The 248,581-nt window shown below is 36.7% G+C and overlaps 1 protein-coding gene across 4 annotated transcripts; it reads left to right on the top strand.

The window, feature by feature from the left end:
• Positions 1-6,235: 6,235 nt before the first annotated feature.
• igsf11 (immunoglobulin superfamily member 11) lies at positions 6,236-156,428 on the top strand. Of its 4 annotated transcripts, none has more exons than XM_030151651.1 (9): positions 6,236-6,509; positions 53,738-53,767; positions 127,160-127,323; positions 127,531-127,539; positions 143,350-143,557; positions 145,843-145,998; positions 149,225-149,347; positions 151,570-151,717; positions 153,209-156,428. In XM_030151651.1, exons 1-9 carry the CDS (start codon positions 6,449-6,451, stop codon positions 153,762-153,764), a joined length of 1,455 nt encoding a protein of 484 aa, XP_030007511.1. In that variant the 5' UTR covers positions 6,236-6,448; the 3' UTR covers positions 153,765-156,428. The 4 variants fall into 4 exon arrangements, with proteins under 4 accessions (XP_030007511.1, XP_030007509.1, XP_030007510.1 ...); XM_030151649.1 differs by having other exon boundaries at positions 145,843-146,049; XM_030151650.1 differs by lacking the exon at positions 127,531-127,539 and having other exon boundaries at positions 145,843-146,049.
• Positions 156,429-248,581: the final 92,153 nt, after the last annotated feature.

Raw genomic sequence — 248,581 nt, 5'->3', positions numbered from 1 at the left:
CCATCCATCCATGCGTCCATCCATCCATCCATCCATGTGTCCATCCATCCACCCATCCATCTGTCCGTCCATCCATGCATCCATCCATCTGCCCATCCATCCATCCCATCCATCCGTCTGTCCGTCCATCCATCCATCCATCCATCCATCTGCCCATCCATCCATCCATCCGCCCATCCATCCATACCATCCGCCCATCCATCACCGTCTGTCTGTCATCCATCCATATCATCCATCCATGCGTCCATCCATGTGTCCATCCATCCACCCATCCATCTGTCCGTCCATCGTCCATCCATGCATCCATCCATCTGCCCATCCATCCATCCATCTGTCTGTCCGTCCATCCATCCATCTGCCCATCCATCCATCCATCCATCCATCCGCCCATCCATCCATCCGTCTGTCCGTCCATCCATCCATCCATCCATCCATCCATCTGCCTATCCATCCATCCATCCGCCCATCCATCCATCCGTCTGTCCGTCCATCCATCCATCCATCCATCCATCCATCCGTCTGTCTGTGCATCTGTCCGTCCATCCATCCATCCGTCCATCCATCCATCCATCCGTCCGTCCATGCATCCATCCATCCATCCATCCATCCATGTGTCCATCCATCCGCCCATCCATCCGTCCGTCCATCCATCCGTCTGTCTGTCCATCCATCCATCCATCCATCCATCCATCCGCCCATCCATCCATCCATCCATCCATCCATCCATCCAATCCATCCATCCATCCATCATCCTCTCACCTGGGTAGATATGGTCAAGTATGATAATAATAATGATCTAAATTTGCATAAAAATATAGTTTTTGTGAATATAAAATCCATCTTTCTTGCACAACCTCTAACTTTATCACACTCCACTGAACTTCATCTACAGTGCCTAAGTCCTGCAGAAAACTAGTGAAAACCTGGAAATAAGATGAAGACCCTTTTAGATTGTTAAACATCACCATCAACATGTGCTGTGATGCAACAGAAATCTAAAATAGTTATCTGTTAGTTATTGTTACGAGGGCTGTTCAATAAGTTCATGGCCTCACCCAGAACAGAACAACACAGACTGATAATTTATATTTAATTTTTCAACATAATCTCCATTTACAGCAATGCACTTGGTCCATCGATATTCAAGCATCACTATCCCATCACGAAAGAATGTAACATCCTGTATTATAACAACCAGTATTTCTGGGTGAGGCCATGAACTTATTGAACAGCCCTCGTATGGTCATTGTTATGTTTAGTGGATGTGTATTGCTTTGCATTACTGTCTTATTGGTCCTGTCAGGTACTGTCTCTGTCCCTTTCCTGCTGCAGGCAGGTAACTGAACCAATTTAGAACACCCACATCAACACCAGATTATCAGCCGACCTTTACCTGTGCCTGTGGGTAGAGCAGCATGTCTGAATACAGAGATCATCTTAGTGGTTTACTCCTTTAACAAGAGGATGGTTTGACTTTTGGCACATAGTAGGTATTTTCTTTTGTTTGTAGATCATCAGATGAATTCTAGGACTCTGAGTTTGAGTTGATTATTCTTACCAATTCATTACCACTACAATGGTTCTAAGTGATAAATAGGCTATATTTACATTTACTTCAGTTTCCTTTAGTTCTTTTTTTCCTGGAATCATGTTTTTGTTACTTCCTTCATTCTCTTGACTCACCAGAACAATACAGTAAATAATCCCAATCAATTATTATATGAAAAATAATACATTGTATATACTGTTAATTGAAAAAAGGACATCACAATAAGAGATAAGATTATTTTTACGATTATTTGTCATACATAGAACAATTGCACAGTGAAATATATCTTTTCTTTTTTTTTTTTACCAGCAGCCAATGATAGCCAATAGATTATACACACTAGAGGAAAAAAAAAAAAAAAAATATACATATGTATACATATATATATATATATATATATATATATATATATATATATATATATATATAAATCTAAATATAAATGTATATTTAAAATAAATAAATAAAGGAAATTTAGGATTTGTAGCTCTTAATTTCACTTTTAATTTTGTTGTACATTTGTATAATAACAATAAAGGCATTCTACTCTATTTTAGAATAGAATAGAATGCTCTTTATTGTCATTATACATTGTACAACGAAATTGGGGGAGCTTCTTCATATCAGTGCACAATATTAAAAGAGACAAAGTAGAAATAGTGCAATTGAAAAAAAAAAAAAATACAATAAGATAAAAGTGCAAAATGCTCTATATACAAATGTACAGTAAGGCGTCTGAGGTATAGGTATAAGAAATGTAAAGAATAAGGGTGTGAATATGAGGAGTGAGGAGTTATTGCATTATTCTATTCTATTCTTGTATATAGATATATTTGCAGTATTACACCTGTGTCAATAAGGTACATGGCAATTAGGTAATGGATGCCTTGAGGGTAAGATTCTATTCTATTCTATTCTATTCTTCTATATTCTATTCTATTCTATTCTATTCTATTCTATGTAGTTCTCTTTACTCACCACAGGGGGGCGTCAGTGTCTCTCTCTTCGTCTCCATTGGCGTCATTGGTCTCACGGCAACAGCCGGGCTCGAGCTCATTTCAATCATCCGCTCCCGGTGCGCCGTTAAGCCACGTGCACACACAGACCTGCAAACGGAAGCCCGGTGAATTATGGTTAGAAAATAAATCCCACTGAATCCTCATGAAGCCCAGATTCTATGTACATTCATGCAGACTGTTGTGGTCCTAGACTGTATTTATTTATCTAGAATGTGCATCAATGAATGAAGGGTTTTGCACATTCCAGAGAATCAGACTGGGGCTTCAGTGCTGGTGATGAAGACCTAAATATATATATAATATATATATATATATTATATATATATATATATATATATATATATATATATATATATATACACACAAAAAATATGTAGAATGGAAAAAGAAATGAAAAGAAAGCAGAGGGCTGTGGATTTTAGTAAATAAATATGTAGACAATCCCATAAGTTGGGTTCATTCTTCCTTATCAATTTTTTAATTCTTTATTTTTATTTGTTTAATTAAAAGACAATGCAACACATATGAGCCAGTTCTTTGTAATGGCATTTTTGGAAGCAATTATAAGAATTTTAATGAGGTATTTGTTTTCTTTCTCCAATACATCTCCAGGTAGCAGTACCAGCAAAAACTTGGTCTCCTTAAGAACTGTTTTATCATATTTTACACATCAACATGAAACATTTACAACTGAGGCCACTGACCTCATGACCTTTTTCCGCCTATGGCACACAGAGGTTCATATTCTAGGCTGTAAATGTGCTGTTTTTCCATGTACCCTTTATTACATACATACACATATGCATACACAAACCGTATATGATTGTATATTTGATTTTTCTATTGTTTTACTATTATTATATTTGAGATGCCAATTTTTTTTTTTTTTTTTTTTATTTACACCTGTTTTTTGCACAGTCGGGGCCTGTCACAGTTTCCATTTCACTGTCATTGTCTGTTAATGTCAGGTGATAAATAAAGATTCTATTCTATTCTATTCTATTCTATTCTATTCTATTCTATTCTATTCTATTCTATTCTCACGTAAATAAATAAAACCTCTATATCTCAGATCAGATTTGTTTATACAGTCAACAATCCAATAAAGTGTTTTTCGACAAGAAGAACCAGTCAACTCACGATCACAATATTAGAATTAAAAAAAAAAAAAAGCTATGAACTTTGAGAGAACTGTGATGATAAATGTGCAGTGTCTGCAACTAAAAAATAAAGAAATAAAAATACAACATCATAGAACAACAAGACCAATAATAATGATATAATAATAATAATAATAATAATTGACTGATTGATTGATGTATTTATTTTGAACATGAATGTCAAACAGAAGAAATAAATAAACAAAACACTTAAACATAAGACATATAATAAATATTCGAAAAGGAGTGAGAAGAAATACAACTTATAAACTCCCACCCCTTCTCCTTATATAATCAATAACAATAATAACCTTCCTAGTCTAATCATATCTATGCACTATGCCATAAAATGACTGATACTTGCTAGTAAATAATTAGGTTTCTGGCTTTATATTATTATGAACAAATATAATATGATTTACATGATCACATAACACAATAACACATATATGTACATACATATTCATATACAGATCTATACACACACATATACACCTACATATATACATACACACCTATACATACATATACACACACTTACCACATACTTGTACATCTTTAAATCACCCAGTGATCCCCAAGCCCTCCCTCATCCCTGTACCTCTGAAAAATTGTGTCTTTGTACCTCTTTTTAAATTCTTTCATGCTTGGACATTGCTTTAACTCTATAAATAATAATAATAATAATAATAATAATAATAATAATAATAATAATAATAATAATAATAATAATAATAATAGAGGGTATGCACATGACGTCACCGCTAGCGGAAGTCACTGCGGTTGCGTCCACTGAGTGGCAGAAAGAGGGAGATGAGTAGCGGCTTTGGCTTGAATACTGCGAAAACTTTAGAACAATCGAAAAAATGGGGAAGAGCTGTTGTGCCATTGATTGCACAAATAGGTTTAAAAAGCACTCAGAGCTGTCGTTTTAGCAGCGACCTAAAGCCAAAGACAGAAGAAGCAGATGGATCGCTGCAATTTGTAGAAATAACTGGAATCCAGACAACGAAACCTGGATTTGTGGTTGCCATTTTGTGTCAGGTAACATTACTTTATGCTGTATTCTTGCGTAAAAACATAAATTAATATTGTTTTGGCTAATGTTACTTCTTAGTAAAGCTCTTAATGTTAGCATCTGTCATTTAGTTCTATATTCATAACTGAAACGTTTTTGTCTTCAGTTGTGTGATTCTGAACCTTGTGCTCTACATGATTTATAAACTATCTTAAACTGAGGCTAACCTAGTTTTCCAAATAAGGGGGTACTCTAGCACAAAGCTGTTGTAGCTGTGTTGTATCAAGTATTTGATGTTAACTCTACTTAAATCTCCACAGTACCAGTAGATCATCCACTCACTTGGGTCAATACTATGGGTTCAACTCCAGTAACTCAGTAGTGAACTGTGAGCACTACTGCTGGGCCTTTACCTTGGCAATCACCGCCAAGAAAATACGTCTGCATTGAGATAAACCTCAAAAACAATAGTATGTTGAATTGAAAGCACTCACCAGCTGTAATCCTCTAATTAACGATGACGAGGATGTCAACAACTCTTTGGCTTTTGTATGCTTTCAGGCTTTGTATTGTGTATTTTCCCGGTGTCAGCATTCCGGCCACATATCAATGTTCGTAGACCACTTGTTGTTTGGTAGCTTGTATGGATCCATGTCCAGTCCAATTGTCTTTAATTTCATGTTATATTCCGCATTTTTCCCAGTCTCGCTGTAGTTACCAATATGCTCCGCCATGTTGAGCCACTTTGTTTTTGCCACTCAGTCTGACTTAGAGGGGCGTGGCCTAGGGGGGAAGTGACGTATGTGCATTACCTCTATAAGCCTAGATGATATGATAAACAACGTGCTCCTATTCGCACAAATTCACATAGAGCCATTCATAATTTTTTTTTAAAATTTATTTCGAATATTAAAAAAAAAAAAAAACAAAGGAAAAAAAGGAAAAAAAATGAATAAATACATAAAAAAAAACAAATAAAATTAAATTTAAAAAAAATCGAAAAGGAGCAGTATGAAGTACAACAACTTACATAAACCTATATGAATGCACAGTATTTCCAGGTGCATTTAAGAACCCGTTAATCTGTCGGTTTTTATTTTGAAAAGCCCGCTACGGAAGCCGGGTTGTCCTTAATACCGTGTGACTTTCTGCCAGGTCCGCTCAGCTGCAGCAGAACAAACCAGAAACCATGGAGCGCAACAAGACTCGTTGGAGAGACTCACCAAGCGGACGGGAAAAGTGACAGTTTCTGATCTGTTTGCAAGTCACTTCTAGCGACACAGAGGACATATTAGGGATCCAACAGGTGGACACTGGCTTTTTCCACGCGTGCGTAAATTGATTTGGAAAGGTCTAGGAAAGAAATAATCTTGGAGTGACCGGCAGCTAGGAGGAGAAGGACCGACTTAAAGCGCCCGGAGGACAGACGAGTGCCTGGTGTATATAAATGCTCTCGCTGTTTTTTTTTTCTTTCTTTCTTTTTTTTCTTTTTTGTGTCAGTTGTGAACATTTAACGCTGTTTTTGGAAAATATCGCTGGTATGCGCTGCGCAACATCTGTGACTGTTTTTATGTCTCCATGCCAGTGCGAGAAACAGTCACTTTTGCAGAAGTGAAGTGTGAGCGGAGCTGAGATTCTGTAAAAGAAAGAGGCAAGTGGGTGAAAACTGCGAACGAGCACTGAGGAAGAACAGTTAAGAACCATGGTGAAGTTTCACAACTCGGACCTATGGATAGCCTGGATGGTCATTTTCTGCATGGAGGGTAAGTTGACACACTGTAAATAACTTGTGTGGGTCATCCAAACTACAGAAAGAGCGCATAATAATAAAATAATAAATAATAATAATAATAATAATAATAATAATTTGTAGGTGTGTTTGAAGAGATCACATATTTCGAATCACGTGGACAAATCAGTATTACAGTACATCTGCACTAGAATTGAAAAAACAGATGTATAAGGAATTAAATTGTGCCACGGGCTCAACCTCTCCAAGAGCGCATGCCACAGCCATTTGATCCACCTCCTTAATACAGTATGTTTAGATCAGGTTGATAAATCCCCCAGCATTTCTTCAAAAAGAAAAAAAAAAAAAAAAAACCTGTGATTTAGGATGACTTTTCCTCAGTGGTCGCCATGACATCCTTCCCCTAAAAAGAACCCGTGATTGTCTCATGTCTCATCCTGTGCGTAAAAACCCGGTATTCCTTTTTTTACGCGTCTTACACAAGAACTATATACTTAGAATCCCCCACCACCAAACGGCGCGACTACCGATACACTTTAAAACATGGCACAGTAGTGGGAGAGTCTGTGTTTTGAAATAGAAACGGAGCAGACGGTAGAGGGTTGCGCTGGTAATCCGCCCGATTAACGAGGAGCATGGTGACCAGGCATCATAGGACAGCAGGCAACCCCAAAGGAAAACTGCTATACGTTCCTATAATTCTCCTGCAGGGAATTATACAGCGTGCGTATGTTTGCATGGTTTTCCCGACGTAGTTTTGATGACCTTAAATTACTCCTCAGTCCAGTAGCGTCCTTATTATGATGGCAATAATCCGGTTATCAAACTACTATTTGGGTTCATTCAGACGGTTAGTCATGTGGGTTTGTTATGATTTATAGTCTCATGTAAAACCCAAGCCTTTTTTTTTTTTTATTAAGGGTGAGTTTGAAAGTTTACAGTAAATAAGCCTTTAAATCTTTTAGGAGTGGTTTTCAAGTTAAAAAGAACTGGGAACATCAACAGGACTACTTGGTAAATGACATTTATTAATAGATATAGCCTCCTGATACCCAGCAATGTATTTTTGTCGTCTGTAGGGGACAAGAGTTTCACAGCTTTATTGAGAAAAAAAAACAAAAACAAAAAACAAAATAAGACGCTGTCCACTGCAAAGGACATTCCTAAAAATTTTTAAAAATGCATCTAAAAGATTTTTTGCATAGCGCTGTTTCCAATAATGGTAATTATTTAATAAAAAAAAAAAAAAAAAAAAAAAGCAAAACCTGTACTTTCCTGGGTGTCAGGCACCCTGAAGTACCTGAAGTACCCCCCCACACACACACAAACACACACATAAATAATATAGATATAGAGATATAGATACACACTGTCAAAATACCGTAAACTAAAAAAAAAAAAAAAAAAAATCCTGTTGTTTTTACGGAACCCCCCCCCCCCAAAAAAAAAAACTAGCAGCTGTGGTTTCCAGAACAATACTGTAAAAAACACATCCAAATGTAAACATGTTTACAGAGTAACATGTAGATTTAACATTTTAAACATGTAGATTTAACACTGGATTTAAATGGTAAATGGACTGCACTTATTTAGCACATTTTCTACACCTTCATGGTATCCAAAGCTCTTTCCAAAGCCACCAGGTCCAAGTGGGAGCAATTTAAGGTTCAGTGTCTTCCGTGTAAACTTTGACATATGGACAGTCAGAACCAGAATTGGAACCACCAACCCTTTGGTTATTGGACGAGCTGCTCTACTAACTCTACCAACCCATTTATTTACAAGTTTAAAATGTTATATTGTTACATGTTTACTTTTTTATAACTTTTTTATTAAAAAAAAAAAAAAAAAAAAAAAAAAAAAGCAAATAGGCCGTTATTTCAACATTATGGTCTTGCAATTTAAACGCCACCACATTGTATTTCAATTTACAGTTTTATTTTCTAAAAACAATACAAACACATCATTTCTACATACAAATCTGGTTTTGTTCACATACTCTTCCTGTAAAACTACAGCTATATTTGATTTAATCATTAACACAAAAATCTTTTCAAATAAACAACTTTGCATTGTATTGTCACTTACAGTTTTTTTATGTTGCAATTTTACAACTTTTTGGTGTTAATTCTACAGTCATTTTTTACAGTGCAAAGGACATTCCCAAAAATTTTTACAAATGCATCTGGAAGATTTTTTGCATAGCGCTGTTTCCAATAAAGGCAATTATTTAATGTTAAAAAAAAAAGCCAAAACCTGTACTTTCCTGGGTGTCAGGAGGATATGCACATCTGAAGTAGACACACACACACACACACACACACACACGCACCACACACACACATATATATACTGTCAAAATACTGTATAATAAAGTATGAAAAATAACTCCCTCTGAAATACCCTTCAGCTTTCTTTCAGATAATGTAGATGTCTTTCTTATTTGGAGAAAAATAGCAGAGCACAGCAGAAAAATGTGAGAATACCAGCCAATTCCCCTCAGAACCCGATGTCAGGAAACAAAAGCGTTTCCTCTGAACCATGCACACACACACACACACCAACACACACAACACACCACACACACACACACACCTACACACAGACACACACACCATACACACAGCCTGACATGTCAATTTGGACAGAACACATTGTGTGAGATTGAATTTAGTCTCAATTGACCAGTCCTGATTGTCCAGGTGTTTCACTCTGCTGCTCACTTATTTAGCCTGTAATAGTGAGTGAGCTGTACTCAGGGTTAGACAACCACATCAGCCCACTCTGTTTTTTTTTCTCTTTAAGTGGTTCAAAATGAAAACAGTTTATTGTGGTTCCCAGTATTTTTCCTCTCCGGTAGACTAGTATCTTTGTGTTTACACAGTTCTGAGGAGCCTTAGGCATTGCAGGGACTCAAGCTTTAAGTTTATCCGTGACGTTAGGACAAAATGTCTGCGTGACATCTGCAGTTTCATTATCAAGTGAACTTGCTCAGACAGAAGCTGTATTCACTTGGTTTTTTTTCCCCTCTTGTCTTGTGTCTTGGTGGGGAGCTGCCAGTGCTTCTATAAATAAATTCTGATGCAGCAAAGACAGTATTGATTGTGGTGGCTTGTTTTGGCTGTGTACGCTGGCCTCGAATTGATATGTAGCCTACATGTCAGATGTTGTCGCTAGATTGACTCGATCAGTTTGGTTTGTTTGTGAACAACAGATTTGACAGATGTTTCTATTTATTACATACTAAAGCATCTGCTGGTGAACCTTTTAAAGGGTTATATGCAGTATTGTTACCAAACTCTCAACTGCAGGGGGAAGTTGTGTACCTGAACATACTTCAGATGACCAAAACCACCAGTGAATCAATGCTATGTATCCACAGACTGTGTCACACTGAGTAAAGTATAAAGATCATTGTTATTATGGTACCATCAAGTTTTCTACTTCGAAAAGAAACTCATAGCTGGTCATTCTAACAGTCGGTCAAAATAACACTAGTTGCTTTTCCATTGACCCTCAAATTGTGCAAATTAACTTGGCAAGGCAAGGCAGATTTATTTGTATAGCACAATTCATACACAGGGCAATTCACAGTGCTTTACAAAAATGGAAAAGAGACAGATTTAAAACACACAATTATAATTAAAACGTAATCAATAAAACATAATAATCAATTAAAACAAAGTAAAAGAGAAGAGTGCAGATAGAACCCTTTCAGTTGTTCTATGCACAGTTGAAGAGAGCCGTTTTCAGCCTGGACTTAAACATTGTCACAGTAGAGGTCTGTCTCACATCACCAGGAAGGCTGTTCCAGAGTTTAGCTGCATAGAACTGAAACGCAGCTTCACCCTGTTTAGTCCTGACTCTGGGCACCAGCAAAAGACCAGTCCCTGAGGTTCTCAGGGTCCGAGATGGTTCAAATGGGACCAACATGTCACAGATGTACTTCGGTGCTAGACCATGGAGAGACTTATAAACGAGCAGAGCTGTTTGAAAGTCTATTCTCTGAGTGACAAGAAGCCAGTGCAGAGACCTGAGCACAGAACTAATATGGTCGTACTTCCTGGTTCTAGTTAGGACTCGAGCAGCAGCGTTCTGGATGTACTGCAGCTGTCTTACAGCTCGTTTAGAGAGTCCAGTGAGAAGGCCGTTACAGTAGTTTAACCTGCTAGAGATAAATGCGTGGATAAGTCTGTCTAAGTCTGCTTTAGACAAACCTTTGATTTCTGGCAATGTGTTTGAGATGGTAAAAGGCTGATGATGTAATTGATTTAATGTGGCTGTTAAAGTTTAGGTCTGAGTCCATTATTACCCCTAGATTTCTAAGCTGGTTTTTAGCTTTTATAGTAACAGATTCCAGATGGCTGATGACACTTTCTCTGGGTTTTTGTGGGTCAAAGACAATGATTTCAGTCTTGTCTGAATTTAGCTGGAGTCCACAGGCCCATGTTCACCTGCTGTCAGCGAGATGTAAATCTGAGTGTCGTCTGCATAGTTGTGGTAGGACACGTTATTACTGTGTATTAACTGGCCCAGGGGCAACATGTAAAGATTGAACAAGAGGGGTCCTGGATGGACCCCTGGGGGACCCCACAGGTCACTGCCATTTGGTCTGACACACAGTTTACGATTTGTACTTGTACATCAAAATCTACCTAATGGAAAAACTACAATTTCATTTTTTTTGTTGTTGTTTTTTACCCGCCACCACCCCCCTCTTCGGAGGACAACTTTATTTTTAATTAAAAACCAAAAATTAATTAAAATGAAAAATTGAAAAATGACAATTTCGCTTGTTTTTCGATTAAAAGTTTTTGCACTGGCAAGAGGTGGTTTTTTTTGGGCATAGCATAAATAGTATGTAAAACTGTAATAGATGCAACTAGAGTCATGTAAACAACAACAAAACAAAACAAAACAAAAACTGATGCTGACAGATGTTACAACAAGTGAAGAAGAAGAGTTTTAAAAGAAACATGCCGCGGTATGTGTGGACACACCAGAAAACTGAATCATTTTTTTAATTTAGTATGGGATGGAGGGGTAAAATATAATAATAATGAATATATCTGTCAATCAACACGATATTTACATTTGTCGCCATGCTTATGGCATTACTTCTCATGTCATCTCGTGATAATAAATAAACAAATCATCGCATTTATGATTTAATGGAAAAACCAACATCATGTACTTCTGTTTTTTTGACATTTAGTAATTATCAGTAAAATTTTGCGCATGTGTCCAATGGAAAAGCGACTACTGTCTTATAATCTTCATTGTTACCTCAGCTGATAGTTTACATTATAGCTCTGTTAGCTTATTTCTGTTTTTAGACAGAAAACAGCCGCAGTAAAACCACATATCACCTCTGTTTTCTGTACAGTTTGTGTTGTCAATAGCTGCAATAAAGATCTGTTTGGAATCATCCAAACAAGGTCAGAACTGTCACAGTGTAGTCTGAACCATGGATCAATAAACAGTGAACTGAGCAAAGAAACCATAGAATCATAGAATTCAATCTATAATAATTTAGAAATAAATATATTATAATCATTATAACTTTCCTTTTTAAGCTTTAAAGTCAAACTCACTCTTGTAGAAGAAACTGGGATTTCACCATCAAAGTCCATTCTTTTCATTTAGAGCTGTTTCCAGTGGTGAAAACAACAGTACTTCTAACTTTGATCACTTTGTCACGCTCTTTGATTCCAAAAGTTGCCTCATAAGTCTATTGGACTGTCAGTATGAACACATTTAGTTCATATCTCTACAAAACAAAACACTTACATTTTTGGCATAACTTCAACACTCTTTATTCAAAAACTCTAATGGTAATTTTAGGTTAGTTTATTATTTTTGAACGCACATATAACCCCTTTAACTCACATTTGCTTTTGTAATATATAATTTTTAGTAAATACTGATCTTTGCTGCTTGTTTGAGTTCATTCCTGTATATTTTGTATCTAGGGACCTGAAAAGTTACCAGAAGAAAACTGTGAACAGCTACTGCAGGAGGAAGAGGGGAATTCATAAGTGACTCAGACAGATGTCAGTCATAGCCAAGTTCGTGGCAGGCGCACTTCGTACTTTCAGGTTTCATTAGAGGACATGTCATGTCCTTTTTCAGCCATCAGTTCTCCCAAGTTCCACATAAATATTGCATCCTTCCTTCTCACTTTCTGCTACACAATGAAGTTGAATGAAGTAGGGCTGAAGTGCTTGAAATATTCGCAAAAAGTTTCTAAAACTTAAAGGAAGGCGCAGTAGAGGCTCTATGGTAATAAAGTTATTGGTTCAGCTGTTGTCAGAGTGAACCCCCCTGGCAATATAAACACACTGCCACTCTGTTCCATGCCCCGATTTAACGATTCACCCAGAACAACCCTCAAGGGTGTGGCAGGGACCGATCCCGGAGTCCAATCAATTCAGCAAATTAAATTCACGAGGAGGTGGTGCCTTTGAACTTTCCAACTACTGTTTGTTTTGCTTGTCTGCATAATAGATCTCATAGAACATTTCACATTTGCATACGCTGAAATGTTCATCTTAGCCTCTGGGCGTAAATCTCACTGTCCATTTTAGCTGAAATGTTTGAAATGAAGTGTCCAGTGAAGTAAGAAGAGACAGTATTGCTTAAACTCATTGACATTCATGGCATCTACGTCTACATCAAAGCTTGAACTCAGACTGGGACACTCCTCCCCTTTTCTCTCCATTAACCTTTAGGGCGCTGCTCAAAGTAGCAGCATGAAATTACACAGAAAAAAAACCTCATTTGTTTGTGGTTTTCGTTGTCTTCTTGCGCAGTTTCATTTCTAAATCAATCTGTTACTCAGATTTAATTTATGCAGCTCGGTCGCACTGGGCTCACAGTAGCACGGTGATATGGGACGATGGCAATCCAGTTGTATAAATTAAAACTTGGGGGAATTAGATGAACAAGTGAACTTTTTGGTGGGTGGAGAAGAAGCCAAAGTTACTCACTGAAATGTGTTTCTATTGTCAGTTCAGTGCTGATTTAACTGTAAAGGATCATATTTTTTGTGGGTATATAGAAAATAGTGACAAAAGATTTTAACCCTTAGGGGTCCACGGTCACGGCCTTGTGACTGAATCACATGACATTTTCAACATGTCATAGCATTGAAAGTCGGTCATGTAGACCAGTGGTTCTCAAACTTTTTCCAGTGGAGTACCCCTGAAACATATATTTTAGCCAAGTACCCCCAACTCTGCTTTAGCATTTTTGATTGAAAAAAATGAGACAAAATTTTTTCCTTTGCCAAAGGTGTCTGTTTTTATTTACAAAATTTTGTAAAGAAACATACATATATTTAACTTAAACATAGTAAAAAATAACAAATCTTTATAAGTAAACTGAAAAGTGTCCTCTTCCATTGGTAAGAAAATTTAATGAATCAGTCACTAATGAATAAATGAGCCTTTCATCAACCAAAAATAATTACTTAATTACTCAAGTAAACTCATCTTGAGTAATATAAAATAGAAATATTCTTAAAATTGTACCAAAGTGTAAACAAGATGACAAGCAATAATAATATAGAAAATAAAAATATTAAAATAAAATAACGTCAAGAGTAAATTTATTATATGTATGAGCTTTAATTCTCATTTTTTTTGTAATTTTTTTTTTATTCAGTTCATGAATTTAATGTGTTTTTCCAAAAAAATTTCAAGTACCCCTGGGGGTACACGTACCCCATTTGAGAAAGACTGACGTAAACCACTCGGGACAATTGCATTCAAAAGTGCGAACTTGAAACACTCTCCCACTTTTATTTAGTATTGATAAGGCAAATACAAAAGGAGATATGACGGTTTGAACCCGGAGCAAACAAACATGAGTAAAATTATGAAAATGAGTTGGGGGAGCCGTTATATTTCTGATCATATCTTTGTCATTTTTTGTACTTTCTCAAAACGGAAAAAACTGTGGATTCTAATCCCCAGACTGCATTATTAGCATAGCAGGTAAGGGTGAGAATGACCCCACCTGAATCGGATACGGAAACCGGGAGGACCGGGGGGTGAGAAAACGCCTATGTAAAGATATGCTTTTGTGTCAAATATTTGAGTATAGTTTTAAATTATTACAATTTTGATTTTATATACCTAATATTTGGAACCAATATTCACTTTTAAAGTCTCTGAAAAGGTTCCTTAAGCATCTTTGTGTTATTTATGCAATGAATTATATACAATTTTCAAATTGGATTTTATCTTTATGTTTTTGGTCTTTTGTGTTGATATAGTAGGTTAAAGTGAAAAAATAAAAGGTAGATGATATAGATGAAGTTGTGCTGAAAAAAAGATAGTAAACATGGGTATGGGTATAGTAAACATTTCTTTATAAAGTATATAAAGGCAAAATCAAAAGTACCCAAAAACAGCCAAAACAAGCTCAGACCCCTAAGGGTTAAGAAATAAAATGGACTGTTACAGATGTGGAGTGAGTTGTGCAGCGCAACAAGCCATTTTACCCCCACTGTATATTCAATTTTTACAACAGTGAATGGTGCTTCTTGTGTCACATTGTAACAGCATATTTCCCTGTTCAGTTGCAACAAATACTACAAATGTCGATTGCATATAATAAAAAATCCCGTCTGTGTCGGCTTTATCTGATAAGTACCATTTTTTCCTCCTCTTTCCGCCTGCTGCTAAAAAGGAGCAGCTGGAACAAGAGTGTTGGACAGATGGAACTTTCCACCTCGATTATTTTTCTCACTAAAAATAGCCTCTCAAAAAATTAAAAGACCTCTGGGACCGCTTGCAAAGTGCATGTGCATGTGTGCGTATGCATGTGTATGTTTGAGCGACAGAGGCGCAGAGGACTTCAGACGACAGGGTTCTCAGATGATGGCGGCAGCAGCCATCCTGGGAGTGTGAATGAATAAATGATGGGCAGATATTTGGAGGAGAGAGAGCGCAGCATTTGCCCGGTCCCATGGTCTTAAGCACACATTAAACTGGGCCCCAAAGAGTCCACAGGCTGCTCTGCTGCACGGGAGTTGGCCAAGCATCTGGGGCAAACATCTGATGTGGTCAGTTCACAAAGGTTTGGGGGTTTGGAGGTCTGGGGCTTAGAGGTTTTGGGATTGGTTGTACCTTTAATCAAATGAGGGAATGGTGAATGTTGTGAGGAGGGAGTTGTCGATGCTGAAGTGTAATCTCAGTTGTGTTTTAATCTACATCTGGGTTAGATGCTTAACCCATAAAGACCCAGTGCTACTTATGTGGCAGTTACAAAACAGTTTTTTTTCTCCAAATATGCCTTTTCTTGGGTGATTTATAAGCATTTATTATAATATTATCCTCTGTATTTTGTGTTTTTCAGTGAAAATCCTATATTTCCTATATTTAATTAACTGATCATGTAGATGTTCATAAAAGCTCAGATTAAAGTAGAGGGTTAATATATCAGAAACAGAGAAAACTGAAGAAGAAAAAGTCAATTTTGAAAAACAAGTGTCAAAAACCAAGTCAATTTAACCCATAAAGACCCAGTGCTACTTATGTGGCAGTTCCAAAACAGTTTTTTTCTCCAAATATGCCTTTTCGTAGGTGATTTATCAGCATTTATTATAATATTATCCTCTGTATTTTGTGTTTTTTCAGTGAAAATCCTATATTTTCCTATATTTAATTAACTGATCATGTAGATGTTCATAAGAGCTCAGATTAAAGTGAGGGTTAATATATCAGAAACAGAGAAAACTGAAGAAAAAGTGAATTTTGAAACACAAGTGTCAAAAACCAAGTCAATTTAACCCATAAAGACCCAGTGCTACTGATGTGCAGTTCCAATTTTTTTTTTCTCCAAATATGCCTTTTCTTAGTGATTTATCACCATTTATTATAATATTGTGCTCTGTATTTTGTGTTTTTTCAGTGAAAACTATATTTCTTATATTTAATTTGGTGATCATGTAGATGTTCAAAAGCTCAGATTAAAGTGAGGGTTAATATATCAGAAACAGAGAAAACTGAAGAAAAAGTGAATTTTGAAACACAAGTGTCAAAAACCAAGTCAATTTAACCCATAAAGACCCAGTGCTATATGTGGCAGTTCCAAAACAGTTTTTTTTCTCCAAATATGCCTTTTCGTAGTGATTTATCCATTTATTATAATATTATCCTCTGTATTTTGTGTTTTTTCAGTGAAAATCCTATATTTTCTATATTTAATTAACTGATCATGTAGATGTTCATAAGAGCTCAGATTAAAGTTGAGGGTTAATATATCAGAAAGAGAAAACTGAAGAAAAAGTGAATTTTGAAACACAAGTGTCAAAAACCAAGTCAATTTAACCCATAAAGACCCAGTGCTACTGATGTGCAGTTCCAGTTTTTTTTTTTCTCCAAATATGCCTTTTCGTAGGTGATTTATCAGCATTTATTATAATATTATCCTCTGTATTTTGTGTTTTTCAGTGAAAATCCTATATTTTCCTATATTTAATTAACTGATCATGTAGATGTTCATAAGAGCTCAGATTAAAGTTGAGGGTTAATAAATCAGAAACAGAGAAAACTGAAGAAAAAGTGAATTTTGAAACACAAGTGTCAAAAAACCAAGTCAATTTAACCCATAAAGACCCAGTGCTACTTATGTGGCAGTTCCAAAACAGTTTTTTTTCTCCAAATATGCCTTTTCGTAGGTGATTTATCAGCATTTATTATAATTATCCTCTGTATTTTGTGTTTTTTTCAGTGAAAACTATATTTTTATATTTAATTAACTGATCATGTAGATGTTCATAAGCTCAGATTAAAGTGAGGGTTAATATATCAGAAACAGAGAAAACTGAAGAAAAAGTGAATTTTGAAAAACAAGTGTCAAAAACCAAGTCAATTTAACCCATAAAGACCCAGTGCTACTTATGTGGCAGTTCCAAAACAGTTTTTTTTCTCCAAATATGCCTTTTGTAGGTGATTTATCAGCATTTATTATAATATTATCCTCTGTATTTTGTGTTTTTCAGTGAAAATCCTATATTTTCCTATATTTAATTAACTGATCATGTAGATGTTCATAAGAGCTCAGATTAAAGTTGAGGGTTAATATATCAGAAACAGAGAAAACTGAAGAAAAAGTGAATTTTGAAACACAAGTGTCAAAAACCAAGTCAATTTAACCCATAAAGACCCAGTGCTACTGATGTTGCAGTTCCAGTTTTTTTTTTTTCTCCAAATATGCCTTTTCTTAAGTGATTTATCACCATTTATTATATATTGTGCTCTGTATTTTGTGTTTTTTCAGTGAAAATACTATATTTTCTTATATTTAATTAACTGATCATGTAGATGTTCATAAGAGCTCAGATTAAAGTGAGGGTTAATATATCAGAAATAGAGAAAACTGAAGAAAAAGTGAATTTTGAAAAACAAGTGTCAAAAACCAAGTCAATTTAACCCATAAAGACCCAGTGCTACTTATGTGGCAGTTCCAAAACAGTTTTTTTTCTCCAAATATGCCTTTTCGTAGGTGATTTATCAGCATTTATTATAATATTATCCTCTGTATTTTGTGTTTTTCAGTGAAAATCCTATATTTTCCTATATTTAATTAACTGATCATGTAGATGTTCATAAGAGCTCAGATTAAAGTTGAGGGTTAATATATCAGAAACAGAGAAAACTGAAGAAAAAGTGAATTTTGAAACACAAGTGTCAAAAACCAAGTCAATTTAACCCATAAAGACCCAGTGCTACTTATGTGGCAGTTCCAATTTTTTTTTTTTTCTCCAAATATGCCTTTTCTTAAGTGATTTATCAGCATTTATTATAATATTGTCCTCTGTATTTTGTGTTTTTTTCAGTGAAAATACTATATTTCTATATTTAATTTGATCATGTAGATGTTCATAAAGCTCAGATTAAAGTAGAGGGTTAATATATCAGAAACAGAGAAAACTGAAGAAAAAGTGAATTTTGAAACACAAGTGTCAAAAACCAAGTCAATTTAACCCATAAAGACCCAGTGCTACTTATGTGGCAGTTCCAAAACAGTTTTTTTTCTCCAAATATGCCTTTTCTTAAGTGATTTATCACCATTTATTATAATATTATTCTCTGTATTTTGTGTTTTTTTCAGTGAAAATCCTATATTTTCCTATATTTAATTAACTGATCATGTAGATGTTCATAAAGGTTCAGATTAAAGTTGAGGGTTAATATATCAGAAACAGAGAAAACTGAAGAAAAAGTGAATTTTGAAACACAAGTGTCAAAAACCAAGTCAATTTAACCCATAAAGACCCAGTGCTACTTATGTGGCAGTTCCAATTTTTTTTTTTTTCTCCAAATATGCCTTTTCTTAAGTGATTTATCACCATTTATTATAATATATTCTCTGTATTTTGTGTTTTTCAGTGAAAATACTATTTTTCTATATTTAATTGGTGATCATGTAGATGTTCATAAAGGTTCAGATTAAAGTTGAGGGTTAATATATCAGAAACAGAGAAAACTGAAGAAAAAGTGAATTTTGGAAAAACAAGTGTCAAAAACCAAGTCAATTTAACCCATAAAGACCCTGAGATACTTTGTGGCAGTTCCCAAATGAATTTTTTCTGCTATTTTTAACTTTTCTTAACTGATTAATCACCATTAATTGTAATATAATCTTATTTAGTTTGAGTTTTTTCAGTGTAAATTATGTATTTTCCTGTATTTATTTCACTCATCATGTAGATGTTCATAAAAGCTCATACTAAATTCAAAGGTTATTTGATCAGAAACTGAAAAAACTGAAGAAAAAGTGACATTTTCAGTAAAATATATCAATAACTGAACATAAACCCAGTGTCTCTATGCTCTGTCACTGATCCAACTCCATGGGTTTTACTACTGAATCAATGTTGTAGAAGATGATGGTGTTTCCATGGTAACTACAGAGCCTCTGAACATCCAAATGGGTCATATCTGATGACCATGAATAGATGACAAACTGCTTTTTACACCAATTATTTACATGTATTGATAGATTTATTGGATCAACATTTATTAAACAGTTTACATCAGCAGATACTTTTGGTCGACAGTGGGTGTTTGGGTCTTTATGGGTTAAAAAGGGTACAGGGGAAGTAATGTAGCGGACACAGACAGTCACTTAGTTTGGATTTTTTTCTTAGGTACATCTGTGACAAACGTTTGGCTTTCCAGTGGAAGTTCATGTCTTTCAAATGAGCCACTCTGTCTCTGCTGCATCATCATTTATAGATGGAAATCAAACATTTCACTGGTTCATTTTAATAAATTTAAGAGCCCTCCCACACAAACTAATCAAAGTCAATGAAAACATTTTACTGTTAAATCAACGTTGCAATCCAGGGCCTTGTTAATTTGTTTGGATTCATGTGTAATTTGTTTTAGTCACAGAATCATTGTGTCTGAGAGCTTTGCGGCAGTACTGTATTTGTAGATTAAATGTGATCGTTGTCTTCAGAATGTGAAGAGTGATGCCTTCACTGTATAACTCATGGATGGAAAAGTGGATTTCTGCAATGTCTTAAATGTTTGGTTTCAGGTTTAGAGAAAAAGCTGTAATAAAAAACAAACAAACAAAAAAAAAACACTAGGAGTAGACAATAAACATAAGTGAATTTGCACATTTAAGCTGCATATATAATTATTTTGGTGAGTAGCATATTGTAACAGATTGTAGCATTTGGATGGGATAAACTTTTAGCTTGATCTTCCATCTGAGTGTGTGAGTGTGTGTGTGTGTGTGTGTGTGTGTGTGTGTGAAAAGCCCTGGGCTTATACATATTTAAAGCAGATGTCTTCGTCATGTCGTGGCACCCTGAAGATCCTCTCCTTGAAATGAGCAGTTTTGCTTTGCTGGCTCTTGAGGTTTGACAGGGCCTTTGCTGACAGGACTTCCACATCACATCACATCACAGCGGTGCTCTTCTCTGATACAAGCAGATCCAAAATTAAGGTGACTATAAAAATCTTGTCTGGAGGAAAGTCTGTCTTAGCTTACAGTTTAGTCACACTGCAAATGTGAGCAAACTTTTACATTAATAACACGTCACAGATAAACGGTCGTATGTTGAGTGTATCAGCGATTGTTCCAAAAGCTCAGTGTGAGCAAATAGCGTGAAAAAAATGTTTCACTTACAGTGGATTTCAGCAAAGCATGACTGCTTGTGACTGTGAGCGGGTCATAAGACTGTGAACTAGTCATGACTCTGAATACTTGTAAAGATGTCCGTAGGGTTTTACACAATTTTATGTGAATCTTTAAAAAAAAAAAGCATATTAAAGCAGACATTACATTCAACCAGCAAGGCAGTGGTACCCAACTTTTTTGGCTCGTGAACCCATTTTAACATCACAAATTTCTGGTGACCCCAGACATTCAAACTGAGACTTCTTTTTGCTAAAATTTATGTGTTTTTCATTGTGTAATAGTTTGCGACACTATGTGGCAAATAATATTAATTTTTGATGACATTTAGGTTATATAATGTATATTATAGGCACTGTCGACACAGAAAATGTGTTTTACTATCACTTCTTGTAGCCAAAATAATTCCAAAAAACTGACGTTGCTTTGCTTTGTGGCACCAAGTCTTTGTTTCCGGTGATTTTCTCTTGTTCGTTGCCCATTTTTCAATGTTGTTACCAGCTCACTCAATGTGCAGGGGCATGGTCTGCTTTGGCAAACTGATTAAGAATGATTGTGATTGGTGGATCGCTGTGTGCAATGTGTGTCAGGTACCCAGGATGAAATTAGATGAGAACATGTTGAGTTCATTTACCTCCTACATTGCAGGACCTGCGATGTGACTATTGCGCACACTTACATTGCGATGACAATGCTCAAACGATATATTGTGCAGCTCTATAAGGCAGTGGTTCCCAACTTTTTTTGGCTCGTGAACCCATTTTAACATCACAAATTTCTGGGTCTGTAAGGTCCACCTTGCATGAACAATGAGTGTACCTGTTAGGTACCATGAAGTAATGGTACTAATGTAAGGAACGATGTTCAAAGGGATAATGTGGATGTGGACAGGTGTCTCGATCAGTGGTTCCCAACCTTTTTTCGCTCATGACCCCATTTTAACATCGCAAATTCCTGGCGACCCCAGACATTCAAAACAGACTTTTTTTTTTTTCTAAAATTAATTTGTTTTTTGATCATGTAATAGTTTGCTATACTATGTTGGAAATAAACATTAATTTTAGACACATTTAGTCTATATAATGTATATTATTATGGACGGAGGCAGAAAAGCCAAGTGTAGATTACCGCATAAAGTGAGAATTTTATTTCCTTGGTCAGGATATGTACAGTCAGTCCAGCTTGGATTTACAAGGCTGGCAATTAATACTGAACAAACAAGAACTCAAACTATGAATTATGAAAGAGCTGCAGCATCTGAAACCGACCACAATGAACATTTGAAAGATAAACAGTACCACAGTGCTGCAGTTTCAGCTTTAGAGTTTGTCATGTCTTTTATACACTGGGATTGTCTCTCTCAACTCACCATATATTTTTATTCGTAATTTTTTTTTTTTTTTTTTTATCAATTACTAGAAATTTCTGGTGACCCCACGTGGGGTACCCGACCCCAAGGTTGAAAAACACTGCAGTAAGGTGTGATAGCATTAAAAGCCCTCTACCAAAGCCCATATGTACCTTTCACTTCCTGTCTTGTTGTGATATATTGTAACACTCGGTCAGTGTCTTCCACAGGATCGTTATGTTGATCTCTGGTATTACAAAGAATAGCTGCCGTGTTTATCATTGTAATCCTTCATGCGCTCAGATCAATGGTGAAGAAAATGCTCCCGTGCATACATCCATCTCACAAGTGTGTTCTAACAGGCAGGGTGTGTGTATACCTGGGACTACATATTCCCAGGCAAATAAATTACCCAGGATCCCAAAGGAACAAGGTTTCCCTAGACTGTAATGACCTCATCAGTGTGATCCACCAATCACTGGGTCCTGGACACTCAGACTGCTTTGAGGTTCATTAGGCTGATTGACATTCCCCAGTGAGTTCACTGGGAAGACGCAAGAAAACTTTAGTCGGCCGTTCATTTCTCTTTAATTGATTATCACAACATGTTTGAAGTGATACATCATAATAATATGAACAGGAACCTGTAAGAATGTAATGAATAAATACTAGTGCTGCCAAAATTAACGCAGTGTTTTTTTTTTGGTAAAATTAACCCGTAAAGACCCAGTGTGATTTTTGACGCAGTTCCAAAATTATTTTTTCTCTTTATTTCACCTGTCTTAAGTGATTTATCATCATTTATTATAATATTATCCTCTGTATTTTTCATTTCTTCAAAAAAATCTGGTATTTTCCCATATTTAATTTACTGGTCATGTAGATGTTCGTAAAAGCTCAAATTAAAGTTAATTGTCATAATATCATAAACAGAGAAAAATGAAGAAATTGTGACTTTTTCAACAAAATCTATCATTAGCTGAACATAAACCAACTGTCTCCATCCACTGTCAGAGGTACTTTTGTGGCAGTTCCCAAATGATTTTTTTTTTCTTAACTGATTAATCACCATTTGTTGTAATACAGTCTTATTTAGTTTGAGTTTTTTCAGTGTATATCATGTATTTTCCTGAATTTATTTTACTCATCATGAAGATGTTCATAAAAGCTCAGAGGAAATTCAAAGGTTATTACATAAGAAACAGAAAAAACTGAAGAAAAAGTGACATTTTCAGTAAAATATACAATGACTGAACATAAACCAAGTGTCCCCATCCACTGTCATTGATCAAACTCCGTGGGTTTTACTGGTGAATGAATGTTGTAGAAGATGATGGCGTTTCCATGGTAACTACGGAGCCTTGAACGTCCAAATGGGTCATATCTGATGACCATGAAAAGATGACAAACTGCATTGTACAACAGTTATTTACATGGATTGATAGGTTTAATGGATCAGAAGTTATTAAACATTTTATATTGGTAGATGATTTTGGTCACCGGTGGTTGTTTGGGTCTTTATGGGTTAAAAAAACCGAAACAAAACTGTGTTATTTTCTGTAGTAGCTTCTACCTACTTTAAATACAGTTCTTAGTAGTGTGGTGGTAATGTTGTTCTTTTTTTAATCAAATATGTTTTCTGTAGGTAAGGCGATGATATAACAGTAGCGTCCAGTTATATTTCCCCAAGTATTTCTGCAGCTCAAAGCACATCAGAGCTTTTATCTGTCTGAAATAAAGCAAAGGATGAGTATGTGAGGACACTAACACTGTACACAGATGTTAAAAATGTAGATTAATTGTAATTAATGACATCACATTGGGTTTAATCAGTCGATTTTAATCATCTGTAAAGAGAAGTATTACATTAACAGTGCTGTTTGAAATGATACAAACCATCATGAGTTTCAAATTATTGGTTCTGGATTGTGGTTCAGCTCTGGTGGGTTTTAGTTCAGTGTTTTTCCTCAAACCACTCCTGAAGCATGGGCTATATATAGGTATTTTTAGCTGTATTCCCTGATGTACTGTGGCCTTGCATCACTAATTTGAAATTGATTGCTAATTGATCCACACAATGACTAAATGACCTTAGAGCACTTGATGAACACTGCGTCTGAACTCACTGGTGTCACAGTGAGAGATAATACAGATCCTGTGACCTGCTTTGAGTGCACGGTGGTCCGTCGGGTGGTCTTGACTTAAAAACTCCAAAAGCACAAGCTCAAAAAACACACTGGATAATTTCTGAACATTACGTCAGAAGTATCATCTTCGGAAGGAATATAATTTAGTAAATTACCCGTCGTTGCACACTCCTTTTCTCCTTGGTAAAGGCTACTTCTGTCATTATGTGTGTGACGGAAAACCTCTACAGAAATGACCCCTCCTTTTTCAAAGTGTCTGACAGTTTGCCGTGTCAGACATGATGTAGTTTAGTAAAAGGATAGAAGACTAACCAGCATTTGTGTCCTACTCCCCACTGTCTTCCATTTTCTGTCAATCCTCCCCATTTAGAATGATGTGGGCATCATGAGAACACAAACTAAACTTAAAATCCCTCTGCCTGATTTCATGACACCAACAGATGTTATGCTGCTAATGGGGTAGAAATGCAGAATACTGCAAAGAGAAGTGAATAGAGGGGGAACAAAGTGAAAAAGGGGACAGATTCTCCTGCATTAAATATGCCTAGGGCCTTTCACAGCCATAGGTAATTCATAAACTGGCTTTTGGGGTAAAACACTGCTGTTTTATTTGTGTTTTGCTCATCCTTTTTATTCAATGCTTCCGCTTGAAAAATGTACTATATTGAGCATTATCAAAACAGGCAGGAAACGGAAAAGAGGAACAAGAGGAACAATGGTCAAAGATCATAGAAATAAATATGATAATTTAGAAAGAAATATAATACATAATAATAACTTCATTCCTTCATAAGCTTCATAGTCTAACTCCCGAGTAAAAGAAGCGTTGTGATTTCATCATCAAACTCCATTCTTTTCATTTAAAACTCTGTCCAGTGGTGAAAACAACACTACTTCTAGCTTTTATCACTTTGTCAGTTTCTTTGACTTTAAAAGTTGTTTTCTGAGTGCTTCTCATCCCATTTCATCACTTTGTGAAACTTTGTTCAAATACCCGGTGGCATTAGTTTCCCTCACCATGGGAGACTGACCGGTTCTCATGTCATTTTTTTTTTTGTTATTATCTTTGTTGTTTGTTGATGCATGGTTCAGAATAAACTGTGACAGTTCTGACCTTGTTTGGACGATTAAAAACACATCTTTAGTGCAGCTATTGGCAACACAAACCATACGGGAAACAGAAGTGATTTGTGGTTTTACTGTGGCTGTTAATGCTAATGAAAAGAGCTAATCAGCTGAGGCACTTAGCGATGCTATAATGTAAATTCTGCTGACACAGCACATGAAGATTATAAGACATTAGGACTGCACAAAATTGGAAAGGACTGACATTGCGTTTTTTTCTTAACCCTGCGATATATATTGCGATATGAAAAAATACTTTGGATGTAATAGCTGTGTGGTACCAACGTAAATGGTCAAATAAATTAGTTGTGTTTCCTCTCGTTTTGCTGACAGGTGGAAGGCACTGTCGATACAGAACACGTGTTTCAATATCATCCTTCTTGTAGCCGAAATAATTCCAAATAGCTGACGCTGCTTTTCTTTTTGGCACCAAGTCTTCGTTTTTGGTGATTTTCTCTTGTTCATTGTTCATTGTTGTTACCAGCAACTCACTCCATGTGCAGGGGCGTGGTCTGCTTTGGCAAACTGATTAAAGACAATTGTGATTGGTGGATCGCTGTCCGCAGTGTGTCAGGTACCCAGGTTGAAATTAGATGAAAACATGTTGAGTTCATTTGCCTTCTACATTGCAGGGCCGCGATGTGACTATTGCGCACACTTACATTGCGATGACGATGCTCAAACGATATATTGTGCAGCTCTATAAGGCAGTGTTTTTTTTGACTGAATGAAAATATGTTGACCATTTCAACGATTTTGATTTTGTTTGAAGAATGAGCAATGAGTGAACAATTAAACAATGAGCTTTATACTTTATTCAGTGAGTTATACAGTCTGTGGATGCATTAATTAGTTAATTAGTTGGTGGTTTTGGCAGTCCTAAGTGTGTTCTGGTATGCGACTTATTTCAGTATGAATAGATTCCGGGCATAGCTTTACAGTCCAAAACACTGACATTGTTTGGCATTAATTAACAATTTCATACATGAATTATGAGAACCTTAATGGGTCAAAATCCAGTAATGTCCCGTCAGAGAGCAAATTTTAATTGATTGCCATTCCAAATTTATTTCAATATAAAGTAGCTCCTTGTTTTGGATAATCCCTTATGGTCCAACTAAAGCAAAAATGAATTTAAAAGTAAAAATGTGGGTCTAATTGTCACTAAAATGTCCCGTCAGAGAGATTTTGAATACTGTTTTTCGACCCTAATCAAGATATTTTTCCTGAGTGTTTTTATTCCTCTTTAGGCATAAAAAAACAAAAAAACCATGTGATCGAAAACATTTTTATGAGCCTATTTTTCATGGAGTTGCAAAAATATCCACTTAGCTGGACATCATGTATTCATTTTTGAAGCAAAGAAACATGTATCTACTGATACACTGTGTGAAAACTATGAAATAATTTTTTTAATGCTGCTAATCTGATGTTTTGTCACATTTTAACATACTCTAATATTATTTATTACTCACTTTATGGAGATAATATGCAAAAAAAACCCTTTTTGTTTAAGAAAAATGGTTAATTACAGTCTTTTAACAATAACAAGGAATTGATTTACACTCAAACATGTTATTGCAGATCAGGTTTATCAAGAACAGCAAAGTTACGGTAATGGTATGAATGTCAGTGTATGGGATGATGCATAGGCGTTCACTGTGTTGGCTGATATGGAACTAAAACAATAAAATCCATGAATATACAAGAGAACAGCTGGAGATTAACTGTCCACTGTAGTGACCACTGTGCATGAAAGGGTTAATAGCTCCTTATTTCCAGTTCTCTGATGATGTTTTTAGGTATTTAAAAAGAAAGTACAGCATAAATACTATCCACAGCTCCTTTAAGCTATCCTTTTAAATTCTTGTTTAAGCCACGACAGTGCCTGATTAATATGAAGACCAAAATGATGTGTGACACACTTTGCTGCTCTGTGAATGTGTGCTAACTGCCCCAACAGCTCCCTGAAGGAGAAGTTATGCAGCAGCACTCCAAAAGTTTCATTTTTACCTCCTGTTTGGTACGACACCTTAGAGGCCTCCTTTCCTGTCTGAATTCTCCCTCTATCATGCCTCTGTATCTTTGCTTTTCTTTCTGTCCTCCTTGTCCTTTTGTCTTTGGACTTTCCGTCTTTTTCATTACTCTCTCACCATCTCGCTTTCCCTTCTCTATTTCTCTCTGTGCCTGTCTTTTACACACTAAATTTATGTCTCTGTGTGTCTTTTTCTCTGTCCTCCCACACATTCAGTCGACACATAAATGACTTTCCAGGGAAGAGGCTGAAAAGTGGTTCCCGGTTGTTCTGTCCTTGCAGACAACAAGTGAGCATGTCAAATCTGATGCATGTGAACAGCTACGAAGAGTGGCACATTAATGCACAGAGAGACAGGGGGGAGAGATGGGGAGAGAGAGAGAGAGAGAGAGGGGCGAAGGAAGCACGAGAGATCCCATCTGTGCTTTGTTACAGCAGACTTCACCTCAGCATTGTCGCTGTTGTATTAGAACAGGAGGGGGCACAGGTGGGACTTGAACAAACTGAAGACACACAGAAAATGTGTCTATGTGTGCTCAAATACTCATACAGATGCATTTACCACCAATTTCACAGTCAAATCTTATCACTAGATGTACATACCTCCACCGACTTTATTAAAAATCACTATAGTTGATCATGAATGTGCCAAAGTATAGCCATTGTTGTACCCCGAAGCCTAAAAATTCCCCCATCACCCTCAAACCTTGCAAGGGTAGTGCAATCAGATCTATGACTGTAACTCATAACTGTTTAACTCACCCTGTAGCACATTTCAGCCTGAAAATGATTGTCAAAAAGATCAGAATCTGGAGTCTAACATTTTTTTCCTAATCTCTACTCAGAAGATAAGGAACGTTTTCGTTATTTTTTTTGTAATTTTCTCATAACTGAAGGCTATTGGTCTGAAAAAACTCACCCACCATGACAATGTCTATCAGTATCTATATCCATCAATCTGAGCAATTTCTTAATGATCTGGAAGAATATTCAGAACTGAGAGCACATTTATCATTTCATTTGATCATTTTCTAAATTAATATTTGATGGACTATCCTGACCTCAGTTTCATACAAAACTGCTTCATGTTTTCATATAAGTTCCGCAGTACGATTTCAAGGAATTGATTTAAATATACTGTATATATGTTTCTTTGGCTGTGTTAAGGGTTATGAGGGTCTGCAGTCTCCCTCGTTTGATGATGAAGTTAATTATTGATAGTTTTAAAAAAAAAAATATATAGTATCTTGTTTTGATGTCATGTGATCTAGTATCGATGTAAACTTCAAATTGAAAAGCTTTGTACTGTAATACTGTATGAGACTAGTGGGTAGGTGTTGTAAGATGGGTGTAATGTTACCAGACATTCCAGATTCGTTGGGCGGTTCTGTAATATAATTATCATAGGTTGTTTCAGTTGTTTGTTGTTGTTGTATCAATGCTGGTGAAAGGATCTGGCTCAGTCTACGATCATTCTGAAATACAAAAAAACGGACTCTGAATTGCCGGCTAGTTTGCATTTCTTTAAAGAAGTCATGCTGATATTGGGCTGCACTAAACACAGGATGCATAAACAGGATCTTTGCCAAATTATATTGTGGTTGTTATTATGTTGTGTAGCGAGCAGATTTTGGAAACAGTACAATGCAGACAGTGGAAGGAAGTCGAAATGAGCTAAACTCAGTACATCCTGTGATCCACACTAGTAAGTTTTCAATGACATGAAGCCTTTTGGATCTAGGATTGGCTGTTTTTACTTTTATTTTATTTTAGTTTTTAGAAATTATGTGCCGCAGTGATTAAATGTGGTAAATCTTACATAGTTTAATCAGATGAATTGAAAACAAATGACAAAAGTCCTGATTAGCTGATGTTTTCAATATATATGATAAAGCTCTTATGCAATTTTATCAACTTATATTATCATTCACGCATATAATACTTAAATAGTGCCTTTAATACGTATCCAGCTCCATATAATGACCGAACATGACCTTTGACCTGAACTCATTTGAATATCATGGTGGAAAATACAGCAAAATCATCAGGTTTGACTTTTAAAATCTAAAATAACATTCTTGCCCACCTTGTAGATTCTACTGCTTGAAGCATGTTAAACACTATATTTATACATAAAATATATTAAGCTTTAGAACAGGGGTCTCAAACATGTGGCCCGGGGGCCAAATGTGGCCCGCCAAAGGTTCCAATCTGGCCCGTGGGATGAATTTGCAAAGTGTAAAAATTCCACAGTCAAAACTGTTGAACTCATTTTAGCTCAGGTTCCTTGTACAGACCAATATGATCTAAAGTAAAATAATAACATAATCTACAAAAAAATAATAACATATTTTCGTCTAAGTTTGATGTGAAAAAACAATATTACATTATGCCTATAAACAATGACAACTTCAAATTTTTGTCTGTTTTAGTGGAAAAAAGAATATTAATTTATGAAAATATTTACGTTTACAAACTATCCTGTAACAATAGAATGTGAATAACCTGAACAAACATGAACAACTTGAAATGTATAAAGAAAATTAAGCACGATTTTAACAATTTTGTGCCTGTTACTAAGTGTTTAGTGTCTTTGTAGATCCGATTCATGATGCACATGTAGAAATGATAAGTTGAGGCAGAATATTGTTAAAATTTTTCATAAGAAATTTCAGTTTTTTCAGGTTATTCACATTTTATTGTTTGAGGATAGTTTATAAAAGTAAGTATTTTCAGAATTTAATGGGGGGTTTTTTGCACTAAAACAAAGACAAACATTTGGAGTTGTCATTATTTATAGGTTATTACGCTATTATTTTACTGGTCTGGCCCACTGGAGATCAAATCGGGCTTAATGTGGCCCCTGAAAGAAAATGAGTTTGAGATCCCTGCTTTAGAATCTACAAGGAGGGTAAGATGTTCAATTTTAAGGCAAACTAAGAAGGTTTAAAAATGATACATTCCATGCAGAAGTGAATGGAACATCCAAACTGATCACCTAAACATGTCTTATTTACATGTTTGTTATTATTATGATCATAAGTATTTGTTACTTTAATGGAACTCCTTTCCAGTTGACTAAATCATGTCGCTATTAATACAAACGAGTTCCATACTTAGTATTACAGACATTATCACGCTAAAAGGGATCAGTTTTGGAGATGCTTGATATTACTGTTTGCTTCAGCAACTGAGTCATGCATCACTGAACATGATCCAAAATGATTTACTAGACATAATTATGCATTTTACTGAGCCAGACACACCTATTTTTGAAATAAATTCAATGTGAGCAAAACAGATAGGATACCAGAACATGTCCTTGTTCTTATTAATGACTCAGACTTGGTAAAGTTTTACTACTTTATTCTGGAGGCATTTTACTTGTGGACCAGTGTTATTTGTCACCTTTGTAACAGTTAATATTACAATAAAATTCAGATTAACAGGAACATAAAAAAGGAAAAAAGAAAAATCTGTGCTGTTTTTTATTTTTGTTGTTTTGTTTCAGATGATGTTTCTCTTTAATTATGTTTTTTGTATTTATTTATTTATTTATCTATTTATTCATTTGCACATCATAAAACAGCAAGAAAGAAGAAAAAACAACACATTCAAACAAGTAACAGTATTGTGCAGGAGAGGTTAGAAGCCAAAAGAGGCTTGTATGAACACCTCCCCAGAAATGAACAATACAAAAGAAAAAAGAATTAAAAATACAATATAACTGAATTAATAAACTAAAGTAAAAACAATAAAAATGTAAATCACATTACAAATCATCAAATACAAATCAAATGATGTATTTTCAAATGATTACATTTTTTCATGAATTAAAGTCCTTTTCAGATGCTTTTTAAACAACGATAAAGTAGATGTTGATTGAAGTTCCGGTCGTAGATTGTTCCACAGATTTGGACCACAATATTTCAGAGAAGACTGACTGACAGAAGTTCGGCAGTACGGAAGATAAAATTTGCTTGAATATCGTGCAGAATAGTTGTGAATAACAGAAGACAATATAAAGAAATTCTGAAAAACTTTGGGAAGAATATGAGTTAAGTGCACATATTTATACATGAAGACACAGGTCTGGTAAACGTTGTCATCAAAAACTGAGAGAAGTTTGAATTTTTGAAAAGAGGAGCAGATGAGTCGAGTCTGTAAGAAAAGCTGATCATTCTTAAAAATGTATTTTGAATTAGGAGAATCTTATTGAGATATGTGGGATAGGTTGCCGCCCAAACAGTATTGCAATAAATAACACTGGTCAACAACAAATTTACTGTTTAAGTTTTTTGAGCTGATTTTGGATAATTTTGGTGTGCTGAATCCAAAAATCACATTAATTTTGCTCAATCAGGTCAACTTTATGAACTATGCTACATATTGGCTTTTTAACATTTTTGCTTACATTTATGTGCATTTTCACATCATATGATACAAAATTCTTTCATATTTCTTGCAATAAACGAGTTCTGAAGATTTTACTTTTGCCAATTTATGATGAATGTTTTTTTTAATATGACAGGTGAATGAAATGGCTTTGACTAGAAGATCTTGCAAAAATAAGCCTGACGTATTCTGCTACATCTGCGGTGAATACACCATTGTACCTAACAGGAATCAAGTCACAAGCTTCATAAAGTGTGCTTACCAATCTTATTTTGGTATTGATTATTAGATTTTGTGAGAAGATCAAACTTTTCAAAATCAAATTAGCAAAAAAACCTGACCTGATTGAGAAAAACAGATGTCATTTTGGATTTAGCGGTGCAAAATGGTCCTAATTCAGTTGAAAAAACCTAGACAACTTGCAAAAAAACATTTTTTGTAACCCAGTGTAATGTAAGGATAAACTATGTAGTTTGTTGATCCTTTTATTGATCCTTTTGTCACTGAGTCCTGTTGAAGCAGAAGCTAACATTAAACATTGAAAAAGGAATATAAGATGAGCGCTGTGCTCTTAACATCCTGCGCGACCTGAATTGTGCAGTGGTTGTGTAGGCGGTGTTAGTCCCACACTGTAAGGGGCATGGATATCATGGGGCAACATATGCTGCTATGCCCCTTCAACTCTTAATCCATTCCTCCAGTGTCTTATCTGTTGCCCTCCCTGAAAGCCTGGAGACTATTGGGGGCAGGGAAACACTGTCCAGTGCTTTGGACACTGCTTTGTGTTTGTAATGTGCTCAGTATGCAAATCCACTTGGCCACAGTTAGTTTTATCACAATGTGAGAGCCAAATTCCTCATCACACATGCACAAACAGTCATGTATCTGAATGTATGTACATACCTAACAACCCCTGCACACAAACACACATTGACCCGCACACAAACACACATGGAGGACTGTAACCCCACTCTCCCACATGCATTAATGTCAGGATGATTCTGCACAGACTTAACTCATAATACCAGATCATATTATTGTCACAGACCCACTGACACAGTCCGTGTGCATGTGTCCTATTTGTCCACTATCCTACAAAAAGCCTTTTAAGTAGATTTCAGCTATTGGAGAAGCTTTAAATAAGCGTAACACAATAATGTGTCCCGCATGACAAAAAACAACGGATACTGAGTAGAACCACAGACGCACAAATAAAGACTTCAAACTCTAAAATGACTTATTGGATTACACTGACATCTACATCCATTATCAAAGAAACTTTTTTGATGATAATTTTTTAGTGTATGGTTAAAAATATTTAGAAGACGGAAGCTACAGAGATAAAGAGGTCATGTGACTTACAGTAATTTTATTTTTTTCATTGTTTTTATTGCAATTTTTTGTTTTGCATTCAACAAAACGGTGTCCTCAAAAGACTAGACACAAAACAAAATATACACGACAGCTCTTACATGAGAAAAAAAAAAGCACAAAAACATAGTTTAAGACAGAAGGTGGTAGGTCAGACTTACAGTGTACGGAAGTCACATTTACGATATAATTTAAGTGCACAACAGTTCTTTTGTTAGGGTAGAAAGAAGAGAGGTCCAGTCCAGTATAGTCCAAAAATGGGTCCCATACTCTGTAGAACTGATCTACACTGTTTTGTGTGATATCAGTAAGATATTCTAGGGGGATCACGACCGACAGTAATTTACCAGTTTGAGATTAAGCTGTAGACCAGGGCTGTCAAACTTATGTCTTCCAGGGGCCACATTCAGCCCAATTGGATCTCAAATGGGCTGAACCAGTAAAGTAATAGCATCATAACCTATTAATAACGACAACTTTTTCTCTTTGTGTTAGAGCGATAAAAAACATCAAATTACTTAATTATTATTGTATTATTTGGTAACAATAATAATAATGGATTGGATTTTATACAGTGTTTTCTAGACACCCAAAGCGCTTTACATTATTGATCCATTATTCATTCACTCTCACATTCTCCCTCTGGTGGTGGTAAACTACATCTGTAGCCACAGTTGCCCTGGGGCAGACTGACAGAAGTGTGGCTGCCAATTCCCGCCTACGGCCCTCTGACCACCACCAAACATTCATACACATTCATACACCAGTGTGAGTGGCACTGGAGGCAAGGAGGATGAAGTGTCTTGCCCAAGGACACAACAGCACACGGACAGAGCGGGATTCGAACTGCCAGCCCTTCAGTTATTGGACAACCTGCTCTACCACCTGAGCCATGGCCGCCCCAAGCATAATATTGTTAAAAATTTGGAGTTCAGAACTAAAATAAAAACAGTTTCTCATTCAATTTGTCATTTGCCCAGGTCAGTGTTCTTGGTAGTTCTTCAAGGATCAACTGGACTAGTGTTGCTCTTTTGAAGCAAAACTAGAACCCAGAACCTAGAAAAATGGAGTTGCCGCTGTTTTATTTATTTATTTATTAGGGACAGTGCATATTAATGAACATCTACAACAATTGTTTATAGGTTATTATGCTATTATTTAGTTTAGATCCTATTGATCTGTATGTGGAACCTGAACTAAAATGAGTTTGACACCCTTGATGTTCATATTTTCAGTGTAATTTTTGCACTTTGCAAATTCATCCTGGGCTAGATTGGACCTTTTGGTGGGCCGCATGTTTGAGACCCCTGCTGTAGATGCAGTTTGACTGATTGAGTGTAGACAAATACACATGATAGTGACAGTATATTTGCTGACCTGTCTTTTTATACATTTGCAAGCAGTAATTGAAAAAGACATTCTGTACTGAAGGTATTGCTATGGTAGCATTTTTCTCTCTGAGTTCTTTTGCTTGCTCATTTTAATTTATCATAAGATAATTTGCATTCGATTGTCATTCTTTAATGAGAGAAACCTTGACTTGTACCTCTTCCGATGATGCTGATTTGTACTAGTTTTTCCTGCTAAAAGGTGATTTGTGAATATGGAACAATGTATAAAATACTGAGCCAAGGCCCAAATCATCTGCTAAAATGGGGCTTTGCTGCAGATTATGTCTATTATTTGGACTATGAGCCTGGTTATAGATTATAGATAGCTTTGGCTGTATTTGATCAGTTCAGCGCCACAGAAGGACGTCTGATTAAGATCCCTCATGCAAACGGTCATGTATGTGCACACACAAGCATAGTGCTTAAAGGTGGGTTGAGACCGACAAATCCACATCCAAAGGACACTGAGGCTCCTTGGAGATTGTTGTCAAGGTGCAATGTCGAAGTGTAGAAATAGTTTAACATTGGAGAAAAAAAATGAGTGTAAAATAGTTCAATTTATTCTCTATATTATTATATTATTATTATTATTATTATATTATATTATATTATTATTATTATTATTATATTCTTTGTAGAGGTTGGATCACTGGCAAATTAAGGAATGAATGAGATTATAGCATAGTGTAAAAACCAAAGAGAAAAAGGATATCTTAGACTTGCTAATTTTTGTAAAAAAAAAAAAAAATCTTCCTGCCTGAAACTGTAAATTGAGGAAGAAATGTATGAAGAGGGTGGCAACATTAACTGTTTTAGACATCCTTTTAAGTGTTTTTAACAAGTTTGTTCAAAGGCAGAGAACATTTGCGTTTGGCTCTGAACACGGCTTCCACCATTTCTTATATTATTTTGCATTCAGAAAACATTTTTAACTCAATATGACAGAAAGGAAGTGAATCTAATGATGCAGTAATAGAAAAACAGATATGGATATAGATTCAACTTTAAAGGAAGTTGAATAGTGGATTAGATCTGAGAGTTTGCACCGGTTTATCTCTCATAAAAGATGGCTGCTGTAAAGATATGTAGCACGGTGGGAAATGCTCTGCTGCCTTCTAATTTCCTCTTGATTGTTGGATTCCCACCAGTGCCCTGTGATCGGAAACTGTGACAGGGTACATAAGGGATAGAGGGAGTAGATAGCTATGATTGTATATAAGGTTATTTGTCACTTACTTGTGAAATAAGAGCTTGGTTATGCTGAGGGTCACAATGTGTGCAGGGTGATTAGATTTTCTGATTTGATCTTATGCTCTTGTGTCAGAATTTTAAAGCATTTTTCCACAGATGCAGGTGCAGACATATAGACAGACCTGGTTGCATTACCCATAGGAGGGCAGGGGTAACAAGAAGGATATGAAAAAACATCCCAACGTAAAATAAAATACATGTTCTGTGCATTTCATTAGATCATGTCACTTGCAAAGACTGCTTTGTCCTGCTGTTTCCACAAATAGAGTCTCCTGTGGTTATTTGTTTATCAGCACCTTCAGTATATACACACCCTGATGGACACACATGCGAATGGGTGTGCATCCTCATAATGCCAAACAATCCAATTAGCTACTATCTAGTCAATTGGGGTAATTACCCAGAGACTATTAAGTCATTGTCTCTCTGTGCATCGCAACTGTAATTATGGCAAAGCAACAATAATGTGCAATTACAGTTCATTGTTATTGTTCAACAGTGATCTGATGAGAGAATTGGACTATAAAACAGTAGAACAGTGAAAAGAGGAGAGCTCAGGCAGAGCTCAGGCAGAGCAGGACAGAGCGTAACCACAGTGGGACCGGTGAGTTTGCAGACGAACTCTTCATAAACATATCTCATAATCAATGGCAGAATATCAAGTGATCCATCTTCTCTGGCCTGTAAACGGTTGACATTTTCCATTTATTAAAGCTATGAGATGAAGCGAAGGATTTTAACGATGACATAAGATGATCAATGACTCCATTGTGTCGTGCAAGCGAGTGCTTTATTAACACGGGGCATTGTCCCATTCCAGAACGATTTCTCTCTATTTAAAGGGTGATTTCCCCATTGGAATGTAGGTCTTCGGTGGTCGGAGCTGAACGTGTGGTTCTCCCCCTTTGTGCATTGTGTTTAACATAATAGAGCTGCATAATGCCCTGAGATGGGAGGTATGACAGAGATAGAACCAGAGAATGATGTCTTTCCTTTGTTACTGTGCCACTGGGTGATGAGAGGTATGTAGAAATGTGTGGCGCGTACTGGAACAGAATAGGAAAAAAAACGGTCTTTGTTAAAGCTTTGGAATTGAAGGGTCCATTTATACTGTCATCAGCTTTTCCATTGACCCTCAAATTGCGCAAATATAATTTGTGCATAAAAATTTACTTAATGAAAAAACAATGATTTCGTCAAAAGTCTCATTTTTCGATTAAAAGTTTTTGCGCTGGCAAGAGGGGTTTTTCGGGCATAGCGCAAATGGTATATCACGCAAAACTGCAATGGAAAGACCTTTTTCACAGCTAGAGTCAAGGTTATTATCGTTAACGAAAACTAACGAAATGATGAAAACTAGAATTTTAAAAGCATTTTTGTTAACTGAAATAAATAAAAACTATAATTAAAAGAAAAAAAAAAAAGATAACTAACTGAAACTGCATTGTGTGCTTATAAAACTAACTAAAACGTATAAAAATTATGGATAAAATTCCCTTCGTTTTCGTCTTTGTCAATGTCAGATTGATATGAAATCGATTTATTTCCCTCAAGTAATTTTAGCTGTTGGCAACATATGATATTTAACGGTCCGTCACTTCCCGTCACTCGTGGTTTCCAGTTGTCTTCTGGTCCCTACTCTACCTGGAAACATGGAGACTAAAGTTGGGAGAAAGCAGCAGAGTCCTGTCTGGGATTTATTTGAATACGATGGCGAAGAAGATAAAAGACATGAAAAAAAAAAACTAAAACTAAGCATTTAGGAAATAATAAAAACTAATAAAACTAGCAAACCTGCTCTAAAAACAAATTAAAACTAACTGAATTGGAGAAAAAAAAGTCAAAACTAAATAAAACTAAACTATAATGAAAAATCCAAAACTATAATAACCTTGACTAGAGTCAGGTGAATTAAAAAAACAGATGTTGACGGACGTTACAACAAGCGAAGAAGAAGAAGAAACATGTTGTGGTATGTGTGGACACACCAGGAAACCCAATCATTTTTTAATTTAATATGAGAAAGAGGGGTAATATATAATAATAATGAATATATCTGTAAATCAACACCATATTTACATTTGTCCCCATGTTTTTGGAATGACTTCTTGTGTCATGTCGCAATAATAAATAAAAAAATCATCGCATTTGTGAGTTAATGGAAAAACTGACATTTCGCACTTCTGTTTTTTCGACATTTAGTAAATATCGGTAAAGTTTTGCGCGGATGTCCAATGGAAAAGCGACTAGCGTGTCTGCGTATCCACATCATATGCGATTCACCACTGTAGTAAAAAACCAGGACTCAGATACAGGTTGCACAGCTAAAGCAGTCGCCCTGTAATGGATTACACCAACACCACACACAGCAGGAGGGAAAATGACTCCAGTTTTAATAAATCCTTGTTTGAATTAGGATGAAAAATTAATCCTGCAAATTGGCTGTGTAGATGAGATGAGGCGTGCATGATACAGTGTTTCATAGTTGGTTATCAGTGGATCACAGAGAGAAAGGGTCGGGGGTGCCGGAATATTAGCTCAACTCTTAAGGAGCGTTTAAGTGGTAGTATAAGTGGACACCATCAGACTGTAAAGTGAACATGAGGCTGCACAGGAGGGTCTCACACCTGGATGAACAGCTGAGGAGGAGGCTGGATGTAGGAGCGAGGGAGGAGATCCAGGACAGCGCGGAGTGTGAGGCTGGCTTCTGGCTGAAACTTAAAAGAAAGAACTAGAAACCAAGCTGTGGTGCGTGATTAGAAAATAACACAAACCCAGAGGAGACTGAAGGGGAGGTGAAGGGAGAGGGAGAGGGAGAGGGAGAGGGAGAGGGAGAGGGAGAGGGAGAGGGAGAGAAGCAAGCAAAGGTCTAAAAGTTCTGTTCTGTTGAAAAAGACCGATATGATGTCTTAATTCACCTCTGGTCATCGTATAATTTTGACCATAATTAACTTCACGAACTCTCCTATCCTCTCTCCTCTCCTCTCTCCTCTCCTCTCCTCTCCTCTCCTCTCCTCTCCTCTCCTCTCCTCTCCTCTCCTCTCCTCTCCTCCCTCCCTCCCTCCTCCCTCCTCCTCCTCCCCTCCTCTCCTCCTATATATCTGGCAGTTGTGAATGGAAATGAAAAAATAATCTTTTTTACAGTTCATTTGCACTGCGTTTTCTCTCCCCAGTCTGGTGGAGACTCAGGTGGGCATGTGTATTAATAGCTTTTCCCGTCCGTGACGTCAGCTGAAATCACACATGTGCCACTTAACGCTCAAATGGTGTTTTATGTTGATTGTACACATATAAATGCTATTTTGTCAGTGCTGTGTGGCATTTGTTAGTACAAAACCCATCTTTCCGCCTCTTAACCCCAAAGATGTATTCATTTTCAAGCCTTTTCTGCCTTTCATCCTTGCTAGTACCTCTAGTCATAGGCCTGTAAATCTGTTGCTTCCTGCTATCTGCTCTTTCTTTTCCTCCATCACTCGTTCACTTCTCTTTCTCCTCTTTAATGTAGTTTTCAAACAGTATTCATTTTTTTCATTCCAACTCTTTTTCTGTCCCTGCATGTGTCCATGTGACTAATCTCTCTCTGCTTGTCTGTCTTCATTGAAAAAGCCCTGTATACTCCCCCTGAAAGCTTTGTGGGGTCTAAAATACTAAATGCCAGTCTGTCTGTGCCAGGCCCTCGCTTAGTGCCGGTCTCCTTGGTGATGAGACCGGCGATCAGGCCGTTCTGCGCCACACACTGAGGGGTTTGTGATTGTGCAAGCCATTTGTGTGTGTGACTCAGCATACACTACATGTGTGTACGTTTGTGGCCCTGTCTGTTTACAGACGTATACTGTACGTATGAGGGCAAAAGCAGGGCAGTACGGCGGGCATGTATTCACTGTCTCATTATCATGTGAATGCAGCACGTTTTCGCAGCCAAACAAGGGGACCCCTGTTCCATCTGCCAGGAATGGAGCGCCACAGCAGCCAGGCTCCAACATGGTGCAGTTCTGCGCTGGCACAATTCACCAGGAGTTTAGCTCCACAGACACTGCTGTTGGCCTCATCCTGATTCAGTCCATCTGTACTGACATCTTAACAGCCGGCAAGGAATCGGTCTGTAGGAACGAGACTGGAAGAATTCATTCAGAAACATTAGCAATTTTAATACATTACATATGACTTTATATGTACATTATGTTACATTTATAGTATTTTGTTACTTTTTCTGTGATTAATGACTATTGATGGGTGCATATGTAATTGTCATCTTGCTTTTATTGTTTTTTTAGTTCTTTTTGTTGTACTTCAAAGTTTGAGACAAATAAACTAAATAAACTAGAAGCACTTGGAGAGCGCAGACCTCCGCCAAGGCTGATCAGTGCCCCCCCCCCCGTGGGCCCCCCCACCCCCGATCACCACCAAAATTTAATCATTTCTTCCTTATCCCATTTCCAACAAACCCTGAAAATTTCATCAAAATCTGTCCATAACTTTTTGAGTTATGTTGCACACTAACGGACAGACAAACACACAAACAAACCCTGGCAAAAATAACCTCCTTGGCGGAGGTAATAAATACCCCATGACCATAATACATTAAGGTCATTGGGTTTTATGCACTGCATTGCATTGTTCTAATGGTTAAGTATGATAGGGATGGAAATAATGTCAATTTAAGCCCACAGGTAATCCTTATTTTAGTCCCTAGTTTATGGTCTTTGTGAGTGAGGGTCTACCTACTCCTTTTGTCCTGCTGTTGTGTTTTCATGTTTGCTGTAACCTGTATGTTTTCAGAAAGTTTGCTGCATTACAAGGTGCTGCTTGCATCATTCACAGTCATGTCATGAGGTGTTTGTATTTTCTTCACGTACCCCTGTGGATGGTTATGCATGTATATGTGTGAATATTCAAGATGTCTTTGTGAATACTTTCCCCTTTCAAAGTCATTCACACTTGTCAAAAAAAAAAAAAAAAAAGCTACCAGATCGTGACCCTGTTGGGCACCTATGGCAGATTTTTCATATTAGACCTTCTTCAAAACAAATGAGGGAATATCTTTTGGATGGATGGTGTAGATACTTCCAGTTTAGCTCATAAGCTGTAGATTCAATGCTAAAGTGCACTGAAACTGTTTTGGCAGAATCTTTTTGCCATATTTTGTAGAAAAAGGAATAATTTGCTGAGCAGTAGTTTTTACTTTTTAACACTTCTTCTTGTATTATTTTTCTAACATAGCTATTGGCTGATAAATTGTTGTAACCAAGCTGCTGCAGAAGGATTCTAAACCCTAACCTGTTCTCTGAGGAGAACCTACACGCAGGTGGCCTTTGCCATTATCATCATCAGCACACTAATACTGTACAACCCTCTCCCTACACAGGTACACTGAGGCTCTAAGTGCTAGGATATTGATTTGCCTGACAGAGACTAATTCTTTGATATACAGGCGTAGAGTTAGAGGTCAGTGCTGTGGTCTGGTCTCTCACATCGCACTGGGACCAATTTAAAGGCCAAAATAGCTAAGGGTCCTAACAGAATGACTTTCAATGCTCATGTGGAGCTGAGGTGTTAAGAAGTCACGTATGTGCAAAGACATGCAGTGATTTTATGCATAAGTGTTCATGTGCATGTTGCTCTATAAATTGCTTGTGCAAGCAGTACTGAGGTGCTTGAATCATGCATGGAATATCATGCAGCTCATACTTATTATGTAAAAATGGGTAGCTGAATTGAATGACACACGTGAAGCCTCGCTGAATGAACATATTCCAGACAAATAATGGTTGAGTTATGCGATAAAGTACTGTCAGGTACAGTAGATCATTTCGGTGAAGTTGAACTCAAATGAGCTTTTAAGGGTTCACAACCTCTGGGAAGTGCAAGCACAAACAGTGGATGATAAAGCCCTGAATTAGCTTGGAGTCAGGTGTTTTGATCCCTCTTTAAAAATGCATTTTATTCTAGCCAGGATAGGTAGCTGAGAATTGGTTTGACAAAGGAGACCAGGCCAAGATATTGGAAGCAGAGATAAAAAGTACACTGTAAGCCCGGACTTTGTATTTACTAAAATGCTTTAAATACATTATACTTAAATGATTTAAGTTTTATGATGTTACTATAAAATGTTAAGTATATTCTACTAATTTGTAAATGTAGTCAAAAGTACGAAAAAGTTTAAGTTGAATGGATTTAAATCACTAAGTTTTAGTCATGACCACACCTTTTTATCTCTGCATTGCATCATGGGTATTGGGCACGTTGTTGAAAATGTGCTCTTTTTCTGTGCAGGGGTTCAGCGGGGTTGTGGTGTTAGTGTTAATTTTGACGTAATGTTTGTATGGCAATGTTTTTTGGCCTTTTTGTGTTTGTTTTTGTATTTTTGTAGAGCTGCACCATGAGTGAGAGCCATAGGCCGAACAATGGCTTTCCTGTTCAGCTATGATTGTTCATGCATTATATAAATTTTTATGCCTTGTCAAATTATAACCACTTTCTGTACTGGTAAATTACACTAAGCTAACTTCCTATCTAACTTCCATCCATGCTATAATATACTAAGTTGAATAATTATACAAAGCAGTTTATGTTGCAAAAAGATTTGATTTAAGTCAACTTGGAATTGAGTACAATGAACTGATGATATTAAGTCTAATGATTATACAAAGCAATTGACATTGCCACAAATTTTAAGTTAAATTAACTTGGCATTTACTGTGTTATACTTAAAATAGCAATTCCATTCAAATCAAGCATTTAAGTTTAATACACTCAAGTTTTCATTACTTAAATTTTTTAAGGCAACCAGTTTCCTCAGATTTTAAAGTAAACTCAACTTATCCGTTCTTACAGTGTCGTAAACGCATTTCAGAATGAATTGTGGTTATCTTAGCTTAACATACTGTATATGAAGGAATATAGATGAATCAATCACTGTAACTGAATAGAATCATCTCATTTCCAAAGGATTGTACTGCACCTCACTGCCCTTGCTTCCTTTATTCCTTTATTATAACAGTCAGTTGTCTAACTCCATCATAACAGTCTGTGTATTGATTTTATTTAGAGCACTCAGGTTGGTTTTCCATAAAAATCCCTATGTGCTCTCCAAATCTCTTCAATGCCTTTATTTGCTTTTCTACAGATGGATCAGTGTACCAGACTAGTTACTATATCTTAGAAATGCAGTCAGCTAACATCAACAAACAAATCTCTTCCACCACAATGCAGACTGTTAGAACAAGCGTCATGTAAACACAGAAGCATATGCAAATGTTACAGAATAATGCGGCGTTCCAGGCCACCCGTAACTCGTGTTTTTCCAACCTTCTACCATTGAAAATGCACTGGAATGACAGTCAAACCCATGACTTCCCACCCGTGAACTCGTACTAGATCGATGTACTCCCAGTTCCGAGTTTTGACATCACGTAGCCCGTGAAAAACAGTGGCGGCCCCCATGGATGCGGTGTCTATGCCAAATTGTTTGTTAAAACAAGGTATTGCCCTAATGTTATTTATCTGCAAATGTTATGCATAATCAGCAGCTACTCTAGTGTTAGGACAAGAATAAATTAATACCAAATACATATCCAAATGTACAAATTACGGAACATAAAAGGTAAACAGCTTAATTTGCCTTATGCTCCGTTTGTACTCCTCTGTTTCCCTCAAATAAGCAAAGAACAAACACCTCTGCGATAAAAATGACTGTAAATGAACATAACATAAGCGTGACTTGCCTGGAACATTACAAAGTCGTGAGTTGTGGTTTGAAGTCATGATTTATGGGCTCAAAAACCGGCCTGGAATGCAGCATAAACCCCAGGATGTGAACACTTTGATCAGATTTTCATGAATTTCAATCATCAAGTCAAATGAACTAAACTCATACCTAGGGGTGTAAGAAAATATCGGTTCTGCAATATATCGCGATATTTCATTTCACAATACTGCATTAATATTAAAAAGTACTGTATCGATATTTTCAGGTATTTGTTCAAATGCAGATATTGTGGAGGTTCATTTTGTTTTTTTTTGTTTCATTTTTGTTTATATTTTATTTATTATTATTTAACAGTATTTTATTAAATAATGTTAGTTCCTTTGTTGGGATTGCACAAAATAATGTTATGATGTTAGTTATGAACTAACAGAATATGAACATTTGAACAGGACCTTAAACTGTAATGTCTGTAAAACATAATTTAAGTTTAAACACAGGACAATTTGGTGATATAGCATTAGATCCTGTTCTGATCAAATAAAAATGTGCTTAGTATTTGTGCATATTTCTGGTGTAATTCAATTCTTAACCCTTTCATGCATGAATTATGAGAGCCTTAATCAAGATTTTTTTCCTGAGTGTTTTATTCCTCTAGGCATTAAAAAAACAAAGCGATTATTATATATTATTTTTTTATGAACCTATTTTTCAGGGAGTTGCAAAAATGTCCACTCAGCTGGACACCATACATTGAATTTTTGAAGCAAAGAAATATATTTACTGATAAACTGTATGAAAACTATGAAATGAAAACATTTTTAATGCAGCTAATATGATGTTTTCTCACATTTTAACATACTTAAATAAAGACAATATGCTTTTTTGTTAAAAAAAAAAACAAAACAAAACTGTTAAAGGTAGGGTAGATGTTTTCCTGGAGCATTTTTTTTTTTTTTTTTTTTAACTATATTGCTTAAAATCCCCTTCACACCCCAATTTGCAACCACTTAATTAAATGCTCTAAAAAAATAAAAAAAATTTAGACACCTGTGGAATGGACAGGACTGAAAAAACACCATCCAATCATTCTAACAGGCCCATCGAAATGATTAAATGGTGATATGTCTTTCAAACTCAACTGCCATTCGTCCCTCCCCCCTCTGCAAGTACAGTCCGGTACTCTGGAGGGGTCAGGGTTTGGACTTTTGAATTGTGTATTTTCAAACTATAGCTTGCTGGAACCATTTTTCCAGGATCTCCTACCCTACCTTTAATTGCAGACTAATAACAATACCAAGCAATGAACACTCAAACATGTTAGTGCAGATCAGGTTTATGAAGAACAGCAAAGTTACAGTAACGGTATAAATTACAGTGTATGGGATGATGCATAAGTGTCCACTATGTTGGCTGATATGGAACTAAAACAACAAAATCCATGAATATACAGGGGAACAGCTTAAGAATACATGTCCGCTGGAGTGACCACTATGCATGAAAGGGTTAAAGTAAATAATCATTTAAAAAAAAGAAACAAACAAAAAATTGCCTTTTTACAGTATCATGATCCTAGTATTGTGATTTATATCATTTTGCCAGATTCTTGCCAATGCACACCCCTACTCATATCTGTACAAATGCTTCTCACTTAGCCATTTAGCCACATTGGAAACACACTCCAGACATAGACTAAACACTTCTTTGGTTCTACCAACATGTGACAACAGCCTAATTGAGTCAGCATAAAATAATCTGGCTATCACCACCACCAGATTGACTGTAAAATGACCTCATGATAAAAGCATATGTGGATCCCTAAGTTGGCTTTAACAGTCTCATGCTCTAACTGTCTGTGCCAGACTGTAACGTCTCTTATTTCCTTCACATTATTCCAATTAAAACATGACTTGTGATTAAAGGACAGCACTCTGCTTGATATGTACGTGCGTTTAATAAAGACACGCAGAAAAAGACGACGAGTGTGTGCGTGAGAGAATGAGTTGAGCAAATATGGCACAGGCCAAGTGTTTCTTTACCATGTCTTTATTATCTGAGCCTGCTGGTGTGCATATGGGCCTTATCTTTGCTTAAATGTGCGTTGTGTATATGCCTTTATTATCTCGGATCATTGCTTGACTGTGTCGAGTTCTCAGTTCACACACTGGGTTAATTGACCTCTGGAGATGTTTCTCTCCTCAGTGATAATGAGTGTCTGGATTATATGATTATTTCACATATTCCTTTAGAAGTGAGATTTGTCCGGGCTTTGACTTCTGATTGGCGGCTCATTATTTTTCTAATTGAGTCACTGCACCACAGCTTCTCACATACTGTATTTTAAGTGTTTCCGCGATGGCGTCTTTGGAAACTTTTGCCCATTTGAAGCATGCAGCGACGTTTTGATTACACAGTTTCTGCTGAGTAGAGATTAAAGTAAGATAATGTGGTTTTATTTCTAAAGTCACAACAATATAAAGTGGCTTTGATATCAGAGAATTAAATTCTATTAAATAAATGGTTTTCCTATCAATTGTGACACATTTTAAATGAAAAACTCAATGATTCATTTCAGTGTAATTGACAAAAATATACTTGGACAGACCACATATACAATAATCTCAAAATGATAAATTTCCCGCAAAAATGATGTAGTGTTTTTGCCCACAACTCTTAATTTGTTAAATTCACATGCAGATAAATATTATATGAGCAATATTAAAGGTCTGATCATCAATGATTAATTGTCTTTGTGCCGTAATGTAGGTTAGGACCCAGGAGGCTAGCGAGCTGGAACGTAAAACAAACAAATCGTTCTCCATAAAGAAAAACATCTTTTAACACCTTCTCTGATGCATCCTGCATTATAATGACCTGTATTCCTGATAACAAAGAGAGCTGACGATGAGAAATGATCAGTGTGATGAAGTCATGTGGGGCTTTTGTTACCTGTGTTTAAATTTGTTTTTAGCATTCTCAAGGACGTTGTGTGTTTTCTGTTGCTCAGTGTACATACACATGAGCGGACACACACATACTCAGAGGCATTCACACCCAGACAATCAAAGAAACAAACTAATGAAGGCTTTTCTTAAACAAACAACTTGATTAAGACTCAGGAGGGGAGAGAACCAGGTGTGAACACTGTGGGTCATGAAATCATGTGTGAACGCATGCCAGCGATGTGTTTTAAAGATGCTGTTAGTAAGGTTTTAAGAAGTACGTCGTCTCCTGAGGGACTTGGTTTGGGCATGTTATCTCCAACATGGCTGCACACTACCTGGTGATCATCTTCTATCTGAACAAAGAAACAGGAGAGGTGTATGTTTGCCTTTGGGAGGCATGTTCCTGTTTTTCTTGAAGCTGCATATCTTCAGTGTCCACTGTGCAGTTCTGTGTCTTTGTTTCTCTGCACTTACACAGCAGGAAGCCTGTGAGTGAAGTTAAGCAACAAAACAGACCTTTTGGACAAACAATTCTCACTGTATATACCAGGGGTGTCAAACATGCGGCCCGGGGGCCAAAACTGGCCCACCAAAGGGTCCAATTCAGCCCCCGGGATGAATTAGTGAAATACAAAAATTACATTGAAGATATTAACAATCAAGGATGTCAAAATAAATTTAGTTCAATTCCATCTAAAGTGGGTCAGACCAGTAAAATTCGATCATAATAAAGTATAAATAACGAAAACCACATATTTTCTCTTTTTTTTTTAGTGTAAAAAAGTAAAATTACACAAAAATTTTAACATTTACAGACAAGCCTTTCATAAAAAATGTGAAAAACCTGAACAAATATGAACAACCTGAAATGTCTTAAGAGATTTAAGAGTAACTTTACCAATATTCTGTCTGTTATTAAATGTTTTGTGCATTTGTAGATCCACTGTGATCTGTGCGTTGTAATGAACATTTAAAAATGAGAAGCTGAGGCCAAGAATGGCACAAATTGTTAAAATTGCCGTTTTTTTCTTAATAAATTTCATTTTGGTCATGGTTCATATTTTTCCATTTTTTTAAAGGATAGTTTGTAGATGTAGAAATTTTGATAACATAATCTTACTTTTTTCACTCTACAACATAGAAATTAGACAAACAAATTTTGGAATTGATGTTATTTTTGTGTTATTATGTTATTATTTTAATGATCTGGCCCACTGCAGGTATTGGGCTTTACGTGGCCCCTGAACTAACATGAGTTTGACACCCTGGTATATAGTTATTTTAGGGGATTTACCTCTTTATGTTGCCAGGATTAATCCGCAAATGAAGAACGAACACTTTGATTTAACACAAAAGTTGTAACATTTTAGCTCTTGCTCTTGTCACATTATTTTTGCAATAAACTCATTACAGTCATTACATAATTCCTTAAATAATTCTGGAAAAACTTGAGGCAACCCTTAACCTTTTTCCTCCCATTACATTCAATGTGTTCAGTGAAGAAAAGCGAAGAGTGGTGAATTTATTTTACAGAAGGAGAGGACGAGGAAAGCTTAATGAAATTATATGGTATACATAAAGAAGATAATGTAGTAATATATATTCTTATCATTTAGTGGTAAATTATTTATGGCTTTTATAAATGATTCGTTATCATTTTAATCTCATCATTTATTGATTCTGGAAATGCACAAATCATGTATTGTAGTACGTAGGCTTCTTGATTCCAGGAGTTTCTGAATTAAATAGAAGCATGTACAGTATTTGTGATCACTAAATATAGAAAAAACACTTTAAAGCTGCAGTTAGCCTCCAGATGATTTTCTGAATGTCTTTAAAATGTCTCCATCTTTACACTTCTTCCCAGGCCTGACTGAGAAAAACTGTCAGGGAATTGTGAGCGCGAACTTAGTAACATTGGTAAACAAAGGCAGATGTTTGAACTGTGAACAAACACGCATAAATTAGCACAAACGCCGATGTCAGTGGCAGCGAGCAAGGCCAAGGCAGCGTGCGTCAGAGTTACAGAGGCGTCTGTGATATGTGTCCCTCAAATGGGTTTTTACCTGTTTTTTTTTTAACTTGTAGTGAGAAAGTGGGGCTACAGTGGGGGTCTGGTTTGGTCTCCATGGAAACTGACATTCTCTTGAAGGTGCTTGGCAGCCGCTGCCAATTGTTGAGCTTGGGTAATGGTTCGAAATTCTCCGTAAAGTGCCTCAGAGGTTGTGATTAAATTCAACCTGCTCAGGGTAGACTCACGCAGTGACTAATCACACCATTTTAGAAAGACGGAGAGAAAAAGCTTCATGGCATTCAGGCAAGGAAATTTATAGTCTGCTCACATATTAAATATTTATTTTCACTGCCTTGTTTCTGACTGGCTGTCAATCTCAATAATATTTCACTTTTGCTCATAATAAAAGCACTGTTACATGAGATAATGCTTTGATTCTTGCTCGGACAGGCTCATTGAACCATCATTTATGTTTACTTTACATTAATATCATGTTCACACAGAGGAATGACCATTTGTCCCTGAAACATAAAGAAAAAACACTCATGTGCAACACTTGTTTTTCTCTACATTATTTAACCCCCCTCCACCAACCTCTTTCCCATGAGCCTTTGCTGGCAGACTTAAATAAGAATGGTCAGGCTCCAGTGCTTAACAACTGATGAAATGATGGCTTCTCTTCATCTGCTAGGCACAACGCTTTAGCTGTCAGTAGCAGTAGAATGAAGGCAAGCTGAATGTCAGTAGGTGAAAAGAATCAACCAGCTGAAGCTTCAACCGCTCACCTCTCCCCACACTGCTCGCTCATGCAAAAAATATGGAAGATTATAGACTTTGTACATGTTTATACCACAGGAGCATCACAGAGTGTGGAATTCAATGCGTAAACCCTAACAAGAGAAGCTTTTTTTTTTTTTTTGACTTTGGTCTGCTCCAGTTGTATTTGATGTTGTCACACATAAGGGGGCTGTAATAGGATTCTCATCTGAGCAAGATGACTATATGTTTCCAAGAATATAAAGTCTCTGTTCCACAAACCTGAATACTCATGGGGGTCTGGTTGCAAAGGCCTGGATTTTGAGTATCCACCGTGCTTAGGTCCAGGAGGAATGGCGAAAAGTTGCAGAACACCAAAACATAGATATATGGATCTAAAATATGCTGATATGAAGTATTTTTGGTTCACACACATTGAGATTATTCATATCTGAGGTTTGCAGTGAGTTTTTTTTTTTTGTTTTTTTTTCTGGCAGTTGGCATCGACAAAATGGGCAAGTGTACCTGTGTTTTTTCAGAGTTCTTGGTAAAACTCCATCAAAGCTTCTTTGTATGCCACAGGAGCTCCTGTTGTTCTCAGCCTGGGTGGCCAGTTTCTGTTTAGCCTGAGAAAATTAAAGGTTCTCAGCTAAGCACAGGTTGTTTCTGTCAACCTCTCCTCTTTTCAGGATGTTGTGAACTGAAGAACAGTGCAATACAATAATAAAGTTGTGTTTCGTGTGAAGATAAAGTGAGTTTATATGAATTGAAATGTATCACGTAAAGAAAAAAAAGAGTAAAGCGGTTATATGTGGACGAGTATGTGATTGATGCGAAGTCTGGAGTCCTGCCCTTTAGAAAATGAAAGAGGAAAAGCATGTGTTCCCAGGAGAAGTTATGTCAAATGGTACCCTGCAAGCAAAAAGCTTTTATCGCTGCTGATAATATTTAAAGCACTTTTCAGCGAAAGTAACGATTTTTAAACCCCGCACTAGCCGAATGTCACTGATAAAGCTGGAGTCAACGGTGGACCATCCCACTGAGCAGATTCTGTTATCAGACAGCAGATGTAGCAGGCATCTGTTTGCACATGTACAAACCAACCAGCCGACAGGACTTTCATCCAGCAGTTATGAGATAGTTTGTACCAGTGCATCTGCTTTAGACTGGAAACCAGTAATTGAGGGCAGAGCAGTTCAGGGAATTAGGGAAAAAAAAATGTAGCTATGGGAAATTTACTTCTGGCAAGGTTGGTGAGCATAGTTTGGCACTGGGAGGTGTTTTAAACATTAATTCGAATTCCCATCGCATACATTATTTATTCTGTATCGAAATGAAGACGCAAACAACCACAAAGTATTTGCTCTTATGTCCATTGTGGCTTGTGAGTATTAACAAACCTCTTAGCTTAGAGCTGAAGCTATGAATCATAGTTTACACTGGAACAAGGTATATATGTCCTTGCTATAATGTCTGTAGTAGATTATTATATAATATACAAGCACATACACAAAGCATTGTAACAGATCAGTGCAAGGTGTCCAAACCCTTATCTCCTTATATTTTTAGTTAAGTAATTTCATATCAGTATAACAATACATTTTACATACAGCACATAGACAGGATTATTTCTTATTATATTATGAATTTTATGCTCAACAAATAACAGCTAGATATTCTAAGACACAGGTGTCAAACATGCGGCCCGTGGTTCCAAAGGTTCCAATCCAATCCGCGCGCATGATTTTATGGAGTGCAAAAACTACACTGAAGATACTAACAGTCAAGGGTGTTGAACTGGTTTTAGCCCAATGTGATCTAAAGTAGAATAGTAGTCTAATAACCCTTACGATAAAATGTGAACAACCTGAAAATTAAGTACAATTTTAACAATATTCTGTCTGTTACTAAATGTTTTGTGGATTTGTAGATCGATTTGTAAATTGTGTCAATAAGCTGACAGATAATATTATAGACATTATTTTAGCTACACATCCCAAAATTCAAAATTTCAACAATATCATGTTTGTGTAACATTGTGTGTAATGCACATGTACAAGTGATAAGTTGAGGCATAATATTGTTAAAATTTAGCTTATTTTTCTTAAGAAATTCAATTATTTTCAGGTTATTCACATCTTTTTGTGAAAACATAATTTGTAAATGTAAACATTTTCATAATTTAATGTTTTTTATTGCACTAAAATGAAGAGAAAACTTGGAGTAGTTGTTATTTTAGGTTTTTATGCTATAATTTTAACAGTTTGGCCCACTTGAGATCAAATTGGGCTGAATCTGGCCCCTGAATTAAAATGAGTTTGACACCCATGTTCTAAGACTTCTGTCAGGCATGTAAAAAAACTATATAACATGAACTTATTGTTATTATGTTATTATTGTTATTATATCTGTGGTATAATTTACAAAGCCTCCTATGGTGTATGGTCATGGCCCTATATTTATGTTATCTCATGCACTGTAAGCCCGGAATTTGTATTTACTAAAATGCTTTAATTACAGTGCACTTAAATGATTAAGTTTTATGATGTTACTATAAAATGTTCAGTATATTCTACTAATTTGTAGACATAGTTGAAAGTACGAAAAAGTTTAAGTTGAATGGAATTAAATCACTAAGTTTTAGTCATGACCACACCTTTTTATCTTCGCATTGCATTGTGGGTATTGGGCATGTTGTTGAAAATGTGTTCTTTTTCTGTGCAGGGGTTCAGCGGGGTTGTGGTGTTAGTGTTAATTTGGATTTAATGTGTGTATGGCAGTGTTTATTGGCCTTTTTGTGTTTGTTTTGTATTTTTGTAGAGCTGCACCATGAGTCAGAGCCATAGGAAGAACAATGGCTTTCCTGTTAATCTAAAATTATTGCTGTACAATGGAAACGGAAAACTTAATGTCTTGTTGACCTTAAAGTACTTTCTGTAGTGGCACATGACATTGAATTAACTTTTACCACTACAACATATAAAATTGAATAATTTCATAACTATTTTGGTCAGGAGTAGGACTTTGAGTTTGATTATTAAAAAAAAGTGTTTAATCAATGATAAAGTAGTCTGGCTACAACTGAGAAAATTAGTCAGTGTAACCTAAAATGCTGAGTTGGATAGGGGTTGTTTTTACAACAGATTTAAAGTACAAATAACTTGTTTTTAGTGTTTTCTACTTAATAGTTTAAGTTCAATACTTTTAGCATTAAAGGCAATCTCTTGCCTCAAATTTTTTGAGTAAACTCTACTTATCCGGGCTTACAGTGTGTTTACTGTCAGTCAAATGACAAAAAAAAAAAAAAAAAAATGGTGTGAATAGGTCATTTGTGATGCAATGGGATATGAATTATACTAGACTAGATTAGACAGACTCTGGAATGAACTGCCCCTGTCCCTCCGTGTGGTCGACGCTGTGGACTCTTTTAAAAAGCAGCTCAAGACGTTTTTATTTAGGGAAGCTTTTGGTTGATGGATTTATCCTTATAATTTATTTTATGAAATTACTCTTATGTTGCTTTATTGCACCCATTTTATGTACAGCACTTTGTGATTTTTATCTGTGAAAAGCCCTTTTATAAATAAACTTTACTTACTTACTATTATATATATTATTGTTATTATATCTATGGTATAATATGCAAAGTACAGTCTTTTCATATCATGCTTCTTTTTTTTTTTTTGAACTCTTCCTGTTCATATTTACCCCCTCCTATGTTGTATGTTCATGGCACTCCATGTTTATGTCATCACATGTTTACTGTCAGTCAAATGACCCAGAAAAATATTGGTGTGAATCAGTCATTTGTGTCACAGTGGGATATGAATTATACTAGGTAATATGAAATGATAGTTTTGCTGTCATTACAGTAGCCCATTCATCTGTGAGGAGAAGCCAATTGGGTTGATTCCTGCCAGTAGAACAGTAAAAAATAACCCTGCCAGATGTAAATCAGTTTAGAATGATAATTTGAGTACATGGAAGCAGCTGATATTAACAGAAAGCTGCCCAGTCTCTCACAATGAGGTTATGATGCAACGTTTTGCACTGAATTGCACTCTGGGTAACAAGTGTGTGCAGGTGTGTCAGAGAAAATCATCTGGTCCTTGAATAAAAATGTGGATGTGAAATGTTTTTGGATCATGAACTCTTTGTGGCGGATTTATGCACGGTGATCACTTTATGCTCGGAGCCAGGGAGGGTTTTAATGAACTGTCCACTGTCGGGATAGATAATATGTCGATAAAACACATGAACACACCCACTCTCTTATACACATGTAGAAAAAGTCAATAAGTTTTTCATCCTAACACTAGTGCCGAGACAAGAATGTACTAACAATTACTTGTAGTTGCAGGAACATGAAGTACAAGCAAGTCTTGAGTGACACGGCTCAATAGGCAATTACAGAGCAGTATTGAGAAAAGCTGCCAACAGGGACAAAGCGTAGTGTGGCTCCGTGTGCCTACAGTGTTGTTGATTTTTGTTTAATTTGCTGTATCAGTGATTTCACACCGTCTGACATTCTTATTCTTGATTACGCCCATAATTCATAACAGTAATTATGGTTTCTTTTTTTTTCTTTTTTGCAGGTTCAAGGTTTGATCCACACACAGGAAGAGGTAAAAACAACTCATTCCTAAAATCATTTCCTACTGACTAATTTTTCTGAATGTACCGTCTGGGAGACAGGATGATTAGCAGGCATTAGGCCGTATCTGCAGTTGTGTGTGCTCAGGTTGTGTGGAGATGGATACGGGGGGCTTTATTGAGAGAGTCGCGGTTGGCTGTTTTCAGTGAATTCCCCATATGCATGCACGCATACAGTAGTTAGTGCAGCAGGCTGAGGCTTTAATCGCCCTGAACAATAAAGGTGGATTATGGTATCAGTCATGATCAGACACAAGCGCAAACTAAACCGCACCATATGCGCTTGCTGAAAAAGCAAGTGAATGTCGACACAAATGCCATTAATTTGAACAATGCGCAAAAAAACACACATAAATCATACTTTGACAGAAACAGTGATTGTGATATGATCCATGGTGTCGCATTGAGAGTGATTTTGCACGTCATCTTCACTGAAAAAAATGTCACATATATATATACTGGGGTCTGTACCATACAAGCACATTCCCTTGTATCTGTATCTGTAATATATGATTTGTAACCTGGGTCCATCTCTGCCGCCCCATAATGCTCTGTTGTGTTTATAGAGGTATGTTTGGACACCTTGTCTCCTGTGACTTTCATATTGCACTTGCTATATTGCAGTTTCTATAATGTTTTGCCTCATAGTTTGGTCTTAAATGCAGTCACTGAGATGTTACTTTAGAAGTCAATGTACTGCACATATTGCCAATTGCAGGGGTGTCAAACATGCGGCCTGGGGGCCAAATGCAAAGGGTCCAGTTCGACCCTGGGATGTTTTTACCAAGTGCAAAAATGCCACAGTCTTGAATTGAATTAAGCAAAAAAAAAAAAAAAAAAAAAAAGGTTGAATTAAGGTAAAAATCTTGAATTAAGCCTAAAAAAAAAAATCTTCAATTAAGTAAAAAAATCTTCAATTAAGCCAAAAAATCTCAAATTTAGCAAAAACTCTTGAATTAAGCCAAAAAAATCTTCAATTGAGTAAAAAAAAAATCTGAATTAAGCCAAAAAAAAATCTTCAATTAAGTGAAAAAAAAATCTGAATTGAGCCCAAAAAGACATCTTCAATTAAATTTAAAAAAATTGAATTAAGCCAAAAAAAAAAAATCTTCAATTAAGTAAAAAAAATCTTGAATTAAGCAAAAAAAAATCTTCAATTAAGTAAAAAAATCTTGAATTAAGCCAAAAAAAAATCTAGAATTAATAACTTAATTTTTTTCTTTGTCTTAGTGCAAAAAATAACATTAAATTATGAAAACATTTACACGTACAAACTATCCTGTAACACAAAAATGTGAATAACCTGAAATATCTAAAGAAAATTCAGCACAATTTGAACTCTTTTCTGCCTGTTCCTCAGTGTTTAGTGTCTTTGTAGATCTGATCCATAATGCACATGGACAAATGATAAGTTGAGGAATAATATTGTTAAAATTGCACTAAATTTTCTTACGTTTTTTAATTTAAATTTCAGTTTTTCAGTTTTTTTTTTTGGATAGTTTATAAAAGTAAGTATTTTCATAATTTAATGGGATTTTTTTACTCTAAAACAAAGACAAAAATTTGGAGTTGTCATTATTTATGGGTTATTATGTTATTATTTTTCTGGTCCGGCCCATTGGAGATCAGATTAGCTGAATATGGCCCTGAACTAAAATGAGTTTGACACCCCTGGCCTATTGCATATTACTATGAAAGCTTCCATGCCATAGTTTTATATTTGGTCTATGTGTGTGATGGTAATTTGACAGAAAGCCTCTTCCTCACTGATTTACTAAAACTTAACAGAGCATTTAGAGCAGATTTCTTGTGCTTTTTACAGTGGCAGTAACAGCAATTTGAGGGATTTGGTAATGGTTTGAGTTTTTGCCATCTAGGCGGCATTTGATCATTATTGCGATGGTAGACCTATGGCTCTTTTGGTCTATTTCTGGCAGATGGAGTCTGTAACGGTTTATGTCTGTGGCCTTCCCTCTGTAGATCCCAGAGTATTTTAGTCTAGAATAATCCCCACCATCTGCTCCCTCCTCTACTACGCTTTAGCGCTCAGTGTCTCTCTCTTTTCATCTTTCCCTCCAGTTTATTTCCTATTGCATTTCCTCTTTTTTTTGTTTTTTTGTTGTTTTTGTGACCCCTCCCTTTTGCATGATCCATCCTCGTGTTCTCTCTCCCACTTGACGCGACCCCTCATCCTTCTGAGTCTTTCCGCAATCTCGACCTTTTGCGTTTACATGGTTGCTTTGCTTTTATTCACTCTTGTTGTAAAACTGTTAATGCAGTCAGTGTACTCCACTTCAGTGTTTCCCTCTTTATCCCTCTCCATTTCCACATTTACCCGCCCACGCCAAAACCTTGTCTGCGGCCTGTCAAATCCTAATCTGGGTTTCCACGAACAAGGACTTTACTCTCACATTTCTAATATGAAAGCCCTAAAAATCCAATTTCAAGGATGTATGGAGCTGCAATTTAGACATATGTGCATAAGTCTTGCAAAACTGATCCCCAGGACTGGGTTATTTGTAAATCCACTATGAGCTAGTTACTACATCCAGTTAAAACAGATGGAACACCATCTAGTTACATATGGAACATCATAGAGCCAACTAAGGCATAACTTCTAATAAATTATACTCGTCATACATAAGTAAGTAAAACTTTATTTAAATAGCCTGTTTTAAAACTCACAAACATAAAAAGGCATGGAACAAAGTGCTAAAGTGTAAAATCATAAATAAATAAAAAAAAAAAAGTCGTAGGCCACCTTTAGCGATGCTTTTTTCACAGTTGAAATGAGCATATATTTTTTTCCTCACTATCTTTTCTTCAGATACAGCAGGATACAGGAAATATCTGCACAGTGCATTTAATAAGGGTATTTAAAGGGTTGTCAAGTCAGTATTTATTGTGACCCCTGACCCCATGACAAGAAGCAGCACAAACAGTTTAGAAACATTTGACATATGTGAATGAAACCTGATGTAAAACATCAGAAAATGAATATCATAAATCTCATCTTGTCAGAACAAAAGGGTTAAAGACATGTTAAAGGGAGTGATATTTTGCTGTTTTAAATGAAATTATGCATTTTAAAACATTTCCCTGTGGTCTACATAACTATAAATGCTATGCTTGGGTCTGAATTCTTCATTAATTCAACTCCACAGGTCCATCTTCAACCCTATTTCTGAATAACGACACCAGAAAGGTTGTTTTGAGTGCTGGCCCTTTAAATGCAAATGACCCCACCCCCCTCCAGGTTGTTGACTGTGCTGCTCTGTCTCGTTCAGCCACTTGAGTTTGTTAATACAACCAACAACTGAACATTTAGGTAATCGGCTCGAAGTTTGGACATATTTTCATTATGGGCGACAACCGCTGCTGCTGACAAACAATTATGTCGTGCTCAGAGAAATGTTCATTGAAAGTCTTGACCTTATATGTGCAAATGCTGTGACGTAACTAGTTATAAAATGTGACAAATTAAGCAGGAATTGAAATGGGTTGTAGAAATCCACTCGATTTTTACCTGAATGAATATGAAGATAGCTTTGCAGCACCTGGAGGGTTCAAATTCAAACTTTACGAACTATTAGGGTCCAAATACACAAATAAATGTATCAAAGACTAATAAAAGTGGGTTTAGCAAAATATGATCCCTTTAAGTGAAAAGGGAGGTCACACCAAATACTTCCACTTTGGTTTATAGAAGCTGTTTTTCCATGAAACATATTTTTTATCGCTGTATATAGTTCACATACAGTATATCAAGATCTCATATTAATACAGAAACTGAGAAGTGCATATGTGAGGTCATTAGTTGTTTATCATGTTGGTATGTGTCACTTTCAGTATGATTATTGGTATGAAGTTATTGTTGAAATATATGTATTACAAGTTATGCAAACTATGAATTAGATAGTTACTATGTGTAATATATATCAGTTTTCCCGGTCGGTTTACTATCTGTTATTTACATTATTAGGACTCTAAACAGATGTAACATTATCATTAAGGAAGCAGAAGTAAAGTGTTATGTTATATAATGAGAGGTGGGAGTGGGATTTAATAAGTTTTTTTCTTCCCACTCCTTTTCAAGCAATACATATCGAATTAATATTGTTATTACAAGTGTACATGGCAATTGCTATATTGTCTTGATCACCTCTATTTATTAATGTTTGCTTTGTTATTAGTCCTTGTACACACAAAAGTTTAGTTTTTTCATCTGCTTGAAACAAATAAATAATAAATTAAATTAAAAAAAAAAAGTTAACTTTAGTAAACCAACAAACTTAATGCTGGGCTAAGACTTTTGCACAGAACATATAATGAACTGAACAGTGATAGACCAGGGGTGTCAAACTCATATTCTTTCAGGGGCCACATTCAGCCCAATTTGATCTGCAGTGGGCCAGACCAGTAAAATAATAACTGAAAAAAAGTAAGTTATATTATGATCAGGTTTACATCTAAAAAAAGTGCAATTTTACCTATTTTCTGCCTTGTTTTATCAGTTTATCATTTACACATGTGCATTACAATCGCACAAAACATTTAGTAACGGGCAGAATATTGGTAAAATTACATTTACTTTACTAAAGATATTTCCGTTTGTTCATATTTGTTCACATTTTTAAAAAAGTATAGTTTGGTAATGTAAACATTTTCATGTAATTTTCCTTTTTTTCACCAAAAAAACCAAGAGAAAATTTGTTGTTATCATTATTTATTGGTTATTATGATAATATTTTACTGGTTCTGACCCACATGAAATCTAATTGGACTGTATGTGTCTGCATGTGGAACCTGAATTAAAATGATTTTGACACCACTGATTGTTCATGTCTTCAGTGTAATTTTTGCATTTCACAAATTCATCCCGCGGGCCAGACTGGACTCTTTGGCGGGTCGGATTTGGCCCCCGGGCCGCATGTTTGACACCTGTGTGAGAGACACTCGGATCAGATCACTGCACTATGATTTTGAGTGTCAGTGTATTTTTTGTGTTGGATCAGAGGTTAAAAATAAATCAGTTTTACAGAGGAGCAGAGTTTAAAAGTTAAAAGCATGAAATGACACCTATAAAAGACTTCCCAGCTTTCATAGTGAATCTTGAACTGCGTTGTATCACCTCTCATCTTCCTCTTTAGTACCACAAAGATACAGAGGGAAAAGGCTCTTGACTCTGAGCTGCTCTGCTGCAGTTGTTGTGTGGCAAATCGCACATTACATGACTACTGCAGAAATCCTCAAGTGTGTATCTGCTGCATCCGCTCTTTCCCAGACTCCGCTCACACTGATGCTCAAATAGAGGATGAGCTCTTTGTCAAATCAGTACAAGTGAAAACATGACAACAACACTACACTTGGCACAGAGAGGCATGCGTTTGTGACATTGCTAATCTCCATAGAGAGAAACAGTGTCATAATGTGAAGGGCAGAGTACAAGGTTTATTCTCCTTGATAGATTCACATGTTCTGCGTGTGTCCCTGACAACAACAACACAAACTAAAATAGAGACAGGTATGACATTAGCACCTCAGTGACATGGTTGTCAGCCATGCAGAGCACATCTTTTTTTTTTTTTTTTTGCTGGATTAACAATGACTGAATGGATTAACAAAAGTGTGATTGTGACAGAATGATAAAGCATAACAGGGACTCCTGTGTCAAGTGGGTATTTCATAAAGCCGGATACCTTTAGCAGACACTGATAATACTCTGAGATCATCACATTTTGGCTCAGCTGTTAATGACGTCACAAACCCATGCAGCCCATATGCACATGCAAGGCCCCCCACTCAAAACCAGCACATACCCACTTAACACTGAGCGGATCATGTCCTTGTCATCGGACTCAAATCCATTAGCCCTCTCTCCCTCAATTTCCTCCTCTTCCGTTTCCTCCTGGGTCATTTATTTCCAAACGTCAGGTCCTCTTTTGGGAATTTTCTTTTGTGAGCTCATTAGAAATTACTACAGATTATGGATTGACAGTAGATTTTTAGATGCTGATATGATAAGGATAGTTTGAAGCAGAAAAAAAAAACTGATTAATTGGCTGGAATCACTGCCAAGACTCCCTTCCAAAATTTACCATTAAAAACACATTATGTCTGAAATGAACTCTTTTTTCCCACTTTCTCACAGAATCACAGAACATCAGACTTGTATTAATTAATCAATCTAACCATAAACATTGAAGTGAGGCCAATTTTTTTTTATTTTTTTTAATTTCAGCTCTATTTTCTCCCAAGGTCAGTATTTATAGCTCAGAGGTGTAATATTAACCAATAGACACTGACATGGATTTTTTCTTACATAAAAAGTGAATTACAAAGATAATTTCACCTCCATATCTACACAGAAGCTTTATGCCATGGGTGCCACATAAAGCCCAATATGACCTGCAGTGGGCTGGATCATTAAAATAATAACATAATAATACAAAAATAATATCAATTCCAAAATTTGTTTGTCTAATTTCTGTTTTAGAGCGAAAAAAGTAAGATTATATTATCAAAATTTCTACATCTACAAACTATCCTTTAAAACAAAATGGAAAAACATGAACCATGACCAAAATGAAATTTATTAAGAAAAAAGGGTAATTTTAACAATTTATGCCATTATTTGGCCTCAGCTTCTAATTTTTAAATGTTCATTACAATGTACAGATCACAGTGGATCTACAAATGCACAAAACATTTAATAACAGACAGAATATTGGTAAAGTTACTCTTAAATCTCTAAAGACATTTCAGGTTGTTCATATTTTGTTCAGGTTTTTCACATTTTTTTGTGAAAGGCTTGTCTGTAAATGTTAACATTTTTGTGTAATTTTACTTTTTTTACACAAAAAAAGAGAAAAATATGTAGTTTGTAATTTTGGCTGTTTTTGAGTACTTTTTGATTTTGCCTTTATATACTATATAAAGAAATGTTTACTATACCCATGTTTGGTATCTTTTTTTTCAGCACAACTTCATCTATCTCATCTGCCTATTATTTTTTCACTTTAACTTACTTTATCAACATAAAAGGACAAAAAACACACAAAAAATATAAAATCCGATTTGAAAAATGTATACAATTTATTGCATAAATAACACAAAGATGCTTAAAGAACCTTTTCAAAGACTTTGAAAGTAAATATTGGTTCTAAATATTAGGTATATCAAATCTAAATTGTAATAAATTAAAACGATACTCAAATATTTGATATAAAAGCATATCGTTACATAGGCGTTTCCCCCTGGTTCTCCCGGTTTCCGCATCCGGTTCAGGTGGGGGTCATTCTCACCCTTTTCTGTAATTCTAATGCAGTCTGTGGATTACAGTCCACAGATTCTGCCAGTTTTTTACGTTTTGAAAAAGGACAAAAAATGACGAAAGTACCCCAGTGGTGACCGACTTCCGACTTTACGATGTGCTAAAAATGCCATGGGGCCGTGACCGTAGACCCCTAAGGGTTAACATGCTTTCCAAAGTTTCTCTGACCTAAAGAATACATAAAATAAATACATAATAAAACCTAAAATAGGTTAAGAATAATATGAACTACATAACACAGAGATACTCACAGTCCTGTGGGAGATAAAGTGGTGCATCTTTCTAAGGAGCATCTACAGTAAATATTCAGCTCTCTTTTGCCTGCATTGCACTGAGATCGTTACTTATTACCAGACAAATACATAAAAGTAGTTGAAGTTAAGTTCATCAGTTTCAGCCACAACTGAAACTTACAGTACTTCACTGCAAAAACAGCCCTACTAGAAAGAAACCAGATATTCTTTCTATATAATAATAATAATAACTTTATTTGTATAGCTCCTTTAAAAACAAAGTTTACAAAGTGCTTTGACAGAGGGCACAACAGCAGGATACACGAAGAAAATAAAATAAAAACACTAAAACAGAAGCAACACAATTAGAGAGATGTATGAACAAGTTAATTATCAAACAAGATCAAATTTAAAATTAAAACTAAAAATTAAGGTTAAAAAGGCAGTAGACATCACATAAAAGCAATTCTATAAAAATGTGTTTTAAGAAGTGATTTAAAAGATGTTTTCTATGACTAAATTATCTTATCTTAAAGGTAGGGTGGGAGATCCTGGAAAAACAGTTCAAGCAAGCTACATTTTGAAAACACACAATTCAAAAGTCCAAACCCCTTTCTTCAGACGCCCCCCCCAAGACCACGCCTCCATTGTATTGATTGTACTTGCAGAGGGGGGAGGGGGGAGGGACAAATGGCAGGTGAATTTGATAGACATGTCACCATTCAATCATTTTGATGGGCTGGTTAAAATGATTGGATAGTGTTTTTTCAGTCCTGTCCGTTCCAGAGGTGACTAAGATTTTTTTATTGTTGTGTTAGAGCATTTAATTAATTGCTTGTAATCGGGATGTGAGGGGGATTTTAAGCAATACAGGGTGTTTAAAAAAAAAACTATACATTTTGAAAAATTACCCCCAGTTCTGCATTTGATAATTTTTGGAATTTTCTTGTATGGATGTCGGTAGGTAGGGGATTGGTGGATATTTGTCCAAATTTACAAAGCCAGGTTTTCATGCATGAGTAAGCAGGGGCAAATTGCGCAATCCAAGTTAAAACTGGTTTGCATGAAGTAGCGGAGGGATTTAAATCCAATCAAAGGTCATGGGAGGGGACAATGGGCATCCATCTTGTTTTCCACAAAATTGTCAGAGTTAACCCAAACCCTAACCCTAACCTTCGCCCTAACCCTAACCCTTGCCCTAACCCTAACCCTAACCGTAACCCTAACCCTAACCCTAACCCTAACCCTAACTTGGCCTGTCCTCAGTGACATTTTCAGACCTAAAGAAGTTTAATTAACATTGAAAGGCAGGAACAGCTCCCATAGGTAAAGAAATGAAATTGACATGGCGGCCAAAGTGTTAAAGCTGCAGTATGTAGGATTGTGGCCAAAACTGGTACTGCAATCACATTCAAAATACTGTAGAACGTGGTATCCTCTCCTCCTCCCCCCAGGCTAGGGGTTGCCAGATCCCGCATGAGCATCTACTACTAGTGTTTCCACTAATCCTTGCCATCACACCATAAATTTCATACAAAAAAATCATCACCAGACTTATTCTACATAAGTCTAATATGTAACAGGCCAGGACAAACATCCTGCACACTCAAATGAAAGTTTGCGAAGATTCAGGAGATAGAGAAAAGGGAAATGAACATTAGGTTTCACTTTTACTACAAGAGCCGCACGATCGTTTCTAACCCCCCACCACCACCACCGAACCATGGACGCCGAACTACCGAAACCCCCCCCCACACACACACACACACACACACTACCGACCCCCCCCACACACACCGAACCACGGACACCGGACTACCGACCCCCCCCCGACCGAACCACAGACGCTGAGCTACCGCCCCCCTGCCCCGCCCCCCAACTGAACCACGGACCGAACCCCCCCGTTCGGATAACACACCGCTAAATGAACAGGTCACTTCCACAGACAACACTACTACAAGGAGCTACCATGGCAAGAGACAAGTCCTACAGCAGTACCCGGTCTGTTCACCAGTCCCGGACCGGCATTCTCTTCACTGGGGCCAGGAGAAGAGACTGCTGCCCGGCCCCGGGAGAAGGGACCGGGTGAAGGGCCGCGACCCCGGCTCTCAGTGGCTCCTACCGGTGGTCAGACTAAGGCAGGGCCAGCGTCGGTCTTCAAATCCTTCTCCTCTTTCAGCCGTCTCCATGTTTCTAAATCATCTCCCATACATCTCCTTGTTTTATTTCTCACTTTGTCACGATGTATTTGGGAATAATAAGAGGCCTTTTAGGTTTATTAATGTCAGACATTTGTGATCAGAAATGTTCCAGCTGCAGCCCACTGGGAACTGGCAACCTGGATGCTGAAAGGCTTCTGACTCTGTGATTGGCAGACAGGTGATGGGTGGGGCATCAGACCAAAACACACAATGTCAACATAAACATCATTTCAGGGCTGATACTGAGCTTTTCAAATGGAAATATTCTGGCTGGACTACTACTGTCAGTGAGATCAGTATTTGAAATGAACGTGATTCCTTAATGTCTGGTGACAGTCAAGGCAATTTTACAATTATTTAGAACATAATTCCTACATACTGCAGCTTTAATGCTGTAACCTGGCAATTTTGTGGAAAACAAGATGGATGCCCATTGTCCCCTCCCATGACCTTTGATTGGATTTAAATCCCACCACTACTTAGTGCAAACCAGTTTTAACTTGGATTGTGCAATTTTCCCCTGGTCACTCATGCATGAAAACCTGGGTCTGTAAATTTGGACAAATATCCACCAATCCCCTACCTACCAACATCCAGAAAAGAAAATTCCAAAAATTAGCAAATGTGGAACTGGGGGTAATTTTTCAAAATGTATATATTTTTTGATGCACCCAGTAAAAAATGCTCCAGGAAAACATCTCCTACCCTACCTTTAAGCATGCCTGTGAAAAATATGCCCAACAGGAAAAGACTCATGTGATGATGATGGTATGTCTTGTGTGTTTGCTTTTACTGTGGTTGTCGGAGGGACATTTGTGCTAAAATTGCATGCTGTTCTACTCTGTAAATTGCTTGAGTTTGCTCTTGGGGTAGCTACTTCTGCCATTTCACTGTTAGTGTAAAATCTTCCATCATGTCATTCTTCTGTATCTCTTTTGTTGTCTCTGCTCCAATATATCTCATGGATTACAATATTTGAACATCATGCAGCGCTCTAAGAATGTTAGTAATGATTTTAAGGCAGGCAATCTGCTTGACTATTCAAAACGATTCTAATTGAAATGCTGAAAAGACAGCTCTAGCTAATCAGCTTAGTGATGCAGTCCACAGTCGAACGATAATAAAGAGGATCTTAGTGTCGAAGAGTATTACTCTCCCCTGTAATGAGAGTTAACATAAAAATGAGCTGAGGACAATAGAGAGTTGGGGAGGTTGAAAAAGAGGACGAGTGGCAGACGTGGAGAAGTAAAGGTGGTGGCTGGGTGGGATGAGAAAATGAATCCCATTGTTACAGCAAAAAGAAAGATCACACCGAGGACAGTGAAATTATAAAGATCAGTGTGCAGATTAAAAAGACTGAGGCAAAAGGTGCATTTGATCAGAGACACTGTTCTGGGTGTTACGCAACAAGGAGCAGTAACCTTCAGTCTTTGTTTTAAACAGATACGAGAGCTTTGTTGCATTAACAAGGAGAACGATCCAACCACTCATCGAGAACCAAGACCCCAGTGTGACCCTCCCTTTAGCAAATACTTAGGCACAGATCACAATGTTTTACTTGTTACTTGGAAACAGAGGCCTCTAATGTCCATGAATAAGGCATAAGACTTAGATTTGTTAAGATTTTTGTCAAAACTGGTGCCAAAATTTAAAAAAGTTTCAGATTTCGCTTTGGTGGTTCAGCCTCTATGTCAGGGGTGTCAAACTCATTTTAGTTCAGGGGCCACATTCAGCCCAATTTGATCTCAAGTGGGCCGGATCAGTAAAATAATAACAGTGAAAAAAGTTAAATTATATTATGATCAGGTTTACATCTACAAAGTTTCCTTAAAAATCTGAATAACATGAAAAACTTGAATTGTCTTGAGAAAAACAAGTGCAATTTTAACAATATTCTGCCTCAGTTTATCAGTTTATCATTTACACATGTGCATTACAATCACATAAAACATTTAGTAACAGGTAGAATATTGGTAAAATTGCATTTATTTTTCTTAAGACATTTCCGTTTGTTCAGGTTATTGACATTTTTTGTAAAAGTATAGCTTGGTAATGAAAACATTTTCATGTAATTTTACTTTTTTACACCAAAAAAACAAAGAGAAAATTTGGGGTTGTCATTATTTATAGCTTATTATGATAATATTTTACTGGTCTGACCCACTTGAAATCTAGCTGTAGAACTGTAACTGTAATTGGACTGTATGTGGAACCTGAATTAAAATGATTTTGACACCATTGATTGTTAATATCTTCAGTATAATTTTTGCATTTCACAAATTCATCCCGTGGGCCGGATTGGACCCTTGGCGGGCCAGATTTAGCCCCCGGGCCGCATGTTTGACACCTGTGCTCTATGTTATACAGTATTTTTTTTACGTTTTGTTCTTGTAAAATGTGAAAGCAAAGAATCCTAACAGAGGCTGTGGTTCAGATTTTGAAGTAAGGTTTATGATATGTTGCACCTTGTTTCTGACATGATGTATCCAGGGAACAGCAGCAGTGCAGCAGTGAGTACAGTTAACATAACAGTGCATCCAGGTGCACTGATGGATGAAATGCCATAAGACGGCTCTCTCCGGACTTTCTGCCACTCATCTTTCTCTCACTTTCACTGTGTGTCCTACACTTTCTGACCCCTCAACCTGGCCTCTCCACACACAGACGCATACACATATTGCATTCTTAAAGCCTCTGTTTATGAGGCGGACAGAGGTCAGGGCTGCGCACTATGAGTGGAATGAAACAGGACACACTAACGCCTCCAAAGCCACCCTCTATGCTATACTAAAAGACGGCCTCTGGAGAGCAGCGTGAAATCTTAACTCGTGGAACTGATTGTAAAGTTCATTTGGCGATACTGAAGAATGTATTTTTTAATCCTGTTATTAAAGATGAAAGTTGAAATAAACATCACTTGGTATTAACTTTGCATGCCATGTTGTTATTGAGCGGCCTGACTGTGATCAGATGTCCAATTCAAATTAACCTGTCCTTGTTCTGCCTGTCCTCTGGCACTGGCAGCGCACAGGATGTCCTCATCAAAGTGTTCACATGCACTTACTTAAGTATTCATTCCCTGTATGCAATACTTGTTCAACTTTCTGTCTGTCTAGAAATATAGCATATTATTCTATTCTATTCTATTCTATTCTATTCTATTCTATTCTATTCTATTCTATTCTATTCTGATCTGTTGTATTCTATTCTGATCTGATCTGTTCTGTTGTATTCTATTTTTTGTGTTCTGTTCTAATCTAATACTCTATTCTATTCTATTCTATTCTATTCTATTCTATTCTATTCTATATTCTATTCTATTCTATTCTGTTTTTTGTGATGTGTTCTATTCAACTCTGTTCTATTCTGTTGTGTTCTATTCTAATCTAATCTAATTCTATTCTATTCTATTCTATTGTGTTGTGTTGTGTTGTGTTGTATTCTATTCTGTTGTGTATGTTCTATTCAACTCTGTTCTATTCTATTCTATTCTATTCTATTCTATCTATTCTATTCTATTCTATTCTATTCTATTCTGTTCTGTTGTGTTGTGTTGTGCTCTATTCAACTCTGTTCTATTCTATTCTATTCTATTGTGTTGTGTTGTGTTGTCTTGTATTCTATTCTGTTGTGTTGTGTTCTATTCAATTCTGTTCTATTCTATTCTATTCTGTTGTGTTGTGCTCTATTCAACTCTGTTCTATTCTATTCTATTCTATTCTATTCTATTCTATTCTATTCTATTGTGTTGTGTTGTGTTGTCTTGTATTCTATTCTGTTCTATTCTGTTGTGGTGTTCTATTCAATTCTGTTCTATTCTGTTGTGTATCTAATCTAACTCTATTCTATTCTATTCTACTCGACTCGATGCTGTTCTGTTCTGTTCTGTTCTGTTCTGTTCTCTTCTGTTCTGTTCTGTTCTCTTCTGTTCTCTTCTTTTCTGTTCTGTTCTGTTTCTTCTGTTCTTCTGTTCTGTTCTCTTCTGTTCTGTTCTGTTCTCTTCTTCTCTTTCTCTTCTCTTCTCTTCTCTCTCTTTCTCTTCTCTCTCTTCTTTCTCTCTCTTCTATTCTTTCTTTCTTTCATTCTATATTCTATTCTATTCTATTCTATTCTATTCTTCTATTCTATTCTATTCTATTCCCATGGCATGCCCAGAATATCCATATGTGATTGCTCTATCCCTCCAGCAGAGAACAGGTCTACTTTCTCTCTACATGTGGACGTTAAGCAGATGCCAGCCACAGGACCAGCAGAAAAAGGGCACAGCTAAAGTCCAACTGCTCATTACCGTCAACAACACCATCATTAATCATCACACCTTCAAGTATCTGAGGCCTGCAGGATCTAGACTGCGAGTTGGGTTCGAGGGGTCAGCAACGATCGGGCGCAAATTTAACCATTTTTAGGCCGAGATAAAATGACAACGGTCATGTTGTTTTTTCTTTTTTTCAAGGTCGGGTACTGTGGAGCTATTATAGATGTGTTATTAGTGGGTCAGTGACGCTTTAAAGCTCATTTTGCTCCAGTTGTATATGTACATTTTTGTGCAGTATATAGCAGATTTTTCATATTTCTTCTGCACAGTTTGGACTTAATCAGAGGAGAGTTTTTTTAATCACAGCAATAAATAGATTTAGAGACTGTTCTGTGTTTAAAGGAAGGAAGATACAGCGGTTGAGGTAAGGGTTGATCCACAACGTTAGTGTCAGGCAGCTAATTTAGAAAGTGTTGTGTCAGAGAAATAGGAGCTGAGGAGAAACTCCCGATACGCATCACAAACACAATGCACACACACACTCACACACTCCGATGAAGTTCTGACTCTACACACTAGACTCATTTGCTTGAATTAACAGTTATTTACTGTAAGTAATGAAGAGTAGTTTATAAAAAAGAGAGAACAGATGGGAAGAAAATATGGTGAGTTCGAGGAGGTGGGGCTGGGAGAGGGGACTTAAAAGTTTGTCTGCGATTGAGAAAGGAAAAGAAGGAGTGAAAAAAGGAGGGGGAGGGAGGGAAGAAGGGGAGCAGCTGTCTGTAGATGTCTGTCACAAACTGTCCGTCTTAACCAGGAGACATCCTTTAGTCTAAGTTTCTTAACCTTAGCATTTGGACACTAAGAGAAGCACAATGCTATGACAACTAAAGCCTTAAAAAACATAAGGATGGAGACTAATATCTAGGTTAAAACATAAAGACCCAGCGCTTCTTTGGTGGCAGTTCCCTAATTATTTTTTCTCTCTATCTAACCTTTTTTAACCCCTAAAGACCTAGTGCTACTTTTATGTTAATTCCCCATTGAATTTTTCTCTCTTTTCTCTCCACCTTTCTTAAGTGATTTACCACCATTTATTATAATATTGTCACTATAAATCAGGTATTTTCCTATATTTAATTTACTGATCATAAAAATGTTTAGAAAAACTCTGATTAAAGTTGAGGGTTATTATATCAAAACTAGAGAAAACTGCAGAAAAATTGACCTTTTCTATAAAATCTGTCATTAATTGAACATAAACCCAGTGTCTCCATCGACGGTCATTAATCCAACTCCAAGTGTTTTTCTGGTGAATCAGTGTTGTAGTAGACGACTCATTACATTCACTATGGAGCCTCTGAAGGAAAAGATGACAAACTGCATTTTACACCAATTATTTACATGGATTGATAGGATTAGTGGATCAACAGTTATTAAACAGTTTACATCAGTAGATGGTTTTGGTCGATGATGGATGTTTGACTCTTTATGCGTCAAGTGATTTTTCACCATTTATTATAATATTATCCTCTGTACTTAGTGTTTTTTCAGTGTAAATGAGATATTTTCATATATTTAATCCATTGATCATGTAGATGTTCATTAAAGCTCAGAGTAAAATCAAAGCGTATTAAATCAGGAACTGAGAAAACTCAAGAAAAAGTGACATTTTCAAAAAATATATCAATAACTGAGCATAGAACAAGTGCATCCATACACTGTCATTGATACAAATCTGTGGGTTTTACTGGTGAATCAATGTTGTAGAAGATGACGGTGTTTCCACGTTCACTACGGAGCCTCTGAACGTCCAAATGTATCATATCTGATGACCATGAAAAGATGACAAACTGCATTTTACACCAATTATTGACATGGATTGACAAGATTAGTGGATTAATAGTTATTAAACATTTTAGGTTGTTAGATGGTTTTGGTCACCAGTGGCTGTTTGGGTCTTAATGGGTTAAAATTCAACTTTTTCTAATGTCTATACATATTAAAAGTATTTAAATGAGGTTATAGTGTCTAAAAAACAGCTAACACTTTTTCTTCTCTGTGTATTTTTATTTGAATTACAATATTACACGGTCCACCGAATTCCAAGGAGGTCTCACTGGCCCGCGAGACCAGTTTAAACCAATTATTGCATAATTTCAGAAATGCAATACAAAGACCAGTGGTGTGTGAGCCAGTTTTCCTGTCGATTGACCTTTTAGAAATAAAAGGTTTTTGTGTGCCAGAGGCAGTGCCCTTGTGCAAGCACAGCGACGCGATCCATACTCCAACCTCCTGGAGTGACTGTCATAATCACAGGAGCCCCGGTGAGGAATTGGCCGGAGCACGTATTGATTTCTGCTCAGGCTCTATTGCAGGTTTGGCGCGCGGGCTGACGACTACATCACCGCAACATGTTAACAGTTAGCACCACTGGGACGTCTGGAAAAGACTGGCGGTCTATTTGTCTTCTCCTGCTGCTTTGATTTCTTGTCCTTGGCGCCCTCCACCTCCGTTTGTGCGGAAGCCTGTCCGGTAACACTCTGTCATACACATAGGCGGACTGATGTGTTACATGCACACACAGCTTATCATGCTATCGATTATGAGACAATTTGTTTTGTGGGAAGTGATTTTACTGTAGTTCTTTGGATTTTACAGAATATACAGTCGAGGAAAAATTATTAGACCACCCATTGTTTTCTTCAGTTTCTTGTTCATTTTCATGCCTGGTACAACTAAAGGTACATTTGTTTGGAGAAATATAATGATAACAACAAAAATAGCTCATAAGAGTTTAATTTCAGAGCTGATATCTAGCCATTTTCCATGGTTTTCTAGGTAATAACCAAAATGACTTCAGTTCTTACATCAATAGCTATGGCATTGTACTGACAAACAAAGTGCTTTGAGGCAGTCCATGTTTTCTATTCTGTCTGTTTTAGTCACATACACACAGGAGTTAGTACTTGATTGCATAACCATTGTTTTTGATGACTTTTCATGGTCTAATAATTTTTTTCCGTGACTGTATGATACTTCACTGCAGAACAAAAGCAGCCCCCCCCCCGATCACCACCAAAATTTAATCATTTGTTCCTTGTGCCAGTATTAACATCTCCTGAAATTTTCATCCAAATATCTTGCACACGGACAGACAGACAGACAGACAGACAAACAAACCAACGCTGGCATTCAACTGCACAGGTCCATCTTCAACCCTATTTCTCAGTAATGACACCAAAAAGGTCATTTTGAGCGCTGGTCCTTTAAATACAAATGTGCCACTTCATGCCCCCCCCAGGCTGCTCTGTCCTGTTCAACCAACAACTGAACATTTTAGGTAATCAGCTCAAAGTTTGGACATATTTTTCAGTATGGACTACAACCGCTGCTGCTGACAAACAATTATGCCGTACTCTGAGAAATGTTCGTCATAAGTCTTGACCTTATATGTGCAAATGTCGTAACATAACTAGTTATAGACGTAACAAATTAAGCAGGAATTAAACCGGTTGTAGAAATCCACTCAATTTTTGCCGAAATGAATATAAAGATAGTTTTGCAGCACCTAGAGGGTTCAAATTCAACCTTTTTGAACTATTAAGGTCCAAATACACAAATAAAGTAACCAAAGACTAATAAAAGTGGGTTTAGCAAAATATGACCCCTTTAAAGGTAATATGTGTGCTAACTGAGCTCCAGTGTTTTCCATTATTGTTTTTTTAATAATAGCACTTTTAGGTAATGACTCATGTTGCTTCTTTAGAGAGATATCAGTCTTTTAATATCATTATACAACAGATATAAGATGAAATATTCTGTGTAAAATCAAACCCTCACTGAATACCAATGGGAATATCTAAATTTGTGGAAAGGTTTTTATGATGCATCTTCTTGCATGTCAAATCTGAATTCATCTGCTGGTGAAGAACTCATTACTCAGCATGGCAGCTATCTTGTTTCAATTTTTTTTTTTTTTTTTAGGTGAAGGCCACTGGATATATTTTATTTACACTTATGTGAATTATTCAGGGGAAGTGTTTCTAGATGGAGCTAGCTTGCTAACTGTCTACCATCTGTGAATGGTTGAGTTATTCTAATGATCCTCTTCTTTCCCGTATGTAGTGCGTGCCTGCAGGCTTTACCATCGCTATTCATCAGAGAGTTTTTCATTGGAGAGCAAAAGGAGATTCTCTCTCAGCAAAAAGTTGCAGCTTTGGTTTGGACTTCCAAAGACTGGGCCTCACACATTCGTCTCCCTTGACTCTCCTTTGTGCTTTGTGATGTGTATGAGCACATCTGTCATACAAGTTGTACAAGTTGTATTTCTTTCTTAATGCACATGTATCCTGTGGTCTTTTCCGTGCTAATAGTTCCCCACTTGTGTATTCTAATCTATCCCAGCATTTCTTTCATCTTGCCCTCAGTTCCCTCCATTCTGCAGCCGTTTGTTCCCATCTTTTCATCCTGCCTTATGTTTCATTCCTCTCAACGCCCACTATACCTATTTTTTTTTTCCATCCTTCATCTCTTTGCCCCTTCTTTATCCACTCCTTCATCTCTACTTTGACCACAAGACAAACCCTATCAAAAAAAAGAGCTGTATATGACCCCTCGGCGTATTCCCAGCAGTGTTGTGTGGATGTGTTTCATTGTGTGTTTGTGAGAAAGCTGTGTTTGTTTGTAGCAGATGCCAGAGAATTTAACCTGTCAGCGTTGACAGGACGTTCAAACAGTATCCACTTTAGAAATGTCTGACTCCGGGCAGCAGCCGGGTTGCCAGGAAATGAAATTTTTGCAGTGTAGGTTGGGATTCAGCGGAAATCTTTTGAAAGTTAAGGTTAGAAGTGTAGTTTTGTTTTTCCTGTAGTTGTAAGAGTTGAACTATTCGATTTGGACTTCGGCCAGCTGCAACTGGGTCTCTGAAAACAGCAGTCATCAGTTGCTCAGTGCAGACTCCCTCTTTTCTCTCCCTAAACACACTCGCTCGCGCACACACTCTCCTTATTCTCCTCTCTCCAAGCCTCCAAGATTCCCTCCTTACATCCTCTGATCTTCTGAACATCAATCCCTCATTCCTCAAAGCAAGAACGAGGGGAAGGGAGATGACAAAAATGAGATGACAGATTAGCTGCTATATATAGAGCCAGCCTCATGCCGCTTCCCTTATTCTTCTTCTCCCAGCGCCCGCAAGACATTGGATACACCTTTTGGTTTTGCAAGTGGTGATGCAAATAGACCCTTTCTCTCTCCAGAGTGCTGTCATGGCTCAAAGGTACATGTTTTTGTAAATGGAATATGACTTTATAACAAGGGCTGGGTAGTATTAGTAGGTGGTCAAACAGTGGTGGAACCCCTGTGAGAAGGGAACAATGGTTCATGTGGTGGTGGTGGTTCCCAGTAGCACATTCTCTAAGAAAAATGTTAAGATATAGTAAACGTCACATTTCAAGTACTATAAAACAGTAGAAAGTGGGCTGTTGCGTGCTGGAAATTCTCATGGAGAAACACAGAATACTGTGATGTACAGCATAATATCCTCGCTTCCCTTCTGTCCATTTGTCTGCTAAGTGTTCCTATAGACTCTGTCATGCAGCAGATTTATACTCTCATGGCTCTGGGCGACAATATTGTAAAGTATGGATTAGAACTACAGTAAAAGGCCACGGATAATCTCACTTTTGCTTTTTTCCCTTGTCATTCTCAGTCTTTGCCATCTGACTCTGTTTCCTTTTTCTGCTGCAAATCACAAGACAACTGTATCCGTCTATTTACGTCTTGTAGACAGGCAGTATTGGATTTGTATTACAAAAGCAATATTTCCCCTTTGTTCTTCTCTAAACCACATAAACATGCCATCATAGAAGTGTGCACTGTTCTCATGCTCCTATAGCAATGAAGTTAAAAGATAAAGAGCACATGTTTTAGTTTGGATTTGATTTTTTTGGCATTTAGGCCAAGCTATTAACGGTCTGTTTGTAAATCGCAAGTAATGAGGTTTTCTTTGGTTTGGTCTGTGGCTGTGTTTTTCAACCTTGGGGTCGGGATCCCACGTGGGGTCACCTGGAATTCAAATGGGGTTGCCTGAAATTTGTAGGAACTGATAAAAATACAAACTAGAAAAGCACTCGGAGAGCACAGACCTCCACCAAGGCAGACCCCCCCCACCCATCACCACCAAAATTTAATCATTTGTTCCTTGTGCCAGTATCAACATTTCCTGAAAATGTCATCCAAATCCATCCAAAACTATTTGCGTTAACTTACAAACAGACAGACAAACAAACCCAGATGAAAAAATAACCTCCGCCATTCCTTGGTGGCGGTAATAAAAACTTAATAATAAAAAATATATGGTGAGTTGAGAGAGACAATCACAATACATAAAAGACATGACAAACCCTGAAGCTGAAACTGAATTGTTCGGTACAGTGTGGCCAAATAAAATCTAATGCAACACATTTTCTGACTTTTTTATTATTTAAGGAAATGGGTTTTGTTGTGGCTGGTGTTGATTTTATACTTTATATCCCTGATGACAACAATACAAATTATTTTCCCAAGACATGACCATTCAATAGCATAATCGAATAAACAGAATAGTTATTTGATACACTTGATGTGAAAAAGAAGTTGTTTTTTAGTTTAAACACATGCAAACAAATGAGTTTGTTTTTAACGTCCTGCATGCCGGAGGCCATTATTGACTGCTTTAAACATAAAACCTTTGTTTTTCTGGATGTACCAAATAATTACACAAGCTGTTTCATTTACTATAAAACACAAAGCTCTGTGCATATGTATTTATTCATATTATTGCTCTCTATTTCTTGGCCTGTCTTCCCCTTGCATACTTTGATCCTCTGTCTTGCTCATCAGCATATCATCAGCATATAACTGTGTGGTTCGCTTCCTTCTGTCATTGTAAAGTATCACTCTCCCTTCACATTACCTGTAAGTACTTTAATCTCTACAGGGGAGAGGCAGGGATAAAGATGGAGTGTGACGAAAAGAAAGAGGTAGAGGTGCAACTCTTGCTTGGGAAATAATTTATGTGACTGTATGTATTTAGATTAAATCCAAAGGTAAGTCCTTGCACTACACCTGTAAACCTCTCTACTTCTGACACCAGAAATGAATAAAGATTCTACATTTGCAATTGGATTTTTTTCCTTCTCCTCATATTTTTGCCAGTAGCATAATTTTTTTCCCCCTTTTTTTTTTTTTTTTAGATGAAACACAAAATATGCCAGCAAGGGCTGGGGGAGACAAATTGGAGCCATGAAACTATTCCTTTTCATGCTGAGAGGAGAAGGAGAGCTCTGTTAGCCTAGCTGACATTCCACTTAATTTGATTCATTACTGCGTGGTGACGCTATTGTCGCCACATGCAGGGAACTGGGCCAGTTGTGGAGCTAAGAAACATCCTGACCATCAGAGTATAAAAATATGAATCTAATCTAAATGGTGTAGCTTTCAGAACCTAAGCATGAACTATAAATTACCTTTTCTGTAATTTCTCACCATATTTGTGAACCACTTGTGAGAGCAAATTGTAAAAATAAATTGTTAGTTACAGTCCAACAAGAACCAAGTTCACAGTGTTCATGAAAGTTGAACTTATCCAGAAGTAGGAATTGATGCTGTGAGGTATGTTATGGGTTAGTGAGGGGAATTTTCTGCACATATGGTTAATTTTATTTTCTGTACACAACACAGAATAATACATAACTGGCATTTTCAATCCTTAATCAACATGTTTCTAGTTTTCCAGACAATATGGTTACTGGGAGATGACCAATACAACAATATGTGGCTGTGATATCTCTGACATATGAACGGACTCAGATGGAGAGCAAAGCACAATCTGTCGCTGTGATATGACTCATTCTGTATGCACAGAGCATGGACAACTGGTCTCTGGGCGTTTTGGCCGATCCGAGTTACACACTCCCGCTGTGTAGTAACATGAATGACAGTTCAGGTGGCTCGTCCTTTTGTATTCTGTACTTTGGATTTGGAAATAATAATCTTCCGAAACAACTTAAACTTAGTATGAACATCTTATTACTCTCATACATACACTCTGTCATCTGTAGGGGTGTAACGGAATAGAAAAAAATTTGGTTTGGTGCGTTTTCGGTACACGGGGTCTTCGGTTCGATACATTTTCGATACAGTGAAGGAGACTCGTGAAGGGGGGCGGGGTAGGGCGGGTGCACTCTATAATACCGAAAACCGAGAGTGAACTTTAACATGCTTCGAACATCTGACCCAGCTTCTGTGCCTCTGTTATATTCTCTGTTGTCATGTTTACCCCCCCCCAGTTGGCACCCCAGCTTCCGAATAAAGTGTTTGTGTTTTTGCAGTGGCGCTGAGAATGTAGGGGAAACCCTGCACATGTGTTCCGTTTGCGTCCACCCTGCCTCCCGAGTGTTCATGTTCCTCAAATAGCCTACATGTATTCGTTCGGTACACCTCTGTATTGTATGGAAGGCCCTGAATCGAAACGGTTCGGTACAAACAAGTGCACCATTACACCCCTATTCATCTGACAAAACATATTTTTGGTGGATGTGTACAGGTGGCTGTAATAAACCATGTTATTTACTAGGGATGGGAATCGTTAAGAATTTAACGATTCCGATTCCATTACCAATATTGCTTATCGATCCGATTCATTATCAATTCTCTTATCAATTCTCATTGAGTGAGGGAATAAAAGAGTGCAAACAGGTGTGTTTGCATTAACTGTCTTTTATAGTTCCATATCTGCATAGAAAATGTAACATATACAGTATGTACAAATAATAATAACAGATGACGCCGGGTTCGGTTGAGGGGGGGTACAGTGAAAGTGAAACTAAAGACGCTTTACTAATTCCTCTATTGCCGCATTTCTACTACGTGGAACCAGTTCAACTCGGCTCGGCTTGTCTCCCATTGTTGTGCACCTCATTTCCTTTCCCTTCTTACCTTCAGAAACTTGTTTTCGAGGAGTTACGACATTTGTTGCCCACACCGGAACTGGAACCGGCCCGGTGTTCACTCTGCCGCTACATTCACAAGCGCCGCTAAGTAGAGTATCAAATATGTGACATTCCTGTAAATGATTCACATGCTGTGGACAAATGTTTGAGGATATTGGAGGGATTCCACCCTTTTGAAGACATGGAAGCTTTGCAAGTGTTCCAAGTAAGTGGACCTGGTGTCGTCTTTTTAGACTGTTTCTGCCTCAACGCCATGTTGGCTACGTTCTGACCAAAACAATGCAGCATACATGTGATGTCATTGCGCATGCACAACGAAGGCGGAATTGATAAGCAGAATCGTAAAGCAGGCAGGCAAACGACTCCAAGGAATCCAGCTACTGAGAAGTGGTTCTCAAAAAAGAACTGGTTCTCGATTCCCATCCCTATTATTTACCCACAGGTATTGTATACTATACCAGTGGCTCCCAACATTTTTTGGCTCATGACCCCATTTTAACATCACAAATTTCTGGCGACCACAGATATGTAAAATTTTTTGCTAACTTTGCTAAAATTGATTCGTTTTTGATCATGTAATAGTTTGCTTTACTGTGTTGCAAATAAACGTTAATTTTAGATGACATTTAGTCTATATTATGTATATTGTTATGGACGGAGGCAGAAAAGCCAGGTGTAGAATGCACTATGCATCTTAGTGTAACAGTACATTAAACATATATAGAAATATATATAGTGAAATATATAGAATGATTAATTCTCTTTATCATCATCATATTTGGTTAAACTTGTGACACCGCCTATTTTAGCAGTCTATATAGTTTTCATTTGCTGTTGCCCGATTTCATTTGTCTCAACCCTGCAAAATGACACTAAATACATGCAAACAAAGTCTTCAAGTTCAGGACTCCATAGACATTCAAAACAAGACATTTTTGGCTGAAATTAATTTGTTTTTGATCATGTAATAGTTTGCTATACTGTGTTGCAAATAAACATTAATTTTAGGCACATTTAGTCTATATAATGTATATTATAATGGACGGAGGCAGAAAAGCCAGGTGTAGATTTCTGCACAAAGTGAGAATTTTATTTTCCTTGGTCAGGATATGTACAGTCAGTCCAGCTTGGATATACAAGGCTGACAACTAATACTGAACAAACAATAACTCAAACTATGAATTATGAAAGAGCTGCAGCATCTGAAACCGACCACAATGAACATTTGAAAGATAAACAGTACCACAGTGCTTCAGTTTCAGCTTCACAGTTTGTCATGTCTTTTATGGATTGGGATTGTCTCTGTCAACTCACCATATATTTTTTATTAGTAAGTTTTTATTTGTATCAATTACTAGAAATTTCAGGTGACCCCATTTGAATTCCAGGCGATCCCACGTGGGGTCCCGACGCCCAGGCTGAAAAACACTATACTATACTATACTATACTATACTATACTATACTATACTATACTATACTATACTATTATAATATCTTGCCAAACCACACTTTCTAACTTTCACTACATTGTTAAAAGGCTCATTTTAACCCAAAATATATAATTTTTCCTAAATCTATCCCAGATTGTAGGTTGTATCTGACTAAAAATGGAATAAAAATGAAACTTATGTAGCAAAGTCTCCACTTCATATTCTGGATGAAATTCCTATGTCTCATCTGTTCACACACACACACATCCTTGGTCTGTTAGAGAGTAACATTATGTACATAAGTGAATTTCTTCCTGTGGATAAATAAAGTTCTGCGTCTATATCTGTATCTGTATCTGGACATCATTTTTTGTGGGGATGCTTGGATGTAAATAGCTATGTGGATATTTGCTGCAAATAGGCACTTAGTATTTTTGGCATTTTTATTTATTTCCTGAATTATTTTCACCATGTTAATTGAAGCTTTTCCTTCGGTTACTGTAAACGTCCAGATGACACATGCTGTTTTGTATGCCATGCAGCACTCCGGTTATCTTGCGAGCCATAAGGGATGGCTTCTTACTGAGGGCCACACATCACAGGGGTTCATGGTGCCATTGATATGTATGATTTTATTCATATTTAATTCAAATAAATATGAATTTTATTAACATACTAAACATGGATCTGCACAGCCTCTCTTTATAGTATCAGCAAAAACATGCATTTAAATGAGTAATTATATATCATTTGTTATCTCCAGCAGAGAAAAGAGAAGCACCAGTCCTGTCCTGGAGCTCTATTTACCGTAATGTAATGTCATTAACTATGATCCTCACCCAACACTGTTTTCTTTGTGCACCAATGCTGACAAATGTCTTAAAGGGAACAGCAAAGAACTGAGCTTTTGTGGTCAGAACAAATATTTTTCTCCATCAAATTTGATGGACTTAAGCCTCGTCAGTCATGCTTCCTGCTGACAACAATAGGCTGCAGTTTTCAGCTTATACAAACACTTGCATCAAGGAAAGAATTGAAAACAGAGATGCATTAGAGCTGGAAAATAAGGTGGATGGATAGATCAGACCACAATCTACACTCATCTATAAATGCAGACAAAAGTGTGTTCCTTGACCTTCTGGTTCCTCTCAGGCTCAGTAACATGAGGAGCATCCAGTGGGAATTGTAAGGTGCCTTTATGTAAATATGTAAATCCTCATTTGGACAAATCACTTTCTCTCTCGTGATCAAACTGGATTCTGAGTGGAATCATATTAGTTATTTTTTTTATTGAGTTTTTTTTACAGCAGTAGTGTAAAAAAATATCTAAACAATAGGAGTTGTTATTTTTATACAGATCAGAACATATACAAAACACACATAAAACAAAACAAAAAAAAAAATCACAAAGCAAGAAACAGTTTTTAAAGAGCAAACAGTCATGTTGTCAAGAATAACTCACTGTCTCTTGCTCTGTTGTAGTTAAATTTAATTTGACTCTGCGTGCACTGTGATTGAATTTGTATTTTATCTTTATATTGAGATTTCTGTATTTAAAAGCCCAGCTCGAGGCTGTAAATGTTTTATTCTATGCTAATAATCTATGCTGCTTACCTGTCTCTATGCAAGTAAACACAAAACTAATGTTTTTTTTCCCAATTTACATGTTCTTAATGGTAAAGGTCAGGTGTTTGCCTTGTTCCGCATATCTTTTCTGTAATGTGCAAGAGTAGAGAGGCAGAAAAAGATCATTACAAGTAGAGAAAGCTGCCCGGAGCCTCTGGTTGGATTTAAAACCTACTGGAGAGAGATCCGTTTGATTGGCATGCAGAGACCACATTCATTTATCTTGCTACGCTTTTATACACCGCCACAAGTGATTTTAAACCTAGCCATCCACCAACTTCATCTCCCAAACCCCTGCTTTCCTCTGCTATAAATCATCATCTAGCCACAGGCCACTGGGCACAGAGCAAGGTGACACTCCACCTTGCTACGAGAACCACTGTAGGAGGGAAGTGGAAATGGAGAGAGAGAGAGAGAGAGAGAGAGCGAGAGAGAGAGAGAGAGAGAGAGGAAGGGGCAGTGGAGAGGTGAGCAATAGAGACAGTGTGTGAGTGTATCCATCCACTCGGCTGTCGCAGTGGGTGGGAAATCTTTGATGTAAACTTTATTAGTATTTGGCGTGTAGAGACACAGTCCAGACTTGAGTCGAACACAGTGTGATTCACAGCACCTCGGGAAAGTCAATCCTTGCTAAAAACTCAAGACAGTTGGAGGCCATTCCCCTCTTAGATGTGCAGCAGGTTTTCTACTAGTACCAGTATTGAGGAGAAACATGTAAACAGCATTATGTGATTTAAGAGTGAAATGAATATAATTGGAATCTGTGACAGTTAATGAGAAAAAACATGCGGTTAAACTACAGATAATAATGTTACAAAGGGATTAGATCTGACTATATTCTTAACAGGAAAAATGTAGGGTATACCGTTCATTGTGTTGCTTTGTCTTCTCTGTTGCTTTACCTTCTGCAATACAGGTCAGCAAAGATGTTGAGGCAAATTTATATAGAACGTCATCACAGAGACGATAGCTTACAAGAGGCTCTTTGGTAGTATGTGGTCAAATTTTGAACGCTGAATTTAGAGAAAAGACTCTAATATTAACCCTCTGGTATTCCATCCAGCAAGGCCCTTACTAAGCACCAAGTGTGCCTTTTTGGCACACTTGTGGAATAATGTCAAAAATGTTTTATACAGTTTGTTTTTAATTCTTTTACACTTTTTTCTATTTCATCAACTTGAACCGTAAATAAAAATACCAAATACTCAATAATTGTCACATTTTTTAACCCTTCAAAGGCCGTGTTTGTAATGTAAACAAACCATTTTTTTTGGATGCAAAAACACAAAAAATGTTTTTTCAATATACTTCACAAAAAGTGGATCACATATTATTTGATTTTTGCAGCCTGGCATGTGTCAGTGATTAACAGCAACATCGGTTAATTTGCATTATTATTTTTGGCGCTAGGTCAAATGTTCAAAAATATTAGCATCTGTCACCAAGTGTGCCAAAAATGCACACCAATAAATCAAACTATTAAATATTATATATTAATTTATTTTTCTGCTCTAATTTGTTTTTATTTTTGTAAATCAGGGTCAGCCCTAATCATACATATCAAATGGAAGAAATAGTGCATTTTAGGCACACTGGGAGACAGATGCTAGTCTTGTAATTTTCTTTTGTTTACAATGTGCAAATTTTAGTTGGTAGCCAGAATTTTAAAGAGCATGCAAAAATGAACAACTTTTGAATCCTAACCTTATTTAAATTGTGAAAAATAATATGAAGTTTTGTAAACAAAGTGCAAAGTGTGCCTAAAAGGTGCACCCAGATACTGGAGGGTTAATATACAGAGTAAAATATACCGGTAGTGAAAATGCTGTGAAATAAAAACGTAATATTAAAATGTATCAAAAGCAATCATAAATAAATTGTTACACTACTTTGATGAAGCACTTGTGTTTTATATGGACAAAAACAATGAGACACATCACACATATAACATGTAGGACAAAGTTCATGTCTTTGCCATGCTGCTGTCAGTAATTTTCATTATGAACGTCAAGTCAATATTTATTTTAATTTTGTATTTTCTGAGTGAGAGTTGAAGAAAGCATATGGTTACTCGTGATTATAATGATTATTTATTTCATGGCCCTGAACATGACCAATTTCAGAAATCTAGAGGTAGAACAATTATCACAATTATTATGATTAACAATGTCAATGTTAAGTAAAATGAGGTTAAACCAAACACACTCTTAAGCATTATGTAAACATAGATGACAATATGAGCAAAATTAACCCTCAATACGAAATAAAACCATTGATTGCAAGATTTATTACAATATCAAAAATAGGACAAATGGCCCTATACTCAGGTTCTATTACGAATCGGTAACAACTTGAATTTGCCACTATGTTAGCCTGATAGTGGGTGGTACTTTCCCTTCAGAATAACTCAACAAATTAAATGAAAATCCATATATGACTCCCTATCAGTGCTCAATAGTAACTATATTTATATCTCTAACCATTTCCATGTTATGAGCCATCAAAATATGGCTCATAATAAGTAAAGGCAAATTTTTAATATTAAAAAGAAAAGTAAAAAAAATCAAAAATCTAAATTTCTCAAAGCTGTGAGCAAACTTTGTAGACATTGTCTCAAGGAGGTTACATAAAACATTTGAAATAAATCTGACCAGTGTTAATGGAGAAGAAGATTGTTGAAATCTAGACATTGGTGACAGTGAATTTCACCCTTCAAGGTCACTCAAGGTCAGAGGTCATAGACTCAAATGAAAGTCCATATATGACTTCCTATCAGTGCTCAATAATAACTATATTTATATCTGTAAGCATTTCCATGTTATAAACCATCAAAATATGACTCATTATAAGTAAAGGCAAACTTTCAATATTTAAAAAATTCGTCAAATATTCAAAAAGCAACGCATCTCAAAACTGTGAACACACTTTATAGACATTGTCAGAAGGAAGCTATGTATAGTAGTTTTGTCAGAGATGATTGAAGAAATTGCTAACAAAGATGATGATGCCTTCACGATAGCTCATAACCTATTGGCCGGTGAGCTAAATATCGAACAACATTTGTCACTATCATTTTGTAGCTCATCCCCATGTTATCAATGAAACATGTGAATTCAGTGTTTTCCAGTACTTGTCTATACAGTGTAGGAGTGCACCGATACCGATACGAGTATCAGCATCGGCTCCGATACTCAGTGTGTGTACTCGTACTCATACTCGTAAAAGACATCCGATACAAAAGCACCGATACCACTTACGGCCGTGTGACATTCACAGTTCAGTGCAGCAGGTATGCGGTGGTGGAATAATGTGTGGGGAGTGTGGAGATTTTTCAAAATAAATGACGGTGATAAAAGTAACGCTGACTGCAAGTTACGTTAAACACAGACAGTTACGGACGCAGCGTTCTGTCCGTCCTCTGCGTACATTCCATCGTAAACAGCGCAACATGCGTAAACAGAATGAGAATACCAGTGGGTGTATGGAGTAGTTCGGACTGCCGCCAACAGAAGTGAAAACGAAACTTATCACTCATTTCTCTTTTCTCTACCTGCTGAAGCTAAGCTTTTAAACCTTACCAGCGAAAACGCTGCAATATTAGTATCACATTAGTGTTGCCTCTGTTGTCTCCACGTTTGTTATTACTAACTTTCTTCTTCTTCTTCTCAAAAAACTTTACACTTTTTTGTGTTATTTATCCAGTATGGTATGGAGTGGCGCCCCTTGGTGGATTTAATTGAGAAACGCTCATTCCAATACATTAAATGTCGGTAGCAGCACTTTTTTCCAGTCAGACTAATGACAACGACAATAAAGCACATTTACAAAAGGAACTAAGAACTGGAATGGGATTATTAAGTACTCGTATCGGTACTCAGTATCGGCAAGTACTCAAATGTAAGTACTTCTACTCATACTCGGTCTGGAAAAAAGTGGTATCGGTGCATCCCTAATACAGTGTACTTGATTTGGATGGGGTCGGTTGTAATCTGTAGCCTATAACCTTCCAAATAATCGTCCAAACACGGACAGAAACTGATCCACTCCTGTCCTTTAGATCAGATTATTTTCTCACAGTCTCTGTTGTTCTCATAAAAAAAATGCAATTCACACTTAGATTCACCTGATGTCAAAAAAATAATAAACTATTATTGCTGAATTCACAGACAAAGAGACAATAATACTAGCGGAGTTCCTCTGTGTGATATTTACAGATATTTTAGAGTCTCCTTTTTTTTTTTAAATATTTTTATTGAAAAGTATGGCACAACAAAGACAAACTCAACAATTCAGGCAGTACAAATCTGACAGAAAAATATAATAGTCACTGTCCTGTTTAAAAAAAAAAAAAAAAAAAAAAAAACAAACCCCCCCCCCCCGAATTCAGAGCCACACTTAGCATTTTTCTTTGTTCTTTTTGAACAAGGTGTACAAGAACCAAACCCACAATGAAAATAAGAAAAAGAATACATTAAAAAAAAAAAAAAATTACCCTGAAAACCAAAAGTAAAATCACATATGTACAGGAAAGAAAATTCTGTAGTAAAACAGATATCTTTTTTTTTTTTTTTAATCTATGCTCAGAAATCACCTCTTGGTATGATGATCCATGTTTACAGAAATTGAACAAAAGATTTAGCTTGATGTGTTTCCAGCTGACAAAAGCACAGGGACTTCTCTATGAAAGCATTTAACATGGTTAGAGCAGAAATGAGAAGGTGGCGGAGGGAAAAGGACTGGCGTAGGTGGGATGTCTGTGTTCATAACCAACTGTGTCTGTGCTTCTCCTGCCAGTGTTTGTCCAGTGTGATGAGCACATCGGTTAACACAGGAGGTCCATGGCTTTAATTGTAAGCTACCAGAGCATGAAGACTGTATTCTATTTATGTCTGTGCTCTTTTATAAACCAGGTCTGTCCTTTACCGTTTTCTATGGCTTGTCTTGCACTAGGTGAATGCAGTTTCACAAGAGGAACATCTATTTTATCTACTTGCGAGAAGATCATTTATTTGCCCGTAACAATACTAGTGATTTATACCACCTTCATTAATCAGCTCTCAAATGTAATGATCTCATCCGAGTGGGAGCAGAAGGTTATGATGGCAGCTTAACAGGGAGTTGGTTCACTTAACCTGGACGACGCTGGGTCTTATTTCATGCAAGATGGCATGGACAGAAAATCAATTTCATTTAATTAACCACCAGCTCAAGTTTAATGACCCCTGTAGTTGGAGTCTACTGTTGTCTACTGTTGAAACGCCAAAACTGCGGGTTATCGCTTGTATAACACCGAAACTCATCTACAAGCTTATATTTATAACATCTGAACTGAAATGAAGCAGGGAGGCGGTATGTGATGGAACTAGATTGGACCCAGCAGGCTCAGTTCAATACTGCCATAGTTTTATTTCCTATTTATGAAAGAGGACAAAGGAGTGTGAAGTCGCCATTTATCAGCCCTCAATGGGTAACGAGGGCTATCCTTGTTGTACAGTGATGAGAGAAACTCAGTAGGAGGTAGAGGAGAATGGCAATAGATGATATCCCTCTGCTGCCATTGCTTCCTTTGAATACTGTGGTATGGAATGTGGAGGTGCCTCAATAGGAGAACAAAAATGTACCAACGTTATCTCACTTCTCAATAAAACAGTTAGGATTCATAAGATGTAAGCTGATTGGGGGGGTTTGTGTCAAGATGCCAAAAGCGGAATCTTAAGTTCCTTACAATCCAGATGATATTGGAGTTAATTTATTACTTTATTAAAGAATATGTTGAAATGTGGAGATATTCATTGTTGAATCTACAGTAATAATGATCTCTCCAAGACAGAATTAACCACGTTCTTTAGAGGCTGAGTGCAGGACTTCTCTGGAAATTGAAAATGACTTTGTATCAGAATACATAGATTTTCCTCTCTCTTTTTTTCTTTCTTTCTTTCTTTCTTTCTTTCTTTCCTTTCTTTATCTTTCTTTCTTTCTTTGGTTTAATGGTAACAGAGAAAGAGAAAAAAAAAAAGTTGAGGCACCATTCTTGCCTCCCCCCCTGCAGCATTTCTGTGACACTGACCATCACAGACACACAGACAGCATGTGAGCAGTGATTTCCTGATGTCAGCTACAGATGGCCTGTGCCATGCCAGATTAATGCAACAAGAAAAAATCCTTGCACTGTCTCATTGTGACACAAGTGTAGACGTTTACAAGAAGAGCAAACGATGCTCTGCAGGTCATAAGCCACTCCAGTCACTTTGGTTAGTTTAGTAACAAGCATATAATGAGATATAACTCAAGTTTGTTTATTTGTGTTTTTTGATGTGCCTGCATGTCTGCAAATTGCATGTGTGTGTCTGCGTGTGATGGTTTTCCAGTCAGAGCCACTATATGTGATTAAAGTCTGAAGAAGAAAGAGCAAACAGCCTCAGACGGGGATGGACTGAAGAAGCGATAGAAAGAGTGCTATGCTGTGGTGTCAGTGGGCGACACAACACACGTGCATGTCGCGTCACCTACATGTACACACACACACACACACACACCCACACACACACACACACACACCACACACACACACACACACTGTCAGCTCCCTTGCTTCAGGCAGTTCTTCTGCTTGGCTTGCAGTGCTTGTCCTCTTGTTGGCTAAATTGCTCTGGAAAGCCTTACTAGCTCACACTGTGATAGCAACACTTAACTGTCCCCTCCAGTTAAATGGGTATTACGCTTTGTTTACTTGTTAGAACATCACAATTTTTGCTACATATTTTAGGGTTATTCACCACAATCACAGAATAACAGACACAATCTCTGACTACTGTTTAAAGGGGCATATGTATGTATGCATGTATGTATGTATGTATGTACTAATATGTGTGTATGTATGTATGTACTGTATGCACTGTATGTATGTGTGTGTGGGTATGTAGTGTTGTATGTATGTATTATGTACTGTATGCACTGTACGCCTGTATGTAGGTATGTATGTATGTATGTATGTATGTATGCATAGATGTATGGGTGTATGTATGTATGTGTGTACTGTATGTACTGTATGTATGTGTGTGTATGTATGTATGTATGTATGTATGTATGTATGTATGTGTGTATGTATGTACTGTATGCACTGTATGTATGTGTGTGTATATATGTATTTATGTAGTACTGTATGCACTGTATGTAGTGTGTGTTTAGGTATGTATGTATTATGTATGTATGTATGTATGTATGTATGTATGTATGTATGTACTGTACCTGTGTCAGTTCTGACCTTGATTGGGTGATTCCAAACAGATCTTTGGTGCAGCTACTGAGAACATAAACTGTACAGAAAACAGAGGTGTTTTATTGGTTTTACTGTGGCTGGTTTTCAGTCTAAAACAGAGCTAAGCTAACAAAGCTATAATGTAAACTATCAGCTGGTGCAACGTGTGAAGATTATAAGACAGTGTTATTTGGCCACTGTGATTATTTTAGTTTGAAGGAGTTGATGATACCATTAAACAGATATGTGTAAACAATAATGTCTATACTTTATTCAGTGATCGATAGTGTCTGCTGATACATAGTCTTGATTTATTGGTGGTTATGGTAGTAATGAGTGTGTTTTAGTACATGTCTTCCCTCTGCTGTTGAGAGTCTGGAATATCAATACTTCATATAACCCCTTTAAGCTTAACAGATACTGAAAATCACAGATATGTAAACATGGAATGCATATACATTTGTACACACGTATGCACATGTATACTTCAGATGATGTTTTTTGAGGCTTTATCGTTGCTGTTCACCATCACCCACCCCCACCTTTCTAATCTCGCTCAGTATGATTATATTCCAGCTAAAACTAATACCAAGATATTTAAAAGGAGGCTCGGCAATACCTAATAATTTCTTCAGTGGGAGCGTGTGCATCTTGAGGTGATATTGAATGTTCAAGGGTTTATATTGAATCCATATATCCTGAGTGTACTCTCTCAGGCTCTGTAATACCCTGTGGTAGAATTAGAAGTTTGCACTTAAGCTGCAAGTTGTCATCACTTTGTATGTGCTTAGTTTTAGTCCCACAGCTCGCAGATGCTAGAGTCTATTTGTAGCCAGTCCCTTGCTCGTCCCTGAACGCAGCAGAGATGATGTGTGAATTTTTTAATGGAAAGTGTGTTCGTGGGGTGTAACACCGAGCAATAGGCTAACGGGAAACAGAGGTGTGTATTGTTTTAAAGTGCTAACTTCAAAGGGCCGGTCTTATGTGTTAGATAAACAATTAAGTGAAAAAGAGAATTATTTGCGCTTGTTCACGGATTTTACTGTTGCTGTTTGTGATTTCGTTTTTCTGTTTTGTTTTGGATGAAGCCTGAAGGGAAGTGAAATGGGTTAAAACTAACTGCATGCACTATTTCAAGTGTTTGTGGAAGCAGGGCTGACTCCGAGCTGCTTGTTTTGAGTAATTGGTTACTTAATCAAGCATGTCTGTAATATAATTTAGAATATGGGAGAGGTCATTTTCAGAATATTTTAAATCTATTTTGCATAATTCCACTTCTGCAGTAAAGATGAGAGCAAAACGGGACTGAGTTTGTGGCTGGATATTGATATCTGCCTGTCATATGTGTGCACTGATGGATTTGGTTCACATCTTCAATCATGTACTGCAATTTCAGGCGTTCCCGTCATGCAATAGTGCAAATGTTTATTGAGTACAGTTAATGTTAGACAGACATACAGGCAAATGGACCTTCTTTATACTAAATATAAAAAAAAAGCTCTTCAGATGATGCAAATGATTGGTTATGATGCCGTTTGTTACTGAATGTTGCAAATTCAAGTGAGGGTTCACCCCACATCACATTATATTATTATGATAATGATTAGCACTAATCTTGTTACAGCCTTTTATCTGACAGCAGCCTAATTGTCAGCAAAAAAATACTGGCATTCTGCTTTTTGCAGACCTCATATATATATATATATATATATATATATATATATATATATATATATATATATATATATATATATATATATATATTAGGAGTGTAACAGTACAGAAAAATGTGGGGTTCGGTATGTTTTCGGTACGGGGGTCCTTTGGTTCGATACATTTCTGATATGTTTTCAGTACAGTGAAGGACACCAGTCAAGGGGGGGTAGAGAATGGTGTACTCTGAAAACTGAAAGTGAAACAACATGCTTCAAACGTCCAAACCGGCTTCTGTGCCTCTGTTATACTCTCTGTTGTCATGTTTACCCCCCCTTATTGATGCCCCCAGCCTCAAAATAAAGTGAGTTTTTTTTTTTTTTGCAGTGGCACTGAGAATTCGCGCCACTGCAGAATATATATAGGAGAAACCCTGCACATGGGTTCTGCTTGCGGTCACTATATGTGTGTGTGTGTGTATATATATATATATATATATATATATATATAAAAACAGTGGTGTCTTGGACACCCCATACATTTGTGATATATTGCATTAAGACTCACTCTTGAGTCATTGAACTCTTGAAATTCTTGATATTTCTCTTGAAATTCTTGAAATCCACATGCTCCTTTATGCACATGCTCTGTTCCATCAAGGTCAAAAGTGGACGTTTCAGCAAGAAAATGCCCCTTGAAGCACAACCAAGGTATGACATGTTGAAACTGTCAAGAAGTTTTGTTATTTAGTCTTGGTAACATGCACCAAAAAAAAATTTGTTTGTATTTGTGTGTGTCTGTCTGATGCAGCTACACCTTTTGAAACACTGAAAAATTATTTTCCTCCAATATTTCATGATGATATTTGAGATATAAAAAAAAAGATCTAAAATTTGTAGGGTGTCTGAAAACTTTTTTCCACTACTGTATTTGTCAAAATAAAGCTGTATACATTTTATCCAGAAAAATGAATGCAACTACTGCCTACAGAGGAAAGGCTAAAAAGTCACAGAGCAGGTAAACCACTGAAATATGGATATGCAACATAGAATCATTGAAATGAAATATATTTGCTTCACACATGTTGATATTTAATGTATCTGTGGTTTGCAGAGCTGCTGATTTTGTTGCAGAGGCCTGTTTATCCTCATACCCCTGTGACAAGGCTGTCCTGTAGTGTCACTGTGCTACTCTGCTCTACACTGTTTTATCCTGTCTTGTTGGATTTTGTGCCGACGGTGTGGCTTTACAGGTTGTGACCTGACCCAGCTGTTCAGTGTCCCTGCCGTGTTGCGTGTGTGTGTGTGTGTGCGTGCGTGCGTGCGTGCGTGTGTGTGTGTGTGTGTGTGGGTCTGACTGAGCAGCATCTGCTGCGTACAGTGGTGTTGTGATTGTAGGAGGTCGTTCAGGCCATGGAGTCGTACATGTTATATCTGACCACTTCGGTGCAGCCACTTCAAGTCTCACCTGTGAAGAATCATCAACACAGGGAGCACATTACCTCTCACTTTATTCACACAATCCACCAAATACAGAAAAATATGATTATCTCTTTTACTTGACACCTATTACTCAGAGCTACACTCACATTTCACACTGTTTCTTCTTGTGTTGGAAAGGTATTTCATATTGTCTTATTCTTTTGTGTACTGCTGAAAGGTTTTCTCATTGCAGAAAACCCACTATTTTGTATCTTTTCAGGCAGTTTTCTGCTGTCGAACAGGACTGAGTGGTTGTGTCCTCTTGGGAAATGGAGTGATTTAATACTGCTTTCACACGCTCACGGTCACATGAAATCACCGTTCACAGAGTGTCTGGTTCTGTAACAGTATTTTTTGTTTAGATTAGTTTATCTGCCCTTAGAGCCCTTTATACAACTGCATTGCAGAAGGTTTGGTTGGGTTGAGAGCATACGATACAAAAATAAGAAAGGACAAAAATACATTTTCTGTGTTAAAGTTACCATAGGAATAAGAATGCATACCGAGGAACATGAAGGATGGGCTCGTGTCATAAATAATGCCGTATTTGACATTTAACTAAAAGGTTCCATATAACACCAGCTTTACAGGGTTTCATCCCTACTTTACATGTCTTTGGTGGTGTTAATTTCGCCATTTTCCAGCAGCGCTGAGACTTAACGCCTATCAGCACCTCGCATCTGACTTAATGATTTCTTCTGAGACACCTCAAGAAGATGGAACTATTTTTACACAACAGCAGCTGTGGCATTTGAATGATGGAGGAAATTGTGTCATTGGTTATTTTGAGAGTTTTATGAACCCAGTCAAACCATATAACGTAAACCGACTAATCTCAGCTAGACTGTGTGTGTGCATGTGGGTGAATGAGAGGTTTGTGAGAAAAGAAAAAGAGAAGGTGAGAGAAGCTTCTTTGACCCCAGTGAAAGTAAGGAGGGGATCGGATTGCCGGTGCCGCTAAGTGAAGTGGCTATTCCAAGACGCAGTGTACAGTTTCATCTTTGTCATGTTGAAATGCCAAGCTCGGCCCTGGTCTGCCTGTCTGTCTTTGAAAGACGCTGGTCTAATTCAGAACCGTCTTCCAGACGCCTTCGCTAGAATCGTGTGTCGGGAAGTCTCCGTCTCACTCTGTTCTTTAGTCTTAAAGAGGTGTAGAAGAAACATGTGAGTGTGTTTGTTGTGACTGATACACAAATATCCCCTGCCAGGAAATTGCGCTTGTGTCAGCCATTATGTGTCAAGGTGATCTCTGCTCCTAATTTGGTCCGTATTATGATTACTGCAGCTACGAATATGTTATATCTAGCTGCTCTGGTGGTCCAGCTGTAATTAGCCTCTGATAGCTTAATCTGTGTCCATTAACTGATATCTCTAAGATTTGCTGCACCACAAGGCCCCAGCAATGTGTCTCTTATCGGTCTGAGCTTATCTCTGGCACAATTTACTATGGCATAGCATTACTTGAGACTTCCTGCACTATTTATTGATTGCATACTTATGGCCTCTTTCATTTGAGGGTGTTTTAATAAGACATATTTTAGATAATCAAATAGAATAACATATAATTTAAAAACCTCCCTGTTTTCAGTCATGAACTAAGCGTGTTTAAGAAATGTCCTTTAATTTGCAGCATGCCTAAGCCAGAGGACACATTCCTGGTGAGCATGCCTAACAAGCTGAAAGAACTAACGGGCCAAAATAATTAGTCTTCACCAGCAATCAACCATGCTTGTTAATCAGCTTAGAGTGAACCATGAATGCATAAATAGCTTTCATGCTAGTCCAGAATCCACAAAACGTTACATGTATGTAATTAGCAGCCGGATTACACAAGATGTTTATGTCTGTAGGCATCACCAACCAGACTGTAATTCAGAATCTATTCCCATTGAGCATATGTCACAAGCATCAGTGCAACAGAATACGATCAGTCAAAAGGTAAACGCAATAAATCAGTAGTAATCCAGCCTCAGACAGTTTAAACGGCCACTGATGAGGTTTTTACTGCACAATGTGTGAATATGTGCCTGGTTAAGTGAATGTGAAAGACTTCATACATGGGTCTAAGACCGCTCACAGTGGTGAAAGGATAATAGCCTTGATAATGTATTCTTCTTGTGGGCCAAACATGTTTGCCTCGTGCAACACATTCAATATGATTTATGACAGAAGTTGACCTGCTCATTATTCCTCGGTTCCAACTGAGTTCACAGATGTAAGATCTCTCTCCGCCTCTCCAACCCCCCCCCCCCCCCCCCCCCCCCCCCTCTCTGGATATGATACAGTATGTGTGAGCTAGCTTATTTGCATCATTTGCCAATGCCTCTTAACTGCTTTTCTCACTGCATATATATGTCTGGAGATTAGATGCGGTTTCCTTAAACGCACATGTATGCATTAATTTGGCGAAGTCTGTCTGTGGTTATTTGGGAGTATACTGACTGTGTGTTAGCACTGTGTGATCTAAATAGAGAGTTAGCTGATATTATGCATGTCACGTCATAGCCAATTAAGCTCCTGCTTACTGGAGCCCCTTTAAGTGTGATTTTTCACAGGAGTGAGTGTGAAATCTCAAGGATTGGATGGAAATTACACCGACTCTATATTCAGAGACTGAACCAGGCTCCTGCAATAATTCCTCTTGTGTAAGCCAGCCTCTTTAGGTTACCTGGATAATAAATGTGAAATCTGGCTTTCCTTGTACTCACATGAGACACAAAACATCTACCGGGCTCTCATTTATTTGGTAAATGAAATGAATGAGCAAAAAAACCGAAGTAAGGGGGAAAGTTGAAGAATACAAATCACACAGTGAGTTCCCATTATCTGTATTACATTAAAGGTTCGATGTATAATGTGTGCATCCCTGTGTATTTACTTGAAGTTTGTGTTGGAGTCTGTTATGCTGGGAGCTGGGCGTTTGTTGAAGTTACAAGTTCCATTTCTAAACTGAGGATAGCAAGTGTTACACACTATTGCAACTGTAAATGAGCTGAAAGGGAAAAACTGAGACATCTTTGTAAAAACTTGAGTCTCATACATATGAAATCCATGGGCAGGCTGTTGATGCTAAATTGAAGGTATGATACAATCTGTTCATCACATACAGGGCTGGTAATGATTAAAAATTACTTTTTATCAAGATTTTCATTGCCATTAATAACTCTAATATAGACTCAAGCACAGTTTTTATCTAAGTGGTTAATACTCACCTTACCTCAATGCAATAATCACAACGCATGCGCCTTGTTTTTATCCGTTATTACCTCCTATATCCTTATGTATTGTATATTTGCTTTTTATTTATACCTTTAAATCACTTCTTAAAATGCATTTTCATAGACTTGCCTTTATGTGATGTTGTCTCTTTTTAATATTTTTAATGTTGAATATTTAATTTTACCCTGTTTTGGTTATTCATTTATATTGACATACATGATGTTGTTTTATTCCATTCCTTCATTTTGTACTGATCTGACAGCATTATGTTAGATTATTTCTGCCCTCTCCACTACAGTACATTCAAAGTTAGTCATGATTTCGTATTTGCCGTACTTATCTCTTTTATTGTGTTGTGTTGTTTTCTATGTTTTTATTCTGCTGTCGTGCACTTTTGCTTTGTCTGTCAAAAGACTTTGTAAACTCAGTTTTTTAAGGTGCTATATAAATAATGTTATTATTATTATTATTATTATTATTATTATTATTATTATTATTATTATTATTATTATTATTATTATTATATATTTCTTTTATGTGTACTGAGGTTTTTGTATACAGTATTTTTGTAGTATTTAGTAGTATTTGTATATTTAAATGGGTCATATTTTGCTAACTTCTATTAGTTTTATATATATGTATATTATTATTTTATTAGTCTTTAGTACATTTATTTGTGTATTTGGACCCTAATAGTTCATAAAGTTTTAATTTGAGCCCTCCAGGTGCTGCAAAGCTATCTTTATATTCATTCTAGCAAACATCGAGTGGATTTCTACAACCTGTTTCAATTCCTTCTTAATTTGTCACGTTTTATATCTAGTTACATCACGATATTTGCACATATAAAGTCAAGACTTCAGTTGTAGTCTGTACTGAAAATATGTCCAAACTTCAAGCTGATTACCTAAAATGTTCAGTTGTTGGTTGTATTCTAGTGTCATTAGTCAGAAATGAGGTTGAAGATGGACCTGTGGAGTTGAATTAATGAAGAATTCAGACCCAAGCATAGAATTTACAGTTTATGGAGACCACAGGGGAATGTTTTAAAATGCATAATTCCATCTAAAAAAGCAAAATATCACACCTTTAATATTTTATCTTTGTAGTTTTTGTATATTGTCAATATTTTTCAGTGTTTTCTGTGATATTTTTATGCAGTTTTTTTGTACTTTAAGTGTTTGCTGCTAAACAGAAACAGAGCTAAATAGATTTTTATTGTTCCTGCAACAGTGACAATAAAGATCTATTCTATTCTATTCTATTCTATTCTATTCTATTCTATTCTATTCTATTCTATTCTATATACTGTATAATATGACTTAAGACAATGTCCTCTAATATCTTCTTTGCTGAACAACCCAACAATGTTCCATTTACTGTCATAGAAAAGTAACAAACCTGAAAATATAATGTAATGTAATTATTCCACTCCTTCTGTTCCACATATTTCATCTTGACCATTCCATCTCCCATACCTTGTACTTTCTTCTAGTAAACCATGTAGCTCCGTACATGGCCTTGAATCAGACCCTCTATTATCATACCTAAGCGATGATGATTCTTGCTTGGAGCGATGGTGAGATGTGTTTGAAGCTGTGTATGATTTAAAACTCCACTGGGTTGAAAATGATACTCAGCCTTATGGCTCAATCGCCGCCTCTCTGGGATTCATGTGTGAAACTGAGTGTGTGATGGAGAGATAACTGCAAAGTGGAACCGACTGTCAGTTTATATTTTTAGATGGCAAGTTTGTTAACAATCTCCCCTCTATGTCTGTCACCACCACCACCCCCCACCCCCCCTTATGTGGTTACTCCGTTTTGCAGTCTTAATGTCCCACTAGAGAAATTAGATGGCAGATAGATGAATGAACTGGCTGTTTATTTTACCATCTTGTATTTCTGTCCCACATGACATGCTCTGCTCTTTTATTTTGACTGTTGCTAATATTACAAATAAGATGTGAAAAAAGATCCGATTTGCATGAAACTGAAGATTTTTTTTTTTTTTTTGTACTTTTAGAGCAGAATATACCGGATATGTTTTTTCCGCTCAGTTTTAACTCTGTTTTTCAAGTACTGTTTTAAATAATTCCACTCGTCTGGAAGCTGTACATTTTGTTTGGCTGTAGAGTTGTTGTCTAGACATGAAATATCACCCAGCTGTGTCTGTCGACCCAGAAATCTGCGTGTCTTTCTATGTTGGTGTGCGCACATGCTTGCTCCTCCATCTGTGTGTCTCAGTTCTTGTAAAAGTGTGTGTTTCTCTGAGTTTATAAGGCGTAACCTTGTCAAATAGAGCTGGATCATGTGCTGATCATCCCCCCTTTGTGTCCCCGGGACAAAATTTCTCTTTCCAGCACATTGTGAGGCCTCTCTGTCTTCATCATTAATTGGGTTATGGTTTCTGTCTTTGGATTTCTTTAACTTTGTTTTCCATCTTCACTCAGTTTCCTGCTTTAATGCAAAACATCAGACATGCGATTAAATACCCACATTTGTCTGGACAGGGATGTTACAGTTGAGACATCAATCTTGAATCCACTGACATGAAATAGAAGATTCTTGAAAAGCTTCTACCTTCACTGCTTTTATTCCACATTTGTGTTTTTGTTACGCAACAGCCAACTGTTTCTGCAGGCACACAGGTTGGCAATGGGATAAACATACTGTGTAGTCTTTTATGTTGTAGTGGGCATTTGTTTCAGAGGAATAAGGAAATTAAAATTGTTATACACCATAAACGAGTGGTTGTTTAACCCATAAACACTGTAAGCCCAGATAAGTAGAGTTTACTCAAAAAATTTGAGGCAAGTGATTTCACTTAAATGATTTGAGTAATGATCGACTAATCAGTTGGTTTAAGTAGGTTCATCTTTAATGCTGAAAGTATTGAACTTAAACTATGAAGTAGAAAACACTAAAAGACAAGTTATTTGTACTTTAAATCTGTTGTAAAATCAACCCCACTATCCAACCATTCAACTCAGCATTTTAGGTTACACTGTGACTAATTTCCTCAATCGCAGCCAGATTAATTTTTCACTGATTAAACAACTTTTTTTAGTCAATTAAACTCAAAATCCTATTCCTGACCAAAATAGTTATGAAATTATTCAACTCAATATATTGTAGCATGAATAGAAGTTAGCTCAATGGCATTTGCCAGAACAGGAAGTGCTTTTAATTTGACAAAACATAAAGATTTCTGTTGTATAATAACAGTCATAGATGAACAGGAAAGCCACTGTTCTTCTTATGGCTCTGACTCATGGTGCAGCTCTACAAAAATACAAAAACAAACACAAAAAGGCCAATAAACTCTGCCATACACACATTAAATCCAAATTAACACTAACACCACAACCCCGCTGAACCCCTGCACAGAAAAAGAACACATTTTCAACAACATGCCCAATGCCCACAATGCAATGCGAAGATAAAAAGGTGTGGTCATGACTAAAACTGAGTGATTTAATTCCATTCAACTTAAATTTTTTCGTACTTTCAACTATGTCTACAAATTAGTAGAATATACTGAACATTTTATAGTAACTTCATAAAACTTAAATAATTTAAGTGGATTGCAATTAAAGCATTTTAGTAAATGCAAATTCCGGGCTTACAGTGAAGACCCAAATAGCCAACGACAACCAAAACCATCTACTGATCTAAAATGTTTAATAACTTCTGAACTGCTAAATCTATAAATACATGTAAATAATTGGCGTAAAATACAGTTATTCATCTTTTCATGGTCATCAGATATGACAGATTTGGACATTCAGAGGCTCTGTAGTTACCGTGGAAACAACGTCATCTTCTACAACATTGGACACACTGGGTTTATGTTCAGTTATTCGTATCTTTGCTGAAAAAGTCACTTTTTCTTATGTTTTCTCTGTTTTTGATATCATAACCCTCAACTTCAATCTGATCTTAAATGAGCATCTACATGATTAGTAAATAAAATATAGGAAAAATACAAAGAATATTGTTGTAATAAATTGTGATAAAAGTTAAATATAGAGGAAAAAAAAGATTTTGGAAGTGCCACAAAAGTAATACTGGGTCTTTATGGGTTAAATCCAGGTAAAAAACACAGACTTTTTTTTTTGTTGATGGTACATCATATTCATCAGGAGACACTGTTTTAGCTAGTGTTGCATCTCACACGATAATATCTGTCTATTTACACGTTGCACAACAGAAAAAGGGCGAAAAATTAGCGGGTACATCAGGGTGTTATGTTTCCATCACTGCCAATCAGAGCTGGAGCCAATGACTACCTGTGAGAGCTGGAAATGAATGGTGACATTTCTGATTATACCTGCTTACGCTGAAAACAAAAGTCAGATGTTAATGAGTTTTTTCTCCAGTTTGAAAGGAATCTAACATGTATACGTATGCTGGTTACATTCCATCGACATTTTCCCTGCAATGACTTTTGGCCTTTATTTCAAGGCTAACCAACAGTAGCCTCAGTGCAAACTTATAAAGACGTCATTACACTTAGAGACTAGCCCAAGTAAAGAAGTACAGAGATAGTGTATCTCCTTGTGCTTCCCAGCCCCCTTCTCTGCCTTTCATCTTCAGTAAGCTTATTCTTTGTATTAAGAAAAAATTCTGCATCACCCCGAGCAGAGTTTCAGAGAATTGGTTAATACTAATTGATATTCTAAACTTGCCTGTCCATGCCCGAGGCGACTACGTCTCTATTAAACGATACAGGATAATCAACAAAACTTCTTTTCTTGACGATCTAAGCAAAATTTTTGAGCTCACCACCATGAAGAGTGAGGAGTTCCTAGAGGAAAAGCTCTAAAGGAGAAAACAGGCTTTTTTTTTTTTTTTTTTTTTTTTTTTTTTCTAACTGTGGCCTACAATTAAATGAAGCACATCCTCCTTCTTTTTATTCCCTTCATTTCTCTGGTTCAGTTCCTGCTTCTCTCTGTACATTTCTATGCCCAGGCCTGAAGCTAACGTCTTTCTAGGACTATCCCCAAGACAAGATGTGGGTACGTGTTTCAACCAAGGTCGCCCATTCATTTTCCAGCTGTGACAGTTCTGTGGTACAGATATGGGTCAAAGCTCTCAGAGTATAGTCATACACCACCTTTTTTTTTTTTTTTTTTTCCCCTTTCCCTCGCTGACCCTCTACTAAAGGGCTTTGGAAATATGGGTGGGTGGGGGTGAAGGTATTGCACATATATAGTCACCATTTCTTCTTGGATGTCTCAGTGGAATTCCAGTATAAATTTAGACTCTCTTGCTCCCCACCAACATTAAGTGTCGAGAAGAATCCACAATGATCTTTCATTGATTCTCCAGCGCCATATGGAGGCCCATTAAATTGATTGTGGTGGCAGCATTGGGAGCAACAGCACGCGCCACGCTTGTAGATTTCCTCCACATCACTGTCACCTCACACGGCTGTATTTTACAGGTGAAGAAGATGCCCTGTACCTATGCTGATTGATTTTCCCATTGCTTGTTATTTAGTTGTAGCGCATACCGAGCTAAGTAATCACGACTTCATTAGTTGGAATCTCCACATGGGACTAATGTGAATGGAAATAAGAGAATAACAAGGGAGACGTGCACGTACGGCACCAAACACTGCAAACTGTACACTTTAATTGTCCTCACATGGTACTGAAGGTTCCCATTGTCTTGTTTCCTTGTAATAAAGAATGTACTGTACAGTAGCCAGAAGACATACCCTTCCTCTAACTTGTGACTTCATCCAACAATAAATCCTATTCTTTGTTTAATGACAGTATATTATTACCGCTATTAAAGCTCATGCAGAGATCCCACGCTATCATTCTTTTCCAGTCCCTAATAATCTGGTGCCATCATATTCAGATGAGTCCATGCAAATTTTCTATTCCCAATATGACATTTTTCATTGTATTCATTTCAAGGTTAGCTATCAAATTAGCTTATATGGCTACCCATACCCTGTGCCAATATATGTCAAGGAAAAAAAAAATGTTTGAATTAAACATATATTAAAATATGGATGTGACAAGATAGATACACAGTGCTCTCTCTCCTCATAAGAAATATCAACCCGAGACATTTTCACTTGTGGGGGACGTGGGGGGGATGTGAAGTGATCCATTTGAGAAATCGAAAGTTCTTCAAATATCGTTAAAGATGAACGCATGAATCATTCATAATGTGAGCCTCTCTGAGCTTGATGGGTGCCTCATCTCTGCCTCTATATTTCTCCCTCTTTCAGTTAGCAATTCACTTCCTTTGCCACAACATTTCCATAGTCCATACACACAAAAAACACACACGATTTTATTTTTCTCATGTTTTTTCTATTTAATTTTCATCACATTTTTATTGGTTTATCACTAACATTGGAATCATCAGCCAGTTCCCCATCAGCTATAGTTTACACATGGATGGGAAACAGTGGATCTGAAATTCATAGCTCGTCTCTTTATGATTCTGTTGCAATGGACAGAAAAGCTAGCTATATTTATTTATTTTTCTTTTTTTTAGAAAGTGCCAACCCAGGTATGAACCCCCCCCAAACCCCATTTTTAATCTTCTGAACTGCACAAAATTTAGCCTCCTTCTGATGTTGCTCACAATGCTGATACAGGGAATGCAACCTCTTTAAAGTGACACCTCAGGCGCTGGAAGGTAGAAGATGTTTCCTGTTTATGATGGACACTGATACACCTACTGCGGGTCCATCAGGTGCAGGTGTAAAATGTAAACTGCTTGATTTTCGTGTTTTTATTGAAGTAATGGCATAATTGTTCATTGTTCAATATGAAGAGCTGCCATTATACCTCCGCGACTCGGCCCCGGATAAGCGGTGGATAATGGATGGATGGATGGAAATATCATATATGGAAGTTTATTTTAAAACAAAATAATTAAGATATGTAGAAATCTAAAAAAAAAAAAAAGCAGACATGGAAATATATATTGTCATTTATATATTGGTTTTATTTAATTTTTTTATCCTTTTAAAATATTTCCCAATTTCTACTTACCTTTTATTGATGCTGTTATTTCTTTAACCCGTAAAGACCCACTCCAACTTTTGTGTCAACTCCTAAATGATTTTTTCTCTCTATTTAACCTTTCCTAAATGATTTATCACCATTTAATACTATCCTTTGCATTTTGCATTTTTTTTTCAGTGAAAATAATTCATTTCCTATATTTAATTCACTGATCATGTAGATGTTCATCAAAGCTCAGAGTAAATTCAAAGGTTATTATATCAAAACAGAAATAACTGAAGAAAAAGCGACTTGTTCAGTAAAATCTAGCAATAACTGAACATAAAAACAAGTGTCTCCAACTGCTGTCATTGATCAAACTCCATGGTTTTTACTGGTGAATGAAAGTTGTAGAAGATGATAGAGTTTCCATGTGCGCTATGGAGCATCTGAAAGTCCAAATGGGTCATATCTGGTAACCATGAAAAGATGACAAACTGCATTTTACACCAATTATTTACACGTATTGATAGGCTTAATTAATGAACAGTTATTAAACAGTTTATATCAGTAGATGTTTTGGTCGACAGTGGATGTTTGGGTCTTTATGGGTTAAAAACAATGTGTTGTGTTGCCTTCCAGCCACTGATTAAGCTACATGAAAATTTACAGATCTGATTTTACTTGTCTTGTTTTAGCAAAACTTCATTTTAAAAAGTCTTTCATTCAGTACAATGTGCTGCACAAAGTGTGAGGCAGAAGCTGCAGGCAAAAAACTAAAGAATCTTTCAAACCAGGAATAAAACTTCTAGGAAATAGAAATTGAAAACAAAAGGCAGACTTTTAACATTTACTGTAAAGCATATTCGCTGAAAAATTTTGTTTGATCATGTTGTATAGTTCTTTGTTATCTGGTGATTCTATGTGCTCGAAATAAAACTAAACCAAACTAAACCAAACTAAACTATTCCATTTACACTGACAGCTTTGTTTATTCAGAAATTCAACTCTAAATATGTCTTATATGCTGAGCTGTAATCATCCCTCTCATCCAATTTAAGTCATTTTTTGAACATTTCTCTTATAGTATAAAGTGACTTACTGTTTTCTCTCCAGATCACTGAAATCCTTAGAGTCCACATAGTCGTACTCAGGTCTGGATGAGCCAGAAACTCGAAAAATCAGCCAAAAATGAAATAAAATCAAAATCCCAGCTTTGTTCTGATTTCATCTTTTTCCACCCACTGGGGGACCATCGAGGTCATATATGAAAGCCGGCAGCGATCAGACCCCCAGTTGCGTCACCGAACCTTTTTCAGGTCAGTCGGTATTTTCAAAAGCAGAGCCGATTTTATTTTATTCCAGCGCATGTTTTCATTTGTTGACATCGTATGTTTTCAGACTTGCACATACAGTAAGAGAATCTGCAGAAAATTCACGTCAGACACAACAAGAAATAGAAGCCTGATGACATCTCTTGCTGAAATGACATCTGAAACGCTCATGTTTTCCAGAGAGCATGGAGGTTTTTTTTTTTTTTTTCAGTAAAAGCATCTCCTCAAGTCAAGCTCGAGTGAAATGTTTTTATGTATAGCATTCACGGAGGAGAAGTATTTGTACAAATGCACAGAAAGGGTCGACCTCCATCCTTATCAGTGTATCTGTCTAAGCCACTCAGTTTGCTCTTGAGAGTGAGAGGAACTAACGGTGGTCCTTGGATTTTTTGTTTTTATTTGCTTCTAGTCAAGATGCACAGGGGAAAAAAAAAAGTTAAAATCCTTTTCAGATTGTCAAGTGCAATGAGTCTATATGTTTTCTGAGGATTTGTGTTTTGGATTTCCTATCATCCCTAGATCTTCGGCGAGGCCATGTGCACTGCACCAGACTGGTGTTTCATGATCCAGTATATGGATAGAGTTAATCCCCTTTATCCATATGTTATAAGGTTACAGCATGAAACTATATATTGTCCTGGCAATCTGTTTTACTTTGTATCTTCTGGGTGTCGAATGCAGAGCCCGGTGCAAAGCTACACTGACGTACGCTTATATAAATGAGATTACAAATGCAATATTTAGTGTGTGCCTGAAAGCTCATACTAGCATATAACTCATTTTCTCTGAAGGTCTTAGGGATTCACGTGATATTTTAAACCAAGAAGTCATGTGTGAGCGGAGTTAACTTTGGCATATCAATTTAGTTCTTATTAAAAATGAAATGCAAAAACATTAGCCATGTTAATCCGGGAGGTATGTTGAATGTCTTTGCCTTTAAATATCATAAGGTGAATAATGAATGAATGAAAAGGTCACAAAAAGTTGATTGCTTAGAGTAAAGTTGTGAAATTTATTTATTTATTTATTTATTTATTTATTTATTTTGAACATGCAAAGAAACAAAATAAATAAAACAAAGTAAATTAAGACAAAAACAAAATAACATTTAAATGAACAGAATCTATCTTCCAGTACATATAAGTCTGATTTCTGCATGGTCGAAAAGGAGTATGAATTTAATCCTGCCCCTCAAGTGCTTTTACACCTTTATCACTAACTTAATACAACAATCAAACAATACATTTTTCCTAATTTTAGCATCAAACCACAACAAATACAAAAATCTTTTGCATCAAAATGTGGAAAAGCACCTTTTGTTGTAATAGATAAATGCACGTGGTTTATAAGAGCATCTGAAGCAAGGTTATAATAGTTTTGGATTTTTCATTATAGTTTAGTTTTATTTAATTTTGACTTTTTTTTTCTCTAATTCAGTTAGTTTTAATTAGTTTTTACAGCAGGTTTGCTAGTTTTTTTATTAGTTTTCGTTATTTTCTAAATGCTTAGTTTTAGTTTAGTGTTAGTTTTTTTTATATCTTTTCTCTTCTTCACTGTCGAATTCAAATAAATCCCAGACAGGACTCTTCTGCTTTCTCCCAACTTTAGTCTCCATGTTTCCAGGTAGAGTGGGGACCAGAAGACGACTGTAAACCACAAGTGACAAGAAGGGACGGACCGTTAAATATCATATGATTCCAGCAGCTAAAATTACTTGAGGGAAATAAATTGATTTCATATCAATCCGACATTGACAAAGACGCAAACGAAGGGAATTTTATCCATCATTTTTAGACGTTTTAGTTAGTTTTATAAACACACAATACAGTTTCAGTTAGTCATCGTTTTTTTCTTTTAATTATAGTTTTTATTTATTTCAGTTAACAAAAATATTTTTTCAATTCTAGTTTTCGTCATTTCGTTAGTTTTCGTTAACGATGATAACCTCGATCTGACGTTGCATCAAACTTTGTGTCGCAGCCTTTCCTTGTGTGTATTTTTTTATGCGATTCCGTGCATTTGTTCCAATGGATGTCTACACAATAGGCATGTGGATTAAGCACATGTGAGGACTAACCTGCATATGTGTGCCATTACACCATAATCCATGTCTGTGTGTAAAACTTTAGCTTGTACTTGTGTATTTACATGTGTGTATTAGTATTTCCAATGGGCAGCACAAGGCTTCCCTTCCGGCTTCTATGTCCACACACACATACACACACACACACACACACAGATACACAAGCACAAACCGGTGGATGACTGCACGTTTCTACGGATGATTAGATTACGTAAGAAAACACTGCAGAGCCCTAATAGTTGGTAAACCCAGATTACGCAGGATTATCATCCCTTTTGCTCCACCTCTGTTCTTCTTCTATGTGTGTGGCTTTGGGTGTGTGTCAGTGTATGGGAAGAGTGGATGACAGGGGATAAAACAGGAGGAGCATGGGGAGGAAAGGGGCGATGTGTGTGTGGCGTGGGGTGGGGTGGGGTGGGGTAGAGAAGGCGGGGGGCTGAATGATGCTGCAAACACCAGAGCCAGATGGGACAGAACCCCTAAGCAGCTTAGAGTCACAGTAATCACGCAGGCTAAGTTGCCATCAATGGTGTTTGTGCATGTTAATGTGTGTGTGTTGCATGGATGTAGATGTGCGTTTGAGCATAGGTTCACATGCATTAAACTAGATGCCTGCTCATGCACTTATGCTGACGTCAGAAAAATGCAGAAGAAGAAGAAAGTGAATAAGAGATGGAGCGAATATTCTCGTGCAGTCGGGATATCCGAGGAGAGTGGGAGGAAAGAGAGAGAGTGTTTTAGTTGTGGAGGAAGAGATGATGAAGACAAGCAAGTCAGAAAGGTGATATTGTTTTGTCCCTACATGACTCAGATATTACAGAAACAATGGAGTGGGAAATGACACTATACATGTCAATTCACACAGTTATATACGTCCCCAGGGGAATCAGGAATCAATAACCCTGTCAATAACAATCTGCGTTAAATTTCTCAATAACTTCCATCACAGAGGGTAAAAAAAAAGCACAAATAAAAAAAATATGTACATACTTTGATTAAAAAAGCAAATAGCAGACAGAAAAGTACAAGAAATGCATTTAATGTTACTGACACATGGACACGTAAAGAGCACTGATGTCTTTTTAAAGCTTTACAGATGCGTTCCTCTCAGCACAGTGGAAGTGATGGCTTTAAAACTACAAAGAAAAAAAATAAAGTAGAAAAAAAAAACTGTAAAGCCCATGAGAGAAGCTTGCATGAATGTATTTACCTACATGAATATTCAATAATGGCTGCAGCACTTCACAAAGGGAAGTAATCACTGATTTATTTATTAGTGTTTTTGACATGCTATGCAATTATGCCACTGCAGGCAAGCTGTTGTGCTGCTCTCTGCCCTACCCTAAAGCTGTATGTGTTTATGTGTCTATAGACGACATGACACTGGTTGAGTGTAAAGATCTGATATTGATTAAAGTGCATCAATAGTGATGATTGTTCTGGTACAAGTGCGAAAACAGTGATCAATGGATCATGGATAAATAATATGCCGCTTTCAACTGTGTTGCAAATTATGCCTTTTGATTTATTTTTATCACAGTATCTCTCCAAAGAGATTAGTTGTCATTAATTTTTGAATTTCTTTGTTTCGGTTATTTGATTTCAATGCTAAAATCAGAAGCAGTTCTTACTCTCTAACAAGAGACATTATGTTATTTTGACTGTAACTCCTACCTCTGTTTTCTCTTTCTCCTCTCTCTGGAGAAGAGGGTGATGACAGCTAGCCCCACTCTCTGCTCATTGAACATTCAGCTTTGCTTTTGATGGAATTAATTTGAATGTAAATGATGCTGTGATGGAAGCTCTCATTGGTCTCAGTGAAAAATTTCACACAATAATACCACCCGCGTTACCACTGAAGTCTGAGCCGTTCTATGTAGAGGGAGGGAAAAACAGTAAAACACTATATAAGTTACATAAATAACTATATGGCGCTATTAGTTTCACTGAAACCATAACAACTGTGGCACATAATGAAATTATGTTGCCACTGTGTGGATTCCAAGTTGATTATTTGATCAATACTTGTCTTTATTCTCAATTTGCAGTTTTACCTCAAAGCCAGCGGGGCCTTTTTTGTTGTAAAATATGGCTCTAAAAAGAGAAGATAAAGTGATTTGGCAACTTAAATCACACTGACTGTTGTAAATTTAAGCACCAATGAATGAGCTGGAAGCAGGGTTAAAATATGACAATAAAATAAAATAAATACAATGAAATAGTGCATCATTGCATATTAAAAATTCATCTGCTCATGTCAAAATTCACTTAAAATAGAATTAAACAGATAGAACACAGTGTGATATTTGGTCAGAATGTGCACAAAGCAGGACAGGTTTCTGAATAAATTATATCACAGGTGGAGATATTTGCCCACATTTTGGAAAAGTGTCCTCATTTCCAAAAACACTAAGGCACGTCTGTCTGTATGTGTAAAAGAGAAAGTAAGATTGTTGTATGACTCATTTATTTTAGACAAGACACGCTGACAAAAAGTCATTTCATCCTTTCAATAACAGGTCAAGTCTAGGTTACATCATGCACTCAAGCAAACACAAGCTCCTATTGAGGTCCTCTGTTCAGGTTATTGGGAAAACATAATGAGCTCATATTTGAAAAAAAAAAAAAAAAATTCTCACCAATTATGTCCACAGTAGATTTTTTTTTTTTTTAATTTACTGTCATTTTTCAAAGTAGTGAAAGTATGAGTTGACTCTGCGAGTTTTCTTAACATTTTTTACTTTGCTTGGAAGTACTCAATGTATAATGCAGGGATCTCAAACATGCGGTCCAAGGGCCAAATGCGGTCCACCAAAGGTTCCAGTGCGGCCTGTGGGATGAATTCACAAAGTGCAAAAATTCCAGTTGAGGACGTGGAACTCATTTTAGTTCAGGTTCCACATACAGACCGATATGATCTACAGTAAAATAACAGCATAATAACTTACAAAAAATAATGACTCCATGTTTTCTTCTCAGTTTGATGTAAAAAAAAAAAAAAAAAAAAATTATATTATTCCTATAAATAATACAAACTTCTAATTTGTGTCTTTGTTTTGGTGCAAAAAAAACAACAACTTTAAATTATGAAAATATTTACATTTACAAACTGTCCTGTAACAATAAAATGTAAACAACCTGAAATGTCTAAAGAAAATTAAACACAATTTTAACAAGTTTGTACTTGTTACTAAATCTTTAGTGTCTTTGTAGATCCGATCCATAATGCACATGCAGAAATGATAATTTGAGGCAGATTATCATTAAAATTGTAAAATTGCACTTATTTTTCTTAAGAAATTTCAGTTTTTCAGGTTTTTCACAACTTTTTTTTGATAGTTTATAAAAGTAAGTATTTTCAGAATTTAATTGTTGTTTTTTTTGCACTAAAACGAGGACAAAAATCTGGAGTTGTCATTATTTATAGGTTATTATGCTATTATTTTACTGGTCCGGCCCATTTGAGATCAAATCGAGTTGAATGTGGCCCCTGAAAGAAAATGAGTTGGAGAGCCCTGGTATAATGTCTCATAAAAACACTAGTGATTCATTCATTCATTCATTCATTCATTCATTCATTCATTTTCTGCTCGAGAAGGTGTAGGAATGCTGGAGCCTGGACATGTCACCAGATCATCACATGGCTTCTGTACTTATTATGTTACCAAATCAAATGACAGAGACTCTCTATAAACCCAATATTGTCTTCATTTAACAGGCGGACGTTGCCATAACAGGAAACCGTAGACCACCATAAACAGATCCATGTGTAAATCCTTCTCAGTCTATTTTAGACCCATTTAAGATCATATAGATCCACAATTTATTTTTTCCAATATGGTCACCCGACCCCTCTGCCACTAATCACCATGTTTTATTAGGCAGCTCGGGCTTCCTTCACGTTCAGAGGTCTAATGCGACGTTCGCAATTCCACGTGTCTTACACCGCCATTGATTTCTCGTACCAGTCCGCTGTGAGTTTGGCCTGCTCACCCCAGGCATCATACATCACCCAACATTAAGGCTTCACCTTTTATATCTGTGCTTTTATATCATCATATCCCTTACAGACACCTCTGCCTTTATGGCCCTCTCTACCCCTCTGATTTCAAACTGATGCCTCTCTCAATTGGCACTTATCTTCCCCTGTGAGAAAGACAGTTATATTTTTGAAGATATTCGTCAGTATGGGGGAGGCTTTAAAGATTTATCAGCCTTTCTCGTTGATATGAACATCCGCCTTTCTTTCAGCTGTATGGCCTGGGCGTAGAAATGTGAATCAGTCAAAATGTCACTTTGATGCTTTCTAAATCCTGTGCCTCTCTTTTGACTTTCCTTAGATGAAGGTATAAGAATCTCATAATATCTTTTGGAAATCTTATGCGTTCACTGTTCTCTCCGGGGCTCTTTGAGACAGGAATAGACTGATGAAGTGTGTGACTGCCTCCACAGTAATTATGTGATGAATGTGTTCATTCTGTGTGTAGCCCCGGGCAGTGAATAGCTCAACTGATTATTGAGGGATGTGCTCATTGTGCATGTGTATGAGAATGTACGTGTGCATTTTGGAGGAAGACGTGAGAATAGATAGGGTAAAACAAAGAATTATAAAGAAAAAAAAAAAAGATCAGCGGCTCTGCTATTAACTTGCCTCGACACTCAAAACTGATGTTTCAGTGAACGTCTCATAACAGTTTAATACACAGAAACCATAAATAACATTTCCACATTGTCATAAAAATCTCATTAACAGCCTGTTTGGTGTCAAACCCTTACCACCTGTATCATTTAAACCCACACATTCACAGAAATCGAACCAGCTGCCACTTGGCTGTTTCTGTGACAACACCGTTTCTGCTCTGAGTCAAACGTTAAAGCTAACACAAATCAGGCCTTCAGTGTTTTAAACCCCTTAGATGGATGTTAAGCTCCATTAATAATAGTGCGCTCTTGCTGTCCAGCTCATATGGATTTTCCTTCACAGACAGAATACTCTGTGAGAGGCAGCAGAGTCAGACGCATGAGATGAATCATAGAAGAATAATGTAAAACAGTTTTCGTATCGAGGTGTCGAGCCGACCAACATTTAGCCTCTAAGGCCTGCACTTTTTCCGAACCGATTTATCAGTACTTCTAATCGCAAAGGATACTGTGTGTGTCTGTGTCTTAGTCCTACACCAAGTTCAGGGGGTGAGATGATCCCACTGCCTCTTAACCTTCCAGCAATATCCAAAGAAAGGCTTTTGTGCAGTTTGTATGCAGGACTCACACACAAGTGCACACACATGGTCTACCTCTGAGGCCCAGAACCAGCTCGCTGCCTGTCAGTCAGACCCTGACGAGTCTCCGCGGACCCCCACACACACACTAAGACGTGCAGCAAAGATCAATGGGCTTGCGTTTATCAAGCAACATACCCCCCACCACCACTACCATCACCACCACCACCACCACAAATGCTTCCCACACACAAACCCACAGCCCTACCACACCTCCCCCTCCATCCAGATTCTGACCTGCCCCTCGACAGCCAACGCAGTGAAGGTATTGATTTCCACATATTAACCCAGCCTCCATGAAAAGCCCCAGGCTGTAGTGGGGAAAGGAGAACAGGAAGAAGAAGGATGGGTATAAAAAAAAAAAAAAAATGGAAAAAAAGAGGGAGTTGAAGGAGATGAGAGGAGCTAGGAGAGAAGGACGGGGCAGGAGCAGGGATGTCAGATGTCAAACGAGGCCTAAACTTTGGTGCATGTTTCTGCCTTTGAAATGTTAAAAAAGCTAAATAAATAGCTTGAACTTTGCTAGTTGAAGGTACAGTATATTCTGTGATATTGAGGATTAACCCTTTCATGCATAGTGGTCACTCCAGTGGACAGCTATTCTACAGCTGTTCTCTTGTATATTCATGGATTTTGTTGTTCTTTTCTTTTCTTTTTTTTTTTGTTTTGTTTTGTTTTGTTTTACACATATCTTTATTAAAGTTTTAAGACACTACATATCTTTTCTGGCATGAATTGGTAACATTATGTAGATTTCTCCTGAGCATAAACCCCCAGAATCACAAGCCCTCCCCATAGTTTTCACACAGTTTATCAGTAAATACATGTTTCTGTGCATCAAAAATTAAACATGTGGTGTCCAGCTGGGTTGACATGTTTGCAACTTCATGAAAAATACGCTCATAAGAATTTTTTTCATTATTATTATTATTATTTTTTTATTTATTTTATTTTTTTATTTATTTTTCAGAAGAAAATTTTCAATCACATTGTTTTTTTTTCATGCCTAAAGAGGAATAAAAACACTCAGGAAAAAAAATTGATTAAGGTTCTCATAATTCGTGCATGAAAGGGTTAATATGTTCTTGTATGTGGGTGACGGTGGTTTTCAGTGGTGTGAACTTGACCTTTTATATACAGCTCAAAACATGAATTGCATATGTGTTGTCTCTTTCACATAACTTCACATACTATCTCTTTCCCACTGGACTATAGGTACACAGATAGAGAGAGATACATTAGAATGGTACAACAGAACATCTGGTTTTTGGGCAAAATCAGAACAATCTGTTTTCAGTCACATGACTCAGCTGTCACAGGGTTTTATCGCCTCCAGCTCCATTTGGTCCTGATGTAAACATGACACCCAGGTGTACTCAACATGCTAATATTTCACCCCTTTTTGATGCATAGCTGTGAAATATATTGAAGCACTGAACACTGACTGAAAACATTATTTATTTATGTAGTTTTGGTTTGCAGCATCAGAAATTTAGTTCTGTTTAGCATCCAACAAATGACGGATAAGACAGTGATGTAAGAGAACAAATTTTGAGAGGAATTTGTTCCATGTTTAAAATATTGAAACTTAAATGCAAACTAGTTTCCTGGCAGTGTGACTTGAGTTAGTCGGTTTTGTAGACCTACTCATATTTAATATAACAGGATACATGCATCAATTTTTGGTGTGAAAATGGTTTTAGTTAAATGTATAAGTGTCACTGAACCACCACATACATACCTCACATATTCGGAGTTTCCACTCTTCTCATACGCTTGATATAATCATTTATAGGAGTTGAGATGAGGATGTGTATTGTCCATGTGAGCGGACACAGGGAAGGGTCTGTATGAAATACTAGAGTGTTACAGGACTTTTATACAGAAGTTTGGAAACTTCTTTTCCTTGTTTGAAAATCATCAGCCGCAAGAATTCACTGTTAACCATAAAATTGGAATACATTTTCTTACATCTTTTGATGAAATGATTGTGACAATAGTGGCTTTTCCATTGGACATATGTGCAAAACGTTACCAATATTTACTAAATATCAAAAAAACAGAAGTGTGAAGTGTTGGTTTTTCCATTAAATCACAAATGCGATGATTTGTTAATTTATTTTTGCGAGATGACACAAGAAGTCATTCCACAAACATGGTGATGAACATGAATATCACGTTGATTTACAGATATATTCATTGTTATTATATATTACCCCTCTATCCTGTATTATATTAAAAAATGATTCAGTTTCCTGGTGTGTCCACACATACTACACCATGTTTCTTTTAAAACTTTTCTTTGCTTGTTGTAACGTCTGTTATTTATTTATTTATTTATTTTTATTCATATGACTCTAGTTGCGGAAAAATATCTTTCCATTGCAGTTTGTGTGATATAGTATTTGCACCACACCTGAAAAACACCTCTTGCCAGTGCAAAAATTTTTTAATTTTTATGCGCAGGTTGTATTTGCGCAATTTGAGGGTCAATGGAGAAGCGACTTATGTGATTTATTCTTGATAGGTAAAGTGTATCTGGGACTCAGTATGAAATCTTTTCACTTGGTCAAAGGTGATTACTGATGTGTATTAATAGGAATTAAAAGCAGAATATCTGAAAACAAAATTAATCCAACTTTATGGTCAACCGTGCATTTTGTTGATGATAGATTGTGTGGAATCTATGACAGTTAAGTTCCCTTTTCCCTTTAGTTAATTTGTCATTCTTACTTTATTTATTTATTTGTTTAATTTTGGTAGTTTTTACTGGTTTTATCCCACAGTCTGGCTGAAACAGGAAACCCACGTCACTCACTTCAAAAGAATCTCCAACTCTTATTGTCCTCATGTGGTACAGTCTTACTACTCTAACCAAGTATAAGCCATAGCCAAGATCTAAGCTCTTACGTAAGCATTGTTTGACCCTGAGTTTGTGTGGATGGAATGAAAGACTGTGGTCATGTTGAGGTGTTTAAAGCATTAGTGTGTTTGGAGGTGAAGTGGATGGGTCGGCTGAGCCTAATGGGCAGCACGTGTGGCTCCTCACTCATCAGCTGTTACTCTCTTCTGCCTTCCTTCCCTCTCACTGTCTCTCACACACGCTTTCTCTGTCATGCACACACACTCATTTTCGCTCATTTTCTCTTTTCATTGCAAACTCTCTTCTTCTCTCTCTTTGTGGAGAAGAAGTGGGAGGCGTATTTGCCAGCCATATGGCGGTGCCAGGGGCGTCCGGAGCAGATGTGCTCTGCATTGGGGTTTTGCTCCATCAAGCACATGCATACACACAAAATATATACCAAAAAAAACGCACTCACACACACACACACACACACACACTGAGAATTACACAGTGCCTGTTACCGAGGAAGAGGTCGCTTACTGACAACGGCATTATCTAACTCCCAAAGAGCAGCCATTCTGGCGACTAAACCTACAGTGGCGTCGGTCAATGTGACTCCTGTGAGCGAGTGGGACGCCATCCATGCACAGAACTGAAGTGAACGCCTTCAAGAAAGTTCATCAGAGATTTAAGTAATGTTTGAGATGTTTCTATTTTCAGGAAGGATTTATAAATGTTACAAGTGACTGTCCTGGGTTATGAGAACTTGAGTTCAATTATCAGAGTTTGGTGCCTTTGACTTCTTGGTGTCTTCGCTGTCTGGGAAAGAGGCCTCTTTCCTGAAGAGCGCTGACTCAGCATGTTTGTTTTGATTTTTTTTTTTTTTTTTTTTGGAGCTGTTTTGCTGAATCGTGGAAGAAAGAAAGATGGAGGTGTGTGTCTACGTGTGTGTGTCTGTGCATGTGTTACAGTAAAGTTTCCTCTGAATGAAATGGGATGTAAATTTGACCAGTGTGCAGAATGTGAATGTAGGCTGGTTCACAGTGTTTGCTGAGCCAGCGTTTGACCTACATCAAACATCCAAAAGCAGCATAAGTTAAAAAAGCATCACCATGCTGGTCAACACCTAGGCAAAAGCACACTTCAAAGAGACTGAGTCAAAAGTCCAAAACTCTCCACAGAGGCACTTAAATTATACTACATTTACATTTCAAATATAACTCAGTTCATTATTTACATCGGATTAGTAAGAGACAGAAAAAAAAAACAAAAACTGTTTTGTATGGCCGCAATAATGCTTTTGATGTGCAGGGTTATATCCATATGTGGGCATCTGGTAGTATTAGCTGTACCATATCACATACTCAAATGTTGAAATATTTCATGTAACATCTGTTAAATAAATATGAAACTCTACTAATCTCAGACAGTGACAGTAACTTAAATAATAGGAGCTTTGAAACTAGTGGACAGTATGACAGATGGTGGATAATGTACAGGAATGTCAACAGACTGTTGGAAAATATTGACTTTTCCACATTCATCTGGAATATTTATTTACAAAAATACAAGTAAAGAATCCAAAACGATTAATACTGACTTGTCCTCTGCTTAAACTACTACATTTCATCAAAAAATATTATTCCAATTTTTTTACTTGAGATAAAAAACATCATTGAAAGCGGATGTAACTTTTAAAGACTTAACTGAACTAATACCCTTTCCACAGTAACAGTTTTCCAAACAGATTTTCCTCCTTCCCTTTAAAACACACACACACACACACATACACACACACACATGCACACAAACTCCACAACAAACTTGTATAAATGCTCAAACAAGCTAAAAACATCACAGATAATACTGGATGTATCAGACACAGAAGCTTTCATCTGTCAACAAATTAAGTTTTCTTAAGTACTGGCTTTGGTTGTTGAAGTGTATTCTTCACTTTATGTGGATTTGATCATAACGCCGGCCTGGTCCAGTCCGTCTCCCAAAGGTGTTGGTGCTGACCTCGATCTACTGCACTGATTTAAACACCTAGATTTAATATTTCCGGTGCAGGTTCAGTACACAGAACAATACCAGAAATGAGTAAAATGGGGTGTAATGCCATTCTTTTCCAATCTCTACACATGGATACAAAGAAACTGGAGTTCTTTTTTAAACAAATTTACATGTGTACAAGAGGCCGAATGAAAAAAGAAAAGTAAAAGTCATTTTTTCATTGGAAATCAGTATTTATAGCAATTTTGTTCTCACAAATAACAACATGCATGACTGAACTCCCTGTATGTCATGTCGGTGTCAGCTGAAGGCACCTGTTCACACAGAGGTCAACAACCTCTGACGCAACACAGCCAGGAAAGTTCAAAGGTTGTGTGTGTGTGTGTGTGTGTGTGTGAAAGAGAGAGAAATAATTTTTCATCAAATTAACAAAATCCTTCTACATTTAACTTCCTGCGACATGTATTCATCACAATACATACACACCTGCCATAAACAATTTCACCTAACAGCACGTCATCTCAAATACTGAATACATACACACAAGCACACATGTAAATACACACACCCACTCGCACTGTTGTGTTTGCAGAGCTATTCTGTAAGTGTTATTATTAGCACTTTTTTGTAATTAGTCCACTATTCTTGTTGTTTTAATTCTGCATAAACAATTTGAATGTGCGTATTTATCATGCAAATAAAGTGACATTTAAATATAATTAAAAGAAAGATTAAATCAGTGGCTTCTTTCGCATGATTAGTCTTGCATATGTGTGAATGAGTGTATATTTTGCGTCTTTTTTTTAATGCTTTTGTTTTTTTGTCGGACGTCAGGAATGATGAAAGGTCAAAAAAACAAAAGATAAAGACGACAACAAAGAAGAAAGAAGTATGGCAAAAACTTTCTTCACATCCTTGAGAGACGTTGAAGTCAGAAGTAGTGGCAGCTGTTGTGGGGAAATGTTTGTAACACATGCTGCTCTTTGTTCTGTGGGTCGTCTTCGCTCCTGTCTGAATGACTGAATGATACCCTGCTACGTCCAAAACACAGGTCTGGATAGACGTCCTGCCCTTGGTAGTAATAAGTTGGATGGCTTTGGTGAAGTATTTGTATGTGGTCTCTTAGCATACAAACATCCATTGATGGTACTTTATATTTCTTTCCAGAAATAAATAACCAGATTTGGCAGAAAATTCAAAGATACTGTAATTGAAAGAAGACCAGTCATTGTTAACCCTTTAAGCGCTAAAGTTGCAGTATTGCGACAAGCAACATAACTGAATGAAACACACCACAGCTCCAGATAGAGTTGCTAAATCTTGTTACCACCTCCCACCAATAGATGGCTGACATATGCTCCTTCAATCCAAACACCATTTCAGGGCATGTTTCTGTTCAAAGTGAAGAAGGAAATTGAGTTTGAAAGGGGTGGTCCTGAGCTGGTTTAGTAAGTAAGTAAGTAAGTAAATCAGCTTATTTAGTTTTAGGTTTGATAGATAAGGACAGATTTGGCTGCTCTGCTGCTTGACTAGAAAGCTACTAAAATGTATTGCATTTTACTTCCAACAAAGGTTTAAAGTTCATTTATTTTAAGGATATGATGACAAAAAAAACAAAAACACAAAGAAAACTTCCATGTAAATATGTTCAAAGTCAAATTTTATTAAAAGTTACACAATCCAAAATGGCTGCTGCCCTGTTACATCACAATATGTAAATTAGATGAGTACATTTACTTCCATCATAAACTTTCATACCTAATAATTTTCTCATTTACAGTATGACTTTATCTCTAACCACTTCCAAGCTACAGCTTTTTGAAATCCTGATTTCAAAATGTTTTTATCTATCTATCTATCTATCTATCTATCTATCTATCTATCTATCTATCTATCTGTCTGTCTGTCTGTCTGTCTGTCTGTCTGTCTGTCTGTCTGTCTGTCTGTCTGTCTGTCTGTCTGTCCGTCTGTCCGTCTGTCCGTCCGTCCGTCCGTCCGTCCGTCCGTCCGTCTGTTTTGTTTTTTTTTATTCTTTTATTTATTTATTTATTTTGAATGCACCTAGGGTAAAGAATTTGTACAGAGGTGCTAATTTTCATGCCCTGTCCTCTGTTCCTCAGTCAGCTTTCTTGAGTTCCCATATTCATATCACATATTTATTTTTATTCTTACATATTTATTCACTGAACATGTCACCAGTTCATCATTGAGCCAACAAATACAGACAAACAGCCATTCCATGTTACATTCACAACTATAGGTGATTTATATTGACCAATTAACCTATTAAGGTCCATGTCTTTAGATTGGTGGGAGGAGGCCGGAGTAAATTGAGAACCCATGCAGACACAGAGAGAACATGCAAACACCACATAAAGGCCAACGCCACCTGGCATTGAAATTATCCCAGGACCTTTTTGCTGTGAGGTGACAGTGTTAACCCTGGTTTGCACCGTCTTAGTTCTTATATTCATCCATTCAGTATTTGGTTCACACATTAGTCATGTACTTTTCAGCTTCTACATATGTGTGGTAGTGTATTTTTCCTGAAAAGTAAAACTATTCTGACATTAAATCAATTTTTAACAATAGCAAATGTGAGTGTACTCTTACAATGTACCAAGTGAAATATAGATTAAATCCAGAAAAGATTTTTGGTACTTTTAGGAAAGATATGCAGTCCAGGGTTCCTACACATGTAAAATGTCAAAATTACATACTTTTTCCAGACCCTAATTTCCAGATGTCTTGGTAAAAAAATTCCAACCAGACAACCAGTCTTTATATTTGGGATTTAAGAGCCAGTCGTCAGAGAATTTCCATCTACCCATTATGAGTTCTGCCCACGATCATACAAGGCATGTTGAATAGCTCGCTCATGAACAGTGTGTGGACATCACCTGTCCGTCAAAGCAGCAGTGAAACTTGACAACACCTGGGCGGGCCTTAAAATGGGTTGGAGGAGGATAAGTGCAGAAGACTGGGCATTCAACGTGTCAATCTGCCCAAATGTTTTCTGGGATGCATAGCCTCACATAAGGTGTGTAGCAGATTGATCCCTTTTTTTTTTTTTTTTTTTTTTAGATATTTATCATTTTATATTTTAGAAAATAGTGGTAACAGTCTTGGAAATATGAATAGTTTTCCATATATTTGTTTCCATTTTCCATACTTTTCCAGTCCTGGAAATTTATCAAATCAAATTCCATATTTTTCCATACTTTCTGAACCCTGCATGTCTTCAGTAAAACAGACATTATTAAAAAAAATATTAATTAAAATGTCTTTGATCAGATATCAGTCTTTGCTAGGCCACTTTGTCAACACTACATCTCAGCTCTGTTCTTCCTTGTGATTGTACACATCCGTTGTACTGCGTTGAGTAAAGGTTCACTGTGAAGGTGAGCCGCACAGGGATGAAAACAGAAAATAAATCATTATGGGGCTCTTATTGCTGGAGAACTGTACTGACCAAATCACCTGCAGAAGCAGTGCTGCTCCCGGGTGGCTGACCAGTGTTGGCAGGTTTAAACTCACTGTCTTCATTTGGAGAGCTACAGTATGGAAGGAGAGAATGATAAAAAAGAGAGCAAGAGCTACAGAGACAGAGAAAAGAAATCGAACCAGACTTAATGTGAGGAATAGAAATAAAGGACAAGTTACAGAGAACAAAATCTCAGCCTGCAAGCTAATTACTAACTACTTATTAACAGACAAGGTTACCGTAGGCTAAACGTCGGTTCCAGGAATAGTCCTCTAGTATTATCTGCTGACTAGCGTCGTGAAGCTGTGGCTGGTCGACTGAGGAGCTTAGACTGTATTTGCATTAACCTGTGCTGTGCAGACAGTGGAGACAGTGCCAGGAGTCTGGCCTTGTCTGCAGACATGTAGGACAGAGCAGGAAAAAGAGCTGGTTTTCAACAGCACAGCAGTTTATGTCCACTGTGATGATATGGTGTGTCTGAAACAGCCCCACACACATTAAGATGCTTAGATTGGAAGGGTGTGATTATTTTTGATTGTATTCCAGTTTTACTGATTGTTTTTATCCAACTCAAATAAAGATCCTTAGTCTTCAGAGTGCTGGGATTTTGACACCCATTATCCTCCTAATTCATACCTCTATGTTATCTATACCTCTACACTAGACAGGGTATATAATACGCTCTGCTGTTTCATTTGGATGTTTCTGGCAGAACCGGTCCATTTTCACCCAGTGAAAAGGGACTTCAGGAAGACAGCTGCCAAATAGCAAAACACAGCCCTTTGCCAATCATGTCATCTTACTGGCAGATCAGTATGCTTGCCAGGATGTTAGATTTACGTGCAGACACTGTGACAGGTTTGCCAAACATTCAAGTCTGCCAGGGAATGGAGTTACAACAAGCAGAGGCAGTATGGAGGCTGTGAGGTGGCGGCAGCGGTGGCGGCGGCTGACAGAAACAGAGTTCCTTTCTTTGGGGAATTTCAGTTCTATTTCTTCAGCTGTCATTTGAAACAACAAATGTAGAGCAACATGTGGTGACAATTCGCAAAGATTCTTTTTTTCTCCTTTATGTTGCATGAACAAGCACTTTTACAATGTTTCAGATCAGAGCTTTGTATTTGTGTAGCCTACTGAAGTTGGTACTTGATGTTTTTTGTACTGTGTGTATGTGTATGTGTGTGTTTGTGTTTGTGTGCATGTAGTCGTGTCCAGGGCTGCATGTGCAGGGCCATCTGTTTGCTGCTTTAGCGGTAGTCTTCCAGTGCCCAGGCTTATCTGTGCATGAGGGCAGTGGCCTACTTTAACCTTCTGCTCAGTCAGTGCACATAGCAGAACACAGTTTGGTTGATCACCCGTTAGCTCGTTCACAATAACTTTCTCCAGTTCAGTTGCATTAGCAATCAGTCTTTGGCTCAGTGCTCAAGTAGAGATTACTGACAGACACCAGTTACGTCTTGGAAATATTACATTTAATTGTATTATTTATTTAGTAACTTTCTGTTTTATGTGGAAAAATAAAAATACTTCTAATGTAGTTTAAACAGAAACTGGAGGAACATAGAAACATATCTAGTGAAATGTCACCAAAGACTGATCATGTGAGCACAGTTATAAATAAACTTCTGTAAACATTAGTAGACGGTATGTCTTGCACAAAATATGAGCTTTGTGTTTATAAAACTGTAGTAGTGCATTAGGAGTGTAGTAAGCCGGGAAAGTCAGACTCAGTGCAGTTTAGAGAAGAGTATTAAGCTATGTAGGCTAGGCTAGTGGGCCCTGTTAGGGAGTTGGCGGTTGTGGCTAATAGGTCAGCGATGATGGGTGGGGCAGGGGATGAGAGGGAGGATGAGCAAGAGATTTTTAAGGCTCTTTCACTGGGTGAGGGTGTGGAAAGGAAAGGAAAGGAAAGGAAAGGAAAGGAAAGGAAAGGAAAGGAAAGGAAAGGAAAGGAAAGGAGGAGTTTATATGCATGAAAGCCAACCACTTGTATTTGTTCGTTGACATTTTCAGCTCTTTAACAAATCGAAATCCATCAGTCAGTACTTTTTGTAGATAACAAGCGAACAATGACAATAATGGCGGGTGCAGACATTGTTCTGCCTTTGTTGTAAACAGTCTGCTGAAAGGTTTGTGTTCTCTGTACAAACACAACAGATGCAACATTTGCTTCTTTGTAAAATATGAATGAGGACCTTTATAATGTTGTCCCTACAGACTACAGTTATAAACAGGCTGTTCTAAAGGTTTCAGGTTGTTTTTCCTCATCAGACCTGATGCGATGATTTTACTGACACAATAAAACATTGAGTAATTTTTTGAAAGATTCCATGTAAAAGTATATATGGGCAAATACTTTTGTTCATGGTGTTTTGTTAAAATAGCTTCCTGGACATCTTCCTAACATTAAAACCCAAGTTATTATGAAATATTTAATTGAACTGATCAGCAGTTGTTTGACTGTTACTGTTCTGTTATTTCTGTCCAGCATCTTTAGTACCCTCCATTGACTCTCAGTTCACCCTTTCACAAACACAAAGGTGATTAACATTCACATTTAACTAACTTCACATAATGTTGATTGGTTATTATTTATGATTTTATTTTTTTATGATTATCATTTTCATAATCTGTCAAGCAATATTTTTACAGTCATTTTGATTTGAGTTTAATATTTATTATTTTTAGCAAGAAAGATTATTTAGATTTTAATTTAGATTATTTAGTTCTACCCAAATCTCTTCATCAAAACTTTCCTTTATTCCTCATACTGTTGTACCATGGACTGAGGTTATCCTTTTCTCTTGGCCTTGGCTGCTGTCTTTTAACCTTTATGTGCACTTTATGTACTTTGGCTAAAATTTCTTAGAGGTCTTATTTATGTCTTTGTGCATAAGAAATCAATATAAGTGAATCCCCAAAGGAACTTTGTGTTGGTAAATGCAAGTTATGCAAATTTACAGGATTTCAGTTCTGTTGCAACATGTTGATGGTCATATAAACTGTGTTTTCAGGTCAAAAATGTCCAATTTCATCATAATTAAGGCTATATTTTCATGTCACAAATGGACAAGTTATATTTTAACTGAATTTACCTGAAAAACAAATATTCTATTCTGGTTGCAATATGGAGTATGGTGCTGATCCATCCTGCTTATGTTACACCAATACATACATTAAGAATGTCACACGTCACTTTTTAAATCAACAGTTTTCTAATAATAAGCATTTTTATAAAGAAATAACAATTCTGTATTGTTATTTCCTCTTTAGTATGATGATAAACTATACAATAAATAATTATGATCCTAGTTTTTGCACAGGGATCATTTGTGGAAATGGTGAAATGGCTGCCGAGCATCAGTTTGATGGGATCTGTAACAACCATGTCACATCCGTCCACTGCCACATTTTGTGTTTTTGTGTCAGCTGTTATTGTTTTAGATCCACAATACTAACATTTATGAGTAAGAGGAGAATCAGCAATAGTAAGTATATAAGTTTATTCCTAGTAAAGTACTGGTACTGATCAGATCATCGTGGGTAATGTCACATCCGTCCACCAGTAAAAGTTTTCACAAACGTGCTATTCAAAATCCAATATTTCTGAAAATAGAGCTTCCACTGTCAAATAATATCAGTCGTCTGTGCACAAATGTATTAGCATTATTTCAACACAGTTCTATGCATTTCTTACAACTTTTTTTTTTTTTTTTTTTTGACAAAAATGGCCACTCATTTGACCCCCTAAGTAAATTTCAGTCGACTTGTATAATAGTCTTTCCTGTGTTTCTGTCTTTTTCTCACCCTGTCCTCTGTCTCTTCTTGTACTTACATCATTGCATTTACATTGGTTTTAATGTTGCTTTCACACTTTTGCAAACATCCTGTCATTTCATCTGTACTCTCTGTTTGTGTTACCCTAAATATGACCTGGGCATTAACCTGCTTTTTTCTTTCTAGTGGGCTATGTGCATCCCTAATGTTATCATCAATGCCTGCTTTGTCCTATTTGTGGATGTTTCAGGAGGATCACTGAGTTGATTTGTGACTTTATTTTTACTTCAGCAAGGTTAACTCGTGAGCATGGTGCTTCATGAGTTGCCATCGAGCAGCTGGGTTCACAAACATACCACCTGAGTTTCACACGGATGTCTTTGCTTGCTTGTTGGCTCACCCTATTGCCTCACGGGCAGTGGCAACATCACAGAAATACACTAGATTCGCTAACATGGCTGAGGATGAAGCCCCTGGGTCTGCTGCAAGAGAACAGTACACAGAGCTCTGTATGTGGGCACAGGTGTTGGTGCGTATGAATCCATGTGTGGAGAGGATTCTGTTTAATTTCATGCTTTTGTTATTCAGTCGATTCATTTCTGGAACGCAGGTTAAGACACTTAACCAATCACAATTACTATTTGAGTTTACAGAAACATTCTAAAAGGATGCAGATTTCTCATGAAATGTGATCAGAGTTGCCAACTGTCACGCCTGCAGCAGGAGATACATGATTTTATGCTCGATCTCTCTTCTTTTACATCTTAAGAGGTCTCACGCTCAGAAAAAAATGCAGCTGACAAGACGTGGCTATCACACAGGGAACTGGCTAACTGTCATGTTTTTAATGTTTATTTTAAATATGATAAATGGCTATACAGTACATTCCCAGATGAGCCGAGGACAAGTTCATTCACTGCAAATTGATGTAAAGGGGACGCGCACAAAAGGGGAACTTAACTGGCTTCAATCAGAAAAGGAAGATCTAATTTACATTTTTATGCCTATATTGATGTGTGTTGTTTATTTAGTCAGGTCTTCGCACCATCATTAATCATTTGACTTAAACGGGCGTATGTACGTACGTATGTGTGTGTCCCAGCCCACCCCGTGGAGCTGTGCCAGAGGCTCATCACATCACAGCATCAGGGGCATCTGTTTGAAACTGAAATAAAAGTAAAGCCTATGAATAAAAGAGCCACATGAATAAAAACACAGGATGCAAATGACTTGCCAAGCAGGGATTGTCTATGTGTGTGTGGGTTTGTGTGTATGTATGAGAGAGAAAGTGGAAGTGTTGTATTCACCCCGCATTTGTTCCCTGTCCCATCATGGCTGCACCTTAGCCTGACTGACTGACTGACTGAGTGAGTAAGCACATACACAGATTTCCATACTCTCGGAGGTGTTTGGTTTTCTCATGCATTAATCAGCTGCAGTTTTGACACTTGGTTCCTGAATGAGGGGGGAGAGAGATGTTTTAACAGAGCCATGCTGCTGGTTCTCTGCTTCACTCCACAAGCGCTGCTCACACTGCCTGGGGTGACTTTATCAATTAGGCCTCTCTGGAAACACCAGCATCCTCCTTCCTCGCTTATATCACGTCTTATTTCACTCTTTACCTCTCCTTTCTTTTGATTTAATCCAGCCCTTTGTTCCTTGACATCCTACCTGTCCCACCCACCCTGTAGTGTAGCCTTTATTTAGGTTTTGTAATTCTTCTCCTTTGTGGAAAACAACTTCCTATTCATGACTACATTGGCTTCTCTCCTGTTTCTTCCTCAGAACTGTTTTTGTATTTCTCTACTTGACCCTCTCTCAGTGTGAAATGTTGTTGTTTTAATTAACTTGGATTCTGTTTGGACTTTTAACTTCATCTAATTTTAGTAAATGTAGATGGTTTTTTTTTGTTTTTTTTTTGTATTTTTTATTTTGGAATAGCAGTTTATATTACAACACATAGCATGTATAATATCAGGAGCAGTTTTGAACCCACTACCATGCACATATTTTATACATTTTAGTAACTTTATACATATTGGGAGACAGAACATGTGTACAAATTGACAAAATAAATAGAATCAGGGAGAAAAAATTAGATGAGATTAAAGACTATAATAAATGCAAAAACAGTGAGAATAAGGTAAAGTCAAAATTACAGTTCAGGCTTCCACAAAATCAGGTTGTAAAGACACAATATACTTGACCCATTTGTCCAGAGTTTAATAAAAAACAGTTTTCTTAAGACAAAGAGAAAAGGTAATCCTTTCCATTAAATAAATGTTATTCACTATATCTCTCCACTCTTGTCTGACTTGGGGTTCAGGAAGTAACCATTGTCCGGTGAGTGCTTTTTTTTTTAGCTGTTTATTTTAATATGGTTTAGTTACACTCTTTAAGTCTAGTTCCTAAATCTGAAGTAAACTTGACTGAGCTGAATCTATTTTAAAGACTAAATCATCTCTTAATTTTTTTTTTCTTAAAACACAAGATGGAGGCAACATCTCACAGCAATACTTGAGTTTTTCTTTGAGTCCTGGCACTTTTGATGGTTTGTTGCACCTGTCTGTTAGCTTTTTTCACAATAGTAAGCAGTTAATGGTCAGATTCCTGCGCTGGTAGCAGAGATAACGTTTGCTGTTTTCTGTCAGTCGTGCTGGTCTGGGTCTTACTGAGCTGTGCCTCAGGGCAGCCCAGGGCTAGAAATGAGAGCAGGAGAGTACATGATGTTTGTTGACTAAAAAATTGAAAGGTTCGGATGGAAAACCCAGAGAGATGGACATCTCATTTACATCATACCTATGCATATTAGCCTCGAGACATGAGGAAGACTGTACAAGTGAGCACTGCACTCAGCCTTGGGCAAGAACAGCAAAGAAACAAGTTAGAAAATAACAAAACAAGAGGAAGCATAACGGGACCACTGCTATATCTAAATCAGTTTTGTTTTTTTTGTTTTTTTTAAGAAATCCTAAACCCATTGAAAATCACTCTTACAGTGGTTACACAGCGTTGCCGTAGTTGTTCATTTTCTACTTTAGTGTTTTTTATACTGGAGTGTATAAATGTTTTATCTGGGAGGCCATATTTGACAGTGAGACACAAAGCGTTCAGCTCTCACATATCAAACCCTGTACAGTATGCATTCTGGAAGAGCGATTGTCTACCGGACATGCTCGGAGTGCGGAGCTGAAGAGCTGGCATAAAGCTTTGGCAGAAGTGTGTGCAATAATGAGGCAACGCCAAGCAACTGCAAGCAGCAGTTTAGTTGGTGAGCTGTCAGGCTGTCTCTGAGATGTGGCCCTAAAGGGCTACCGTACATGTCACTGATCACATATGCTGATAACTTTGACTCCGTGTGTGTATGTAGAGTTGTGTTCATGATAGTGGGCAGCCTCTGTGTCGGAGGGTGTGTGTCTCCATATGTGTATCTACTGTATGCGTGTGTATAGTTGCTAGTATGTGTGTCTGTGTGTGGTTTTGTGTGTGCAAGTGATTGTGAGTGCGTGTATTTCTTTGGTTGTGGGAGCTTACAGGCTCTGCGCACAGAGGTTTCCTAATCCAGTGTTTTGAAATGAGCCCTCCAGCTGTTGTGGGCTTGAGAGACTGCTGCCTTGGAGGAGGCTTAGAGACGATAAGATGCTCCTTCTATCTTCATTCCTCTAGGACTTTTCTTCTTCTTCTTCTTCTTTCTGTCTGTCTATCTTTCTGACTTTCTTTTTTTGTTTCTGTCTTCGCTACATCTGCAATCTAGCTCTGTCTGTCTTTATTCCTAAATCTATTACGCTTAATATCATTGTGTGCATGAGAATATACAGTTATGCAGATCCCATTCTGTTAAGGTTCTAACCTTATGTATGAACTTCCTCCTTAATCCTTGTATAAGGACATAGATTGATTCTGTGCAGGAAGTGAACATTGTGTACAAAGAGGATTGAAGAAGATTAGATTAGACTCGTGACCTAAGCGTCTGTTATTTATTTTATTTATAATGATGGCCCAAGACTGTAGATGTCATAAGAGGTAATAGGAGCTCATTAGCTGCATTGTGATGTACACACTCATGAGATTGTTGTGCAACTTGATGTCCTTTAGCATTTAATGTACACTATGGATTTATATGAAAAAAATCCATGTTAGCATTCTAGATATGATGCTTTTAAGTCTAATTATTTGCATAATTTGATGGGGTGAGTCTATTAAAAACCATAACCAAGAAGCACTGTGCGGTGCCACCGATCTCAGTGCCAGCAAAGAGCCTGCAGTGTGTGTGGTGTCTGTCAGTAGGAGGAAAGCGTAGGAAGTCCAGCAGGTTTCGGACAGACAGAGAGAGAGCAACAGGCAGTCTGTCAGCTAGAATATGACAGCGGCATTCAAAACCCAAATGTAGCAAGAATGACACTCGAAGCCTGAAATGCTCAACAGATGGAAAGTGTTAGAAACACATATAAAATGTCCAAAGATAAAATATAAATTAGATTCCTGTTATATTTTCCAGTGATCATGCACTTGACATCTGATTTGACTCCTACATGTCATTTGGTGGCTTCTACTCCCTGTGACACAGATCATCTTCTTACATTATCACTAACAAGGACAATTCACAGGACATGATCAATTATCCGTAATCATATCACTGCCATCATCCTCCTCACCATATTTATATAAGATTACTTCCCACTGTGGTTTTTGGACATGGATACATGGTTGCGGGGGAAGATCTAACTTAATTTAGGCTGTAATGTCTTTAGCTGGTCTAGAAATAGGATACAGCATGTACACATTTATCTTTCTGGGTCTGTTATACCTGACAGCTGCATCTAGATGAGGAAAAACCTCCCCTTAGTCTCTTGGTTTTAGAGGAAAGCGGTTTCTCGTGCCTTGTAAGGAGCTATCAGCTAAATGCACACAGCAACCAGCAGATAGCGTCTAAAATACCCAGTACTATTCCCTCTTGTCATGTTCATTTATGTATCGATACAGAACTTGTTCCCACAGAAGAAGCACGCTGTTTTAGCAAATGAATAACTCAAGAGACAGCCTATCATGCTTTCCCATTTAACTGCTACATATTTTATGTGATCCATCGTGGCGTGGTCTAGCTGTTTGTTTAGTTGCTGCTAGGAATCCAAAAGAGCTTAGTTTAGAAACCTTGTTTGTTTTGCTCTAAAGATGAAAGAACAGTGAAGATGGGATTCCAGTCAAATATGTTGTATCATGATATAAAGTATATTGTATGTATTGTACACTTAACCCTATAATGTCAAACGTATCATGTTTGATGCATGAGTTTTGAAGCCCTCCACATGATCAGTGTGATTTTTTTTTTCTTGAAAAACCTGATGTATACAATTAGATACATCCAATACATAGATAATCCACCAGAGGGGAGGGTTTCATTCACCAGAGGCCTTTCCAGTGACACTACAAGACTGACATTAATGAGGAAGGAGGTAGAACTTTGACAATTTTGAAAAGGAATTACCAATTTGTTTGACATGTTTGTGTTATATTATGTTTTTGTTTGTTCAAAAATAATAACATTTGAGCATTGAGACCTGAAAATCATACATGGAAATTGACATTTTGGAAAAAAAACAAAAACAAAGAAAAGGACCAAAAGCTCCAGTTTCAAAGAAATGGAATTTTCTGTCTATGATTTAATGGTTCAGGCTTTACGGGATTAATAATTTCATTTACACTGATAATTCTTTATACATTAATGCGAAATGTCTTACAGAAAGACTTTGAATTCTTCATCTAGACTCACAGATACATGAGAAAACTTCCTGTTTTAACTGTCATCCCTCTTTTGTTCTGTGCCTACTCTGTTAGACTTTTGGCTTTTCTTTATGTCAATTACCTGATCACCACTTCTTTGTTTTTGCAGTGTGTGTGCAGGCGTTAGATGTGACCGTGTCCCAAAGCAGTATCCAGGTGGCCCGTGGCCAAGCAGCCATCCTGCCGTGCTCCTTCACCACCAGCGCTGCCCTCACCAACCTCAACATCATCTGGATGGTCATACCGCTGTCCAATGCCAACCAGCCAGAACAGGTACAATATACATCACTTATACCTACTTACCTGCAGTGACAGTCAACAAAAATGACATAAATGGAGCTTTGTAAAACAGATAACTGTTAGTGTAATTGTGCTAATGTTGCTGTTGGATTTGTATGTACATGTAACTAATTTTCACATGCAACGCTACTGTATATGCATCATGTGGATGGCTGCACTGTTCCTTCATCAACTTTACAGTCAAAACAGGTACAAAAAACTGTATGCTTCATCTATAAGGTGTGCTCAGATACAGCGCAAAGAGAATTTCAGAGGTTGCACAATTAAATAGAGAGCCAGTGAAACAAACTGACTGAGAAAAATGGGCACAAATTCAGTTACGTGACCCACATTGAGATATTAAAAACTGGAGCATTCACACAATGCATCTACAGCCCGTAACCTGTTATGTATATCATATACTACACATCATGCCAAATGTGCAACGGCTGTTTGTGAAAAATAAACAGGCTGCAGTGCCGCTTTTCGGTGCATCTGAACGCACCTTGATATTAATTAGTGAACTTACAGATATAGAGCTGTAGTAGAACTCCTAGTAAGTCTAGAGGATTGCTCATTAGTGTAGATTACCCCATCACTTTAGCTCTCCTACATGTAGGGATTTTCTAGTCTTAAAAGATTTAAATGAACTGTAAAGCAAAGAAAAGGCTATGAAATGTATTAAAATGTTACAGATGTTTAACCCTTTCAAGCATGAATTATGAGACCCTTAATCAAGATTTCTTTCTTGAGTGATTTTATTCCATTTTAGGCATTAAATAAACTATGTGACTGAAATTTTTTTATAGAGGTGCAAAAATGTCCACTAAGCCGAACACCATGCGTTTAATTTTTGAAGCAAATAAACATGTATTTACTGATATACTGTGCAAAAACTATGAAATAAAAACATTTAATTCTGCTAATCTGATGGGTTTTTTTTTTTTAGATTTTTACATACTCTACTAGTCATTACTCACTTCATGGAGATAATATGCAAAAAAACAACAACTTTTGTTGTTAATTACAGCCTAATAACAATGACAAGGAATTGATTCATACTCAAACATGTTAGATCAGGTTTATCAAGAACAGCGAAGTTACAGTAATGTTATCAAATGCATTGTATGGGATGATGCATAAGCGTCCACTGTGTTAGCTGATATGAAACTACAACAACAAAATCCATGCATATACAAAACATGAACAGCTGTAGAATAGCTGTCCACTGAAGTGACCACTATGCACGAAAGGGTTAATGGAAGAAAGGAAGCAGTTTTATTTGTACATGGAGACCGACAGTAAATGTGTCTTGAATTCATTCTTGCCATCATCCCGTTCTGGCTTGCTACTCTCTCTCTCTTTCTGTTTTTTGTCACCTTCTCTTTCCTCACCCTCTCTCTCTTCCTCCCCCTTGCGGGGCTTCTGTGATTCCATTTGAGTTGTTTAACATGCAGCTGCAGGCCGTACAAGCTCACCTGCCTCCCTTCACTTTGAACCCCGGCGCTGGTCGGCCGTCCAAATAATACAATCATCTTCTGCACTAATTACCTCACGCCCACGACAGGCTCTATAACGCAGCTGTTCTCACCACACACACACACTGCGCTATACACACAAATGCACACAAACCAGCATTACACAGAGTGCTGGTCCAAATGCAGAGCAGATCAACATGCATACATGCAACGCTTATTTATATTTACTGAGTTCAGTCATAAAGTGTGCTGGGTTTGCAACATAAAAGTATGAAACCTGCATATGATTTCACACATACATAAATGTCACTCAGTGATGCTTTCATTTACGCACCTGTGGAAAACTGCTTATATTTATATACTCCAAAAGGAACTAAAAAGCGAACGCATTAACGTGTCACGTACACATGGGTAAATGCATGTAACTTTTAATGTGACACTAACAGCTGATATATGTAGGAGTCATCATCTTCTCACGCTACACCTTCACACTTTATTGCATCATGTATGATATGAATATTGACAACACGTGTACGAAGGAGCAGTGGGTGCAAGCGCAATGTAGTGCAATCAAGTTTTCAAGTGGTTGCTTTTGACTGTTCCCCGAGTTGTGACAGACTTTGGAAAAACAATATTTTCCTACCATGCAACATAGTCGGGGAATAATCTTCAAAAAACTGTAAAACTACACACATTCATTTCTATTAATGATTTTAACCCTTAGGGGTCCACGGTCACGACCTTGTGATTAATCACATGACATTTTCAACACGTCATAGCATCAGACGTCGGTCACATAGACCACTGCGGATAATTGCATTTGAAAATGCGGACTTGAAACACTCCCACTTTTTATTTGATGTTGATAGAGCAAATACAACCAGAGATATGACAGTTTGAAACCGGAGCAAACAAACGTGAGTGAAAGTATGAAAATGAGGTTGGGGGGGGCATTATATTTTTGACCATATTTTTATAATTTTTTGTCCTTTTTCAAAACGAAAAAAACTGACTGAATCTGCGGATTCTAATCCACAGACTGCATTAGCATTACAGGTAAGGGTGAGGATGACCCCCACCTGAACTGGATGCGGAAACCGGGAGGAACGAGGGGGAGGGGGGAGAAAACCGGAGAAAATGGACATATAAAGATATACTTTTATGTCAAATATTTGAGTATAGTTTTAATTTATTACAATTGTGATTCAATATACCTAATATTTTGAACAAATATTCACTTCTAAAGGCTTTGAAAAGGTCGTTAAGCATCTTTGTGTTATTTATGCAATAAATTATAGAATTTTTTTTCAAATCGTATTTTATATTTTTTTGTGTTTTTTGGCCTTTAGTGTTGATATAGTAGGTTAAAGTGAAAAAATAAAAGACAGATGAGATAGATGGGCTGGGAAAAAAAGATACCAAACATTGGTATAATAAACATTTCTTTATATAGTCTACAAACGCAAACTCAAAAGTACTCAAAAATGGCCAAAATAGGCTCAGATAGGGTTAAACATATCATGGAGAATGCAGTGAAGGAGGAGTGTCACTGTTTTTCTTGATGCCATTATGGTTGAATAGTTGTTTTTGTATTTTATTGCTCATTGTGTATCATGTATGTGTTTTATGTTTTTTGGACTTTATATGGCTGCTACCTTGGCCAGGTCTCCCTTGTAAAAGAGATTCCTAATCTCAGTGGGACTTCCTGGTTAAACAAATGTAAAAAAGAAAAAAAGGTGTATTGTCACATTTGGATTTGAACATGCATGTGGCGACACAGTCGGAATAATCACACATAAAATTCAGCACACACTGTGTAAACTACAGTTCAACAGCCCCATTAGGTTTTATGTGTGAATTTGGTGATGTGGGCAGTGAAAATGAAGTGCTGCAAGTACAAGGTCATTTTGGAGGAAGAGAATGTCATAAGTGATTAGAGTTGATGCTAAAAGCCATTAAGAATTACTCAACAGAAGTCTGTACAGTCTAACTACCTGCAGTAGCTCTTCAGGGAGTACACTCAGACCACTCGTATTATTAAATCTTGTCAAATTTATACATTGCGTTCGGAGAAGTCTGTGATAAATGATGATACTCATTAAGCCCTAAATGTGTTGCTGCTCTAACACTGCAAAGCTGGGTTGTTGGTTGTGGCTTTGTAATTCTGTTATATATACATTGTTTGATGCTTTGACTCACCATATTGTCTGTGTTTTTCAGCCTATAGCCTGCATGGTTGACTTCACATTATGGGCAATATAACTTAATGAGACAAATGTGAGTTTCATATATGTTACGGTGTGCTTGCCTGGTGCAGCTGGAGATGCTTAATTCCAGAAGTAAATAACACAAATGACAGATGATACATAACAGTAGACTGTACAGTTTAATTATGAAGTGATTGCTCTGCTTCTATTATATGATCATCTTCCGTTATTTACTGTTTAACTAATTTCGCTATAGGTTGCATGATTTGGTTTGGTCATTATACACCATATGTAGAATAAATAAGGTTTTCATCAAGTTGAGTGATGAACTTTTGCTCCCTTAAGGCAAACATGTTTTTGTTCATTAAGTCTGATAATTACAACTTGGATGTTTATGCTGTTTACGCTTAAGAGAGTAATAACCACAGCAACACAAACGCACCATGGAAGAGCTGTCTACTGCAGTAACCGTTCCCAAAAAAGAAAGTAATTAAAACTCGGAAAAAAAAAAAATATATATATATATAAAATTAACCCGTTCACTTGAACTTTGTTTAAGATTACAAACTGTAAAATTTCCAGATTTGAGATTTGATTTAGTTTAAAACTGCACAACTAATATTTAAAACAAGACATAAATTAGTTCCAAATAAAATTGGGAACAGAAATTGTTCTCAGAGAAGGAGGATATAATCTGAGTTTAAAAGTGCACTGTATCAGAGCAACTCTAAAAAGTATGTGTGTTTCAATAATAAGGGAGAGGTTAAATCATGGAATAGTCTAACAGATGAATTAAAGCAAATTAAAAACATAAATCAGTTTAGAGGAATATATAAAATACAATTTTAAAAGAAACGTAAGGATGAGGAAAAGCAGTTAAATCCAGGATAGTAATGTCAGTGACTAAAGAAAGAAGTACATGTATGTTATAAATTGTTCTCTTTTTCAATAATTTAATAACTGATCTATTTGTTTTATGAACTGTATACATTAGTCGTGTAAAATCAGAGTATGACAGTATAAGCTCAGCTTCTACCTTCTCCATTTCGGACATAAAGTGTTGTTAAAGAGCCACAATGAAATAGTTGTTCATTGTGTGACATTTCTTTATTTTTTTTTAGTTAACTTATTGCCATCAACCAAGGTTATTATTGTTAATGAAACCTAATGATGAAAACTAGAATTGAAAAAAACATTTTTGTTAACTGAAATAAATAAAAACTATAATTAAAAGAAAAAAAGCGATAACTAACTGAAACTGTATTGTGTGCTTACAAAAGTAACTAAAACGTATACAGATTATGGATAAAACTCCTTTCGTTTTCGTCTTTGTCAATGTTGGATTGATATGAAATTGATTTATGTCGCTCAAGCAATTTTAGATGGCAGCACCATACGGCACTTCATGGTCCGTCACTTGTCGTTTAGAGTCGGCTTCTCATCCTCTCTCTACCTGCAACATGGAAAATAAAGTTGGGAGATTTCTGGGTTGATGGGATTTCTTTGAATACAACAGTGAGGAAGATAAAAGATGTGAAAAAAACTAAAACTAATACTAAAACTAAGCATGTAGAAAAAAATATATATATATATAACTAATGAACACTACCAAACCTGCTCTAAAAATGAATTAAAACCAAGTCAATTGGAGAAAAAAAGTCAGAACTAAATAAAACTAAACTATAATGAAAATCCAAAACTATTAGAACCCTGGACTGGAAAAAATCTAAATCTTACCTAGTGTATTTTTCTCATTTCTAGTCAAAATATCTCATCACACTTAAAATAAAACAATCACCTAAAGAGTAACTTTTCAGTGAGAAATAAGAACTTATTTTTAGACAATAGATCTTGAAAATCTTCTTTCAAGAAATCTTACCAAGATCATTTTCACTTGTTCCATTGAGAGATTTTTTTTTTTTTTGTGTAATTCAAGATTTTTTTTTTTTTGCTAAATTCAAGCGAAAAAATCTGCCAATGGAACAAGAGAAAATGATCTTAGTAAGATTTCTTTAAGATTTTCAAGATCTTTTGTCTAAAAATAAGTTCTTATATCTCACTGAAAAGTTACTCTTTAGGTGATTATGTCTTATTTTAAGTGTAATGAGATATTTTGACTAGAAATGAGAAAAATACACTTGGTAAGATTTAGATTTTTTCCAGTTGGTCTTTAATATTCTGGAGTATTCTGTTTAAATTTGTGGTTTTTCTTTGTTTTTTGTTTTTTTTTTCACCTTTATATTTTATATTTTATATTCCTACTTGTTTTCAAAATAAAGTTTATCCTTTCACTTCACTTCCTAATGCTAGTAGAAATGGCATACCTGTCTCTCCATCTAAGCCATCTTTAGCCTTTGCTGTGGTCATTGTACTGTTTGTTTACTCTGATTACTTGACATGCAGAGCTTTAGATTACAGCATGTACACAGACATGTATCTCACCATAGTCCGATGTGTTTGGGTGCTGGTGTGCATGTTTACATGTCGTTTTGTGTGTCTGTGTGTGTAATCTCCCCATCGTGCTATTGTTGTGATCAAATGTCCTGACCTCTTTCCCTCGGGCCTCTAGGTGTGATATAATCCAGATAAACACACACAACCTGCACATGCACACAACGACACACAAGCAGACAATAGATTTATGTTTCAGAGTTATTGTTTATCCTCTTTAAACCGTTTGCTGGATATCAGAGTTAGTCAGCTCTAATAAAAGCTCCAGTTTCACTTTTCTCTCACACCACCTCTGCAACTTATTTTGGTAGAAACATTAAAATTTGATATATCAAATTCTCTGGAGGTATTCCTTTAATGAGCGGAGACTTGCAGACTAATATCACCAGAGATATCTGAAATCCTTCAAAACCTAATTTTGCTTGATTTTTCTCTCCTCTCACGAATCTGCGAGATGGTTTCACAACAACGATCCAACAGAAACTACAGAAAAAACTCTGCGCTCACCTTGTGTATTTTTGGTTTATCAGTTCACACCAAGGTTATTATGATTAACGAAAACTAACGAAATGAAGATCCAAACTAAAGTATCAAACTGAAGTATCAAAAGCAGTAGCAATAATACATCAACACAGATATACCTTAAATAAAAAGAGCTTGTTCTTAACCCTTTATTGGGCAAGTGACTTTTTTGGGTAATTTCCACACACATTAAAGACAGTAGTCACTTTTCTATTGGACATCTGCGTAAAACTTTACTGATATTTACTAAATGTCGATAAAACAGAAGTGCGTAATGTCAGTTTTGCCATTAAATCATAAATTTGATGATTTGTTTATTTATTATCACGAGATGACACAAGAAGTCATTCCATAAACATGGCGCTGAACGCAAATATTGTGTTGATTTACAGATATATTCATTATTATTATTATATATTACCCCTCTATCTTGTACTAAATTAAAAAAAAAATGATTGGGTTTCCTGGTGTGTTTTTATGTACATCAACATCCGTTTTTTTAATTTCACCTGACTCTAGTTGCGAAAAAAGGTCTTTCCATTGCAGTTTTGCACTATGCCCAAAAAAACCACCTCTTGCCAGCGCAAAAACTTAATTAAAACCATAATTTAAAAAAAACCAATAACTTTCTAAAACGTATCAAAATTATGGATAAAATTCCCTTCGTTTTTGTCTTTGTCAATGATCTGAAATCCATTTATTTTGCTCAAGCAATTTTAGATGGCAGCACCATACGGCACCTCACGGTCCATCACTTATCGTCACTTGTTTAGAGCCGGCTTCTCGTCTCCACTCTGCCTGGCAACATGGAGACAAAAGTTGGGAGAAAGCAGCAGAGTCCTGTATGAGATTTATTTAAATATAACGTTTAGGAAGATAAAAGATCTGAAAAAAAAACTAAACTAAAACTAAATTAAAACTAAGCATTTAGAAAAATTTTAAAACTAATTAAAACTAGCAAACCTGCTCTAAAAACTAATTAAAACTAACTGAATTAGAGAAAAAAAAGTCGAAACTAAATAAAACTATACTATAATGAAAAATCCAAACCTATTGTAACTGTGGTTCACACAAAATTAAATGATTTTTTGTAATTAAATCAATACATTTGTTCCAGTTGCAGTGAAATGTGACTCTAGTGAAACTGAGGTTACAGAGAATCTGTGGAGTAGAAATAATGATAATGTGTAATTGCGAACATCTGTTCACTGTATTTTTGATGATCAGATTGTCATACTTACCTGAACACAGTGCTCTTGTGGGAGTATATTACCATACACCCAAATATAAATAAATACCTGCCTGGATGAGGTACTCTTTTTTGAATATCAGAGAAAATAACTATAATCTTAAAACAAATGTAAAAATGACATGTTGCTTATCTTCAGCTGTACCTCTTTCTTGTGAAAATTACATGTTATAAAGCTTTTGATATAACGTAAATGACATTAGGATTCATCCACTCAGGTGACTCTTTCGTTGCAATAATGTGATACCTTTTATTGATCAGCACTAAGGGAATCTTTGTATTTGCTGGCCTACCTTCTGGTACATCATTATGCAGTGTCAGCAACAGTACAGTCATTTTCAGCATTATGGTTCCAGTATCTTCCTTTCATAGCAACTTAATATCCCTTGAAAATTGTGCTGTTTTTTTGTTGCTGTGTTTTTTTTTTTTATCTCAAGTATTTTAAAAAATCTATTTGCTGCACTGGTCTACATGTGTCCTCCAGGACCATGTGACATTACTGTTATGTAGAGTTATGGGCATAGCAAAGCCCTGACCGTATTTAATCCATCAGTGACGCTGCGAGTGGTCAAACATGTGAAACACTGCTTTTCATCCGGATTGAAGATCAGTACAAACCACTTGACACACTTTTATTGCACCAATTTCTGCACAATGGAAGCTTTTTGTGATTAAAATGAAGACTGAATAAAAGAATAACTCTCAAGGACTTCAAACCTGTTGTGAATGGGATCAACCCGACAAAAATATCTGAAAACACAGAAATGAATACTGTGTTTTAAATGAAATACTTGTTTGTTGGAATATCCGTGTATGTGCCATGTAATATTGGATTTACTTATTTCCTTCGCCAGGAGGTATTGTGATCACTTTGCTTTGTGCGTTTGTTTGTTTGCGTGTTTGTTTGTTAATAACTTTATGGGAAAACTGTTCCAACCATCCTTACCAAATTTTACCCACAGATAGGCCTAGGCCCTGGGACCAACCCAATAAATTTTGGGCCAAGTAGGCCAAAGTTCAAGGTCACAGCAAGGTCACAAAATCTCAAATTTTCCTATCTCTCATCATTAAGCAATTTTCGAAAATTCATAAAAAATTCAAAACGACTCCGATTAGCCTCCAATTTGATCCACCCGTAGCTTATAACAGTATCTAGTATCTGGCACAATATTGTCCACATCCACTGTAGAATGTGAACTCTGTGGACATTTCAATTTAACATTGAAAATCCCATTTACGACACATTTTTCATTATAACTCAACAAATATTGTTTGGAATTTAATGTAATTTGACATACACATGACTGGTACCAAGCAACAGATCTGTTTTGGCAGAGGTCTGCATTGTCCGAGTGCTTTTCTTGTATAAATATGTTAGATGTTGGACTGCTCAATTAATTAAATCATTGTTAACTCATATCTAATTTGCTTCATAGGGTAAAGGTTAAACCCAAAATCAAAAGAAAAATGCCACAATATGTAAATACACACTGTCTTTCTGCAGCTTTCTCCAATTGGATCCAATTAAAAGCTTTAATATAGAGCATCTGATTTTGTTTCACTTCACTCCAGAAAAGAAAAGACAGTTTATAAGCTTCAGTTTCAGCCACAGAGAAAAGCAGCAGAGTTACATCTGAGGAAATCTTAATGATCGGTAATCACAGCTGCTGTCAACCCCCCCCCCCCCCCCCCCCATGTAGTCTGTATATAATATACATACAATACAATACTCACCCTATGTGTGTGCAATAATCACAGATCACACACCTTGTTTTCAATTCCACCTTACACATATTACCTGCGTATACCCATTATATGTTGCACATATTCCTTCCATCTACATTATAGAGTTGGCTTTTTGTATATTTTAATATTTCTTGTAGTTTTGTATATTGTCAGTATTTTTTGGCACAACATTTTCATACAGTCTTTTTGTGCATTTTAAACGTTTGCTGCTTAAGAGAAACCGAGCTGCAAAACTGATTTTCATTCTATTCTATATCATACTCTCTTCTCTTCTCTTCTCTTCTCTTCTCTTCTCTTCTCTTCTCTTCTCTTCTCTTCTCTTCTCTTCTCTTCTCTTCTCTTCTCTTCTCTTCTCTTCTCTTCTCTTCTATTCTATTCTATTCACTGTACTCTATTCTATTCGATTCAATTAGATTTGATCCGATTCATATTTTCAAAATCCAGTGTAAATATCATTTTCCTTAAAAATCCCTTTATAGATTCTAATGACCCTCCTCAATCATCACCTCTGATCTTTTGCCATTGTGTGGTTGTGTATTTACTTTTAAAGACCCTATACCCCTCTACCTGTATTTTCCATTCCCACTTGTTTTACTTTGTTTGGGAAGTTTCTGGGCATTGACCTCTGGCCGGTGAGTCTGAACCTTCAGCCAATAACAGCATCACGCAGCGTGTGGATGGAACAATATAAAAACTGGCCAACTCCAGTTATACAGTGCTCCTGTTTCTACTCACCTCACTTACCGCACAAATGTGTTTGTGAGACAAAAAAATCAGACGAAGCACACACGGCGCTGCCGGCCTCAGCTATATATATATCAGAGTTTGGTGAAAGTGCGTGTGTTTAATTGTGTTTGTAGAGTATAAACCCTGTGACACTGGGAAATAATTTTTCATCATAGCTTTTTTTTTTTTTTACTCTGCTGCTCACTCTCACATTTCACTCTATTGCTGTTGTGACTTTATTTGGGAAAGATAAAGTACAAGTAATTTGTGTTTGTATTTATTATAATTTCATGATACATATGCAATTGCAGGATAATTTATTTCTGAGTAAAATACACAGTATATCTCATTTGCGATTTATGTTAAAAGCTGAGTTAAAATAAGCAATAGTAAGACACCTTTCAAAATACCTGTGATATCAAAGAAAAATGGGAATTGGAATCAAATACTGATATAGAAGATGAATTGTGGGACAGATTATGTAATATTAGTCATAAAGGCAACAATAGTCAGCAGTGGAGGGAATTTGATTGGAAACTCAAGACCAGATTTTTTCACACTCTGGTTATATCTTATTTTGTCAAGGATCCATCTACAGCTTTATGCTGGAGAAATTGTGGTAAAACAGGTGACCATACGCACGTATTTTGGGACTGTCCGAGCTTGTTTATATACTGGAAAAATATCAAAGAAGAAATTGAAAGAATTGTAAAAAGAGAAGTCCCTTCAGATATTTTGTCTTATTTACTTGGAGTCATACCGGTCAATGATTTTAATGCAGAGCAGAGATATATTTTACATATTTTACTATTGATTGCTAAAAAAATAGTAACAGTAAATTGGAAGAGTGTCAAATCACCAACAGTAATAGAATGGAAGCAAAGACTGAAACAAGTGTACACTATGGAAAGGATGAGCGCATCATTACAAATGAAAATGGATCTTTTTCAGTGGAGATGGCACATGGTCGAAGACTATTTGTATAATTGAACTTTTTGGGTTGTTGACGAGAATTGCTCTTATAAGCCCCGACATGAGGTGTTTTGTATTTATATAGATGTGTACATATGTATACAAATATATGAATATTTTGATATTTGGCAATGTATCTATAGATGTAGTATAATATTTGTAACAATAATACTATGTGGTGTAATTTATTATTTTTTTATTTAAGTCTTGTCTCAGATGTTTTGTTCTGTTTATATTGTGCAAAAATCTAAATAAAAAGTAAAAAAAAAAAAAAAAAGCAATAGTAAATGCTAAGATTAAGGGAACTACGTTTCCCATGAGGCTTAGCATTGCCCAAGAAGCTTAGGAATTTTCACGGAAGTAGATGTATGTATGCCATGAGTTGTGAAAGTTGTATGTGTATTTCAAGTTGCTGCAGTAAAAATGAATGCGTCTTTTTAAACGGAGAGTCCCGCTTAGTTATTTTTGGATGTAATTTGGATAATTACAACAATTGCTGAATGAGAGCAGAGACAGTTCTGTTTATTAACAAAATTACAAAATATTTCGTACTTGGCCTTTAAAATCCTGTACCTGTGTGAAAACACCTGTGATTACCCATGGTCTGTGTCATGGGGAAGGTTTACTAAAGCCTGAAAACACAGTGCACAGATGTGGATAATATTCTTGCCTCCTCTCAAATGACTTGAATTTCAATTTGCTGAGAGATACTTGTTTCATTTTTTGTTCAAAAATCTATCAAGCACTGCAGCTTTAAATGACTCATAACATACCATTATAAATAAACTGCTTTTGTGCACAGAGGTGATCTAATGTTCTCCAGACATTAGGGAACATTGATCAAAACCCAACAGAAATTACATCATCGTTTTTATATTGGTTCAGTATTTGTTGCAGCTGTTAAATCTTACTGTTTTTTTTTTTTTTTTTATGTTTTATTTTAAACCTATATGTCTCAATCCTAGAAAGTGATTTGTAGTCTCTCTTGAAAGGGTCCAATTTTTGTCTTATTTGGGACTGTTCACGTTAAAAAAGGCCATCGGGATGTGATTGATGTTAAAGGTGTCAGTCAAGATTTATCTTTAGCTTCAAAATCTGAGCAATAACATGAAAAGCTAGGGACCTGATGTTTAATAGATATTTATACAGATCAACATGCTTGTTTATGACATGAGTGTTTAATTGAACCACAAATAACTTTACCTATACATGCAGTAAGGGACAGACTGGTACAAAATTGTCTTGACTGTACATTATAAAATTGTATTTTTTATTTTTATTTTTTAATAGTCTTATTTTTTCATTTGGAAAGATACTTTACAACAGACAACTAAGCACATTCATACATCATGTCTGAAAAATCAACAATGGTAAAGCATGAAATTTAACATACACATATTCCATGTAAGTTCTCTGTTTAGATCAAATCCAAACAAAAACAACTTAAAGTAAGTCTTCCCTTTTTTTTTTGTTACATTACATTTTGTTGCATTTTGTTAAAATCTTAGAACAAAAATACGTCACATTTCCCCCCTTATTTTCATTGTTCTTCTAAAACCACACAAGTTTCAGCTCCAGTACATTCAGTCAGTCCAATTATAACTTGTCATTTCCAGTTTAGTTAAATCTGGCCTCAGTGAGGTGATATATTCAATCCATTTCGACCACATTTCCATGAATGTATCTTGTTTTACTATTAATGAAAAGGACAGTTTCTCCATTACATAGATTTCATAGACTGCTTTAAACCAGTCTTCGTGTTGTGGTGCATCTGGTTGTAGCTACTTCCTCGTCAGAGCTTTTTTCCATCCAATAAGTAGTACTCTCGTTAAATATCCCCCTGAGACCCAGGAAAGTACAAGTCTTGGCTTTTTTACATTAAATAATTGCCTTTTTTTTGAAACAGCACAATGCAACAGTTTTTTCAGATGCATTTTTCAATTTTTTATGGACTGTTCTTTGCCTTGGGTAGCGTTTTTTTTTTTTTTTTTGTTAGGGGTTTTTTGCAATAAAGCTGTCAAACTCTTGTCCCTTACAGAGGACAAAAATGCATTGCAGGGTCTCAGGAGGATATTTGTCTCCTTTAGTTTGAATGTTCTGCGTCATGGCTTCCATATACAGTGTTAAAGTATCAAATGGGATTATGGTCTTAAATATAGATTTCAAACAATTGTGAATGTTCTTCCAGAATGACTGGATTTTTGGACATTCCCAGAATAGATGGTAGCGATTAGTAATTAAACACATTCCTATGCATTATTTTTCAATTATTTTTGCTAAATCATGCAGTGCTGTATGTTTTAAGGAGGGGTTAGTGAAATGGATCAGGACCCATATTGTTCAGAACATGTCTCAGCGGATAGAAAGAGATAACAGTAGCAGCTTACAGACACTAAATTGAAGGGAAGCTGTGGGGGTTGAGAGGTTTATTCAGGCTTTATTGAGGGAATGGTAGTGTCCCTAGTGTTTGGGCCAAAGGGGTCCTTGGGGTCATCAGAGGCAGACTATGCTTATGAGATCATTATAGAGACAGAGGATACATGATGGTTCACAGCCTGCATCCAGTTTTATCTGAGACTCATGGAGTGGAGGGTAGATACCACACACAGTGCACAGACACACTGTTCATTTATGTGTGTGTGAATGTAGTTGTGTAGAGGATTTTAGGGGGGAAAGGATGTGGCAGAGGTTTACCACTGGGCCAGCAGTGGACCGTCCAGCTATTCACTTGGGCCAGCAGAGTTCTTAGGGCTGTCTGCCATCTGAATGCCAGCCATGACCTCTTTTTCCCCGTGCATAGCAACAAAGCCAAGCAGGTCACGTGAGAGGATGAGGTGATTTATACATAGATATGGATCAACACAGTGGTCAGAGACACAAAGTCTGGAAAATAACAGTAAATGTGGTCATTTCATGATGGGAAATATGCAATTAGTACACTGGTATGTGACTGTTAATGTTTTTCTTGAACTAACATCGGCCTAATTGGTTTTTTTAGTGCATTTTTGCCATAAATTGGAATGTTAGGGAACACACTGTGAACAAGTGTAAGGTGCAGCACAGGTTGGACCCCGCTTTAATCCTCTGCTCATTCATGCACACGCACACAGACTGTTGCGTGTGATGTCAACTGATTGGATCACTTTTACAGAGCGTGCGTCTGCTTTTTTTTAATTTTTATTGTTGATTATATTGTTAGGTCATGTGCAGTGTTAGGTAGGGTCACGCTAGTCCATGGGACAATAGGACAGAGACATGAAAGAGTGGACGACAAAGAGGTATTAGTGACTTAAAGGGAATGACAAACGGTTACTGTAACAATCACCCACGGTCATACACACAACTCAGAACTGATACACTCCCCATGAGTAATGAATCTACACTGAGACACACACAGACAGACACATACACACTGGAGATGCAGTTGCAGGCTCTCATCACAGCTGAGGAGCTGCCTATTCATCTGCACATAAGAGGACAAAGCGAGCGTACTGCACTCAGGAAATTGCAGCCGTGCAATTTACAACCGCTAAGCAGCGGTGGAGGACACATAGACACCCCTGCATTTTCATCAGGACCATCATTCTCACATACATACATACATACATGCACTGTCACACATATACACACACACACACACACACTGGTGCTGGTTGTTTCCCTGCCTGAGTCTTTGAACAGTTCAATGAGGGCTCTTTTCACCAAAGTGAATAGCCTCTCTGATTCCCCTCCATCCTGTGTGTGTATGTATGTGTGCGTCGCTGTGTGTGAGTTGGTGCGCGTGTGCGTCAGTGCCAGACTTGTGTGCACATACCATGTGTTTGTGTGTGTGTCCTCTTCAGCTTTTGTGTGGGCCCAGCTGAGGGGTGAGAGCTGTTTTGCATGTGGCTCGGCCTCACAAACGAGCTGTTCAGCCCAATTCCGAAGCCTGAGGGAAGCTTTTGAACAAAACAGTTGTCATTGCTCTTCTGTTTGAACCTGAAACAAATGTACTTCCACCTGAAGGTGTGAATTAATGCGCAAATGTGTTTTCACTGTGGTTATCCTCAAAGGTTACTGACGTGTTGATGAAAGGTGGGGCTTTGGTTTAACTTAAAAAGTCATTTGCTTCACTTCTCTTAGATTCATGTTACTGTTCACATGTTTCCAAGATAAAATGTTTTCAATTATGTATACCATTTAGTGGAGGCTTTTATCTAAAGAGCCATATAGTACAGTGAATACTTTTAGTCTGCGCTCCGTCTTTACCAAGTGAAGTAGAAAGAACTACTTACAAATAAAAGGTTTTTTGGTTTGTCTGTCTGTTTGTTTGTTTTCCTCAGCTCTTAAAAGCTTGTTCATTTCTTTAGTACTTTATCTACTGTTGAACTATTTTCAGCCTTTTGTGCAGAGCTAGGTCTCCCTCTAGTGAGAGATATTTGTAATAGGCCCTTTGTAAAAAATGTCTCATGTAAGAGTGTATTCAGTAACTTTGTTATAATTTATTTATTATTTCATTTCACTTTACTTTTCAACATTTATTCAGCATTGAGCGTTCCTCGAGAATAAAGTCTGAGCTGAAATTTTTTGTGATTTCTAACGACTAAAAATGTGATAATCTGAGTTCCTCATTTGTTTTATCTACCTTCTCTACTACTCTTCTTTCCCTCCCCTTGTCGTCTTAATCTAGGTGATCATTTACCAGGGCGGTCAGGTATTCAGTCTCGCCAACCACCTCAATGGTCGTGTGGGCTTCGTGGCCACTATGCCAAGTACAAGTGCCTCCATCTTCATCAACAACACCCAGCTGTCCGACACTGGGACCTACCAGTGCCTGGTCAACAACCTCCCAGACAGAGGGGGGCGTAACATTGGTGTCATAGGGCTCACCGTACTGGGTAACTAACTGCACACATCACAATATATATTTATGTGTATGTTCTATAAATGAGACAAGAACAGTCAGCGCTTTTATGACTTAAAACACATAGAAAGTATAATCAGACTCAGACTCAGTTTTATTGTCATTCGATCAATGGTACATGAATTATAGTCACTCAGGTCTCAGTTTTGTAGCATAAGAAAGATAAAGAATAAAATATAAAAGAGAATATATAAAAGGTAAGGCAGGTAGAATAAAAACTACCATAAAATATGCACAAAAAAACCCCATAAAAACTAATAAAATAAATTCTATACGTTATATATGTATATATAGTCTCACTTTGCAAACACTGTACTGTTCAGTGTCATGGCTACCTCGTCCCTTTTCCTTGAAGGACAGCACTGCTCTGAAATTTGTAGCTCTAAAGAAATAAAGAATACAAAACAAATCAAACCTTGCAAAAACTCATTCAACAAACAACTACAATCAAATGTTTAGCTTTAAATTCTTATTGATTTTGACTTATTTATCCTATTTAATTTATATATGTATCCTTTATTTAACCAGGTAAAAAAGCCCCATTGAGACAGCAAATCTCTTTTTCAAGAGTGACTTGGCCAAGAAAAGCAGCATATCACACAGTTTCTGTCAAGACAAGATAATATCAACACATAATACAAAACTTACAATCGATAGTGACAAAACAATCATTTGCGCACGTTTAAAAACAGTTACATTGACCAAGCTCATTGATTTCACGCTCCTTTAAAATAGCTTTAAATTCACCTATGGTAACAAGTTCAGATAGATTTAGGTTGTTTTGCAGGACATTCCATGCAGAGGGGGCAGCATATTAAATGCAGTCTTCCCCAACTCTGTTCTGGCTCTAGGAATCACCATCAGTATGTTTTCATTCAGTTTCAGTTATGTTTCAATTTGAGATTAATATATGCATAATTGTATATATCAGGGGTGTCAAACTCATTTTAGTTCAGGGGCCACATTGAGCTAAATTTGATCTGAAGTGGGCCAAACCAGTAAAATAATAACATAATAATATATAAATTATGCCAACTCCAAATGTAATTTTAACAATACTCTGCCTCAGTTTATCATTTACACATGTACATTATAACTTCCCGATTACAATGGATCTACAAATCCATAAAATATTTAGTAACAGGCAGAATCTTGTTAAAATTGCACTTTCTTCTTTTAAAGACATTTCAGGTTGTTCGTATTTGTTTCAGGTTATTCACATTTTTTGGCGAAATTATACTTTGTTTTAATGTAAATACATGAAAATAGTTACATTTACAAAGAGAAAAAATTGGAGTGGTCATTATGAAGGAAAACCAAGCCTGTGACCATCAGTAGATCATCCTCACTGTGTTGTCCTGTGTGTTTTTAGGATGTTTTGCATTTCTTTGTACTGTTTTTTTATAATGTCTTTTACAATATTTTGCCTTTTTGTCAATTGTCTTTCTTGTCACCTGCCTAGGGACTACAGATGGAAATTAGCACTGCTGCTACAATCTGGCATATTTACAGCTGCAATTGTTGTAGATGTTCATTAATATGTACTGTCCCTATTAAATAAATAAATAAAATAAATAAATAAATAAATAATTTATATGATATTATGATCGTATTTTACTGGTCTGACCCACTTGAGATTGAATTGGTCTGAATGTGGAACCTGAACTAAAAGGATTGTTAATATCTTAGTGTAATTTTTGCATTTCACAAATTCATCCCAAGGGCCGGACGGGACCCTTTGGCAGGCCGAATTTGGCCCCCGGGCCACATGTTTGACACCTGTGATATATATTATCATTTATTAATATAAGCATTGTGAAATATTACATGGACATCAAGGAAAATTACTGTACGGGGCATGTAAGCACAGAAAAGAGGCAAGCAACACTCAGACATTGAGACAAGCCCGATCCTCTTCAACACCCCCCCCCCCCCCCCCCCCCCCCCCAGATAGAACAATAGGCAAACACACTACTCATTGCTGAGTCTGTCAGAGACAATACAGGGACACAGTCATGCAAATCAGGTGACGTCAAAATGCTGCAAATGCACAAGTATTAAACACTTTCACTCCTTTTTCTTAATAGAGGATAATTAATAAAGAAACGCTAAGGGACTCTAAATATTTTGTGTTATGAAAGTAAACCATGATTTTTTTTTTTTTTAAACATGCAATTTCCCATGTAGCTATTAGAAAAGACCTTCCATTTGCTTTGTAAAGTGGTAAACATGACACCACCCACTCTTTCCATCTGCCAGTGCCCCCCTCTGTGCCAGCATGTCGAATCCAGGGCACGCTGGATGTGGGCAGTGACATCATGCTGATTTGCAGCTCAGAGGAAGGTATTCCCACGCCGTCCTACTCCTGGGAGAAGCTGGACGCGCTTCCCAAGCTGCCTCACAACGCCATGCAAGGTATTAAACACAAGCTGGCCGTCGGAGTGCCCTTTTGCCCCACCTTCGCTGGTAAATCTCACACACATAGTATAAGTCAGCCTCCATCTCCACCTCCCGTCATGTGCCAGGCCCAAACTACCGCCCACCCAAAGGTTCCCCTGCTCTGACCCTATTGAGGGGTGATGGATGGATGGATGAATGATGTGACTCAAAGCACTGTGTGTCATGTTTGTGTGCTCAGTGATCAAGCTTTTATGGTGCTTTTATGTTGATGTCTTCCTCTCATGCTGAACACCAATTCTGCGTTAGTTTTTCTACCTGACCTGCTTTAGTGCGAAATGGACTTGTAAATACATTCACTGTCTTTCTACCAGCCAAGCAATGACTTTACACCTATCAGTCTATGAGCAGGTACATTAGACATGCATTTGGTTTTCAGCATTGGAGTGTATTGGTGTAGTGCACTATCCTTTCTTTTCCAGCTGTGTTCTCTGCACAGTGAAATAGTCTTCATTTCCAGTCATTGGCTGTACACCACTGGTCTTATATGCAAATACACATCAATATTATGAATGTACACACTGTAAGTATTTTATTATAAGGCTTTTTTATGGAGTAACTATAGGTTTGACAACATTTAATCATGATTGAGATATTAAAAGCAAAACAAATGAAATTGTTCTTGTAGGGAAAATAAAATGAACCACACACCAATATTTGAGAGAATAAGTTAGATTTATGCATACGGTACATTTATTCATTTGTATCAGAGTAAATACAGGAATAAAAACAGACAGGATTACACACAGCTTTCGCCAACTTAAGTTTCTTAGTTAAAATTTACGAGGTTTGATTTGAATGTTGGCACCTGAAAGTCTTTTTCTTTAAGGTTGCAATTCATGTTTAGGTTTTATGTGTAAAACATGCCATTTATTTGTATCTGAAAAGGTTCATTGTATGTCTTGCAGGTACCATTTGATTGGGGATGATGAGAAATAAACAAATCCTTAAGGGTCAAATCTAACCTCAAATGCTGCAGTACTACTCTTACATGATTGTGTTGTAGTTAAAATGTACTGTGATATCATTAGTAAAACCACGTGGACCCTACAAGTTATATAATTCAGTATAAACAGTGAGGTATGTCTGCAAATGTGACAGAGTTAAGTTGTGTTCACAAAATATCACTGCTTTGCTAATATTGTAGTAAAGATCTCTTCTGTCCCCTGTTAAGATCAGTGGTTCTCAAACTTTTTACCTCTTAAAATATATATGTTTTACCAAGTACCCCCAACTCTCACTTCAGCAATTTTGATTGAAAAAAATGAGGCAAAATTTGTTCCTGTGCCAAAGATGTCTATTTTTATTTTCAAAACTTTTGTAAACAAACAAACAACATATATTTAAGTTTAATATATTAAAAATAACAAATATGTATGAGCAAATTTTGTGCAAAACATAGACTGAAACTCTTTCATTGCTAAAATAAATAAATAAATGGTCATGAATGAATAAATGAACCTTTCATCAACAAAAAATAATGACTTAATTACTCAATTATATTTTATTATTTGTTTAACCTTTATTTAACCAAGAAAAAACGATCCCACTGAGATAAAGAACCTCTTTTCCAAGGGAGTCCTGGCCAAGATGCAGCATGAAATAGAACTATACAAATAAACTCATCTTGAATAATAAAAAATAGAAATGTTCTTAAAATTTTACCAAAGCTTAAACAAAATGACAGACAATAATAATAATAATAATATAAAAAATTAAAAATATGGAAATGAAATAAGGTCAAGAGTGTCAGTTTTATTGTATGAACGTATTAATTGTGTTTTATATTTCAACTTTAATTCTCATTATTTATTTTGTATTCAGTATACGATGACTTATTTAATGTATTTCTCCTAAAAAATTTCAAGTACCCCCTGGGCTTCTTCCAAGTACCCCTGGGGGTACATGTACCCCACTTTGGGAACCCCTGCTCTAAATCACTAAATCAACACTCTAAATCAACACTTTTCATCTACTTTTACGTCTTGCCTTTGTTTCATGCTTAACCTGAATTCAGCTATTGTCATTCTTGTCTCTTTGTTTGTTTACGTCAACACAGACAACCTTGACACCAAAATCTGGATGACTGTATACAGTTTAGATATTGAGGCCATGCAGAAGGCTTTTAACCCTTTATCGGGCAAGTGACTGTTTTTGGTCATTTCCAAGTACAGTGACAACAACAGTCAAAAAGGACAGTGAATCAACAATCTCAGGTCCAATGTGGTCCACCTCTGCTTGAACAGTGAGTGGACCTACTTTGTTAGGTACCATGAAGTAATGGTACTAATGTAAGAAATGATGTTCAAGGGATAATGTGGATGTGGACAGGTGTCTGGATCAGCACTGATGTTGGTCTAATGTTTTAAAAGGGATGTTCTGATGTCCTAAAATACATGTTTCTTTCACCTTACATGTGTTTTTCTTGGATTTTTTTTATAGTTGCTTGTTGGAATTTTTTTTCTTTGTTACTTATGGGCAAGGAACCAAATATGGTAACTCCACTGACCTTGATTTTCTGCCTGAAAATAAAAAAAAAGAACAATTTCACAAAAGTAAATAGAAAAGCAGACCTCTGACAAGGCAGATCAGCCCCCCCCCCAATCATTTCCTGAAAATTTCATCAAAATCCTTCCATAAAGTTTTGAGTTATCATGCTAACAGACAGACAAACAAACAAAAAATCCCCCCCAATCACCATCAAAATTTTATCATTTGTTCCTTGTGCCAGTATCAACATTTCCTGAAAATTTCATGAAAATCATCCATAACTTTTTGAGTTATCTTGTTAACATAACCTCCTTGGCGGAGGTAATAAAGTCTTATGTCCTCCAATAACACACGAAGGTTGAAATTTGGGATTTCAGAGTATTTCTATGAGTGCCCTGTAAAGGGTTAATGAACCCAGTGGTGTACAGCCTAAAAACTCTAAACTCACAACTCAACCCATTCATCATTTGTGAAAGAAAGGAATTTGCACCTATATTGTTTTGTTGCACAACCTTCTATATGTTGTACTGAAGTCATATGGCGCCCTCTGTTGGTGGATATTGAAAGTAGTGAAGATAATATTCTGATAGAAAACAGTTAAATTCCAATCAGCGCACACCTACTTAGTTTAATAATTGTCTTTATTGTTCCATTAACGCTTTCATTGCTGTGTGGATCTACGTGTCTCTTTCAGACCAGATGCAGGGTACTGTTACACTGAGAAACATCAGCACCAGCACCTCAGGACTCTACCAGTGTACCTCCAGCAACGCTATTGGCAAGAGCACATGTTTGCTCAATCTGCAGGTTGTAGCTCGTAAGTACCCCCCGCTCTGCTGGATTAATGCCACACTGCCATCGTCACGCACGTGGAGTGACACATGGTGGTGTTTGTTCAGCCGTGGGCATGTACAGATGGAAAAGCTGTCACATAAAAAGTTAGAATGTCTGTTTTTTGCTTGAATGACATTTGTGTAGCAGGCAGATAAACAAACAAAAAACAAAACAAAAAAAAAAAAAAAAAAAAAACCCAAGCTATCACATCACATAGAGGAGAGGACCAGAACATCTTGCAGAGAGCAGCAGTCCTCACATCTGACACCAATCAGAGGGAAGAGTTGTTGTGGGTCAAAGGAGGTCAGACAGTTTGGATAGCTTGACAGGGAGCTCTGTAACTCCCACATTTTTAGTTTTATTTCTTATCTGACAGTGTATGACAGTCAGCCCTCAGTGTCAGATAAACAGGCACACAGACAGACAGCTCAGCACTGAGTCTGTCTGTCAGAGACAACACTCAATGTCAAGCACAAACAATATGGTGCAGATGTAAAAACTCAGGTAAATATCTATGCTCTGTTCTTGTTCTGTTTCTGTTACTTTACATATAGTCCCTAAAATCTGCAAAAACACAAACTCGTGCATAGTTTTCTCCGACTGATGGATGTCTGGAGCCTGAAAATATGGATGTGTCACTCAGGAAACCTAGAAAGTTGTCAAATATTGCAAAAAAATCTATGTCAATTTATTCTGTTTTATTAAGAAAGTTCACTTGATTTATTATAAAGTGATTTATTTACAAAGTTCACTTGATTTATTATCCCAGTAGAAAAATTTCGTCTGCATCTGGCCCATTCTAGTACATTTACAGTACCTAGCATTAGCATTAGCATACTCCACATTTTCATTGTGCCACGGTCAGGGACACAGACAGGAGAATGTACATTCATTCATATGTACCTGTTTTTTACCCATAAAGACCCGGTGCTAGTTTTGTGGCCATTCCCAAAGGGATTTCTCACCATTTGTTATAATATTAGCCTCCATATTTTGCATTTTTCCGGTGAAAATCAGGTATTTTCTTATATTTAATTCTTTTATCATTTAGATGTTCGTAAAAGCTCAAATTAAAGTTGAGGGTTATTATATCAGAAACAGAGAAAACTACAGAAAAAGTTACTTTTTCAGCAGATATCAATAACTGAAAGTAAAAATAAGTGTCTCCTTGCACTGTCATTGATAGAATTCTGTGGGTTTTACTGGTGAATCAGTGTTGTAGAAGATGATGGTGTTTCCCCGTAAGCATAGGTCACATGACACATATGTGGCATGTTGGTGACTTAACCCATAAAGACCCGGCGCTACTTTTCTATCAGTTCCCAAATGAATGTTTCTCTATATTTAATCATCCTTAAGTGATTTATCACCATTTATTGTAATATTATGCTCCGTATTTAGTGTTTTCTCAGTGAACATCAGGTATTTTCCTGCATTTTATTTACTAATTATGTGTATGTTTATACAAGCTCAGAGTAAAGTTGAGGGTTATTATATCAAAAACAGAGAAAACTGAAGAAAAAGTGACTTTTTCAGTCAAATCTATAATTAATTGAACATAAACCAAGTGTCTCCATCTACTGTCATTGATCCAACTCCATAGATTTTACTGGTGAATCACTGTTGTAGAAGATGACAGTGTTTCCACATTCACTACGGAGCCTCTGAACGTTCAAATGGGTCATATTTGAAAAGATGACAAACTGCATTTTACATCAGTTATTTACACTAGCGGCATTGTACCCGTGGTGTCATTGTACGAGCGCGCCCTCCTGTGGTGCAACAGCAGCATTGCACCCGTACGCCCTCCCATGTTGCAACATCGGGACACGCGTTGGACATGCATCGGACGCAGAACGTCCATTATAGTAAGATGTAGGTTTGGTGGATCAACAGGTATTAAATAGTTTAGATCAGTAGATGGTTTGGGTCAGTGTTGGATGTTTGGGGGTTAATCGTGGAAATAGAGAGAACCTGCATGGTACAGAGAGAATAGAAGCACTCTGATGGGACTTAGAACCAAACCTGGAACCTTCTGTGTGAAATGTAAACCACTTCCCCACTGCACCCTACTATGAGGCTCCCCTTTACTTCATATGCAAATAGACTCATTTCTTACGTTAACTGATTATAAATACTCAACCTTCTTGAACCACTTCCACCTTCTAACAGGACTCTCTCTGTCTTCCTTGTATCTGTCTGCAGCTCAGCCTCAGAGTGTGGGTCTGATAGCGGGCACCATTGCTACAGGAGTCCTCGCTGTCATCATTTGTTCCCTGTTAGTGGTGGTCACGCTCTTCTACTGGAAGAACAAGAACAAATACGATGAGGAGGAGATTCCCAATGAGATCAGGTTGGACTGCAGTAGATAGTTTTCTCTGTTCTTTCAGGATAGTTCTTTGGTCAGCTCAGTCAAGAAAAGATAAAATAATATTTAAAAAAAAAAAAAAACATATCTGCTGGTTTAATGTCTCCCCTGAAGCCGAGCCGTGATTTTCTTTTACTTGTATTTGACACCATGGCACATTGGTGGCATATCTGCTGTATTTTAAAATGTGATAAGGTGCTGTAGCAGCTGTGGGTGTTAGTGTTCAGCTTAGCTCAAAATTTAGTTCAGAAAACTAAGGCAAGTATTTGATTTTAAAGTTCGAAGCATTCAGCTTAATTTGATCTCCACGCAGCAGCTCTTTGTTCCCCTGTAATCACAGGCTAATTCGATGTTTCAGATGTTCTCTGAAGCTCTGTCAGTTATTAAAATGGCCCGCAATGGCTTCTCTAAATGGCAACATGAATCATTTTAATATAAATTATAGTTCAGATAGCTTAGGCTTTGCTTGATTGGGATAACATCTGTCTCATTTGGGCTGAACTACAATCCAGTACCCACAATTTCCACCCACACAACTCTGCTTTTCTACACTAACACTACAGAGATATTTCTTTTCAGTCAAATGTTATCAGCAGCCACACTCCTCTCCCCTAAATTATTCCTCACAAAAAGAGCATAAATATGAAAGTAGATGACAGACAAGGCTAACACAAAGGCTGTGTCTTTGATAGTCTAATTTCTGAATCTGTTATGTAATGTACAAGTTACACACTTCTAAACCTTCACTGTATAGTGTCTGTAACACAGTTTAAAATTAATATTTTTTCATGATGTTTTTCTAAACTGAAGTCCTGCATAAACGAGAGGTGTGTACTCTTTGTGTGCTGCAGCTTGTCTTCATAGAGAAGCTCTTCAAATGTTTTATGAGTCATAGATTATTTCTGTTCAATATTTATAGATGATTTAATTGGTAATTGTTCTACCATCAGTTTGTTTTATTGCTAACGTCTTAACTTCAGTTCCTGAAGAAACGCCAGGAATTCCACACAATGTCATCTTTAACCACAAGTTGTTTTCTTTGTTTGACATTCATTTAACAATGACCTTTTGCCCAGAGTACTGAGGTAAAGTCGACACAAACTGTCGTGTCGTTTCAATGTGTATGAATGCAGAAAAAATTCAAGTGGTTCAGATCTGCAGCCTTCAAAAACAGGGCTAGAAGAAATATGTAAAGAGGTGTGAGATCTTTTGTATAAGGATTCTCAGTGAGGTGTGATTATTTATTCGCACAAGGTCTGAAAAAGTGTTAAAGAATAAAAAAGAGACAGTAAATGAAGGAGGACCTCAAACCCTGACCTTAAGAATGATTTCATTAGTCGCATTATGTGAATGAGGTAAAGTGATGTCTCTTCCAAGCACCTGTTAGTGAATAGACAATAGAAAAAAAACAATCATTTGAGTTCAGTTGAGTGTTTGCACACCATACCGGCTAACCTTGAAGTTTCTCTTCAACAGAGAAGATGATCTTCCTCCAAAGAGATCTTCATCAGTGAAGGCTTTCCATGCAGATGCCTCCTCTTCAGAGAATGACACTCTGACATCCACCAACACCTACAACAGTCGCTACTGGCACAACCCAAAGCCCAACTATGACACCAACTCCTACACACGTTACAATGGAGACACTCGCCAGACCTTCTCCGCTGCTGCCCATGGAGCACATGGACACGGACAGGCCCAGAACACAGCACACAGCCACAGTTCAGTGGTCACAGCCCCAGGCTCAGCACCACTTTCCCGCCATGCACAGCCCACAGCGCCAACACCCACGGCATTTGCCAACGGCAGCCACACACTCCCACCACCTAAGACTCTGGTGGTCACAACAAACTCTGCCCCGTCCCCTCCCACCATGGTGCGCAGCAACGGCTCTGTGAGCCTTAAGCCGGTGGTGACATCCACACACGGCCAGCACACACACTCATATGCGGTGAGCCAGGCCACGCTGGAGAGGATGGGGGCAGTGCCTGTAATGGTTCCTGCCCAGAGCAGAGCAGGCTCACTGGTCTGAGGTCTGATCGCTAAACTGGTTGTTTTGCAAACAAGACTATGAGTGTTTGGTTGTGATTTGAAATTCATGATGAAAAACACAAGAGAACAAATATGGGCTGAAGCAGCCCGCCACCCTTTACAACTGTGTCTTTCTCTAAGTCTCGACCTTTTTAACTCTAAATAAAGTGGGATTTTACATTGCAGAGTTCATTTAATGCCAATTCCTTGCTGGACAGGACCCTCCTTTTTGTAAAGAAGTACTAAATGAAATCTGATCGTCCCCTATTTGAATGGATTTTCCTGTGAAAGCAGATTTTCAGAGACTTGGATGATGTCACAACGCTGGATTGAATTTTCCTGCACAACCTGGATTCCCAGATCTTATTTCAGGGCTGGATCATTGTGATGATTGTTTTTCTTCTTTCTTTTTCTTTTGAACTCAAAGCAACATAAAAAGTTTCCTTTCAATGTATCCACACTGCATGGTCAGACCGCAGGGAGCTTGGATATCCACAAAAATGCATGTGTCCCTTATTTTAGGATAACAACTGGGTATAATTGTCATTATTGGTATTATTTCAAATGATTTCTTTTCAAAGTTTTATTTTGATTGACGCTAATAATAATAATCATAATGGATTTGCATTGAAAAGTGAATGTTCAACCATCTGTTGGGGGTGACCTAAAGGAAAAATGCATAAGAATGAATAATGTTGGTAAAATGGCCTTAGACGCTTAGAGTGGAGGGATTTAACAGGTGCAATACAGCAGATAATATACTTCATTTAACTGAATGCAAACATTTTAATTGAGTTTCTGCACTTTTCAAGCAACAAACTGTTGTTTTTGATAACTTTTACTCTTGTCTTACGAGTGATACGCTTTATCCACACAACACGAACAAAAGGCCCCTGTGTAAGTAGTAAACCAGGGGAACATGACAAACACAGGCATAAGATAATACAAAGTGCTGGATTTCAGGATTAAAACACGTTTCATATTAAGAAGTTAACATCCCAGTGGTTTAAACTTGAACCTGCAGACCGATACAGGTGTGTGTTTGTAGTCTTCGCTGTCTTTATTTTTGCTGTTGCCCTTTATGGTTCCTCTCACATTAGCGCTGCTTGGAAAAGGGCACGAGTAAAGGATGTCTGATTTCATAATTTCTTTTTAAAGAGACAAATATATATTTAGTCAATTCTTCCCCTCAAAAATGCCAACACCTACTGTTTTCTGCTGTACATATTGTAACAAAACAATAGGCTAGATTGTGGATCAGAGAAATACATGTCTGACTGATATATATTTTGCAGCTCGATTTTCTAAAATGTTTCTTTTTTGTTACGTTTGATGACAAGCTGGGTTTGACTATTTTTTTTTTTTAATATATATTTTAATTTAACAATTAGCCATTTCATTTATTGCCAGGTCTGAGCAAAATACAGTATGGTGTAACACTAACAGACGTATATTTTAGTACAATTAGCACACACTATGCTCTACGTGTTAGAAAGTATCACTGTGTATTTCTATTTTAACCAGATCTCACCTGTTGAGAAACACAGCTGTTAGCGGTGTTATCAAAGTGAGCAACTGTTATTTCGTACTGTGCATCGTTGAATGCACAAAAACTAATAACTCCTTGTATCTATGATGCAATATTTGATAAAGTAAATATTTATGTTTTACATGCAGTATTGGAAGTGTTATCATTCAATTTATTATTTTATTATTTTCTCATAGTCATTCTGAGGGGAAACGAGTTTGTATTAACATCACGGAAAGGTGCTCCGACATTAACCGCTACAGTTTTATGTTCTATATTCTAGTCAGTGTGGGACACATAAAAAGATGAAGTTAAAATGATTAGAAAACTAGAAATACTGACAGTTAGATTAGACTGGTATTGAATTAATAACTTGGCCTGGAAACATACATTAACAGAATAGTCTCTTGACAAACATTTGATCATGAAAAGAAAATGATTGTAGCCGATGTATTGTGTTACTTATATCATCCCTGAATTCACCCAAGGCAGATGGAGTATCAAGCAGTCTTAAGAAGTCGTAATCATCGCAGACAGATTGTTGTCAGTGATACAGATCAAAAAGCAATTTTCATTTCCTCTCAATTTTTGCCTGGAAGTGTTTTTTTTTTTTTTCTTCTTTTTTTATGATTCTTTAAGTTTAGATTTTGCTGCCGTGAATACAGAGTTCTTAAAACGGGTCAAATGTACCAGTGTTTTCAAGATGGAGTCCTCTGTGTCGAACCCACCATCAGCATAAGTTCCAAACTATGCTGCAAAGGTTTCTGGTCTTTATCTCTTCGAAGCTGTCAACTGAGATTATTATTTTACCCTGATTCTTTTTTTAATTTTTTTTTTGTTTTTCCATTTTCAAGAGAGCACCATCAGTAGAAAACTACCAATGTTTTATCCCAAATTAAATGAACATCTCATCTTTGACCTTTGCTATAAGTTGGCATATGCTAAACAAGGTGGTGTATGGTTGTGTATATAGATACATAAAGACATGTGATATATTGCCAATAGTAAATTCCAATTTGTAAATATGTAAAAAGAAAAAAAAAAAAAACATACATCATGTTCTTACTGTTGGGTTGAAATGAATTAGGAAAAATAACACTGGAACTTGTAGTGAATAAATATTGTTAATACATTCTAGTCATTTGTGTGTAAATGTGTGTGATTTGTTGCATCAAAGCCTCCGTTTAATGAGAATAAGGTGAAAGTATCAACACTTTTAATGAAACAAGATACAAAGAAAGGAGACAGAAAACATGTAAGAATAGCTTCAGTTATCTGAGCTCCATGTGCAGATTCTCCAATTATTAGTTGTGTAAAATCACGACTCGCATATCCCTGCGTGTAGGCATTGACTTCAGAAGAGCTGAGTGTATGTGTTGCGAGAAAACTGTACAATGTGAATAACACATTTAAAGCTTTGAGCAGCAAGCTTTCGATGAAATTAATTCATCCAGCCTTTGGTGTTGCTGGAGGCTGTTAAGACAACCATAAAGTAGGGAGAGGAACAGAATAACAATAAGAAAAAAAGAAAAAAAAAAAAAATGCAAGTGTGCTAGTTTCTCCATACGCCTGTGGTTTCTATTCCCCAGACAGAAGTATAATAATGCAAAAAAGAAATGTCTCCCAAGTACAGAGACAGATACGAGCACAGATTAGATATATGAAGATTTGCTATAAATTTCACTGCCATGTTCATTTGTGTTAGTGATGATTGAGAACAGCTTTTGTTTGTGTTGTTCAGGGGATTCATACTCATTTTATTTCAGGGGCCACATTCACCTCAATATGATCTCAAGTGGGCCAGACCAGTAGAATAATACCAGTGAAAAAAGTAAAATTACATTATGATAACGTTTACATGTACAACGTTTCCTTAAAAACCTCAATAACGTGAACAATTTCAAATGTCTTAAGAAAAACAAGTGCAGTTTTAACAATATTCTACCTCAGTTTATCAGTTTATCATTTACACATGTGCATTTCAACTGACATTACGATTACAAATACACAAAATATTCAGTAGTAGGTATAATATTGATAAAATTGCATGTACTTTTCTCAAGACATTTCACATTGTTCATATTTGTTCAGGTTATTCACATTTTTTGTAAAATGATAGTTTGTTAATGTAAAAAAAAATCATGCAATTTTACTTTTTTGTACTAAAACAAAAATAAAATTATTATTTGTAGGTTATTATAATAGTATTTTTCTGGTTTGACCCAATTAAGATCTAATTGGTCTGTGTCTGTATAGAACCTGAATTAAAATGATTATTACACTATTGATTGTTAGTAACTTCAGTGTATTTTTTGTATTTCACATCTTCATCCTATGAGCTGAATTAGGCCCTTTGGTGGGCCGCACATTTGACCCTTGTGGTGTACTTGATTACATTTACAGCGAATGATTCAGTGCATATGAATTTGCAGGATTGAGAAGTATTTCTGCTGAACTGAGCTGTGTATTTCTATTATGTTTTTTTTTTTTTTTTTTTTTTTTTTTTTAATTATTTGCATGATAAGTACATGACAAAGACCTCTAAAAGCAGCTCAACTTAACAGATCGTGATCCTTTAATAATGCAGTTTTTAATTCCGCCATTGGAGGGCAGTGTTTACACATTTACTGCATCATGAAGCTACATGGGGATGTTTTATACATAGCAGCCTGTTTCTAAACTCTACTCATTTTAATGCTTGTTCTTCCCCTTGTCAGTCAGTGCTCTCCTGTCATTATGGATCCAGTCGAGTCCTGCTATAACCTTAGTTTCACATGACTCCCACACACACCTGCAGACCTGGTCCCCATTCCCTTGGTGCCCCCTCGCTGCCTGCCATATCATGTCATGGGTGCTTTTCTGTCCTAGTAGTCGAAGCCTGTTACCTGACTGTTTCCCTGTTCGTTTGCCTCACTGTCCTGAACTCCTGCCTGCCCCGACAACTTCTGCCTGCTCGCCTATGCCCCTTTTGGACTTGTTTTCCCCAGACTCTCTTCACAGCCCAACCCCTACCTTCCCTTTGGACTTGCCTTTTGCTTGCAGTACTAAGTCTCATCTGCTTTTAAGTATTTTGCCCGTGGCTGTCTATTCACGCCCATGAGTCTTGCACATTAAATCATATTGTTTTCTGAGCCTTTATACTACCACACTCAATTAAAAAAGAAAATTCATAAAAATCACGCATTACATTCAATCATGAGAGTTCATGACCGTAAATCCTGAACCATCCATTATAAAAGGCAGGGGTTCTACTTGTAACAGTGGAATGTTAATGGACTTATTTAAATTCAGTTGAATAGAATGGAAATAACTCGCAGCTGACAGAACACTTGTCTTAATACAATCTTAATTGGTGCATTTTAATGACATTAATCCTCATCACTTTAGCTCAAATCTGAATTTTCATCACTATGACTTTATTCTTCCTTGGGCCTGTTTCAGCTTTAAGCATCATCAGGAGTGACCTTCTTTAAAAGGTGGTGACAAAAAGACTAATTGACCAGTGCCCCTGAGGATTGTACTCATTATATGAGACCAGAGCTCAGTGTTAAAGCAAACCTACCCTGTGTGTCCGTTAAACTTGAAACAAAGAACTCTTTCCTCCAGTGTTCTCTCTCACATCTTTTTTTTTTTTTTACACCTCACAGCACTACAGCTCTATTTAACATGATCGAATTTTACTTTTCAGCACTTATTACATATGCAAACAACACGGGAGTGACCTTATTGTTACTGTCCAAAAGGGAAATGATTAAAACTTATTAGGCTTCCTTAGCCTTATCTGAAAGATCCGCATATAAATAAAGATAATAAAACTGAGGCTGACACTATTTTATGTAACTTGAAAACAGTAATAAAACAAACAAATAAGACTGTAAAGCAACACAAGTGCAGTCACTGCACATTACAGTGCTTATACAATGAAGATATTGTATACAGTCGTGGAAAAAATTATTAAACCACCCTTGTTTTCTTCAATTTCTTGGTCATTTTAATGCCTGGTACAACTACAGGTACATTTGTTAGGACAAATATAATGATAACGACAAAAATAGCTCATAAGAGTTTAATATAAGAGCTGAAATCTAGCCATTTTCCATGTTTACCTGATAATAATCAAAATCACTTCAGTTCTTACATCAATAGCTATAACATTGTACTGACAAAAATAGTGCTTTTAGGCCTTCCATGTTTTCTTTCCTGTCTGTTTTAGTCACATGGTGCAAACAGGAGTTAGTACTTGATTGCATAATCACTGTTTTTGATAATTTTTGGTGGTCTAATAATTTTTTCCGTGACTGTATATCCTCTGAAATGATTATGGACTTGAAGAAAAGTCTGGAAATAAAACCAGAATGTGAGTGGACTGTCCACTTCTTTCTCCAGTGGTTACTGACAGTTAGACTGGACACATTGACCAATGAGGTAGGAACCAAAGAAAAAGCAACAGAAAGAGAGCGGGGGGAAAAAAAGAGGAGAAACCTATTTCCCAGCAGTCCGCCAGCTGGCCAGCTACAGAGCTGAATGTGCCCAATCAAACCGGTGGGTTCCAAAATGAATACACAATGCTGTTCCTGAGAAATCACTTTAGACATCCATTACATGGGCCCATCCAGAATATGCTTTGCTCTCCAGTGTTGTCTGTAGAGAAGCATCCCATAATAGCCCTGAGCCAGCCGTCTGACCGCTGCTTTTTTCATTTCCTCTGTGTCTTTTCCTCTCTCTTTCGTTCTCTGTATCTTTTAGGGCTCTTCTGTCTATGTAAGTGCAGAAAACATTTAGTTACATCTGTTCAAATGAGACTCCACATTTGTAACCAGTGGTTTGTCCATCTCAAATGTCTTTTCTTAGATTTATTTCTCTTTATTTACGTGGCTTCTATTTACCTGGAAAGATTCCTCACACATTTTGGACCATAACTGGTATATTAGGTCTCTGAAGGTCTGATCTGAGGGTATATGTTTTGATGGCTAGATCAGTGAAATTTTACAGCATGGAGTGGGTTTATTCACCAATAAACATATCATTATGAATTTCAAAAATGAGGAATTTAACCCATAAAGACCCAAACATCCACTGTTGACCAAAACCATTTACTGATATAACTGTTTAATACCTGTTGATCCACTAATCCTATCAATACATGAAAATAATTGTTGTAAAATGCAGTTTGTCATCTTTTCATGGTCATCAAGTATGATCCATTTAGACATTCAGAGTTACCGCAGTGAACGTGGAAACACCCTCATCTTCTAAAACATAGATTCACCAGTAAAACCCATGGAGTTGGATCAATGACAGTGGATGGAGACACTTGGTTCTAAATTCAGTTACTGATATTGTTGCTGAAAAAGTCACCTTTTCTCCAGTTTTCTCTGTTTCTAATATAATAACCTTCAACTTTAACCTGAATTTTTATGAACATCTACCTGATCAGTGAATTAAACATAAGAAAATACATGATTTTTACCGAAAAAAGCTAAATTAAGTGGATAATATTACAATAAATGTGAATAAAGCACTTGATAAAGGTTAAATAGAGAGAAAAATTAATTTGGGAACTACCACAGAAGTCAAACTGGGTCTTTATGGGTTAAGGAACTCACTATTGAGGTTAAAATGGCAAGTCATGATGAATCTAAAAATAAGTCAATACACTTTATAGGAACATCCACCTCTGTTTATAAACTCTTTTTCCATAGCGTATTTTCCTACTTTTTCGTAAAGATCAATATAATTGGATGTTAACTGCGAACACAGTCAGAACAGCCTGAACAGAGCAATCGTCATATTTAACTGCAATAAAAAAAAAACCCACAAAAGTACCAATTTCAGCCAAGTTTGTGAGTGACTGAGTGACCCCATCTGAGAGTGAACTGGAACAATCTCTGAGGCCCAGGAAACTTTTTCCTGTGACACAGTTATTTTAAGGATTGTGGAGCTCTCCGAGGTGCTGATCCTGGAGTTGTCACTTGCTTGGGGAGCTGTCCAGGGTGCTCTCTCCTGTCCAGACTAGTGAGATGTGGAAATTTTAAGGAGGTGACACCTGATACAGAAAAGCTGCAGATATATAGTCCTACAGCCAGTCTCTCCTCTTTGGTGAGATTTAGGTTGAAATCATCCCCTATAGCTGTTTTGTCCACCAGTAGACAACATAGAATGACAAACAATTAAGAGGAAACAAGAAATCCGATTTATTAATTTATTAACCACACCAAAGCCAGAGTGTGCTACAGGACCATGTCGGGGAAAAAAAGACAAAACAGCAGTTTGTTTGAAGGCAGTATTGTTCTGTGGTCTGATAGAGTTGAAGAAGTTCTATAGATGTTGTTAACCCCCTGAGTCGGAGGTCAAAACAGTCCATCTGGGAGAGAATCAATGGAGAATGGGAAAAAGAAAGAAGGGAGAAAATGAGGTGATAAAAATAGATTCAGCACAGTGATGGACAGGTTCAGACTTTAGGGGATGAAAATGGCTCAGAAAAACAATTTAAACTTTGATCAAGACTAAGATTAAGTTAGTGAAGTTAGTTTAGTGAAACTGGATACTCACAAAAAAACACCCAACTGCTGAGTCACATTCACAGAACAATGGGCTCTGTTGTTTTTTGGACAAAATTAGACATAAATTGCAGTCCATGCAGTGTACATTATATCAGCATATCCTGCAAAATGCACTGGAAAAGTAGCACAGACATTAAATCTTTAAGTTTGACTTTATATTCTCTTCTGTAGTTACTTTGTGTCCTTTACACAGTGTGAGTGCATTTTATCCTTGATTTTATGACTTTGTCTTTTTTTTTTTAGTTTAACCATTAAGGTTGATTAGGTCGATTACCCACAAATTAAAATCATTGATTTATCCAAGTGAGACAGAGTCAAAGACAGTACAATATCATACTAAATGGTACACACGGAATGTGTTTGAACTCCTTGACCCACTGGCTCAGATTTATGCAATAATGTTGTGATATAGTCAATTAAGATGCAAATGTGAAAGGCATTTCATGTACACTGTTGTCCATGAAGTTGGAATGAAAATATTTTTGCTTCTCATGAAATGATTGTGATGATTTGATTTATTCTAGATAGATAAAATGCAACTGGGACTCAGTATGGAATCATTGCATCTAGTCAAACGTGATAACTGATGTGTATAAATAGGAAAAAAGCGGAATCTGTCTGAAAAAAAAAAGTTATTCCAATTTTAACAGTGTATGTACATGGAGCAGATACCTTCATATCCTTAAGTTGAACACTTATCAAACTTATAGTTACAGGGTGTCTATAAAGTATTTTTTATAATTTAACAAATTTATTATAAAAGCAATTGAATAGATCAATGTGTGGAAATTAATACAAAATGAAAAGTAGATGATGAAGTTTTTTTGCTTCATTTAATCCACCTCTATATGGACATCATTAGTTGCATGAAGCACATCAAGATGGTGCTGGATTTCTTGTCATGTTGACTGTAACATATCCTCATCAATACTGTCAAAGGTATCAGTGATCTTTTGCTTCATGTCGTTGATGTCCCTTATCTTTGTTTGATACATGATATCTTTAACAACACTCCATAGAAAGAAATCCAGGGGAGCAATGTCTGGTGAATGAGGTGTTCAGGGGATTGAACCATCCCTTCCATCCTTTCCACCAGTCTGGAAATGTTTGATTTAGAAACCAACCAACATGAAGTCCCCAATGTAGTGGTGCACCATCTGCCTGGACAATGATGACTGGTTGAAGGTCGTCCAGCTGTGGTCACTTATTCAGTCAATCGGTCAAAGGTCCACATTTGGAGTAACTGATCTCTCATTGAAGAAAAATGGACCACAATGATCCCACAATGTGATAAATCCTTTAAAGGGCACTCATTGAAATACTCCGAAATAAAATAAAAATAACTTTAGTGTGTTATTGGCCAACAGTCTTCCTCCTCTGCTATAAAACATCTGAGCAGCACTTGCTAAACAGTAAACACATGCAATAAAACAACTGTTACAATGTCATAAACTGACAAAAATCCCTCATATTCTTTCAGCTTCAAAAATTCAATAAAATCTGAATCACTGTATGGTGTTATAAAAACCAACATGCTTCTTAACCTCACTGAGGCAATGGAATTGGCCCCATATTTAATGTTTGTGGAAATTACCAAAAATAGTCACTTGCCCAATGAAGGGTTAAAAACTCTGATAACCACTGAGTACATACAACAAATCTGATTAACATATCTCATTAATTGCTTTTGCAATTTTTTTTTTTTTTTTTAAATTGTAAAGATACTTTGTGGATACACACATATATATATATATTTTTCCTGTTTTATTGCAAAATGGAAAATCTGAAAGCTTCCCATGCATAAAATGCTTTTCTTTGCTATGTAAGGAACAGGCAAATAGTCAGAACATCTGATGTTTGCCTGTAGACCAACAGTGGAGTACAGTAAGATCATGCATTAAAGCGCAGAGAGAAGACCCACAATCCACCTCTCTATCCATCTTGAACACATTTAGTAAGAAAAGGAAGTAAGTAGGTGTGCTGTGAGTGGGAGGTGACAGACACAAAATAGGCATACCCACAGTCCTGTATGCATAAAGAGAAAGAAAAATTCAAACACTAATTCTCAAGATGTGCCGTTCTTTGCTTCTACCTCATTTAGCTCGCGGCACCGTATCAAAAATTCACAGTAGGTAAGGACGAAGGCATTTTCTGTGCAGTACCATATAACATTGTCAGAAGGAGAAATGTGAAAAGCGAAATCTCATTGAAAATGAAAAACCAGCTCTATTCAGGTGGCATTTTCAGAGTTTTGTTCTAAATCACTTTAATGAATGGAGAATCAAGAGACTTTTCGAAAATAAACTCTTCATGAACTTATGGAAGCCAAAAATATATGCTCGGTCTCATCAACCACAGGAGGATAGGGGATTTGATGAACTAAATTTGACATGAAATGCTACATTTCTCTGAAGAAGATTGTTATATTTTTGGGAGATAAATGTGGGTTTAGATCCCACAGAGGGGATGGGAGATACAGGTTGGTTCAAGGAACTCGGAAGGAACTTGGGCTCGGCTCTAAATCTGGGATCTCAGCTGCTGTAAATGTTTATTAGCCACACATAAGTGACAAAAACATGCTCCAACTGGGCCCAGCATGGGCAAGTAAGTGACTTTTCCCACTTTTCAAAGCTGTTAAGTGGGTGAGAGAAACCCCCCTTGAGCACAGAGAGGCATTTATAAATGAAAAGCGTTGGTGAAAACAACTGACATGAAGAATAGGATCATTACTGTCTCAGTCTTACCCCTTCATCCATGTCCTGAAGTGGTGGAGCCTCTGTCTCTTCTCTCACTCCACGCTACATTCTTCCAAAGGTCTCCACTTACATTGAAAAGAAAAAGAGGAGAATGATTGCATTGCAGGGAACAGAGGATATTGCAAAGGCATGATGGAATCAGATTTAGGTCTTGTGTCAAGGCCTTGCCACCTGTCACATAATCACTTTCGTAGCTCCTGGCAGAACTCTACAGCTTTCCCCTCTGTGTCCACTCTGTTATTTTAGATTTCCTTCCTTTTCCATCTCTGTTTGTCTCTTCTTTTTGCTCTCTGTGTCACCTTATTTTGCTGACAGCTATATTGTATTTGCCAATAATAACAGATGAAAGAAGCTGTGTGTTCAACAGAAAAAAACAATATCTCTACTTTTTCAAGTGTCAGTGGATTGGCAGGACAGCTGTTCGCTTTAGGGTATAGTTTTTGTGATTTAATAGAACAATGGATATGGAACACTGGGCTAAATGATATTGTGGATGGCTGAGCAAATAATTGAAGCAATAATAATATTCATGAATTATATGTCTAGTTTTGACTTTTTTGGCACATCATGTTAATTTGATTCGAAAGCGACAGAAACAGGTGTTAGCACATAGAGAGTTTGTTCCAAAGCAGCTCTAGCATCAAGATGAAGAAGGATTTTTTTTTTTTTTTTTTAACAATCTGGAGTTTCATAAAGCCTTCTTGATCCAAGTATTTCCTCTGAGTTTCTTCCTGAACCAGTCTTTCATATTTAAACAGTTGTGCAGTCCTCATATTTTATTTTCCCACTCTTTCGCTCACTGTGATTCATTATTGTCTCTCATTATCTCAGTCCAAAGTCTCCAAATGTACTTTTTTCTTGACACAAATCAGTTCAGTCTTGCATCACCTCTTTTCTGATCAGCCCATTCAGCTCCCTCACATTTTGTGGTCCCCCTCTCACATTTTCCTCAGATCAGTACCTGATTTCTCCAAAGCTTTAACAGCTTGATTTCCTTCCAGCTGTTCTCAGAGATGGCTCTGATTCTTTCATTTACCTCCTTCCAGCAGCTCCAGCCTTGTCATTTTTGTTCCTTCCAGAAAGCCTGAAGCCTGAATTGAATGCAGAGAAATGAATACAGAGAACATTCTACTTTGAGTTTTCTTTTATTTCATTTTGAAAAAAGCACAGAGAATTTTATAACAATTGTCTGTACATAATGTGTTTATCAGTGTAATCTAACAAGTGTTAAAATTACTTGATCATTTACAGTTCCTATTTTATTTTACAAGCTTTCTGATAGTAACTGTTCTTGTCAATGACCATATTACTTTCTACAAATGATTGGAATAACAGCCCAATCATAATAAAAATGCTCTATGTAACCATATCTGTCGTGACTGGCCTGATCAGAAGGAACTTTCAATCAGACTGAGAGGAGAAGAGTGGTGTAAACCTTTAGTAATACATTTATGGTATTAAGAAAATATTAAAAGCATAAACACATGATCTGATCGCTTGCCTCTTGCATGAGATAAACATAGGTCACATGACACATATGTGGCATGTTGGTGACTTAACCCATAAAGACCCAGTGCTACTTTTGTATCAGTTCCCAAATGAATGTTTCTCTATATTTGATCATCCTTAAGTTATTTATCACCATTTATTGTAATATTATCCTCTGTATTTTGTGTTTTTAAATGAAAATCAGGTATTTTCCTATATTTTCCTATATTTTATTCACTAATCATGTGGATGTTCTTAAAAGCTCAGAGTAAAGTTGTGGGTTATTATATCAAAAACAGAGAAAACTCAGGAAAAAAGTGACTTTTTCAGTCGAATCTATCATTAAGTGACCATAAACCGAGTGTCTCCATCCACTGTCATGTATCAAACCTCATAGATTTTACTGGTGAATCAATGTTGTAGAAGATGACAGTGTTTCCACATTCACTACGGAGCCTCTGAACGTCCAAATGGGTCATATCTGATGACCATGAAAAGATGACAAACTGCATTTGACACCAATTATTTACAAGTATTGATAGGATGAATGGATCAACAGGTATTAAACATTTAAGATCAGTAGATGGTTTTGGTTGACGCTGGGTGTTTGGGTCTTTATAGGTTAAAGAGCTATAAGTGACAAAGGAATAAAGTTAGAAGCACTGGTGTTGTTTTCACCACTGGACACGACTATAAAGGAAAAGAATGGAGTTTGATGATGAAATCACAGTGTTTCTTCTAGGCTCATGACGATAGAAAGTACAGATCTGACCTTGTTTGGATGATTCCAAACAGATCTTTAGTGCAGATACTGACTATACAGAAAACAGAGGTGTTCTGTGGTTTTACAGTCAGTGGTGTAGTGGTCCCTAGAGGAGTGGGTATACTCTCTATTTTTGCCCCCTTTTTTTTTTTTGTTTTAAAGTAGTCTAGAAACACACCGTTTTATAAACAGTGTCATGTCAGACTACTCTATTTAGTTTACCCAAAAATCCACCCGTAGAATTTGCTCAATTTTGCAAAATTATCGTGACTTCATCAGGAGCAGTTTGTAGGTTTTACTGGTCACACAAGCAGCTGCATGAATGTAAATGTATTTAACATCAGGAAAACACAGGATAACGTTAGCCTTTCATAATGTTAGCCTACTCACACAGTTTAACTATTGGCGACAAAATCTCTCCTCTAAGTGTGCAGTCATATGACCAGTAGTTTAAAACAGTGACTCATTCTGAAACCACCCTCAAACTTGAAACATGAAACAACTTGAAACAACTTGAAACATGAAAGTAGGTTTTCTCGATATGTGTCACATATTTGAAATTTGTTTATTCTGCCTTTCTTGTTCACATTTCCAATAATCACGCATCTTTCAATGAGACATGCAGTGACCTGTCAATCAACTGGGGTGGCACTGGCACCTGAGGTGTCCAATCAGGTTCCAGAGGTGGCCAGCGCTAAGCAGAGCTCTGGTTCTAGTGATAAGTTAGCAATGTTGTCCTCAGCATGACCCGCCCTGCTCTGCCTCTAATTGGCTCCTCAGTCCTCATGCCTAAAATTAACCAGTCTAATCAGTAAAGTTGTTGAGTACTAGCCAATTAGAGGCAGAGTAGGGCGGGTCATGGCTTCCCCGTCCTAGGACAATTTGGCTGCAGATACTACTGAATGGTGTGCATTAGGAGGATTTAGAAGTGGGTATATGCAATGCTGACTGAAATTTAAGTACCGTCATATACCCTGGACTACACCACTGTTTACTGTGTCTGTTTTCTGTCTATAAACAGAGCTAAGCTAACAGAGTGATTATGTAAATTATCAGCTGATGCAGCAATTGAAGATTACAGACAGTGTTATTTTGACCGACTGTCAATGTCAGCTGTGAGTTTCTGAAGAAAAACAATGAACTATCCTTTATTCAGCCTGTGGAAATATTGATTTGTTGGTGGTTTTCATAGTCCTAAGTGTGTTCTGGTATGCAGCTCCCCCTTGCTGCAGAGTTTGGAACATCAGTACAACATAGAACCCCTTTAAGTTTAAGGGTTCCTGGACACCTCAATAATGAAAAAAAGGAAAATGTTTTTCCCAGACCATGCTGAGAGTAAACCTGGAAAACCACTTCTTATCCTTCCTGATTATGTTCTTCCTCCACGGCCAATCCAACTCAAACTTTAAGATTTCCCTCGTTGAATGTGAGATGCTATAGGCAGTCCCAAAAGCCCAGAAAACAGGGACATCTCAGGCATCGCAGCAAGTGTCACCTAAACCTCTACATGCACTGTGAGCATTAATGAACAAATGTAGAGCAGCTGTACAGGCAGGTGGCAGCTGACAGAGTCAATCAGGTAATGAGCAGAGGCAAGAGACTCACTGGAACCAGCACACTCGGTGAATAAACACTGGGCACACCGAGACAAGCAAAATAGAAGCAGAAGTGCAGGGAGACGGTGGAGGCATCACTGTGACATTAATGCAGTGGTACCATATCCCAGAGGGAGGTTTGTGCATGAAGGAGCTGCTTGAGTGAGCAGGGTTGGTTGCACTTCTACAGGCTTTCCTTCCTACTGACACCGCATAGGTTTTTTCTTAAAAGATAGTTGACAGGCGATCACCTGCTCAGCAGACTGGACAATACATTGAAGGTTGTATTTAGAAAGCATGCAAGACTGCTTTTGTTTATTATCCTGCTGAATATGAGGAAGATCTGTTATGATTTTGAACATTTTCTCCATCTTTATATTTTGAGATGCTAATGAAAAGGAGATAACTTCTCCTACTTTTTGCCAGTAATTAAAAGTCAAGGAGTAAAGTCTGCTTTTTTTTTTTTTTTTTTTTTTTTTTTTTTTTAGCAATTTTCAATCCTTTCTTTGCTTTTCTTAGTAACATTAAGAATTTAAACTGTCCTTTATTATGACCATTATTTTCTTAACCTATTGACCTGTTAAACTCATTTTCCTCTTAGATTTCCAGTTAATCAACATTATACCATGAGTAAAATTTAATTTTATCTTATGTGTATTTTGTATTTTTATATGTTTTTAGAAATGATCTGCCTCAGAGATTAAATGCGCTAAATGTTACGTATTTTAATAACATTAATTGGAAAACAAATGACAAAAGTGCTTGTTTGCTGGTACATGTACATTTATACAATAGATTTATAAATCTTCCACTAGATAGAGCCTGCAAAGTGAATGCATTGTAATGTGCAGACAGTGTGTTGAAGTTTATCTGGTATCTCTGAGACAAATATTCCTTTTGAATAAAACCAATTCTCTCATTAATTCTTGAATTTCACATTTTGACCCAAGACTGTATCTTGGAAACTTGAGCCAACTAGCATTTTTGACTTGATTCTTCTTTATCAGTGACTCACACATCTTAAAATTTCACTACTTTTATTCTGGACGCATTTTACTTGTAGACCAGTGTAACGGATCATTTATGCATTCAGAAAAGTTGAAAAAAAGTTTTACTGTCGTTGGTCTGTTTCAGTTTAAAACATCTTCCTTACAGTCTAGATTTTAGAATTTGTTTAAGGAAATGAATAAGGAAATGAATAATGGTAGCTCTAGAGCTTCCAGTTCTTAAAGGTAATGCATTTTATTGTAACCCAGAAGTGCACTCAAGAAACACAGATCTCCACTAAGACCATTGGTCCACTTTTCTTCATTGTCTAAAAGTATTATTTAACTGCAAATACCTGCATAAACTATGATCTGTGTTATTGTTAGTTGATGCAACTCTTTTTTTTTTTTTTAAATTAAATTTTGCCCTTCTAAGTTTTCTGAGAGTGGTAAAGAAAGTGAAAAAAACAGTGTAATCTGCATCCATTTTTTATGCATCTGTTCTAGACACTCAGCTGGACAGACAGATAAGATAAGATAAGATAAGATAAGATAAGATAAGATCAAATAAGATGACGTATAAGATAAGATAAGATATACTTTATTGAGCCCCCAAGGAGGAAATTCAAGTGTACAGCAGCACAAGACAATATTTATCAAATACAATAGAAAATAAAAAACAGAAAAAACATAGATATATATTTGTTAAATAGACAAAAATAGCAATAATAATGATAAAGTAGCAAGTGTGCAGTAGGTGACTTTTATAAATGTGCAAGTGACATTGACAGATGCAACGACTGCTTAGAGCAGAATGTAGTTCAATCCAAGCTGCTGCTGTTCAGTCTGATGACGGTTGGAATAAAGGAGCATCTGAAACATTCAGTCCTGCACCTGGGTGGGATAATCTGCTGCCTGAATGAGCTGAACATCAGCCACAGCTCCTCATGCAGAGGGTGAGAAGGATTGTCCAGGACTGCACAGATTTTGTCCTACACCCTCTTCTCAAACCACCGTATCCAGACTGTCTAGGTCCAGTCCGAGCGCATAACGGACGTTTCTCACTAGCTTGTTCAGCCTGTTGCCCTTACCAGCCCTAACACCACCCCATCAGCACACCACAACAGAGAATAGTGCACTGGCCACCATGAACCAGTAGAAGGTTTTGAGGAGCCCACTGCAGACACCAAATGACCTCAGTCTCCTCAGGAAGAACATCCTGCTTTGACCTTTCCTGTACAGAGCATCTGTGTTGTCTGACCAGTCCAGTTTATTGTTTATGTGAACCCCAAGGTACATGTATGAATCTCCACCTCCTCACCCTGGATGGTGATTGGGACAGGTTGACTCCGGTTTGTCCTAAAGTCCACCACCATCTCCTTAGTCTTGCTGATGTTGACCTTTAGGTGGTTCTAGAATGATAAAATAACTTCTTGTGTGACTGTCAGCTTATAATCTATGCATTATACTTTTATTAGTGTAAGTAATTCTGTATATTAAATAAAGTGACTGCTAATACATTACTGTAAGCTCTGTCGTCTCGTCTCAAACCTGAATAAAACAGTGTCTCTGTCCATGGTGCTGAAGGAAAGTCTGCATTAATTTACCATATGCCGCAAGGTTTCAATGGAATTATTAAGGGATAATACATGTGGCAAAAAAATATCCTTCTCATATTTGCTCTCCTTTTGCTATTCAAGGGCTGAAACATGTGGTGCTGAATGAGCAGCATTAATCCATTACTGCGGTTCAGCTCAGTTCAGGATCTCTGGATTTTAATGCCCCTCTTGGCAGTGACTTCACACACCTGCTCCATTGCTCTGAATGAACAGCCAAATCACATTTCAGTAGAGTTCAGCTCATTGGATCGTACCAAGATAACTTTCTCAGGATGATGCAACATATTTGCTAAAACATTAAAATTTTTGTCATGTTGACAGAATGATATTAGATCATTTTGCCTTTGCTGACTCCTTGCCAGAGAATGCTTTGATTTGTCTGCTAGTGTGAAATTAAATGGACTGGTAAATTCACCATGTAAATGGAGTGATAAACACTTTGCTTAATATTTAATAGGTTTGCAAAAAACGTTTCACACTGGGGAATGATCAAATTTATTCCGTACTTTCTTGAGGTTCCCACTCAGTCATAATCAAAATGTTTAACATAAACACTTGAAAGGAGACACGCTTTGAGTGTGAATGAGGACCCGGTCTTTTTGCAGAACTATTATAATTTGTTACAAGGTCTGGTCACAGACAAAAATGGAACTACTGCTCTACTTCTGTGCCTTTAACTACTCTGTAAAGATAACACTCACAGAGTGACACACTCTGAAAAAGAGAACAGTAGTTGTCATGAATAATGTATTGCAGCATGCAGTTGTGCATTAAAGCAGAACTTTAGATGTCACTCGTTTGATCTGTGGTCATTGCAGTTTTGACTCCAACATGAAACAAGACTTAACCTGCCATTATGAATAATCTATCTAACTTCGTCTGGGAATGTTTCATATTCATTGCCGCAAAAAAATTTTCTTTGTTTCTCTTCTCCTTAAGAATCTACCACCTTTGTTTTGTACCTTTTGAGTATATGAGTATCTTTGCACTGTTCCTCCCGGGCCACCAGAGTATTTTGGGTTGTCATCAGTAGAGACCAGATAAAATGATTCTTTGAGCATTTGCCACTATCAGTATATAAAGTCATATATGTATAATCATCCATTTATTACTGGGCAAAATAAAATCCTTTGTTGGACACTGTGATGGTATTAAAGCTGCTTACATGTGCTTTCATTCTGTGGAGTGACAAATACTTAATCAGCCTGAATAATTCATGACTCGCCCTGCAGTTCTCCAACATTTACACACTGACTCATGGTGAACATTCACTGCTACTGTACACCGTGTTCTTGGAGAAGTGTTCCACTAGTCTCTTGCCATCCTATCTGAATTATTAAGTGTTTTTCACACAGAAAACACAATATTTCACCAATGCACTCTGCCATTTAAACTACAATGTGGTATGACTCTCAAGACACCCACACACAAAAAGTAAGGTAAGTTTTCTAGTTTACATAGAAAAAAGACTAAGAAAAAATGGAAATTAAAATTTCATGCAAATGTGTGTTATGCCTCTTCATGTGTAACATTCTGGAGAGACTTAAGCCATGAGGTTCATTTACCTTTACACAGGAGGAGATGATAGAAATATCTTCATTTTGACAACATGTCGGAACCTGTTGAGTAAAAGATGAAATACAACGGTGCATCAGCAACACTTCATCTATTGAAAAGTATCTTTACTTTTACTTTGTGTAGTAAAAATCACAAGTTCTCTGGTGCTGTGAGGTTGTAAATTGTCCTTCTAAAACAAGTCTATTTATGGCTTTCCCCATCGTCATTGTGTCCACAGTGGTTAATGTGATCCACATACTTTGAGAAAAAAAAAAAACAATCCAAGCTACATAATGAATGACTAAGATGGGTAGAAGAAAGGTGGAAATGCCAATGCTCATAGTTACTATTGAAAAATCCCCAGGGAGCCAGTAGAGTGGCCTGTTTAGCTCTAGGGCCCCTCAGCGTCATGGTTAATATCTTAGCAACTGAAAATCCTTTGAAATTATTCATATTAAGTAAAGATTAACAGATATTGTGGAAACTCAGTACAGAATGAATATATTAACACCCCAAAAGCCCATCTGAAAAAAAAAAAAAAAGCCTTGAATCGACTCTTGATGCTTGATTTGCAGATTTGAAGAATCACCCTGTCCTACACTGTGAAATTTTGGAGGAAAATCTGCATCAGTTGTCTAATTTATATTCATCCATAGATGCGTATTCTCATGAGAAAGAGACTGAGATTCAAGGTGTGTCTACAGATGTTAGGAATGTGTGCAGCTGAAACTCTGGTTTTTCTTTTCAGTATCTGTACTTGGTCACAGATAGATAGATAGATAGATAGATAGATAGATAGATAGATAGATAGATAGATAGATAGATAGATAGATAGATAGATAGATAGATAGATAGATAGATAGATAGATAGATAGATAGATAGATAGATAGATAGATAGATAAGGTCCCTGTAGTGTATTTTTCTCATTTCTAGTCAAAATATCTCATCACACTTAACATAAGACATAATCACCTAAAGAGTAACTTCTCTTTGTTTGATGACATGTTTATCCGAGATCCTGATCTGTTCTGGAGCACTGATGATAAAATGAAATGGTTTTTTTAGTTCAAATGTATTGAAATTAGCATTATTTGTTTTTAAAGCCTGGAAAAAGCGGCATATATGTTTGTTTAAATAGGTTAGTATTTTTTCTTGTTTATATACTGTGCCAATTGTCTGGTATTTGATCTTTGGTTTGTATTTATGGTGTCTTATAAGCCCATGTAAGGGCTGGGCATGCCTGTATGTAAGACACAATAAAAAAGCATTAATTCATTCATTCATTCATTCATTCATTCATTCTCAATGAGATATGAGAACTTATATTTAGACAACAGATCTTAAAAATCTTATTTCAAGAAATCTTACCAAGATAATTTTCACTTGTTCCATTGGCAGATTTTTTTGCTTGAATTAAGCAACAACAACAACAACAAAAAAAAAAATCTTAAATTAAGCAAAAAATTCTGCCAGTGGAACAAGTGAAAATTATCTTGGTAAGATTTCTTGAAATAAGATTTTTAAGATCTATTGTATAAAAATAAGTTCTTATATTTCACTGAAAAGTTACTCTCTAGGTGATTATGTCTTATTTGAAGTGTGATGAGATATTTTGACTAGAAATGAGGAAAAAATACACTTGATAAAATTTAGATTTTTTTCAGTGAGACAGACAGACAGACAGACAGACAGATAGCTAGATAGCTAGATAGATAGATAGATAGATAGATAGATAGATAGATAGATAGATAGATAGATTCATTGTGCAGGATACAGAGTTTAAAATGAACCATGCAATGCCTTTCACCTTGGGTGTGATACAATATTTCCTGCATGGATGCTGCAGACAATGGCAAAAGTACTATTGGCAATTTCCATGATGCTGCTGATGATAACCAAGATGCCATCTGCAATGCAGTGGAGCCCAAGGGATCAAGAGACAGGGAAAGCTGTTTTGGTGCCTGACAACCCCCCAAGCTGTCTAACACAATGGTAAACAGTGCTTAACAGGGTCCCACTTTAATTATTTATGGGTTACAAATCATTCGGTAGTCATTAATGAATATTTGACTATGCATGCTATTTCATAATACTTACCTGCAAATATTACCAAGATGATTATCATGGACAAATGCAAATGCTTTGATTTACTAGTAGTTATTCCGTCATAAATAATACATATAACTGATTGATGGTATGTCATTCATTACATGTGTGCTATTAGATAACAGTGAGCAATAAATCAGTAGCAGAACTAAATAATTTAATCACAGAATAACTTTGAAGTCTACCCACCTGCCTATCATATTATGTTCAGCATAATGAGCGCTGTAAATAATATATAATTTCTGAATTCTGAGTTTAGAGCTGTATTAAAAATAAACTGTTGATTTATGAGATGCTATGTTTAGGATACATTGTAAAAAAATCCTGTTGTTTTTATGGACAAAATACTGTCAGCTGTGGTTTCCAGAACAATACTGTAAAAAACACATCCAACTGTAAACATATTTACGGAGCAACATGTAGATTTAACATTTTAAACAGGTAGATTTAATATTGGATTTAAATGGCAAATGGACTGCACTTATTTAGCACATTTTATAGACCTTCATGGTGTCCAAAGCGCTTTCCAAAACCACCAGGTCCAACTGGGAACAATTTAAGGTTCAGTGACTTTCATGTAAACTTTGACATATGGACAGTCGGAGCCAGGATTCGAACCACCAACCCTTTGGTTATTGGATGAGCCGCTCCACCAACTCTACCAACCCATTAATTTACAAGTTTAAAATGTTATATTGTTAAATGTTTACTTCTTTATAACTTCTTTATATATATATATATATATACATATATATATATATATGCACACACTACTAGGCAAAAGTTTGGACTCACGTGGTTTTTCTTTATTTTCATGACTACTTACATTGTAGCTTCTCACTGAAGGCATCAGAACTATGAATGAACACATACAGAATTATGAAGTTAAAAAAAAGTGTGACATAACTCAAAGCATGTTTTATAGTTTAGATTCTTCAAAATAGCCACATTTTGCTTTTATTACTGCTTTGTGCATTCTTGGCATTCTCTTGATGAGCTTCATGAGGTAGTCACCTGAAATGTTTCCAAAAGTCTGGAAGGAGTTCCAAATGATACTGAGCACTTGTTGGCCATCTGTGGTCCATCTCATGTCATTTAAATAAGAAGGTGAGTCCATCTATCTATAAAGTTTCAACCTTATGGTCTTGCAATTTAAACAGCACCACATTGTATATCAATTTACAGTTTTATTTTCTAAAAACAATAGAAATACATCATTTCTACATACAAATCTGTTTTTTTTCACATACTCTTCCTGTAAAAACTACAGCTATATTTGATTTAATCATTAACACAAAAATATTTTCAAACAACTTTGCATTGTATTGTCACTTACAGTTTTTTTTATGTTGCAATTTTATAACTTTTTTGTGTTAATTCTACAGTAATTTTTTTTTTTTTACAGTGTATAACAATTTACTTTCTGACCACAGGTAGACAAACAGACACGTGTAATCAGCCTCATGTATCAGCTTTTACAGACAGCATCACACAAGATGAATGCCTTGAGTGAAATCTCCATGAGAACTTCAATTAACCTTGATTTATTCAAGACACGCACCTCAAAACCCCACTGAGACAACAGATTGCTATAATGTTCACAGTGGCTCATTGGGTTTAGCTAATAATCCGCGGTAGCTTGAGGTCTCCCTTCATAAAAAAAAAAAAAAAAAAGATGAGAGGGTAAAAAAAAAAGCCCCCCCCTGTTCTCCGACGACACTAGATGGCAGGACAGACTAAGCCATAGGCGCACAACGTCAGCCGCACATCTGATGGAGTGAGATAGAGTCCAGTATTTGGTTCTCCAGCACTTGTGCGGTTCCTGTCTGCTGCTGCTGCTGCTACTGCTACTGAACTGTTACACTTTGAGACATTATTTCCTGAGGATAGCTCTTTACTGGGAGCTGAAGAGATTACCTGTGGACACCGATTCCCACACCAGGAGACCAAGTTTCTTCCAGAGGGGCTTTGAGCAGCTGAACCTGACTAAAGGACGTCATGCATTACTTCTGGATTTACAGCGTGTGGATCCCCGGGGTTGCTTTCCTCTTTGGATTTCAAGGCAAGGATCATGTGCTTTGTTTGATCAATTTTTTATTATGCATAGATGTTTGTATATATGGCTTGACGCAGAGACAATACAGTTGGGATTGTTTGGAGATTGTTTTGGGGCAGTGTTGAATGAGAGAGAGAGAGAGAGAGAGAGCGCGAGAGAGAGCGCGAGAGAGAGAGAGAGAGAGAGAGAGTGTGTGTGTGTGTGTGTGTGTGTGTGGTGATTCATCAGGGCTCCTGTTTAATGCGTGCCACTTCCAGTTCTGGCTGTTGCGCTCCTCACAAAATTGTATCTGCGCTTCATGCGTGATTAAAATGTCAAAATGTCCCGTGTGAAACAAACTGTTGGTGCTCAGTGAGTTGGAGAAGCTCTCATACATTTGCATCTTGATGTGATTGTGAGAAAGACTCTATGCAAAAACGCCCAGAAACGATGATAATAGCCTATAAGGTTTTTTTTTTTTTTTTTTTTTTTTTTTTTTTTTTCAGAGTAATTATAAATAAATTGTCTCACTTTTGCTTGATGAAGACATGGCCGTTCCAGCTGGACAATAATCTGTTGCATTTAGACAGTGCCAAAATGTACACACACACTGCAGCGGTAGGCAGTAGCTCACTCTTCAAAAAACAGGAGACCAGATTTTGGAGGTTGATGAGTCCTTTGGAAATTGGAAGCTTGTCATTTGATAAGGTTGTTGTTTGATGGTCACGTGTTCATATGTGGGTGGTCAAACTTGCCTTTCACTCTTGTGATTTGTCTACTAACAACAACAACAACACCACTTTAATGAATGTCACTAAGGTTAATGATTGTTATGAATACCTCATGACAAAGTGCCAGTCATCAGCTGGCCTTTGCATTATGCGTAAGATTGATGAGCTTGAAATGTTTTTCAATAGTGAGTTGATCTTTCGCTTCCTAGTTTAGTTACTTAATGATAAAGCCTGACAGGGTGCGCTCAACAAATTAGATTTAACAGCGTCTGTCCATCTGTATGACTTTATCTCATCTAAATTGTCTCTTACGTCTATGCTTTATGGAGTACTCAACGTCCTCACACTTTAATTAAACAGTGGCCCAAAGCCAATATCCACTAAAAAAAAAAAAAAAAAATTGCAATATTGAAGCTGAAGTAACTCAAATCCCAGCTATCTGTACTCTTTTCCTTCAGTCTACCAGTCTTATACTGTTTAGACTAAACCTCTTCTTCATTCACTCACACTGTCTGACATCTGAGATCGTCTTTCTCCTCTTCCATGACTGTACTAATAGAGCTGATTTGGCCCATCGCAGGGAGTTGATAGCTGAATCAATTAGCTTCTTTTGTCTCCCACAGGAACACACCACCTAGAATAGCATACACCCTGACCAAGCATATTGGATTCACTTTAACACTGTTCTGATGCTGGCAAGCAGCCTAGATGGTGTGAAGTGCCAGAAAAGGAGGGAGAGATAGAGGCAATGAGGGGAAGAGTGTGGGAGACGGTATGAAAAAGAAAGGAGGAGAGGGAGAGAATAGTGGAATATCTAACAGAGTGCACACGAAGATGAGAAAGGAGGGAAAAAAGTACAAATGTTAAATGCGTTCAGGATTTTTTTAACTTTTATAATCAGATGTTATCAGTACGTGATGCTGTCTAAAGTGTTTTCTGAAAAGCACAATTGATGTAGTTGTCCTGTGTGTGTCTTGTGATTGGTTGAGTGGGTTATTTGATTCACTCAAAGGTATTTATAGCATTTGCTGTCATTGATTGATGGTCATGCACTGGTTCACACCATGTGACCCTGGATAGAGGTGAGACTAAATATCAATATGGGTAACATGAAGCCATATCACTCAATTATTGATGTTTTATCAAAACATGCAGGTGCTTTTGATGGATTCACCTACCAGTAGTGGTTTTTCTGTTGACTCTCAAATTGTGCAAATATAACTTGCGCATAAAAAATTTACCTAATGGAAAAACGACAATTTTTGCCAAAAGTTTCATTTTTCGATTAAAAGTTTTTGCACTGGCAAGAGGTGGTTTTTCGGGCGTAGCGTGAATGGCATATCACACAAAACTGCAATGGACAGACCTTTTTTTGCAACTAGAATCAGGTGAATTAAAAAAATGGATGTTGACGTATGTTACAACAAGTGAAGAAGAAGAAGAAACATGTCACGGTATGTGTGGACGCACCAGGAAACCCAATCATTTTTTAATTTAATATGAGATAGTGGGGTAATATATAATAATAATGAATATATCTGTAAATCTACACCATATTTACATTCGTCGCTATGTTTATGGACTGACTTCTTGTGTCATGTCATGATAATAAATAAACAAACCATCGCATTTGGGATTTAATGGAAAAACAGACATTACGTACTTGTTTTTTCGAAATTTAGTAACTATCAGTAAAGTTTTGTGCAGATGTCCAGTGGAAAAGTGACTAGTGTGGGGTACCAGAGACACTTCCGCTTGGAAAGATAACACAAAGTGAATGTGAAGGTTACAGTTAAGTTACAGCTAAGACCTAAGACTCTGCACTTTTTGTACATCGGTTCATCTCAGTTGTCAAATTCTTTGAAACTAATCTTTCTCTTTGATCCTTTATGGTGCCATTTTCTTTTTCATTCACAGTCGACACTATGATGTATCACAGATATTCTTCAACTAGAACCGCTCTCATCACATTCAGTGTATGATGACGTACTCTGTGATTTCCAGCTTTATCCTGGACTCTGAAGGCCTCTTACCCACTGCCTTCATTTACTTCAGAGTCACAAAGACACAAGTCGAATTGAAAACTGACAGAAAGAGATTATCTGAATTATTTCTGTGATACATTAATTACAGTCATTTGGGCAAAATCCTAATCTAATATCTGTTCATTTCAGTAGAGGATTTGTGGCCTCTGTTACAAAAGTGTTCATTTGTTGATTTATTATGCTGTAGTTATTTCCTAAGTTTATTTGAAGGCAGATATTTGCTGAATCCCTGTAAGGAAACTATAATTAATTGATGGAGGGGGTTTTATTGGCCTCTGTCACTACTGGTGTCAGTTAAAAATCAGTCATAAAACCATGATAGTATTTTATCTAGGGGTGTAACGGTGCACTTGTTTGTACCGAACCGTTTCAGTTCAGGGCCTTCGATACAATATGGAGGTCTACCAAATGAATGCATGTAGCCTATGTGAAGAATGTAAATATTCGGGAAGCTGGGTGGACACAAGCAGAACCCATCTGCAGGGATTCTCTACATTCTGCAGCAGCCCAAATTCTCAGCGCCGCTGCACCCCCCACCCCCCAAAAAAACACTTATTCTGAGGCTGGGGGTGCCGATAAGGGGGTGTAAACATGACAACAGAGAGTATAACAGAGGCACAGAAGCCGGGTCGGATATTCGAAACGTGTTAAGTTTCATTTTCGGTTTTTGGTAGTTATGGAATGCACCCCCCTGCAATCAGTGTCAATTTAATTGTAACTTAATTTTAATGATGACATTTTTGTCATGGCAGATGATTTCATGTATAGAACATGTTTGAACCACAAGAATGTCATTAATTTCAGTTTCTCAAAGAACGTCTGGAAAAATTCACTCTACATACATAGTGCAGACCCATAATGGTCTGCACTACTCTACCGAAAACGTATCACAGATGTGTCAAACCGAAGACCCCTGTACTGAAAATGTACTGAACCAAAATGTTTCTGTACCGTTACACCCCTCCTTTTTTCATATTCCAGATGGTAAAAGATTTCCAACCTACTACTGTCTTATTTTTTGTTTCTGTTGGTTTTGAAAACATATCACATCACCATTTTTTTTTTTTTCTTCACGCCAACATCCTCTTTCCATCTAATATCTGTGAAGCTTCCATGTCCTGAATTTTAAGGTGGCTCTGGAATATTTTTCCTCACAGTAGTGAGTTTTCAGTAGTTTGATTTATACTTGATAATACTGCAAATTTCTCAAAATTATTGCCTGGTGCTTGCCAGCAGCTCTCAGCTAAATGAACATAGATATCTCATCCAACTGAATTCTCTGCCATCTTGGTCCTGGCACGGCTCCAAGGCAGATAACCAGCCATTAAACAGCTACACCATCATCTTGGTAGGTAAACAACAGGCGATAACAGTCATGTAACCACCAAACTGGTAATGTGAGTCATTTTGGCAAAGATCATCCAAAATGATGAGTCTGTGATGGCTGTAGCGTTTTTCTGACGTTTATTGCATCTGGGAATTACCAGCTGCTCCTAACTGTGAGTTCAGAGTCTTCTACATCTTCCACAGCTCAGCAGCTCATCCACACAGACTGTGTATGTGAGTGTGAGTGTAATTTATTGCAGCTTACTTTGAGCACTTGAAGGATGTCTGTGGTTTGAGGAGCCGAATCCATCATTTTAACAGTTACTAATACATGTAGTCTACATGTATTAATAAGTAGGGATGAACTGATAATGAGCCAACTCTGATATTGCCAATATCAGTGTTACCCTTTGTGTAAGTCTTGTTTATCTTGTTATTGTTGTTATTTATTCATAGGCTTCTAATCATTGCAGCACCACAGTGCACTGCTTCGACAATCCAAGATATATTCAAATAATACATAACATTAAAGGGGTCATATGAATGATTGAATGAAATCATTATTTCAAACATGCGGACGGTGAAATAAAAACATAAATCAACCAGCAAAATATAAGTACTAGTACATAAGTGATTGATAAGCAAACAAATCACAAAAATAAATACACAAATAATAATATCAATAATAAATAATTAATAATAATAATAATAATAATAATAATAATAATAATAATAATGATATATTTTGTTAAACCCTCCTTTATTAGTCTTTAGTATATTTATTTGTGTGTTTGGACCCTAATAGTTCAAATCGTTTGAATTTGAACCCTCCAGGTGCCACAAAGCTATCTTTATATTAATTTTGGCAAAAATCGAGTGGATTTCTACAACCTGTTTTAATCCCTGCTTAATTTGTTACATCTATAACTAGTTACACCACGACATTTGCACATAGAAGGTCAAGACTTCTGATGAACATTTCTCTGAATGTACTGTAATTGTTTGTCACCAGCAGCGGTTGTAGACCATACTGAAAATATGTCCAAACTTCCAAAAACTACCTAAAATGTTCAGTTGTTGGCTGTATTAACGAACACAAGTGGCTGAACAGGACAGTCAGCAACCTGGAGGGGGTGGGGCATGAAGTGGCTCATGTGCATTTAAAGGGCCAGCGCTCAAAACGACCTTTCTGGTGTCATTACTCAGAAATAGGGTTGAAGATGGACCTGTGGAGTTGAATTAATGAAGAATTCAGACCCAAGCATAGCATTTACAGGTTATGTAGACCACAGGGAAATGTTTTAAGATGCATAAATCCATTTAAAAGAAAGCAAAATTTGACCCCTTTAAGAAAAAAACCCCAAAAACATAACATGATAGTGAACGGAGAACATGATGAAATAGAACTAGAACAACTAAGCATGGTAAAAAGAGCTGGAGTTTCACTATTGACATGGCCATTCAAGATCTAGACTCCCTGTGGATCAGAAATTCAGTCAGGGGCATCTGTAGCTGAATGCAATTCCAACATATTTTAAGTCCAGCATCATGAATTTAAGCATCAACAAACACCTCACACAAAGTGCTGACAGACTCTAAACAATTACTGGAAAGAGAATGAAATAAACCTGCTGTTCTAGCCACAGTATTATGGGCTAGAGCTGAACATGAACCTTCCATCTTAACAAGAACAGGTTGTTTATGACAGGATACACACCCCTCTTGTTAATCTAAAAGGTAGTGAGATGATGAATGTTTAGTGATGACTGCTACACAGTAAGGTGATGCACCACTTTACACGTGTCCACCTGCCAAATAAAGTTCTATATATCTAACACTTGGTCCTTGATACTTGATCACAGTATTGTTGAATGGTTGCACATTCAATGATTTATTCAAAGATTATGCAGAAAAACACAACAAATAAGTGTTTTCTGCCTTTAGTTAAATGACATCTTTTATGCTGATACTGATTTTTGCAGAGCATTCCTATTTATACGGAATGAATGTTCTCAATAAATACAGTAAAAAAGCAGAATTACAGAACATAAAGATTAGTTATATTAATCATAACTCGTTTTATAACTATACTTATATAATTACAAATTTAGTTATAAATAGCTGAACGAGGTTCACAAGTATTTATTTCATTTTTATTTATATATACATAAACTTTGTGCATCCATGAACTCTTAAACCTTGAAGATACTGGAAAAAGACCTTGTGAACTCATTGCAAATGCTGCAGAGAAAACAAATTAATATATTTCCAGCCTTTTAAAGAAACCTTGCAATACTATATAGCCTTATAGTGTTTCTGTACTTTCTGTGCTTAAATAAAAATCAATTTCTTTCTTTTTTTTTTTTTTAAATGATCCTCTAGTTGAACATATGAATTTACCTTGAACCATGAAATGTTTGGGTTCTTTTTCTTTCGCTGAATGACTCTCTCTAACGGAGTGTAAAAACTAAAACCTGTGTCATTTTGAACCATGTGCTGTTCATTTTGAACATGGAATCAACACAGAACATGTTTTAAAGGGGTCATATTTTGCTAAACCCACTTTTAGTAGTCACTGGTACATTTATTTGTGTATTTGGGAACCCTAATAGTTTGAAAAGTTTGAATTCGAACCATCCAGGTGCTGCAAAACTATATGAACAGGACAGTCAGCAACCTGGAGGGGGTGGGGCATGAAGTGGCTCATGTGCATTTAAAGGGCCAGCGCTCAAAACGACCTTTCTGGTGTCATTACTCAGAAATAGGGTTGAAGATGGACCTGTGGAGTTGAATTAATGAAGTATTAATATAGTTAATATATATATAATATATATATATATAGTTAATATATATATATTAATATAGTATTAATTAAGTAGTAATGCAGAATTCAGACCCAAGCATAGCATTTACAGTTTATGTAGACCACAGGGAAATGTTTTAAAATGCATAATTCCATTTAAAAAGAGCTAAATATCACCCCTTTAACAAAATGAATTGAATTAATGCCAACCATTATAATAATCACCTTAACATATTAGCAGGCAACTATATAGAGACAAGATGTAACACAAAGTTACACTAGCTTTTTCTGGTAGTTCCCAAATGATTTTTTTCTCAATATTTAACATTTTGTATGTGATTTTTTATGAAATAGTCCTCTGCATTTTGCATTTTTCCAGTCATAATCAAGTATTTTCCAATATTGGATTTACTGATCATGTAGATGTTCATAAAAGTTCAGATTAAACTTGAGGGTTATTATATAAAAAAACAGAGAAAACTGAAGAAAAAGTGACTTTTTCAGCAAAAAATATATCATTAACTGAACATAAAACAAGCGTCTATGACCGCTGTTGTTTATTGAACTCCATGGGTTTAACTGGTGAATCAATGTTGTACAAGATGACGGTGTTTCCACGTTCACTACGGAGCCTCTGAACGTCCAAATAGGTCATATCTGATGACCATGAAGAGATGACAAACGGTATTTTATACCTATTATTTACATGTATTGATAGGATTAGTGGATCAACAAGTATTATTCATTTTAGATCAGCAGATGCTTTTGGTTACTAGTGGATGTTTGAATCTTTAAGGGTTAAATAAACATTAAATTAATCATGTCTAACCTTGTGCTCCAGTCAGCTTGATTCAAGATATTAACAATGAACCATACACAACCCTGACTCATGGCATTTCACAGCAGTAGCCTTTAAATACCCAGATCTTAATTTTCAAAATAATGAGCCTAAAAACAACGTAAAAATAACTTCGCCTAATTGGAACGGTTATGCAGTGAGTAAATGTTGACATTAACAAACTGTGCAAATATGTTTAATTGTATCGAAGGTCATTGACAAGGAGCAAAACAGCTTTTTATTTTGATACTTAGTTGGTTTTATACAAAACAAGGCAAAGTGTTCATCCTCCTGACTGTGAGTGATGGAGGAAGAAATGGAAATGCAAAAATACAAATAGTCTCCAACTGTCTCATAAATTATGGTTTCTTATACCATGAAAATACTAGGGCTGTCAAAATTAATCCATCATCATGATTAATTTGATTAAAAGTTTTACGTAATTAACCCATCTGCAGCACAGAATGACTCTGAACGTCTCTAGCAACACATTTGGGGCTTTTTGTCCAAGTAGAGTTAGCATCGCACATGAACAAATGGCCAGTTGATCTAGTAGTGACAGGCAGCAGAACCATCCCATAAATTTGGAAGAGGCTAAACAACACGTTGGCCCTCTAGATGGAAATATGAGTAGAAAAAACCCAAGAAGGAACAGTTGTTTCAAGTTATTTTGTTGAAACTTTTGAAGGTGTTGAATAAACACATTAAGTGCATATCTATCTATCTATCTATCTATCTATCTATCTATCTATCTATCTATCTATCTATCTATCTATCTATCTATCTATCTATCTATCTATCTATCTATCTATCTATCTATCTATCTATCTATCTATCTATCTATTTACTTAATTCCCTTCTTTCTTGAGTCTGTTTGCTCATGCAAAATGAAACACAATTAATATAGATTAAGAATTAATTATACTTAATCATGATTAATCAAAATGAATCCACAGCAACCCTGTGATTAATCTGATAAAAAAAAAAAAAAAAAAATGATCAGGACCTACTTTAAAACAACCTATAGTTTTTCAGGCTTCTGTTTTGTTTGACTTCCTGACGAGGGCTTGAAACTGAAACGCATTGAAGTGTTTTGTAAGGTCTATATATGACCATGCCATGAGAATAAAAAGCATTTTAATGCTTGAAGAGAGTGCCTTGGAATTTTCTTCCTGTTTGTCATCTACTTCATGAATCCCTTTTTCCAAAGAGCACCTCGAACAAACTCTTTTTTGGGTCTTAAAAGCATTCCATCCCATGATTTTTTGAAAAAATTTTGATTGCTTGACAGCACTAGAAAATACCAACAGCAGCGTTTTATGAGGTCTGGGAACTTGAGAAATCAGACAGTCAATATTATAAGGCATCCGGGGGTTCATGAGATTATTACCAGACTGAGCGTATTCTATTTTAAAATATATATTTATTTAGATAAAAAGAAAAAAAAAAAATGACTTTGGACTGTGATTTAGCTGTGCCAATGTCAAACTTATAATGTAGCCATCTGTCCCACTTTCTCGGAGTTACCCAGTGGGATGGAGACCTCTAACTCACGTTACTCTTGAGGTTGTTGCATATTTCATAGGATAGACCCTGCCAGGCGGTGTGTTTGCACACACACAAACAAATCCTGTAAAGTAAAAGTAAAATGGTGTGTGTCAGAGTTCACATTCAGCATGTATTTTTACCACCAAGGTCCCACGAGGTGACGAGCTAAGTGATATTTAATGATAGGTTTAAGTTTTACATCCCAAGGTGGAGGATAAAGTGTCTTTGTCTTTCCCTTCTCTCCAGCTTATAACAGGTGAGGCGTTGTACCGGCTGTGCTTCAGTGATTCTGACATCTTTTAGCTGTCAGAGATACAGCCTCAGAAAGCAGGAGTGCTTCGTAAAATATAAAAATGCCAGTAAAGTAGGCTTATTTTTATTTCCTGAGCTTACAGTAGGACTCGGGTATTGATTTGGAGATATAAGTTATATCTGCTGTGGTCTCGTAAAACCACATCCACCTGTCAGTTTTCAAAAACAACCCTCTCTAATATATTGTAGAAACAAATGAACGTTTTTTTTCCTGTTAGTTTCACTCAGGAGGAAGCCTTTCAACTGTTTAGAATATGAATATGATACTTGTGCTCCTTTTTTTTTTTTCTGTTACTTAACTTCAACTATACTCTTCAAAGAGCTCCACAACAGCTTTGATCCTCACGCTCGTCTGTTCATCTGGGTACCAGTGACTCCCTCTTCTGATGCTTTCATTTAATTAATTACGACAAATTGCACTATGTAATTTTCATTAGGAGCTGATTTGTGCATTTCCTTCAGATATGTACAGTGACAGAGAACGAAGAAGATCGGAACAAAGAATCTTCAATTAGTTATCCATTTGCTCATTTCATCAAAAAATAAGTCTTTTACTTCAAACCATGCAGTAGCTTCCAGACGGTCTACTCCCACAGCCTCCAACACTACACTGTATAGATAATATGGATTTGCATGTTGATTTTACACAGGCAATAAACAGGACTATAAGACCACTGGGAATGTGTAGTACAGCAGAGAGGGCTTTTCATGGAATATGATCAACACCTCTGCTCAGTCTGCCTTTGTTTTTATTTTCTTGTTTGCATAAGTTAAGGCCAGGTTTTATATCATCACCTGTGTTTTCTCGGGGGTAGTGGATGGCTTTGCAATAATAAAACCAACTATTATACGATGGGCTCTATGCAAAGCCCCACTACTCCCTGAACTTAACCCTGTAACACCCAATGTAACATATTTGATACGCGAGTTTTGAAGCCCTCTACATGATCAGTACGATATTTTTTTTCCTTGAAAACCTGATGTATACAATTAGATACATGCAATACACTGATAATCCACCAGGGGGGAGGAATTTGTTCACTAGAGGCCTTTCCAGTGACACTACAAGATTGACAGGAGGCAGAACTTTGCCAATTTTGAAAAGGAATTACCAATTTGTTAGATATGTTTGTGTTAAATTATGTTTTTGTTTGTTTAAAAATAATAGTATTTGAGCATTGAGACTTGATGTATCAAATGTTAGACAAAACTGAAACTCATTCATGGAAATTAATATTTGAAAAATGTTTTTTTTTTTGGTTGTTCAGAAGGACCAATAAAGGCTCCAGTTTCAAAGAACTGGAATTTTCTGTCAATGATTTAATGGTTCAAGCTTTACAGCAGTGTTTTTCAACCTTGGGGTCAGGACCCCACATGGGGTCCCCCGGAATTCAAATGGGGTCGCCTGAAATTTCTAGTAATTGATTAAAAAAAACAAAAAAAAACTTACTGATAAAAAATACATAGTGAGTTGAGAGAGACAATCCCAATACATAAAAGAAACTGAAGCTGAAACTGAAGCACTGTGATACTGTTTATCTTTCAAATGTTCATTGTGGTCGGTTTCAGATGCTGCAGCTCTTTCATAATTCATAGTTTGAGATATTGTTTGTTCAGTATTAATGACCAGCCTTGTAAATCCAAGCTGGACTGACTGTACATATCCTGACTGAAGAAAATAAAATTCTCACTTTGTGCTTTAATCTCAACCTGGTTTTTCTGCCTCTGTCCTTAATTATATACATTATATAGACTAAATGTGTCTAGAATTAACGTTTATTTGCAACATAGTATAGCAAACTGGTGAGAAATAAAGAAATTTTAGCAAAAAAAAAGTCTCAGTTTTGACTGTCTTGGGTCGCCGAAAAATTTGTGATGTTAAAATAGGGTCTCAAGCCAAAAAAAGTAGGGACCCACTGCTTTACAGGGTTAAGGCAGCTCCTTCATTTCCTGTCGTTCATTACTGGTCACACTGATTGATCCAGGTGTGTCTGACCACAGTAGTCACAACAAGAAGAAGCAGATACACCTGGATCAATCAGTGTGACCAGTAATGAAAGACAGAAAATGAAGGAGCTGCCTTTAGCTCAGGCAGTACTGGGGCTGTGCATACAGCCCATTTATTTACAGCGAGCTGAGGTCCCGCCCATTCCACTGTGCCCCATGGGAAATAACGTTTGAACAGCAGGCAAATAATTTTTGATCTCGATTACATTACGCCAACACATGTTTATCAATGTAAGACATAATTTTAGTGAAGAAAGTCCTGGTTTGTTGCAACGACAGTAAACAAACCTATAATTTTGTTTTAAACAGCTCAATGCTCTACATGTGATACACATCACCAACAACAAAACAGCTGCTTCCTTGAACACATTTTACCTTAATCTTCTAGAACAAGCTGAGTACTGAATACTTTTTCATTCAGTGGCTCTGAACAGATTGTGGAGACAGAAAGGTGTGATGTCGTCACCTGCACGACTTTCAGGTGTGTAATTTTTTGTAGTGTAGTCTGATACTTCAGTTGTTTGTTTTTTTGTTTTTTTTTTAGCCAAGGCCAGTTTATTTATATTGCAGATTTCATACAGAAAGGCAATCCAATACGATTTAATTAAAATAAAAATCCTGAGAAAAAAAAAAAAAAAAATCTGACAATAAAAGAAAAAAAAAAGTACTTTAAAAAAAGTGCTTAGAATACAAGATACGTCAAATACCAATATAACCTCATAATTATAATTTCAGAACAATATTTTTGCACACTTATTTATTTGTATTTCTTTAATTACCATATTGCATATTGCTTCATGACTTATAAAGTTGTCTTCATCTGTAGGGGTCGTGACCTATTTTGGCCACTTTTGATTCCTATATAATCTGATTTTTTTTTTTTTTTTTTTCTCACTTTAACCCATAAAGACCTAGTGCTGCTTTTGTGGCAGTTCCCAAATGGAATTTTCTCTATTTTTAGCCTTTCTTAAGTGATTTATCACCATTTACTCTAATACTATGCTTTGTACTTTGCATTTTTAAGTGAAAATCAGGAATTTTCCTATCTTTAATGTACTGATTATGTAGATGTTCATTAAAGCTATGATTAAAGTTGAGGGTTATTATTTCCAAAACAGAGAAAACCAAACAAAAATATTATTTTTTCTGCGAAATATATTGTTAACTAAACATAATATAAGTGTCCTTAACCACTGTCATTGATGCAACTCCATGGGTTTTACGGGTGAATCAATGCTGTAGAAGATGATGGTGTTTCCATGTTCACTACAGAGCCTCTGAACGTCCAAATGGATCATATTTGATAATTATGAAAAGATGACAAACTGCATTTTACACCAATTATTTACATGTATTGAGAGGATTAGTGGATCAAAAGGTATTAAACATTTTACATCAGTGAATGATTCAGTTTTCTGTTTTGATATAATAACCTTTGGATTTACTCTAAGCTTTAATGAACTTCTACATGTTCAGTGAATTAAATATGGGAAAATATCTGATGTTTCCTCAAAAATGCAAAATATAGAGTGTAATGTTAAAGTAAATGGTGATAAATCGCTTAAGAATACAGAGGAAAAAATCATTTAGGAACTACTACAAAAGTAGCACTGGGTCTTTATAGGTTAATGGCAGGGCTCACCTTGCATATGCTAATGTGATACTAAAACAAGTTTCCTGTGAACATACTTTTGCATTTCCATGGATTTAGTGCTACCCATAATGCCCCTGGGTTAAAGCAACATAATAAACACTGTACGAACCTTCTTTTTTTAATCTATGCAGAATGATAATGGGATAAGCCAGATCTTTCTATGCAGAGATGACTATGTAAGACTATTCACTGCCATTCAGAACTGGAAACTGTCTGTGCTGTATAGGCTTGGATCTAATTTATATTTATGTGGAGGAATTTTGTTATCCTCAGTAACATATATCTCAGCAGAGATCTTGCACTTGTGTGTTTTATCTAGTGTCTGGGTCAGTTTTAGGTCCAAAGTTTATGTCAAAGGACACATGTTTTAGCTACAGACTGAACTCGACCCATGTAAAATATTTATCCACATGGTCGCTATTGATTGTGTGGTGGTGAATGCTAAATGCCTTTGTATCCATGTGCTTCTATGTTTTGCACGATTTAATGAGAAATCTTGTATCTCATATCTCAGAATGAACCCTACTGGATAAGTAAAACAAATGAAATGAAATAGCATGGTGACTGTTGTTGATTTACTAAGAAATATGGAAAAATGTGCATGAAATTAGTCAAATTATATGTGATATTAAATTAAAGGGCATAGAGATCTGGAACTTGGACAAGTGCTTAGACAGTGAGTGAAAGGCTGACTTTCTTTTTTATTCTTTTTTTTTTAAATTCATTATACATTATCTAAGCATTGAAAATATGATCATTATATTTACATCGTCTTCACAAATGGATGTGCACAACAGGACAGAAACGTTCAGGCATGTTGATGAATCTGTTTGTACCTGCTGTGGCCTGGGCGCTTCACATTTGGAGGGACTTCTGTCTTCATTGTTGAGTCATATGAACAGTAAATTTCACTCCCAGACATGAAAAGAAATGATCGTTCAAAAGTCTGATTACCTCAGTGGGAGCTCAAATCAAATGGAAAAGTTGATTTTCCAGCCAAATGGAAAGTTGTGGTTTCTCTTCGAAACCATTTCTTCTTCAGTATTTTATTAAATTCCAAAAAACACTGATTTAGATACAGCACATTGACCGCACATTTCTGTTTTGACAACTACGATGTGATGAACAGGGATTAGACCTTACAGCACAAAACTTTATTTTATTGAAACAACTGAATCTGGAGTGAAACAATGAATAACATCTGGCATTTAAATACTTTGAATATAAACTATTATAATGTTACTGTGGGCAAAAACAACACAATTGTATTTCTTTATCCTTCTTTTTCTGGTGTCTCTGTTTTTTAGCTTACCGATCGACAGGCCGTAAGATATTGTCGTCATGCGGCGGTGTCTGTCGTTGTCTGTCGTCCGTTACAAAACTTTCAATCGTCTTCTTCTCCGAAACTACAATTCTGATTGAGTTCAAACTTGGTATACAGCTTCTTTATGATGATGTCAACAAAAGTTAGTGAAATTATTTGGATCCGGATCTGATTCTGGATTTGGTGCGACTTTGAAAAATTTCCCCGTTATAAGAAATAGGAAGTGGATCGATGCAATAATTAAGTAAATATAAATGATATCAATTTGAAATTTCTACAGTACAGCCCTGATGGGGAGATGACCAAAACATAATGTCCACATGCTGATCAGGATCTTCTTCTGGATCCGGGAACTTATGGAAAATTTAACATGGGCTCTTATGGGGAAAAAATTTCAATCGTTTTCAAAACTGCAGTTCTGATTGACTTCAAACTTGGCATACAGCTTCTTTATGATGATGTCAACACAAGGTATTGAAATTATTTCAATCCAGATCTGATTCTGGATTTGGTGTGGCTTTGAAAAATTTCCCCATTATAACTGATAGGAAATGGATTGATCCAATAAATCAGTAAGTATCGATGATATCAAGTTTGAATTTGAATTTTTGACAGATCTGATTGGAATATGACCAAAACATGGGCTATTTCTGTAATGTAATAAATACACATAACTGGGTGATAATAAATGGCATCTGGATACATTTCCCAAAGCTTTTAGTTTGGCCGGTAAGCTACAGGGCCATCGGTCCTATTTTTACATCCTGAATGGGGGTCCCATTCAGGGGTATCCTTAACCTGGGGTATATTTTGTGTCAGAAGTGGTGAGAGATAATAACGGTAATAACTGCTAGTCTTATGGTCTACAGCAGGGGTGGGCAACCTGTGGCTCTGGGGCCACATTTGGCTCTTGGGCCCTTTTCAAGTGGCTCCATGTGGCTTTGTCAATAACATATGGAAATGAATAATGCCTAGTTTTCACACATTTTGCTATTCCAGTCACAACCAAGTCATTCTGATGTTATGCAGAAAAAAAAAGTTAACATATGTGATCATTCCTATTTTGTCACGTCGAATATTCAGTGATGCCATCTGGACTACTGCTCCTCCACTTGTATGAACAGTTTTTTTATTCGTTTACTTTGATGACATTTTGATCTCCTGATCCCTTGAGGTTCATGTCCAGCATGTTCATCTTGTGTTGAAGAGGCGGCTGGAAAAGTGTGAGTCCCATGCCTAGTCCTTTAGCTTTTTTGGGCTTTGTGGTTCCTACCAAGATCCAGGCAATGGTCGAGTGGCCTGCTCACACATCAAGAAAGCAGCTTCAGAGTTTTCTGGGTTTTATTCTTTTTTCCACAAATTCACCAGAGATTACATTAGAATAACTACTTCTGCTTCTCAGCTGCCTAGGAACCCATTGCTGGCCATCCTTGGGGCCATTCCTGAAACAAAGATGAGCAAGAAGAAGACTGCATTTACTACTTACAGCAGCTAGGAAAGCAATAACTCTAAACTGGCTTAAAAAAGATCCCCCGACAGCTGACACATGGCAGTCAGTAGTTAGGAGAATTTTCATTATGGAAAAGATAACTTTTATGTTGAGACTCCAAAACACACAATTTGTGGATCGATGGGCACCGTGGCTGGAGGTGGTAGGTGAGGAATGGGGTCAGGTGAAGGTGGAAAATCCATAAAGTCTATCAATCTGTACATCTGGGCTAGGAGCTGTGAACAAATGTTGTCTTTGTTTTATGATCTAGCAGAATGGAAAAAAAAAAAAAAAAACAAATGTAACATGTATTTTTCTGTGGCGGTATTCAATTAAACAAAATAAAGCTGATAAAGAATAGTCACTGAACTAATCAATTTAAGTTCTTCCAAACTGCCTTTCATCTGGTCCTCAAGTTGGCGGTCTTCACTTCTGCTCCAGTCCTGCTTCCTTCATTACAGAGGGGGCAATCTTGTCCCAGAGGTCCCCAACTGATAAAATACTCCACCCCTGTGACTTTAGTTCTTCATTCCTCTTCTTTCATCTTACCTTTTAATTGCATGATTCCTCAACTCCCATCATGCTCGGTGGGATCTAATCCTTGGCTAATTAGATCCCACTGAGCAGAGAGTCCAGCCCATTTTGTAGGATGTCCACCAGAAATGAACTCCTGTTTGTACCTCCATTAGTCAGGTCCCAAGTTCTGCAATGGGGACACAATTGCCGGATCGCTTGCCCCTCCTGGATTCCACTTGATGTAGGTGCTCAGTCGTCAACTCATCCAACACTAAGGAGTACATTACAGCCTGCTCTGTCAGTAAAGCCTCTCACTGCCCTCCTGCTGGTCTTCTCCATCCTCTGCCTATTCCTCATTGTCTGTGGTTTCACATCACTGTGGACTTTGTCACCATTCTGCTTCCCCCAGGAGATAACACTTATTCTCACTGTAATAGACACATTTTCCAGTGCCATGGATTTCGTTACCTCCTGCCTTAGAAACCACCAATCAAATGATCCAACATGTATTCAGACTTAATAGTATTCCATCAAATTTCAGGACTCAAGTTGGTTTACAATTCAGGATCGGGCCCCAATAATTATAAGTCAGTATTTACACTAGGGCTGCACGATTCTGGCAAAAATGTGAATCATAAGTTTTTTTTTGCTTAGAATTGAGATCACGATTCTCTGGCATGACTTTTTTTCACAAAATGTTTATTGCAACACTGTCAAGGAAAAGGGTTTCTTTTACCTCTGATTCGCATCTGTCATATCACTCCGCAAGTAGTCCGGTCATTTATGGTTCTGGTTGCTAAGCGACATCAGCTGATCTGTGAAAGTTTGCAGCACAAAGAAACTTCCCAGCCGGCACAATGGAATTATTACCTCCGCCAAGTGTAACAGTGGAGGTTATGTTTTCATCAGGGCTTGTCTGTCTGTCTGTTTGTTTGTCTGTTAGCAAGATAACTTTATAAATTTATGGGTGGATTTTCATGAAATTTTGATACTGGCACAGGGAACAAATAATTACAGTGGGGTTCTAGTTTTAAAATGAATTTTTTGGAGAGGGCAAGACTTTTGATTCTTGGTTAAAAGCCGAGTTATCCTCACCAGCAAAGAAAAGAAAAAGAGAAGAAGAATAGCGCAGAAGTCAGAGGAGTGTAAGTGAAAAGACACTTGAATCTGGATGACAAAAAAGAAGAGTGTCATGGGATTAACACCGTCGAATGTGAACTTTTTGGGCTCGAGTTTGGGTGGGTGACTCTTGCCACTACCACTGGGGTTTTCATCCATTTCGCTCTCTTTACCGCAGATGTTCCTTCGCTGTAATTCACTCTTTCTTCACTCAACTGCAGCTGACAGCAGCAGGTTCACGTGCTGTAAAGACGCTTTCCCATTGGTTGAGGGTGGAGGTGGCGGCGGATCTGCGTTTGTGAGCATTTGTTTGTAATGCAGTGAAATAAAATGCTTAAGAATCATCCATGTTTAGAAATGAGATCATATACATGTGTAAATCGAGATGCAATCTTTTAACGATTAATCGTGCATGTTGAGCTTTTTGCTTAAATATGGAAAGTCGTATGTGTATATGATGTATATGCTTTTTTCTTGGATATACATTATGGTAGAGTAGCACCCAGCACCTGCTGAGCTTAAATTGTGTTTTCAGTATTAATATATACTGCTGCCTTCCCCAAGTTTCACTGTAAATCTCTGAAACTCATTTTGCAAACGACCTTCACATTTTATTCTAAAGTCAGTATTTTTCCTGTATTTTTCACTTTCACTGCCAAATGACTAGAAAATGATGTGCATATGGATAATATTATGGTGTATCTGAGATAATGGTGTACAGCAGTATGAATCTCATTTATTTTGACATGAAAATTGTCTCCTATAAGATAATAATGAAACCGCAAGAAATGAATTCAGGGCAAGTTTCTGAAATGTGTTACTGTTGAAGTTTTCAAAAAGAGGACAAAAGGAAAAAACGTCTCAGGAACAGTGAGTGCTGCTTTTATTTCCAGCATGAAGGAAGCCATAATGTTGATGTTTGGCTTTTATTAAATTCTGCTGTTTAAGTGGGTTTTTGCTTATTTCCATTTGACAAAACAGCAAACGTCAGGAGAAAGAAAAGAGCAAAAACTTTATGTCAGCAAAAAGGTTTCTGAATATATTTTATTTAGAGATCTACTTTTCTACTTAAAACAAATGCACCAGATTTATTCCAACTGATGTTATATCTGCATCAACACTACACAATACCTGAAATTACTAATTTCACAGAGATAGAAAATTAACATGCACAACTTGTCCAACACTTGTCCCACTATTAATCATGCTGTCAGAGTCATGATTATGTTGGTTTTTGGTCTCCTCTCTAAGGAGTACATGTGAATGTGGGTTCAGGCTATTTTTGCTTTTAACGTCAACTTGTCTGACAGGTGTAGACTAAATTATGGTTTTATTACAATAAATGTATTCAAAGTGGTGGTCAGAAATGGCCTTGAAGCATCGGCACTAGTACAAAAGACATTTCTGATATACACGAGATAGATAGATAGATAGATAGATAGATAGATAGATAGATAGATAGATAGATAGATAGATAGATAGATAGATAGATAGATAGATAGATAGATAGATAGATAGATAGATAGATAGATAGATAGATAGATAGATAATCAAATTGTATTATAATGGACCGTATTACAAGTGACATATAAACAGCCAATTATTTAACCAGTGTGTTGTTATGTGATGGTTAAATTCCAAATAAAATGCTTAAGTTCAACCATATTCCTGTCTATTAACCCTTTCATGCATAGTGGTGACTACAGTGAACAGCTACTCTACAGCTGTTCTCTTGTATACTCATGGGTTTTGTTGTTAGTGTTGCCAGATGTACGCTAATTATCATATTTGTATGATAATTTCACCCTCTGTGCGATGTACGATCAATAATTTCAAAAATCTCACAATGTATGATAATTTCACCCATCAACATTAGCAAACACAAGCAGGATACATCCTGCACTGCGCCTGATGTTGCGAATGTTCCTCTTTGCAGCCAATCAATGCACGACATGGCATGAGAGATGCACAATGTAGCATGGCAACATAAAACGTAAACAAAAGTTTATGAAGGTTTCAGCAGCTCAGGTGAAATGTTATTTAAAGGGACACATGATTGTGATTTTAATTTTTGATTCAAACAATTTCTGAAGGTTGTCTGCACAGACACCTGATTTTCATTGTTGCCAGTGGCAGCTTTTTTCCAACAGTGCCGTTTATTTAAAGGTAAAACTGCATTATAAACTGTACTATACACGGTCTGTGGTAATGATTTACTGAAGCAAATGGTCCTGAGCAATGCCAAATCGGGTATGTATGAAAATTTTCCTCAAAATACAATAATTTTAAGCTTCTGGTCTGATAATTTGACTTTTTCCATTTAGCAACACTATTTGTTGTTTTAGTTCCATATCAAGCAAAACAATGGACGCTTATGCATCATCCCAAACACTGCAATTCATACAATCACTGTAACTTTGCTGTTCTTGGTAAACCTGATCTGCATTTTAGAGTAAATCGATTGCTAATTGTTATTAGAATGTAATTAACAGTTTTCTTTTTTTTCTTTTTTTTCTTTTTTTTTTTTTTTTGCATATTATCTCCATGTATTGAGTGACAACTACTATCAGAGTATGTTAAAATGTGAGCTTTAGCAGCATTAAAAATATGTTTACAGGGTTGGGAAGGAAAATTTACAATATTTTGAGGCAGGGATTGAAAGACAGTGTATGACCAATTAGTTTATTGAAAGTCATGAGAATTTATTTGCCACAAGAAAATTTACATAATAGAAAATGTTTTTATTCTATGTGTCCTCCTTCTTTCTCAATAACTGCCTTCACACGCTTCCTGAAACTTGCGCAAGTGTTCCTCAAATATTCGGGTGACAACTTCTCCCATTCTTCTTTAATAGTATCTTCCAGACTTTCTGGTAATAGTTTTGCTCATAGTCATTCTCTTCTTTCCATTATAAACAGTCTTTATGGACACTCCAACTATTTTTGAAATCTCCTTTGGTGTGACGAGTGCATTCAGCAAATCACACACTCTTTGACGTTTGCTTTCCTGATTACTCATATGGGAAAAAGTTTCTGAAAGGTATGGATAATAGTGTTAGGTATGATTATGACATCAATATATGTTTGGTTTCAAAACAATTGACGTAGTGCCTGCTGAGAAAAATCAACTAAATGTTCATTGTAAATTTTGCTTCCCCACCCTGTATTTTATAGTTTTCACACAGTATATCACTTTCTGATGGGTTTTAAATACATGTTTCTTTGCTTCAAAAATTAAACTCATGGTGTGCAGCTGAGTGGACATTTTTGTAACTCCATGACAAATAGGATCACAAAAATTTCAATTGCATTGTTTTTTTCATGCCTAAAGGGAAATAAAAACACTCAGCTAAGGTTCTCATAATTCATGCATGAAAGGGTTAAACACTATTATAAGTATTTGTTGATATTGGCTCAAATATAACCATCTTTTAACTGTGTTGTCCAGTTTGTATTTTTCCAGGTGACTAATATTTTGCTAGCTACTGACACTTTTGGTATTTTGCCATGATTTACACACTGGATGCTGCCCCACAGTAATTGTTAAATTAAATAAATAAGAGAAAGCTTGAGTCCCTTTTCCTCTCTGTTGCTCTCTGTCACACACTCTTATACTCCTTCGACTAGGTACTGATGTGAGCAAATAGGATCTGCCACATCCCAAGTTCTGCTCTCAACTCTTCAGCAGAACGCTTCACATTTCTATTACTGCCACACTGGCTGTCTTTCCCGAGGCGATCACACACTACGTAGGCACAAAGATGGAGGAGTGAGGTTTAGAGAATCTGCCCCTCACCGTCACACTCTCTTTACTTCTTTCCTACACTGGAGGAAATGTTCCCTTCTAGTCTCGTTGCACTCTTCTCCTTGAATGTAGTTTTCCACTCACTGCCATCAGAGCTTCTTGAAATGCAGTCCAATCAGAAAGACATTACAGCCACATGATTGAACTGTTCCATCCCGCACGAGAAACTGCACACTGTTCACGTTTGCTAAGTAGCCTTGTGAAGATGTCACAGTGATTTTTCTTGGTGCACAGTCATCATCATAACCCTGTACTTATGATCTGCTGTGTACAACTGTTACATTATAGCAGTGCTTTGTATTTACCTGAGTCTGCTGGTTATCCTCAGACCTCAAATCGTAGGAGTGGTGTATGAAATCCTCTGTGGGAATCTTTTTGTCTCCTCATTAGTTTTCCCTCCACGCAACATGGATTACAGTGACTTGGCAGGACGGAGACAACACACACACACACACACACACAGAAATGCACACACCGAGCCTTGTGGAGCTCGCAGGTTCTCATGGGTCTCCTGTTTCATGAGAGTGGGCTCGGATGGTACCAGATCGCTGTCTTTTTAACAACCTGTAATGATCACTCAAAGTCATTGTGCACAGACTGATATAATATTCTGTGCATCAGCTAATTATCCAAGTAAATAAAAGACACCGAAATGAATTCTGTGTTGTGAAGGTCGCTAATGCAAAACAGGACTAGTCCGATTTTGGCCTTGTAACCGTTTGAGGAGGATGCTTTTTGTTTTTTGTTTTTTTTGTAGTGTTAAATATCTGGCTTTGAATTGAGCAATAGGGGGTTTATTGTGTAGGAAGATAGTCGAAAACTGTTGTGCAATGACATGAGGGAAGTGCTGTGAATGTACTCACCAAACTCTTTTAACAATGTCTCCACACATCCACGCTTTGATCTGAAATTAATTAGATCAGCTCTCGCAAATCATTATGAAAAGGAAGATGTCTTTCGGGAGTATAGCGCATCGTTTCTACATTTTCCAATCATTCTCCAATCTATGTTAAATGTGCACAGATTAATTTGTTACAAAGGAGTGTAAATGTATATAGCATCACATATTTTGTATTGTGGACAGATATATCAAGCTGGGCATTGCTAAATACGGTACAGACTGGCTAAATATGGCAATTTTAGCCCATTTCTAATCTTTTTGAAGCTGTGTGGATTTAGGTTGGGAGCAAATTTGATGCGTGAAATCAGTGTCTGACCAATTACATGCTACTGATATAATGGTAATAAATATGTAAAAATGCTAAAACTGTTCATATCTGTCAGTTCTTGTTGGTGTATGAATTTACTATCTGGGAAAGATATGATCTTTTCAGTGGGATTAGGTGTTTAACGTCGCCGGGTTAAGGTTATTGCATAATATCACGGCTGGGTGCAGAGAAAGGGAGGCAGAATTTAGTCATGGTGAATATTTGGGATGAGAACTAAGGGATGTAGAAGGATAGTGCTGCTAAGAAAGGGAAGCAGTAAGGAGGAATTAAGGATGTCAAGAGCTGACATAAGATAAATTCCACTGGGAATATGAGCTCATCACAGCAAAAAAGGATTTATAAGATACTCTGGAGTAGCTTTTCCCTTCTATTCCTTGGCACTTGGTGATTGTTACTGCTTCTTGATGCTATTAGCATTTATTTAAGATAAGGCGAAAATCAGCAAACATTTCTTTAGAGGAGTTTTTAAGTGTGAATTGGCATAATTTTACATATTTTGAGAAGGCTTACCATCCAGATCTGCAAGTTTGATCCCTTGAGCAGAGGGAGGTGTTAGGCGCCCAGCTGTTTGATGGTTACAGCGTGGATTACAACTCCGGATCATCAGGCAGGTGTCGAAGCACTTGGCTCCCGAATGATGAGTAGCAGATCTGAAAGGAGAGAGAGGTGGAGAATTTAACTGTATTTGTGCATTATACTAAGAATTTTTTAGGAAAAAACTAAGATCATATTTCATCATTTCCCTGGAAGTGACAAACATATGCAAGTACTTTGGTTGGGAGGACTCTGACAATGAGCACAGAGAAAGCTAATGAATATTCCCTGAGCGCGGTAATTAAGGAGCAGTGTGGTTCCATTAATATTCTGCTACCCTCCAGGATGAAAAAGCAGCCAGAGAAAATGCCCCAGGAAAAAAACATGACCAGGAGCTGAATATAATCTTTGTGCCATTGTCACATTGTAATGTTTTTGCACATGAGGAAATGTAAAGGGGCTTTTATAGATGATCTAATATGGACACATCCAGTTCTACATCTGCTACTACATATTTATTTCTGCATTATTGAATGAATGAATGATTTATTTTTAAAATGAGACAGTTTGTATTAACCCATAGACCCAAACAGCCACTGGCGAATGAAACCATTGTAATGGAATTTTCTGATTCCATTTTTTGTTTCCATATCCATTCCTGACTACCCCTCCCCACCGCATGCTAAGTTTCCCGAATACCCCCCACTGCATGCTAATTTTCCCATATCCTTACCCAAATCCCCCTACTGTGTGTGTAAATTTTCTTGCAAGGTAACAAAAGGTGACTGATTGTTTAAGCCGTGAGTTCATCATTCAATCAAAAGGCCCTTTGAGGAGACTGGAGGTGTCACTTGCAAATGTGATTCACCCTATAAAAGGTGGACCTTGTGAGAAGCTCTTGGTCTTTTCTTCACAATCGCCGCTTGTGTGCAGAACTGACCTTTCTTGACAAAGAAATAAAATATTGTCGGCCGGCAGATGTCTCTATTTCATTATTCACCAGCAGCAGAGAAAAACTTCCATAACACCACCTACTGATCTATAATGTTTAATACCTAATGATCCACTAATCCTATCAATACATGTAAATAATTGGTTTAAATTGCAGTTTTTCATCATTTCATGGTCATCAAATATGACCCGTTTGGACGTTCAGAGGCTCCATAGTGAATGTAGAAACACCGTCATCTTCTTCAACATTGTTTCACCATCATAATCCTCATAATAAAACTCACACATGTAGAAGAAACGCTGTGATTTCATCTTCAAACTCCACTGTGGTGAAAACAACAGTGCTTCTAGTTTTTATCACTTTGTTACTTTCTCTGACTCTAAAAGTTCTTTCTTCGTGGTTCTCCTCCCATATGATAACTGTCTGACACTTTGGTCAAAGGGCAGAGGTTTTAGTTTTACTCACCATGAGAGACCGGCAGTGACTCACTATTCCCTCTTGTCGTCATAGAAATCCTTCGACCCATCGATATAAATAAACTCAGTTCATATCTGTACAGTGTAACTTCAGAACTCTTTATTCTACAAACTATAATGTTAATTTCAGATCTTTTTTTTTTAATACTTGAAAGTAGAAATACTGCATTAGACCTTTGAAAGACTTTTACATGTCAACAGTGATGGATTTGTCTTGCTGACCTTCTTTAAACTAGTGTGATGTTCATTATGAATCCCAGTTCTAATTTACTTACGGCTCTTACTTGGATATTTTCTGACTGTTCTGCCTCGCCTCTGGTTTCCCTCTGTGTTTAATTTCTGTTATCAAATTTGAAATGAGGCGAACTCCAAGTGAATCATAAGCTTTTAACCTAATCTAAATTGTCCAGGTTAGTATAGTGTCACGGTAAATCATATATTTTAATGGAATATTAAAGTGCTCTGTACATCTTGTATAACTTTCAGTCTTTCACATATTGTACAGATCTATATTGGATTTGTAAGATCTACCAAAACTTTAATGATAAAAGATTAACTCTGATTACTTCAAGGTGCCTAAATCATCTCGTCTTATCACATAATTATTCTTTATCTCTTAATTTATTTCTTATTAATATACCGTTGTAATATCACTGTCTGTGCTCTTGGAATGACAGGTTGTTAATTCATCTTAGCAAATTTAATTTAACTCATAATTTTCACGTAAGTCAAAAAGTGTTGTTTTCTTTGTCGCCTGCATAATTGTATTTCACTTCATCTACTTTTAAATTAAAATAATGGCTTACTCCCACTGTCAATTTGCTAAAAGCACAGTCTTTCTGCCCAGACTAACATGATGTTAGACTTGTGCTTATAAATCAATGTTGTCTCAACTAAGTCCATTAAGCTTCCATGGCTCAGTGAACATGTGGCTTTTAGTGAACTATTGTTGGACTAATCTGATAAGTAAACTGAAATGGAAAGGTTGATTAATTTAAAAAAAATAAATAAATTGCAAGTGCTGTCAGGACATGAGAAAAGGTTTGCTCAGAAAATCGTTTTCACCCGTCTTTGTAATACTTAAGATTTCTAGGACATTTGTTAATATACTTAGTTGATTTTCAGTCAGTTTCTATACTTCTTCTTAATATTAGAGTTGGGTAAAGGGTTCAATATATAGAGAAGAAGTAGAATATGAGTTTGTAAACAGTGGAAGAACTAGAGACAGACATAAGATGAGGCTGAATGTCAGATGTGTTTAACCCTTTATCAGGCAAGTGACCATTTTTGGTCATTTCCATACACATTACAAGACAGTAACAGCAACAGTTACAGTGAGTCAACAATATCAGGTCCAATGTGGTCTACAGGGTCTGTAAGGTCCACCTCTGCATGTTTTTTTTTTTTTTTTTTTTTACCACTTATGGGCAAGGAACCAAATATGGTAACTTCATTGACCTTGATTTTCTGCATAACAATAAACATTTTTTGTAAAATTTCACAAAAGTAATAAAGTCTTGTTATGTCCTCCAATAACACAGTAAAGTTGAAATTTTTGAATTTCAGAGTATTTCTATTGAGTGACTTATTATCTTACTTATTGTCTTACATTAAATTTTTAGGTGTTATTGTAGATGAAAAATTGAGCTGGAAATCCCATATTGATCTTGTCTGTAAAAAAATCATGAAGTCAATTGGCATTTTGAACAGAGTCCGTTCATTGATGAACCATTCCTGTTTCTTGACTTTATTATTGCTTAATTTATCCTTACATTATTTATTGCAATACTGTTTGGGTGGCAACCTGTCCCACGTATCTCAATAAGATTCTCCTAATTCAAAATACATTTTTAAGAATGATCAGCTTTTCTAAGAGGCTCGATTAATCTGCTCCTCTTTTAAAAAAATTCAAACTTCTCTCAGTTTTTGATGGCAACGTTTACCAGACCTGTGTCTTCATGTATAAATATGTTCACTTAACTCATATTCTTCCCAAAGTTTTTCAGAATTTCTTTATGTTGTCTTCTGTTATTCACAACTAGTCTACACGATATTCAAGCAAATTTTATCTTCCGTACTGCCGAACTTCTGTCAGTCAGTCTTCTCTGAAATATCGTGGACCAAATCTGTAGAATAATCTACGACCGGAACTTCAATCAACATCTACTTTATCATTGTTTAAAAAGCGCCTGAAAAGGACTTTAATTCATGAAAAAATGTAAGGCTATATATAATTTGATTTGTATTTGATGATTTGTAATGTGATTTACATTTTTATTGTTTTTACTTTAGTTTATTAATTCAGTTATATTGTATTTTTAACTCTTTTTTCTTTTGTATTCATTTCTGGGGAGGTATTCATATAAGCCTTTTTTGGCTTCTAACCTCTCCTGCACAATAAGGTTACTTGTTTGAATGTTTTTTTTTTTTCTTTCTTGCTGTTTTATGATGTGCAAATAAAAATAAATAAATATAGGGTTATCCCTTGATCAGGCAAGTGACTATTTTTGGTCATTTTTGCACATATTACAAGACATTGATAGCAACAGTTATAGTGAGTCAGCAATTTCAGGTCCAATGTGGTCTACAAGGTCTGTAAGGTCCACCTCTGCATGAACAGTGAGTGGACCTACTTTGTTAGGTACCATGAAGTAATGGTACTAATGTAAGAAATGACGTTCAAAGGGATAGTGTGGATGTTGACAGGTGTCTGGCTCAGCACTTATGTTGGTCTAAGGTCATAAAATACGTATTTCTTCCACCTTACATGTGGGTTTTTGTGGTATGTTTTATATTTGCTTGGATTTTTTTTCCTTGCCACTTATGGGCAAGGAACCAAATATAGTAACTTCAGTGACCTTGATTTTCTGTATAATAAACATTTTTTTTGAAAAATTTCACAAAAGTAACAAAAGTCTTGTTATGTCCTCCAATAACACATAAAAGTTGAAATTTTGAATTTCAGAGTATTTCTATGAGTGACCTATGTAGGGTTTTTATACAGGGTGTATCGGAAAAAAGTAGACTTTCAGAAAAAACAACACAAAACCAAAATGCAAAGACATTTTGAAAATCTGATCATATGTGTTTATTGACCATGTAATTTTCCCATGATTGACACCAGTGTCCTGGGTCACTTTTCATTCTTCAGTGAACAACGCTAATTTCAATTGTACAAAATAAAAGTCTTTTGCCCATGGAAGTGTAAGGGTTAATAGGAGATCTGTCACCATGGATGTATAAATACATAAAACAGGAAAAAAATAATGACATGTTAACCCCCTACGGTCGATACAAAGATTTCACACATTGGTGAGAAACTGAAAATTAATAACAACAATTGCTCAGTGAGTCAAGATTTGGGTTTTACACTTCATGATTTTAATTGAAAGCACACACTTCTGTTAGTCGAAGGATTCCAGCACGTTTAGTCTTCCACATGGGCCCCGTTAATTGGCATGAAAGACTCAAACCTGCCATTAATGTGAATTCTTTGTATCAATGGTAGGGGGTTAACATGTCATTATTTTTTTTTCCTGTTTTAGGCATGCAAGTAAAAAACCAATGGAACTTGTCATCCATGGTGACAGATCTCATATTAACCCTTACACTTCCATGCGCAAAAGACTTTTATTTTGCACAATTCAAATTAGCGTTGTTCAATGAAGCATGAAAACTGACCCAGGACACTGGTGTCAAGCAAGGGAGAATTACATGGTCAGTAAATACACTACCAGTCAAAAGTTTGGACTCACCTCCTCATTTGAATGGCATGAGATGGACCACAGAGGGCCAACAAGTGCTCAGCATCACTGGGAACTCCAAGACTTTTGGAAAACATTTCAGGTGACTACCTCATGAAGCTCACAGAGAGAATGCCAAGAATGAGCAAAAGCAGTAATAAAAGCAAAATGTGGCTATTTTGAAGAATCTAAAATATAAAACATGCTTTGAATTATGTCACACTTTTTTTAAACTACATAATTCCAAATGTGTTCATTCATTGTTTTGATGCCTTCAGTGAGAATCAACAATGTAAATAGTCATGAAAATGAGGAAAAACCAGGTGAGTCCAAACTTTTGACTGGTAGTGTACATATGATCAGGTTTTCAAATGTCTTTGCATTTTGGTTTTATGTTGTTTTTTCTGAGAGTCTACTGTTTTCTTGATACACCCTGTATATCAGGATATAGATCACACATATGTTTAATGATTTCCAGTTATTCCAGTGATTTCCAGATTGCTTCAAGTCACAGCAGCATCCTTTCTATATTAAGCCAAGACACCCCCCCTCCCCCATAACCCATAAAGAGCTAAACAGCCACCACTGACCAAAATCATCTACTGATCTAAAATGTTTAATAACTGGTGATCAACTAATTCTATCAATACATGTAAATAATTGGTGTAAAATACAGTTTGTTGTCTTTTCATGGTCATCAGATATGACCCATTTGGACGTTCAGAGGCTCCATAGTGAACACGGAAACACTGTCATCTTCTACAACATTGATTCATCAGTAAAATCTATGGAGGTGGATCAGTGACAGTGGATGGGGACACTTATTTTATACTTAGTTAACAGTATATTTTGCAGAAAAAAATTATCTTTTTCTTTAGTTTTCTGAGTTTTGGATATAATAACCCTCAACTTTAATCTGAACTTTAATGAACATCTGCATAATCAGTACATTAAATATAGGAAAATACCTGATTTTCACTTAAAAATGCAAAATACAGAACATAATATTAGAGTAAATTGTGTTAATCACCACTCCGTAGTGAATGTGTAAACACCATCATCTTCTACAACATTGATTCACCAGTAAAACCCACAGAGTTGGATCAGTGAAAGTGGATGGAGAGGCTTGTTTTCACTTTCTGTTACTGATATCTTTGCTGAAAAATTCAGGTTGTCTTCAGTTTTCTTTGTTTTGGTATAATAACCTTTGAATTCACTCTGAGTTTTTATCAGCATCTAAATCAAATATAGGAAAAGAGATATATGATTTACAGTGAAAAATGCAAAATACAGAGGATAATATTCTAATAAATGGTGATAAATTACTTAAGAAAGGTTAAATAGAGAGAACTGCCACAAAATTAGCACTGGGTCTTAAGGGTTAAATGATACTCGTACCTAAACATGACGTTTCCGCACATAATTATGATGTTGCTTCAAGGAGATGTTATATTAAAAGCTTGGAAACTTGGGAGGGGAATCAAACTAAAAACATTTTGAGAGAAGTGACACTCAGCAACAATGTTTTATGCTAATATATGCTAATGTAACATTTTATTATGGCAATAAGAATTGTAATCCTGTAGGCAGTATGTTCCATATTACCCATTTTTGCAGTTGCTAATTAGTTGTATACACTTTATAAAAAAAAACAGAACTGCTGCTGTGTCAGAGGTTGGTGAGTTGCCAGTGTTAATTCTGTCAGAGTTCGGGGTCTTTCTCTAGTTCTTGTTTCAGTTCTGTTCAACCGGATGTGTCTTAGCCCTTTCACGCATACTGGTCACTACAGTGGACAGATATTCTACAGCTGTTCTCTTGTATATTCATGGGTTTTGTTGTTTTATGTGCATTTCAGCCAACACAGTGGACACCATCTCACACACTGTAATTCATACAATTACTGTCACTTTGCTGTTCTTGATAAACTTGATCTGCACTAACATGTTAGAGTGTAAATCAATTTCTAATTGTTATTAGACTGTAATTAAGTTTTCTTAACCCTTAGGGGTCTGAGCCTATTTTGGCCGTTTTTGAGTACTTTTGATTTTGCCTTTATATACTATATAAAGAAATGTTTATTATACCCATGTTTGTTTGTTTGTTTGTTTGTTTGTTTTTCAGCACAACTTCATCTATCTCATCTGTCTATTATTTTTTCACTTTAACCTACTATATCAACATAAAAGGACAAAAAACAAAAAATATAAAATCCGATTTGAAAAATGTATATAATTTATTGCATAAATAACACAAAGATGCTTAACAAACCTTTTCAAAGACTTTAAAAGTGAATATTGTTTCCAAATATTTGGTATATAAAATTAAAATTGTAATAAATTAAAACTATACTCAAATATTTGACATAAAAGCATATCTATACATAGGCATTTTTTCCAGTTTTCTCACCTCCCTGGTCCTCGCGGGTTCCACATCCGGTTCAGGTGGGGGTCATTCTCACCCTTACCTGTCATGCTAATGCAGTCTTTGGATTAGAATCCGCAGATTCAGCTGTTTTTTTCTGTTTTGAAAAAGGACAAAGAATGACGAAGATATGATAAGAAATCTAACACCCCCCACCTCATTTTCATACTTTTATTCACGTTTATTTGCTCCAAGTTGAAACCATAATAGCTCCGGTTGTATTTGCTCTATCAACATCAAATAAAAAATGGGAGAGTGTTTCAAGTCCGCACTTTTGAATGCAATTACTGCCAGTGGTCTACGTGACCGACTTCCGATGCTACGACGTGTTGAAAATGTCATGTGATTCAGCCACAAGGCCATGACCGTGGACCCCTAAGGGTTAAATGAAAAGTTTTTTTTTTTTTTTTTTTTTACATATTACCTCCATGAAGTGAGTAATAACTAGTATTAGAGAATGTTCAAATATGAGAAAACATCAGATTAGTTGCATAAAAAATGTTTTTATTTCTCACAGTATATCACTTTCTGTTATTGCATTTTAAAGACATTTTTCTTGTCATCAAAAATTAAATGCTTGCTGTCCAGCTGAGTGGACATTTTTGTAACTCCGTAAAAAAATAAGTTCATTAAAAAAATTTCACATTGTTTTTTTCATGCCTAAAGAGGAATAAAAACACTCAGGAAAAAAAATGTTGACTAAGGTTCTCATTATTCATGCATCAAAATCAGTTCAGACTAAGTCATTCATATGCATACGCAGAAAAGTGAATGTGAGTGTTTTTCCCCCTCATACACAGTGACTGTAGTTGCCGTGCTGAATTGTGGGATTAGTTTGGGTTGCTGATGTCAGTTGGAGGTTATGATCTGGTTCACAGGAGGTAGAGTCAGCGAGGATCAACAGTCATTCCCCGATAAAGACATGCTGTGACAGTTTTTCATCTCTCAAATTGTTATTTCTCTAACCCCCGCTTGTCTCTTCCTGTTAACTTTTCTATCCTTTTTAACTTGGTGCTCAAGAAAACATCCTTGGTATATGTCTAAATTATGGCAGTGTAGCAAAAAATCTATTTACTTGAAATAAGGTTTATGTGTCTTGTAGTATCTGTGGCCCCTTTTTATTACTTTTGAAATGGAATTAGGCTCAATTTGTTCAGCTTTTTTTCTGATAAATTGAAACTGAAAATGTCAAAGTGGAAAATAAATTACAGTAAAGTAATGTCAATTCATTAAAAATATATTACAGTGCGTGCATTAACATCCACCTCTTCAAGTTAGCATTTTATAGAGTCACCTTTGTGGATATATTTCAGCCTGGCTTCCACATCTGGACAGTTTTACTCCATTCTTCTCTGCAAAACTGTTCAAGCTGTGTCAGGTCGTTCTGGGATTGGGCACCAACAGTCTTTTTCAGTTGCAGCCATAAATTCTCTATTGGACTGTGGTCTGGGCTTTGACTCTGCCACTCCTGAACCTTCACCTTGTTGTCTTCAGAACATTTCAATGGAGCTTTCTCCATGTGCTTCTGGACATTGCTGGAAAATAAATCTCCCCAGTTGTAGCTTTCTTGCAGACTGAATCGTCTCGTCCTCCTGGATTTCCTTATGTTTTGCTGAATTCATTTTACTCTTTACTTTTTCAAGCCTTCCAGGGCCTGCAGCCAAGAAGCATCCCCACAGCTGCCACCGCCATGCTTCACGGTGATAATGGCGTGTTTGTGGTGATGTGCAGTGTTTGACGTGCAAACAAAACATGTAGTCTGATGGCCAAAAACTCCATTTTGGTCTCACTACATTATAGAGTCTTCTTCCAGTTGACCTTTCAGTCTTTTATACGTATTTGGGCAAAATCTGGTCAAGAAACACCCAAGTGGATGAATAGTTTTTATAGACATTGGCTGAATCCATATTCACACCTTGCACCTGTTGTCATTTATACAAGCCATCTTAGTAGTGGGTTCAACCCCACACGCAAAATTCTAGATAGTGCACGTAAATTAGTACACACAAATTGGAATCTTTGTAGATCTGGCCCCATATGTTTTGTTTAGGAGAAATAAAACCTGCTTTTTATTTTACCACCCTACAACAGGAGATACATGTGGTTTGTTGGGTTGTTATGTAGTGTAAAAATAACACAATAAATAAGTTAACAGCATCACAAACGCTGGCAGTGAGAGGCAAGATGCAAGCTGAAGTGAAAGTGAAATCCAAATAAAGATGCAGATTAGTGTCAGCCCTTGTCACTTATTGTTGCCCATAATGTTTTTCATGTGTTCTTTTTTGTTGTGTGTGTGTGTTTATTTATTTATTTATTTTTAATTCACACACTAACTTAATTGAATACCACTGAGAAAGCATCCTTAGTAAAATCTACTTTTTTGACAGCACGTTTTGTAATGTAAGTCAAACCAAATCAGTCTGAATTTATAAAGCACGTTTCACACATCAAATGCAACCCAAGATACTTCAAAATGTTCACAGAGCAAAGAAGATTAAGGGGAATGCGAAATCTCTTTTCCCATAAATCACCTTGAGTCAGTGGTGGAAGAATATGTTCCAAGGCTGGCTGCAGTCTCCAGTCGTGTTCGTCCACTGATCCACTCCAACGGGTTGTCGAAAGCTGCACTCCAGATTAGACGCTGACACGAACACGTCCTCCAAACCCCCCTCTGATCTTACCTGCCCTTTATCCTGGCCACTTCCCTATTCTGATCATTCGCAATGGAGGAGAAAAATGGCCGACTGCCAACTACAGCTTCAAAGATATCAGATTTTAATGAATGCTGCATATTGTAATAAAGCACGTGACCGTCATTATGGCAGATTGAAGAGTTAGATAAAAAAGATTCCCAAGAAGTGGAGAAGTTTAGTTAACTGCAAGGAGATAACAATTGAAAAAAACAAAACAAAACACATAGGCAGAAATAATACACTATGTATTGACATTTTATCTAAGTATATGGATAAAAAAGATCAAATATATATGGGAATACACCAAGAGGTAATTTCAGATGTATCCTCAAGATTGACATTTGAATGTTCTGTAACATGTGGTTGTATGTTGAAAACCTTCATCATGCTCAGGGTGTGATTTGTTGGGAAGGATGGGGGAGATCAAACGCCCCCTCTGGTTTTTACATTCCTACTTCTGCTCAATGAATTTCATCCTCGGGGGGGACAACCAACCAATTGAAATAACAGGCAGGTTGTGACCGTTTTCTTACCCCTATATCCTACATTACTCGCACTAACGTTCACCTGAACTGAACTGTCAGCAGTCTCAGAATTCGCGAATGTCTCCCGTGCACTGGGGCGCTGTAAAGGGGGGGTAAACGTGATAAGAGCATGGGGGATGGCATTTGTGTGTCCAGTGTAGGGATGGGTGATATGGGCAAAAAAAAAAAATATCGCCATTATTTTTTTAAAATTTCCTGATTACGATAATCTGATGATATCCTTAAAAATGTGAGTTCCTTTTTTTTTTTTTTTTTTTGCTGTAAAACTCTACTCTCTTACCAGGACATCTATGGATAGACACAGCGTTTCAGAACAGCAGCTCTTGTTTGTTTTTTAAGTGCTTCATACATCTTCTGCAAAACATGCGGGGGGGGGGGGGGGGGGGGGGGGGGTTGCAGTAGTTATATACGTGGTTATGTACGTGGGTGTGAGGTCCATAACTAAAGCAACCAACGCTGGGGTGAAATGAAAGTGAAACGTATCATGCTTTCAACGTCTGACTCTTTGCTTCTATTCCTCTATTATACAGCAGATCTTACATGAAATTTTCACAACTTCTAACCTGTATCCACTGGACCCCCTCCACATGAATGTATCACATTTACCCCCCCTTTACGGTGCCCCAGCTGCATATTGCGTATTTTGACCGACATCAGTCTGGTCCAAACTGAACCATTTCCAGACTAGTGATGTGGACCCATGTCTGCTATGAAATCATCCGCTGAGACGGAGACTGCTGTATATTTCCTCCATGTGAGACGATGTTATGTTTTGGGAGCCGCAGAGTCACCACAAGACTGAATCCTGTCCGCTGATTGGCTTCTGAGGCACACATTCGGCCAATGAGGACTTTCATGCGCCTCTCCTTTACCGTCTGTGCACCGTTCATTTGTTTTGTTTTTGAGACTGTATGAATACTCGATAATGTAAAATTGCACATTGTCAAATCAACATTTACAATAGTATCGTAGATGATGTATATTGCCCACCTGTAGTCCAGTGGATACAGGTTAGAACAGTGTATTTCAACATAGGGGTCGGTTGAAAGGTTGAAATACACCTGAAATACACCTGGGTCACCTGAAAGTTCTAATAATATATATATATATATATATATATATACATATATATATATATATATATATATATATACATATATATATATATATATATATATATATATATATATATATATATATATATACATACACACACACACACACACACACACACACACACACACACACACACATATATATGGTGAGTTGAGAGAGACAATCACAATACATAAAAGACATGACAAACTGTGAAGCTGAAACTGAAGCACTGTGATACTGTTTATCTGTCAAATGTTCATTGTGGTTGGTTTCAGATGCTGCAGCTCTTTCAAAATTCATAGTTTGAGTTATTGTTAGTTCAGTATTAATTATCAGCCTTGTAAATACAAGATGGACTGACTGTACATATCCTGCCCAAGGAAAATTAAATTCTCACTGTGCAGTAATCTACACCTGGCTTTTCTGCCTCCGTTCATAACACAATAATATACATTATATAGATTAAATGTCATCTAAAATTAAGGTTTATTTGCAACATAGTATAGCAAACTATTACTTGAACAAAAACAAATTAATTTTAACAAAAAAAAAAAAAAAAAAAGTCTCAGTTTTGAATGTCTGGGGTCGCCAGAAATTTATGATGTTAAAATGGGGTCATGAGACAAAAAAGGTTGGGAACCACTGGGTTAGAAGTTGTGTACATTTCATGTAAGTTTCAGTTTTGTTTCATGCCAGCGTTAGTTACATTAGTTATGGACCGCACCTCCACGTATATAACTGCTGCCCCCCCTCCAACAAAAAAAACAACCCCCCTCTGACCATGCGTACTGTATATTCTTCCTGAAGACATTGAGCCTTCGATACACCTATAGAAAAAAAACTTAATCTCTGTACTAATACACATTAAATCAATTTCTTCTGTTTCTGTGGACAAGCAACAGTAGATCTAAAAGATGTGGTTTGACTGTTACTGCATGGAGCCAGCCTGATAAGAACCAATAAAACACTCTGGCAGCTTTTCACAAGCTGTAAAGCTGTAAAGAGAGAAGAATGGCTTTGACTGACGAGCCCCATCACATTTAACAGAGCACTGGAGGGAGACAGCAGCAGGACCACCACTGTCTCCTTACCGCACGACGCCGCATTATTAAACCCACGGCATACGCAAATTATCATTTTGTACTGTGGTTGTTGTGTTAAGAAGACCTCATGTGGTGCGGTAATGATGAGAAAGCAGGGCTGGAAAAAAGGAAAATGTTTTTTTTGTTTGAGTAATACGTGAAATTTCTTGAAATTATATTATTGTGAAAATGTTGAAAAAATAGTCGAAGCTCATTAACACCTGTATTCCTATTTAGCGAACACACCCCTCTTGTAACTACGGATGGAATTTAGAAGTTTCACAGGAATATAATACAAATAATATGAGAAATGTGTGTTGACAAATTAGCTGAATTGTGAAATTTGCTCGGCACATAATGAAATCTGACAAATTTTGCATGCCAAGTTATAATAACTTACATCTCATGATACATTTCCACTGAAGGTGGCAGCAACTAGACTGTACTATGTCTTTTTTTTTTTTTTTTAATTTCAGTTCCATCAGGTATTTTCAGACACTATTTTTACTATCACTTGTACTGAAATTCAAAGCAAGCTGATGATGAGGAGGTGAAATGAAGTGATACCATCACTCAAAATATACTTTAAAGGGGTCATATTTAGCTAAACCCACTTTTATTAGCCTTTTACATGTATTTGTGTATTTGGACCCTAATAGTATAAAAAGTTTGAATTTGAACCCTCCAGGTGCTGCAAATCTATCTTTATATTAATTTTGGCAAAAATCAAGTGGATTTCTACAACCTATTTTAATTCCTGCTTAATTTGTTACGTCTATAACTAGTTACGTCATGACATTTGCATATATAAGGCCAAGACTTCCGACAAACATTTCTCAGAGTACGACATAATTGTTTGTTGTAGTCCTTACTGAAAATATGTCCAAACTTTGAGCCGATTCCCTAAAATGTTCAGTTGTTGGTTGAACAGGACAGAGCAGCACAGCCAACAACCTGGAGGGGGTGGGGCCTGAAGTGGCTCATGTGCATTTAAAGGGCCAACGCTTAAAGCAACCTTTCTGGTGTCATTTCTGAGAAATAGGGTTGAAGATGGACCTGTGGAGTTGAATTAATGAAGAATTCAGACCCAAGCATAGTATTTACAGTTTATGTAGACCACAGGGAAATGTTTGAAAATGCATAATTTAGTTTAAAAAAAAAGCAAAATATTACTCCTTTAAGAATCAAGTATGTTAAAATCATTTTAGGTCAGTTCAATTTAAAGTGGGTCAGACCAGTAAAATACTATCATAATAACCTATAAATAATGAAAAAAGCAAAATTTTCTCTTTGTTTTAGTGTAACAAAAGTAAAATTGCACAAAAGTGTTTACATTTACCGACTTGCCTTTTACAAAAAAAATGTGAATAACCTGAACAAATATGAACAACCTGAAATGTCTTAAGAGAAGTATATGGAATTTAAACAATATTCTGCCTGTTACTAAATGTTTTGTGTATCTGTAAAGCCACTGGGATCTGTAAGTTGTGATGCCCATGTATACATGATAAATTAAGGTGTGATATTGTTAAAATTGCACTTATTTTTCTTAAGAATTTTCAGGTTATTCATATTTGTTCATGTTATCAGAGATGCACCAGAGAGCACCTCCTGTCCTAGCACTTTCACACATTCCATTTTAAATGTATTATTATGTTTATTCCATTGTTTTACTTGGTATTTTTATTTCACTGTTTTTAACTGTATAGCTGTTTTATGTCTTCTTAATCTATTCTTGTATTTTAGTCTATCATTTTGCTTTTTTTTTTCTCCTGTACGACACTGTTTTTAATTGTGCAGCTGGTTTATGTCTTAATGTATTCTTATATTTTATTCTTTTATTATCTTTATTATCTTATATAAGTCGCTTTGGAAAAAAGCATCTGCCAAATACATAAATGTAAATGTTATGTTCAAGTACGGTTCGCAGAAACATTTTCATTGCGAATTTTACTTTTTTCACTCAAAAACAAAGAGAGAACTTTGGGGTTGATACTATTTATAAGGGAAATATTTTAAAATGTATAATTCCATTTTAAAAAAGCAAAATATCATTCCTTTAACACAAAATAGGCTGAGGTGTGTATGGTAGATGATTATTCCCATTAAAAAATGTTAAATCACAGCATCATTGTAAGATGTCACTTGAAGCCATGATGATCCCTCAACTTCTCCTACACCCATCTTCACCTGTGTTTTCAGATTTCTGTCTTTGTGAAGATACATATTGATAGATGGCAAACATAACCTTATTCATTACGAGATGTATTTTAAATATTGTATGAATGCGAGTTAATGAAATCAACTTGTTCTTGTGTGAGATATTTCTCACAAATATCACCTGACACTCTGAAGATGCCTTGTCCGTTTCCTCATCAACTTGGCTACTCCGCTGCTGCTGTGCTTCCTGAATACGAAATAATTCATGAATAGTGACATTTTCAAGGGATTTATAGATCGAAATTTCTCTCACAATTTGATGTATTCACCCATAAATATCTACTCCTGCAGAAAACATCAGATGACGATGATGCCCTTTCAGTTTCTGGTGGTGGCATCACAGAGTGTGAAACTCGTCAACATGGACCAGCGTCAGATTGTGGCGTGCAGTACATGGTGAATTAGCTTTAAAATTAGATGATGCAAACAAGCTCAGATATTGCTATTGCATGCAGTTGTGTCCTTCCAAAAATATTATTAGGGATGTGTGTCTATTGTCCATATGCAAATCTGTGCTCTTGACTGAAGAGATGACACATTGTTGCCAATGGAAACAGCTTATCTGCGCAGATCATCAAGCAAACTATTGCACAACTGCATTACATGGAGAACGCTGTGAAGGAGGGATATCGCTGTTTTTCTTGAGGCCATTATGGTTGAATAACTGTTAGTCTGTTTTATTACCCCACCCCCCAAAGAGCTTGATGATGAAATCACAGCGTTTCCTCTACATGTGTGAGTTTGATTATGAGGATTATGATGGTAAAAAAATGAAAAAATAAAAAACACCGCCTGAAGGGGAGGCAAGGGGTATTGTTTTTGGTTCGGTTTGTTTGTTTGTTAACACTCTAGCAGCAAAACTAGTGGTTGAATTCATACCAAATTGGGTTTATAGATTGCCGGTGACCCAGAATAGATCTGATTACATTTTGGGAAAAGTAGGTCAAAGTTCAAATTTTTTACAAATTTTTAAAATCTTTTTTTTTTTCTCTTTCTCCCATTTACTTATAATGGACGAAATTTCAAATGTCTATGAAAACCTCAATTTTGTTTAAATTTACTTCAAACTTGGCACATATATAGAGGCAATTGATATGCTGACATCAGCACATGCTTAGACATGAGCTGGATCGATGTCAAAATAAACTACAATACAGGCGAGGGGTGGGGTTTGTTGTGCCTGACACCACTTTTTGTTCATTGTGTATCATACATGTGATTTATATTTTTTACTTTTTATGTCTGCTACCTTAGCCAGGTCTCCCTTGCAGTAGAGATTTGTAATGTCAATGGGACTTATTGGTTAAATAAAGGTAGGTAAGTAAATAAATAAATAAAATTACATTAACCCTGTAAAGCCTGAACCATTAAATCATTGACAGAAAATTCCAGTTCTTTGAAACGGGAGCCTTTATTGGTCCTTCTGAACAACCTAAAGATTTTTTTTTCAAATATCAATTTCCATGTATGAGTTTCAATTTTGTATCATATTTGATACATCTGGTCTCAATGCTCAAATATTATTTTTGAACAAACAAAAACATAATATAACACAAACATGTCTAACAAATTTGTAATTCCTTTTCAAAATTGCCAAAGTTCTGCCTCCTTCCTCATTAATGACAGTCTTGTAGAGTCACTGGAAAGGCCTCCAGTGAACGAATTCCTCCCCCTGGTGGATTATCTGTGTATTGCATGTATCTAATTATATACATCAGGTTTTTCTAGACAAAAAATATCACACTGATCACGTAGAGGGCTTCAAAACTCATGTATCAAATATGATACGTTTGGCATTATAGGGTTAAACATTCATGTCTATCACATTTGTATTTTTTATGTTTGATTTTCCTTTTAATTTAATTGGCTTGACTTGTCATAGTGTCATGACTATTAATGTTAAATTAATTTGGATAGTGGTAGTAAATGTAAACACGTATTCATTACATTTCTTTTACAACTTTTTTTCTCTTTGTAGTTAAATTAAAATTTATCCCAGGCATGGATGGAAGAAAGATTTCAAGCAAAGAGCAAAGAGAAGTATTACAGTATAAACAGACATTTGGGAAGAGTTGCACTCTGATATATTAATACGCTTGGGGTGTGTTTATCAAAAGCAAATACAGCACAAGCAGTGGTTTATGTGTGTAAACACAGAAAACACAGTTCAAAAGTCAAGACTGTTCAGGCACAGACTTCACAGCAAGACAGCAAGTCATAGCACACAACAATGAAACAGAAACACAAAGAGACAAGTCAGAGCTACTGCCACAGACATCCATCTCATGCATTTTTTTTAACAGTATACTTTAATGTGCATCATTATAAGACCCCTGCGCTTCTGAAAAGCACATCGCCCGGTGCAATAAATGAATGGATTTCTGAAGCCTAAGCACTTGTATAACAATTATTTTTCTGCAACCGTCACGTAACATGTTGACCTTGTCACGTAAGATAATGAGAGCGAAAAAAAAAAAAAAGCAGCTGAGATTGAGATGCCGTCATTGTCTGATTTCGTCATTTGTGTAGCCATTAAAAAGAAATGAATTAGGTAAGAAACAGTGGAGTGAAGAAATCTTGCTCAAGAGGAGATCTGTAGGTCAGAGGAAAGAATTTACGACACCAGGAGACGAGGAAATTCATGTTGATCAAAGGCAGCAAGGACACTTTTGTCATTTGTTATTTCAGTTTCTCTGCTCTGTCCCACCCTTCCTTTTCTGTCCTCTCTCTCTCTTTCTCTCTCTCTCTCTCTTCTCTCGGCTTCACCAAGGTTGTCCTGTCTCTCTGTTTGTATCCAGCTTGTGATTTACTGTGGTGACACACTCCTGAAAGTACCTCGTAGACGGTCGTGTCACATTCGGAGTGCAGGAGAACACGGAGGAGACAAAGACGGCAGCACGGAGACAGATAAAGACAGAGAGACTGTCTAATGAGATGGGGTGAAATAGATTTTAATGCCTGTCTTTAATGAGACCCAGGTGTATTCTCTCGCTTCTCCCTCTCTTACTCTCTCTTCCTTTCCTGTTTTGACCACAGGCTTTTTAAAATAAAGCTAGATAAGCAGCCACAGTTATTTATATGGTAATTCACCAAAGAAACACATCACACATTAGAACACCCGGAGTTTAGTGGAGTGGAAATAAGATATTTTCTGTGTGTATGGCCGGGTGGGCATGTTTGTGTGTTTTTGTTTGCTCCATTGTGACCTTGTGGTGAAATTGTTTGGAGTATTTTGAGATGTGTGGCAGCTGAATACCACTGCAATCCCCTTGCTTTTTGCTAATAAGTTCATTATTAGCATTATTACTGCTTTTACACTTTAATCCCTGTTTTTTCATTTTATTTAATTTGTGTAATTCTTATTCCTATCGACTGACAATTGAATTTCATTACAAAAGAACAGTGGATCTATAAACAGCGCCTCAGTTTGGGGTCTGACAGGTTGACTACATGGAGCTGACATGACAGCAGTACAGTTTTTTAACCCTTAGGGGTCTCAGCCTATTTTGGCTATTTTTGAGTACTTTTGATTTTGCCTTTATATACTATATAAAGAAATGCTTATTACATGCATGTTTGGTATCTTTTTTTTCAGCACAACTTCGTCTATCTCATCTGCCTATTATTTTTTCACTTCAACCTATTATTCATTCATTCATTTTCTGAACCCGCTTTATCCTCACAAGGGTCACGGGGGTCGCTTGGAGCCTATCCCAGCTACATAGGGGCGAAGGCGGGGTACACCCTGGACAAGTTGCCAGTTCATCGCAGGGCTGACATATAGAGACAAACAATCACTCTCACATTCACACCTATGGGCAATTTAGATTAACCAATTAACCTATCAGTGCATGTCTTTGGATGGTGGGAGGAAGCCGGAGTACCAGGAGAGAACCCACGCAGACACGGGGAGAACATGCAAACTTCACACAGAAAGGTCCCACCCCCCACGTCGACTGGTGTTGGAATCGAACCCAGGACCTTCTTGCTGTGAGGCACAAGTGCTAACCACTACACCACCGTATCGCCCTTTAACCTATTACATCAACACAAAAAGACAAAAAACACACAAAAGATATAAAATCCAATTTGAAAAATGTATATAATTTATTGCATAAATAACACAAAGATGCTTAAGGAACCTTTTCAAAGACTTTAAAAGTGAATATTGGTTCCAAATATTAGGTATATTAAATTAAAATGGCAATAAATTAAAACTATATTCAAATATTTCACATAAAAGCATATCTTTACATAGGTGTTTTCTCCGGTTTTCACACCCCCACCCCCGGTCCTCCCAGTTTCCGCATCCGGTTCAGGTGGGGGGGTCATCTTCATCCTTACCTGTACTGCTAATGCAGTCTGTGGATTAGAATCTGCCAGTTTTTTCCCGTTTTGAAAAAGGACAAAAAATGACGAAGATATGGTCAGAAATATAACGCTTGCTTTATATCGCTATAATGACACTATTTTATTTGTTTGCTCCAGATTGAAAATCTCATATCTCCGGTTGTATTTGCTCTGTCAACATCAAATAAAAAGTGGGAGAGTGTTTCAAGTCTGCACTTTCAAATGCAATTGTGGTCAGGGGTCTACGTGACTGATTTCCGATGCTACGACGTGTTGAATATGTCATATGATTAAGTCATGGACCCCTAAGGGTTAATGATTATTTTCTCCACCCTAACTCCTCTTTCGTACCAGCTTTTTTGCTGCAAAAATACTGGACATTAAAAGGAGAGATGTATTACTCTGTGTCTGGGATATGTTTAAGGCTACTTGCAGCAGAGGAAGGACCATATTTCACATTCTGTCAGCAATACATTGCAACAGTAAAGTGATGGAATGGGGATCAGCTCAAAGCTCAACGTAAACCATGGATTTAAAAGTAAAACCTGTGCAGAGAGACAGAGGCAGTGAGAGAGGACGAACGGATGCATCAGTTGGCAGGTCATATTTGGGCGAAAAGCGAAGATAGACTGTCTGTATGCTGCAGAGACATGTTATATTTTCATCTTTTTACTTTGTTCATACACTGCAAAAATCAAAATCTTACCAAGTGTATTTTTCTCATTTCTAGTCAAAATAGCTCATCACACTTAAAATAAGACATAATCACTTGAAGAGTAACTTGTAAGTGAGATATAAGAACTTATTTTTAGACAATAGAGCATGACAATCTTATTACAAGATAATTTTCACTTGTTCCATTGGCAGATTTTTTTTGTTTGCTTGAATTAAGCAAAAAATAAAAAAATAAATAAAATCTTGAATTAAGCAAAAACAAAATCTGCCAATGGAACAAGTGAAAATGATCTTGGTAAGATTTCTTGAAATAACATTTTCAAGATCTATTTTCTAAAAATAAGTTCTTATATCTCATTGAAAAGTTACTCTTTAGGTGATTGTGTCTGATTTTAAGTGTGATGAGATATTTTGACTAGAAATGAGAAAAATACACTTGGTAAGATTTTGATTTTTGCAGTGTATGAACAAAGTAAAAAGATGAAACTATATCATGTCTCTGCAGAACAGACTGACCAACTTTGCTTTTCGCTCAAATATGACCTGCTAACTGATCCATTTGTTCATCTTCTCTCACTGAAAATCTTATTTTAAGAAATCTTACCAAGATCATTTTCACTTGTTCCATTGGCAGATTTTTTTTTTGCTTAATTCAAGCAAAAAAAAAAAAAAAAAAAAAAAAAGAAAATCTGCCAATGGAACAAGTGATCTTAAAATAAGATTTTCAAGATCTATTGTCTAAAAATAAGTTGTTATATCTCACTTACAATTTACTATTTACGGGATTTTGTCTTATTGTTAGTGTGATGAGATGTTTTGACTAGAAATAAGAAAAATACACTAGGTAAGATTTTGATTTTTGCAGTGTAAGGCAGACATGAACATTATAAACTTTAACATTTAACATAGAACATCATCTCACATGACTGCTGGCTGAACAAAATGTAGATAAGTGAGAGGATGGGAAGCTGTGGGATTTCTTTAGTGAGGGTTTGGGTTGAGTAGCTGCATTTGTTTGCAGCAAAAGGCAAATTGAAGTCATTGCAGAAGTGTCTTAAAGTTGTGGCGTTGCTGACAGCTGCTGGTATGGCTCCAAAAAGCTCTGGCTCCCATAGACTTAATACTGAACTCTCTAAAAATACCAAGTCAATACTTTTTTGCAGAAGTCATTCTGGTCTCATCGTCTCGTGATCTGGTGGTTCAGCTTCAAATTTCTTCTCCGTTAATCAGATCTATGGTCAAATAGAAGGTTTTTATATCTGCTGTGCCGGGCTTAGATTGACAGGTCTATATGACAACTCTCTGAAGGACTTTCAGAGTTTGGGTTTACTTTATAAAACATACTTTTCCCAGACAGTTCCAAGGCAGTTTTAGTTAATAGATCACACTAACAAGACTGTAAAATGATGTTGTTACTCAATGCTTGATGAAGTTTACTCTCACAGTAAGCTAACACAGCACTAAGCTGACTTCTGACCCCCTCAGGCTTCTGTAATTCTGCTCATTTTGACCAAATATGGTCAGTTGTAGCTCCAAACATGCCAACATGGAAACATCCTAATCACAAACTATTGGCTTCAAAACAGCAGTTCAGACGCCAAAGGGTGATGTCATGGTTTCTCAGTCTGCTAATTATATATAGTCTATGGTTTGCAAGCTTTTTGGCTTCATATTCCTTAGTAAAGTAGTGATATTTCACTCATAATGGACAGTGCTGGATAAGAAATGGAAGTTAATGTGTAATTTATATGGAAATTCACCAAAATGTAAACATGCACACATGTAGATTAGGATACCATTACACTACATATTGATGAGATCAGTGTTTCCCAACCTTTTTGAGCCACTCCACATATTTTACATTAGAAAAATCACAAGGCACACCACCAAACAAAAATGTCACAAAAAGTGTATTTCTTGAAATATAATGGAAATGTAGTCTTAATTTAATTACGCAGTGTGAAACCTGGGCCAGTTTAGTTGAACACAAAGCTGATATTCTTGCAGGAATTGAAGAAAAATACACATAAAGATCTTCCTCAACAGCTCTGCATCTCTCTCTTTTTTCGGTGGGGGGGGGTTGAGCACATCAGGGGTGCACGGGCAACATTGTCACGGGGTGTTTGGAACAAGAAGGCTGAGAGGGGCGTGTCAGTGACCCCTTGGACGACCCCCTGGATTGAGGTCCATTATATAATAGTATGGGAGGCATACCCCCCCCTCACCCCATCCAGATACCTGGGATTCACGGGTAACTTGCTAATCTGCACATCACTAGTGAGGGGGGCTTCATCAACAGAACTCACCACATTGGGGGCGGTTCACTTTCACTTTCATTTTACAAAAGGGAAACAGGAGGCTCTTTTTGTAGAGTGGATCATTGGTGCGTGTTGTCATATGTATCTATATCATGTTGCTGCTTTGAGTACCAATCAGGTGAAATTGGATAATTTTTCACGGCACACCTCATGACTTCTCACAGCACACTTATGTGCCACTGCACACTGGTTGGGAAACACTGGATTAGACATAGAAAAAAGAAAAAACAGTGCGTTTAACATTTCAACTCACCACATCTGAGAGGAATAAACTGACATATTAATCCTGGTTACATCCTTCCACCTGTTTAAACCCTTTGTGAGATTCACTGAGAAAATCAAATACATCCTTTTTGTAGAACTGTTATTTTATCACTCAATTTCTAACTTCGTACCACATTTAGCACAGCTGAAGCCACATATACTTCATGTACAGCTGCGGGAAAAAAAAAAAAAAAAACATAGACCACCCCTTGTTTTCTTCAATTTCTTGTTCATTTTAATGCCTGGTACAACTAAAGGTACATTTGTTTGGACAAATATAACAATAACAACAAAAATAGCTCATAAGAGTTTAATTTCAGAATTGATATCTAGCCATTTTTCCATTTTTTCTTGATAATAAACAAAATCACTTCACTTCTTACAGCAATATCTATGGCATTGTACTGACAAAAACAGTGCTTTTAGGCATTCCATGTTTTCTTTTCTGTCTGTTTTAGTTACATGATACACACAGGAGTTAGTACTTAATTGCATAACCATTGTTTTTGATGACTTTTGATGGTCTAATAATTTTACCCGCGACTGTACCTTAGATTAAATCTTGCTTACAGCTCTGCTCCCTGTATTATTCAATATGTTTTAATCTGCTCATTGATTCCACTGACAGGTACTATAATGAGCAAGTTAATGAGACATTCCTGTTTACAAAAAAAAAAAAAAAAAAAAAGAAAATGCACGGATATTAAACATGTTAATGTAAAATACAAGCGTAGACAATCACCATATATTGGTTGATTAATGATGCAAAGAGCAGTGAAATGTTTACTGCAGGGGAATGTTTATCTATTAAATATTTGGACTGTGAATCTGTTGCTGCAAGTTTAAATTTCATGAATATATGTTTTCCAATTAGATATTGACTCCACATTATCAGATAACATCGTAGCTGTTTTCACGTTATGATTTTGCATCGCATTTGTCTCAAAATATTGAAGGAAAAAAAAAATTGGCTGTGTTTTTGTGCCGTGAGGATAAACTACCCTTCGTTTAGCGGCAGATGTGCCACTACGGTGAGTTGGTTAGAGCACACATTAGACACAGTGACAGGTCTGTAGACAAAAGTTCACCCTCCCCAGGTTGTATGGCATCAGGGTCTGTTGTTTTAATATTATGCTTCATGCTGGCAGTGCCAGGAGTGGATGTGACCCACAAAGAGGTTAAGAGAGACACAGCAGGCAGGAGGCCAGGAGAGAGCAACTCAACACAATCCACAGCCAAGATTACACACCTACACAGTCACACACACACACTGCCAGAGGTTACTCAGCTGGCTGGCATAAAGATTCCCACTATTGAAGCGGCTGACTGGCATTAACAACCTCTAAGCATGGCAAAGGACAAGGAGCAGCCTGTCACAGCAGGAGAGGCCAGGATGGGAACAGCGGGGAGCAAAGAGCCATAATCTGTCCCGGAGGTACGATACAAGACTGGCACAGACAGTGATGGAGGTTTAAAATGACAATCTGGCTCTGCTGGGTCTGTCTTAGTCCCGCGGGAGAGCGACCGGCGAGACAAGGGAAAGAAATGAACAGGTGTACAAGTGATATGTTTTATTCATCACTTTGCAGAGATCTTACAGCTGTAATGTGATCACTTTCATCCATTTTCATCATGTCTTACATTATTCCCATATTCTTCCGTGTCCCCTTAGAAATATGACATAGAGACCTAAAAACCGTTGGAGAAATAATCTCCTGAAAAGCAGTGCCTCAGATTCCAACTGTATGTTTCAGAAAATGTGCTCGTTTATGGTATATCGTGGCACTTAAAGCTGACATTTAACCTCTGCAGAATCCTAAAACCCAGCTTTATGAACGTCTAACAAACACAGGAATGCACAGTGTTTCATCGCCTTCATCTTTTTTGCTCAGCGGCATAGATGAACAAATGTAGTCCTCAGAATCAGGACATCAAGCGGTGTTTGTTTATGTGCAAATGTAGTTCCCTCAGCTAGTATCCCATTTCCCTCCCCGAGCCTTCTAGGAGGTAACTCTGGCAAATGGACTGATTCAGGCTACTTTGAATAATTACATGATTTCACGCTGTAGCTCTTCAGAGCGCCAAAAGGAAAATAAACATTTAAAAATTAGATAGGAAGCAGCAGATACTATGTGTGTGATGGAGAGAGCAGTAACTAAGCAGGGAACCTTTTTAATCAAACAGCCACCTCCTCATTAACATAAAAATAGCTGGGACTGAAACATTGCATGTCAAACTCAATATGTTCTCAACTGAAGTGTAAATCCAGCTGTTTGGAGATTTACAAATATACTGTGTTTCTACATTGAATATTTCTGCTTTTTATTGAAATCAAGACATTTTTAGCAAGGTTTAACTGAATAGAGCACAGGTGTCAAACACGTGGCCCGTGGGCCTAATCCAGCCCGCCAAAGGGTCCAATCCCCAATCCCCTGGAATTAATTTGTGAAATGTAAAAATTACACTGAAGATATTATCAATCAAGGATGTTCAATCTAAAGTGGGTCAGACCAGTAAAATATTATCATAATAACCTATAAATAATGAAAAAAAGCTATTTTTTCTTTTTGTTTTAGTGTCAAAAAAGTAAAATTACACAAAAATGTTTACATTTAGAGACTAGCCTTTCACAAAAATTATGAACAACCTGAAATCTCTTAAGAGAAGTATGTAGTATCTTAACAATATTCTGCCTATTATCAAATGTTTTGTGTATTTGTAGATCCACTGTGATCTGTAAGTTGTGATGCACATGTATAAATAAACTGAGGTGTAATATTGTTAAAATTACACTTGTTTTTCTTAAGAATTTTCAGGTTATTCATATTTGTTCATGTTATGTTAAAGTACGGTTTGTAGATGTAAACATTTTTAATTACAGAATTTTACTTTTTTCACTCAAAAATCATAGAGAAAACTTTGGAGCTGATATTATTTATCAGTTCTTATCCTATTATTTACATTATTTTACTGGTTTGGCCCACTTTTTTTCATATTAGGCTGAATGTGGCCCCTGAACTAAAATGAGTTTGACACCCCAGGAATAGAGTATGAAAAGAGGTGATGACACATGCATCCAGTCACTAAAAGGTGTGTAGGATCCCAAAGAAACAGTAGATGACAGAATCAGATAACCTGTGAGCTCCTCAAAAAAATTATTCATCATAAGTAGTGACGTTTCAGGCCACAGCCCATCATTAGACACGGGACAGATCATGACACTCAACTGTTTATATAGGGTACTAACTGCAATATCATGTGACAGGCGATGCTAATTATTTTATGTTATCAGTAACTTCTTAATAAGGATAAGTGTCTTTAAATACATAATTCATACAAGTATAATAATCAAATTTCTTTGAATTAATCGAAATGCAGTGACTTCATGCAAATGCATACAAACGATCAAATTACTCCAAATTACTCATGCAAGCTCATAAAGACAGTGATCAAGCCACTTGAAAACAAACAAACAAACAAACAAACAAAACTAAAACAAAGCAAATTTATACTAATACAATGATCTAGTTGCTTTAAATTCATACAAGTTCATGTAACTACAGTGATAAAGTTACTTTAAATGCATATAAATTAAATAAACCAGTTCCTTCAAATTCATACAAATTCATGCATACAAAACTTTCATGTACCAATAAATAAAGTGTAATGTTCTCTGTGTATTTTTCTGCCCATCTGAATGTGGAGACAGAACCACAGCATGAGCGCAATATTTACATATTTACAAAATATATGTTTGAAACAGCGTTGAAAAACATCCGAACAGACACCTAAACTACAGGGGTTGGACAAAATAATGGAAACACCTTAAAAAATCAACAAAATATAATTTAATATGGTGTAGGTCCGCCTTTTGCGGCAATTACAGCCTCAATTCTCCGAGGTATTGATTCATACAACGTGTGAATTGTTTCCAAAGGAATTTTAAGCCATTTTTCAGTTAGAATACCCTCCAACTCTTTTAGAGACGATGGCGGTGGAAATCGACGTCTTACTTGAATCTCTAAAACTGACCATAAATGCTCAATAATGTTGAGGTCTGGGGACTGTGCCGGCCATACGAGATGGTCAACTTCATTAGAATGTTCCTCATGCCATTCTTTAACAATTCTAGCTGTATGGATTGGGGCATTATCATCTTGAGGTGAAGGTGTTTCCATTATTTTGTCCAACCCCTGTACAGTGTTGAAGCAAAGTTGTGTGGACCTCATCTGATTCTTTCATTAACTGAATAGAGTGACATACTGTGGCTCATGTTTAACCTTCAAAGACCCAAATAACCAAAAACATCTACTGATCTAAACTGTTTAATGACATTTTAACCACTAGTCCTATATTAAATACATGGAGATAATTAAGGTGAAATTCAGTTTCTCAGTTTTTTTTAGCAGCATCAGATATGACCTATTTGGACATTCAAAGGCTCTGTGAATGTAGAAAAACCATCATTATCTGCAACAATGGTTCAGTCGTAAAACTAAAACAGTTTGACAAATGACAGTGGTTTGTAGATGATTGTGTTTATTTTCCACTTAATGATGTATTTTGCTGAAACAATATCAGTTGTTCTTCAGTTTTCTCTGTTTTGAAATAGTAACCCTTGCAATTACTGTGATCTTTTACAAACATATACATGGTCAGTAAATGAAATATAGGAAAACAAATTGTATATATTTTTTAAATATATGTTGTCTGTATTTTATTGTGCACTTAGTTAAGTGCACTGTAGCTGGCAGACACCACCTGCAATTTCATTGTACAACCTGTGTAATGACTATAAAGCCTATTCTATTCTATTCTATTCTATTCTATTCTATTCTATTCTATTCTATTCTATTCTATTCTATTCTATTCTATTCTAATACCTGCTTTTTATTGCAAACAAATAATACAAATTGCAGAAGATAATATTAAATCACTTACACAAGGTTCAATTGAATGAAATAAAGGTGATTCAGTGAATGTCACAAAAGTAATCCTAGGTCTACCCTTAGGGGTCCACGGTCCCTGTGACTGAATCACATGATATTTTCAACACGTTGTAGTGTCCGAAGTTGGTCACTTAGGGAGAATTGCATTTGAAAGGGTGGACGTGAAACATTTTCCTACTTTTTATTTGATGTTGATAGAGTAAATACAACTGGAGATATGACCTTTTGAAACCGGACAAAACAAATATGAATAAAAGTATGAAAATGAGGTGTGTGTGTGGGGGGGGGTTATATTTCTTATCATATCTTTGTCATTTTTTGTCCTTTTTCAAAACGAAAAAAAACTGGCCAAATCTGCAGATTATCATCCACAGACTGAACTGACCCCCACCTGAACTGGATGCAGAAACTGGGAGGACCAGGGGGTGAGAACATATGTTATGGGTGAAAAAAACAGAGAAAACGCATATATTAAGGTATGCTTTTATGTCAAATATTTGATTATAGTTTTAATTTATTACAGTTTTGATTTTGTATACCTAATAGTTGAAACGAATATTCACTTTTAAAGTCTTTGAACAGGTTCGTTAAGCATCTTTAAGTTATTTATACAAAAAATTATATATAAATTATATTATTTTTTTTTGGCCTTTAGTGTTGATATAGTAGGTTAAAGTGAAAAAAAACAAAACAAACAAACATGGGTATAGTGAACATTTTTTTTTTATATAGTATATAAAGACAAAATCAAAAGTACTCAAAAACAGCCAAAATAGGTGAAGGGTTAAGAGTACTTTTAGTGTGCCTCTTACAAAACCAAAGAAAAGAACACAAGAAAAAACTAACTCCCTACTAACGAACTAAAACAAAACCATTGGTGTAATCTTTACTAAAATATGTGCAATATATTCCCTTTCTTAATAAAACAATTATCCAGTAATTTAACCAGTATTCCTCACGATGATTTTTTTTCTTCAACCATCCACTGATCACTTAAACAGTGTCAGTCTTTTTTCATATATTTCTTGTTACTCAGAGGCTTTACTTTATTATGCGCATGATCCATTAATTATGAACAGACTACTACTCATTTGTGTTCCATTCTACTCCTCTGTACGTGTAGTAAATTTCCCCAAACTTTCCTGAAGAAATGTCACAGGAGACGTAATTGTCACCTTTGTTAAAGTTCACCAAATTGTCATTATTCAAACACTGTTGTAATTTTCACATGCAGTGATGTAGGAGTGAGACTCCACGGGAATCCTACAACTAGATGAATATTAAGGAGTGTGTATGAATAATTGGATGAAAATGGCAAAAAGACACTCAAGTTTTTATTTTCATCTAAGGTTTCTGTTTATTAGAGTCTAAAATTGGTTTTATTTAAAGACTTACGATCATATCAGGCCAAATTTAAGCACATTGTCGCTTATGTGTGTTGGTATGACTTTGCAATGTCCTCTATGCTATTTTCTGTTCATATTTACAAATGAGTAAAGCACAGTAAGAAATCATCAGAAGTCAGTCATCATCAGACTTTGGAGGAGTTTTTAAGGTGAAGAAAAAGAGCAGTGGGAAAAAAAAGTGGAATATTATTGATGGAATGGAAGATTTCAGAGCAAGGTCAAATATGAAAGAGCTTTCACAAGAGGGAATGTGCAAGAAGTCTGACTAGAATGTGATTTTTTTGACCTATATTTAAGAGCACATTTAAATTTTTAAAAGGAAAATTCCTCAATTCAAAGCACCCAAGTGTGTTTTTTATTTTCAGCTGGAAATATTGTGTTCTTCACATTACTGAAACAAAGAGAAAAATGTGTTCACAGTTCAAGTTTCTACTCTAATAACTTGTTTTTCTCACAAAAAAGTGGAGATTTCTGCTACAGGCTAGAGATCATTGAAAACAATCAATTGCCTCTATATATGTGTCAAGTTTGAAGTAAATTGAAACAAAATGTATGTTTTTATAGACATTTGAAATTTTGCCCATTATAAGTAAATGGGAGAAAAAAAAAATCATAATAAATTTGAGCTTTGGCCTACTTTTCCTAAAATTTAACCACATCTATTCTGGGTCACTGGCAATCTATAAACCCAATTTGGTGTAAATGCAACCAATAGTTTTACTGCTACAGATATTTGAAATTGTGGTCATTACAAGTAAATGGGAAAAAAAAAAAGATTTTAAAAATTCATCAAAAAAACTGAACTTTGACCTACTTTTGGCAAAATATAATGACATCTATTCTGGGTCATTGGCAATTTATAAACCAAATTTGGTATGAATTCAACTGATAGTTTTGCTGCTACAGACATTTGAAATTTTGCCCATTATAAGTAAATCGGGGGAAAAAAAAAGATTTAAAAAATTCATAAAAAATTTGAACTTTGACCTACGTTTCCCAAAATGGAATTAAAACTATTCTGGGTCACTGGCAATCTATAAACCCAATTTGGTGTAAATGCAACCAATAGTTTTACTGCTACAGATATTTGAAATTGCGGTCATTACAAGTAAATGGGAAAAAAAAAAGATTTTAAAAATTCATCAAAAAAACTGAACTTTGACCTACTTTTGGCAAAATATAATGACATCTATTCTGGGTCATTGGCAATTTATAAACCAAATTTGGTATGAATTCAACTGATAGTTTTGCTGCTACAGACATTTGAAATTTTGCCCATTATAAGTAAATCGGGGAAAAAAAAAAGATTAAAAAAATTCATAAAAAATTTGAACTTTGACCTACGTTTCCCAAAATGGAATTAAAACTATTCTGGGTCACTGGCAATCTATAAACCAAATTTGGTATGAATTCAAGAGATAGTTTTGCTGCTAAAGACATTTGAAATTTTGGCCATTATAAGTAAATAGGGGGAAAAAAAGATTTTAAAAATTCATAAAAAATTTGAACTTTGACCTACTGTTCCCAAAATGTCATCAGAACTATTCTGGGTCACTGGCAATCTATAAAAACCCAATTTGGTATGAATTCAACCAATAGTTTAGCTGCTAGAGTGTTAACAAGCAAAGAAACAACAACAACAACAAAAAAACAAACCAAAACAATTCCCCTTGCCTCCCTTTGGGGGGGCGGGGTAATTAGAATACAAATATTCAGAAGCTAAAATGTTGAAGTCATTAGCATTATATATTGCAGTGTCAAAGTTGCTCATTGTTATGTACAAGCTGTACAAGAAGATTATGAAGAAGGTGTTATGAATGTCTTAGAGCCGTGGTTCTCATCCTTTCTGCTGCCAAGGCCCCTCTGTGTCAAATAAAACATTCCAGAGCCCCCCTACATATGACAAAGACTTTTTCCTCCTGTCTGTTTTACGACAATGACAAAAGTGCTTTTTTTCTATTTAACATTTATTTGAGTGCTTAAAACAAATCCCATACCATTTGTATGAAAATACTCGGAAACAACAGTGTAGGGTAAGATGGTGAAGCTGGCTGATGTTCTGCCTGTCAACACTTGTACTCACAGAGCAGCGTTATAAAGTCGTAAAATTAAAATAAGTGCACACAAGCACTGTGGGGAAATGCATGTGATCCATATGTTAAAGCAGGGGTGTCAAACTCATTTTCTTCCAGGGGGCCACATTCTGAAGTGGCCCAGACCAGTAAAATAATAGCATGATAGCCAACAATAATAATAATAATAATAATAATAATAATAATAATAATAATAATAATAATAATAATAATAGTAATGACAACTCCAAATTGTTTTAGTGCAAAAATAACATTCAATTATGCCAAGATTTACACTTACAAACTATCCAAACAAAAAGGATGTGAATAACCTGAAAAAAATGAAATTTGTTAAGAAATATAAGTACAATTTCATCAATATTCTGCTTCGACTTGTCATGTATACATGTGCATTACAGATCAGATCTACAAAGGCACAAAACATTCAGTAACAGGCAGAATATTGTTAAAACTGCACTTAATTTACTTAGGACATTTTAGGTGATTCACATTTTGTTTTCATTATTTAAGGTTTTTTGCACTAAATCAAAGAGAAAAAAATGGTGTTGTCATTATTTATAGGTTATTATGACATTATTTTTGAGTTTGATGCCCTAACTTGCACTTTGCGAATTCATCCAACGGGCCATATTAGAACCTTTGGCGGGCCACATTTGGCCCCAGGGCCGCATGTTTGACACCTGTGTGTTAAAGTCTTTGCTGCACTTGAGTTAAGTCGTTCTAAGCAGCTCACTACTACTACTATTTATTATATTAGGAAAAAATACAAGGTGCAGGGACCTCAACGGTGCCCAATACTGCATTTTAATTAATTTATTTATTTGTTATTATTGGGTTAGGCAGTTATTTTATGTAAATGAATCACTACAGATCAAGTATTTGTTTAGTTAGATAGTTGGTTCTCTTGTTATTTTGCAGTTACCGTATTTTTCAGTATTTTTCTTAGAACCATTCGTAGCCATCTCAAGGCCCGCCCCTGGCAATTCTCTGAGGTCCCCTAGCCCCCCTGTTGAGAACCACAGTCTAATAGCATTTTTGGGCTGGGTATCCGGATCCATGCTGTATCTGGATACATTCACACCTTTCCCGCAGATGTTGCATTCACGAGCATGTACCTCAGTCCGTGCCTGAGAACGAACAGGTGTGACAGGGCTGAAACAGTGAGTGTGGAAGGAATTCTGTAGCTATCTAACAAATGTAGAAATGACAAACCCTTACGTCAGGGGACACCAATCCTGGTCCTCGAGGGCCGGTATCCTGTATGTTTTAGATATTTCCCTCTTCCAACACACCTGATTCAAAATGATAAGCCAATCATCAAGCTCTGCAGAAGCCTGATAACGACCGTCAGGTGTGCTGGAAGAGGGAAACATCTAAAACAGTGGTTCCCAACCTTTTTTGGCTCATGACCCCATTTTAACATCATAAATTTCTGGTGACCCCAGACATTCAAAACTGAGAATTTTTTTGCTAAAATAATTTTTTTTTTTTTTTTGGATCATGTAATAGTTTACAATACGATGTTGCAAATAAACATTAATTTTAGACACATTTAGTCAATATAATGTATATTATTATGGACGGAGGCAGTAAAGTCAGGTGTAGATTACTGCACAAAGTGAGAATTTGATTTTCCTTGGTCAGGATATGTACAGTCAGTCCAGCTTGGATTTACAAGGCTGATAATTAATACTGAACAAACAAGAACTCAAACTATGAATTATGAAAGAGCTGCAGCATCTGAAACTGACCACAATGAACATTTGAAAGATAAACAGTACCACAGTGCTTTAGTTTCAGCTTCAAAGTTTGTCATGTCTTTTATGTATTGTGATCGTCTCTGTCAACTCACCATATATTTTTTATTAGTGCTTTTTTTTTTTTTTTTTTTTTTTTAATCAATTACTAGAAATTTCAGATGACCCCATTTGAATTCCAGGCAACCCCACGTGGGATCCTGACCCCAAGGTTGAAAAACACTGATCTAAAACATGCAAATACCAGCCCTCGAGGACCAGGACTGGACACCCCTGCCTTACATCATCAGTTGAGCGACTGTTCTGTTCATTTGTCGACAATGGCAGTGTTATGACCCTGGGTCATAATTTGTCCATTTATCTGTATATGTATATATGTTTTCTGTTTAGTGTGTGTGTGTTCTCCCCCCTGTCCTGTAGGTGTGCTGTGTCCTTTTGTAGCTGTTTGTTTGCAGGACGCTGATTGGTGAAAGGTGATTGACGGCCCCTTTTAAAAATGGCCCTGGAGCTTCCATCCTGGCTCTCTCTTGCCTCCTGCCAGCTCTCAACCCTGTGTTTGTGTGTGACCGTCAGTCTTCGTGTGCTCCTGAAAAATTCGATTGTTTATAGTTGTAAATAGTTTTTGTAAGTTGAACCTTTTTCAGGAAGGGGAGGTCGGCTCTTTTGTTTTTCCCATTTTCTCCTGTTTTTGGTTAGGTAGTTAGGTAAGTTTTCTGTATTTTATTTCTTGCATTTATTTTGGTTAGGTAAGTTAGTTTGAATTGTAAAAGAAGATGTTTTGTTTGTTGTTTTAGCCGCTCCCTCCCCTAACCCTTCCTTAGTTGTTGAGCAAAATACTGAAAATAAATATTGTGAATCTTAGTTTTTGACTGACGTGTGTGCTTGGGAGCTGGGAGGGGACAAAATTGAGCACATTATGTTCGCCCTGGTAAACCCCTAGGCCGGGGCGTAACAGCAGCAAGATAGGCAATACTTTTCTATCTGTTCCCTTGTTTGACGCAAAGAGAAGAAGAGTGACCTTAGTTGTCCCTAGGGATGTAACGATATGAAAATTTTGTATCACGGTTATCATTATTATCACGATATTGTTGAAATTGTGCTCAGTGTTCAAAAACTACTTATACACACACTGAAATAATTTAACCAAGTTGTATTTTGAAAAATACATAAATAAATAAACAAATTAAATTAAATAATAGCCGCAATGTACTTTCTGTTTGCAGAAACATTAAAATATTAACATGTAAACAAATATACAAATGTGCATTAAAGATGCCACCTTTTGGCTACTGTTTGACTATTTTTCATGTCAAGTTTGAGTTGTTTGAGTTTCTTTTTCATAGATAGATAGATAGATAGATAGATAGCGCCTGAAGTGCTGCTGCTTCTCCAGGAAATGAGCAGCACCATGAGTTTTCAAAGTGCGGTAATCAAACAAGGTTATCATGATAATTAGAATTTAAACGGTAATACTAACTGTCGGGAATTTTACTGCGGTTTATCGTTATACCGGTAATCGTTACATCCCTAGTTGTCCCTGATATATCATCGAGTGGTTTGGTCGATAAGGCGAGCCTGTGCCATGTGGATCCGAGGCTGGTATAGTGATTAGGTCACTTCTGGTCTTGGGTACACATTGCTTTCACACTGCAACGTTCCGTACTGGAATCCACGCGGTACACACCCAGGACTACCTTCACAGCTGGACTCGGGTACGGTACTCACACATGGACGTTTGCATTCACACTGATAAAATTAAGTGGACTTTGGGATCCATTGTACTTGGATACGGACTTGGATACCCAGTCTGAAAACGGTCTAAGAGTGTATTAGTGCAGACTGGTTTTTGCAGTCTCTGGCTATGGGCAGCTGTTAGGGTTAGAGTTAGGTTATAACACAGTATTTTATGTTAGTAAGGAGTTTTCAATCAGTGGCAAGCAGCCGTTTATAATATACATCATTGCTAGATAGATATTTAGTTTGACTTTGCCTTGTTGAATCTAATTCTGCTCATCTTCATTATAAAAATGAACCAAACCCTCATCACTTTTCTAATGAACTGGAGAATACTGAACCTCACTGCCAACAAACATTCATCTGTGAAGTTGGAACCATGTCATTATAGAAAGGAAGAGACAGGAGGCATCCATGATGTGTTTTCCATCCCAAATAGTGTCACTATCATCATCATGCACTATGTGAGGGGCACCAAATGCCAGCAAAGTAGCCTGGTGATCATCATCATAACTGTAATGACTGATGAATAGTTTAAATTTAAGATGAAGCCTGGCTACAGTAGGAATAATTACTGTTATAGTGCAAACATAGATTCCAGTCAGAAAAGAGTACAATTCCCCTGAGTAAGTGATAAATGATTTATATTTATGCATATATTATATATTCAGGTTTAGGCGCTGCAAGTACTTGGTGAAGGTTAGGTTAAGGTTGGTTAAGTTTTCAGTTTTGTTTTTGTTTTTTTCTCCAGGGAGGTCCTACTGAGCACTTGTGCTTGGGACACCCAAAGCAGCTGCCCCAAGCCAAAGAATATATACGCAGCAGTTTCAAGTTTCATATTTTTGTATTCAGATAAGAAGACTGTCAAATTTCATCCAAAGGACTGATTCTCTTTTCTTCTTGTTTTTCTTGATACCAACATACACTCCTTCAACCTAAAGTGCTAGAGGTCTTAGTCAGTGCTTCATTTGAGCCAGATCCAACCTATTTCATTGCATCCGGCACCTATGAAAAAATAAATAGCCTAAATGAAAAAAAAAAAAAAAGTTTATTGTTATCTGTCTTGTTAATCTTTATTCCCCATAGAAGTTACACAAAAATCTTTTTTTTTTTTTTTCCTTTTCCTAAATCCACCACCACCACCCCTCTTTGTTGGACAACTTTATTTTTAACAAGAAAAGCACTCGGAGAGCACAGACCTCCACCAAGACGGATCTACCTGCCGTTCGGGCCTGGGGTGGGGGGGCAGGGGGGTTGCCCCATCCCCGATCGCCACTAAAATTTAATTATTTTTTCCTTGTGCCAGTATCACTTCCTGAAAATTTCATGAAAATCCCTCCATAACTTTTTGAGTTATCTTGCTAACAAACAAACAAACAAACACGCATGCACGCACGCAAACACACAAAGCAAAGTGATCACAATACCCCCTGGCAGAGGTAATTACAGCTTATGTTTTAAGTAATAATCTCCAACTTCATATTCACATGTTCATCCATTCCTTGCGTGTATACATAGAGAGAGAGAGCTCATATAGATGAAAGTGTACGGAGACAGGATGAGACAAGACAGTGGGACGAAACAGACATAAGACAATTTACACAAAAATCTTGTGTTCAGATGCATTTTAAGGGAAACACAGATGTAACAGGGACAGTCTAAAACACTTAAACACACTTAACATAGCTTAATGTCAGAAAACTGCGATCAGTTATCACCTAATTTCACATCTCTAGTCATACCCCTTTTTACCTCTCCTAAAATCAATACAAAAACTTTTATGGATGCTATATGCATAAAATGTTTACTTCTCTATAGGTGTACATTATAGAAAAAAACTTTAACATAGCTTAATGTCCGAAAACAGTGATCAGTCATCACCAAATTATGCATAGACATCTGTAATCATGTCCACTTTCACCGCTGCAAAAATCAAAACGAAAACCCCAATATTATGGACGAGGGTGCTGATAAGGGGGCATAAACAGGACCAATTCATGGGGCCCAGCATTTGTGGGGGGCCCATAGAGCAGTGGAGGGGGTCGAGTGGGTACAAGTTAGAAGTTGTGAAAATTTCCTGTAAGATCCGCTGTATAATAGAGGCATAGAAGTTAGGAGTCAGAAAGAACGTTAAGTTTCAGATTTGTTTTACGCTAGCATAAGTGAAGTTGTGTATGGACCGCACTCCCACCTACACCCCCCCCTTTTGATAGATTGAGAAGGCATCGAATTTATGAAGGTTCCACAACGTTTATGATTTCATGGGGCCCACATTTGATAGCGTTGCCCCTGATTATGGATGCTGTCCGTGTTAAGCCTTATTTTTCTGTTAATAAAACACTTTCCCTTCAGCACTGCATGTTTGAGTCCAGTCATTCACTCCATCTTAACAATTTGTATACGAGAGACAGAGAGAGACAGACAGACAATTCATCAAATAAATTTGGTGATGACTGATTGCAGTTTTCGGATATTAAACTACGTGAAGCTATTTTAAATTCCCCGTTACCTCCACCCTCATTTTGTGTCGCCAGATCCACCCCCCCGTCTGCGTTCCAGCTCCTCCCACTTTACAAATTAAGCACTGTTCTTAGTACTTTTAGCTCGTCAGTGAAATGAACAACAGCCATGGCCTTACGAAGGAAATGTGGTTAAAATAATTCAACATCTGTGTTTGTGTGAAAGAATGGGAGGAGAGAACCGGATTTATTGAAGAAAATTCAATACACATATGTAAAACATTAATCATGTGGGTAATTAGCAAGCTGTTGTTGGGGTTTTTCTGTCTTGTACATTTACATCATGACAGGTGGCTGAGGATGAAATAAATAAGGGATTCATGACAGGAGAGTGGCTACTGAGTGATATGGGATGAGAAATGACTCCCTCTGCCCTTGGTTAGAAATATGTTATGAACATTTTAATGGTGTAAATGATTTTGGATGTTTCTATGGAAAATAGAAATGAAAGAAGAATGTGGTCATTTTAATGTGTCTTGACTTGTATTTCATTGTAGACACTATGAACACAACATATCTCATGTTGTCTCTTTAACTTCATGTCTGTAAATATACATCATTTCCTCACAGTCATGTTGTAACCAGTAAAAAAAATAAAAACACTGGAACAGGAGAGTTAATGATGTCTTTATAATAATATGATAATAGAATAATTAACCCTTAGGGGTCTACGGTCACGGTCCTGTGACTCAAATCACATGGCATTTTCAACACGTCGTTGTGTCAGAAGTCTCGCAGACCACTGGGGACAACTGCATTCGAAAGTGCGGAGTTGAAACACATACAACCGGAGACATGGCAGTTTGAACTCGGAGCAAACAAACGTGAATAAAAGTATGAAAATCAGGTGGGGGGTGTTTTATTTCTGACCATACCTTTGTAATTTTTTGTCGTTTTTCAAAATGGAAAAATGTGGCTGAATCTGTGGATTCTAATTCACAGACTGCATTAGCATTACAGATAAGATTGAGAATGACCCCCACCTGAACAGGATGCAGAAAGTGGGAGGACCAAGGGGGTGAGAACATTTGTTATGGGTAACAAAACCAGAGAAAACGCCTATGTAAAGATATGCTTTAATGTCAAATATTTGAGTATAGTTTTAATTTATTACAATTTTAATTCTGTATACCTAATATTTGGAACCAATTTTCACTTTTAAAGTCTTTGAAAAGGTTCGTTAAGCATCTGCAAGTGGTATTTATGCAATAAATTATGATAAATTATATTAGATTTTTTCTGTTTTTTTTTTTCCTTTTGTGTTGATACAGTAGGTTAAAGTGAAAAAATAATTGGCAGATGAGATAGATGACATTGTGCTGAAAAAAAAAAAGATACCAAACATGGGTATAGTAAACATTTCTTTATATAGTATATAAAGGCAAAATCAAAAGTACTCAAAAATGGTCAAAATAAGCTCAGACCGCCAAGGGTTAAGGGTACTTTTAGTGTGCCTCCTACAAAACCAATGGAAAGAACACAAGAAAAAAACAAAAAAAAAAACAAAAACAAAAAAAAAAACAAACCACACAAACAAAACCATCGTTGTAATCTTTACAAAAATATGTGCAGTATATTCCCTTTCATAATAAAAAGATTGTCCAGTAATTTAACCTGTAATCCTCACCATGATTATTTTTTTCTGCAACCATCCACTGATCATTACAACAGAGTTAGTCTTTTGTCATATATTTGTTGTTACTCAGAGGCTTTACTGTAATATGTGCATGATCCACTAATGCTGAGCAAACATACTCATATGTTTTCCATTCTACTCCTCTGTATATGTAGTTTTAATTTTTTACAATTTTGATTTTATATACCTTGTATTTGGAACCAGTATTCACTTTTAAAGTCTTTGAAATGGTTCGCTAAGCATCTTTACAATGCAGTAGATTATATAAAATTTTTAAATCAGATTTTATCTTTTTTGTGTGTTTTTTGTCCTTTTGTGTTGCTATAGTAGGTTAAAGTAAAAAAAATAATAGGCAAATGAGATAGATGAAGTTGTGCTGAAAAAAAAGATACCAAACATGGGTATAGTAAACATTTCTTTATATAGTATATAAAGACAAAATCAAAAGTACTCAAAAACAGCCAAAATAGGCTCAGACCCCTAAGGGTTAATGATGTTATATAATACTGTTTTAATAAGCTATGGCAAATAAATAAGGTGATTGTAATTATGATTTGGTACAAAAACAGCATCCATGAAAAGTCTAGTTGAGGAGAGGATGTGTGGAGGATCACCAGTTTATCAACAAATGTAGACATTTACAGAGGAATTTGGTTTTTTCAGCCTCTCCAGTGCAGAACGGCAAAGATTGAAATAATAGTAATGCATTTCAGTCTGTAAAGGGATGAAGTCTAAGCTGAAAACCACTGTCTGATCCTTCAAGGGTACTACATTAAGAATCATTTGGCAAGGAAAGTTTAGGTAAATCAAAGTGTTTTACAATGTATGGAGGCATTAAAAAGCCTAGATGGTAGGAAATATAAAAACAGTGTAAGGCAACATGATGCATTTAAAACAAAATCTTAACCCTGAGGGGTCTGAGCCAGTTTTGACTGTTTTTGAGTATTTTTGATTTTGCCTTTATATACTATATAAAGAAATGTTTACTACACCCATGTTTGGTATCTTTTTTCAGCACAACTTCATCTATCTCATCTGCCTATTATTTTTTCAATTTAACCTACTATATCAACACAAAAGGCCAAAAAACACAAAAAAATATGAAATCCAATTTGAAAAATGTATATAATTTATGGTATAAATAACACAAAGACGCTTAATGAACCTTTTCAAAGACTTTAAAAGTGTATATTGGTTCCAAATATTAAGTACATCAAAATTGTATTAAATGAAAACTATAGTCAAATATTTGAGATAAAAGCATATCTTTACATCCACCCCCCCCCGGTTTCCACATTTGGCTCAGGTGGGGGTCATTCTCACCCTTACCTGTAATGCTAATGTATTCTATGGATTAGAATCTGCAGATTCAGCCTGTTTTTTCTGTTTTGAAAAAGGACAAAAAGTGATGACGATATGGTCAGAAATATAGCGCTTGCTTTATTTTGGTATAATAACGCTATATCGTTTCTTTGCTCCAGTTTCCAAACATCATATCTCCAGTCGTATTTGCTCTATCAGCATTGCACTTTCGAATGCATTTGTCCCCAGTGGTCTACGTGACCGACTTCTGACGCTACGGCGTGTTGAAAATGTCATGTGATTCAGTCACAGGGCCGTGACTGTGGAACCCTAAGAGTTAATAATAAGGTAAAGTTAACCCTTTACCGGGCAAGTGACTGTTTTTGGTCATTTCCACACACATTATAAGATAGTGACAGCAACAGTTCTGATGACACAACAATTTCAGGTCCAATGTGGTCTACAGGGTCTGTAAGGTCCACCTCTGCATGAACAGTGAGTGTACCTGCTTTGTTAGGTACCATGAGGTAATGGTACTAATGTAAGGAATGATGTTAAAGGGATAATGTGGATGTGGACAGGTGTATGGATCAGCACTTATGTTGTTGGAATGTTCTGAAAGTGATCTTCTAATGTTCTAAAATACATCTTACTTTAACCTGACATATTTTTTTCTTGGATTTTTTTATATATACTATATACTACTAAAGTTAAAGTAAAGGAGTAAAAAATCCACATCCACAACAGCATTTTCATTGTTGTTCTGAATCACACACAGTCCACTTCTTCCAAACAAAGACGTGGAATATTGATTCATTTGACAGCACTCCATGTTTCTACTGAGTAATGATACATCCCAAAAGCCCCAGAGAGGTGCCCAGAGACGTCCATGACACCTCTGGACTCAGTAAATGCAGTTCTAAGACTTCCTTTAGGTTCAGTAAAGACTGAACTGACATTTGTGTTGTAACATATTGCTGTACTTGTCCGGAAGGTTTGCATTAATCCTGATCCCATGTGGTCCTATCAGCTGTAGATGAAAGATGGTTCTCGATTCAGCATTGTCTGAGGGGTCAGAGGTCATGGGGTTCACCTTAGGTTTGCACCCTTTCCCTTTACACTCTGAAATACACTGAGATTCCTTGAGTCTTTTAATTCTGTTCTGCACTGTAGAGGGTGAAATATCCAATACTATTTTGAAACATTTCGTACATTTTCTCACACAACTGGGGTGGTGCGGTGGTGCAGTGGTTAGCACTGTTTCTAGCACCTCAATAGGTTATTTGGTCAATCTAAATTACCCCTAAGTGTGAATGTGCAGGTGAATGGTTGACCCGTTGGTAGACGATAGGCTCCAGGACCCTCGTGACCCTCATGATGTTAATAAAATGGATGGATGGACGTTTATTCACAAACTGGTAGACCTAATTGTCTGTCCATTTTTGCTGCTTCAGTACAAGACCTTTCCTAGATGCTGATTTTGGATTAAAACGTGATTCCAGGGCTTTCTCTGTCAACGCTCCCCAGAGGTGGCAAAAGTACTCACATTCTGTACTTAAGTAGAAGTACAGCTACTTGTGTGAAAAAATACTCTCATAAAAGTAGAAGTACTGATTCAACTCTTTTACTTAAGTAAAAATTTTTAAAAGTACAAATTCTTAATTGCAATAAAGTACAGCAGTAAAATGTAAAACTGCGTTGTTTTTTTTTTTTTTTGCCATGAATGAAACAATGGTTTTTTAACCAGGCAAAATAATAAAAGTTTCAGTTTTCTAATTCCACAGTGACAGGTATGGGCGCAGGCAAAATGAAATGAAATAAGGGTAGATAGCGGGTGATGAAGTGAATAAATAAAAGATTCATGGATGAAAATTATTTTCAGGACATTTAATGTTGATCATCATCTAATTTCATCGTGGTTGATCCACAGCTTGTTTTATTTTGAAGTGAGCTTCACCTCTGTTTACATCTGGTTAAAGACATCATTGAGCAGCACATATTACAGATTTATTGATGGCGTGTTTTAGCCAGAAATAAAGACCTTAAAAGTGAGTTACTGTGTAGACAAAGTGTTTAATCACAGGTTGGGTCGCGGTACAGGCGGAAAAGTTTGGAAAAAATGGACCCGTGCAGGACTCTGGTACTGACCCTGTACTGGACTCTGGTACTGACCCAGTGCAGGACTCTGGTACTGACCCTGTACTGGACTCTGGTACCGACCCAGTGCAGGACTCTGGTACCGGCCCTGTACTGGTCTCTGGTACTGACCCTGTGCTGGACTCTGGTACTGACCCTGTACAGGACCCTGGTACTGACTCTATGCTGGACTCTGGTACTGACCCTGTAGTGGACTCTGGTACTGACCCTGTACTAGACTCTGGTACCGACCCTGTAGTGGACTCTGGTACTGACCCAGTACTGGACTTTGGTACTGACCCAGTGCAGGACTCTGGTACTGACCCAGTGCAGGACTCTAGTACTGACCCTGTACTGGACTCTGGTACCGACCCTGTACTGGACTGTGGTACTGACCCCGTGCAGGACTCTGGTACTGACCCCGTACTGGACTCTGGTACTGACCCCGTACTGGACCCTGGTACTGACCCTGTACTGGACTCTGGTACTGACCCAGTACAGGACTCTGGTACTGACCCAGTGCAGGACTCTGGTACTGACCCAGTACTGGACTCTGATACTGACCCTGTGCAGGACTCTGGTACTGACCCTGTACTGGACTCTGGTACTGACCCCGTACTGGACTGTGGTACTGACCCAGTGCAGGACTCTGGTACTGACCCTGTACTGGACTCTGGTACTGACCCCGTACTGGACTGTGGTACTGACCCAGTGCAGGACTCTGGTACTGACCCCATACTGGACTCTGGTACTGACCCATATTGGACTCTGGTACTGACCCTAGTCACAGCCTGTGCTCCTTTTCTCCTCCACTGATTTTCCCTCTGAAGCGACATATTTTACACACTGTCACATCTGTTTAGTTTGAAAAAGTAACAAGCCTTTTCTGAGAATGTAAGGAGTATGAAGTACAGATATTTATGCAAAAATGTAGGGAGTAAAAGTAAAAAGTTTCCAGAAAAATAAACACTCAAGTAAAGTACAGATACCTAAAAAAATCCACTTAATTACAGTAATAAAGTACTTATGCTTTGTTACTTCCCTGTATTCAATCTGACGCTCCCACACTCTGGAGCAGCTTACCACTCTACATCTGCTCTGCCCCTTCCCTACCCATGTTCAAAAAGCACCTCAAATCATTGCTGTTCAGCAAGTCCTTTGACCCCTAACCCCCGCTCCTATAAGTGGGAAATCCCAGGTTTGTAAAGTCAAAGTCCTATCATGTATTGGTTTCAACCTGTTCACTGAACCAGCCCATTTTGATGAGCACAACTCCTCTTCCAGGTAAATGGATAATTATTGGAATCACCGGTGTTACGTGAGCAGGTTGGAACCAGTAAATGGCAGGACTTAGACTTGATGAACCTGGGATTACCCACCTCTGCCCACTCCCCTTTTTACCCCTTCTCTTTTATTTTTTTCTTGTGAAGCGACTTTGGGAACCATGAAAGGCGCTATATAAATCCAAGTTATTATTAATAACCTGCACATCAGCTGTTTTAAATCAAACAAATCAATTATTTATCCCCTCCCCATACTAACATGGATATGCTTTTGAATAATAATAATTCCTTCCTTTCTCTTAAAAAAAAAAAAAAAAAAGAAATCATCCGTACAAATACTTGGACAAACCATTGTTTCTGTTGGACTGAAACTGTGGACCTTCAATAATATTGGATGTATTACACAGACTTTAATCTGTCGTGATGGTGCACAGTAAAAACAAGTCATAAATTGAACTTACCTTAAGGCAGTGTTTCTCAAAGTATGGGGCGGGTCCCCCAGGGGGGCGCGAAGGCGTGCCGGGGGGGCATGGGATCTCTCCTGGGTGGTTGTTTTTTTTTCTCCTTCAGGTTAGAACATGTAGCAGGTGGAACTAATATTTTAGTGTTGGAGCACCCTGGACTCATTTTAAGGATGTCCACCAAACCAGTCTACTGCCATGGTGATGTGTCACTAGACTAGACAAAGAGTTTAGGTTTGGACAATGGACAAGGACTGAACTGGAAAAGAAAAATGTGGAATGTTTCTGTTTTTGCACAGTTTGTACAGTTTGCACTTTAATGTTCTGAAATGTGCAATGGAAACAGGCTCATTGCAACCACTGATATTGTTAAAATGTTCATCTTTATTACCAACATTTTTTTGTTGTTTAAAAAAAAAAAAAGTAACTTTATTGTCATAGTTGTAAGATAATTGTGCATTTCCAATTTTTATTTGGAAAAATATTGTCTCAGAGCAGTCTGGTTGAGTTTATTTGTATTGTTCAAGTAAAAATCTAAGTTATTTTTAATTTGAACAACAAATTATTCAAGGAAAAGCAAAAAGTATTGTTACAATATTGATGTTTCTTTCAATAAAAGTTATAATTGCACCACTGTTACAATGTTGCTGGGGTTGGGGGGGGGGGCTGGAGATTTTTCATCCTCCAAAGGGGGGCCCAACAGAAAAAGACTGAGAAACACTGCCTTAAGGGTTGGTTCAGGTTGCCAAAGGGTTAGGGTAATTTGCATAACTGTAATTTTCCATCTCCTACTGTTTCAATTATTTCTTGTTTGGGGTTGTAATATTATATCATAACTATAATAATTATATACATGTATTGGTTCAGACCAGGGTGCATAAGAGCAGAAAGATAAAGTGAACATATTTACTCTTCTGCTGCATTCATTTTGTGGCTAATTGTTGATCTATGTTAAAACTGACTCTGCTGCACAGTGACATAAACCAATAAAAAACTGCTGAGGTCTAAAGAAAGTGTTTGCTCAGGGTTTTGGTTTATTGGACATTGCAAATTCATTTCTTCTCACTTTTATGCTCATGCAGATTCCTTGAAGGTCTCTGGCTGCCAGTTGTTCCTGTTCTGCAAACCTTGCACATTTTGTCGACAAATACAGTATGCATAATTTCTGTAATAAAGAGAGCAGTTTGGCAGATAGTGTTATCATGGGAAAAGTGCAGATACTGAATAATTTGAATAATTTGAATTAGTAATGTGACTCGATAACACTTAGACGCAGTCATCCATTACATCCACTCATTGAAATTCCCCCAGAGACAAAATATGGTTTGACCAATACACAGAACAATTGCGGTTGTAGGAGGGAAGCTTTTGGGCTCTTAAATGTGGTCTGATTTTAAACCAACCACCTTCATAAGAGGGCTCTAAAGACACGGTGTTTACAAGACTATATTTCAGCTAATGTTCCTAAATTGCAGCAATCATATCAGTCAGATGCAACATTTCCATTTACAGTTATCAGTCACCTTTGTAGGAGAAGCCACAGTAACCGGAGAGCCCTCTTATGTAGCCACTGCACTGTAAAATGCTTCTATGCTTGGCTCCATCTCTTCAGGTTTGATGGTGCTCCATAATCAGCAGCTCCCTCAGATATGAGCTGGGCTGTGAGCCACATGGCGATAAACACCAAAGGAGAGGCCAGCTGTGAGAGCAGGAGAGAGAGCAGGAGCGAGAGAGCATGACCAATCCAACCACTATTGTGTGTATGTGTGTGTGTGTGTGTGTGCATTGTATTCTTAATGAACACTGATACAAATGGTTTAATGGCTCAGCGAGACATTTTCATTATGCTCCTCCCAGCTACTGTTTCAGAATATTTCTTTCTGAATAGATAAGAAAAGGCTGCAGGTCTGGCCGAGTGAAACAACTGGAGATTTTTTTATGCAAACTGGTAAAGGTTGAAATTCACACTGGCATACACATAAGTGAAAGTGTAATAGAGTAAACTAGTGTACCCCTTGGGAGCCAGGGTTCCAGATCCTGGACTTCATCATTGTTAACCTTTAGGGGTCTACAGTCACGGCCCCATGACTGAATCACATGACATTTTCAACACATCATAGCTTCAGAAGTCGGTCACCTAGACCACTGGGGACAATTATATTCAAAAGTGCGGACTTGAAACACTCTCCCAGTTTTTATTTGATGTTGATGGAGCAAATGCAACCTGAGATATGATGGTTTGAAACTGGAGCAAACAAGCGATATAGCGTTACCATAACGACATAAAACAAGTATCATATTTCTGACTATATCTTTGTCATTTTTTGTCCTTTTTCAAAACGGGAAAAAAAAAACAAAACTGGCCGAATCTGCAGATTCTAATCCACAGACTGCATTAGCATTGCAGGTAAGGATGAGGATGACCCTCTCCTGAACTGGATGCAAAAACCAGGAGGGCCGGGGGGCGGGTAAGAAAACCGGAGAAAACGCCTGTGTAAAGATATGCTTTTATATCAAATATTTGAGTATAGTTTTAATTTATTACAATTTTAATTTTATATACCTAAATTTTGGAATTAATATTCACTTTTAAAGTCTTTGAAAAGATTTGTTAAGCATCTTTGTGTTATTTATGCAATAAATTATATAAATTTTTCAAATTGGATTTTATATACTTTGAACGCTGGAACAGGAGAGTTAATGATGACTTTATATTAATATGATAATATAATAATTAACCCTTAGGGGTCTATGGTCATGGCCCTGTGACTCAATCACATGACATTTTCAACACGTCGTTGCGTCGGAAGTCACGTAGACCACTGGGGATAATTGCATTCAAAAGTGCGGAGTTGAAACACATACGACCGGAGACATGACGGATTGAACTCGGAGCAAACAAACGTGAATAAAAGTATGAAAATGAGGTGGGGGGGGGTGTTATATTTCTGACCATATCTTCGTCATTTTTTTTGTCCTTATTCAAAACGGAAAAAACTGTCTGAATCTGCATATTGTAATCCATAGACTGCATTAGCATTACAGGTAAGGGTGAGAATGACCCCCACCTGAACTGGATGTGGAAACCGGGAGGGCCGGGGGGGTGAGAACATATGTTATGGGTGAGAAAACCAGAGAAAATGTAAACGTATGCTTTTATGTCAAATATTTGAGTATAGTTTTAATTTATTACAATTTTGACTTCATATACCTAATATTTGGAACCAATTTTCACTTTTAAAGTCTTTGAAAAGGTTCTTTAAGCATCTTTGTGTTTTTTATGCAATAAATTATATTCATTTTTCAAATCAGATTTTATATTTTTTGTGTTTTTTGGCCTTTTGTGTTGATATAGTAGGTTAAAGTGAAAAAATAATAGGCAGATGAGATAGATGAAGTTGTGCTGAAAAAAAAGATACCAAACATCGGTATAAGTAAACATTCCTTTATATAGTATATAAAGGCAAAATCAAAAGTACTCAAAAATGGCCAAAATAGGCTCAGACCCCTAAGGGTTAAAACCAAGGGTGGGATGTGAAAAAGGAGGGGTGGGGGGTGGGGGTGGGGTCATTAAAATCAACATCCTGACCCTGAGGGGCAACATCCCGATCCCCCCACGGATATTTGCTGTGTATTCATGCATGCTGCACCACATTTGTCCAGCAGTAACCACCAAAGCATTCATGTGATTCTAGGCACTGTAAGCCTATTGTATTCCAACATTACTAATATCTCCCAAAATATTGGTCATATCAACTTGTTGTTTTTCCTAGTCTCTTCCTTGACTAAAAATGCATAAGTATACCAAACTGCAGCAGTCAGCTCTTTCCAGATTTTGTGTGATGCCTGAGACACACTCACAAACCCACACACAAACAGAGTCCGCTTTTCTTTTATTACCCTCGGCCCTCGCCACAGGGTATTGTCATCAGTTCGTTGTCAATCTGTCCGTCCGTCTGTCTGTCCGTATGTGCAAAAACTTTGGCGTGGACGGAAGGCCGAGGGTTTGCAAGTGCGGCACATTATGTTAATTTAGATGGTGTAGCCGGATGACGGTGGAGTGAGTGAACAGACTCAAAAACAGAATTATAAATTATATTATCTTCCTCTCCGTGTCAAACCAAATTCCTGAACAACCATGCTGATTGGTTGTTTAGCAGGTCAATGCCCGGACATCCTTTGCAAATGACATTTACGAAGACAGATGATCTTAAGGAATGAGCCTAATGGAACTTGCTTACACTTAGTGACTGTTGTCCTCTCAACATCTGTGTTTCATTATGTGCTCATCCAGAGGTGAAGATGAACCCAGAAACGAACAAAGGACTGAATGATAAAATCCCTATATGTGCCATGTTAATAATGTATTACATTATGTGTTAATGTTGATTAACTCAGCACGTTAACTCTTTTATGCATGTAATACTTA

Source organism: Sphaeramia orbicularis, chromosome 13, assembly GCF_902148855.1.
Source record: "Sphaeramia orbicularis chromosome 13, fSphaOr1.1, whole genome shotgun sequence".
Taxonomy (NCBI): Eukaryota; Metazoa; Chordata; class Actinopteri; order Kurtiformes; family Apogonidae; genus Sphaeramia; species Sphaeramia orbicularis.
Note: the sequence above shows the minus strand (reverse complement) of the source record. Positions and strands in the feature narration are given on the sequence as shown.

Excerpts from the sequence above, each read along its gene's own strand:
- igsf11 (XM_030151649.1), top strand. The coding sequence starts at position 6,449 with ATGGTGAAGTTTCACAACTCGGACCTATGGATAGCCTGGATGGTCATT. Across the intron at positions 6,510-53,737 it reads GGTCATTTTCTGCATGGAGG|GTTCAAGGTTTGATCCACAC; the intron begins GTAAGTTGACAC and ends TCTTTTTTGCAG. Across the intron at positions 143,558-145,842 it reads CATAGGGCTCACCGTACTGG|TGCCCCCCTCTGTGCCAGCA; the intron begins GTAACTAACTGC and ends TCCATCTGCCAG.